The sequence below is a fragment of the Bubalus kerabau genome, chromosome 6, assembly GCF_029407905.1.
Source record: "Bubalus kerabau isolate K-KA32 ecotype Philippines breed swamp buffalo chromosome 6, PCC_UOA_SB_1v2, whole genome shotgun sequence".
Classification (NCBI taxonomy): Eukaryota; Metazoa; Chordata; class Mammalia; order Artiodactyla; family Bovidae; genus Bubalus; species Bubalus kerabau.
The window spans coordinates 60,580,184-60,868,541 of record NC_073629.1 but is presented as its reverse complement, the minus strand read 5'-3'; the positions used below and the strand labels follow the sequence as shown (position 1 = coordinate 60,868,541).

Sequence of the window (288,358 nt, the reverse complement as noted above, 5' to 3'; positions counted from 1 at the left end):
TAACAAAGATTTGACAAGAGAAGAAAATTATAGACCAATATTGTTCCTTAAGATGGATATAAAAATCCTTAACAAAATTTAGCAAATGAGATCCAGAAACATATATATATATATACATATATATATACATCATGACTAAGTGGGTTTTTCCTAGGAATGAAAGTTAGGTTCAACATTTGAAAAATCAATCAGTATAAAACACCACAATAACAGAATAAGTGGAAGGGGGAAAAAAGATCATTACAATAGAAGCAGAAAAAATTTAACAATGCTCTCAATGATTAAAAAAATCTCAGTCAGCTAAGAATAAAAGGGAATTTCCTCATCTTGCAAAATGGGTCTAATAAAAACCTATAGCTAACTTCATAATTAATGGTTATAGGTTAAGACTGGAAGCAAGGCAAATGTGACTGCCATTGTCACTTCTTTTCAACATAATATTGGATGTTCTAACTAGTGCAATAAAGGAAGATAAATGCCAAGAAGTGATAAATATTGAAAAATAGTAAAATTGGAAAAATTCACAAGTAATATAATTGTGTACTTAGAGAACCCTATGGAAGCTACAAAAAATGACAAATGACAATAGTCGATAAGTGAATTTTATATAGAATACACAGTGGTCAATATTTAAAAATCAATTTCTTCTCTGTATTCAGGTAGTGAATAATTAAAGCATGCAATTTTAGAAATATGATTTCCAAAACATAAAATACTTCCAAAACAAAAAATTAATAAAAATGTGCAAGAGCTCTATACCAACTACTATAAAACACAGCTGAGAAAATACAGATATAAATAGATAAGAGAGATATGTCACATCATAGATTGTAGGACTCAATAATGTTTCTACCCATTCTTCCAAAATTTATCTAGATTCTCAATGCAATCCCTTTCAAACTTTCAGTAGAGTTTTTTGAAGCAATTGACAAGTTAATTCTAAACTTTTATATGGAATTCAATAGATCTAGAATAATATATCTTGAAAAGAAGAAGTTGGAAGGCTTAAATTACATGATTTCAGGATTTATTACAAATCATAATAACCTAGCTAGTGTGGTACTAACATAGACTATCAAATCAGTGAAAAAAATGAGTTAAGAGATAGACCCTTACAATTAAGGTCAATAGATTTTTTACCTCAATATAAAATTAATGGAGACAAAAGATCTTTTTAACAAATGTTTCTGGAACAACTAGATGACTATGAAAAATTATTATGAAAAATAATAAACATGAATCCCTGTTCTCTATTTCACTTCATACACAAAAATTAATTCTAAAAGGATGCTGCTGCTGCTGCTGCTAAGTCGCTTCAGTCGTGTCTGACTCTGTGCGACCCCATAGACGGCAGCCCACCAGGCTCCTCTGTCCATGGGATTCTCCAGGCAAGAACACTGGAGTGGGTTGCCATTTCCTTCTCCAAAATGGATGATAGACCTAAACAAAAAACCCAGAACCATAAAGCTTCTAAAAAGAATATATACACACAAGAGAATGTCTTTGCAATCTTGAGTTAGGCAAAGATTTGTTGGACAGACACAAAAAGCAACAACATTTAAAGAAAAAACTGTTAAGTTAGACTCATCAAAATGAAAATGCTCTGCTTATCAAAAGACACCATTAAGAAAATGAAGAGGCAAACCACAAACTGGGAAAAAATATTTGGAATACGCATTTGAAAAAGGCATGTAGACACATAAAAATTATATAAAGAACTCCTCTGATCCTGTAACTGTGCTAAAATTTATTATTAGCTTCAGCATGTCTTTAGTATGTTCCATGTGGTTTTTTTATATACAAAATCACGATACTTGCAAATAGAGATAGTTTTATTCTTAAAAAAAAAAGAGACAAATTTAAAAAGGGTATATATGTGGAACCTGAAAAAAATTGGTACAGACAATCTTATTTACAAAGCAGAAATAGAGATACAGGTGTAGTGCAAGAGGGACAGGAAACGTAGGATAAATTGGGAGATTGGGACTGACATACATAAGCTATTGGAACTATGTATAAAGTACATAGTTTATACTATGTGTAAAGTAAATGGTTTATATAATGAGAACCTACTGTTATAGCACAGGGAATTCTACTCAATATTCTGTGATGACCTAAATGGGAAGGAAATCCAAAAAAAGGGATATACGTATACATATAGCTGATTCACTTTGCTGTACAATAGAAACTAACACAATATTGTAAAGCAGCTGTACTCTAACTTTTTTTTTTAAAGGCAAAAGGCCGGGATGCTTTATCAAAAAAAGATTAGCAAATGGTCAATAAGCACCCATCAGTGCTCAATATCAGGAAAATGCTAATTAAATCCACAGTATGATTCTACTTCATACCCACTATAATGGATAAAATCTGAAAGACTGAAAATGCCAAATATTGGTGAGGATGAGGAGCAACTAAAACTTTCATACTGGTTGGTATGCAAAATGGCACAATCATTTTGAAGAACTTTTGGCAGTTTTTCATAAAGTTAAATACACATTCATCCTATAACCTGGAATTTCATCCTGGGTATTTACCAAGAGGAAATAAAAGTTATCCACAAAAACGCTTGTTCTAGACAGTCGATAGGCTGAAACTTGGAAACAATTAAAATGTCTATCAATGAAACAATGAATAAACAAATTGTATTACGTTCATAAAGTGAAACACTACTCAGTAATAAAATAATGATGTACAAATTCAAATGACAACTTGAATTAATTTCAAAAATTAATTTCAAAAACATTAAGATGAGAAAAAGAATCTTGATGTAAAAATACACTGCATGTTTTCATTCATACGAATTCTAATTACTGGCAAACTAATCTATGGAGATAGAAGTAGGAAGTGGTTGAACTCATGTATAGGCTAGGGATTGACTAAGAGGCATGAAAACTTTCAGAATGATGAAAATGATTCTTGTGGGGTTTTTTTTTTTTTTTTTTTTTTTTGGTGGGGATAGCACTTACAGAGTTGGAAAGAATTGTCAAAATTCACCAGATGAATAACTAAGATGCATGCATTTCATTTTATGTTAATTGTGTTAATTAAAATTTTGAATTCCAATTCAACAAGCATAAATTGAAAACCTACTTTTGCAGGTACTATGTTGCACTGTAAAAATGCCACGTTGAAAATTAAGAGGAAGATTGATACACACCCTTAACCAGGGAGCCGTACTTCTGCCATTTTTGGTTAGTTACAGAAGTTTCAACAAACTTGTATATTCACAACTAATGCACAATTAGGAAATACTTCTGGTCTTAAAACTCAAAAGAAAAACAACTAGCTTTATCTCTACAAAATAAATGTAAATATTTGCCATGATACTCGTTTCCGTGAAATGAAAAGTCCAGTGCATTCAAGCAGGTAGAAAATATCAGAAGTAAATAAAAGGTCAAAAGAAGAGAAAGGATACAGTTGATCACACAAAGGCTCGTCAGTTAGGACAGCCTGTGTGACATCTGCTATCCTTAAAGTAACTGGCTTTATAATTGTTGTTACTCCTTACTCCCAGCAAGATTTCCCATCCCAAAGACCTTGGCTTTATCCAATTAGCATTCACTTTGCAAGTGAAATAGTGGGAGAAGCTATTCAACATACTTTCAAAACACTGCAGTAGGTAATCTCATTTGATTTTCACAGACTTAGTTATTGAAATGGGGAGAGGTCTCTTTGTGGGAAGATTTGTGATTAAAACATCCTGTTCAGTTTTTATACGCATTTCTGGGATTTTTTTTTTTTTTTTTTTTTTTTTTTTTGCTGCTACTTGTGAACTTAAATATTTCATTTTAAAATGGAAACAGTTAATTTAAATATTTTCTGAGATCAAGCCTAGAATGATCATTGTCAAACTACCACTGCATTTTGTTTGAACATCTTTGCCACCATTTATCCATTCTTCCAGAGGCTTTCTGTGGTTGAGAAAATGTTATGTTCTATTTTACAACACACCTGGGAAAACATAAGAAGGTATCTCTTGGTACAGAATACACGTGTAGGTGCAAGCTCAGTGTGCTCAGTTGTGTCCGACTCTTTTTGACCTCATGGACTGGGGCTCCTCTCTCCAGGGAATTTTCCAGGCAAGAATACTGAAATAGGTTGCCATTTCCTACTTCAGGGGATCTTCGCAACCCAGGGATAGTACCCATGTCTCCTGAAGGTCTCCTGCATGCCTCCTGCATCTCCTGCATTGCCAGACAGATTCTTTACTACTAGGCCATCTGGGAAACTCCACACAATACATAGGTGCTTAATAAATATTTGTTGAATGAAAGAGTGAAGAAGTGTTATGGTCATAGACACTAATTCAGTGCTGTAGTTTGGCTTTGGGGCTAGTACCTAAAGTCTTGAATCTTGGGTTCCAACAGTATAGATTAATGAGATAATAGGAAAATTTCTTAATTTTTCTAAGTCTCAATTTTATCCTTTATAAAATGTGATTAAAAACTATTCACACCTAGTATGATTATAATAAAGGCAATGTGCAAAAAGTATTTTGTAGCTAGCTTGTAAAAATCTCTCAAGTACTTGTATGTATTATTTTTAAGTTTTCCATTACTGCTTTTAAAAACATTGTTGGAAGAGTACAATAGCTAAGAGGACAAACTCTAGAGTTCATCTTCTGTTCTTTTCATATCTATAAGATTACAGGTAATGATGATAGTACCTACTACATAGGGTTGTAATGAAGATAAAGTAAGTTAATGGGTGACATGTCTAGAATAGTAAAAATACAAATAGGAGTAGTTTTACATATTGTTGGCGGTAGCATTAAGTGATAGAGCCAGCTGGGTAAGTGTGCTTTCAGTGTCATACGAGTTTGCATTTCAGCTCTGCCATGATTTATTGCATGTTCTTGAATAAGGTGATTAACACTTCTGTGCCTCATTTTCCTCACCTACGAAGAGCGGGCCTTAGGAAGTATCACTACAAACAAAGCTAATCGAGGTGATGGAATTCCAGTTGAACTATTTAAAACCCTATAAGATGATACTGTGAAAATGCTGCACCCAATATGCCAGCAAATTTGGAAAACCCAGCAGTGGCCACAGGACTGGAAAAGGTCAGTTTTCATTCCAATCCCAAAGAAAGGCAATGCCAAAGAAAGCTCAAACTATCTCACACGCTAGTAAAAAATGCTCAAAATTATCCAAGCCACGCTGCAACAATATGTGAACCGTAAACTTCCAGATGTTCAAGCTGGATTTAGAAAAGGCAGAGGAGCCAAAGATCAAATTGCCAACATTCTCTGGATCATCAAAAAAGCAAGCTAGTTCCAGAAAAACATCTATTTCTACTTTATTGACTATGCCAAAGCCTTTGACTATGAGGATCACCACAAACTGTGGAACATTCTGAAAGAGATAGGAACACCAGACCACCTGACCTGCCTCTTGAGAAACCCGTTTGCAGGTCAGGAAGCAACAGTTAGAACTGGACATGGAACAACAGACTGGTTCCAAATAGGAAAAGGAGTATGTCAAGGCTGTATATTGTCACCCTGCTTATTTAACTTATATGCAGATTATATCATGAGAAACACTGGGCTGGATGAAGCACAAGCTGGAATCAAGATTGCTGGGAGAAATATCAATAACCTCAGATATGCAGATGATCTCCCTTATGGCAGACAGTGGAAAAGGACGAAAGAGCCTGTTGATGAAAGTGAAAGAGGAGAGTGAAAAAGTTGGCTTAAAACTCAACATCCAGAAAACTAGGATCATGGCATCCGGTCCCACCACTTCATGGCAAATAGATGGGGAAACAGTGGCAGACTTTGTATTTTGGGGCTCCAAAATCACTGCAGATGATGACTGCAGCCATGAAATTAAAAGACACTTGCTCCTTGGAAGAAAAGTTATGACCAATCTAGACAGCATATTAAAAAGCAGAGACTTGACTTTGCCAACAAAGGTCCATCTAGTCAAGGCTATGGTTTTTCCAGTAGCCAGGAATGGATGTGAGAGTTGGACTATAAAGAAAGCTGAGCACCGAAGAATTGATGCTTTTGAACTGTGGTGTTGGAGAAGACTCTTGAGAGTCCCTTGGACTGCAAGGAGATCCAACCAGTCCATCCTAAAGGAAATCAGTCCTGAATGTTCATTGGAAGGACTGATGTTGAAGCTGAAACTCCAATACTTTGGCCACCTGATGCGAAGAACTGACTCATTTGAAAAGACCCTGATGCTGGGAAAGATTGAAGGCAGCAGGAGAAGGGGGCAACAGAGAATGAGATGGTTGGATGGCACCACCGACTCAAAGGACATGAATTTGGGTAAACTGGGAGTTGGTGATGGACAGAGATGCCTGGTGTGCTGCAATTCATGGGGTCTCAAAGAGTCGGACACGACTGATCGACTGAAGTGAACTGAATGAAGAGAAAAGAATCGTACCCATGGGCTTCCCTGTGGCTCAGATGGTAAAGAACATTAAATTTTATTCAGGATCAAAGGAGAGAATACATATAAAGGAATTAGACTAGGGCCTTGCAAAGAATAAGCAAGTGATGAATGTTAGCAATTATTGTCATTATGCAGTAGTCATCATCATCATCATCATCTCTGCCAAGGAAATTTGTATTTATGGTCTGGAAATATGAACAAATGAAAGCTCTGTCTGGAATGAAAACCTAGGTAAGATTCTCATAGAGCACTCCTTTATTAGTTAATAAACCTCCCTGTATCAAGGTCCTAATTCTCTGATCTTCTTTCTTTTTCCTATCTGTCTAGATAGTTCAAAACCTATCAAAGGCAACCCTCTCTCATTAGTTTTGAAGGTCATTTTCTCACTAATTCAGTTATTCCTTTAAAACTAAGAATATAATAACTGCAAATCCTGCTCCATGGAGATCAAGATATGTGATTCGGTTCCTGAAATTGCCTCTAAATTGAATGTCTTTGGCTAACTCATCTACTCTCTGAATTGCGTACATTCTCTCTCAAAACTTATGCCCAGAAACGAACTTACAAATTTTTATATACCCAACGCTGCATGTAAAAACTAAAACAACTCAGGGCATCAAAGAAAACTCTACATTGATTGCAATTACGATCATTAAAATTCCAAAGAAATGTATCAGAAATATAGTGTAGTTGACTCACAGTATCACTGTCCACAGCTGGCCACTGTAAACCTATGCCTCCCTACCTCTCTGTCCAATGAGGAAGCAGCATTCAATAGTTATCAGAAAAGATATAATTAAAAGACCCCAAAGCTGAGCTGAAAGACATATTAGAGCTCATATGATTTAAACCCTCATAGTCTAAAAACAGGAAATAAGAGTGAAAAATGTTAAATAACTTAGTCAAGGCTGCAAATTCACTTTGAATAAATTTAGTAGTCAAATAATAGTATTAGTAATAAGAATACATTCAGAAAGTCCTTTACAGTTTAGACAGTTTTATAGTTTAGACATATTATCTTATACTTCTAGACATATTACCTCCCTATTTGATCTTCATGGCAGAGGTAATTGGAGGGTAGGCATTTTATCTACATATTATAGATAAGGAAACAGGTTCAAAGGTCTGAAATGATTTAACCAAAATAACCCAGCTTGTCTGTGGCAGAGGAGATATCAAAACCCAGTTCCCTCTGGATTCCCATTCCCTGCTAAGATAATAGGCTTCCCAGGTGGCACAGTGGTAAAGAATCTGCCTGCCAATGCAGGTGATGCAAGAGACGTGGGTTCAGTCTCCGGGTTGGGAAGATCCCTTGGAGTAGGAAATGGCAACCTACTTAAGTATTCTTGCCTAGAAAATTCCATGTACAGAGGAGCCTTGCAGGCTGTAGTTCATGGGGTCACAAAGAGTAGGACACAACCGAGCAGCTGAGCATGCATACCTTAATAGATTATAGTATCAGATCATCTACTAGGAGAAAAACTATGTGCTATGGTCTGCATGTGTCCCCTCAAAATACATATGTTGAAATCCTAACCCTCAAAGTTGATGGTATTAGGAAGTGAAGCCTTCAGGAAGTGCTTAGGTCATGAGGGTGGCACCGTCATGAATGGGATTGGTGCCCTTATAAAAGAGGCTCTAGAGAGCTCCCTCTCCCCTTCCACCATGTGAAGACACAGTGAGAAGGCACTGGCTGTGAACCAGGAAGAGAACTCTTATCAGGACTTTCCAGAACTGAGAGGGAGAAAATTTCTGTCATTTGTAAACTATCTGGTCTATAGTATTTTGTTATAACAGCTTGTATGGACTAAGACATTATGTTAAACTGTGTGGCTTTACTATTTGTTTTGTGGTAGGAAGAATGAAGAATATTTCTTATTTTTTTCCTAGTATTGTAGAGACAAAAGGATCTTTTAACCTTTATCTCTTCCATCCTCTTGTTTCAAAGCAGGTTTTCACATAGGTCACATCTTGATAACCAGGCATCTATTTGAAAATAAATGTTTTTCAAAATCTTCAAGGTGGTTTCAGCCATCAATATATTTTATATAAAATAATTTAACCAAGTTGGCAAGTCTTTAATGCTTTACCTAGTGCTTCATGGAAATAATAGGCAACTAAGATTTATTCTGTATTTTAATGCAGCTATACTAAAAATTATGAGTATGTTTAAGTATCAATATATATTTTATTTCAAATTAACAAAAGTAATTAGTGGTTTAAATATCTATAAAGGGCTCTGATTAACTTAATCCCATTAGTGAAACTCATCTTCCTTAGTGAAACTACAGTGATCAGTTCAAAGATAAGCACGTAACCCAGTTTGGCCAATGAGACAAGAGGAAATGGCTTCCAGTCCCTATCTACCAGAAGTGGAAGGGTGATGCTCAGACTGACCAGCTGCCTGGGCCTGCATCACAGATGAATAGCCAGTCTCAGGGCTAGTGGCAGGTAAGTCAGTTCAATTGCTCAGTCATGTCTGACTCTTTGCAACCCCACGGACTGCAGCACACCAGGCTTTCCTGCCCATCACCAACTCCCAGAGCTTATTCAAACTCATGTCCATTGAGTCGGTGATGACATACAATCATCTCATCCTCTCTCGTCCCCTTCTCCTCCTGCCTTCAATCTTTCCCAGCATCAGGGTCTTTTCCAATGAGTCAGTTCTTTGCATCAGGTGGCCAAAGTATAAGCTTTAGCTTCAGCATCAGTCCTTCCAATGAATATTCAGGACGGATTTCCTTTAGGATCGACTGGTTTGATCTCCTTGCAGCCCAAGGAACTCTCAAGAGTCTTCTCCAACACCACAGTTCAAAAGCATCAAATGGCACGTATAAAGACCAAATTCTAGGCCATTTTACCAGTTTCCTACCCTGTCCTAAGCCCCTTGCTCTTTTCCTGAGATATCACCAATCCAAGAAATCATTGTCCTCCAGCTGAGATAGCAAGAAACTAGGGCTTCCCATAACTTGCTGCTCACATGTCCCTTTGTTCTAGGCTTTTATTAGTCAGGGTATCTTGACCCAGGTTCTGGAAAATCCAGGCTTTCTTTTATTCTCAGCTGTCTGATGCCAGTAGTATTTGCTTCTGTTGAGAACTGAATTTTCTCTGCTCTAACGGCAAGTCTCAGAAGCATCTTGAATAGGTTTGTTTAGCAAAAACTCCTGAGGATTTGGCCCAATGTGGCAATATAATTATACAAATAATACAAAATTTGTGTTGTGCTGGAGTCTCTCCAAAGCTTTGTGTCTCTCCAAAGCCAAGAACAAGATGCTCAATAAGTATATGGACACCAGCTCAGAGAAAGAGGCCATCAAGCTATTCATTCACACTACATGGATCCCAGATCTTTTAAAACAAAATCGGAGTTCTACTTCTTCCAAGAAACTCATAATTACCACTGTGAACATTACCAGCTCCCAGTGATCTGGTAGCTTCAAAGGGATATAGTCTTTACAAAATAAGACAGTCAGGACACCTGCTGCCTCACCTATATCTGATGATGAGTAAAGGGTGACCATTCAAGTTAAAACCATCCAGTTCTCACTGAACATCTCAAATCATCACTCAAACCAAGAAGACATGGCCTATTGGATGATATGTGAATGTGCCATGTCTAGCTGATACCCCATGAGACAGAGCCTTTATCAACTACCTGCTGCCATCACCTTTAGGTCGACTCCCAGACATGTGTATTTGAAAACACTGGCATATAATGTTTTCACTGAAAGTTCTAGGGAGGGAGTTTGGCCTATATTGTCTTAAGGTCTGGAGTAAGTAACTCTGGGGCTTACTGGCCTCTCAGTGGTAAAGAACCTTCCTGCCAATGCAGGAGACATGGGTTCAATCCCTGGATAGGGAAGACCCCCTGGAGGAGGAAATGGTAACCCACTCTGGTATTCTTGCCTGTAGAATTCCATGGACAGAAAAGCCTCACTATAGTGCATGGAGTCTCAAAGAATCAGCCACAACATATTGATTAAACAACAACAAGTGACTTTGAGGCAACCCAAACCACCCACTCACTTCACGGTTTATTGGTCTCTGTCCTCTATCCCCTTACTCTCTGCTGTTTTGCAAATTTTTCTCCAGTAATTTTATATTAGCTGGTTGGATTCATAGGCCACTCCTGCATCTTATTTTTTTTCACTCCAAATGTCATGTCCTCTCCAATATGCTGAAGTAGGCATGGGGAACTCAATTCTGACAATGTCTATTTCCAATTGAGTTGGTGTTCTTCTGGGTTTCTGATTCTTGAAAATACCATATTGCCTTTCAGCTCATCCCATTGAAGGCTATTAGACTGTAGCAGGCAAGATCGTCCTAGAATCCTGGGCAAGAGGCGGGGAGGATTATCAGTCTCTGAGCACTTTTCCTTTTTAATTTCGTAAGTTCAAGAACCCTCAAAATACTGGATAAGAGCCACATTTTGGAAATCAGAATACGAGGGAGAATTTACCTCCACCAACCTGCCACTGCCATCCTTGATTAATGAAGAGTTTTCTGCTTCCATGGATTGTTGTGCTATAGAACATAAAACTGCAGCTCCTAGAAGGTTTTTAAGCTCATAAAGGAACTGTTTAAAACTTTCCAAGATTTTATTTCCCATGTACTGCTCACCATCCTCAGAATAACAATTTTTATAAATTGTATTCTTGAAGAATAACTTCACTGCCCAACTCCTGCAGCCAGCAAACCTGGCCACATCCTTGACTCATATAACTCACTGCACTTCTCAAAATACAATACTCCCTTTAACAGCAACTGTAGCTTATAGCCCTATAATCTCCTCCCTTTCCTCCTGTATCACATTCAGTAGGAAATGACACGTCCCCAGAATGACCTTTAGGAAATCCTTGGATAAGCTGAGGAATGAGAGCATCATTTAAAAGAAGTTCCCACACTGGACGTTTCATGAGAGATGATCCGGCTTTCTTCTAAAACCACACATACCACTAAGCCCCAGAAAGAAGGTGGGAGGAGATATATGTGGTTTGATGCATGCTTTTGGTTTTCCAAATAGTTTCTTTTTTTCCTTTATATTCTGTCAAATAAGAGGCACTAGAGTCTTAGTCTATTCAGGCTGCTCTAATAAAGTACTATAGACTGAGGGGCTTATAAACCATAGAAATTTATTTCTAACAGTCCTGGAGCCTAGATATCTGAAAGCAGGATGCCAGCCTAGACAAGTTCTGATTACATCCTTCCTCTGAGATGTAGACCATCAACCTCTCATTGCATCCTCATACATCAGGGAGCAGAGTGGGGAAACAAGCTGTCCCATGACTGTTATAAGAACAATAATAACAATCATGAGGGCTCCATCATCATGACTTTGTCTAATCTTAATATTGATACTTCCCAAAGGCCCCAGCCCCTAATACTATCACATTGGAGGATAGGGTTTCAATATACAAATTCTAGAAGATAAACATTCAATCCACAACAGTGAGATTCAGAGATGTTGTGACCAGGTTGGTCCTTTGGAAAGTGAGCTAGACCTAAGAGTTTGGTTCCTACTTTCACATCATTTCTTATCAGGTCTTACTCTGAGTAAATCGAGGATACCGCAGCCAATTTATACCTCTGCACTAACTCAGCAGCCTTGACAACTACACTACTTTGTGTACTAGTTGCCCTGAATATGTCCTCTCTCGTTTATATAATATATGGAAGATAGTCACAACTGTTATTCAGTGTGTTTCCTAACATTGCAGATGTAGTCCCAACAGAGATAAAAAAAAAAAAAAAGTGTGAGTACAAAAGGGCAAGAGGGGAAGAAAGGTATGGGATGAACAGATATAAACTACTATACAAAAAGTAGATAAGTAGCAAAGATTTACTCTATAGCATGGGGAATTACACCCAGTATCTTATAACAATACATAGAGAAATATAATCTGTAAAAAAAAAAAAAAAGCAATCAAATCACTATGCTGTACACCTGAAACTAACACAGTATTGTCAATCATACCTAAATAAAAAAAGAAAGAAAATGTAGTCCCAATCTCATTTTGAAGTGTATTCACTAGAGTAATGTATTTTATAACTCATGGTGTCCAGTTTAAAAGGTAGTTTTCCTTCTATAAGTAAAAATATTTTCTTGATTTGGGGCTTCAGTGAGACTGCCTTTTACTAGTTCTTAAGATTCATGGCAATTTTCCAGTAGATAGTAGGTGGATGCTCAGGGGAGCAGAACGGATACCAGACGTGGATACAATTACAATTTAAAACCTTAGCAATGAAAGCATATAAATAATTGTATTAGTATATGACCAACAACTTAGAGTGACTCATAAATTCTATCACTTAAGCCCAGAGCAACCTAGCACTAAAAAAAAAAAACTGAGATCAGAGTTTCTTTTCTTCTTATTGTAATTTTCTTGCAAATAGCATACTCACTGGCATTTTTGGAAGGTTCAGTGGTTAGGTTGAAATCTTAGGAAAAGTAGGCTATAACACTAAAATGTTAATTAGTAGTTGTCATAATATTTCCAGCAAGGAATAATCCCATTTTTGTGTTCAAAAATAAAATTAGAATGTCTTGTTGTTTCAGTTAACCAAACACAGAGAGTTACTGGACAGTTATGTATGGCATTTTGTGGGTCAAGAGAGAGCAACATACTGTTTCTACTCTTAGAGGAACTTCAGTCCTGATCAGGAAAACGGTAAAGGTATGTAAATGCTAGAATATGATGAATTTTTATGAAGAGAAGATCGCATCAATTTGAGATGAAGAGAAAAGGCTTTAGGCTTTATGAAATCAAGACTTGAGAAATTAGGTAGGATTTCCAAAAGAAGCACTCTGAGAAAAGTTGAAACAAATCAGTGAGGGAATAAGTAAATTCATTCATTAGTAAAGTTATTTATGTCAGAACGACTGAAGTAAGAAATTCCTGAATGAGAGAATAATAAATTGCTGCTGAATATGTGAAATTTTTCAGCTGTATTTGGAAGGATGTTGCCCTCAACAAGAACACTTGATGTTACCTCTGGCAAGATACAGCTGCAGCTCTGAAGCTGAGTACCAGTGGTTTAAATTAAGAAACAGCTTGTTATATTAAAATTACGATATTTTGGAATAAAGCAACAAGACATATTGCAAACTTCACAGAGATATAGAGCCTTTCACATGGTTCAGCAAATACATGAATAAGATTCTATGTATTTATTAAGCTGGTAAGCAATCACTAGTTACCAACTATCTACCCCATATTGCATTAATTATTATGAAGAAATAAAAGAAGGTGAGGAAAGAATTCTTGCCTGCCAGGTTGCATAATACCTAAGAGAGAAAATAAGATATGTAGAAATAAAGGGGGAGAAAATTTCTGGACAAAATTGAGAAATGCAAATGCTACCTAGAGTTTTTCTGTCTCCCAGGGGGCTCAAAGCACATCATAATTATCTAGTAGAGAGTATCATTCTCATAAGCATTTTACAATGTGATTGGCATGGGTGCAGGGAGTGTAAGTGATCTGCATAAAAACCATGTGAGTTGAGGGGAAGAACCAGAAATTAGTTTTCTGTAAGATACATTGCAAGGAATATTGGTAGATCCAGAGTCAGAAGGCTTCAAGGTTATTTTTCCCTCCAGTTTTTAGGCATCAGGTAATGCTAGGAAAGTTATTTAACATCTCTAAAATAAGGTTTCTTCATCTGGGAATAATTGCCTGAGACATCTAGCTTACCTACCTGTGTAAATTGAATGGGTTGAGGGAGGAGGAGAATTTTAAAGAGCTGTGTAATGCACAAAGCATTTTATACGTATATGTCAGAATCTTATTATTATTCATTTATTTCTTGAGAACCTAGACACTATTTAGGTGAAGAGGGTGTTCTGAAAAGAACCTGAAAATACCAAGATAAGTGTCATTTCAGATGATAATGGTTCCAATAGGCACAGTGCAAAATTTTGAGAGGCAAAAGTGAGAAGAAGTCCTCAAAAGTAGATTTAGAAACCTCAGGTGTGCAGGCACTGATGCTAGAGAAAAAGAGACATGGCTGTGGGGAGTCTAGGTTCCAGAGGATCCAGGCAGCCACACTACAGCTCTCTCAGCTACAAAACACAGAGAAATCTTTCTGTCCCCTGAGACAAGTTCATAAACGAACTGAAAAAGAGAGAAAGCCAGCTGGCCCAAAGGGGATTCCCTGGTTTTCACAAAGTGCCACAAGAGAAAGCAGCAGAGACTATAAAAGCAGGGAGAGGATGGAACCATGTGAGTATGGCTGCTTAGCAGACACCACATGGAGCAATGGCCATGCTCCAGGGAAAGGCACCACAAATGGTTAATTTAATTCCAGATGATAACACAAAACTATAAGTCCTTTGGAATTTTGATGCCATGGTGAGGTGAAATGTAAAAAGTAGCAAATCATGACTGAGTTTAAATGTGAAGTGACAGAGAAAATCAAGTGACTGGGTTCTCCTAGAATTGACTAGAAACATTTTCCACCCTCAGACCATATGAAAAAACCATGACACAGAAACTATGTTCTGTACACAAAACTATAGTTATATCTTGGGGCTACCTTATATCAGGGACTACAATATCATTTCTGCTCCAAGATGTCATTCTGTGTTTAATGGAGAAGTATGGAATCTTTCAAGCAGAATATGACACAATCAGATCTATGGGCTATAAAAAAAGTGTAAGGGAAGTGTAACGAGAGGAAATGGATGGTGGAAGGATACTAGATGGCTTGACTCAGGTAATCCGCAAATTTAACCTGCGGGTGGCTCAGATGGTAAAGAATCTGTTTGCAATGCAGGAGACCTAGGTTTCATCCCTGGTTCAGGAAGATCCCCTGGTTAAAAGAATGGCAACCCACTCCAGTATTCTTGCCTGGAGAATTCCATGGAGAGAGGAGCCTAGCAGGCTATAGTCCATGGGGTCACAAAGAGTGTGACACGACTGAGTGACTAACACTTTTACTTTTCAGGTCACCTGGGGGACTTGTTAAAATGCACTTTCTGATTTGTCCTGGGAGTGAAAGTCACTGAATCCTGAATTTCTAACAAACTCTCCACTGAAGCTGATGCTCCAGTCCATAGGATGTATTTTGAGTAGCTAAGGTCTAGGTGACAGGTGACCTAACACTGACCTAGGCAGTGATCAAATTAAAAAAAAAAAAGGAGAGACTATAAAGGCCGAGAGCAGCCAGGAAGTAAAATTGACACAACTCAGTGACTTACTAGGGTAAGAAGAAATATTCAGGATGACTCCGAGATTGTCAGGCTTGGACAGTAGAGTGGATTATGGTGCTGTTAACTGAGTCCTTGGAAAACAGTCTTCTGCAGAAACACCACAAGACCCTTTACACCTATGTATTTCTACCAAGTTATCAAGAAATATTTCGACTGAGTGAGTCTGCTTTTTGAGCCTTTGCCCAGTCAAAAATTCTCTGGAGAGCACTGGCTGCCTGCACTCCCGCCTCTCAGCATTAGTGCTCCATGCAATGGGCCTCCACACCAAGGGAAAGCAGTTTGAAATGCCCATCCAACTCTCTTTGCTTAGTGAGTTTTGGCTGCTTTGTTTTCATTGTGTGTTGCTAATGGTCTGCCCTTGAACAAAGAAAATATGCCATTAGAAAGATGAGCAGACATGGAATGCCTAAGTATCTAAAACATATTGTACAATGAGTTCTTCCCTAAATAAGGCGGAAACCATGGCAAACAGGCGTTTTAAGATTCCCCAAATAACAGTCCAGACAGGGTTCTGGAACCCAGCAACCATCTTCACTCATTGTGTGAGTTTGACTCTCGGTCTGAAAGAGGGAGTGATGAAGAGATCAGGAGAAGCCCTTGCATCCCCTGATGCCCAAGAGTCATTATCACAGGTGAAGCAGCAAGTCAAGAGTGGTCCTCAAGATTGCCAAAAATCATCCATGGAGATGGAAATGGCTGTGCAAATTTCATTCCTCATTTCAGGTTCTCACTGAAGTGAGACCGGGTCAGACTCAAGCCCTGGTCTGTGTTCTGTGCTTACATTTGGAGGAGGTGAAGGGAGGGGTGAAGGAAAGAAGAGGGGGAGGGCAGCGGGAGAGGGCCCAATGCTCTGCTTCTGTGAACTGATTTTCTTAGCGCATGGAGGTAGTGCTTAGAGCAGTTCATGGCTTCCCCAGGAAACCATTCTAAGTGGGCCACGTGCCCAATGGTTTCTATCCCAGTTAAGTAAATAAATGAAATATGCTAATTAGCACCCTATTAGCTCACAGCAGGGAGTAATCCATGGCATTTTGATTGGAAAGAATTCTGTCATCCAAAAGGCTGGTCTGTAACAGAATGCATACTGGCCCAATTTCCTCCCTCCCTTCCTCGTGGCAGTAATCCAAATGTCTGAGAAGCAGACCTCACAAATGTGTGCAATTCTGAGGGTGTCACTTCTCTCCGTGAAAGCAACTCCCGGCCTCCATGGAATCTGGCAGCGTGCCATCACTGAGCATGGATTTATGCAATCCAGAAATCTGGTACAGAGCTCCAAAACACGGAGCAGGTTTGAAAGGATCTTTGGGGGGCAGCTCTTATTTCTTTCATTATGAGACTATCCCCACTTTTTTCTCTGGCCTTCCCAGACCCCTATCCAGGATGCATTTCTTTAACTCAGTTATGCAAGCATGCTGCCACTGAGTAGCTGGGCTGAAGGAGATCTCCTTAGTAAAATTGTAGGCCGTCGGGGGTTCGTTGGGGGAAAGGCAAGCTCATTTAGGTTCATGTCTTTGTATCTTTATGGTTTCAGATGCAAAGACACACCATCTAGCTCTCACTTCCCTGCTGCTGCTGCTGCTGCTGCTGCTGAATCACTTCAGTCGTGTCCGACTCTGTGTGACCCCATAGACGGCAGCCTACTAGGCTCTTCCGTCCCTGGGATTCTCCAGGCAAGAACTCTGGAATGGGTTGCTATCACTGTGTAAATGCCTGGGTTTGCCTCTCCCCAAGTACTTTGCAGAAAAATGGATTCAGGGGCAGTGTGGACAGTGGAGAAGAAAGCTCAATACAAAAACAGCTTGCTTTCCAATTTGCTTTTTTAAAACATCCGCTTTCCGAGAGCTCTGGGTGTTTAAAGGGATTAGACATTATGACACATCTGTCAGGTTGCCTCAGAATTTATCAGAAATCCTCAACAGAGTAGGACTTATGCAATGAAGCTTAGTTATACCATGAATTGGCTGTTCTTTATATGCAAAGTTACAGAGATCACTTGTGTATTGGCTGATGGCCATTTAATAAAAGAGATGCGGTGGGGTGGCGGGGGGGCAAGACTTTTAATCATCTGCACATTATGGAGGTAAGTTTCCAGCGGGTTTACTTTCTCAAATTTCAGTCTCCATTTCTATGATAATATACCAAAGACAAATAAATGTTGAATGCCTATGACAAGTCCATGTGAAAACACATTTCTCTCCTTGCTGTTATGTTTCTCCCCCAATAAAAATTGATTATGCTTTCTTTATAAGAAAGTATATATAAAAGTATATATTTCTTATAATATAAAAAAGAAAGTATATATTTCTTATAAAGAAAGCATAATCAATTTTTATTGGGGGAGAAACATAACAGCAAGGAGAGAAATGTGTTTTCACATGGACTTGTCATAGGCATTCAACATTTATTTGTCTTTGGTATATACAGTTATGTTAAGTTTAAAAATAAAATAAAATTAAAAAACAAACAAAAAAAAAACAACAACAACAAAAAAAAATTGATTATGCTTTCTTAAAATATATTAATGGAATGTACTGGTTCTAAGATTATAAGGAAGTTACTCTTTTTCCCAATACCACTTGTTCTTTTACCTATAATGAGAATTTGTTGCAATATTTATCTTGATTAGATATAAATTCGAAAAAGATGTTAAATACGAGCTGTTGTATCAGCAGCATTTTAGAATTCATCCTTAAGTGAACTCTTCAAGAAAGTAAGTCCAAGAAAAACTTCATAGTAAAATCTGTATCCAAACCACATTGATTGCAGTACCTGAAGACATTGTAAGGTACCATATGACACTGATGTCTATTTAGAATGTTGTTTTTTATTCTGTATTGAAAAAAAAAAAACACATTACCTAAATTATTCAAATGGAAAGGAAAAAAATTATCACCCAAAACCATCTGTGAATTAGCATATGGGCTTCTGGAACCCAACATCTTGGTTCTATATGTGAGTCAGAAAAAAAATGGAAAAGAAAAGAAGGAAGAAAAGGGGACACTGTCTTTAAATATAAAGCAAGGAGTGATTTTTTCCAATCAAGGGGACTTCGAAGAGGGAAGGTATTTCTGAGAATGAAGCAGTCAGCTGGACCTCACAGCACCTTGACCCAGGACTGATCCCAAGAGCTGTCACAAAACTTTGCAGCCAAGACCCAGGCTCTGCTAATGGAAAAATGTGTTCCTGAGCCAGTGCTCTGTAAATCTAGGCACGTTGTCTATTCAATATACACTTTGTCGTTTTGGCACATCTATCTATCTTGAGCTAAAAAACAGTTCAGTGAAGAATTAAGAAAAACAGGTTCATGGGTTGCCAAAAAGAAAGAAGTCTAATGGTTGTTGCAGCCACCAATATTAGTAGTCAAGTGTTAGCATTAGAAGACCTTTATGTGCACCACTGCTTATCCTCAACCTAGCTGGCAAAGTGGAACTTTGCTTGGTAAAAGGCTTAATGTCCATCTTACATTCATCAGATACTATATATCTGCCTTGAATACATGAATTGATATAACCCTATCAAGTCTTTGAGGAATGATGCCTAAATGCTTTTTTATATTTGAGGGTGCTGGGGAAATTTTTCCCTTGAAATTTTCGTGTTCCAAATATCTGTCTTACTTTGAGTCTGGATTTTAAAGGGAAAACTCACAACCTAGTGGAAACAAAAGACAGTAATAAACTTTCTACTGATACTTTTTTTTTTTTTAACTTTTTGGCCTCCCTGAATAGCATATGGGATCTTAGTTCCCTGACCTTGGATCAAACCCGTGGAGTCTTCACTGGACTGCCAGGGAAATCCCAACACTTTAACCTGAACATGGTTACAAGACCATTCCAGATGACAATTACCCCTGATTGATAGATCACAAGCAAACACTGTCTGCTATCTGGTAATTCTACCTACTAATTACTTGAAAAGATTCAGATGCTCAACAACTGACCTGAATGTTTTTGTGAGTTTGAAGACCAATTAAGGAGGGGTATAGGGGGTGTAAGTCACATGGTGAAGTTGACAGTCATTCAGGAGCTGTTGAAATTCTATCAAAAATATTCTTGGAGCATAATGAAGCTTTCAGGCAGTCAATCTCCCCAGACATTTGCCCTTGCCAACAGGTACAACAATAAGGAAAACTTTATTAGTAGTGTGGCATTTTTTTTTAGTGCTGACTATAAAAACACCCACTGAGCTGTTTGTAGGCTCTGCCAAGTGGCAAATGCACAGTGAATTTCAGATAAGAGAAGACTTTGGATTTCAGCCTAAAAGTAATACTCGGGAGGTGCGTGTGTGTCTTTCTCAGTGAAAGAGAGCAGACGCGCAAGTGTGTCTGTGTGTGTGTGTGTATGAGAGAGAGAGAGAGAGAGTTAGGGAGGCAAGAAAGATGACAAGAAGCAGATGAAGAAACACAGACAAGTAAATGCTACTCCTCTTCCTGATTTTTCTCCTGCATCTTCTCAGCCACCTCAGTAGGACAGCATCTCCCAAGATAACGGCAAACATTTGTGCTGGTACTGGCTCTGTCTGTGAAAGAACTGACCCGGAGGAGTTTCTGTTGATGAAGGAACCGCACTAGTGGGAAGCATAGCAGAGGGACACGATGGTGAACTCTTATCAAAGGTCACACATGTCATCACTCAAGGTAAGAGTAATTGGTTCTTTCATGAAATTGACATTTGCTAAGTGCCCATCATTTGCTAGATGCTGGAGATACATGGCTTCTATATAGAATTCAAGCCCAGTCAAAGCTGCTACAGAATTCATTCATTGAAAGGAGAAAAAGGCACAGTTTCCTGCCTCCACGATGCTCATGCTCTAGGAACAGATACTATCTTTATATTTTTACTTTGTACTTTTACTAAACCTATTTAATTATATCCTCACTACCCTCCTTATAAGGTAAGAATTATTAGTCCATAAATTTATAACTGACAAAAATGAGCCTTGACCCTACTCATGGTCATAAAGCTCGTAAGCTCATGTCTTGCTTCCCAGTGTTTTGGACCATGGTCCCTGCTGTCTGAATTTTGGTGTACTTGTAAGTAATGATGCAGCAGAACTCAACTGAAATTAGTGTCTGAGGTCTTCAAGACCTCACTTGGAGCAGTCTGCACTCACAATACACGCCAACCAGCTACTTCAAAGATTCAAGAAGAGACGCAGAAACAGATCAGAAAGATCTGAAATCAATAGCCTAACTTTACAACTTAAGGAACTAGAAAAACAAGAACAAGCTAAACCCAAAAATAGCACAAGTAAGGAAATAATAAAGATTAGAGCAGAGACAAATGAAATAGAGAATTGAAAAAATAAACTGAGAGTATTAATGGTGATTATATAAATTCCTGTTGCTTTATAACTAAATTACTTCTCAAACTTAGCAGCTTGGAACAACAAGCACTTATGATCTCAGATTTTTCTGCAGGTTAGGAATTTGGGAATGACTTCACTGGGTAGTTCTGGCTCAGGGTCTCTATTTAAGTCATTGTCAAGCTGCCATCAAGGGGTAATGCCGCAGGCATCTGAAAATTTGACACTAAGAGTTCTGCTTCTAAGAGGGCTCACTCACATGGCTGGTGGCAGGAGGTCTCAGTTTCTGGTTGTCTATTTGTAGGAAGCATCAGTTCCTCATCATGTGGGCCTCTCTAGGATTTCCTGGGTATCCTTAAATAATGGCATGTGTCTTCCTCCAGAGCAAGTGATCCAAGAGCAAGGAGGAAGCCACAGGTTTCCATGACATAGGCTTGGAAGTCTCATGTGTTTTCAATGTCACTACATTCTACTTCTTAGAATTAAGTTGCTAAATCCAGCCCTCACTTAAAAAGAGGGGAATCAGCTTCCCCCTTTTGAAAAGAGGATTATCAAAGAACTTATGGATATATTTTAAAATCACCACATAATCATATTATGAGGCTTCCCAGGTGATCCTAGTGGTAGAGAAGCCACCTGCCAATGAAGGAGACACAAGACATGCAGGTTTGATCCGCGGGTCAGGAAGATCCCCTGGAGGAGGGCATGGTAACCCACTCCAGTATTCTTGCCTGGACAATGCCATGGACAAAGAAGCCTGGAGGGCTACAGTCCATAGGGTAGCAAGGAGTCAGACACTACTGAAGTGATTTAGCATGCAAATATATAATTGCAGGAGCATAAGTCATTTGTTTCTTTATTAACCAATTTCATTTATATATTGTATGCATTTTATTTTTACAATAAGAAAAACTTTAAAAGGGAAAGTTGTATTTAAATCACTCAGCAAACTTAATTTATTTATTTTTTTAAAGATACCTCCACCTTTTATTTTAAAGATAAAGTTGAGGTGTTTTAAAGATACCTCAACTCTCTCAACAACTCCTCTGGTCTTTACCACATCCTCTGAAAATAGCTACTAGACAGTTCATTGTCATATGTTTGCATACAATGGAGAAGGAAGAATATTTGGGGTAGCTGGCCTAACACACAAGCCTTACACCAGCTCCCTTGCATTCTCACATCTACCCATCCGTCCAGGCAGACCTCCACTTCAGCTTAGCTGCCTTTAGAATTGCCTTAAGTTGCACTAAAACCCTATGCCTTTAGCTTTTCTTAGTTTTCATAACAAATACACGTATGAAACCTGTTAGTAAAGATTTTATAAATCAGTTTTCAAGGACACTGTATTAGTATGTCTCAGTGCTTTCTATAGTAGACCATTGGGGAAATATCTTTTAGAGTGTACTGCTGTGAAAAAAATTGCTCACTTGAACAATGAGAATACTTAGTTATAAAGCTTGGAATGTTTCCTTTCTTTGTCCTGGCTACAAGGAAACTCACAGGAATGTATTGTCTTTTGCAATTAACATTGGACCTTTACTTTTACATGATCATGATTTTTACAATATTGCAACTTTATTTTACACCAGCCCTTTATTCAAAGCTATGAAAAGTAATTTTTGTAGTTGGAAAGATGCAGGTAGGAACAATAGCTACTGTTTTAATGCTTATCATATGTTAATCACTGGCGAGAACTAAGTATATTGTAGTGAGGTCTCTAGTGAAAGAGACCTTTCTTTGCTTTAAGCAACAGAAGTTCAATTTGGAAGTGGTTGACAGTTTTCAGTTTCTCCAGATAGAGACCTCAGGGACCTTTAGAGAATGGGAGGTTGGGATTATGATCAGAAAAAAAAAACTTGCTATTACTGATACAAAGCAAGTTCCATCCATAGATTTTTAGGAAAAGAAAAACTGTGATGTCACCCTGTGATGCTTTTAGACTAAGATATGAAGTATTTGTTTATTGCTATAATTACAAATTAGATCGAGCTCTATGTTGTCTTTGTTGATGTAGAGAAATGTGTTTCCAAAATATGGAAAAACAGACTAGATTTTAGAACTCATGCATGGTATTACTCAAGTTGGAAAAAAAATTACTTTTTGAGTGATGTACTTTCTACCTTTGTGATCACCTTGTCAGGACAATGGAATTCAGACTACACCTCTGGGTAGGATTAGGAGCATCCCCAAAGGAAGTGAAAGTTTCTACTATCAAGAAGGAAACAGCACGGCCTTCAACACAGAGAGAGGCAAGTAGGGATTAGTGAGTCTTTTGACAATAAGAAGGACTTGATAAACATCACTGCAGAATGGAAGGATAGACCAACATTCTTATAAATGGTATCTTCAAGAAACCATGGCCAGAGGTTTATCATAGTCTGTCTGTTCTCATACCTTTGAGAGTGCAAATTTGTGAGAATACATCTATTCTGCACTAAATGGGCTACATGTGTATTGTCTCATGTGATGCTCATCTTCAATATTCCTAACAACCCTATTATTTTGAAGATTGGGAACTAAATATCCTGAAAGTTTAGGACAAAAGCTGCCCAGGTCTCACAGCCAAGAAATTATCATACTGCCAATGTTTGGACCCAGTTAATCTGACTCTAGAACCCACATGCTTAACTGCCTTCAGCTTTCTGCAGTATGGTTTTCTTATTCTTCTCTGCATTTAGTTAAAATCTATCAAGTCAGACTGTTAGCGTTTTTGAGCAAAGTATAACTAGGAGCAAGAAAAGCCTTTTGAAAAATTTCCAATTGCCTACCTGCAACATTCCATTGTCCTCTTGTATTCAATAATAGTATCACCATATATGGCCCTGGATAAGTTACCTAAAATCTCTCATATGATCAATTTTTGATCAATAAGATTTATGCCAAAGTATCCTTGTGATGCTCATCTTCATCCCCTCCTCCATTCTTCTATTTCAAACTTGGATAAGATAGTTCGAGCTCTCTGTTTATTATAGATTATTACATGACCTTGACAATGGAAGCTATTTATTTAGGATAGTGGAACAGAAAAACAGGAACTATGCAGAAATCTAATGGCGCTATGAAGTGGTGAGATCCACCCTAGAAGCTCTTCTTCCTTTTATATGAGCAGGAAAGAAACCTTTAATTTGCTTAAGCCAGTATTGCTTTGGGATTTTCTGTTGCATGCAGCCAGGGACTACCCAGAGTTACTTATGCCTCTATTGATTTTTTATTGCACAAAAGCATCTGACTGGTAAAAGGAATGGGGGCTGAAGTCATCCTGTACTCCCCTCAACAAACCGTGAATCTGATGTAGAGCTGAGTTCATTTGGATAAATAGAACTCTATTTTCTAATTCATCCAAAGGTCTAGTCTGTCTGATCCTGAAACCCTCACCCTATCTGGAAAGGGCAATTTTTGCTGATTCACACAAAGGCACTATGTGGCCTAGCTGACTTCATTTTAACTGATCCAACCGCAGAGAGGTGAGTTCTGCAATGGTATGAGGTTACAGGAGAAGTCTGGAACAGAGCTCTTTTATAGGAAGAATAATCTCCAAGGGTATTCTGTAGAACTAGAAGTGTTTTCTTTAGTATTCCCAGAAATAACTTGGGGAAAGGGGATACAATGGAAAATTGGACTTTTTAGAATAAGTAGAGTGAAAGATTATGATAATTTATGAAAGTGACTATGGCTTTACTTTTAAATGACGGATGATTTTGCATTCATTATCTCATTTAATTCTCAAAATGACTTTATAATTACTATTGTCCCAGATCTGCATGAGAGAAAGCAGAAATGAGAGAGAGAGAAAGAATATATTATTCAAGGTCACAGCTAATTAAATGCAAAGCCAGGATTCTAACCTGTGTGACTGTGTGACTCCTAAATCTATGCCCTTAACCATTATTGAATATTCCAGCCTACTTATTACATGTCCAAATTAGTGAAGTCCTAAATTCAGTTGAGATTGTGGAAACTTAAAAATACTTCATAAGTGGGCCAGCTGATGGGTTAGAATCCCTTTGTTTAGAATCAAGTTTGCCTCACTTCTTCAGTTATTTCTGTTTCTGAGAAGTCGAGTGTTCCCCACATGTGTGAAGCAGCCAGAGTGCAGAGTTCCCACTCAGCATGATACAGCCCTCCCAGTCTCAAGAAGTCAGACCCGGAGCTCTCCGTGGGAAAGGCCAAGTCCTCTTTAATGAAATTTCTCCTCTGGAGGTGCAGCTTCCTTCCCTCTGGTGCTCAACTCGAGTTCATCTTGGGATCACCCTATCCTAAGTTATTTTAAGGCAGTATTAATGTTTTATGACTCATTTCCTAGTTTCCTGCTGGGGGGAAAAAAATCACAGCCCAGGCACTCAGTCTCAGACATTGCAAACAGCTGATGTGTAATATGGAAAAGTATATTTTATTATGAGTGGGAGGATATGCAAGAAAGAGAAAATTATTTCTGTTGGACTAGTGTCTGTTTCTAGCCTTCTTTATCGTGGTGGCCCTGCCCCCACTTTCAATCACGCATACATATACATGGCAGACCTCTGCGCTAACACCTCCTCTAGGACTATAAAATTTACCTTAGAGAGATGAAGTTTTGTTATTGAGTTGACTCAAGATCATTTCAAGGATATGTCCTTGGATTATTTTACTTTATTTTTGTCTCTCTGAATCTTACTCAGCCTCAGATATACAGGTATCTGGTGTGTGTGTGTGTGTGTGTGTGTGTGTGTGTGTGTATGTAACCATTTGAAATAATATATATTCTTCCTCCAAATAAAAGCCGATGCTAAATAAAAGGAATACTAAAGAAATTGCCCTAATACCCACATGAGGTCAGCAATGCCTGCTTTTGCATGCAGTTTAAGAGAAGTGGCTGTGTTTTAAGAGAAGGCCATGAACTCTTAATGTCTCCCTCTGAGGAACACAAAGGGCCCTGCTCTGCCCTCGCCCGTGGGGCAGCTCTCTCACATCTGACCCACGTACAGGCAAACCCATCATGCCTTAGTCATTCTGGAACTACTCCTCCCACACCGTTCCGGGGGGAGCAAAAAGGTTTTCTGTAAAGCAATTGATGAAAATTGTGCTGAAAAAAAAGGGAAAAAAAAATCAAAGAAAATGGCTTGAAACAAACTCTGAAGACTCACTCGCTGGGGCTGAGACCTGAAAGAACCCCAGTCATGTAGCTGACCCAGTGAGAGCTCTGAGGACGATTGCATTTGAGATTCATAAGGCATTTTGCAGAGCAGAGATCTGCCACCATTTTAAATTAGCATATTGTCAACTTCATATGAATTTCTGGCGTAATTGTGATTATATATTCTAAAGAAAATATTCTATTTCTTTATCTCATGTTAGAAAAGAACTGCCTTTCTTAAACCCCCAATCCTTCCACCCCCTCTTTTCTAATGTTAACAATTTTTGAGTGTTGGCTTTATGTTAATCACATTATGTATTATTTTATTTGCATATATCAAACAAGACGTACCCATGATTATATACTATAATTCTCCCCATTTAAAAAATGAGGAAACTGAGGCATGGAGACTTTAGATAACTTGTCCAAGGGCATATTCATTTGAATCAGATCTGTCTCATTCTAGTGCTCAGGTTTCAGAATCCCAATCTTGTGATACCATATGCTTTGGAATTGCTTGCCAGGAGATGGGAAAGGGGTAGGGTGTTGGGGATGTGTCAGGGAAAGGACTGAAGTTGTAGGAGGACCTGACATAACATTTTGTGTACATCAAGAGATGGGAGTGTAATTTTCATGATGAGCTTAGTCTAGTAGCATAAAAACTGCACATTGTCTTTGTAATAACCTTCTAATAAACTATTGCACATTTTTACATAGACCAAAGTGATAAAATTATAAGCTCATGAATGATCACAAACAACTTGAAGATTCCCACTGAGCAAGGCATCATAATGTTCAATAAATTGAAGCTATTACATTGCTGTTGTTCTTGTCCTTATTATGGAGATATGGCATCTAGATGTCTTTTTAGAACAAAAGTGGTTTCACAGCCCTTTTCTTACCAAATCACTGAACAGCCTCAGTGCTGTTCTAAATTAAACTATCTCTTCATTTAATCACCAAACATCTACCAAGTGCCTTCTCCAGGCCAGGCACTCTTCTAGGCTCTGGAGATAACACAGCAAAAGGGATACCGCAGTGAAGAAAACCATGCCCCTGCATTCTAGAGATCCCAGTTCCAAAGGGAGAGACAGGCTGTAAACAAATGACCAATGTGTGCTTGTGTGTTCCGAAAAATAAAGCGGATTGAGGAACAGAGAGTGATGGTCCCCAGTGCTAATTTAGACAGAGTAGTCAGACTTCCCTGCAATGATCACACTTGAGTAGAAGGTAGAATGACATAGCTCCATGGAGGGAGGAGCATCCAGGAATATGTACCACAGGTGTGAACAACCTGGGGTGGGACCTTGACTTCTGTGTGGTGAGGAGACAGCAAGGAGGCCCATGGGGTTGAAGCACAGTGAACAAGGGCAAGAATAAAGTGAGGTTGCAGAGGAATCAGGGCCAGGTCCCTTGGGCTCACCTGGGCCCTGGGGAGCAAGACCCTGATCTTATTCTAGGTAAGATGTGAAGACATTGGACAGCCCTGAGAGGGGTGTGTTCTTTACATTTTTTTTAATTTTCAAGAATGTCTATAATAGTGATTTAAATGCAGACAAGTGGATGGCCATAAGCATTCACTGAAATATTGTTTTCATATTCACGTGAAAGAAGTACTCTGAAACATTTTTAATATATGTTGCTGCTGCTGCTAAGTCGCTCCAGTTGTGTCCCATTCTGTGCGACCCCATAGATGGCAGACCACCAGGCTCTGCCATCCCTCGGATTCTCCAGACAAGAACACTGGAGTGGGCTGCCATTTCCTTTTCCAATGCATGAAAGTGAAAAGTGAAAGTGAAGTCGCTCAGTCGTGTCCAACTCTTGGCAACCCCATGGACTGCAGCCTACCAGGCTCCTCCATCCATGGGATTTTTCCAGGCAAGAGTACTGGAGTGGGTTGCCATTGCCTTCTCCATTTTAATATATACATGTATTTAAATAGAAATTTACATTTGGAGTGAGGTGATGAACACATTTATTCTTTAAAATAATGTAGCCCTCACTGTGTTCTTTATCTGACATGTTTTAAACATTCACTCTAGCCCTATTTTGAAAATAGGCCATAACACCGAATAGTACTAATGTTAGGTGACAGCCACTCAGGGGGTTGGAGGTAGCCATGATGCTGAGCATCAGCTGTGGCGATGGCTGGTGTCTCACTTCCCACAGAAAGAGGCCAGGCAATTTGAGTCTACCCTGAGGGAAAAGTTTTCATGTGAAGCTGTATAAATTGAGCAAGAGTATGAATTTAAAGCATGAATGTGAACTTAAAAATCATACATGTTTCTGCTGAAACCATCAGGGTTTCAAATAACAGACTTCTGGCTTCTGTTCTGGCTGAAGATATCCTGGGGCACCTCCAAGAATCACAAACTCCCACCTTCCCTATGAGATCAACAAGGAGATGCTGACCAAGTTACAACATCACAGGAATGGTCCAACTGTAGGGTAAGCTTTGTTTAGTTGTTAAGTCATGTCCAACTCTATGACACCATGAACTATAGCCTGCCAGGATCCTTTGTTCATGGGATTTCCCAGGCAAGAATACTGGAATGGGTTGTCATTTCCTTCCCCAGGGATCTTCCCAGTGCAGGAATGGAATGCAAGTCTCCTGCATTGGCAGGCAGATTCTTTACCACTGAACTACCAGGGGAGTCCAAGGTAGGGTGAACTAGTGATTTATTTATTTGCTTCAGGTTAGAGCCAGAAGAGAAGGCAGAACAGAGAAAGGCAGGCACAAAAAAAGAAAGTCTAGGTGGGCCCCTAGAAATTAACTAGGAGGAAATTAACACCACAGGCCTACTAGGTAGCAGGCTCTGTACAGATGTGTTCTTGTTTAACTGGAACAACAATTGAGAGGAAGTTAAGCAAAGTGAAGTCACTCAGTCATGTCCGATTCTTTGCGACCCCATGGACAGTAGCCTACCAGGCTCCACTGTCCATGGGATTTTCCAGGCAAGAACACTGGAATGGGCTGCCATTTCCTTCTCCAGGGGATCTTCCCAACCCAGGGATCGAACCTGGGTCTCCTGCATTGCCAACAGACGCTTTACTGTTTGAGCCAGAAAACGCGGCTCAAATATGTTCAGTAACCAGCCCAAGGTCATGCATGCAACTGATAAGTGGCAGAGCAGACATTTATGTTCAAACTTTTTTCTTTTTCTCCAAAGCTATGCTTTTTTTTTTTTTTTTCAATGCAACATCCAGTTGTACTGATGGTGTTGGCACAGTGACAGTGAGAAGATTGTCCTGAATAAATGTGAAAATAAATCTTGAGCTATTCATTACCCAAGCTTTATAAGCAAGCCATCATCCCTGCAGCAAGGCTGAGCTGCACTAGAGACATTTCAGTGCAAGCATAGGGAAAAATCAGTCTATATTATGGTGACCCTACCTGCCAGGTTGGAGGGCTGGGGTGTAGAAGAAGCAATATCTCCAAAACTGTCCTGTTTTTGTTGTTTAATCGCTCAGTCATGTTTGATTCTTTTGTGACCCCCTGGACTGTAGCCCTCCAGACTCCTCTGTTCATGGGATTTCCCAGGCAAGAATACGGGAATGAGTTGCCATTTCCTTCTCCAGGTGATCTTCGTGACCCAGGGATCAAACGCAGGTCTCCTCCATTGTCAAGCAATTCTTTATCACTGAGCCACCAGGGAAGCTCCCAAAACTGTCTTACCTGGAGCTAAAAAGACAAAAAGAGAAACTGAATTCAAGAAAACAGAAAAAGATCTCTTAGGCTGAGCTCTCTATTTCATTCAGGAAATATTCCTCATTAGTTTTAATCAATTTTTATTAACTCTCTGTCTGGTTTGGAATTCTACCTAATTTGTGAGAACCTGAATTGTGAAATGTTTTAAATATATTGTTACTTGAGTAACTTGAGTCCACCTTCATGAATGTTACCATTACAGGTAAATATATTCTTTTATATCTTTATTCACTGAGTGTTTATTGAGCACCAATTATGTGCCAGGCACTTGGTTAATTTAGTAAAGAAATTCTTAAATTCTGCTGGTGTTCTTTCTCAAGTTTCTAAGTCCTCCTGCTACATCACTGATTCTTAATAACAAACACCTGATGGAAAGTTCCTCAGTTAAGTTACGTATAAAGTCTGCAGCCTTTGGAACTTGGAAATTTACACTATATGAAAAATATAACATACAGATTATTGCCCTTAATTTTTCAGTAGTCTTGCATATTGTTCTCATTTTCTTAAGTCTGGTTATTATTAAGTAGAGAGCATTCCCAGCACACTATGACATATTAATTTCCATTGGCAAAATGTCAACTGGAATGACTGATTTTTATGTGTGGTTGGCATGTATACATGTGGAGGTTGCTAACATTTCCTCGTTTATTCTCCAACTTTGACAGGCCAGGGTGTGGGGAGATGGGCTCTCATCATGGACCAGCACTGCCCATCTGGCTTGTCACCTTCTGGCTCTGCCATCACGTCCAGAGTTCACGTTTGGAGACCCTCCAAGGAAATGTTCTCTGTGGCCAGTGTGCAATTGAGTCTCAAGTCACGCTGCTGGAATCATACAAGCCAGAGGAGAGACTGGATTTATCTTGAAGTCATCACTGTACTATTAGACCAGGTTGCACTCCCTTCCTGGAGTTCTGCATGTCAGAGACACTAATTCTCCTGCCTGAGGAGAATTAAATCAAGCCAAGGTGACCAAACTGTCAACTGAAGCAGCACCACATCAGTCAGAGACTTCCTCGGGGCAGCAAGACACAGAGGACTGAGAACTTGGCTGCAAAGGCTGCTGCTGGTGAGCTGCTGTGTAGCAGAAGGTGAAATCACAGCATTGGATTTTAGAGTTGGAAGGGAGCTACATCAGCCCCTCATTTTACAGATGAGGAACGAGCCAGCCAGAGAAAGTACGTATTCACTCTAAAAATATCCCACTGTGAAACTGCAATATCAGGCCTGAGCTCCCCACTCCTAGAATCCCAGCCTTGGCTGTGTATTGGCACCATCATAGGCAAATTCCCCTGTCACGTTTCTAGAGCTGCATTTCCCATAACTATTAAAGAAGCCCCCAGTAATGTGTTTGCTGCTCACATGTCTGGACTTCTCCATAGAAACTTCTTTTCCCCTTTCCCAACTTTTAAAAAATAATCTCAGACTTGGAGAAAATTGTGCACACAGTACGAAGAACTATTTTCCCTAAAGGATTTGAGAGTAAGTTACTAAAATGATATCCTGAATCCTAAATACTTTATTTCAGTTCAGTTCATTTGCTCAGTTGGGTCTGACTCTCTGCAATCCCATGGACTGCATCACGCCAGGCTTCCTTGTCCTTTACCATCTTCCAGAGTTTGTTCAAACTCATGTCCATCAAGTCAGTGATGAGATCCAACCATCTCATCATCTGCTATCCCCTTCTCCTCCTGTTTTCAGTCTTTCCCAGCATCAGGGTCTTTCCCAGTGAGTCAGTTCTTCCCATCAAATGGAAAAAGTATTGAAGTTTCAGCTTCAGCATCAGTCCTTCCGATGAATACTCAGGGTTTTCTTTGGGTTTGACTGGCTTGATCTCCTTGCAGTCCAAGTGATTCTCAACAGTCTTCTCAAACACCATAGTTCAAAATCATCAATTCTTTGGTGCTCAGCTTTATTTATAGTCCAACTCTCATATCCATGCATGACTACTGGAAAAACCATAGCTTTGACTAGATGGACCTTTGTCGGCAAAGTAATTGTCTCTGCTTTTTAATATGCTGTCTAAGTTGGATCACAATAAACTGTGGAAAATTCTGAAAGAGATGAGAATACCAGACCACCTGACCTGCCTCTTAAGAAACCTGTATGCAGGTCAGGAAGCAACAGTTAGAATTGGACATGGAACAACAGACTGGTTCCAAATAGGAAATGGAGGACGTCAAGGCTATATATTGTCACCCTGCTCATTTAACTTATATGCAGAGTACATCATGAGAAACACTGGGCTGGATGAAGCACAAGCTGGACTCAAGATTGCTGGGAAATTATCAATAACCTCAGATATGCAGATGATATCACCCTATGGAAGAAAGTGAAGAAGAACTAAAGAGCCTCTTGATGAAAGTGAAAGAGGAGAGTGAACAAGTTGGCTTAAAGCTCAACATTCAGAAAACTAGGATCATGGCATCTGGTCCCATCAATTCATGGGAAATAGATGGGGAAACAGTGGAAACAGTGGCTGACTTTATTTTTCTGGGCTCCAAAATCACTGCAGATGGTGACTGCAGCCATGAAATTAAAAGACGCTTACTCCTTGGAAGTAAAGTTATGACCAACCTAGATAGCATATTGAAAAGGAGAGACATTACTTTGTTCAACAAAGGTCCATCAGTCAAGGCTATGGTTTTTCCAGTGGTCATGTATGGATGTTAGAGTTGGACTATAAAGAAAGCTGAGCACCAAAGAATTGATGCTTTTGAACTGTGGTGTTGGAGAAGACTCTTCAGAGTCCCTTGGACTGCAAGGAGATCCAAACAGCCCATCCTAAAAGAGATCAGTCCTGGGTGTTCATTGGAAGGACTAATGTTGAAGCTGAAACTCCAATACTTTGGCCACCTGATGCGAAGAGCTGACTCATTTGAAAAGACCCTGATGCTGGGAAAGATTGAAGGCAGGAGGAGAAGGGAACGACAGACGATAAGATGGTTCGATGGCACCGCTGACTCAATGGACATGGGTTTGGGTAGACTCTGGGAGTTGGTGATGGACAGGGAGGCCTGGCATGCTGGGATTCATGGGGTCACAAAGAATTGGACACGACTGAGCAACTGAACTGAACTGAACTGAACTGAGCTAGGTTGGTCATAGTTTTTCTTTCAAGGAGCAAGTGTTTTTTAATTTCATGGCTGCATTCACCATCTGCAGTGATTTTGGAACCCAAGAAAATAAAGTCTGTCACTGTTTCCATTGTTCCCCATCTATTTGCCATGAAGTGATGGGACTGGATGCCATGGTCTTAGTTTTTTGAATACCACTTCAGTATTCTTGCCTTGAGAACTACATGAACAGTATGAAAAGGCAAATACTTTATTTATATGTCCTATAAGAAGTAACTCTCCTATATTGATTTAAATACCCATAATTTATCTGTCTACAATTATTTCTCAAAATTAGAAAATTAACACTTATACTTTGCTACCATCTAACCAACAGATCACACTCAAGTTTCCTCAGTTTCCCTAAAAGTCTTTTAGATTAGAAGAATGCTATCAGAATGACACAAAAGATTTGGATTGTTCAGGAGGGAAACTATTCTGTATGATGTTATGATGGTGGATACACATCATTATACATTTGTCCAAACCCATAGAATGTACACACTAAGAGTGAACCTAATATAAACTATGGACTTTGGGTGATAAGTTACATGCCAATGTGGTTCATCTATTACTTGTGACAAGTTACCCACTGCAGTGGGGGATGTAGATAGTGAGGGAGTGGGTCCCTGTGTCGGGTATATGAGAGTTCTCTGTACTTTCCAGCAAATTTTTCTATAAACCAAAACCTACTCTAAAAAAAAATATTAATTAAGCCAAAGAGACTATATGAAAGTCATTTAGAAACAGAAAGCTGGAGAAGTGCTTTCAGAAATCCAGAAAGAAAAAATAGTGACTATTACGAATCCATGATGCAATGAAAAGAACTAAAAAAGATGGGTGATGGAATTTCATCACCATTAAAAGGCAATTTAGAAAACAAAGTTAGATTCATAGAATATTTACTGAAAGCAAGTTACATGCCACCCAAGAAGCATTCAACTAATGAGCCATTGTCTCATGTAATTTCATTTAACCCCTATCTATTTTACATGAACATGTGTCATTGGCCCATTTTAAGATGAGGAAACCAGAACTTAAATTTGATACGTGGCTTGTCCATTTTGACTGATTCAAGTAAGCAGGGTTGTCTCAGTTCAGTTCAGTTCAGTCCCTCAGTCGTCTCCGACTCTTTGCGACCCCATGAATTGCAGCACTCCAGGCCTGCCTGTCCATCATCAACTTCCGGAGTTCACTCAAACTCACGTCCATCGAGTCAGTGATGCCGTGGGTCAAGAAGTGTGCTAAACTCTAAAAAGTTTCATAATAAGTGAGAACAATTGTCTGTAGAGAAAAAATTGACAGGTTCAAGAGACGGTGACTATCTAATCCACTAACAATATAGTGTTCAGGGCCAAGGAAATAGAGAAAGGCCTGGAGCAATTAACTTCACTTGGAAGCACAGAATGGCTCCACAAAGCAGATTTGATTAGAGCTGGGACTTGAAAGATGAGTACAACTTCTAATAAGCATAAAACGTGGGAAAGAGTATTTCTGATAGGAATGATGGCAAATGCAAAGCATAGAAAGTCCAGAGTGGTTGAATTATTGCCCTAATGAGGGAGATGGCATAAGAGGTGTTGGAGCAACATTCCAGGAACATCGGGTCCTGTCAAGGGGCATCAGCTTGATTCTGAAAGCACTAGAGAACCACTGGATCCTTTGGAGAGGAGAGTCACACAATTGAATCTATAGTTTCGGAATATCATTTTACGGCAATGTGGGATTGTCAGTGACAGAGAACCAGGGTTGGGAATAGGAGAACATAACGAGAACAGGGAAATACCATGACATCCAAGTAAGACAAAGGCAAGGTAGGATGTAGTAATCAAGTCAGAAATATTGGGGTCTTATTAAGTTAGAAAAAATGTAGTATATCTTTTGAGTTGTTTCTGAGTAACTTTTTAAAAATGTTTGACTAAATGTCACCTTCACAATGAGGTTGCTTCTAACCACCCTATGGAAAATTGGGACTCCACCCCAGAATCCTGATCCCCTTAATTTTCCTTAGTATTTCCTTTTTTCATAAAATTTATCAATATGTCTGCTAACCACTTTCATTGTTTCTCTTCCTACCTCCACTGGCATATAAGTTTCACAAAGAAACGCACGTTTCTCTGTCTTGTTTATTGATCATCTCAAACTCCTATAGCACTGCCTAGGACATAGTAGATGGACAACAAGTATTGTCGAATGAGTGAACGAGCATAGGCATGCATGGGCATACTCCCAGCAGTGCTGCAATGTAGGCAAACAATATGGCATGAACTACAGACAATTTCAAGTGTATTTAGAGATAAAATATTTTCTATTAAAACATCTATACCTGTACCTAAGGAGAAATAATAGGAAGGGATTCCATGATTAGTAAACTGTATATAACACAAGTCCAGGAGACCAGATGTTCTATATGTGCTAAAGCCTTCTATTATACTGAATATACTTGTAGATTGAGCCAGAGATTGATTTTAAGGAGGGATGCTTTAGGTGTGGGGATTGAGTCACTGTAGAAATCCTTGACAAGATTTGGTAAACAATATTTTTCACTTTGGTCTTCCCTGATGGCTCAGCAGGTAAAGAATCTGCCTGTAATGTAGGAGACTCAGGAGATTCGAGTTCAATCCCTGGGTTAGGAATATTCCCTAGAGGAGAAAACAGCAATCCACTCCAGTGTTCTTGCATAGGAAACTCATGGACAAAAGAGACTAATAGGTTACAGTCCATGGGGTTACAAAGAATAGGACACGGATGAGCATACACACACACATGCAGGTTTTTATCACTTTATTAGGCACCTGCTGCTGCTGCTGCTAATTCACTTCAGTCGTGTCCGATTCTGTGCGTCCTCATAGACGGCAGCCCACCAGGCTCCCCCGTCCCTGGGATTCTCCAGGCAAGAACACATCATGACTTATTTTTTACATATTTTATCTCTATCTTTGAAATAGTATGTCAGCACTCTAAGACACTGATATTTTCATCTAACAGATGAGGAAACTGAGATTCAGAAAGGCAGCTGGCTTACCCAGGGATGTAGTTCAAACAAGTCCATCTGATTTTAATGGCTGTGTGCTTCCCACTATAGTAAGAAGACTATATAATAAAAAAGAAGACTTTGGTAAGCATTTGTGCAGGATGATACACCACAATGCTATTCACTTTGCAATAACCCTATGAGATGGCTAACATTAATTAACCCATTTTACAGTTGGAAAGCCTCTCACAGAGAGTTGAAGTAAATTGTTCAAGATCTCATGTCTAGAAAGTTCTAGAGCTGTAACTCAAACCCAGGCCTGATGAACTCTAAGTCCCATGCTCTTGCCACTACACCATGTTGACAAGTGAAAAACAATGATATTGCTAGATGAAGCAAGCTGAGGTTGTAGATTTAGGAGAAAGAGAACCAGTAAAAGATCAGTTTCCAAAAGGCAAGAGCAAAGAGATAAACATTCAGCCAATTAATGCAGTAGTGTGAAGGGTAGTTCAAGCAGATGCCATGTGGAAGTTACCAGAGAAAACATCAGTTCTTTAAGCCAAATGGTATTTTGAGAGTAAGAAGAGAATGTGATGATAAGATTTTTAACCATAAGAACAAATCTGTGTACATAAACTCTTAGCTAGGAGAATGGGGCATATTGTTGAGACTATTACATTAACCATGTTTTTCACGAATTAATAAGACATTGGTCATTATGAAATTACAAGTGCTCAAATACACTAATTATGTTGGGATTTGATGTATGATTACTGATGTTTATGATTATATTGAAACATGCTTCATCCCCCTCGCTTCTCCCAGTGCATGCTCACTCAGTCACATCAGACTCTGCGATCCTGTGGACTGGAACCTACCAGGCTCCTCTGTCCATGGGATTCTACAGGCAAGAATCCTGGAGCAGTTTACTCCAGGGGATCTTCCTGACCCAGGGATCGAACCCATGTCTCTTGCGTTTCCTGCATTGACAGGTGGATTCTTTCCCACTGGGCCACTTGGGAAACCCTGGGACTTCAACATACCAAGGAGTAAAAAGCAACTATGTGAATAATAATACAACCCTGACTACCTATAATGGACCCAGTTCTTTTCTGTTATGTGGGGAAATGATAAAAATAAGCCAAATCCACTGCTAATCTGACATGAAGAATAACCTCAGTTGGGTTTCAGCATCACACATCAGGAACCAAGCAGGTGTTAAGCTATGTTTGCACATAACGGTGTGGAAAAAATATGACACGTTTACACTGACTATTATAGGAACTAGAAGCACAGGGAGAGAGGGGAAATCTTTGTAATGAATAGCAATCTTTGTCATTCAACACTGAGGAACCCCCCAGTCTCTCCCAACACAGTCCAGCCTGCTGACTCCAAGAACGGAGAGAACAAATGCTTTCCTCATTCTACAGCATTTATTTCACCAGCAGTCAACATCTCTGCCATTGCCCTTCTGCATGTCAGGCTCAGATGGAAGTCTCTGCCTTCTTGTATTATATAAAAAAAAATGTTAAAGTTAGAAGTGGAAATAAACTGAAAACAATACTGGGACCAAAACAAAACACTAGAGAAGTGCATGCCAGAGTGAAATCTAATAAACTTGTTTCGTAGCTTACATTAGGTTAATTATCTGCAAGTCAGTTTCAGAAAAAAATTTATGGGCTTCTCTGGTGGCTCAGATGGTGAAGAATCTGCCTGCAATGCAAGAGACCCAAGTTTGATCTCTGGGTTGGGAAGATCCCCTGGAGAAGTGAATGGCAATCCACTCCAGTGTTCTTGCCTGGGAAATCCCATGGACAGCGGAGCCTGCTGGACTACAATCCATGGGGTTGCAAACAGTCAAACACAAATGAGCAACTAACACTACTGCTACTTCAGGAAAATTATGTTATAATACTATAAACATTCACAGACATGATCCATAGTTGGGACCCAGTAAATATTCGTTGGATGGATTAATTAATGCTAGCCTAAGTAGCACAGTGCCAGATGTGAGGATTCAGCATCATTGTTAAAATGTCTCCAGCTCTGCTCACCTGGCTTCTGTCACAGCACACTCTGCTGATTGTCACTTTTCCTATGTATCAGTCTTCTTCACTGACATTCTCTTTCTCTGTCCACTCAAAGAGATCATATTCCCCAGAGGACTGAGCCTAGCCTCTTGTTCTTACTGAGCACGCTCCATGTAAACATACTAATTACAATTAAGCTGCTCTGAATCTCAGCCTACACCATGGTGATTCCCACATCCCATCTCCAACCTCAACCTTCCCCTGAGCTTCAATGCCAGAATATTTCCTATGCCCACCCATTCACTCTGTCTTCTCTCCTACTGTCCTCTCCCACATCCTCATCCATTCCTTCCAGGATTAATGCAATGTCCCTTGACCTCCAGCCTCAGTTCAGTCGCTCAGTCATATCCGACTGTTTGTGACCCCATGGACTGCAGCACGCCAGGCCTCCCTGTCCATCACCAGCTCCCGGAGTTTACTCAAACTCATGTCCATGGTTGGTGATGCCATCCAACCATCTCATCCTCTGCCGTCCCCTTCTCCTCCTGCCTTCAATCATTCCCAGCATTAAACTCTTTTCAAATGAGTCAGTTGGCCAAAGTATTGGAGTTTCAGCTTCAACATCATTCCAATGAATGTTTCAGCTTCAACATCATCCCAATGAATGTTCAGGACTGATTTCCTTTAGAATGGACTGGATGGATCTCCTTGCAGTCCAAAGGACTCAAGAATCTTCTCCAGCACCACAGTTCAAAAGCATCGATTCTTTGGCGCTCAGCTTTATTTATTGTCCAACTCTCACATCCATACATGACTACCAGAAAAAACATAGCTTTCACTAAATGGACCTTTGTTGGCAAAATAATGTCTCTGCTTTTTAATATGCTATCTAGGTTGGTCATAACTTTCCTTCCAAGGAGTAAGTGTCTTTTAATTTCATGGCTGCAGTCACCATCTGCAGTGATTTTGGAGCCCAAGAAAATAAAGTATGTCACTGTTTCCATTGTTTCCCCATCTATTTGCCATGAAATGATGGGACCAGATGCCATGGCCTTAGTTTTCTGAATGTTGAGCTTTAAGCCAACTTTTTCACTCTCCTCTTTCACTTTCATCAAGAAGCTCTTTAGTTCCTCTTCGCTTTCTTCCAGAAGGGTGTGTCATCTGCATATCTGAGGTTATTGATATTTCTCCCAGAAATCTTGATTCCAGCTTGTGCTTCATCCAGCCCAAAGTTTCTCATGATGTACTCTGCATATGTTAAATAAGCAGGGTGACAATATACAGCCTTGACGAACTCCTTTTCCTATTTGGAACCAGTGTGTTGTTCCATGTCCAGTACTAACTGTTGCTTCCTGACCTGCATACAGGTTTCTCAAGAGGCAAGTCAGGAAGTCTGGTATTCCCATCTCTTTCAAAATTTTCCATAGTTTGTTGTGATCCACACAGTCAGTCTTTGGCATAGCCAGTAAAGCAGAAATAGATGTTTTTCTGGAACCCTCTTGCTTTTTCGATGATCCAACGGATGTTGGCAATTTGATTTCTGGTTCCTCTAGTTCCTCTGCCTTTTCTAAAACCAGCTTGAACATCTGGAAGTTCACGGTTCATGTATTATTGAAGCCTGGCTTGGGGAATTTTGAGGTCATTCTCAAATCCATTCCACTCTGGCTGCTAAACCCAAATTAAAGCATGCTGGTCCTTCACTTCATGACTTTTACTACTCCATTCCCCAACCACTACCTATAGGACCAAGCTTCACCTATTCAGGATGATATTCAAGCACCTCCAGGATTTATCTCAGTCTACTTTTCTGCTCTTATCTCCTCTATTCATTATCTTGTTTCTTTAGTCACTAGAAACTCAAGCTGCTTGTGTTACCCACACACTCCATGCTGCTTCATGCCTCCCAGCCTTTGCCCTCATTGTTCCCCAGGTCCTACTCTATTTCAAATATTTAGTTCCAGCTGCCCCTCCTTTAACCTTCCTGTCCTCCTCCTCCACTCTCTGAAGGCTGAGTCAAGTACCCCTTATCCCATGTGACCTTGTATGATACACTTTGCTACCACTGAGTTTCCCAGGCTACATTATGATAATCCATGAACAATGCTTCTTTCTCTATCAGAACATGCACCAAAAGAAAGTGTGCTGCTGCTGCTGCTTCTAAGTCGCTTCAGTCGTGTCCGACTCTGTGCGACCCCAGAGACGGCAGCCCACCAGGCTCCCCCGTCCCTGGGATTCTCCAGGCAAGAACACTGGAGTGGGGTGCCATTTCCTTCTCCAACGCGTGAAAGTGAAAGTGAAAGTGAAGTCGCTCAGTTGCGTCTGACTCTTAGCGACCCCATAGACTGCAGCCTACCAGGCTCCCTCCGTCCATGGGATTTTCCAGGCAAGAGTACTGGAGTGGGGTGCCATTGCCTTCTCCGAAAGAAAGCATAAATAAGCATAAATAAATAAGACCATATATTTTTCAGCTTCAGGTTCTCAGCCCATAACATGGTATCTATTAGTAGTATAGAGGACAAAAAGAAAAATATTTATATATAAGTGAATCACTTTGCTGTACACCTGAAACTAATACAACTTTGTAAATCAACTGATTTAATTTTTTTAATTAACAAAAAAACTAAATATTTGAACTGAGATTTGCAGATGTGTAAATTAATTAACATCTTAACCATCTCTGAGTGCGTAAGTACTCAAAGCACAATCCATTATTCCATTTCTTAAATTCCCCTGAGGAATAAGCCCTCCACACTCAATGCCATTCAGAGTCACAGTTGCTAAACTGGTATTGCCAAAACAGACTTCAAGTAGTGAGAAAAGTTTCATTCCCCTCGATTGTGAAGTTTTTGAGATGCACAAAATTACTTTAGCGATACTTGGCTTGCCAGAGTTAGGATTGTGGCACTTATTTTTACAAATGTATTGCTAATTAAGCATTCTTTGACTAATAGTATCACAGGCCAGGAGAACAAGCCAGCCATAGGTAGGTTTTCCCTTAACCTCCCTGGAGTATCCATTTCTTTGTCTTTACACTGTGTGCAGAAATATATTACCCATTTTGTTGATTTAAGCACATTCCCAAACAACTTGAAAATACTCCAAACACCGATAGCCACATGAAAGGGAAAAAGATAAAATGTAGTTTGTAGAAAATAAATTCTTGATTATGTGGGAATTAAAGGGTATATGCTTTGCTGCTCTCTCAAGAATTAGAGATAAGAGGCCCAGCAGGGTTTGACTCTTGTGTCAAACACAGAGCTGGCAATTTACTGTGCAAAATAAACAGTGGAAAAAACAGAAAAGTTGCATCTCTGCTTTTTAACTATATTCCTCAAAGGTCATCAAGAAGAGAGAAGTCATAATTATAGCAACCAAGTGGGGGTTCTCTTGCTTCTTGGAAAGCTTTATAGACCAGTTGTTTATTGCTAACTTTTGGTGAAAGACTAGTTTAAGTATATCAAGGCTTTATAGCCTGCATGGGAGCCATTGCATATAGAAGCTGACCTGACTGTTACTTATAAGGAGGCCAGAGACTAGTATTCAAGAAATAATAATATTACCATTGCAAAGAGAGACCAAGATTGAACTAGGAGATCATTTGGAGTAATCAAACCACAGTTTTCTGCCACCTCGATGTACAAGGATGGTATGTGTGCTGACCTCATTGAAAAAAAGAAAGGAAAACACCTTTAGCCTGAAAATTGGTGAGCAGACATATGTGTATGGGATTTGGAACAGGTCACAGATATATTCATGGTTCACTTGGAGGTCACCAAATGGAAAAGAAATAAAACTCTAAACAGCAGGATCTGTACTTAAATAGTGAATGGCATAGTGACTGGTGTTTGGTGATGTGCTAAGTTGTAATAGATGTAATAATGCTGGTGAATGTTGTAAGGTCCAAGTTTTCTTAAATCCTTCTTTGTAACAGTAATCATGGCTGGTCCTTCACTTATATTCCCAATGTCATCAGCCTTGTCCAAGACTTTAGTTCTTCAGACCTACAGTCTCCCAGCTGGGCCTCCCACATAGAGCCTCTCCCTTCTCCACTATCTTTTTTTACAACTTTACCATAGTTGTTTTTTGCATACCACAAACTTCTATTCATTTCCATTCTTTTAAGGAGCTGTTGCTTTCCTATTCTAACCATGTGTCTTGGAATGAGGGAAAGATGCTCTTCTCAGAGGAAGCACCTGACTTAGAGGGGACTAGTCGTGGTACCCAATTCCCATACCACAGTCAGGGTTCACACTCAAACTTTTTACTGAGGAATCAGCAAAATTTGGAGATTCAGCATAGGTAGATCTACTGTGACACTAAAGAGGTTTAATCTCCAGGGCTCTTTATTAGAACAGGCTCCTGGGAGTGGTGAACATGCTAGGAGACACAGGGCATCCTACTGAGGAGGGAGGAAGCCAGGTTGCAGTCATGAACATTTCCATGTAGGCAGTTCTGATAAAATGCTTAAAGAGATCTCAGAGAGTAGGGATCTCACCGTCAAGATTCCAATAGTTTGATGGATTTTTTTCTTATTGTAAAATAACCTTTTATTTTACATATGGAATTTTGCATTCATAATTTTCTATATCTTTTTCTTAGAAAAAGTCCCTCAAATTCTATAAGCTGAAGGCTCTAGTTTCAGAGCAGAGATCTCTGTGTCACTCTTGGAAATCGCCTCCAACATGTGCCCGGTACTTGGTCACATTCCCCACCGCCTTCCTTACCACCTGTGTCCTAGGTTCCACCCTCCTCATCTCATCACTCCTTCAATAGTCTGTGTCCAACTTAGCAGCCTCATCCCCCCTTTCCACCCTGGAATGCCCATTTGCATCAGCCAAAGACCCATCCTTTAGCCAAAGCCCCATGCAAATAAATTTGCAATAGTTTTATTCTTTTTATTTTTACTGTCTTTCCATTATCTTTGTCTTTCCAATATCTAATAGCATTTGTTAAATAAAATTGAACTGGATTAGGATACTCATCACAGTATGTCTTGCATTAGTTACCTGTATGTTGATCTTTCCTTCTTTCTTTATGAAAGTTCTGAGGTCAGGACTCTATTTGCTTCAAGTTTATCTCTCTATAGCCCCTGTCATTGCTTTTTACAAATAACTGAATTAATGAAACACACGTGCTCATTAAGTGGTTGTTGATTGACGGAAGGGTGAGGATTGCTATTGGGTTGACCAAAATGTTTTTTCAGGTTTTTCCAGAACATCATATGGAAAAATCCAAATGAACTTTTTGGCCAACCCAATATTTTAGCAAGTATTTCCTGAACTTAGAGACCTAGTGCACTCCCACAGAGGCAACTATTTCCATTTCTCAGATTTTCCCCATTAGCACAAGGGAGCACACAGTGGGGGTGGCAGGGGCGGGAGGGGGGGGCGGTGTGGTAAGCAAGGAGTCTTGTACTTCCTGGAGCAGGAACCAAAGTCCTGTTCAAATGATTTCCCTTCCCCTTTGATCCCAGTCAGCAATTATATTGCATCATGCTTCCTGCAAGTCCCTGCCATGAGGAGCTAGCCATTGGTTTGTAACAGCTCCCTGCAATCTATATCTTACTTATTTACAGCTTTCACTAAACAAACCTTGCTGGAGGGTATATGAAGAAAGGCATAGACAGGGAATCTAAGTGGTAGCAGGTAAAGCACAGTCACTTTTCAAAACTCTCTCTTTGGAGAATAAAAGTCACCTATGTAAATAAATAGCTGGACCAGCCATGATTCCTAGCCCTTAAGCTACTTCTACTTAAGTTAGGTGAGAGGAAAATAATAAAGATTGTAAATTGCACACAAGGTGGATTGCTCAGGTCGGATTCAAGGCATATCACTTGGGGTCATCTGGGGAGATTTGTTAACCATCTTTATAGTTTTTGCTCAGAGAAAAAAAATATTCTTCTGGCAATTTTTAGGCCCAGGTGTATAGGGCAGGGCTTTTCATGATCAGATGGACCTCTTGAATAAGGATACTGTTGCACAAAAATATTTACTTACTGAGGCTGGAATAGGAGAAGGTTTGTTCCTTTTTTTTCAGCAGGAGTTGCTGACATGAGGGCACCCAGCCCCAAGTATCCCACTTAGGAGGCAGAGAGTAGTTCAAGCCAGCAGGGCAGTTGCCAGAATCCACAGGCAGAAAGAGAGAAAAAAAAAAAAAGGATTCTATTTGGGACTTGACCTCTGCCTGGCCCAGGAAGATTGAGTTTGCTATCAGTGTCTGAACAAGCTCCCAGAGGTTAGAGAGATCTCCCTTTCAAGACTGCCCCTTGTCACTGGGTAAAAAATTTATTAGTGAGAAATTTCAATTTCAGACCTTAAAATTGTCTTGCTTGGCCTCAAGCTCTATCCATGCCATGTATTTGTAATACACTTCCTATAACTGTTTGAACTTTTTTTTTTCCCACCCTATGATCCTTTCCCTGTTTGTTTTTAAAGAGATTTTCTTTTAAAACAAACTTATTTTTTCATCTGGGCCATTTTATCCAGTGTCCCAAAGGATTCTTAACAGGCTTGTGGCAGTTCTTAATGGAGTTAGTGGAGAATCACAGCTTTGAGTGTGCCTTGTTCCCATGCTGGTTGGTCTGCCCAGATCTGAATGTATCCCAACTGCAGTTCCACTGAGATGGAGCTTATGGGAATCGCTGTGTTAGTTTATGAGGGCTGCCATAAAAAGTTTCACAGACTGTGAAACACAATAGAATAGGTTTAAAACAATAGAAATTTATTGTCTCACATTTCTGGAGGCTAGAAGTCCAAAATCAAGATGCCAACAGGGTTTGTTTTGCCTGAGGATGGTGAGAAGAAATCTGTTTAGTGCCTCTCTCCTAGCTTCTTGACTCTTGAGAGCCCCTTAAGGGCTTTCTTGAATTTGATCTCTTGCAAGGAGATCAAACCAGTCAATCCTAAAGGAAACCAACCCTGAATATTCATTGGAAGGACTGATGCTGAAGCTGAAGCTCCAATACTTTGGCCACCTTATGTGAATAGCCAAGTCATTGGAAAAGACCCTGATCTGGGAAAGATTGAAGGCAAAAGGAGAAGAGGACAGCAGAGGATGACATGGTTACATAGCATCACCAACTCAATAGACATGAATGTGAGCAAACTCTGGGATATAGTGAAAGACAGAGGAGCCTGATGTTCTGCAGCCCATGGGGTCGCAAAGAGTTAGACATGACTTGGGGACTCAATAATAACAACAATTCTAGCTTCTGGTAGTTGACTGGCAACATTTGGCCCTCCTTGGCTCGTCGATCTATACTTTCCTCTTCACACATTTTTCTGGTGTGAGTGCCTCTCTGTCCAGATTTTCCTTTTGATAAGGACATCAGTCATCTAGAACTAGAGCTCATGCTATTGACCCCATATTAACTAATTATGTCTATAACAACACTATTTCCAAATAAGGTCACATTTGGAGGTCCTTGAGTTCAATATACGAACTTGGGAGGGAGACACAATTCAGCCCTTAACAATCACTAAGGAGACACCAGAAAGCCTTTAGAAAAATCCTGTTCCTTGAGTCAAGACTTTAGGTCATTTATCATATGACAATCCTGAGATAGGTAGAAGAGACTAGGATATGCTCTGGTATTATATTTGTTGCTGTTAAGCCGCTAAGTCATGTCTGACTCTTTGTGACCTGAAGGACTGCAGCATGCCAGGTTTCCCTGTCCTTCCCTATCTCCCGAAGTTTGCTCAAACTCGTGTCCATTGAGTTGGTGATCCCATCCAACCATCTCATCCTCTGTCATCCCCTTCTCCTCCTGCCTTCACTCTTTCCCAGCATCAGGGTCTTTTCCAAAGAGTCAGCTCTTCACATCAGGTAGCAAATTAACTCATGGCTTAACACAGTAAAGGTTTATTTTTCCTTCATGTCAAAATCTAATGTGGATCTGATTGCTTTTTTTGAGGGCAGGGGGATAACTTTCCTCTAACAGTGACTCAGGGGTCCAGACTGCTTTCATCTTGCATCTCTCACCATCTCAAAGTTTTTCCTTTTTAGCCTAGCCAATGAGGGAGAAAGAGCAAGAAAAACACTCTTGTTCTTAATTGCCTTGGTTTGGAAGTGACACGAGTTACTTCTACTCCCAATTAATAGACCAGAATTAGTCACATGACATCAACACAACTGCAAAGAGAGCTGGAAATTATAAAGAAGCACATGGATTTAAAGAGCACAGACTTCCTTTGCAACATCTTTCTTCACCTAGAACATACTAGGTAGGTTTGATAAACTGATTCTAAGAGAGGTAGATAGAAAAGCATTAGTTTAAAACTCTGGGCTTTAGAGTGAGATTGAATTTGACTGCCAGCTCCACCTCTTAGTAGCTAAGCATACTTGGCCAATTCACTTCATCTCTCTGTCCCTCGATCTCCTTCCTATCAAATGAAAATAATGCCACTTATTTTGTAAGCTTGTTCCACAGATTATATGCATTGTAAAATGGCAACCCACTCCAGTGTTCTTGCCTGGAGAATCCCAGGGACGGGGGAGCCTGGTGGGCTGCCGTCTCTGGGGTAACACAGACTTGGACACGACTGAAGCGACTTAGCAGCAGTAGCAGCAAGTTTTTATTATAAATGTTTCTAGAGCAAAATACTACAAGAATTGAGCCATTTCATTTACAGAAGATGATTTACAGATGTTAAAACCAAAAAAAGAGGATGGTGGGTCATATACAGAATACTGTGAAAATTTTATTGATCTCAGTCTTGGATAATTAAATCTTGAAGCTTAGTAAAGTTTCTGTTTAATAGAGGAAGTTGGCTTCTTGGTGGCCCCATAAAGAAAAGTCATAATTGGTGTCATCACTGTCAGTCATCTCATAAGAAGGGTCAGGAAACTTTGCTCCTACATAGCTGGGAGCACATTGTGTCTATTTTGTTCACCTCTTACACAGAGAACTTCCATCTTTGTGACAAAATTTCACCAGTAAAGCTATGAGAAAGAATGCAGGCAATCATCTGATTCTTAATATCATCCTTAGTAGAGAAAAAAATGGGACTTTGTTGAAAAAGTTTTTGCATTTTTTAAAATTTTTAATTGAGTTAAAAATTCATACAACATAAATTCATCATCTTAATGTGTATAATTCAGCGTCATTTGACACAATCAAAACATTGTTCAACCATCACCTCTACCAACTTCTAGAACATTTTCATAACCCAAAGGAAACCTCTTAACCGTGTTCTTGAAAACCAACCACCTGTTTTTTGTTCCTATGGATTCTGAACATTTCATATAAGTAGAATTTTACCATAAGTGACCTCTTTTGTCTTTTGACCTCTTCAGTCACTTGGCATATATTCAAGGTTCACCAATTTTGTAGTATAGAACAGTACTTCATTTCTTTTTATGAGTGAATAATACTCCATTGTTTGGATTTACCACTTTTTGTTTATTCATTTTTCAGTAGATGGATATTTGAGTTGTTTCCATCCTTTGGCTATCATGAATAGTGCTGCTGTGAACATTCAGGTACAAGTTTTTGTTTGAATATCTATTTTAGATATATATCTAGGAGTAGAATTGCTAGGTCATATGGTAATTCTAAATTTAATTTTTTGAGGAATTGCCAAATTATTTTCCACAGCGACTATATCATTTTACTTACCTACTAGCAAAATACAAGTGTTCCAATTTCTCCACATCTTTTTCAACACTTATTGTTTTCTGTATTTTTTTAATTGTAGATATTCTGATGGGTATGCTTCTTTAATGATTTGCATTTCCTTCATTCTAATGATGTGGAATGTCTTTTCATGTGCTTGTTGGACATTTGTGTACCATCTTTGGAGAAATGTCTATTCAAGTCCTTTGCCCATTTTTAAGTGTATTTTTATCTTTTTCTTGTGGAGTTGTAAGAATTCTTTATATATTCTGGGTACTAGGCCCTTATCAGATGTATGATTTGCAAATATTTTCTTCCATTCTATAAGACTGTATCTTTACTTTCTTTATAGTATTCTCTGATGCACAAAATTTTTAATTTTGATGAAGTATAATTTATCTACCTTTTCTTGTTGCTTTTGCTGTATCTGGAAATGCTTCTTAGAAAATTTCTCTTTCTTATAGTTTCACAAACTCATTGAAAAGAAAAACTAATTTGTCGATTTGACACAGATAAAGTAAAGGAGTATTCTATGATCTTCTATATTAATTTTTGAGCAAGAATTTACTAAAACTAGTTTCCAGTTTGCAATGTATTCCCTCCAAAATGTGTCTGTCATGAATATGTCTTTATGGCTATGTTTAGAACCAGATATGTAGATAAGAAATAAGCAGAATCCAATAAATGTTATTAAAATATCCAGGATGGTTTAGAATTAATTATGAAGATGATGAAGTATTAATACTTTTGTGTCAAGTTCAAGAATAGATGTTTCATCGTTGGGACAATCTGTGTATATTCTGTATTTAAAGTGTTTACAATGGTTTAAAATTGACATAGGAGGCAGTCTGACAGATTAGCCTTGTGATTCCAATTTCAAGCATGTAATTGACTTGTGATTTCAGGTTGAGGTGTAAGATTTTTGATTAAGTTTGTAAACAGAATTAGAACATTTAAGAGAATTAGATTTACTATATTTGTAAATTTAACAATTTATTAGATGGAAATGACATATTTGAATTCTCAAGACAGTTTTGCTCATTAGAGGCTTAAACTTATCTGGTAAAGTACCTCAAGTGCTTAAAAAGAAAGAATATATTACATTAATAACTGAGTTTAAAACCAAGTTTGTAAATGAGTCTATTTAAAGAGAATTAGTTAAGTAAACACTTAGCCAATTCCCCCCTCAAAGTTATGCTTCTTAGTTATTTAAAATTTTAAATTTGTAACAAGTAAATTTGTAAATTGAACTGCCAGATTTAGAAAAAAGTAGGGAGTTTTAATTTTGTGAATTCAACGTTAATTTAAATTACAGGTAATCCTAATCATACAATATATTGGACTTTAAAATTTTATAAGCAATGAAGGTAATTCCTGATACACAGAGTATCTAGTAATAGGACTGTGGATATTATAAAATAACTTCTAACTTATCTATTTTTGTTTTGATTCCATTATTTAAAGAGAGAAAGAACTTTCTGGATAGCAAACCATAGACATGATAAGCTAAAGATGGTTCTAACCCAGAGTAGCAGTTGATATGAATCACAGGACTTAAGTGCTTTTGGTCACACACACACACACACACACACAATCACACAGGAAAAGAAAGAGAAAATGTTTTAGACAGGCAAGATATTTGAAGCACCCCTATCTTCAAGTCATCTTCCAACAGATTGGAGTTATGTTAAATGACCATATGTCATCAGGACCATTCAAATTGTTCAGGGAGCAGGTCCTTCTGGGATAAAGACAAATGAAATTCGTTAGCAAAGGTCAACATAAGATAGACTGGGGTCAATTCTGCATATATTAGGGAAAGGCTCAACATTTTTTTAATAAGTGGAAAAGTCAGTCTTCTTCCAAGGAATAAAAAAAGAAAAAACAGGAACGTCCCTGCGGCTCTAGTATCTAAGACTCCATGCTCCCAGTGCACAGAGCTCGAGTTGATCCCTGGTCAGGGACCTAAATTCCACATGCTGCAAGTAAAGGTTCCACGTGCCACAGTGAAGACTAAAGATCCCACATGCCACAACTAACACTGGTGCAGCCAAATAAATACACATAAAATAAATCATTTTTTAAAAGAAAAGCACAGCTTTAGGTATTGTTCTCTGAGCTCTGTTCATGGAGAAATATAATTGCTGCAACTAATATGCATCTCTGAAACACTGGTGACCAGACTAAACTTCCCAGAAAAGACAAGGTCTTGACATTCAGGATGGCTGAGCTCAACATTCTTTTAAACTACCTGCACATGACTTTGTGGTTTTAAAATGGAAAAGCAGAGATTTTTAAAGACCTCAAGGAGTGAACAGCTGATATGTTTCTCTAGTGGGAAATGAAGTGCAATCAGGTGGCTTAACAAAGCATGACTTTGGAGTCAGATAGCTTGGGTTCAAATCTTAGCTCAGCAACTTATTAAACAAATGACCTTGGACAGGTCACTTTTCCTCTGGAAGTTTAATGATTTAATAGAACTGTAAGTAGAAAAGGCAACAGCTATTTCCTAGGGTTGTGAAATACTGGTACAGACTTATTACCATGATCAACATGTAAGAACCACTCAGTAAGTTATACGGTTGCTTTCACTGTATTGTTAGATACAGGAAAATTCTGTTAAAAGAACAGGAGTCCACCATTAACATGATTGCAAGCTTTTTTCTGTCCTCAGCCTCTGGCCAAGAAATATACATTGCTGTTTTACATTAAGTTCGTGTTTTTCATATACCTGAAGCAAGCTGTCTCTTTAAGAATCAAGAATGATACATGGTCATCTGTTAAACATTTGAAGAAAGGACATAAAAGCTGAAGGCTTTTATTAAAATGTCTCTAGATATGAAATAAAGTTCTTCTCATTGAATGGTCATAAATGGAGAAAGAAGAGGAAAGCCAGTTTGCACAGCTGTGAATGTATTGTTATTATAAACTAAAATTTGACTTATAAAATCTCACCCATACATGAAGCAACTACAAAATTATTAAAAATTGTGACAGTTTAGAAGTGTTTGATATGACTTTATTGTTATTCTAATTGGTCTTTCAGTATTTCACTGTTCATTAAATTAATTCTCTTATATCGGGATTGACCAGTTCCAAAGCATTAATTAAATACAGAGTCATACCTTGTATTTTTTTTTTTGTAAATTTGGGAGCCTGGGGATGACAGTATGAATGGAATGTCATTTAAGATCTCTGAGCCCACCCCGAGAAAATACAGTTTCTGGAAACTGGCCACATGTTCACATCTACCTATGTCTCCATGAAGATGGTCCTCTTGCAAGCAAACTGCTCTGCTTAACTGTTCATTTCAAAGAGACTTGAAACTATTAAGCAGCAAATGTCATTTTTCAAAACACTGTGTTCCCCATGGGTTCAATAAGTAGCAAGTTTTACTAAATGTATACGGAGCTGGGATTTCATTTTTTTATTAAGGAATATTTTAAATAAAGAAATTAGGATTTCATTTTTAATAGAGTATGGAAGTGATAAGATAATCATAAATTTAAAATTTTTATACAAATATGGACCAGCTGTTCCATATCTTCACTAGAAGAAAAAAATATTAAGAAAGGGCACAGAACATTTAGATGGTGAAAAGAATTGAAGAAGAGTTTGGAACCACTATGTCTGAAGGTCTTCCAAAGGACAATCCGTACATCTGGGGTGATTAGGTCCTTCTGGGCCAGATGCTATCACAAAGCCCCAATTAATCTAAATATTCCATTTTTGACAGATATACTCCTGGGGGTTCTACAACAGGAAAGTGAAATTTATAGTTGGGGAGTGAATCTTTGATTGCTAAGCTCAAATTAGGCTGACCCTGGATGTGGACTTTGATCTCAAAAATGGTTGAATCCTGAAAATGCTGTCATTGTCTTTAAAAATCTCAAGGACTAGAGACAGCTTTTTAAGTAGAATAATTAGTGTGGAAGCATCTTTCACAGGTTTCATGGCATAACCTTCCATGAACCTGAGAGGGAAGACTTCATCTTGTCCAGAAACTGGGAGGGACTTTCTTTACACTCCCATTTACCAGATTAAAAAAAAAAAAAAATTCTTAAAACTAAGGCACACTTAAGGCTCAAAAGTTGGAGTACTTAGGATTTTTTTAAATCTCCCCACAAAAAGCTTGAAAACAAATCCTGTCAAATGCTCAATTTCCATATTTTTGTCAAACATTTTTTGCTTGGCCCTTTCCCTTTTATTAAGCTCTGAACTATTAATAACATAATCTTGCAAAATACTGTATATGATTGTTAGCAATAACTTGTACCTTTAAGCATTTTTCAAAGCAGTTGGAAAGCAAAGCTTTGGTATTTGTCAACATGGTAAAGCTCAGTTATGAACATATGATTCACCAAAGCTCAGTTATGAACATATGATTCACCAGAGAAAATAAACTGAAAGAATATTTTTGAAATGCTATAAACACACCACCTTTTCTTCAGAACTTTTTCTCCATTAGCACAAACTGTTAGCTCTCTTAGGGGGCACCGAAACAAAGTTTTAACTGAATATACACAGCAAAGTTTAGTGAGTTTTCCTTGCCCCAGAAGCTGGCAAGGAAGGCCAACCAGGTCTCATTTGCAAGAAGGTGCAATGTATCAAAAAAGCTTTGGAAATACTGAGATTGACACATGACCGGGAGGACTGACATCCTGAACTCTCCAGGAATGAGACTTCCAATGGACCCCAAGCAGTGCACCTGGATAAACAGTGAGAAAATGAAGTGGATGATGCTTACGGTCTGATGGTGAAAACAAGCCATCCCAAGAAGACAAGGTGGAAGTTAATCAGCTGACCCAGGAATGCAGTTTTGGGGTGGGGAGGTCACAGAAGATGAATGACTTTAAGTACTCCTCGGTTTGGTGGCACTCAGATTCAGTTCAGTTCAGTCACTTAGTCATGTCCGACTCTTTGCGACCCCATGGACTGCAACACGCCAGGCCTCCCTGTCCATCACCAACTCTGAGAGCTTAATCAAACTCATGTCCATCGAGTAGGTGATGCCATCCAACCATCTCATCCTCTGTCATCCCCATCCTCCCTCCTTCAATCTTGCCTAGCATCAGGGTCTTTTCCAATGAGTCAGTTCTCTGCATCAGGTCACCAAAATATTGGAGTTCAGCTACAGCATCAGTCCTTCCAGTGAATATTCAGGACTGATTTCCTTTAGGATGGACTGGTTGGATCTCCTTGCAGAGTCTTCTCTAACACCACAGTTCAAAAGCCTCAATTCTTCGGCAATCAGCTTTCTTTATAGTCCAACTCTCATATCCATACATGACTATTGGAAAAACCATAGCTTTGACTAGACGGACCTTTTTTTGGCAAAGTAATGTCTCTGCTTTTTAATATGCTGTCTAGGTTGGTCATAGCTTTTCTTCAAAGGACCAAGCATCTTTTAATTTCATGGCTGCAGTCACCATCTGCAGTGATTTGGAGTCCCAAAAAATAAAGCCTTTCACTGTTTCCAATGTTTCCCCAACTATTTGCCACGAAGTGGTGGTATGGGATGCCATGATCTTAGTTTTCTGAATGTTGAGTTTTAAGCCGATTTTTTTACTCTCCTTTTTCACTTTCATTAAGGGGCTCTTTAGTTCTTCTTTGTTTCTGCCATAAGGGTGGTGTCATCTGCATATTTGAGGTTATTGATATTTCTCCCAGAAATCTTGATTTCAGCTTGTGCTTCATCCAGCCTGGCATTTCTCATGATTTATGCTTCATATAAGTTAAAGAAGCAAGATGACAATATACAGCCTTGACTTACTCCTTTCCCGATTTGGAACTAGTCTATTGTTCCATATCCAGTTCTAACTGTTGCTTCTTGACCTGCATACAGATTTCTCAGGAGGCAGGTCAGGTGGTCTGGTATTCCCCTCTATTTCAGAATTTTCCACAGTTTGTTGTGGTCCACACAGTCAAAGGTGTTGGCATAGTCAATAAAGCAGAAGTAGATGTTTTTCTGGTACTCTCTTCCTTTTTTGATGATCCAACAGATGTTGGCAATCTCTGGTTCCCCTGGCTTTTCTAAATCCAGCTTGAACATCTGGAAGTTCATGGTTCATGTACTATTGAAGTCTGACTTGGAGAATTTTGAGCATTACTTTGCTACCATGTAAGATGAGTGCAATAGCGCAGTAGTTTGAGCATTCTTTGGCATTGCCTTTCTTTGGGATTGGAATGAAAACTGACCTTTTCCAGTCCTGTGGCCACTGCTGAGGTTTCCAAATTTGCTGGCATATTTAGTGCAGCACTGTAACAACATCATCTTTTAGGATTTGAAATAGCTCAAGTGAAATTCTATCACCTCCACTAGCTTTGTTCATAGTGGTGCTTCCTAAGGCCCACTTGACTTCGAATTCCAAGATGTGTGGCTCTAGGTGAGTGATCACACCATCATGGTTATCTGGGTCATGAAGATCTTTTTTGTACAGTTCTCCTGTGTATTCTTGTCACCTCTTCTTAATTTCTGCTTCTGGTAGGTCCATACCTTTTGTGTCCTTTATCGAGCCCATCTTTGCATGAAATGTTCCCTGGGTATCTCTAATTTTCTTGAAGAGTTTTCTAGTCTTTCCTATTCTGTTTTCCTCTATTTCTTTTGATCACTGAGGAAGGCTTTCTTATCTCTCCTTGCTATTCTTTGGAACTCTTTGACTGGAATTCAAATGGGTATATCTTTCGTTTTCTCATTTGCCTTTAGCTTCTCTTCTATTCTCAGCTATTTGTGAGTCCTCCTCAGACAACCATTTTGCCTCTTTGCATTTCTTTTCCCTGGGGATGGTCTTGATCTCTGCCTCCTGTACAATGTCATGAATCTCTGCCCATAGTTCTTCAGGCACTCTGTCTATCAGATCTAATCCCTTGAATCTATTCCTCACTTCCACTGTATGGTTGTAAGCGATTTGATTTAGGTCATACCTGAATGGTCTAGTGGTTGTCCCTACTGTCTTCAATTTACATCTGAATTTGGCAATAAGGAGTTCATGGTCTGAACCACAGTCAGCCCCCGGTCAATCTTGTTTTTGCTGACTGTATAGAGCTTCTCCATCTTTGGCTGCAAAGAATATAATCACTCTGATTTTGGTATTGACCATCTGGTGAGGTCCATGTGTAGAGTCTTCCCTTGTGTTGTTGGAAGAGGGTGTTTGCTATGACCAGTGCATTCTCTTGGCAAAACTCCGTTAGCCTTTGACTTGCTTCATTTTGTACTCCAAGGCCAAATTTGCCTGTTATTCCAGGTATCTCCTGACTTCCTACTTTTGCATTCCAGTAACATCATCTTAAAGGAAAATGATTATAAATATTGAGTCACATGGAAGATCAAGCCACCAGAGATGAGCAAGGAGCAAAGCAAGAGAGAAAAGAGAGTATTTCCCCATTTCCAATTGCAAGTTCAGTTCAGTACAGTCGTTTAGTCATGTCCAACTCTTTGCAAACCCATGGACTGTAGCACGCCAGGCCTCCCTGTCCATCACCAACTCCCAGAGCTTGCTCAAGCTCATGGCCATCGAGTCGGTGATGCCATCAAGCCACCACATCCTCTGTTATCCCCTTCTCCTCCTGCCTTCAATCTTTCCTAGCATCATGGTCTTTTCCAATGTCAGTCCTTCTCATCAGGTGGTCAAAATTTTGGAGCTTCAAGCTTCAGCATCAGTCCTTCCACTGAATATTCAGGCCTGATTTCCTTTAGAATTGACTGGTTTGATCTCCTTGCTGTCCAAGGGACTCTCAAGAGTCTTCTCCAACACCACAGTTCAAAAGCATCAATTCTTTGGCTCTCAGCTTTCTTTATGGTCCAACTCTCACGTTCATATATGACCACTGAGAAACTATAGCTTTGACTCTATGAACTTTTGTTGGCAAAGTAATGTCTCTGTTTTTTAATATGCTGTCTAGGTTGGTCATAGCTTTTCTTCCAAAGAGCAAGCAGTCACCACCTGCAGTGATTTTGAAGCCCAAGAAAATGAAGTGCAAGTCTTGCACAAGACTTCTTCTTTGTGCAAGACTGAAGGACAGCTGGAACTAAACCATTTTAAAATAGCAGAAGAGGATAGGATTAATACACATACTATACTGTATAGCATAGGAAATTCTACTCAATATTCTGTAATAATCTAGATGAGAAAAGAATCTGAAAAAGAATGGATACATGTATATGCATAACTGAATCACTATGCTGTACACCTGAAACCCACACAATATTGTAAATCAACCATACTTCAGTTTTAAAAAGATTTTTTAAAAAGGAAGAAAATAGCAGAAGATAATACCTGAGAACATCTTCGCCATTGCTGAGAGTGTGAGAGCAGAAATAACAATACTGGAGATCAGCAGAATAGAAGAACTTGACAAGAAAACACAGGTACTTCTTTCAAATTAATAGGAAGAACTTGGGGAACGAGGGCTCCAGTGACTTCAGTGGGAGGTGCTAAGCCACAGATTATTGTTTTTCACTATTATTGTGATCCTGTTGTGACTGCAGATAAGAATCCCATGGAAAGCAAATGTAAGTGGTGTATTGATAAATCTGGACACCACAAGGCTCAGTCCCTGCCTCATACTTTCTTGTAGGCGAGTTTGTCTCTGCCATGATTTCCTCAGATCCTCTCTCTCTATTAGCACCTGGTACAACTCACCGCAGCCCTCTTGTGACTGGTGTCACTTCTTCCAGCACTTGGTCAGCATCCTAGCCAGACGGTTCAAGCCCAGCTTGTTCCCACAGGGTCCAAGAGGAAGAATCTCATAGAACCCTCTTAGGCCAGACAGTGGTGTAGCTGAGGTAATATTTCCATTCTCATCTCTTGCCAATTTCTTTTTCCTTTGTTCACATCAGCAAATCCTCTTCATACACAGAAGGCCACCTGGAGAGAAGACGCAAGCCTCTCTCCCTTTTTTCCAGCCCCGCATACAAATTTAAGTGGCTCCCTTAGCTCTCCCTTCAAATGATCTAGCGGCTTCGAGATGTAGGTGCTCCAAGAATGCATTGTCCTCTAAGATGACAACTTCTCAAATTATTCTTCTTGACTTTTTCAAATAAATGGAGGGGCTAGTTTTGTCATCTCTCTCTCTCTTTTTTTTTTTTTTTTTTTTTCAGCTAAAGAATGAAACTTTGTTTCTACTATGGTTTACAATACAGGAGGATTATAGACATTTTCTCATGGATAAATCAGCATAACTAAGGTTTAGACATGCTTGAGGGCAGGGTCAGCAGTATATATCAAGAGAATAAATGGCTTTTATTAGAGTTGCTGTATCTGACAAATAAAAATGTAGGATGCCTAGTTAAATTTAAGTTTCAGATAACCAATGAATAATTTTTTAGGATTAGTACACTCCATCCAATATTTGTCCTTTGTGAAATATTTGGAACATGTTTATGCTAAATAAATGATTTATTATTTTAAATTCAAGTTTAATGAATGTCCTGAGTTATATCTGGCAACCCTACCCCTATTTAATTTGGTTTTAAGTGGGATAGGGGTGGGATGGTGTAGAAAACTCTTCACATAGCTTGGCCACCTCTTAGTATGATCTGCAAGGGTTTTTGGAGACAATTTTTAGAATGGGAGGCCTACTATTCTCATTTTAGGGGATTGCCTCCATGTCTGAAACTTGAAAACAGTCAACATTTTGTTCCATCCAGTAAACAACTTAGTGAAGAGATATTAAGAAGGGGCAGCAACAAGACTGCTACTCAAAGGAACAATTTCCACAACTTTTTTAGAGCAACATCACTGACATTTTATTGATACAAAATATGATAGAAATACTACTTTTTATTCTTATTCTATAGGCAATGGCAATGAAACTTAAGCATCTTATACAAGATTATTCAGCTAATAAAATAGAGTGAAGACAAGATTCTAACTCAGTTCTCCTGGAACTGAACTTCATGATTTGACGTGTTATTTGACATACTTTCACTACTGTCTCACCTGGGCTTCCTTAGTGGCTCAAATAGTAAAGAATCCATCTGCAGTGCAGGAGACCTGGGTTCGATCCCTAGGTTAGAAAGATCCCCTGGAGGAGGGCAGGGCAACCCACTCCAGATTCTTGCCTGGAGAATCCCCATAGACAGAGGAGCCTTGCAGTCTACAGTCCATGGGGTTGCAAAGAGTTGGACATGAGTGAGCGACTAAGCACAGCACAAAACTATTGTCTCCTGTGTTATTTTCTCTTTATAATGGATCCCTTGTATGACTAAAATAATATCCATGCATTCACATGCCTGAATATTTTATTTGCTAAGATTAAAATTCATAGTTTTGGCATTTTAAGTAGATGTTATTTTGACATTTACCTAAATCCCCTGTATAAACATATAGCTAAATCCCCTAACCTAAACATATAGCTAAATCCCCTATATCTAAGAGACTAACCATTTGTCAAGTGACACTTCATATTCTCTTTAAATGATTTGATAAAATTGAGAATCAATTCTCTAGTTATATGAGGAGAACCCAGAGTCAGTAGGTATGTTAGTTCTTATGTAGAAATTCACAACTTGAGACTACCTCATATTGTACATCCCCTAATAAACAGCAGGCCAATTACAGGCCAATTAGGTAATGGAAAAAATCATTAGCAAAACTAGATATAGCATATCTTGCTTTCCAAACATACTGCAAGAGAAAAAAAAATCAATCTGACCCAGCTTGACCCTCAAGAAATTGCAAATCTATTTATTCACTGTACCATGTCCAGTATAAAACATCATCTTAAATACTGGTGAATTTTTAACGTTCTGTCTGGAAATACTCCTGAATAATGACACATCACTTTGGGATCAGCTTTTTATAGGGTGTTGTATTGTTATTCAGTCACTAAATCATGTCCAGCTCTTTGTAACTCCATGGACTGCAGCACGCCAGGCTTCCCTGTTCTTCACTGTCTCCTGGAGTTTGCTCAAATTCATGTCCATTGAGTCAGTAGCCTATAATATTTTAATAAGTCAGTAGCTTATAATATTTTTTTCAGATTTTTAAAGACTTCTTTTTTTTTTTAACAAAAGAGGCTTTTAAGTTCACAACAAAAATAAGAGGAAGGTACAGAGATTTCCATATACCCGCCCCCATATCAGCATCGCTCTTCAAAGAGGTACATTTGTTACAATTGATAGACCTACATTAACACATTATAATCACCCAAAATTCATGGTTTACATTAGGGTTCACTGTTGGTGGTGCACATCCTATGGCTTGGACAGATGTGCAATGACATGCAACTATCACTATAGTATCACACAGAGAAGTTTCAGTGCCCTGAAAATCCTCTGTGCTCCACCTATCCATCCTAACCCCAACCCCTGGAAACCACTGATATCTTTACTGTCTCCATAATTATGCCTTTTTCATAATGTCATATAGTAGGAATCATATAGTATGTAGCTTTTCAGATTAGTTCTTTTCACTTGGTATTATACATTCAAGGTTCCTCCATGTCTTTTGATGGCTTTGGTAGCTCATTTCTTTTTAGTGCTAAATAGTATTTTATTATCTGATATATGGCAGTTTATTCATTAACCTATTGAAGCACATGTTGGTTGCTTCCAGGTTTTGGTAGTTATGAATAAAGCTGCTATGAACATCGGTGTATGGGCTTAGGTGTGAACATAAGTTGTCATACTCTTCGGGTAAATATTAAGGAGAGCAATTGCTGGATCATATGGTAAGAGTATGTTTAGTTTTGTAATTAACCACCAAATTGTTCTAAAGTGGCTGTGCCATTCTGCATTCCAGCTAAGAATGAATGAGTTCTTGTTGCCCCACATTCTTATGAGCATTTAATGTTGTCAGTGTTCTAGATTTTGGCCATTTTGATAGGTGTATAGTGGTATCTTGTGGTTTTAATTTGTATTTCCCTGATGATATGTGGAGCATTTTTTATATGCTTGTTTGTGATCTGAATATCTTCTCTGGTGAGGTGCCTGCTAAGTTCTTTGGCACATTTTTAAATTGTTTGTTTTCTAGTTGTTGAGTGTTAAGAGTTTTTAAATATATTTTGGATACCAGTCCTATACCAAATATACCTTTTGCAAATACTTTCTCCCAGTCTGTGGCTTTTTCTTGATACTTTTGACAAACTTTTAACTTTGTCCTGAGTATACCTCAATTAAAAGCCAAATGCTAATTGGATGTACCCAGAGAAAGCCTGTCTTCATTAACAAAAGCATCAACTAATTGGGCGTAGGCTGTGAGGATTATATGATGGTTGGATGTGCTGATATAGGTGCCATTTCATATAGAAATGAAGACGAAATGTATGGGCTTAAGGACCATTGAAGCTCAGGTGTATATGTGAAATAGAGAAAAAAAAAAAAAGAGTTAAAGATTCTTTGAAAAATCTCAAAGTTGAAAACAGAGTTACTCTTATTAAAACAAAGCGACAAATATCAAGTCTACTTAAATGGATGGGATCTGAGCCCAATATGACATAGGAATTGCCAATAACCTAAATTGAAAGAATTAACACATCCAAAATGGATCTATCATTTCAAAACAAAGAAAAAGAAGAGTCACATAAGGAATGCCCAGGTGGTGTCCATCAAACACTGTTGTGGGGCAGGATGCCCTGCCAGGCCAACATGCATATAGTAACTTTAACAGATGTCTATATTGAGCAGAATAGTGCAGCCATAAGCACATAATTAAAGATTTGAATCATATAATTTTTCTTGCTTTGACTCAAAATGTACTAAACTGTGTATAGATTTACATTCATTGGTACCAACTTTAATTCAGTTCAGTTCAGTCTCTCGGTTGTATCCAACTCTTTTCAACCCCATGGACTGCAGCACGCCAGGCCTCCCTGTCCAACACAAACTTCCGTAGTTTACTCAAACTCATGTCCATTGAGTCGGTGATGCCATCCAACCACCTCATCCTCTGTTGTCCCCTTCTCCTCCTGCCTTCAATCTTTCCCGACATCAGGGTCTTTTCAAATGAGTCAGCTCTTCGCATCAGATGGCCGAAGTATTGGAATTTCAGCTTCAACATCAGTCCTTCCAATGAACATTCAGGATTGATTTCCTTTAGGATGGACTTGTTGGACCTCCTTGCAGTCCAAGGGACTCTCAAGAGTCTTCTCCAATATGACAGTTCAAAAGCATCAATTCTTTGGCGCTCAGCTTTCTTCACAGTCCAACTCTCACATCCATACATGACCACTGGAAAAACCATAGCCTTGACCAGACGGACCTTTGTTGGCAAAGTAATGTGTCTGCTTTTTAATATGCTGTCTAGGTTGGTCATAACTTTTCTTCCAAGGAGTAAGCGTCTTTTAATTTCATGGCTGCAATCACCATCTTGCAGTGATTTTGGAGCCCCCAAAAAATAATGTCTGCCACTGTTTCCACTGTTGTTTCTCCTTCTATTTGCCATGAAGTGATGGGACTGGATGCCATGATCTTCGTTTTCTGAATGTTGAGCTTTAAGTCAACTTTTTCACTCTCCTCTTTCACTTTCATCAAGAGGCTCTTTAGTTCTTCTTCACTTTCTGCCATAAGGGTGGTATTATGTGCATATCTGAGGTTATTGATGTTTCTTCTGGCAATCTTGATTCCAGCTTGTGTTTCATCCAGCCCAGCATTTCTCATGATGTACTCTGCATATAAGTTAAATAAGCACAGTGACAATATACAGCCTTGATGTACTCCTTTTCCAATTTGGAACCAGTCTGTTGTTCCATGTCCAGTTCTTATGGTTGCTTGCTGACCTGTGTATAGGTTTCTCAAGAGGCAGGTCAGGTGGTCTGATACTCCAATCTCTTTTAGAATTTTCCACCATTTAATCAAATGATTAATAACTAGTCTTCTTTTCCCAACAGCTTTCAGATATGTAAGGGTAGCTATTATGTCCTTCTCCACTTTCAAACTATCTATAGGCCAGTCATTTCTAGATTTTCCAATCTTCCTCCTCGTGCCAAGGTTTTCATTTCTTTAATCTTCCTGGTTCCCTTCTCTGATTCTGTTCAAGTTGACTGTGTTACTTTCAAGTTATCCTTGATCAGTTCAGATACTGCAATTTCATTTTTGCAAAGTAAGATCATATTAGCTTGTGACTATATCTCATTGTTATCCAGTCACTCAGTCCTATTTGACTCTTTGTGACTCCATGGATTACAGCATGACAGGCTTCTCTCTCCCTCATCATCTCCTGAAGTTTGCCCAAGTTCATGATCATTGCATGGGTAATGCCATCCAGCAATCTCATCCTCTGACATCCTCTTCTCCTACTGCCCTCAATTTTTCCCAGCATCAGGGACTTTTCTAGTGAGTCAGCTGTTTGCATCAGGTGACCAAAATACTGGAACCTCAGCTTCAGGATCAGTCCTTCCAATAAGTATTCAGGGTTGATTTCCCTTAAGATTAACTGGTTTGATATCTTTGCTATCCAAGGGGTTTGATCTCCTTGCTGGTTTGATCTTCCTGCTGACTCTCAGGAGTCTTCTCTAGCACCTCAGGCATCAAAAGCATGGATTCTATGATGCTCTGCCTTCTTTACAGTGCAGCTCTCACAGCCAAATGTGACCACTGGGAAGACCACAACAGAGTAATGTCTCTGCTTTTCAACACACTGTCTAGGTTTGTCATAGCTTTCCTCCCAAGAAGCAATCATTTTCTGATTTTGTGGTTGCAGTCTCCTTCCACAGTGATTTTGGAGCCCAAGAAGACAAAATCTGTCACTACTTCCATCTTTTCCCCTTCTGTTTGCCATGAAGTAATGGAGCCAGATGCCATGACCTTAGTTCTTTTAGTATATAGTTTTAAGCCTGCTCTTTCACTCTCCTTCATCCTCATCAAGAGGCTCTTATTTCCTCTTCACTATCTGCCATTAGAGTAGTATCATCCACATACCTGAGGTTGTTGGTGTTTCTCCAGCCTATCTTGATTCCAGCTTGTAACTCATCCAGCACAGTGTTTCTTATGATATTCTCAGTGTATAGGTTAAATACATAGGTTGACAGTAGGCAGCCTTGTTGTATTCCTTTCTCAATCCTGAACCAATCAGTTGTTCCATACAGGGTTCTAACTGTTGCTTCTTGACTCAAATATAGGTGTCTAAGGAGACAGGTATTTCAAATCCTAAAAGATGATACTGTTACAGTGCTGCACTCAATATGCCAGCAAATTTGGAAAACAGCAGTGGCCACAAGACTGGAAAAGGTCACTTTTCATTCCAATCTCAAAGAAAGGCAATGCCAAAGAATGCTCAAACTACTGCACTATTGCACTCATCTCACATGCTAGGAAAGTAATGCTCAAAATTCTCCAAGCCAGGCTTCAGCAATACGTAAACCATGAACTTCCAGATGTTCAAGCTGGTTTTAGAAAAGGCAGAGGAACGGAGATCAAATTGCCAACATCCACTGGATCATTGAAAAAGCAAGAGAGTTCCAGAAAAACATCTATTTCTGACTATGCCAAAGCCTTTGACTATGTGGACCACAATAAACTATGGAAAATTCTGAAAGAGATGGAAATACCAGACCACCTGACCTGCCTCTTGAGAAACCTGTATGCAGGTCAGGAAGCAACAGTTAGATCTGGACATGGAACAACAGACTGGTTCCAAATAAGAAAAGGAGTACGTCAAGGCTGTATATTGTCACCCTGCTTATTTAATTTATATGCAGAGTACATCATGAGAAACGCTGGGCTGGATGAAACACAAGCTGGAATCAAGATTGCTGGAAGAAACAGCAATAACCTCAGATATGCACATAATACCACCCTTACAGCAGAAAGTGAAGAAGAACTATAGAGCCTCTTGATGAAAGTGAAAGAGGAGAGTGAAAAAGTTGACTTAAAGCTCAACATTCAGAAAACGAAGATCATGGCATCCAGTCCCATCACTTCATGGCAAATAGAAGGAGAAACAACAGTAGAAACAGTGGCAGACTATTTTCTGGGGCTCCAAAATCACTGCAGATGGTGATTGCAGCCATGAAATTAAAAGACACTTACTCCTTGGAAGAAAAGTTATGACCAACCTAGACAGTATATTAAAAACCAGAGACATTACTTTGCCAACAAAGTCCATCTGGTCAAGGCTATGGTTTTTCCAGTGGTCATGTATGGATGTGAGAGTTGGACTATAAAGAAATTTGAGCGCCAAAGAATAGATGCTTTTGAACTGCAGTTTTGGAGAAGACTCTTGAGAGTCCCCTGGACTGCAAAGAGATCCAACTAGTCAATTCTAAAGGAGATCAGTCCTGGGTGTTCATTGGAAGGACTGATGCTGAGGCTGAAACTCCAGTACTTTGGCCACCTCATGCGAAGAGTTGACTCATTGGAAAAGACCCTGATGATGGGAGGGATTGGGGGCAGGAGGAGAAAGGGAAGATAGAGGATGATATGGCTGGATGGCATCACTGAGTCGATGGACATGAGTTGGAGTGAACTCCAGGAGTTGGTGATGGACAGGGAGGCCTGGCATGCTGTAATTCATGGGGTTGCAAGTAGTCGGACATGACTGATTGACTGAACTGAAATGAAGAGCTTTCCACAGTTTGTTACGAACCACACAGTTAAAGTTTTTAGCATAGTTGATGAAACAGGGGTAGATGTTTTTCTGGAATTCCTTTGTTTCTCTATGATCCAGTGAATATTGGCAACTTGATCTCTGGTCCCACTGCCTTTTCTAAACCTAGCATGGATGTCTGGAAGTTCTTGGTTTGCATAATGCTGAAGCCTAGCATGAAAGATTTTAAGCATGACCTTACTAGCATGGGAGATGAGTGCAATTGTCTGAGGGTTAGAACATTCCTTAGTACTACCCTTCCTTGAAATTGGGGTGAGTATTTACCTTTTCCAGTCCTGTGGCTACTGCTGGATTTTGCTGACATATTGAGTGCAACATTTTGATAGCATCATCCTTTAGGTCTTTGAATAGCTCTACTGGAATTCCATTGCATCCACTAGCTTTATTAAGGGCAGTGCTTCCTAAGGCCCACTTGACTTCACACTCCAGAATGTCTAGCTCTGAGTGTTTGACCACACTATCGTAATTATCCAGTTTTTTAAGGTCTTTTTTGTACAGTTTTTCCATATATTCTTTCCATTTCTTCTTGATCTCTTTGGCATCTACTAGATCTCTACTGTTTCTGTCCTTTATTGTGCCCATCGTTGAGTGAAATATTCCCTTGATAATTCCAATTTTCCTGAAGAAATCTCTAGTCTTTCCCCTTTTGTTGTTTTACTCTATTTTTGTGCACTGTTCATTGAAGAAGGCCTTGTCTCTCCTTGCTATTCTTCAGAACTCTGCGTTTAGTTAGATGTACCTTTTCCTTCTCCTTTGTTTTTCCGTTCTCTTCTTTCTTCAGCTTCCCTCATAGCTTCCTGCATAGCTCAGTTGGTAAAGAATCCGCCTGCAATGCAGGAGACCCCGGTTCGATTCCTGGGTTGGGAAGATCTGCTAGAGAAGGGATAGACTACCCACTCCAGTATTCTTGGGCTTCCCTTGTGGCTGGGTTTGATTCCTGGGTTGGGAAGATCCCCTGGAGAAGGGAACAGCTTTACCCACTCCAGTATTCAGGCCTGGAAAATTCCATGGACTATATAATTCATGGGGTCACAAAGAGTCGGACACGACTGACTGACTTTCACTTTCCTTCTCCCTTGCTTTTCGGTTCTCTTCTTTCTTCAGCTACTTGTAAAGCCTCCTCAGATAACCACTTTGCCTGCTTGCTCTTCTTTTTCTTTGGGATTATTTTGTTCACTGCCTCCTGTACAATATTACAGACCTCTGTCCATAGTTCTCCAGGCACACTGTTTATTAGATCTAATCCCTTGAATCAATTTGTCACCTCCACTGCATATTCATATGCTTAAATATGATTTAAGTCATACCTACTCTCTTTAGTTTAGCTTTGAATTTTGCTATAAGAAGCTGATGATCTCAGCCACAGTCAGCTTCAGGTCTTATTTTTTCTGACTGTATACAGCTTCTCCATCTTCGGCTACAAAGAATGTAATCAATTTGATTTCAGTATTGATCTTTTGGTGATGTCTATGTGTGAAATCATCTTTTGTGTTGTTGAAAAGGGATGTTTGGTATGACCAGTGCATTCTCTTGGCACAAGTCAGTTAGCCTTTGCCCTGCTTCATTGTGTTCTCCAAGGCCAAATTTGCGTGTTACTTCAGGTATCTCTTGACTCCCTACATTTGCATTCCGGTCCCTTATGATAAAAAGGACATTTTTCTTTTTTTTGGTGTTAGTTCTAGGAGGTTTTCTAGGTCTTCACAGAACTGATCAACTTCAGCTTCTTCAGCATCGGTGGTAGGGGCACAGATTTGAATTACTGTGATGTTGAATGGCTTGCCTTGGAAACAAACTAAGATCATTCTGTCATTTTTGAGGCTGCACCCAAGTACTGTGTTTTGGACTCTTTTGTTGATTGTGAGGGCTACTCCATTTCTTCTATGGAATTCTTGATCACAGGAGTAGATATAATGGTCATCTGGATTAAATTCATCCATTCCTCTCCATTTTAGTTTATCATATCTCATATGGCTCACTAATAAGACTTCCAAATCATTTTAACAAAAATTGTTGTCAAGCTAAGCCCCCTACTCCTTTTTATAATTCTGTACCATTGTCATTTATTTAATTTTTTATTTGAACCCACATGTATAATCTTACAGTTAACTCATAAAAACTTGTCTTTTTTATATTTTGCTTACCCCTTCAGCTTGTCAATATCTTCAGTCATGCTAGTAATTTTGTATTCTATATTAAAGTGGCCACAGAATTTCTACACAGTAGTATCTTTAAGGATGACAGGAGCATGAATCTACTTGGAATTTAGTTTTTAAAGGAGCATTTGCTGAACATATTAGACAAGACTAAGAAAACTTCTAATAGAAGCCAATAAAATGTGGTGAACAGGTTTTCCAATTCATCTCTTGTTGTCTTTATTTATCAAATATTTGATATTCTATCCAGCTTCATCCTATCAGCAAATTTGAAAATCATTCATATTTTCAAGCACACTATCAACAGAATGTTGTACAGAACAGGTTTGAAGACAGAAATGTTATAAACTTTCTATCAGATTAATATTGATGAATTCATCAGAAATATTTTTATATAGTTGCTTAACTTGTTATGACACTGTCTAATTTTACTCCCAAGCAGTCTTTTTGTCTCCTCAATTTAAGCTATCATGACACAAAGGAAAAAGTCAAAATAAAATAATACATTTCCAAGATCTTCTAGTAAAATAGCTCTGACAAAGAACAAATTAGATTAACATGTCTTGTTTTTAGTAAATCCAGTTTTCCATTCAATGGCTCACCTATAATTTTGCCTGTGCTTTATGTTAATTTCTAGACTTTAACTTTGGGTCTAATAAAGGTAAATGGAAAGCCCCACGATAGCAGGGTACCATAACCGCCTTGTGTCCTGAAAGCCCTGCACAGTGCCTAGCATCCAGTAGACAATAAATGTTGGTTAGCTGGTTGGTTGGTTGGTTGGCTGAATGAATGAATGGCTCTGTGGTTCAGAGAATTCACTGGTCCCATTTTTTAAAAAATCAAAATGGCATTTATGTTTCTAGCCTTCTGTTCCCCACACAATTTCTCAAGTTCTCTGCTCCAGATGTCCAGGAAGTAATGTGAGGTTACAGACAGGATCAGCCTTAAATAGACCCTAAGGTGATTATGGCAAAGTATTATCCCTCCCAAGAAGTGAGTATGTCTGTAGTTCTCATACACTAAGATTCTTTAGTAAATTTTGTTTCTTGAGTGTCTAAAAGAGATTTGACCTCTAGCTCTTTGTTCTAACATTGAGCACATATAAATTGGACTATTTGTTAGCATATGCCTGACTACCCTTGTGACCAATTTTTGTCTGGAACTGAGGCCTGGCACTAATTCCTAAGCTTGAGGTACTGAACTCTTCTCTTTATTGCCAGCTGGAGACTGGATCTTGCTTCTGACACTCCTGTTACTGACCTGTTACAACAAGATGAACAATATGACCTGTCAATTGCAAAGCCCTATCTACCATTTCAAATGACCTCTTAACATCACTAGAGTCTTGGTTAGAATTAAAATGTGTTATCTTCTTTTATATTTAGGGGCCTTGTATGTCTGTCTAGCTTCACTGTGAATAGGAGTAACTCTTCTGCAAGTTCTTAGGTATTCTGCTTTGTTTCCTTAATTCCCATTCAGCCAATCTGAACCCTGGAAGGTTCCTAGAATGTCCCAAGATCAAAGAAACAATGACATTTAAAGTATAGCCATCTAGATTAAGGACAGTATCATTTAGATATCTAGGTTTTCTTAAATCTCTTTGTCTCTTTGGATCTGTTTTCTCTGTATAACTTCAGTTCTATCATATTTAGTTGAATATTAGCTTCCTTGACATATAACACAAAAGTAAAAACAATTGAGAAGCTCTGAAAGCTTTCTTTTTTCCTTATCTTCCAATATTATACCATCAGTCTTTAACAATTAAACCTCAGTATTTTGTGTTTTAATCTGGTTGACACTATTATTATAGGTATGGTCCACTCTCTTTTAATCACCACGATTAAATGTCCTCTTCTAAATCTTTTTTACATGTCTTTTTAATTCATTTATTCAAAAAATATCTCTGGTATACTTCAATTTGCCAGCTCCTTTCTAAGTGCCAATGATATGTTCATGAACAAAACAAAGGGCAAAGATCTGGGTTTTGTTGCCTACATCCTGATATGAGGAGAAAGAAAATTAGCAAATATAAATATAATGTCAGGTGGTAAAAGTATTATAATAAAAAAATAAGGTGGTGCAAGAGCATTAATGAACAGGGTAATGAAGGAAGGCCTCTCAAGCTTACATTTGAGCATAGTGGAAGGGAAGAACCAAGCTGTAAGATATTTGCAAGGGGAGTTTCATAGGCAGAAGGAATAATTAGGGCAAAGCCTTGAGGTGGAACTATGTTTGGCTTTGTTCACCACAATGAATGAAAGTAGGCTGGCAGGTGAAATAAAATGACACTAAAACACAGAAAATAAATACAGGAAAAAATAAAAAGAAAAGTAGACAGATGGGACAGATTGAAAACAAATAGCAAGATGGAAGATGTAAATCAACCACATCAATAATTACATTAAATACATATGGTCTAAGCCAATTAAAAATCAGAGATTATCAGTCTGGTTAAAAAATCAAGACAACTGTGTGCTATGTAGAAAAAAACAGATGTCTACAAGAATCTTAAATAAAGATTCAGAGAGATCAAAAGCAATAGAGTAACAAAAGATATGTCATGTAATCACTAACCATAAGAAACCAAGTATGGCTTTACTAGTATCAGACAAAAGAGACTTCAAGACAAGAAGCATTACCAGATATAAAGAGAAACATTTTACAACATTAAAAGTGCAAATTCATCTGAAAGATGTAAAAATCATTTTTATTGTGGGAGAATATACATTACATAAGATTTACCATTTAACCACTCTCAGGTGTACAGTTCATGACATTAAATACATTCACAGTGTTGTCCAACCTTGGCCACCATTCATCTCCAGAACATCATCATCTTCCCAGATAAAAACTCTATACCCATTAAATAATAACTTGCCATTTTCCCTTGCCCCAACCCCTTCACTACCACCATTCTATTTTATATCTCTATAAACTTGACTACTCTACCACTTATACAAGCGGAATCATATGATATTTGTCCTTCTGTGTCTGGCTTATTTCACTTTGCACATCTTCAGGGTCCATTCGTGTTGTGAAATGTGTCAAAATTTCCTTCCTTTTTAAGACTAAACATTATTTCATTGCATGTATACACCACATTTCGTTTATCCATTCATCTGTCAAGGGACATTTTGGTTGTTTCCACTTTTAGGCTATTGTGAATAATGCTGTTACAAAACCGATCATACAAATATCTATTCAATTCCCTGCTTTCAATTCTTTTGGGCATATACCCAAAAATGGAATTGCTGGAGGATATAGAAATTCTATGTTTATTTTTTGAGGGACCAGCCATACAATGGCTGCACCATTTTACATTTCCATCAGCAATACACGAGAGTCCCAATTTCTCCACATCCTCATCAATACTTGCTATTTTCTGTTCTTTTTTAAGTATGTAATAACTGTCCTAATGGATGTAAAGTATCTCATTGTGGTTTTAATAACATTCTCTAAAGATTAGTGATATAGAACAGATTTAATCCTTGTTGGTCATCTGTATATCTTCTTTTGAGAAATGTTTATTTAGTTCCTTTGCCCATTTGTTTTTTAGTTGGGATTGTTCTTTTTTATTGTTGAGTTGTAGGAGTGCTTTATGTACTCTATATTAATCCTTTGTTAGGTATGTAATTTGCAAATACCTTCTTTTATTCCATTGGTTTTTACTCTTTTGAGGTCCTTCAATGCACATATAATAATCTTAATGAATTTCAAAATACAGGAAGAAAAAACTAACTGAATTAAAAGCATAAACTAAAATCTATAATCACAGCTGATTCCTTTGACATTCCTCTCTCAGAAACTGATGGAAACACTAGACAAAATATCTGTCAAGATAAAGATTTGAATAACAAAGTTGACCTTATTGACATTTATTTTTAATTTTAGTAACACATTTCTAAATAACATAGCAATAAAAATACAACATAATAAAATTTGTGTGATGCAACTAAAGCAGTGTTTAGTTAGGAAATTAATGCATTTAAACACATGTGTTAGGAAGGAAAGAATATGTAAAAGTAGTGATCTAAATTTCTACTTTAAGAATCTAGAAAAAGAAGAGCAAATGAAAACCAAAGTAAGTAGGGGGAAGAAAATGAAAATATTGGGGCAGAAAACAAAGAAATAGAAAACAAACATCAGGGAAAGTTAACAAAATCAAAAGACAGTTGCTTGAGAAGAATAAAAATAATGATAAATTTCTAGTGGGCAGAACAAGAGATTAAGACAGGAAGTATATTTCTGGCTTAGATACAGAGAGTTACAAGACACTATCACTCTCACCATAATAACCCAGAAAAGGTAGATCAGATAAACTATAAAATAATAGGTTTATAAGACCAATCAAAATACTGAGCACAGAAAGAACCCCAGGTAACCCAAACACCAGAAATTGAGGAGCCATATTATGTAGGAAAAGAAAAACCTCCAGATGTTCTCATCCCAGGCAGAAATGTGAAAAAGCTACCACAGGAAGCATTAGGATACAAGGTAATAAATAAAAGCAACTGTATTTTTGTATCCTATCATCAAAAACCTAGAAAATAAGTTTTCCACTTACAAAGCACCCAAAATGTATAATACTTTTGAATACATCTAACAAAAAACTCAAGACATGTATATTGAAGTTCAAATCATTCTGTGATATACTAAAGAATTCTTACATAAATGGATAGAGATAAACCATATTCAGAGATTAGAAGACTCAATAATGCTAAGATGTTAATTTTACACAAATTAGTATAAAGTCAATGTAATTCCAATAAAAACCCTAGAATTTTGTAAAAAATTAACAAATATGTCATAAAATTATATGATTCTATAAATAACTTAAAACAGCCAAACAGTTTTTTAAAAGCACAATAAAACTATATTGATACCACTATTTGACTTTAAGACTTTACTATAAAGCTACCATGATTATGTGGTATAAACGTAGTGTTAGCATAATGATGACAAAATAATCTGTGTAAAGAAAAAAGTGAGGGTGAAGATATTTTTGACTAAAGTATAATATCATGACTATTCAATGAGGAAAGGAAAATATTTTCAACAAACAGAACAGAAACAACAGGACATCCTTATGGAAAAGCAAATAAACTTCACCCCCTATCTCACTATACAAAAACTAATTTGAGATGTAAACTAAATGTAAAAACGAAACTTGTAAAACTTGGAGAAGAAAAGATAAAGAATATTTTAATCATCTGTGGTATACAAAGATTTCTTAAATAAGGTACCAAAAATCATTAACCATAAAAGAAAATATTGAGTAGACATCATCAATATTGAAGACTCGTCCTTGACAAAATATACCATTTAAGCAAATAAAAAGGCAGATCAGTGGACTGCAAGGAACTCTTATAGTGTATACACTGAACAAAGGATTTGTATACGGAGTATAAAAGAAACTACTACAATCAATAATAAAAAGAAAAATGACCCAATTTTTTCAAATGGGTAAAAGATTGAACAGACAATTTACAAAAAAGATACACAAATGGCCAATAAGCACACAAAAAGTGCTCATCAGAGAAATGCAAATTTAAACCAGAATGTGATACCATCTTACACACACTTTTTAAAAATGGCTTAAATTAAAATACTGACAAAATCATATGTTGGTGAGAATGTATAGCAACTGGAGCTCTCATATACTGCTGGCAGGAGTATAAAAATGCTACAACCACTTTCAAAACTAGCAGTTTCTTATACAGTGAAACATACATTTACTCTGATTACCTAGCAGTTCCTATTCTAGATATTTACCTAATAGAAATAATGGCATATGCCAAGACAAACACTTATACAAGAATGTTTGTAGGGACCTTATTCATATTAGCCAAAAAATGGAAACAATGAAAAATCTCAACAAGAAAATACAGTAAAAATAACAAACAGCCATGGTATTTTCATACCATGGGTTAATACTCAGCAGTAACAAAAAAGAATGGATTATTGATACAAGCAACAATTGGGTGAATTTCAAATGTCTTTGGCAAAACTAATACAATTATGTAAAATTTTAAAATAAAATAAAATAAAAAAACAAATGTCTTATGCTGAGCCAAAAAAAGCTAAACACATACTTTATTATTCCATGAAATCCAGAACAGACAGAACAAATATGGCTATGAAAAATAAAAATGGTGATTGCCTATTGGGTTGGGGAATATTCAGATATATATATATATATATATCAATAAGAAAAAAAGTGAGAGTTATAAAGAGGGAGAGAGAGAGAAATAAAGAGGATGAGAAACAGAATAGGAAAAGAGAATTTGAGATACCAAGTAGGAATAACTCTTTTGGGAAGTTCTGCTATAAAGAGACTCAGAAAAAAAAAATGGAGCAGGAAGAGAATATTGGGTCTAAGTAATGCTGTTTTTATGAAGTCGGCTGATATTTCAGCACTTTTGTACCATGATTCAGAAAAGAAGGAGTACACGAAAATGCAGGGAAAGAAGACCCAAACATAGACGTGGCATTCTTAAGAAGGTGAGATGAGGTGGATTCAGCATTAAGTACAGGGGCTCTTCAGAAAGGTTTATGAGCAATCATCCTGATCTCTTTAAATACCCCAAATTAAAAGAGATAGTACATTTAAAATGTTTAATACAGTGCTGGCAGATACTCAACTGCCAAACACATGCACACACACACACAGACAAGCTACTATCACTCCTCTTTTTTCTTTTGGGTGATTTCACAATTTACACTTCTTCCAGCATACAAATAAAGAAAAGTTTGTCACTAAGGAAGGATGATGAATTTGAGTTAAGGGATTGTCACAAAGAGTTTTCAAAAGACAAGCACTGCATAGAGAGGAAACATAAAAAGCTTCTTGGTCCAATGCAGGTTCAAGAGCTGAATTAAGGTTACAGCAAAATAACTGGTAATCACCCTTTTCTCATTTTGAACAGATTGAAAACTCCAACTCTTCCATTAATGTTACAAATATCCTAAACTGCCTGTGATTTCTGTAAGCCTCACTGGTTTAGAATTAATATCACTATAGCTCCATTCTCACCACTTAGGACTATCTCACACACACATACACACACACACACACACGCACACACAGCCTGTGTTCAACATTCACAAATACCCACAGCTTGAGATTAATAGTCAGGAATTAGGAGGGCAGAAACCTTCGATAAAAGCCACATGTGAAGGCCAAAGTGGATTTTTAATACTGGGGACAACAAGCATTAACTAATTTTTCCTACTGGAGTGCACTGTCCTTTAGTCTCTATTTCTGTTCCTAATTGTTCCTGCAGGTAGTAGGTTAACGTGGAATGTACTTAGAGAAGGAAGCAATTGAATATGGCATAGACACTGAAAGAAAGGGCTCAATAAAAGAGCAGCATGCGCTCTAATCTGGCCTTTTACAACATCCACTATCAAAGAGCTTTGGGGGTTTAAGGGGATTAGATACCATAACCCATCTGTCAGGTCATTATGTAAGGAAATGCTCCTGCTGTTTTCAAGGGAAGATGGCCTACTGTATATTATTACCATTAAGCCTTTACAGAGTACTATAGGCTTGTGAAACACTTTCAAGGCATTTTTATTTGTTGTTCCTCACAACTCCAAGAATTACAAACAAATGACGAAACTGAGGTTCAGGAGGATGATGGCAAAAGTCTCGGTCACCCAGGGAGTAGCCGGAGCTGCAAGGGGAACTTGGAGCCATGAGAAAAGGCAATACTTCCTGTCTCCCTCTACCTGAAAATATGCCAATGGGTTTATTTTTATTTTTATTTTTTTGCTTGCTTGTTTCCTTTTTTTAAGCCAAGACCTTTTCTCCTGTGTTTTCCTGCAATCTTATGCATTATTTCATAACAAATACTTACGGGTTATTTTCAGTAGACATAGGATGTATCTTAACAACAGCTGTACATCAATGATTGACATTGTTCCATATGGGAGGAGAAGCAGGATGCATTCAAGCATGAGCATGTGTAAAGATGGCCTGATATATCATAGCTATCATTTACAAAACTGGAGATCCCAAATCTAAGGCATAATGAGGCAAAAATGAAATACTACATGTCCATTCATCCATATTGCTCATAATTTACTAGAAAAAAATTTAGTTTTCCAGTAAACCTTAAGGAAGGTACTTAGTATACATGGAAAAAATATAAAGATGCCTGCTGGAAAATAGCAAAGCTGTCCTGTCTAATATCGGCTTCCTAGAGAGCTGTAACATGTCACAGTAATGTGGGTGCAGTTACCTGGCTATGTTTGTTTTTCTGAGATTCTCCTCTGCTTTTTAAAACAGAATTATGGGAGTCATTTTTGAGAATTTTGCAATTGAAAGATTGCAGTTTTTCTTTGAAAAGGAATTAATTCCTATTTAAAATAAAGGAATGAATAGATTTATATATTTAGATCTTAATGTTATAAAATATATTCCTCAATTGTGCCAAATTTTAAAGATATTGATCAAACTGGAAGACAACTGAAACTGTTTTGTATCTCCTAAAAGTTATGTCTTCCCCCCACTGAGAAGCAGGGGTGTTCATAAATTCTTGAGCTAGTAAAAATGATTACCAATATTAACTTAGCTATTATCTACTGAGCACCTATCATATGCCAGATACAATCCCTTACCTAAGGAGTTCACAGCCTGATCAAAGAGATGAGATATATTCATATATAACTTTACTGCATGGTAAAAAGTGATGGTTCCATCTGTGAATTATAGGTAAACTATTCTGGAGCTTGAGGGAAGGTAAAGCTTCACAGGATTATCATCTCATTCACTGGGGGAGGCAAGAAGAGGAATGTGGGTAAGCTTTACATGATAAATTTCAATTGAGATGGTCCTCCAAGGATGGGCAGACAGGGAAGTAGGATACGGGACATTCCAGAAGAAGGTAATGAGGCAGAGAAGGTAAAGGGGCAGAGAAGGGACTTGTAGTGGAGCACTAACAGTAGCTGGTAGATGTTCAGAGTAACTAGGTAGTTAGACAGGATCAGAGCTACTAGTAAAACGAAGTAGGAGAGAAGACAAAGGCAGACCAATCCGTGCCGTTGTTCACAAATTTGGTTAGTCTTCAGTTTTAAGAAATTCTAACTGAGGTGGCCCAGGGTCCAGCCTTTGAATCTATAGCTATAATAATCCACGGGTGATCTGATACACAGCCAAGTTGGGAGCCACTGCTTTCAATGTCCTCTCATTCAGTCTGTCTCTTCTTTTCATACCCATCCTCGTTGTCCACCTCATGTCCTCGTTACTCCTCACCAAGATGACAACAATACCTTCTGCCTCACTTTCTTGCTATTGCTGGAGTCATGTTCCTAAATTGTATGTATACTCCTCACCACCCTACTTATCACCCCTGATGACTCCCTGCTGCCTATTAAACAAAAGACATGGTATGTACTTGGTTAGCCAAAAGCAGACCTCTAACCCACCTTTTACCTGCTTCCCACACAAACGTGCACACACATATACTCACTCCCCCCACACATACCCACCCATACCCACCCATACATCCTCCCAACATTTCCTAAAGGCCATTCAGCCTCTGTTGCAATGTCCTGTGCTCCCCTTCTCTCCCAGAAGACATACTAATATCATTTTGTTCCTGGGAATCTGTTCTAAAGGAATAATGTAAAATGGTAAACTGTCTCAATTTAGCCCCGTCTCCGTCTTCCCAAGGCCCTCTCTGGCTCCAGCTGTAAAGAATTACTGGCAGTTCTCATTGTTTTTTGTGGTCTCCCTCTACTTGATGCCTTCCTGCTGCCTGATTTTCCCCCTTTCTTTTCACGTCTCTGTATTTCATCCTGAAAGACCAATTCTGATGCCCCTCCCCTGGTGAGTCTTCTGCATTCCGCTAAGTAGGTTGCTTTTCCCCTCACCAGACTTCATAGCAGCTGGACTGTCTCCACTATCACACTCACCACATTGCATTGCAACGATTTACTCACAAGTCCATCACTCTCTCAACCATGAGGGCCCAGAGAACTAGTAGTATTTCTTTCTAGCTAGGTGCTTTATCAGAGGTCTTCCTACACTTGTGAATAAATCAATAAATGGTTCAATTCAGAAGCAGTAAAGTCTTAAACCAGAGGAGTTTTGAGGGCTGTTGCACAGGTAAATTTATAGGCTTGTTGCCTGTTAAACAGGAATGATGAAGCTGTGCAAGGTGTCAAAGACAAGGTCAAGCCTAGGTGATGGTGAGGATGATCCTGCAAAAGAAATAGAAAACATAGGATGAACAGGAAAGTAAAAGAAAAATGTTAATGAATTCAGGCTGGGGCTTGAAGAAAACAAGGAGGAGAGTGAGTGTTCCATGCATAGATGCACTAGACATGGATGTGAGCTGCTGAGTCTCTCTCTGTCCATGTGAGCTGAGGAATCTGTCTCTCCACGCTCTGCCTGGGATCCTCCATCTTTTGACTCTCACATTTGGGATGTAGTGTGGGTTGCTATTAGTCATTTTATGACTACATGAGAATCGATAGATGTGTAACCAGTCTATTGAAAGGGTTGAACATAATGAGTACAAACAGGAAGCAGCTGTATTTTTCCTCCTACCGCTGCCTTTCAACATGTCAGATTCCCCTCTCCCATACCTGAATGACTTTTCAAGCAGCTCACGTAACTTTCCAGTCATTTTCAGTATAAAAAAAAATCAGTCCAATTTCAGTAATTATGACTCACTTCCAGGTAATAAAATGTTCTGTTAAATGTGAAACTTTAATCTCACATCTTATTCAAAACTTTTCTTCTCTTCCTAGCATGATCAGACCCAACCTGAGTTCAGGATCTATAATAGAAAAGCTGGACATGATCTGTTCTTCTCCTCTCTCTCCTACCATCTACTGTGGCTTTTCTAGAATTAGAGCAGGGAGAGATGTGTCCAAAAAAAGGGACAAAATATTGTTATTTAGGCAATGATGCTTATAGTTCTGTACTGGCTGTCCCTAATGCTTTATATGCTATCTGTATATTCACATGTCAGTTTTTTTGCTGGGGTCATTGTGGGTACTTCAGACTCCCAGGCTGATATGGGCACTCTCCACTTAATTTCTTATGATTCACACACACATACACACACACACACACACACACACACACGTGTCGCATCTAAGTACCTGTATCCTGCTTACATGGAGAACCTGCTCTATGAAAAATACTTATTTGTGTGACACTGACTGATGGGAGCAGAGGCCTGCCTTAATGCTGCCACTTCTCCCTTCACAGGTGGCTCTGTAAGCCCACAAAATCTTGATGAACCATCACTCAATAATGAATAGTCTTTTTTTGTCTCTGGGAGACCAGTATTGTTATAACATGAGAAGAGAGAGAGAAGGGAAACAAACAGTCAGTCCTCAGTTTTTAAATTTTAAAGATATGTGAAACTGATAGCAGAAATCAAATTGTGAATGATAAAGCTCTTCCTCACAAGAACCAGACTTTTTTTTTTTGCAAGAAAGAGACTTTTTTTTTTTAATTCAAAAGCATGGTTTGGGGAATTGGGTAAGAAATAAAAAGGCAAAGCACTGAAAGAACTTGGGACATAAAGTTTATGCCATAAACACTAATTAGAAAGACCAAAAGTGAGTCAGGTTGCTGCACTCCAGAGGAGATAAAGATTCAGGGGGCTGGAAGAGGAAAGACAATAATGAAAGGGGATGTGACTAAGGAAAGAGGTCCCTGAGGCTCAAGAAAGAGACCTGAGCCTAGAGGAAAAACAAAATGCACCCTGAAATTGCCCAGTCTTTGCCAGAGCAAAAGGTACATGTTATCAGCACCATGAGGTAAAACTGCTCAGTCGTGTCCAACTCTTTGCAACCCCTTTGACTGTAGCCTGCTAGGCTCCTCAGTCCATGGAATTTTCCGGGCAAGAATACTGGAGTGGGTTGCCATTTCCTTCCAGGTATATAAAACAGTCTCTTGTCCCATGTCCATTCTAAGAGCATCCAGTGGACCACTATGCATCACTGATGCTAAAAAATTCTATTGGCTGCTCTTTTATGACATCCAGGAATTTACTATTATCATGCCTATCTGTTCAGCTCAGTCTGAATCATCCTTTATGGACAGTCCACCTCCTCCCACTGATGCTCTGGAAGCTCAGGTCACTTGAGAGTCTCCAACAGAGTGCACTGGGGTCTTAGTGTGGTGATGTGACAGCAGCAGGAAGGGCTACCTGCCCCCAGCTTCTGTACATGGGTTGTATGGAGTGTTACTCTCACCCAATGCCCTTAGTAGCCTCCATGCCAAAACACCATCGTTATCATTGCTTCTCTTAAGATAAGGTCTAAACATATCAAGGTTTACCTAGGGGGAAAACACAACATCAACAATAAAACCTGACAACCTAAAAAAAGCAGAATACTGCAAGGTAAGTTTCCATCTTACCACAGGTTGTCACACTAGCTATTGTGACAACTTTCACAACTAAACATGTGGGGAAGTGGGCTTTCCTGGATAGTGGGCCTTCAAAGCACTTTCTCCCAAGGTCTCAAATATGAAGACTAGTATAACAAGTCTGCATTGGAGAAGGAAATGGCAACCTACTCCAGTGTTCTTGCCTAGAAAATCCCATGGATGGAGGGGTCTGGTAGGCTGCAGTCTATGGGGTCGCTAAGAGTTGGACACGACTGAGTGACTTCACTTTCACTTTTCACTTTCATGCATTGGAGAAGGAAATGGCAACCCACTCCAGTGTTCTTGCCTGGAGAATCCCAGGGACAGGGGAGCCTGGTGGGCTGCCGTCTATGGGGTCGCAGAGTCGGACACGACTGAAGTGACTTAGCAGCAGTATAACAAGACTACTTTATTATTTGCTAAAAACTCTAAGTATATCAGATAAGTTTCTTATCAAAAACTTGATAAGAGAAGAAGGAGGATATGCAGAGGTGGTATAACTATGACGCATTCTAAAGTCAAATCAACACAGGTACTTAAAGAGGCTCTATATTGAATTCAGTAATAATCAGTTTTCAAAATTAAATCGCTAAAATTTATCAGGCCATAAAAAGTGTTCATAGTACATCCCACATTTCTCTAGATATTCACAAGCAATATCTCATTTCGCTTGGAAATTTTTTCGGGATCTTTTGAAATCTATTTGTATTGACCATTTCAGAATCTGTCAGTATTGACCTCAACAATTATAAGTCACAACTCCTTCCATTGCTTTCCAAATCAATAAGCTAAAGCATAATGAAAAAACCTTCAATATTCAACAAATCTCTTACAGCTCTTGGATGAGTGACTACAGTTTATATATTCTATTCATACCTATAGTTGCAAAGTATCTTTGTAGGCTACAAGGTGAGATATTGCTCAATAAAAATTTGTTTTCTTCTTCTTTTTTTAACATTTTAACAAACATTTACTAAGAACTTACTTTGGTGTGCTAGGAACTGAAGACACAAAGATAAACGAGAAACAAGCCTTGCCTTTAGGGAGTTCATAATCTCTTTTATTTCGCATATTTATATAGTGTTCTCTTCTTTTTTTCTGTTCAATTTATCTAGATAAATGGGGTGTGCCTGTTAAACTTTGCATTCATACTTGCGTTGCTGTGTTTGAGGTGAAATCTGATTCTCCCTCCCTCTCTTGGTGGCTGTCCACATGATTGTGAGAGGTTTATTTCTTTTTCTGGTCGTCCCCCTCCTTTCACCTCAAACTTCTTTATATTTCTTCTTCTTTACTTAGTGAGTAAAGTGAAAGTATATTTTATTTTATTTTTGTTACATTTGTTAGATTTTTGTGTTCCCTAATCGCAAACGTTAATTTTTACACTTAAAATGTCTCTTTACTACTTAGGTACCTTTAGATTGGGGGCTTCCCTGGTAGCTCAGCTGGTGAAGAATCCACCTGCAATGCAGGGGACCCCGGTTCTAACCCTTGGTTAGAAAGATCCCCTGGAGAAGGGATATGCTACTCACTCCAGTACTCTCTCTTGGGCTTCCCTGGTGGCTCAGGTGGTAAAGAATCTGCCTGCAGTGTGGGAGACCTGGGTTCGATCCCTGGTTTGGGAAGATCCCCTGGAAAAGGGAAAGGCTACCCACTCCAGTATTCTGGCCTGGAGAATTCCATGGACAGAGGAGCCTGGCAGGCTATAGTCCTTGCGGTTGCAAAGAGTCAGACACAACTGAGCAACTAAGCACAGCACAGCACAGCCCTTAGATAAATTTCTCCCTATACAAGTCAGTAGAACTCAACAGAAAAGCAAGTTTTCTACCCTCTGAGTTAACAACTTAGAGGTTGTTTTCATATTTAGATGCTTGGATTATATCCTCAAAATAATTTCTTATGAAATATAATGATAATAATAAAAACTCATAAATAATAGAGGATGATTACCTTCATTTCTCATTTCTACCCATTGTCTGATAACAAATTTTTCACTCTATGATTTTCATTAGACCTAACCTCATTTCTTTCATGTTCTTAGTATGTGGGCCAGAATAAAGGTATTTAATTTGAGAGCAGTAAGAAATGCCCATAAAAGAAATCAGGAAATGTATAGATTTTGAACAAGAAGAAAAATACTGTCATATCTAGAAAATAACATAAGAATAAACCTGGCTCAATCACCATTTCACTGTATTTCATGCCTTTACATAATTAACTGCCACATACAAAATGAGATCAAGTTTACATGTACATTAATTACACCCTATCTTGTGAAACTCCAAATTTCAAAAAATTAGATTGTGCACCTTATTCATTCTTATTTGGGGACTGTTTATTATGAAGCCTTACCCTAGTCTTATGTCCAGAGTACTGACTGAATATATTATCAACTGGTTTCTCTTGAAAACTTCGCCTCTTCCAATCCACTTTATGCACTCCTGGCCACAGCTGTAAACCGCTGCAGCTCCCTGTCTCTCTAACACTGCACAACAAGCATGTCTGCCTTCTCTCTGTGGGGACCTTCGATCCTTTGTTCTGACAGCTGCCTTCTCTCTATGTTGTGTGATGGGAGAAGTTTGAAAGCTCTTTGGTCACATGTCTGCGTTTGGACTTTAAACTGAAAATGGATTGTACCACTTCACCACGGCCTGGTGCATCTGTGTAGCGCCAGTTCTCTCGGCTCTCCTTGCCCAACAGTCCTTCCTGGCTTCATGCTCAACTCACACCATGGGACTAAATCCTTCCTGGCTTCATGCTCAACTCACACCATGGGACTAAATCCTTACTGGCTTCATGCTGAACTCACACCATGGGACTAAATCCTCACTGGCTTCATGCTCAACTCACACCATTGGACTAAAATGATTCAATTCAGTTGAAATATTTGGAATATATACTCTATGCCACACAATCAGATAGGTATTTAGAGATACAAAATGAAAAGACAGGAACCTTATTTTAATTAATTGCCACACAATTTACTAGGAGTGTAGAGGTTTTGACTTTAGAAATGCATATAAGCCTTAACATAAAGGACAAAGGCAGTTAGTAATGAGGACGTTAGGGGCTGGTGGAGATTGTGACAGATTTCAAGTAAAGGGAATAGCATTTTACAAAAGGCAAAGCAAGGAGGTAACCAGCAGAGCCTCTTCCAAGAATTGCATGAAACAAATGCTACAGATAAACAAAGAGGCTCAGAGAAGCTTAAGATAAAAAGAGGCTTAAAAACTCTTGTAAAAGGCTTAAGATGACAGAACAAGTATTAGATTTAGAATTAATACTCAGGTCTATCAGACTCCAGAGCCCACGCTCTCCACATTATTGCCCCACACAGAATGAAATTCACTATCCATATTACATATATGTAGCAACAGGATATGCCCTCTTAATTCTTAATTCCTTGAAGGTATTGTACTTCCCATAATATAGTCAATCTAATTTAAACTAGCTTCCTTTCCAACCACTCTATTGAAACAGCGCTTGTGAAGGTCAGAGACAGCCCCATGTTGACCAATTCACCTCTCTGCTCATCTCACTCCCCATTGTCTATGCAACTTTCATCTCCTTGAAACAATTTCTCCTCTTGGCACCTATGACCCTTCCTACTCCTGGTTTTCCTTAGACCTCAGTGGCTGCTCTTTTTCAGTCTCCCTTGCTATCTTCTTATCTCCTGCACTTCCTCTACTGCAGGAGTCTTCAGGTTATGAGTCTTTCTACTCTCTATCTGCCTTCATTTCCAAAGTGAATTTATTCCAACACCATGGTTTTAAATATCTCCAACTTTGACCACCAAAATGACAGAGAAGTGGCTCACAGAGTAGTCTTTGAGCCAGACTTCCTGGATTGTAATCCTAGATCCACTGACTAAACTAAGCTGGATTATCTTGGGTTAGTTACTTAACCTTTGTGTGCCTCAGTTCTCTCATTTGAAAATGGATAAGAAAATAGTAGCTATTTTTATATACAACAATCTTCCTAATAATTCCACCTGAATATCAAATCTCACATGTTAAATTCTAAATTCCCCAGTCCCCCACAAACCTTTCCTCTTCACGTCAGTAAATGTCAATAAACCATACACTCAGGTGTTCAAGTCAAAACAATCTAAAACCATCCTTGATTCTTTCCCTTTACTGACTCCCAACACCAGCAAGTCTTACCGCTCTACATCCCAAATATTTTAGATTTCTCCTGTTTTCTTCATCTTCATCTTCTCTTTCATCCTAATGAAAGCTACTAACATTAGCAGCTTCCCAAATGTCCTTCCTATGTTCACTCTTTCCATCCTACAATGTCATCTACAAAGCAGTAAGAATGATCTTTCATCGAAGGTACACTAGCACCTCACTTTTCTGCTTAAAAGCATCCAGTGGCTTTTCATGGAACTTAATAATAAATACCCAGCCTCCACACCTTGCCTATATAGCCCATGTGACTAGTTCCTTTTTCTGCATTCTCATCTGCACTGCCCTTCCTGACCTTCACGGGTCAATCCCTGCCTCTTGTTCTTTTCTCCCTTGCCTTTCTCTGTTCCTTAAACATACCTTGTACTTTTCAAGGACTTTGACTTTGGTGGGCTGTCCTTCCACTGGCGGAGATATTTTACCTTGAATCTCCAGTACTTATCAGACTGCCTGAAACATAGTGTGTGTTCTATTAATAGTTTTTTGATTGATTGACTGACTGATGGGTCTGCAAGTCAAAATTTTATTCTTTTAATTTGTATTTTAAATTCTTTAGGGGAATTTTCTATATAAATAACTCTGAAGTAAAATATTTTTAAATGTGCAGAACAATTCCTAAGCTACAGCTTTAAAATAGGGATTTTGCAGTTATAAGTATGTGTGTATGTGTATGTACATATATACATGATCTGGGGATATTTTTATGTATATCTTTTAAAAAGTAAATGACTCACTGAATACATGAAATTTTTTATATTCCGAGGTAACTATGTGTAGTACAGAGTTAGTCCCAGAATGTTAAATATAATTACTGTTTTTTCAAAATTAAGTACGAAAGGACAAGAGCAGTACCAGACCTCAAGGGCACAGTGACACAGGGCAATGCCTCCCTGTGGCATTAACATTCCTAACACATGCCTGTCAACAGTCCCAACAGCAAGCTACAGAAAGCATGCAAATATTTACACAGAATCTGTAAAATCCACAAGCTTCTCCCTACAAAGACTTCTAAAAGTAAGTCTTATATAAATAAATGCTTTGAGTGTATTTTTTTTCTGAATTTTCCTAAATTTAAAATCACATGAAAATAACTTTCCTAAAAGCATAGAACTGATGCATTTATTTGTAGCCATGACCTTTTTTTTTTTTTCTGCTTCTGCCCTCACCCTGGTAAATGCCCCCCAGAGGTTGACAAGTATCTAAAGATCCATAAAACATGAATTTAATAAGTATAATAAATCATTTGTCACTGACATTTTTAAGATTTGTTCTTATCAAATTTTAACTGATAGGTTTTGCAGGTTCTCCTGCTGTTATATGGAAGCAATATAAGTTTAATATTTAGTTACTGCAACCTAAAGACATTGTCTTACTCAAGTATGAAAACCTTAAGAGGAAATAGTGTCCCTAAAATATTTATGGCAAGACTTTAAGCCACAAAACCCAGCAAAATTTCCAATTAAAGTTAATCACAATTAATTCTTTGAAAGTTCCACTTTTTGGTCAAGTGTCAATTGTTTGTGTTCAGAGTTGCCATTCCATTTAATAGTACTAAAATCTCCCTGAGGAAAATTTCCAGATATACCAGTTCTCTTAAAGTCAGATACTATATACCTTCATTATTATCAAACAATATAAACATGAAAAATCCACCATTCACACATGTAAAACTCTTACAGTTTTACTTAGTGTCATTAAATCAGATGGAGCAAATACATCCTGTTGAAAATTATTTCTGACCAGACAAACAATGTCAATATTCAGAAACTCAAACATGGATGATAAATGAAATCATAATGAAGAAACATATTGTGCGTAGAAAATATTTGAAGGCTAAATATGATCTCTATAAAACTCATCAACTGCCATAACCCTAACTAATCACCGGACCTCATCCATCATGTTTAGAGGCAGGTAAAGTAATAGATTCCTAAGTAAAGCACGGACATGATTCTACAATGTAAAATAGCCACTTAAATGTATTTTTGTAAAATGTGCTTATGTTGCTCTCTCTTGGCGAAAAAGTGGTACTGTTCAAATTGATTGCCACTGATTTTTTAAAACTTTTAAAAAAGGTTTTCTTGTTAAGAGAAACAGTTTATTTTGAAACAGCATTTTCAGTACCATTTGCACAAATTGAAGTGCTAATTGCTAACCTTAGAACAGCTAGGACTACTTTAAATAATTCTGAGTTTCTAAATTGACATGAATTAAAAGCCAGTTGGAGCACACAAACATTTTCATTTATGGAGTCCCAGGAAATTTCACTTTGTAATAAATAGAGTACCAAAGAAAATGAACAGGAGGGTACTAACTACTTAAGAAACTGTACTTTGAAAATCTGATTTACTGAAAGGTGAAAGTATTTGCTAGCTCCTAAGTGCTCTATCCATTTATACATTTGCAGAAACAAATTATGACCCATTTGAAAAGAAAACTTACTGTATAAGCACAAGTGGTAGCAAAAAGTCCAATTGATTGGTATAAAAAACAAACAAAACAAAACAAAAAACTGATTACCAGTTTTAAAACCAGAGTCAGTGATCTGCTGGAGCCAACTACTGTTGTTGTTTTTTAGTTGCTAAGTTGTGTCTGACGCTTTTGTGACCCCATGGGTATTAGCCTGCCTGGTTTTTCTGTCCATGGTATTTCCGTGGCAAGAATACTGAGTTGCCATTTCCTTCTCCAAGGTATCTTCCCATCCCAAGGATCAAACCCATGTCTCCTGCATTGCAGGGGGATTCTTTAACACTGAGTCACCAGGGAAGCCCCAGAGCCAACTATTACCAACTTGCAAAAGTTAACTGTGAACGTAATGCCGCAATTTCATGTTCACTGACATAATTTTGATATTAGAAATCTGTCACGTGGAAGTATTTCCACTACAGAAACTGGCAAACACTATAATGACGGTTCCATTTTTTCTATGTATTTACCAGCATAGCACTAGAATTGCTGAAGAGCATGCCACAACCATCTTTTCCATTGGTCAATGACAGCTGATATACAATTAACAAATTGACACAAAACAAAAATTTTCCTAATTGCAATGAGTGTAAATACTGAATAAGGAACCTGTCAGGGTAAGTTTATCTACTAGACACTGTTAAAGTGAAAATAATGTTAAATTAAATTATAGAATCTTGGAATAACCAAGCATATTTTCTTCTCTTTTTAATTCACTTAAAACTCAAGCAACATATAGAATTTTATTATTAGAATAGAAACTTCACAATTACCATTTCTACTCTTCCAAATCAAGAGTCTTTTCAGAGAGGCACTCTAGTCATACTTTAACCTGCATTAGCCAAATAGAGCTCAGTAACCTTTGGGAAATTTAACTTATCAAAATACCACACTCAACGAAAGTGAAAAAATATTTTATGTGCCTTTGTATTTTAAATATGAAACAGAATAAAGTAGATGTTCAATCACGTAAATGAAGACATCAAAGATACAGGCCAAAGTTTGTTTGACAAAACTTGAAAATGGTGTTCCATCAGCCAAGCCCCTCATCTGCTGATTGAGTTTCTCATCTTTGGAAGGCAACACTCAGGGACTTTTGAGAGCTGTCCTTTCCCTTAGAAGACATACCCATAAGTTTACAGAAATAACCTCAAGAACTGTTACGGTGTTTAAAACTGTAGAGCAGGACCTTCAGTCTATAAAGTTGTTGTTCTATTGTTTAGTTTCTAAGTTGCGCTGGACTCTCTGTGACCCCATGGACAGTAGTCTGCAAAGCTCTTCTATCCATGGGATTTCCCAGGTAAAAATACTGGAGTGGGTTGCCATTTCCTTCTCCAGGGGATCTTCCCAACCCAGGGATCAAACCTGAGACCCCTGCAATGGCAGGCAGATTCTTTATCACTAAGCCACAAGAGAAGCCCATCTATGAGATAAGAAAACTTCACTTCTGAAATATCAGTCTTCTGCAGCTCACAGATGTCAAAGGCAATGCCAGGAACTCACACTGCATGGTCTGGTAGCCTGTGCCTGCTTTAGGTACAGCTCACTGTGCAGGGAGGATTATCAAGTGGAAGTTTGATTGATTATTATAATTCCAGTTCTGCCTCTGCCCCCAGCATCTGTTTGATGATATTATACCTCACGGTGACTATTTTATTGAAAAGAATATAATATTAATTAATTAATGATTACATATAAATAATAAAGAGACTAATTGAGCAATAGTTCAGTGAAGTAGCTCTAACAATGTCACTAAGAATGACAGCAGAGCTATGGAATTGATAAATAGTGCCAGAAACTGAGGACAGAAACGCTGTCTTTTAAATTAATCTTTCCATGTATTTCCTCATAATGAAAACCAATAACAAGAGCATATTTTAGATGAAAAGATTCTAGAGAAGATATAACCATTAAAGCAGCAAGAGTTGTCTATCATTTAAACTTCAGAATAGAATATCTAGTGATGTAAGATTGCTGCTAATATTATTGACAGAAGAGCAGGAAGATCATCATATCAGTAACACAGAGAGAAAGAATTATCACACTGCAAAGAACAATCAATGGGAATGCAATTTTCACTGTTACAAGTCATTAGGTTGAAGATATATGAGAATCAGCTTTAAATACAACATATAATCAGAATTTATTTTGGAACCATACAATAAAAATAACTTTTGAAACTGCATCAAATCAATAAGGTATTTACTAAATAAAATAAAAGCCTGACCTCCAAACACCTGTTTTGAAGGTAATCTATCATAAGCAATGAAAATAAGACTTTATCTCTCTCTTTGATGACTTCAGAAATACACACATCAATCTTCATAAACACCCTATCGACACTATCGTTATCATCCCCATTTTACAGATAAGGAAAATGAGAAACACTGTGTTAAGGAACTTACTCAAAGTCAGGCCGTTAGGAGACCGTAGAATTGGGATTCAAATACTGACAGTTCCACTCCTGAGTCCTGCCTCCTGGCAACTGCATTTTATACCTCTCATCATTCGGACTAAAATGAAACTGTAGAAAATCCAGGAATCCTTTCTGAAGAAAAATTTTATATTTTCCTTTTCCTACTATATACTCCTCTCACATCCATACATGATCACTGGAAAAACCATAGCCTTGACTAGACGGACCTTTGTTGGCAAAGTAATGTCTCTGCTTTTCAATATGCTATCTAGGTTGGTCATAACTTTCCTTCCAAGGAGTAAGTGTCTTTTAATTTCACGGCTGCAGTCGCCATCTGCAGTGATTTTGGAGCCCCAGAAAATAAAGTCTGACACTGTTTCCACTGTTTCCCCATCTATTTCCCACGAAGTGATTGGGACCAGATGCTGAGTGCTGAAGAATTGATGCTTTTGAACTGTGGTGTTGGAGAAGACACTTGAGAGTCCCTTGGACTGCAAGGAGATCCAACCAGTCCATTCTGAAGGAGATCAGCCCTGGGATTTCTTTGGAAGGAATGATGCCAAAGCTGAAACTCCAGTACTTTGGCCACCTCATACGAAGAGTTGACTCATTGGAAAAGACTCTGATGCTGGGAGGGATTGGGGGCAGGAGGAGAAGGGGACGATAGAGGATGAGATGGCTGGATGGCATCACTGACTCGATGGACGTGAGTCTGAGTGAACTCTGGGAGTTGGTGATGGACAGGGAGGCCTGGCGTGCTGGGATTCGTGGGGTCACAAAGAGTCGGACACGACTGAGTGACTGAACTGAACTGAACTATATACTCCTATTTGTAATCTAAATATTAAACATCAATTCTGCTTTCTGTTAAGCAAAGTACTTATTGTACCTGGATGCTTCTAAGGGAATTCCATCAGGGAACCAGAGCTAAGCCCTCACATTATAGAGACCTTCCATGCTAACAAAAATAGAATGCATTTCATAGAGTTCCTTGCATATCTTTCTGTTATTTATCCTTATTACATTTCATTATAATTATTTGCATAGATGACTTTTTCCTGTACTGGAATTGCAGCTCATGAAAAGTGAGCACACTGTCTTATTAATCGTTTGTTTCTCTGGTATCTAGCATAGCTCCTGACATACAGCTGATACTTGATAGCTGTTTGTCCAAAATGGAATTACATGTCACAGCCAATGAAAGCAGGCTTGAAAGGAACAACTTCAGCCTGCATATTAAACACACAATCATTTTTTACACTAAATTTTTCACAACAATGAATAAAATGTAGATAATCCCTTGATTTCTCTCCTTTATTCCTCTTATAAAATAGGTCCAAAAGTCTGAAAGATTCCCCTCAGAAATTCTCTTGACTCTGGATCCACACACCTCAGCTGAGGCCCTGGTCCTAACTCCAGTCACAGTTATAACTACTTTCCACCAAGCCTAGTCTTCCTCCTTCCACCAGACCAGCATAGCCAACTCCACAAATCGCAGACCCCATCTTCTTACTACTTGATTTTTTTTTAATGCCCATTGTCTCTGCTGTGTAAAGGAGAAAATCCAGACTCTTAAGTGTAGCATCTAAGGATTTTGCAATTTGGCCTCAACTTACCTCTCTTTGGGCTTTCCTGATGACTCAGGCAATAAAGAATCTGCCTTCAATGCAGGAGACCTGGGTTTGATCCCTGGGTTGAGAAGATCCCCTGGAGAAGGGAATGGCATCCCACTCATTCTTGCCTGGAGAATCCCTTGGACAGAGGAGCCTGGCAGGCTATATAGTAATGGGGTTGCAAAGGGTCAGACATGACTAAGCAACTAACACACACACACACACACACACACACACACACACACACACACCTCTCTTCATTCACTCAATACCCCAACCCACATTGAGCTACACTGAATTTCTCAGCTCTGTGAGTCTTGCCCTCTCACCTCTGATGCTCCCTGTGATGGAACCCGCCTTTTGGCTGTTGAAATCCTGCTCATATGTCAAGACCTAACTCCACTGCCCTCTTGTGACACTGTTCCCAGTTCTCCCACACAGGATGCACGTGGTTTCTGCTATTCTTGCACACATAAAACCCTCGCATCTCCTTGTACCACCTGTCTGCATTAGTGCTACCTAGCAGAGACCTGTGCATCTCCCTACCTGGAATGTGAGCTCTGTATACTCCAGAGCTCCATTCAGCGGCACTTGGCCAGTAGTAGGCCTAGTGCTGTTTGTGGTGCTAACAGCATTCATCAAGCTCTGTTGAGCAAAACCAAGAGCAGCCCACGGTGGTGGTGGTTTAGTCACTAAGTCATGTCCGACTCTTGGGACCCCTTGGACTGTAGCCTGCCAGGCTCCTCAATCCATGGGATTCTTCAGGCAAGAATACTGGAGTGGGTTGCCATTTCCTTCTCCAACAGCAGCCCATATATAGCCTTTATTTATGATTTTTCTCTACACCCGTTTCAGAGAAGGCATGTGCATGGTAATTCTGTGATATTTATACTTAGTATTTCCAAAAAACAAAAACTTAAGTCTGTTCCTTATAGAAAACTCAATTTAAAAAAAAAGAAAAGAAAAGAAAACTCAATTTCCCCTTTTATTCAATGTTTCCAGAGATCTCAATTAGAGGACCTTTGGGGGAACTGAACAGCCACAGTGTTTCCTTGTTCAAAACTGACCTGCTACCCAAGAAGAGGAATGAGCTAGACTGCAAAGCCGGAAATAGGTGATGGGAGGACCTTGATCATGGCCCAGAGTGCCATGATCGGTTGGGGAGCTTGCAATCCTAAAATATCTCCACAGAATTGTGCTTCTCTGGGATGGAGGAAAAAGGCATCACATGGAAACAAAATAACAACAAAGAACATTTATTGGGGGGCATGTACCAGGCTCAGAACCTTGCATCAGTTCAGTTCAGTTCAGTTCAGTTGTTCCGTCGTGTCCGACTCTTTGCGACCCCATGAATCGCAGCACACCAGGCCTCCCTGTCCATCACCAACTCCCGGAGTTCACTCAGACTCACGTCCTTTGAGTCAGTGATGCCATCCAGCCATCTCATCCTCTGTCGCCCCCTTCTCCTCTTGCCCCCAATCCCTCCCAGCATCAGAGTCTTTTCCAATGAGTCAACTCTTCTCATGAGGTGGCCAAAGTTCTGGAGTTTCAGCTTTGGCATCATGCCTTCCAAAGAAATCCCAGGGCTGATCTTCAGAATGGACTGGTTGGATCTCCTTGCAGTCCAAGGGACTCTCAAGAGTCTTCTCCAATACCACAGTTCAAAAACATCAATTCTTCGGCACTCAGCTTTCTTCACAGTCCAACTCTCACATCCATACATGACCACAGGAAAAACCATAGCCTTGACTAGACGAAACTTTGTTGGCAAAGTAATGTCTCTACTTTTGAATATGCTATCTACATTGGTCATAACTTTCCTTCCAAGGGGTAAACGTCTTTTAATTTCATGGCTGCAGTCACCATCTGCTGTGATTTTGGAGCCCCAGAAAATAAAGTCTGACACTGTTTCCACTGTTTCCCATGAAGACTAGGCCAATTAGTTCCCTCCCAGCACTATAAGGGAAAGCCCTATGCTACTATGAAGAAACTGAGACTCATAGGCAAGGAAACCCAGGTCATCTGGTATCTGAGGCCACTCTTTCAACCAGCATCTTACTTCACTGAGGATAACAATATCTAGGGATTTTGGTTTAGCTTGGTCTAAATCCCAGTGTAAATAATTTTAACTTACTTGTGATCTTGAGAGTGGATTTTGTGGGTACATAATAGGTGATTTTACAGAATGGATGAAGATGATCAGCACTTGGTAACAAGTTTCCTTCATCCCATTCCTACAGATACTGACATCCTGATGACACATCGACAGACACAGATCACAAGAAGAGTCTTCTGATCATCGGTGAAATTATTTTTTTATACAATGATAAAATGACAATACTACATAGTTTAGTGCTTCCTATATTCCTCACCAGAGAAGGCAATGGCACCCCACTCCAGTACTCTTGCCTGGAAAATCCCATGGGCGGAGGAGCCTGGTAAGCTGCGGTCCATGAGGTCGCTAAGAGTCGGACACGACTGAGTGACTTCACTTTCACTTTTCACTTTCATGCATTGGAGAAGGAAATGGCAACCCACTCCAGTGTTCTTGCCTGGAGAATCCCAGGGACGGGGCAGCCTCGTGGGCTGCGGTCTATGGGGTCACACAGAGTCAGACACGACTGAAGCGACTTAGCAGCAGCAGCAGCAGCATATTCCTCACAAAAAAACTCTCACATAGATAAAATCAGTATTTATTTTTAAGAAATGAAGACCCTGTCTCACACAGCAGAACCAGGATTGGAACTCACACCATCTGTTTCTTGTTGCAATGGATGTTCTCTTACACAAGAAAAGTAAACAAGACAATAGATGAGAGAGAAGAAGCTAAGGGAGATTATAAAGCAGACTCCAACCTATATAAGGAGCTTCATTTTATTTTCCCAAACCTTGGGATTACTTGTAAAGGTGTTATGGTGCCATGGAGTTCTTTAAGAAATCTATAATCCCCTATTTAATAATGAAGTACCTAGGTCAGATGTGCAAACTGGTGTGAAAAATTCTAGTATGTATAAGATCAATATTAGAAATTTCAGCTCTAGAAGTGGGCTTTCTCATGGTTTATCAGGATGCATGTTCTCTGGAGATTCTGAGTACCCACAGAACTGAGAGAAGTGAAACCATTTACTTGCTGCTCAGAGAAAATGGATACTATGCGGACCAAAATGCTGGGGAAAAAATATCAATCCAAAGTATAGATAATAATGCAGAAGTGGAATCTGCCTTTGCTCTTTCTATACATTTTTGATAAGAACTTGATGTTTTAGTTAAAACAACCAAACTAGGCAATGATTACTTAGTATTTTTAGAGTGAAAATAATCACAAGGGAATAAGTGGAACTAGGGAGATAAAATATAAAAAATTAAAAGTAGTCAGGAAAAAAATTAAGAAAAAACAAATATAAGTAATCTTTGACTGAGAAACCTGAGGCTAAAATAAAAAACCAAGCTAATTCTAAGGAATTTACTTATTCTTTATTTGTAGTAAATGTTTCACAGCAACAAGACTATTGTTTCAGTTGCAAAGAGTCAAAAACATAACGGATTAGCTAGATTTGCTTTTAAAAAAATCCCTTCATTTTCTTCCACAAATTTGAGTTTTCCTTGGTACATCACATTATGATGTAGAACTTTTGTTGAACAAATACCAATTTGAGTTAAAATGGTATTAGGTTTTGATGATATACCTATTTTTAGCCTAAGTGATTTTCTGAATTTACATTTTCATCATTTAATGAAAATGAGGTATTATGTGAAATCGTATTTTCTTAGGTTTCAGGTTTGTATTCAGGTTTATATAGTCTATATATTTTCACCTTCATTGCCACATATTTTCCATCAAATAAGATATATTATAAATATAACAATATATTAATGTTTTTACTGATAACAGCATATTGCAGTCTAAAAAATTAATTTTGTGTTTCTTGATCTTTTAAAAGTTATGTTATTCTAACACTAAAAACAGCAGCATCTGTAATAGAACAGAGCTTGGCTAAATTTACATAGTTTTGTTATTATCCTTGAAAGCTTTTGTCACAACAGTGCCAATTTAGGTGGTTTGTGCTCATCTGCACCTGTTCTTAGTACAAAATCTGGAATTCGCTTACTCTTACTGTATATTTCTATTACTACATAAAATACTATAGGCTGCCTTGCTGTAAAGCTATAAAAATGGTGAGTGTCATTTCCGTGCAACAGTCTAGACACTACTTTCCAAGCCAAAGTTTCAGTATTTTTGATAACTACATAAAATAGCTCAGTTTAGGTCATTACAGTACCATTCAGTGTATTACTCCCTAAATATACTGAATGGCAGTATTCTTTCAATATTTGTAAAGAGGGAGGCTAATTTGGCAATATTTCCTAAAGGACAAATAACTGAAACACAACTTCTGAAGGCTTTTGAAGTGTCTAACATGCTGCTTAAGGAAAACTTAAACACTAGGAAAAAATGGCTCAATAAATTTTGTTTCTCACAAATAATGTAACACATTTTTAATAAATTCTAGCTTTGGCACCCCACTCCAGTACTCTTGCCTGGGAAGTCCCATGGACAGAGGAGCCTGGTAGGCTGCAGTCCATGGGGTCACAAAGAGTCCGACGTGACTGAGCAACTTCCCTTTCACTTTTCACTTTCATGCATTGGAAAAGGAAATGGCAACCCACTCCAGTGTTCTTGCCTGGAGAATCCCAGGGATGGGGGAGCCTGGTGGGCTGCCGTCTATGGGGTCGCACAGAGTCAGACACGACTGAAGCGACTTAGCAGCAGTAGCAGCAGCTTTGTAGGAAATCTATCAGTCACAAACTGACCTTTTTTTGTTTATATAAGAAGATTCTTTCAGAAGGCCAGCAAGGGCTTCTAGGTATTAATATATTGTCTGTTATATAAAGCTCTTATCATCTGCAGATGGTTACTGTTAGAATCTCAGTGAAGACAAACTTTTATCATGTTAGCTCCTCCAGAATACTGGAGTGGGTGGCCCATCCCGTCTCCAGCAGAACTGCCCAACCCAGGAATCGAACCAGGGTCTCCTGCATTGCAGGTGGATTCTTTACCAACTGAGCTATCAGGGAAGCCCCCACATCATTAATAGTTTCTCATAAAGACTTGAATCACATTCTGACTACATCTTAAGCATTTTATATTACTTTTCATATCATGATTACATTTCAAATATCTAATATAGCTCATGTTTACCATTAAGACTATTTATGTATGGCCATCTTTCTCAGGTCAAGACATTGCAGCTGAAATACTTGGTCAAATATTCCTTTGGAAATGGCCAAATTCTCAAGTGACAAGTGCAAGTAAATTCTTGCACTAGATTTGTCAGTGTTCATAATTATACCACAGTGTATATTTAGTAAATAAATAAATAGCCTGACTCCTTTATTAGTGAATGACTTCATTTAGGTAGTTGTTTTTCAAATGTTAGTCAATAGAAGAATTGTCCTGGGAGGTGCCTTTCAATAAAAGATCCCATAGTGAAATCAGTTTAAAAACTACTGTATGTTCCAGTCCCTTGCTGGGGAATCTTGAAGCATCTTAGAACACTAAAGGCTCTTGAGAGGTTTTGGAAGTAAAAAGAAATACATTCCCATTTATACACCCAATGTTTTCCACATTTACGAGACCCTGGTGATGGACATTTTTGTCACTATATTCTATATTTCATCACCATATTCTATGTGTATATGAATAGTCATTAAGAGAGAACTTTCTGATAAATCAGTTTAAAGATCTATTAATATTAATCTTACTTTCTACAATAGAGCTAAGTGATAATTTTGTGTTAAGGCACTACACAAATTTTTCTAACACTTGAGATTATTTTTTTGTTGTTCAGTCTCTAAGTCATGTCTGACTCTGTGACCCCATGAGCTTGCCAGGCTTCCCTGCCCTTCCCCGACTCTGTGACCCTATGAGCTTGCTAGGCTTCCCTGCCCTCCCCATCTCCCAGAGCTTGCTCAAACTCGTGTCCATTGAGTCAGTGATGCTATTGAACTATCTCATCCTTTCCCACCATCTTCTCCTTTTGCCCTCTACCTTTCCCAGCATCAGGGTCTTTTCCAATGAGTTGGCTCTTCCCATTAGGTGGCCAAAGTAATGGGACTTCAGCACTTTTTTTAGAGATTATTTTAGGATGACTTATTTAGAGTTTTACAAGATTTTCAATCATTTACTATATGTATATTGATCTTACAAATTATTTGATAAAATAGGGAGATACTGAACTAACCACATTGGCCTCATGTATATCTGTCATTGGAAAAAAATAAAAAATTCAAAGTTTAAAGCTTTTACAGAATATTTTTACTTTGTAAGAGAACAAATTTTTTAAAATATATTTAAAAAGTCAATGTCTATGTCACTTGTTGGGCTGTCAACTCAAAAAAATAATGTATACATGCATTAAAGTTCCTGTCATATGATAGATTTTTCAATTTCTTTGTATATAATCATGTTATAGACAACGGTAATAGTGGTAATAAGACTACTAGGATATGCTTTTTATTGAGGATCAGTGTTTTAATCATGACAAAATTATAAATTCCTGAAAAAAGTAACATCATAGCTGAGATGCTGATGTACTTCTATTTGGGTTAGTAATCCTATTGTCATAATTAATGATGCTAGAAAGATGCCATGTCATAGTCAACGATACTAAAAATGCCATTTATAAATTTTAGGCCAGTCTCCTTTCAGCTAACTGAGAGGAACTGACACCAATTTTGTTTACCTGACCTGACTTTAATAGCAGGTAAAGTTATCCCTGACTTCCCAGGTGGCACAGCGGTAAAGAATCTGCCTTCCAATGCAGGAGCCATAGGAGACACAGGTTCAATCCCTGTGGGGGATTGTCTCCAGGGAAGATCCCCTGGAGAAAATGGCAACCCACTGCAGTATTCCTGCCGGGATAATCCCATTGACAGAGGAGCCTGGTGGGTACAGCCCATGGGGTTGCAAAGACTCAGACATGACTGAGCACATGGGCACAAAGTGATCCTCACAGTGCTACTGTCAGTGCGGCAGAAGAAATTTACTGTGAAAATATGTTTCATCACCCTGAAAGCTTAATTGAGAACCAGTCTCTTCTACTACTTAACACTCTGTGTGTGTGTGTGTGTGTGTGTGAGAGAGAGAGAGAGAGAGAGAGAGAAACAGAAATAAGCATTTGATGACATATGCAGCTTTCTTATGTTAAACATTTTTATTACAGTAACATATCTGAGTAGTTGAAATATGTCATCATACAGGTATCACATGCTGAAGCATGATGATGCAATACTAACTGCACGCTGTGTTGACATTTCAAGCATATTTTCTGTAACAACATTTGCATTCATAGACAGGCAGTAAAACACATGGGGATAATCTGCATCATGATTCACGGGAGCAAATGTATTGCTTTCAAACTAATCTTCAAACCTAAAATCTTCAGCCAATCTATTAATATTCAAAGTTGTAGTATGTATATTAGTTATTATATGAACCAACCAGCTCAGGACTAAAACTGTTGTTTTAGTCTTTGAAAGAGAAATATCAGCATTATCTGATAACTTTTGTAAGGTAAGTCTTACTAATTTAGAAAATATTGGCCTATTGAATAATGATTTTACCAATAGTTTTCAAATTGGCAGGTGAGGATAAAGTAAAAACTTTGTGTAGCTCTTTTTAGTTAATAGAGTCCAGTTAATAGAAACTGTTTCACCTGCATAGTTTTCCTTCAATACCATATACCCACTCATAATAAGGCAAAAAGGAAAAACACCAAGAAAGGCAACAATCTCAAAGTGTGCAGTTAATTTTAATTTAACATTTTTGGTCACCTGCCAGTTTATTGCTGAGGCAAAAATATACCACTATAAACCAATATTTTAAAAAGCAGAATTTCTCTTTTCTTGACTTAGTCCATGCAAAGGTCAAAACTTTAAATGGAACTTGAAGTTTAAAAAAGAAGAAAAGAAAGAAAAAAAACAGTGTAAGGAATAAAATTTTGATTAATACACTTTTCAAATTTTATTTGTAAGTAGCACTTGTCCAAAATATTTAGATAACGAATTCAGTTCTGGAAAGCTTTATTAATTTTTTCGATCTCAAGATAAAAGAAATTTTCACAAATCACCAGGTCATAAGAATACAACAATTGTACCTACACTTCTTATCGTTTAACCCTTAGGACCAAGTAAACTAGGACTCAAAATGTTAGAAAAGTATTACAGAACAGAAAAGGAAGGTATTTATTGTCACTCTTCTCAACATATTTGCTATTATATTTTAAAGAATATACATATAAGAATTAATCAAATGCTTTAAGAAAACTACAAATAATAGAGCTTACGCAACTATCAATTTTTGGTACTTTTGAAAATGTCAAGTAATGTGGAAGTTTAGATTTAAAGAGAATTTTTAAATGGAATGACTTTGTCATGCTAAAGAAGAAAGCATTTGGATTAATTTATATTAAAACATGAAATTTAAAGTTTGATAACTAAAGTCTATAATCATATACTTTCTAATGAAAAAAGACTTAGAATGAAATCTTTTTCTTGATGTCTACAAGCCACTATCATCTAGCTGTGTGTAAGTATTGGATGAGAAGACTGGGGTTTTTTGCTTGAGTTTGGTTCATATTAGTTTTAGGGGGAGAACTTAAAAAAGTTTTGTGTATTTAGACCTAATTCAGATATATGAAAAAATGTGTATAGATCTTTGCATCTAACATTCCTATTGCCATTTTCATATTTGATCCTACTATAATTTAATTTTTACACATGCAAGGTAAAATAAAAATTGTTGCTAATAATCATAATATGAATCACAATAGTTCCTTCAACAGAATACATGAAGAAAATACTATTACAATGCTGGATTATTACAGTGAAAACTAATCTGCAATCTCATACAATATTCATATATGATAATTTAACATTAAAAGGTTGCTTCTTGGACAGTTCTGGAATAACTTCAATCATATACAGTTCTGGAAAGCATCAGTCACAGAATGATCAGGGATATATCTTTTAATAACAGAATGAAAATATGCTTTCATCACAAGTAAACCAAACTCCCTATTAAAAACTCTGGTAAGACTGAATAGTTTCTGGAGTTTTTCAGATAAAAAAGTATGTTCTCTCCTAGAAGAGAGTCAGACCCATACTATCACTTATACTGATATATTTTAACTCTATGAATAAAAAATTTATAATAAAAACTAAAAAATATTTTATATTACTAAAACATTTCTATGGCCTCTAGAGATTTTCACAGTTTATTACTGTGTCTTCTTAGTTTCTCATTAAGGAATAAGCGTGAACACAACCATAGTCCACAGGGTACCAGGTAGTATACATAAATAATGGGCACATGGCTTTTATTCACATCTTCCTCATATCAGAACTAGATGAGTCTAAAGAGGCAAATGTGGGCAAGAAAATTCTAGCACTCAAAAAAAGTCAGACTTGGGTAGCTAGAGGAATCAAATTTGATTGTTAATAACTAACTGGGTAGTTTCATACATGTAAAGTTACTCTTTTTAAAATATTTTTTCCTAGGGGGAGACATGTTAGACATTCTTTTCACTCTAGCAAATTAAGTCACCACTGTGATTTAAGCTAACGCAAGTGAGTGGCCAAGAAACTGGACTGATATCATACATCAGACCTTTGAAACTGTGTCTCATTCATGAACAAATCATGAATCTGAACCAAAAAAATGACTAAAATTGCTCCATGAAAAGGCCTACTTGCTGATTATTCTTACAATGATTTTATTAATATCCCAATTTCAGCATTATTTATTCTCCAAAATTCTAAACATATTTAGGAATTCACAAAATGGTGTCATAAACACTCAGAGCTACACTGTGATTTCCTTCATCCTGACATCCTTATCTTCTTTTCCCACAAAGACAATAACTCTCCTTTGGGATGCAATTACCAAGGAAGAGTATCCATTGGAATATGAGTGTTTGGTAGTCATAAAGAATCCAGTAACCAGCAATAATTTAGGGAAGAACCTATTTTATCCAAATATAGCCTCAGATTATGGCTTTAAAAGCAAAATATATCTAACTTACAACTTTGGGTTGCCAGTTATCCAGCTTGTGGATTAAAGCAGGCCAGTTTGCCCTCTCAGTTCTCCTTCTGCTTTGGGACCATTTCTCGATTTACTGGAAAAAGCTTTCAGGATGGTAAAAGGAGGTAAACCATTCATGAATGTTGCAAATAATTACCATCTGTGAAAAATAAAACTACTGGGAGAAATTAAAATAAAATTCTAAAAGGTGAATATCACAGTCTCGAAGGATATCCATGGTATTTATTATATTTGTCTAGAAAACTGAAAGCTCACTCATAGTTTTTGAAAGTGTAAGCAAAAAAGGAAGTAAACTGCTATGAAAATTATGCATAATAACTTTGGACAAGAAGAAAACTTCATACTATATTTTGATTTTTTTGAAATTCTCAAGAGAACATCCATGACTAATAATAGTAATCAGAATCTTCTTTTTGTAATAATTTAGATGACTTTCTATGGTGCAATATGAAACTCTGTATTAGTCTTTGCAATGTACATTGGTCTCAAAATTGAGAGACTTATAAAATAATGTGACATATTCATTCTGTAACATTGAAATAAGTTTAAAATATCAGCTCTTCCCCTTCTGAAGAGAAGAAATTGTATTTGACCATATGTACCCATCAGAGATATACTTTCAAAAAAGAAAACGTAAGTGGTATGAGTGGTAAGAGATACAAAAACCATATGGAAAGATTTTGCTATTACCACCATTTTCTGTTCCCTTTATGTGACTCTCAATAAAAAGTAAAAATATAAGCTAGTAAGTTTAATTTTTAACCCACTGGATTGTCTTCCATTTTAGACAGTATTGTGATCTTACTAGAGCCTTACTGAACATTTACATTATCATTTTCACAAGTAGCTAGATTCCCACACTGAGGAATAAAAATATTGGAGAATCCAGGTGGGATTTTAATATCAATAGCATGCTACCGTGTGCTACAGTAAATGACAAATCCATTTTATACTTAATCCTATCATCAAGCAACACCAAGCTTCTAATTTTTGTTTTCATTTTAAATGGCTACTAGATATATACGAGAATTAATAAAGTAATATACTATTAGTTCTTTTTAAGTCAAAAGTATTATCTAGAAAATAATTTAACACTGTAATGGGATCTTCAAGATCAATTCTGTTTTATATACTCTGCAGCAAAAATAACATTTCTAGTAGGAAGGTATTAATTATAAACCTAGCAAATTCTAGACATTCACATATTTGTGTAAACAATTTTAACATGGTTTATTAGGTTAAATCTTATATCCAGTTTCTTGCTAATTCTTCTTTCATATATTATAATAAATATATGTGTTATTTGAGTGCATGTGTGTACATATTTTCACACATATATATGTCATATATACATAAAACAGTAGTTAATGGTCACTGTCTTTTCAATATTAAATTGGGAAAAATATGAATTGCTATTATGCATAACCCATGGCGATCTTCCCTTCTGTTTCACAAATGGCCATATCGGGATGTAAACAAAACATTGGAGCGAGCCATTCCAGGTGAACTGTATTTCAAGTTGTAGGTTGGTGTTCTCATGAAGAATTGTGTACTTCCTGGCAGTAAATACCTAAAAATAATAGTTTAAAAATTAGACTTTTACAAACAAATTAATATTAATATCTCCCACTAAAGTGTTATGTGGTTAATAATTTGTACATCTTACATGAGAAATGACACTGTAACAATGCAATCCACATAAAAGGATTTTGTCTCCTGAGGAGGGGAGGCAGGAAAGGGTCATGAAGCCTGACTCAAAGAGCTGCATATAGATGCAAAATGTGGTCTTAGTATCCCAAGATATCCCATAAAGAGCCATGAACTTACAAGCTAGGAACCTGTTTACATCACTCATGTTTATTTGGAATTCATTAATAATCTCTGTAAATTATATGTGTAGCCAGTCAAATATTTCTTAAAAACATGTAACATCATGTAACATGAGCATTTGGCTAACCACATTAAAATAATTATTTCAAGGATGTTGAAACCATTGATTTTAATTCCATAATATATCACTGATGTATTATGACTGTAGTTAATCTGAAAGAAAAAGTTAAAGATTAAAATTTATAACTAAATTATAAATTTTATACTCCTAGACTACTGGGTGCTTAGATTACAGAATACCAGAAACAATCATGATTACAGGTTGCATGCAACCTTTGCACCCAAATGTATTTCAGAATATATGAATATTCCAGATTTTAGGACAATATGGTGTATATACTATATATAATGCAACATCTTCATCAGAGTCTTAGGGCAGCATTGTGCAAACAAATCATTAATATTTCTGTAATGAAATGCAGAAACAGTCACAATAAATTGGAAAAAGACTATAAACAACTTTGTGGCAATTTAGATGTGCCAATAAATGGGTTACTTTTATTTTATTTCTATTAGTTTCAGTTTTCAGAGCTTTGAGATTTAGGAGTTGCAAATAAGAATGTGTGCCTGTATAATCTTATTCCTCTGGAAAGCCTTTGACTGGCATTAGGCCATTCCAATCTATATGTCGAGAGAGAAATGATTAAGGAAATCGACATGAGCAAACACAAGTATCACTATTAAAAGCCTAAGTCCAGATGATGATGAGGACAGGCTAGAAAGTCAAGACAAAGATATCTATAAAAAATTTCTAAGAGAAGTAACAACAGGAGATTTATAATTTGTCTTAAAAAGAAACAAAGGTAGAGATCAAATCATTTTTTTTCTTCATGTGACTGTAGAATCTTCCAGCCACAGTATCATACTTCCAAAGACAAATGAAGAAACCGAGGACCAAAGATATTATTAGCTACCAATTCTTTATTAAATAATACTGGTAACTACTAACTTCTGTGTCAATGGAAAATTACATTTATATTGTTGTTACATGAATTTTGTAGAAGAATACGAATTCATTATGATCAAACTGCATACAGCACTCAGATTAAAATGGCAGAATTCCACATAATATTCATAGACAACATTTCATTCTGAATTATCTGATAATATCCCCTAAATCTATTACTTAATATCACAAACTATAAATAATTGCTCAAATCATTATGTTAATAGAGCAGTAAAATAATCTACAACAAACTAAATTAAATCAAAAGTGCACAATGGGTGATGAATAATAAAACAATTGATTTCTCACATCATAGATTATCTAAATCATTTTCTTAATATCACTTGGGTAATTCATATGAATTAATTATTACGTCAAGAGCTAGTGTATCATGATGACTGATATGATATCTTCTGAAAGAAACAGGGTGCCCTTTCTATCTAGGGCAAAGGTGCAAAGGAAACTAAGGTGTTTGATCAAAATCCACTATTTCATACTACCTGAGAGTTATTCTCTCTCCTACTGAAAATTGGTTACATCCGGGTTACATTGATAATAATTATAGTAAACAGTAACTTTTACCAACTTTCTTTTAAAGACTCTCCAAGCAATAGTTATTACTGGCATTACAATAACATTCACATTGCCTTCTGAGCTAAAGATTTCCATTTACACAGGTGAAAAAATAAAAGTACAAAGTCCAGGGTTACAGTGAACTTATACTATTTTATTTAACACTATTTTGTATTTAAAAAGTATTTGTGTGTGTGTGTGCCAGCACCATTATACTTGCTTTAAAAATATTTATTTTTTAATGATTCTCTAGTACTCTTGCCTGGAAAATCCCATGGACGGAGGAGCCTGGTGGGCTGCAGTCCATGGGGTTGCTAAGAGTCGGACACGACTGAGCGACTTCCCTTTCACTTTTCACTTTCATGCATTGGAGAAGGAAATGGCAACCCACTCCAGTGTTCTTGCCCGGAGAATCCCAGGGATGGGGGAGCCTGGTGGGCTTCCGTCTATGGGTCGCACAGAGTTGGACACGACTGAAGTGACTTAGCACCAGCAGCAGCATGGTATATATTATTATCAGCTCCATTTTATAGATGAATACACCAAAGTGTACAGGCGTTAAATGCCTTGCCCACAGTCACAAAAGTGACTAGAGCCAAGATAAAGATCCATTTGGTCTCACTCCAGAACTATTGCTCCCCCAAAATACTATATTGCCATTTCTGTGTATGAATTCCAATTTTAAAACTGACAAATACAATGATTACATTTATTTTTCAGAAATATGAAGTATACAAACTTAGAAAGTAGAAAAATATTAGCCACAAAACTAAACTTTTAATAGAAGCAGAAAAGGCTAAAATGAAACTAAAGACGTAAAAAGGAAAATAAATTCAGTATGAACGTAAAAAAGCATATAAAATCACACTGTAAGAAACACTTTGCTTCCCTAAAGCAAGGGCTGTGGGATATTTTAAAGCATTACAGTGAAACACAATGGATTATTTGCCTTAATATCTCCATTAAGATCTCTTGGGAGAGCCCACAGTAGCTGAATATCAAAGATTATTTTTAAATTTTCTCTGCAATGAAGTTAAATAATACAATTTGATTTTTTAGCAAGAAGAATCTCTAGAAAGTGGTTTTATAGATAGTATCTAAAGAGTGTCTGTTAAAGCACAAAAATATGTGAAGTCTCCAGCTTTATTTCTATTGTAGCTTACTCTCGAAATACAAATATAGCTAACTCGTAGCTAACTCATTCCAAGAAGAAATAACACAAACTATCCTCTTTGTTTCATACACATACCCTTACTCCTCAATTCTGAGATGAAGGATACACATCTTCACATATCCATCATATAAATGTAAAATATGCATTTATCTACTTCCTATTTGACATAGAATTGTTTGGTTTGTCATGTACCAATTTATTGCTGACCATGGAGAATCTCTAGAACATGAAACATGTCAAGACTGGTAAGTTAATTAACCTTGAAACTTAAAATATACACACCTCTGAGATTTTCCTGGAGAAAGATCCAGGACCCCTGACCACACCTGCCCCCTCCCCACCCAGAGTAAACTCAGATTCCTGGTTTGGGGAACACAAGGTAAATAAATTATATCACTTTATTTAGGCTGTGTTCTTTTTAACTATTTTGATTGTGGTAAAATAAATATATAACATGAAACTCCTTATGATTTTTAGGTCCATGTTCAGTGTAAATATATTCACACTGTGTAATATTGGCTGTGTAAAATGGTTGTGTACCCAAAACTATAACCTGGTTCCAGATCTTTTCATCATGTCAAGCAGAAACTCTGTACCCATTAAACACTAAATTCCCATTTCCTCCTCCTCCCAGTCCCTGATAACCTCTATTCTGCTTTCTGTCTCAATAAATTTGTTCTAGATACTGCACATAATTGGAATCATACCATATTTCTCCTTTTATGTTTGGCTTATTTATCTTAACATGCTTTGAAGATGCATCTATGCTATAACATGTATCAGAATTTCATTCCTTTTTATGTAGTATAATATTTTTATGCTTTTATATTTTTATACATAGTATAATGTATTTTATACTAAGTATAACCTTTTAACATAGAATAATATTTTATATTTATAAATTTTATATAATACTATATTTATATTTACAATTTTACATAGGCATAATAATAAACATGCAAGTAGCTCAGTGATAAAAGAATCAATCTGCCAATGCAGGAGATGCAAGTTCGATCCCTGGGTCAGGAAGATACTCTGGAGAAAGAAATGACAATTTACTCCAGTATTCTTGCCTGGAAAATTCCATGGACAGATGAGCTTAGCTGCAGTATTTGGGGTCACGAAGAGTCAAACACGACTGAGTGACTAAGCACAGCACAAAGAGTCAGACCCAAATGAGCACACATGCAAAAAGAGCAAAGAGTAGTAATACACATATAAACATATCACATTTTATTTATCCATTCCTCTGTTGATGGGCATTTGGGTGGCTGTCACCATTTGACTACTGTGAATAATGTTGCTATGAACATTGGTGTACAAGTATTGGCTTGAGTCCTTGTTTTCAGTTCTTCAGGGTATGTACCTAGGAGAGGGAATGCTGGGTCATGTGGAACGGCTACCCACTCCAGTATTCTTGCATGGAGAATTCCATGGACAGAGGATCCCAGCAGGCTACAGTCCATGGGGTCACAAAGAGTAAGACACAACTGAACGACTAATACTTTCACACTTTTCATGGTAATTCTATATTTATCTTTTTAAGGAACTGCCACCGTCTTCTGTAGCACTCATGCGATTTTACATTCTGAACCAGTACTAAATTCTCAATATACTTACCAACATTTATTATTTTGTATTTTAAATATAACACCCAGAACATTGTACTGTGGTTTTAACTGCAAATCCCACCTCTTGTCATTTGCTAACAACATGGATTTGGATGAGCCATTTCACTTCTTTGGGCTTCAGTTTTCTCACTGGTGAAAAGAATCCAATAGTTTCTGCCATGCCTGTCTTACAGAGTAAGGACCAAATGGAATAGTGCATATAGGTGAAATATTATTATTTATGTGTTACTAACATCAGCCTTGCTTCCCAGGTAGCAAAGTGGTAAAGAGTCTGCCTGCCAAGACAGGAGATGCAAGGGATACAGGTTCAATCCCTGGGTCAGGAAGATTCCCGGGAGAAGGAAATGTCAATACACTCCAGTATTCTTATCTGGAAAATTCCATGGACAGATGAGCCTAGTGGGCTACAGTCCATGGTGTCACAAAGAGTTGAACACAACTGAACAACTGAGTACTCACTCAACATCAGCCTCTTTAGCAAGACCATGCCTGTTTTAAGATAGATGTACCAAGCTATCTTAACCTAAGACCAAAATAGTATCATGTATATAACTTGATTTTTAAAACTTTTCAATCAAAAAGTACATAAAATAAACATCTAGTAAATGAATATTATAAAGTGATTACTCATATAACTGCTACCCAGGTTAAATGACTGAATATTCCTAGCACCCCAGAACCACATACTGCTGCCCCATAAACTTACCCACTATCCAGACTTCTGAATAGCCATGATGGTGTGATCACTCACCTAGAGCCAGACATCCTGAACTGTGAAGTCAAGCGGACCTTAGGAAGCATCACAAAGCTAGGGGAGGTGATGGAATTCCAGCTGAACTATTTCAAATCCTAAAAGATAATGCTGTGAAAGTGCTGCACTCAATATGCCAGCAAATTTGGAAAACTCAGCTGTGGTCACAGCTGACTGGAAAAGGTCAGATTTCATTCCAATCCCAAAAAAGGCAATGCCAAAGAATGTTCAAACTACCACACAGTTGCACTCATCTCACATGCTAGCAGAGTAATGCTCAAAATTCTCCAAGCCAGGATTCAACAGTATGTGAACCAAGAACTTCCAGATGTTCAAGCTGGATTTAGAAAAGGCAGAGGAACCAGAGATCAAATTGCCAACATCTGTTGGGTCATAGAAAAAACAAGGCAATTCCACAAAAACATCTACTTCTGCTTTATTGACTATGCCAAAATCTTTGACTGTGTGAATCACAACAAACTGTGGAAAATTCTCCAAGAGATGAGAATACCAGACCACCATACCTGACTCCTAAGATCTGTATGAAGGTCAAGAAGCAACAGTTAGAAACAGACATGGAACAACAGACTGGTTCTAAATTGGTAAAGGAGTATGTCAGGGCTATATACTGTCACCCTGCTTATTTAACTTATATGAAAAGTACATCATGCAAAACGCTGGACTTGATGAAGCACAAGCTGGAATCAAGATTGCCAGGAGAAATATCAATAACCTCAAATATGCAGATGACACCATCCTTATGGCAGAAAGCAAAGAACTAAAGAGCCTCTTGATTAAAGTGAAAGAGGAGACTGAAAAAGCTGGTTTAAAATTCAACATTCAAAAAACGAAGATCATGGCATCCGGTCCCATCACTTCATGGCAACTAGAGGAGGAAACAATGGAAAGAGTGACAAACTTTATTTTCTGGGGCTCCAAAACCACTGCAGGTGGTGACTGAAGCCATGAAATTAAAAGGCACTTGCTCCTTGGAGGGCTTCCCTGATAGCTCAGGGAAGGGATAGGCTACCTACTCCAGTGTTCTTGGGCGTCCCTTGTGGCTCAGCTGGTAAAGAATCTGCCTGCAATGTGGGAGCCCTAGGTTTGATCCCTGGGTTGGGAAGATCCTCTAGAGAAGGGAAAGGCTACCCACTCCAGTATTCTGGTCTGGAGAATTCCATGGACAGTCCATGGGTTCACAAAGACTCAGACACGACTGAGTGACTTTCACTCACTCACTCACTGCTCCTTGGAAGCTATGAACAACCTAGACAGCATATTAAAAAGCAGAGATATTACTTTGTCAACAAAGGTCCATCCAGTTATAGCTATGGTTTTTCTAGTAGTTATATATGGATTTGAGTTGGACCATAAAGAAATCTGAGCACTGAAGATTTGATGCTTTTAAACTGTGGTGTTGGAGAAGACTCTTGAGAGCCCCTTGGACTGCAAGGAGATCCAACCAGTCAATCCTAAAGGAAATCAATCCTGAATATTCATTGGAAGGACTGTTGCTGAAGATGAAGGTCCAATACTATGGCCACCTGATGCGAAGAACTGACTTATTGGAAAAGACCCTGATGCTGGGAAAGACTGAAGGCAAGAGGAAAAGGGGATGACAGAAGACGAGACGGTTGGATACATCACCGACTCAATGGAAATTGAGTTAGAGCAAGCTCTGGGAGTTGGTGATGGACATGGAAGCCTGGCATGCTGCAGTCCATGGGGGTCACAAAGAGTCAGACACGACTGAGTGACTGAACTATCCAGACCTCAGTGGCAATTACTTCCTGTTTGCCACCTAAGTACATATTCTGTAATACTATAATTCAGTTTTTCTTGTTTGTGTTTTTTTTTTTTTAAATATAAATGAAGTATGTAGTCCTTTGCCTCTGGCTTCTTTTGCCCAATTTCTGTTAGAGACCTATCCATATTGCTGTGTATGCATGCAGTTTGTTCATTTTCAATGCTGCCAAATATTCCATTGAGTGGACATTACAAAAACTGTCCATTCTTCCTTGAATAGACATTTTCAGTTCAGTTCAGTTCAGTTGCTCAGTCATGTCTGATTCTTTGCGACCCCATGAATCACAGCACGCCAGGCCTCCCTGTCCATCACCAACTCCCAGAGTTCACTCAAACTCACGTCCATCGAGTCAGTGATGCCATCCAGCCATCTCATCCTCTGTCGTCCCCTTTTCCTCCTGCCCCCAATCCCTCCCAGCATCAGGGTCTTTTCCAATGAGTCAACTCTTCGCATGAGGTGGCCAAAGTAGGAGTTTCAGCTTCAGCATCAGTCCTTCCAATGAACATCCAGGACATTTTAGGTATTTCTAATTTCTAGCCATTATAAGCAAATGCTACTGTGATGATTCTAATATGGTCTTGATGCACATGGGCATACATTTCTGCTTAGAATCATTGGGAATAAGATAACTGAGAAAATGGTAAACTTTAGTGGGTTATCCAAACTTTTTTAAAGGTAATGATGTTCACTATCATCAGCAGTGTGAGAGAGTTTCCATTACTCTACATTCTCATCAACTCATGGTCTGAAAGATCGGTTTCACGTCTCCCTGAGTATGAGTTTGAACACTTCAAATACTTACTGCCTTTAAAAATGCCTCTTCAAGTATCTTCCCCATTTTTCCATGGAGTCTCCTATTTTCTTCTTAGAAATCTGTAGTTCTTAAACAGTCTGTATAATAATCTTTTGTAGGTTAAACAGGTTGCAAATACCAACTTTCATTCTGAGGCTTGCTTTTTCACCTTAATGGTGTTTGCTAATAAACATATATTCTTAATTTTAATATAGTAAAGTTTATCTTTTCATTTATAATCTGTACTTTCTTGGCCTGATATTTTACACTCTTTGCATACCTCAAGGTCATGAAAAAATCTCCTATATTTTCTCCCAAAACCTTTAGTTTTGCCTTTCACATCTGTGTACTCAATAATTTGGAAATGATTTTGTATATGGTGTAGGTAAATTCAAGTTTCTTTTTAAATTATTATTTGGAAACTCAATTGCCCCAGAACCATTTGTTTAAACAAACTGTAACCCATTTGTTATAAGTGTCCCCCTTTTGTCATAAATCAAGTCTCTATATAAACTTGGGTCTATTTATGGCCTTTCTGTGGTGGTTTAGTTGCTAAGTAGTGTCCAACTCTTGCAACTTCATAGAGTGTAGCCTGCCAGGCTCCTCTGCCCATGGGATTCTCCAGGCAAGAATACTAGAGTGGGTTGCCATTCCCTTCTCCAGGGGATCGTCCCAACGCAGGAACTGAACCCGAGTCTATCCTGCATTGCAGGCAGATTCTTTACCAAATGAGCTATGAGGGAAGTCCATGGCCTTTCTGAATGCTTCTATTGGTCTATTTGTCCATCCTTTTGGTACTAGTGCCTTATCTTCAGTTCAGTTCAGTTCAGTCGCTCAGTCGTGTCCAACTCTTTGCGACCTCATGAATTGCAGCACGCCAGGCCTCCCTGTCCATCACCAACTCCCGGAGTTTACCCAAACTCATGTCCATTGAGTCGGTGATGCCATCCAACCATCTCATCCTCTGTCGTCCCCTTCTCCTCCTGCCTTCAATCTTTCCCAACATCAGGGTCTTTTCAAATGAGTCAGCTCTTCGCATCAGGTGGCCAAAGTATTGGAGTTTCAGCTTCAACATCAGTCCTTCCAATGAACACCCAGGACTGACTTCCTTTAGGATCTAGGCCTAGTTGGATCTCCTTGCAGTTTAAGGGACTCTCAAGAGTCTTCTCTAACACCACAGTTCAAAAGAATCAATTTTTCTGCCCTCAGCTTTCTTTATAGCCCAACTCTCACATACATACATGACTACTGGAAAAACCATAGCCTTGACTAGATGGATCTTTGTTGTCAAAGTAATGCCTCTGCTTTTTAATATGCTGTCTAGGTTGGTCATAACTTTCCTTCCAAGGAGTAAGCATCTTTTAATTTCATGGCTGCAATCACCATCTGCAGTGATTTTGGAGCCCAGAAAAATAAAGTCAGCCACTGTTTTCACTGTTTCACCATCTATTTGCAATGAAGTGATGGGACCGGATGCCATGATCTTAGTTTTCTGAATGTTGAGCTTTAAGCCAACTTTTTCTCTCAGACACTATAGCTTTATTATAATTCTGAGTACACTGTAATAAATCAATCCTACTATTTCAAGAATATCTTGTCTATTCTTGGCCCTTTGTTTTTTTGTATAAATGTTAGAACAAACATTAGTCAAATTCTTCACTCTGCAAAAAAATTGTTAGGATTTATGTAAGGAATATGTTGAATTTATAGATATGAAGAACTATTTGAGAAGAAATGACATATTGATATTGATTTCAATATCAATATAAGGTATAACTTTACATCTTTTACATTTTTCTGCATAAGGGTCTTACATGTTTTTGTTACTTTTATTCTGAAGTATTGGTTATTCTTTGATGCTATTAAAAATGACATTTTATCTAATCTGTTTGCTATTGATATAGAAAAAATATTGATTTTATTCACATTTTGATTTCATCAAAATTAGTAGGTTTTCTTAGTAATTTATCTGTAGAGTTATTTAGATTATGAATGCTATGAATGTCATCACAACCATTAGTAAGGAGTTTTATTTCTTTCTCTCAAATCCAATGCCTTTTACTTTCTTGACTTGCTTCCTTGAGTAAGCCAGGTCAAGTATAACGGTAAACAAAAGTTGTAGTTAATAGGTAATCTTGTCTTGTTTCTCTTCTCAAAAGAAAAGCCTTCAACATTTCACCATTAAGTATATGCTTGTAGGGGTTTTGTAGTTACTTTTTATTAGATTAAGGAATTCCCCTTTTGTTTTTAACCTGCTAATCATTTTTTAAAGCAAAAATATATATTGAATTCTATCAAATGACTTGTCTGTGTATTTTAAATGATTTTTTATTCTACTAAAATTACACTGATCACATTTTAATTTTAATTGTACCTTTAAATAGATTCAATAAACAAAAGTTAGTCATGATACATTATCCTATTTAAGGTTTCTAGGTTCATTTTGCTAATATTTATGTAAGATTTTTGCATCTATATTCAAGAGTGAGACTGAATTTTCGTTATCCTTTGCCTTAATATCCTAGTCAGGTTTTAGTATCAAAGGTATGGTAGCCTTTGGTATCGGAGCCTTCTATATTGTCTTGTGTCATTTTGGTAATATGTGTTTTTCAAGGAATTTTTTAACATAAATTAACAAATTTATCAGCATGAAATTTTTAATATTTGTAGTATCTGTAGTTTTGTCTCTATTTCTATTCTTGATGTTAATTGTTTCTTTTATATTCTTGATCAGTCCCAACAGTGATCAATTTTATTAGTCTTTTTAAAAACCCACTTTTGCCATGTTGATCTTCTTTATTCTGTTTGCTTCATTATATTATTAACTTCTGCTCTTGTTTTTATTATTTCCTTTTCCTGTATTCTTTGGGTTTACTTTAAAGTTATGATGTCATCATTCAAGATGATGGATCATTTAATTTTTGCCTTACACTCCCTAATATGTTCTTTTAAGTCTATAAGTCTCCCTGTGATAATGATTTATGTACATACTGCAAGTTTTTATTTCTAATATTTTTGTACCTAAGTACATTTACATACATTATGATTTTATTTTTTATCTTTCCAAAAAGGATGGATTTTGTTACTTTTAAAGGCCTGTGATGATACTTTGCATGATTTCAATTTTTTGGATGTTTCATCATTCCACTAGTTGATTTTTTTAAAAGATTCAGGTATGCTTACTGTATTATATTCTGATTGACTTCACTATTATGTGACAGTTAAAATCTGTTAATCATATTGTTAAAATTTTCTTTGTTTTTAAATCTTTTAAGAAATATATATTAAAATCTCCCTCAATGGTTGTAGATTTGTATATTTTCCCCTGTAATTCTGTCAACTTTAGCTTTGCAAAATGTTTGGGATATTATTACATGTAGGAATCTATGCTGTTTATCAAAGCCCCAATGTTTGACAGGTCCTGAACTCCTACTTTTTTCTTTTAGGTCCGAGTGTCTGTCAAAAGCACTATTCAGTACTAACAAGTACCTGGTTTTGACTCTCCGATGTTTTCACAGCAAATGTTTTGTTGGTATTTTGTCCAGCTTTTCCTGTGAACATCAGAGGGAGGATTTGTCTGAACACCTAGTGCTCTACTGCTAAAGGCAGAAGCTCTAACTCAGAGATTTAAAAAATGACTTTAGCCACAAAAATGAGCTTATATGAAGGCTCAGTACATAAAAGATAGAAATACAGAGATGCTGAGACTAAAAATTGTTTGGCAATCCCAAAGCCTTTAAAATAAGGCTAGCTATCGTGAAATACTGAGCTAGTCCTAAAGACTCTAGTATCCTAGATATATGGATATAGATATAGATATGCATACAGATATAGAGACAGAGGTAGACTGAATGATCCAGCTGTGAATATCAGTTAGATTTGCTTACTTATGAGTCCACCTCTGAGAAATGGCTTCTCAGTTGGTATGGCTATTTTTTTTTTCTTTTTTTAGTCACACCACACAGCATGCAGGATTTTAGTTCCCTGGCCAGGGACGGAACCCATGCCCCTTGCACTGGAAGCGAGGAGTCTTAACCACTGGACCATCAGGGAAGTTCTGCTGCTAAGTCATTTCAGTCGTGTCCAACTCTGTGCGACCCCATAGATGGCAGCCCACCAGGCTCTGCTGTCCCTGGGAGTCTCCAGGCAAGAACACTGGAGTGGGTTGTCATTTCCTTCTCCAATGCATGAAAGTGAAAAGTGAAAAGTGAAAGGGAAGTCGCTCAGTCGTGTCTGACTCTTCGCGACCCCATGGACTGAAGCCTACCAGGCTCCTCCGTCCATGAGATTTTCCAGGCAAGAGTACTGGAGTGGGTTGCCATTGCCTTCTCCAAGGGAAGTTCTTGGTATGTCTATTAAATTGCTATTTTTCTGAGACTGCAAGGTTGAAGGCCACTCTTTTCCATGTAACAGGTGCTACATATACCTTTAAGCCACATATACCTTTAATATATTCTTAAGAAATATTAATATCCTACAAATGTGTGGGCAAGATAAAGATGGTCCATTAACATGACTGATGTGAGCTTTATGTTCTAATTTTACAGATAAATTAGTCAAATATATATTTCCTCATGAAATATTTAGGTATACCCTCTCCATTATTTATATTAGGCATACTTATGAAAGTGAACTGATGAAAGTGAAAGTGAAGTCGCTCATTCGTGTCCGACTCTTTGTGACCCCATGGACTATAGCCCACGAGGCTCCTCCATCCATGGAATTTTCCAGGCAAGCGTACTGGAGTAGGTTGCCATTTCCTTCTCCAGGGGATCTTCCTGACCCAGGGATCAAACCCTTGTCTCCCACATTGCGGACAGATGCTTTACCATCTGAGCCACCAGGGAATCCCTCTATTTATACTTATACTTACTTATAAATATAAATTTATATTTTACTAGGTATACTTTATAAATAAAATTTATCAATCTATTGTTGTTATTGTCATTCAGTTGCCCAATCATGTCTGACTCTTCGTGACCTCATGGACTGCAGCACATCAGGCCTCTCTGCCCCTCACCATCTCCCAAAGTTTGCCCAAGTTCATGTCTCTTGCATCGGTGATGCCATCCAGCCATCTCATTCTTTGACACCCTCTTCTCCTTCTGCCCTCAATCTTTCCCAGCATCAGGGACTTTTCCAATGAGTCAGCTGTTCAGATCAAATGACCAAAACACTGGAGTTTCAACGTCAGCATCAGTCCTTCCAATTAATATTCAGGGTTGATTTCCCTTAAGATGATTGGTTTGATCTTCTTGCTGTCTAAGGGACTCTCAGGAATCTTCTCCAGCATCATAGATTGAAGGCATCAATCCTTCAGCGCTCCGCCTTCTTTACAATACAGCTCTCACAACCGTACATGACCACTGGAAAGACCATAGCCTTGACTATACAGACCTTTGTTGGCAGAGTAATGTCTCTGCTTTTCAACACACTTTCTAGGTTTGTTGTAACTTTCCTGCCAAGAAGCAAACATCTTCTGATTTCATGGCTGCATCATGGATGCAGTCACCATCCGCAATGATTTTAGAGCCCAAGAAGAGGAAATTGATCACTGCTTCTACCTTTTCCCTCTCTATTTGCCATGAAGTAATAGGGCTGGATGTCATGATCTTAGTTTTTTTTTAATATTGGTGTAGTCTATGAAACAGAGATAGATTTTTTTTGGTAATTTTCTAGCCTTCTGTATGAACCAGCACATGTTGGCAATTTGATCCCTGGCTCCTCTGCCTTTTCTAAACCCAGCTTGGACGTCTGGAAGTTCTTGGTTCATGTAATGCTGAACCAAGCATAAAAGATTTGAAGCATGACCTCACTATCATGGGAGATGAGTAAAATTATCTGATGGTTAGTGCATTCTTTAGTGTACCTTCTTGGGAACTGGGATGAGGATTGTCCTTTTCCAGTCCTGTGGCCACTGCTGGGTCTTCCAGATTCACTGAAATATTGAATGCAACACCTTGATGGCATCATCCTTTAGAGTTTTGAAGAGTTTACTGGAATTCTGTCCATCTATTAATAAATACCAAATTAATTGACTCCTATATATAAAGTAAAATGCTATAGGTTCCTAATATACAAGGGAAAGAATGTGTATCCATTTTTCCCATTTTTTTTAATTAATGTGACTCCAGGAGTTGGTGATGGGCAGGGAGGCCTGGCGTGCTGTGATTCATGGGGTTGCAAAGAGTCGGACACGACTGAGCGACTGAACTGAACTGAACTGAACTGACATTAACTTGGACTTTAATAGCTTGATATTAGATGTACTCAGTCACTCAGTCATGTCCAACTCTTGGTGACCCTATGGACTGGGGCCCACCAGGTTCTTCTATCCATGGAATTCTCCAGGCAAGAATACTGGAGCAGGTTTCCATGCCCTCCTCCAGGGGATCTTCCCAACCAGGGGTTGAATCTGCGTCTCTTGCATCTCCTGCATTGGCAGACGGATTCCTTATCACTAGAGCTACCTGGAAGGACGTGTTCATTTCTCTCTCTTTGTGTTTCCAAGTAAAACTTTGATCAGTATATATTTTCTGGGCTCTAACCAGAAGTAAATTATTTGGTTTGTAGGTTTAAAAGAAGGAATCAATCAGGCTTGGCTCAGCCCCTTTCTCTTTTTGTATCAGCCTATCTGCAGAAAGAATGCATTTTTACTTGCTCTCCTCCCAACACTAATAGAATAAGACTTCATGGATAGTGCTAGTAGAAGGTTTGGGTTGATAGAGTTCTGTCTTTGACTGGATGGATACACTTAATTCTAGAATTCAACATTAGAAAACATGTGACTCTCATCTATATCATGTCTCTCAATAGCTTTTTTCAGTAATGAAGCTACATTTTGATGATCATCTGTATGACTCCTACATTTCTCTCTCAAATGGTTCTGAACTTGGCAAGGAATGAAGGATGTGTTTACTGACCTCTCTCCCCTAAGAAGCTTATAATCACTATACTGGGGTCATGCTGAACATTTATCAGGGTCCATAACTCAAGATCGCAAGGGGAGAAATATTTCTTCCAATCAAAAGAAGGGGAGGAAAATTTTAAAAACTGAAGCAACTGTAAGGTATAATTTCTTCCTCCAGAATAGCCAGCAAAACTCATCTTATTTTTCTTAGCCATAAAAGTTCCATGATCCTTCAACAGAAAATAGGTTATGAAATCTGGATTTTTAAGAGTGATATTAAAGAGTTTGAAACCATCCTTCTTAGAGCAGAATTAAAGGTTTTCCTGATCATGATCCCAGAGTATCATTCTTAAAGAGAAGGCCCTTCACTTATATGTTGTAATGTCTTAAAGATGGCCATCATTTTTTTTAAATCATATGAGAATATTAATAAAATAATATGAGCTTTATTCAATAATTTGCTTCTGTCAAACCATTAAAACTACAAAATACAGCTTTGGTATTTTAAATATTAATGTCTAACTTTACCTCCATCATTTTTAAAATCAATCAGCTTCTGTTTGCAGGGGGAGAGTTAAAGATACTGCATTATACCTCAATAGTGTAATGACAGGTACAAGACAAACAAAGGTTAAACATATCTCTCTCAATACTTTTTGTGAAAAGCATTCCAAGCCATTCTGCTGTTGCAGACGAATTTTGTAGAAAGTTAGCTATATTATATCTCCATGATTTTTTAATAAACAGATTAATTTCTAGATATTTCAAAAAGAAAACCCAAGCTATGGTAGTTCATTTTCCTCACCATCTATTCAGTTACTGCTGTTTGTTGTTTACTAAGTCATGTTTGACTCTTTCATGACCCCATGGACTGGACCCACCAGGCTCCTCTGTCCATGAGATTTCCCAGGCAAGAACACTGGAGTGGGTTGCCATATCCTTCTCCAGGGATCTTTCCGGCACAGGGATTGAGCTGACGGTCCCTTCCCAGGTGGCACTAGTGGTAAAGAACCTGCCTGCCAATGCAGGAGACAAAAGAGACTTAAGTTCAATCCTTGGGTTGGGAGGATCCTCTGGAGGAGAGCATGGCAATCCACTCCAGTATTCTTGCCTGAAGAATCCCATGGATGGAGGAGCCTGATGGGCTACCGTCCAAAGGGTGGCAAAGAGTCGGACACGACTGAAATGACTCAGCACGCTCCTGCATTGGTAGGTGGTATGGTTGCCACTGAGCCACCAGGGAAGCCATTCAATTGTTACCAGATCCTATTATCTTTTGACTATCATTTAGTTTTTCAAAATCATGGTTTATACTTTTCTCTCTTAATAATACTACAAAAACTTACACATACTAAAAGTCACATGAAAGTGAAAGTGTTAGTCTCTCAGTCATGTCCAACTCTTTGAGATCTCATGCTAGGCTCCTCTCTCCATGGAATTCTCCAGGCAAGAATGCTGGTGTGGGTTGCCGTGCCCTTCTCCAGGGAATTTTCCCTACCCAAGGATCAAACCTGGTCTCCTGCATTGTGGGCAGATTCTTTACCATCTGAGCCAAGACATTTGTCTTTAATTCTAATGGGAAATAACGATTGTCTTGAGAAGTGCTAAAATGTACTTCTTGTTTACTCTGTGTATCTTTGCAGTAAACAATATCTTCATATTTTTAGAAAACTACCTATTTTAACTGGACAATATTTATAAACGTCCAATTTTTAAATGGATCTTAAAATCCACCTCCCACAGATCTATTTGGTGATAAAGGGAATAGTAGAGCCATACTGAACATTAAAAATGAAACTAAAGACATCTTCTCAACTATATTAGGATAGAGGAAAAAGACAAAATATAACTGCTGAGGGAAAAATTAAATTTATTACCATTTTGTATGCTCTTACTTGGCTTTTGAAAAAAAAGTATGTTAAGTTACATAATATCATTTCCATGTTGGTTATTTTTGAAACCTTCAGGTTTGTGATTGTTGTTCTTGTTCAGTCTTTTAAAGGTAAAGATTGTTCAAGTTAAAAGAATCTTGTAGATAGTAGCAAGTATAAATTTTTAGTCTTTAGCTTTTCTCTAGCCATCTAGATAAAAAGAGACTTTCACTTTCAAAGTATGTTGCAGCATTACTTTATATAAAGCACACAGGATCTAGGAAATGTAAAACAAGTACCTGGAATTACCCCAATCAGTACCAATGCCTGAGAGTGATCCTCTTGAGTCACTTGCATATTTGTAAACCACTAGCAGGCACTGTTTACAAAGCTCGACCAGGCGCTGGCAACATTGAAGCTGCAAAGGAGTCACCACTTCCGGGCTTTTATTGAAAATACTCTCCCAAGAGGATCTGTTGGCATGGAAACAGATATGACCTCATGTGGCTGTTAAAAATGGCAACCAATAATATCACTTACCTAGCAACAAACCAATAAAGAAAAAGTATAAATGGCCTCACATATATGAAATGACTACAGATGGTTAAAGTTATCTAGTAAATATGCAAATTAAAGGTAATCTTTATGTTAAAAAAATACAGCACAGAATTCCTATCTTTAAAGATTTAACTGATGCCAGCTCTGAGTAGCTAACAGGATGGTTTCCCAACAGCTCCTAAAAACTGAGTTACTTTACATTGAAGGAATTGTAAAACACTGAACTAATTTCTCAAAACTTAGGTATTCTAGAAATACAGATTTTCTGGGAAGCTATATTTATTTTTATATTAATGATGATTCCACAGATTAAAAGGTCACTGTAACTTAATTTGTGATCTCTCTGAACCAACAAAATTTAGATTAATCCCATGATTATGACCACCGCTTTCAAAACATGTTCATATGTAATTATGTCCATGATATTCCTAGAGCACACGCTCTGTACTGTAGAAGTAATGAATCTCAACAAGTGCTGCCCTGTCACAGTTCCAAAGGCAGTGTCCTTCAGCACACTCAGCTTAGCACACAGCACGCGGTAGTACACAGTGCCTTGGTAAACTTGAGTGAGCGCACGTGTGTGTGTGTGTCCGTGTGCGTGTGTGTGTGTGTACACATATATATGTGTTCACAATTCCTAAGTTGACTGTTATGACCCAAATGAGAAAACATGTTACTACCCCCCCCAGCATCAGAAAAGAGAGAGAGAGACTGATTTCCTTAGTGTAACTGAAACTCCTTTCAAGCTTCAAGGGGAAAGTTTGCTTTGAGACTTGGTAATGGTTCAAGTCTCATTTTACATAAACCAATTCACTTAATCCTCAGAGAAAGAAAAGACTAGATTTTAAGAAAGAAAAAATATATTAAGAAAAATATTTTTCTGAAGAACTGCATTTCCCAATGGGAAATTCAAAGACTCCATTTTCAATCTTCTGTGGATATTTGATATCTTTGGAATTTTTTAAAAATGCTGTAGGAACTCATAAAGGTATTTTTTAGTAGAAAGTCTATTGTTTATTTTTTCAGGAGAAACATGGTCCCAAAAAGACAGCATGTCATCAGTGAATGACATATTTTCTTAAAGGGAATAAGATTCAAATTAAGTAGACTGAAAGAAATAAACTTTCTTCTATGTTCTGAGATGTTCAGGGCTAATTATATAATACAGTTTTTATTATTTAAAAGGGATTAAATGTTATTTTCATTCAAGAAACAGTAATATGTTAGTTAACTCTAAATTTTTATTTTATTACTAAATGTAAGAAAAACTAGATATGACATACATGTCTATATATCTATATTTGTATATATATACACATATATGTCACCAATTTACTTTATGTGATCAAGAAAAATATTGGAGAATGCCAATTAATAAGGGAACTTGTTTATGTCTTGGCCTAGCAAGTCTTACATGACTGGGTTCAGAGAAATTACAGTTTCATATGAATGTAAATACACAAAGAAAATGTTCTGACTCTTGACTGAGCACTTTTACATTCTCTTCCCTGGGGTTCTAGTTATTTCCATAAAAGCCTACCTCCATCACCACCCTCTCTTCTGAATAAGAATATATTTCTATTTTAATACTTTGGAGCCATTTGATTAGATTCACTATCAGATCACTTACATCATGGTAATTTTTGTTTTCCTGACTTGAAGTAAGAAAAGAACAAACAAAATGGAAGAAAGACAAATGAGCTTCTTTTATCAATATAACACCTTAATTTGACATAACATTCTGAGTAATATGTGAGTTATAATATGGGCAGCTTTGGCTTTTCATTCTGTCATTGTTTCTTAAAAACTGAAAATAAACATGACAAGGTTCTCTACCGAATTTTGCTGTGTATGTTCACTACCACTGACCAAAGGCTACATTCTACACTATTAATCCATATTTAAGTGTCAGAATGCCAGAGTCACTCATAAATAAAAAAGAAAATGACCAGGACTTGCTTTGCTTGGCACTAGGCTAATGGTACCCCTCTGCAGAAAAGAAACCTATTCTTCTTGTGTTTAAGAACTGTGTCCCCAATCTCCTAACCTGCCACCTGGCACAGCTGAGTAATGTGAAATCCCTCTAGAACACTACAGTATCTCAATTTTCAATACTAACACAAAAAATTTGAAGTAAGTGAAAGGATGGAGAATAATTTATGACACTAATGCCTTTATCAAAGAACTCAGGGTCTTATCTGCCTGCTTTCTGAATCGAAATTCCAAGGAAATGGGAGGACCAAAATCCACGAATTCAGAAAGGAAAATTAAATGGTTAAAAAGTTCTCTCTGGCACTCCTGAATCCTCAGAGAAATATTAAAAGTAACAACTTCAAATGACATCTTAAAATAATATAACAATAAGATACAGAATACTGAATAACCTCCTGGTAACAAAGGGGAATCATTAATGAAATCCAGAAACTTGAAAAGCCACATATTAGCCAGTAATCCAATAATTTTCACCACCTTTTTCATGAAAAATATTTAATAAAGCAGCTATCTAAAAAAAAAACAACAAACAATTCATTTCTTTTTCCTCTGGAGCCCTAATGAATGATCGAGGATCCCAAAGTTAAGTAGCAAAAAGAAGAAAGTAAAAAAAAAACAAAAAACTGGACATCACCAACTGGATATCAGCTCAGAAAGATTAATGAGCTGAAAAATACTAACAACACAACATCCAACTAAAGTGATAGAGGACGGTAACAGTCACATCATTTTATTAATAAGTAGCATATATGATATGCATACATTTTCACATAGGCATATAATTCAGCCTAGAAGCAGACCCTTGCCTTAGAATATTCCTTACAATTTCTTCCCCCAAGATTGTTAAAAAATAAAACAAATAAAAATAGAAAGCATTTCTATGATGAATTTCCATAAGAAAATGTCTTTGACTAAACAGTCTAAACTAGATTCTTTTCTCTAAGGTTTACACACCAGGATTTTGAGTGAAGATGGGGTTTTTCCAAATAATACATTCCTTCTCCCATAAGGCCCCTGCCTCCTCTTCTTCCTCCTCCTGCAAGTCTAAGCTGCAATGTTACTTCCCTTGGACACCTCTTGTGAGCTCTATGGCCCAAGTTTAAGTCCCATAGCACCCAGGCTTGCCCTATCTCAGTAAAATGTGGTGGATAATTTTATTTATGAAAATTCCAAGAGCTATTCCCTTGGAGAGGACACAGTCATAATGTGGAGCATCATTCTGAATAGCACTCCCAGGCTGCTTGTGATTAAAAGAGTCCCTGGGCATGGGCTTCAGCAGCCTGAAAGAGCAAGAGAAAAGGGTGAGCATGTTTTCTATTCAGTGCATCAGCAAAACCCCTGGGCCAACTGTCAGAAAACCAATGACAAACATCCACATTATTTGATGTTTTGAGATGTGGACAGGGAATGGTTTATTCATTTTGATTTATTATTGGGAGTTGAGACAGGCAGTGGCAGGAATCAAGGTGGTTCAGAGTTATTTGGATTATATTTTTTCCAAGAGTTTTATACCTAACTGTGAAAGCTGCACCTTTTATTAAAATCATTCCTTTAGAACTAAGCTTAGAGTAGATTTTTTACCTAGACCGCTAGGTTGTTAGATCAAAGGTTAAAGTATACATTGACTGGACATGATTCAAAGAAAAAGTAGAACTATCCTGGATTCAAAGTGCCAACCAAACACACACACAGAATTATCTGACTTCATTAAATTAAGGAACCCGAGGAATGTCACTTGTAAAGGTATAAAATGAAATCTGGTATAAAACTCATCTCTACAAACCACCAAGTTTTTAAAGAAATGGTTAGAGAGAGGAGGTCAAATCCGATGCAGAGCTATTCCTGCTCCATCTGCTCAGTTTGATGGGTTGAGGATTTGGCTAGTGCTTACAGGGCTTGCAACACAGCAAGCTTGGCAACCACTGGCAATGCTGCTTTGAGAAGCATGAATAAAGCAGAGAGTTAAGAACTTGGACTCTTGACTCACACAACCTGAGTTTAAATGCAAGCTCACTATGAAAATTTGGGCAAGTTATATACTTTATGCTTCAATTTTTTCATCTATACAATGAGAATAATAATAATAGTTTACTAAAAATATTATAGTGCAATTCTAAAAATATTTAATATATAAAACAGTATCAGACATTTAGTAATCCTTCAAAAAATGTTATTTACTTTCATTATCATTACCAGTAGTAATAGACACCACCAGAGAAATGTGAGTGGAGTACTGTTCCAGGTACAAGAAGAAAGGATTCTGAATGGAGTCGAAGTAAATTACCAAAATAGAGTCGCCAGCACCCATTTCAATAGCTGACTATCTCACTGTCTTCCATTTGTGAAGAGAAGCTGAAATTCATGTTCAACATTCCAACCAATGGATCAACAAACAGAAAGAAAAATCTCTATGATTTAAGATAAGAGAAATTCTGTAGATAGTCAGCAACTAAGGGTCATGGCTGCTGCCGCTGCTGCTAAGTCGCTTCAGTCATGTCTGACTCTGTGCGACCCCATAAACGGCAGCCCACCAGGCTCCCCCGTCCCTGGGGTTCTCCAGGCAAGAACACTGGAGTGGGTTGCCATTTCCTTCTCCAATGCATGAAAGTGAAAAGTGAAAGTGAAGTCACTCAGTCGTGTCCGACTCTTCACAACCCCATGGGCTGCAGCCCACCAGGCTCCTCTGTCCATGGGATTTGCCAGGCAAGAGTACTGGAGTGGGGTGCCATCGCCTTCTCCAAGGGTCATGGAGTACAGTTCAAATGTTTTATTTAAGTCTCAGTAGAAATAATTTATAGCCAAGACTATTCTCAGATTTCATCACCATCCAGAGCACCTTATGGATTCTCCCTGCTGGTGAATGATAGCTGAGGAAAATTATGGTGGTGAGAATAAGTCTACAAATGGTATAAATGATTCAGTACTAGATGATTTGAATATTTAAACAGAGGACATTCAGATCATTTCAGACTAGAAAGGCTGTTAAGGTTTTACCCAAAAAAGACATAGTCTGGGTCTTTACATGGGATTCATATAATGGAGAGGAGATTGGATAAATGGGTTTGTAGAAGGCAGTCCAATCAGATACTCATTGACATTAATAGTTGGAAGAAAGAAAAAAGAAAAATTTTAAGATATTTGAAAAATAATCAATTTGTTTGGGGGGAGGCGGATTCATTTTGATATTTGGCAAAACTAATACAATTATGTAAAGTTTAAAAATAAAATAAAATTAAAAAAAAAGTAGGAGAGTAATGAGAGAGACGAAAGGAAAAATAATAAGAGATTTAGCATATTAGAGAGTCTTGTATCTTTAAATAAGAAATCTAGACATTAACAATAAATGAAGGAAATGATTAGATTTTAGGAAATTACTGTGACATTAGGATGGATAAGGGAAACAAAAAACTAGAGGCAAAAATGCCTAGGAATCTATCAATTTCACTTAGCCTTTCTCCCTTAAAGGCTCATTATATCTGAAATCCTACAATACTTTGTGTCTCTTTCATAATCATGACTTTTCATGTATCTTATTTTGTCTATTAGAGACAGCAGAGTTTATTGATTAACAGAATGAAGACTGGGGCCAGGCTGCCTGAGTTCAAATCTCAGTCGCACTAGGTCCTTAGTACCTATATGTGCCTCAGTTTCTTTATCTCTAAAATGAAGATAATCATAAAACCTGCTTCAAAGAGATGTTATGTGGATTAAATCAATTAGTACATGCACAGTGCTTAGAACAATGCCTGGCACATAATAAGTGGTATGCTGCGTTGCTTCAGTCATGTCCGACTCTGTGCGACCCCAAAGACGGCAGCCCACCAGGCTCCCCCGTCCCTGGGATTCTCCAGGCAAGAACGCTGGAGTGGGTTGCCATTTCCTTCTCCAAGGCATGAAAGTGAAAAGTGAAAGTGAAGTCACTCAGTTGTGTCCGACTCTTCGCGACCCCATGGACTGCAGCCTACTGGGCTCCTCTGTCCATGGGATTTTCCAGGCAAGAGTACTGGAGTAGGGTGCCATTGCCTTCTCCGAATAAGTGGTATAGCATTAGCTATTATCGTTTTTAAGTCTCTTGAGGGCAGTGTTAGTCACTCAGTCATGTCCGACTCTTTGTGACCCCATGCACTGTAGCCTATCAGGCTCCTCTGTCCATGGGATTCTCCAGGCAAGAATACTGCAGTGGGTTGCCATTTCCTTCTCCAGGGGATCTTCCCAACCCAGAGATCGAACCTAGATCTCCCGCACTGCTGGCAGATTCCTTACTGTTTGAGCTACCCCTGGAAGCCTCTTGAGGGCAGGGACTGTATCAAATTCAGCACTATATCTACAAAAGTATTTAAATTATCAAGTAAATACTAGAAAACTGTTAGGAACAATGAAGAACAATCTTGAATTAAATAATTGAGAACTGTTAAGAAAAATGAAAAATAATCTACAGTAGCTACAGTGGGGATGTGATAGAAAAACTAACAAGATTAGCCCATGGCTGAAAAGACAATGAAGGAGAAAAAGGACATGGATGCCCCTGAGATACCAAACCTGTATGACTGGGAGAGTAATAATGGGATTTTGGGAAGTCCAGAAGGGAAGCCATTTACAAATAAAAGGGAGGTAGGGAATGCTTGGCTTTAGATACCTTGAGGACGAAATGACAGTGAGTCACAACAGCTTTGACAGGACTGAAAGTCTGGAAAGGAGCAGGAGTGTAGCCATGCTTTTGGAAGATGGTTACATAAAGGAAACAGCAGAAGAACCATAAGGATACTGATGTAATTGAGTTTTTTCATTGGGAATACTTTCTCTCCATTGAATTCAAATTAGTGGTATTGTGTTCACAACCACCATCTCATCTACATCAGCTTAAATATTATAAATTATAGTTAAGCACTGAAACTTATATGCAGTTACTAAACCACATTTTAAGAGAGTAAAGAAATTCAGCCATTTGATTGGGCTATCTTTATAATTAAATAGTAAAAGATTAAAAAGAATGAAAGTAATAGAAAATAACTTAAAACTTACCCTGAATCACAAAAACAGTTCCACAGACCTTGGCCATGACTCCAGAGTAAGCGATTAAAAACTCGGTTGAAAATCCTATACAAATTCACTTCCTCAACATCAGGTACCTTCCAGATACGTGGAAGAACTGTGCGGACACTTGTTTTTACTATGTCCAAAACCTAGTGCAAAAACCAAAATATTTAAAAATCTAGGTGTATAGGTATGTGTCTAAAATTCAAAGATGAATATATTTAATTCAAATATGACTACACACACACATACTGACTCACTTATTCACTAAAAGACAGCACAGAATGAAAAGTCCAGAAATAGATCCAGTATTTATGAAACTTTGATATATGACATAAGTGGCAAGTCTGACCATTAGAGTAAGAAGACATTAAATTTAAAAATTAAATTTAAGTTAAATTTAAAGTAAATCAATAAACAGATTTTTTTAAATAGTAATATTCTTGAAAAAATAGCTGAAGCTGAAATCATTACTTTACTCAGTCCACAAAAATCAACTCTACAGTGATTAGGGCTTGAAGTTTGAAAAATAAGCCATTAAATATCTTAGTGGGAAGTATAAGTGAATATCTTTTATCATGGGTTAGAAAAAGATTACTTAAATAACAAAAAAGTATAGAATATAAAATATTAACAGATTTTGATTATACTAAAATTAAGAACTCTGGACATCAAAAGATATCTTAAAGGCAATAAAAGATCAAGTTACAAGCTAGGAAAATACATTCAAAACATATACATCTAACCAAATAATAGTATCAGGAATATATAATGAATGCCTAACCAATTGTTAATATACACACCAACAAATTAACAGAAAAAAATGGACAAAAATACATAAGTCACAAAAGAAGAAAAATATGCCCAGTAAACATAAAGAATAAAAATTGAGAGTATAATTAGATATCATTTTCTATCCATTTAATTGACAAAAATTAAAAGTCTGACAATACCAAGTATTGGAGAAATATGGATCTATAGTATCTCAAACAAAACTGGCAGGAGTACAAACCAGAAAATATTAGCTGGGCATTAACTCCTAAAGTTGAAAATGTATATATCCTATGACCCAGCAAGTTTATTCCTAAGAGAAAATCTCTCATAGGTTAAAAGCAAGAGCATGTACAAGAATGTTCATACAACTGGTCATAACTGTAGACACCTGAAGAAAACCTAACCCTCCATCAGTGAGAAAGTGAATAAATAAATAGTCATAGGCTCATTCCCTTAAGACTTTTATACAGCAGTTGAATGAAATAAAAGGGCACATAACATAGAGCATCTTAATTATTATAGGTTAAGTTTTTACAAAATACATACCAGTCAATACATACAAGGTGAAACTTTTTATATAAGAGAAATAGTTAAATTTTTAAAATACTTATGAGGAATACACATAGATATAATAAAATCATATTAAAAAAAGGAGGGGGGGACTGAGGAATACCAAATTCCAGAAAATGGCTACCTGAGACATGAAGGGCCAGGGGGATAGGAAGGGAGTCATTTGATAAGATCATAGGTTATTGCCAAAATCCTTAATTTGGGTGTTGGGTTCACAAATGGTACAGTAACTTAAGAACACTATTTAATAAAAGCAGGCCATATATGGACCAGTAATGAGAGAGTATCACAAAACAATGGCTAGGATTAATCTAATTCTACACAACTAAAATCCTGCTGCTGCTAGATATTCTAAAAAAGTATAAATCCCAGAAAGCTACTTTGTCTAGTTTGACATATTTAATATTTTTTCAATTCACAAATTTCCAATGAAATGTTTTCTTAAAAAGTAAATATCACAAATATAGTATCCTAATTTCAATCCACCAAAGTAAATTTTTCATTTATTTTATTCATCTAATATAAGGAACTGACTGTAAATATGACAGTAAAAGATGAAAAAAGAACAACTTTCAAACATAAAGGCTGAGAGAAGATACGATTTTTTCCCATAGGCACAAATGTATAAGAGAATTGGAAGCAGATAGAAGAATTTAATTTGTTTCTCTTTAAAACAGCCATATTTAAAGAAGTGATATTAGTTCTCTCTGATGAAGGCAAATTTAGAATCAACATATGTTTAAAAATCAATTTAGGAAAAAATATCTCCAAATAACATTTTATTTATAGAAGAATATCAACTACAGCTTCTCACACTAGTTGTGTAAACACCACAGTGCCGTCCCTGCTTCAGCTTCTTTTACTGTGAAGTGGGAACAGTATGTAAACGGCAAAGGGATCAGGGGTGTGTGGGTTGAAGGGGAGAAGAATGAGGAAAGATAATGCCATCTGTAATAAAGCAGCTTGTGAAAAAAATTGTCCCAGAAAACCTTGTTATTACAGATAATGAAACCTTAATTATGAAGAGGGATTTTAAATTTTTAATATGAATTATTCACAATAATACTGATAAAATATGCACATCAGACATTAATTCACACCTTTTTTTTTTTTACAATTGCAGTTGAGCTAATAGTTTAACCTCTTATATTTTTAATGTGGAAAACAGGACTTATGATTGATGTGATACAAGAATCAATACTAGCAGTAAATGGTGAATTTTAATCAATGCTCTTCTCAATTTTTCTTCCTCCTTTCTATGTATTAGTGAGTAATAATTCACCCAAAAGTCATAATGCAGGAAGAATTTTAAAAAGTAGCAAAGATAATCCATAAACTGGTTTTAAGAATAAATATGAGTTCTATATAATAAATGAAATTAAAGTGTTAAAAAATGTTAACTATCTTCATTTTGTATTCTATTATTAATTATTCAACTTTAAAGTAACAGAAGCCTTCCCCACTAGCTCAGTGGTAAAAGAATCTGCCTGCAATGCAGGAGACATAGGAAATGATAGGAAATGCAAGTTTGATCCCTGGGTGGAGAAGATCCGCTAGAGCAGGACAAAGCAACCCACTTGAGTATTCTTGCCAGGAAAATTCCATGGACAGAGGAGCCTGGCAGGCTATAGTCTATGGGGTCACAAAGAGTTGGACACTATTGAAGTGGCTAAGCACCCATGCACACAAAGTGACATAGCATTTGAGATGCTAGGTATTTCATTTCTTTCTGAATATGTGCACAGTGAAATGCATATGATGCCTAAGAGCCAAAGAGGAGGGTGAATCGCATGTACAGGCTGCTTGATCCGTGCCAGGTATGGCCCTAGAAGATCACTTAGAGGAGACTCTCTTGGCCACTACTCTGTTTATGTTTTATTCTTAATTTTGATGGAATTTTAAAGCATGATGGCCTAATATACTAGCCTTGCTGTTATTATTTGTTGTTTTAGTTAATAAGTCTTCAATTCTTTTGTGACCCCACGGACTATAGCTTACCAGGCTCTTCGGTCCATGGGATTTCCCAGGCAAGAATACTGGAACGGGTTGCCATTTCCTTCTTCAGGGGATCTTCCTGACCCAGGGATCAAACCCGCATCTCCTGCATTGGCAGGTGGATTCTTTATCACTGAACCACCTGGGAAGCCAAAACACATGGCTAAAAGCAGCAACTTCAGAAAGTGGTCAGAGAGTTAGGGGTGGGGAATGCAGCTGCTGCACTCCTAATGTTTCCTCCAACATGAAGATGGATAGGCCTTCGGGCCTCTTGCTGCCAGCAAACATCACTGCCTGAGGGGTGATTTCCCTGACTGTGGGACTAGCATGGTCTGGGCAACCCACAAATTTGTTTCTTCTTTGCCAGAGTGCCTACTGGAAAGATACATTCTCTTTTGCTTCCTTTGGCTTTCAACTTCAAGCTCTGGTCCTGGAGAAAGGAGTGCTTTAGAGAGACCTGTAATTTGGAAACCATAAGAGAATAAAAACCAAGGGATCAAGAGCCCAAACCCTTCATCTCTCCTCTGAGTCTTCATATAGACTCTCCACTGCCTGTGTTCACCTGGTGAATTTCCATGTTTTACCTCAAACATTACTTCTTCAGGGAGACCTTTACCTGTCACTAAATACCTTATGGTCCCTTAATGCCCAATTCTTCTACTATTAATAATTATCTCACTTTATTTTAATTTCCTGTGAGTTAATGGAGATTGTCAGCTACATAAAAAAAAGAATTATACCTACCAGGTCCCCAAGGCTCAAGACAGGTCTAGCACTTAGTAGGTGTTTGTCTTAGTGAAAATGCTCCCTGCAAGGAACTGAAACCTATGTCCACAAGGTAAAAATCAGAGCTAACACTTATTGAGGGCTTACAATGGACAAAGCACTGTTCTAATCACTTTTACAGATAGCAATTCATTTAATACTCAAAATAAAAACATTGAGATAGATATGACTTGTCCATAATTTCTTTCAAAAATCTTGAGGCTAGATTCCACAATCATAAACATTATATTTCTACAGGAAAACATGTGAATACTCAAAGCAAGAGACAAACAAAAATAACTTCCTGTCATGTTATTGTCACTGAAAGAGTTCAGGTGGGTTAGATTTTGCTACCTAATAGTTTTGAAAAATGTTTTAGTTTTGAAAGTGTTTGGATCTCATTTTATAGGTGAGAAAATTCAGGCATAGAAAAGATAAGTAACTTACCCAAGATCACACAATTAGGTAATGGATAGCATTGTAGCTGCACCCTTGTTCTTAACCACTACCCAGCAATACTTCATAATTAATTTGATCTGTCCAGGGGACAACAGCAAAATCAGAAGATAATCAAACTGTCTCTGCTTAGATTCAGATTCACCTTCAGTCAAGCAATACTTGAGAAGATGGGTGGAGTCACTGTGTACATACTAGGCTATGCAGGCGTGCCCTCCAGCAGAGCCATGGAATCCATCAGGGACCAGTTTGCTTAAAAAGCCACACAGATGGGGAGACAATGCCTGCACCTCTAGCAAAACACCAACTGAATACTTTTAGGAAGGCAGAAAACAGGCAAGAAATCAGACTGGAATGAGGTAAATTAGTGTCAGTACTATTTGCAATGCTATTTGGTTTTCTGGGTGCTTTGGGGTTAGAAGCAAATGGATGGAAGATGAATAATTTGTGAAACACAAAAACAAGTGGCCAGCAAGGTGCCCTTTGTGTTTATCTGTGGACTCAAGTGAGGCTAACTTATAGAATATGGTATCCGTTTCCTGACATTGTGACTTTTAAAAGCATCATGATCCAACATTAAGCTCTCCAAGGGAAAAAATAAATGGGAGATTCAGTCAATGAAAGCATTAATAAAATGAAAAGGTATGTCTTTTCCATATGAAATATAGCTCATTTGAAAGCATAAAGCACACAGACAAATTCATATTTTGCAAGTACATACAGATGTTGAATGACAAACTGCTCCATATGGCTGAACAGTTGGTCCTAAATTAAAATAATGGCATGAGGTGAGGGAGGTTTAGAAATAACATTAAAATCACTACATGCTGCACTAATGATGCATGCAGCAGCCAAGGCTATAGGGTAAAGGCATCTTTGCTGATGCAAAATGAACGGCCTGTACAGCATCCGTGTGAGCCCAAGTGAAAAAGAGATAGAAAATAAGAACATCAGAGGGATGGTATGGGGAGGGAGGAGGGAGGAGGGTTCAGGATAGGGAACACATGTATACCTGTGGCAGATTCATTTCGATATATGGCAAAACCAATACAATATTGTAAAGTTAAATAAAATAAAATTAAAAAAAAAGAACATCAAAATCCATGCAGAAGCAGCTACTGTAGGTATTTTTAAAACTGTTATTTAGAGAAGAAATACTTGATAAACAAGGATTTCTTAGAATCCTAAAATAAATGTAAGTATAATACAACCTTTTTACCACTACTTGATATCAGAGAAAAAGCTCTTCAGAAAATTTGGCATTCTTCACCACCCACCATCACTGTCATATTTTCATACTTCAGGTATAGTCCTTACAACTGCATTCTTGGGAGAAGGCTACATTACGCTAGTGTGAAGTTACCACAACATGACATTAAGTAAGATTAGCTGATTCAGTTTTCACCTAGTGAGGATTATTTTCAGTAGTTTAGTCCCACATCATTGACCTTTAAATTTTACACCCATTAAGGAAGTTTTTAAATAAGGTATGTGGAAGCGTTTGTGTGTGTGTGGCATTCTAATCTGAGAGTTTCACAACATTCTAATGAGCAACTAGCAAAAGCTTTGATACTAGAATGGAAAAAGTAAAATATATATTTCAACAATGGTTTCTAAAATGAAATTAAGAGATTTAAATGAGTCTTGTGCATTCCACATTTAGAACTGTGCTTGGGACATTGTAGTCTCTCAATCAATATTGTTAAGTACATGTTTTGATGAGCAAATAAATGAATGAATGAATGAACAACTCTCAAAATCCCCAACAGTGTCCAGTATAGTTCTTGTACAAAGTTGGCAACCAATAAATGTTTGTCACACTAAATTTTATCACACACAACCATTGTGGCAGCCTTGGAGATATGCCATTTGAATCAACTAATCTCTAAGAGTGCAGTTAGCTGACAGCATCCCCATTGAGGATCAATGATTTTACAACTTCAAGCCAAGTTTAGGTGCTCCCCAGACTGCTCTTGGCCAAGGTTGAGCATGGCTGGGATACCAGAGGGAAGCTATTTCTGCCCATTGTGATCGCTCTCACAAGCAACTTGTGTTCTGGGCTCCCAATCAGCCTGACAGGTCTTACTCAGAACTTCTCTAGTCTGAACTTCTTCCTCCCCAGTCCTCCTGTTTTCCATTCACTGGTGTCAGACCAGCTCCAGTCAGAAGGCTCTTCCTGCCTGCTCAAACTCTCTCCACCTTTATCTTTCTTGTATGTCTTTCCTCAGAAATTTCTTTCACTTCTAACTCTGTCATATGTCTGTTTTCCAGGGGACTGAACTGATATAGCCATCCAATAATTATTGACTATAATCATAGTCCAAAGAAAGATAGTTCTGATTAATGCACATCTAGATGTTAAATTAGTTAAGTTCTTGGCCCTCTGAGTGGGTAACTTTTAATAATACCTAATTCTACTTGGGCTCAAAATACACTGTGGACAGTGACTGCAGCCATGATATTAAAAGATGCTTGCTCTTTGGAAAGAAAACTATGACAAATCTAGACAGCATATTAAAAAGTAGAGGCATGATTTTGCTGACAAAGGTCCATATTGTCAAAGCTATGGTTTTTCCAGTAATCAGGTACAGACATAAGAGTTGGACCATAAAGAAAGGTTGAGTGCCAACGAATTGATGCTTTCGAATTGTGGTGCTGTAAAAGACTCGAGAGTCCCTTGGACTGCAAGGAGATCAAACAAGTCAATCCTAAAGGACATCAAGCCTGAATATTCATTGGAAGGACTGATGCTGAAGCTGAAGCACCAATACTTTGGCCACCTGATGCATAGAACTGACTGGAAAAGACCCTGATGTTGGGAAAGATTGAAGGCAGAAGGAGAAGCGGGTGCCAGAAGATGAGATGGTTAGATAGCATCACCAACTCAATGGATATGGATTTGAGGAAACTCCAGGAGATAGTGGAGGATAGAGGAACCAGGTGCGCTCGCGTCCATGAGGTCGCAAAGAGTCAGATATGACTTAGTGACTGAACAACAACAATTCTACATTCCAAAGTTGATCCACATTTCTAGGTTTCTTTTTATTTTTCTTTGATGCAGTTTCTTAAGCAATAGCACATGTATCAAACAGATAGTCCAATGAATGGTTAGCATGTTACAACCCAACAGACAAATTTTCAGACCCCTTTAGTCTAATATCAACATGTAAAAGCTTTTAAATTTTTTTCAATACAGTTTGCAACTTATTATTATTACACTGGCTTTCTTGTTGTCAAATATTTTTACTTGAAATTTATAAACACAATTGAGCATGACACCCTTAAAACACAAAATAGTTTCACCTAATTCATAAATAGTACTACTATCAGACACATACATCATTTGATCACTCTGTATAATCATATCACATGTAAAAAACAACAGCATTTTCTAGAATTTGTTTTTGAATAGGGTGAGAGAGAATGCTCCAACTTCATTTTCTTACAAATCATTGATTGTTTTAGTATCATTTATGGGGAAATTTATCTTTACTCCATTGATTTGAAATGTCATATTTATCAGGTATTAATATCTTATGAATATTTTAATCTGTTTCTGGGCTACCTGTTTGAATTACCAACTTAATTATCTATCATCTAGGTTAGAAAAAATACATTGTACTTACAAAAAGATTCAGCATTCCAATAAGAGGTTCCTTTTTTAATGAATCAAGGCTACGTACAGTCAGTGACTCGGAGAACAGGAATCCTGGGCTTACAGAATGTTTTCAATCTACCTCTGCTACCAGCTTTGCTACATTCTCCTGAACAGCACTTGGCACGTGACAGGACACTGAGTTGTCCTTTGTTGAATGAGTTAATGCTTAATTATGGCTTCAGTTTACTCAGAAGAAAGTACCTAATTTCAAAGTCATCATTTGATCACTGTCAACTTTCACCTTATTAGCAATACATTTCAGAAAGGGGAAGTGATAGTTTGCATTATTTAGGGATACAACAGCTTCACTATAGCTACTAAAATAGCACAGATCAGATCAGATCAGATCGGTCACTCAGTCGTGTCCGACTCTTTGCGACCCCATGAATCGCAGCACGCCAGGCCTCCCTGTCCATCACCAACTCCCAGAGTTCACTCAGACTCACGTCCATCGAGTCAGTGATGCCATCCAGCCATCTCATCCTCTGTCGTCCCCTTCTCCTTCTGCCCCCAATCCCTCCCAGCATCAGTCTTTTCCAATGAGTCAACTCTTCGCATGAGGTGGCCAAAGTACTGGAGTTTCAGCTTTAGCATCATTCCTTCCAAAGAAATCCCTGGACTGATCTCCTTCAGAATGGACTGGTTGGATCTCCTTGCAGTCCAAGGGACTCTCAAGAGTCTTCTCCAACACCACAGTTCAAAAGCATCAATTCTTCGGCGCTCAGCCTTCTTCACAGTCCAACTCTCACATCCATACATGACCACAGGAAAAACCATAGCCTTGACTAGACGAACCTTTGTTGGCAAAGTAATGTCTCTGCTTTTTGGTCATAACTTTCCTTCCAAGAAGTAAGCATCTTTTAATTTCATGGCTGCAGTCACCATCTGCAGTGATTTTGGAGCCCAAAAAAATACAGTCTGACACTGTTTCCACTGTTTCCCCATCTACTTCCCATGAAGTAATGAGACCGGATGCCATGATCTTCATTTTCTGAATGTTGAGCTTTAAGCCAACTTTTTTACCCTCCACTTTCACTTTCATCAAAAGGCTTTTGAGTTCCTCTTCACTTTCTGCCATAAGGGTGGTATCATCTGCATATCTGAGGTTATTGATATTTCTCCTGGCAATCTTGATTCCAGCTTGTGTTTCTTCCAGTCCAGCATTTCTCATGATGTACTCTGCATATAAGTTAAATAAGCAGGGTGACAATATACAGCCTTGAGGTACTCCTTTTCCTATTTGGAACCAGTCTGTTGTTCCATGTCCACTTCTAACTGTTGCTTCTTGACCTGTATACAGATTTCTCAGGAGGCAGGTCAGGTAGTCTGGTATTCCCATCTCTTGAAGAATTTTCCAGTTTGTTGTGATCTACACACAGTCAAAGGCTTTGGCATAGTCAGTAAAGCACAAGTAGATGTTTTTCTGGAACTCTCTTGTTTTTTCGATGATCCAATGGATGTTGTCAATGTGATCTCTGGTTCCTCTGCCTTTTCTAATAGTGACTCTTAAGTTTTGTATCTCTATATACAGCCTTAGCTCTGAACTCATATATACAATGACACACTCAACATCTGCATTAGATGTCTAATCAGTGTATCAACTTTAGTATGTTCAAAACCAAAGCAAAACAAAACAACAGGGAAAATAAAGCCCTTTTCTTTCTCCAGTGTACACTGAATTCAGTTATCAACCTAGCTAAGCAATGGCACCCCACTCCAGTACTCTTGCCTGGAAAATCCCATGGGCGGAGGAACCTGGTAGGCTGCCGTCCATGGGGTCGCGAAGAGTCGGACACGACTGAGCGACTTCACTTTCACGCATTGGAGAAGGAAATGGCAACCCACTCCAGTGTTCTTGCCTGGAGAATCCCAGGGACGGGGGAGCCTGGTGGGCTGCCGTCTATGGGGTCACACAGAGTCGGACATGACTGAAGTGACTTAGCTTAGCTAGCTTAAGCAACCATTAGTTCTCAGCTCAGTTACTCTAAAAACCATGGAGTATCTAGTCTCTACTTCTGTTCTGCCATTTTCCATTTACCCTCGTTCTGTTCTTCACAAGTAGCTCTCATGATCCCTCTAAATTAGAAACCATACTATGTAACTCCTCTGCTCAAAAATTTCTGGTGGTGTTCCATCACTTGGAATAAAACCCAAAGTATTTCCACAGCCTGTAAAGCTGTGATCTGATCCTGCTTATCTATTCAACTTCAACTGTCACCAACACATCACACACTCCTGGCCAGCACAAACCAACCATCCTGTCAATCAGGAAATAAATGATGTCCCCTATGTCTCATGGACAGATCAGGCTAACTTATACCCCAGGCCTCTGTATCTGTTCTTCCCTCTGTCTAATGCAATGTAGCTAGATGTCTACATAGTATTTTTCTCATTTCATTTAGGTCATCTTCTCTCAATTTTTAATCCTGATTTATTTTTCTCCACAGTACTTAATACCACCATACATTCTGTTATATATTGATTTATTATCAAACACCTTAACTAGAATACAACTCTATGAGACAATAGTATTTTTTTAATCCACTTGTTTATCCTCAGAACCTAGAACAGCACCTGAAACATAGTAGATAACAAATGTTTGTAAAGGAAACTAGTAAACAAATGAGCATGTGTACAGTTTGATTATGAATGTGGTTTAATGATCCTAGGTTAATACATAATCCAAAAGAGCAAAAACCTGTTTGGGGGTATTCATTACTCACTTTTCGTTGTTTTACAGAGTCCAATTTTATGAGCCAATATGAAGCCACTTTTGTTTTATGATACTTCCAGTTATCAATGATCTGTTTGAGGGAAAAAATATTAAGAAATTTAATGTAATTAATTTGTGAAATGAAAACACCATAATACTATTTGAAATAAAGGATGCCTACTTTCATTAAAAAAAAAGAATGCAAAGATGTTTTTAACATAAGGTAAAGAAGCCATCTGAATTTAAAGTTTTTCTCTTCTTGCTGTAAAAAGCAAACAATCTTTAATTAATGAAACTCAAATGTCTTCAGAAATATAAGGACTGGGAAGAAGCCAAAACTATAGGTTTTTCATTTTAATTCCAAGAACTGTATTTACAGCATCATTTATAATAACAAAATATTGAATAGCACATTAGAAAATAGCCTATATATAATTAGGATTCTATTATCCCCTTTTATTTTTTGGTGCAAATTTGCAAAATATCTGAATATATATTCTAGTTATATACACTATAACAAATAGATTAAAATAGTTGCTGCATAAGTAAACATGTTGTAACTAATCTAATGTCTAATATATTATATCAATTATATAAGCCTATACACATGTTCTTTACAGAACAACCACTGCTGCTGCTAAGTCACTTCAGTCGTGTCCGACTCTGTGCGACCCCATAGACGGCAGCCCACCAGGCTCCACCGTACCTGGGATTCTCCAGGCAAGAATAGTGGAGTGGGGTGCCATTGCCTTCTCCGCAGAACAACCACAGTTATCCACAAACATTAGTTTTACCCTCAGATTATCTAATTTTTCACCTACCTGACTGAAAAATGTAGTATACAACTTACATCTTAAGAAATATAAACAAAATGTCTGGTGCAAAAACACAACCTCTACTCTGTTGAATAAGATGACAATGCCAATAGAAATATATCTGGCATAATGCTTTACAACTAATGTTCATTTTTCTTCCTTCTCCCTTGATGTAACAAATAGCATCTCATTTGTAAACAAAATACCATTTTCACTTTTTAAAATATATATATAACAAACACAAAGCATAATATTTGGGGGTTTTGGTTATAACTATGTTATGATTGCAAAATACAAATTGTCATTATTGATTTTTAACTACAAAAGTCTTTTTTATTATTATTTTCGGTTGTTTTGTTTCTAGACAATGCTTTCGATAGGTCTGCTGCTGCTAGTGCTGCTGTTGCTAAGTCGCTTCAGTCGTGTCCGACTCATAGGTCTACACACACACACACACACACACACAGAAGTCGCTCAGTCGTGCACGACTCTTTGCGACCCCATGGATTGTAGCCCACCAGGTAAAGTACTGCTAAAAAGTGAAAAAAAAAGCCAACTGCATGGCTGTGGTTTCTATCCTACAACTGGCCACTAGATGGTGCCTTCTCCGGGTGAAAAACAAAACAAACAAACAAAAAAAACCCCAGAAACCAGAAAACAACATTCTATTACTGAGAAATTTTCTAAGAATGACAATTTGAAAGGATGTTTCAGTGAAGAAATATCAATAGAACTTTGGGTGAAGAAATGCTATTTCACTCGAATATTTTAATATCTTGGACCTTCTTTCTAAATCAGGAGTAAGTTACCAACTTTAATGTGAATTTTAGGACGCTGCCATTTTAGAACATTCCACTGGGTGGCGCAAATGCATATGTAACAAGAAAATACACACAACGTAAACCATTTCCAAATTCGACTTACACCATTCAAGGTATCATATTCAAATATTTACTTCATGCCCATGGCCCACTTTTCCCCTTATTATCTCATTCCATATTAAATCTTTGAAACTCTTTATAGAAGCAAGCTTAACTTGATGTGTCTTTAATCATTCGGAACAAATAACTATTTAACACTAATTATTTTCAACTTGATGAAGCATCATTAAAATAGGACTATACACTAAAAGATATTTTGCATTGCTGATTATAAATGTGATATAATTGCTCATGAATCATAATAATTCAAATAACCCCTGTATCTTCTAAAGCTTGTGGAGGTCATTTAAGTTTACTATGTCACTGGAGATAATGACATCAGGAAACAAATTTTAATATTTTAGGAAGAAGAATAAAAATGTATGAGCTCCTTGGAATTTTATATACATCAAATACTCACATCTTCTATCAGAATTAATGATTCTGCATCTGATTTTCCTGGAAACCGGATCTTCATATCCTTGAGAACAAATAAGGTCTGACTTGTTAGATCATCTTCTTGTTCTTTTGGTCTCAGTTTCCGCAAAGACTCACTCTTAAATTTGAAAGAATACAGATATTTGGAGGGGGTCTTATTTCACTGTGTAACTATAATCTAAAAGATATGTCTAGGTAAAAACGATGCATTTTCAATTGAAAACATAACGATGAAAAAGGAAGAAAATACTGTTTTTGCATTTGTTCTTAGCATTAAAATCTTAGGATTAAATGGATATGATTTCCCAAGAGTGTCTTTCATGCTTCCACAGTTGCATTTTATGTAGTTCAAAATACCCAAACAAAAACATGAGTGTTTAAAAAATTTCATTTTCTACACATATCTCAGGCAATTCTTGATTAGCAAAAAAACAGAAAGAAACTTGTTACCAAGTGAAATTCATTCACTTATACTTTTCCTATTCTTTCCTTTGGAAGCCACATCCACATTAAATAAACAAACTAAATAAGTCATTGGTCTATGTGAAGGTACATGGAGGTATCTACTGAGTTGGCCAACAAGTTCATCTGGGTTTTATACCTGATTGAACTTGTTGGTCAACCCAATATTTGAGCATTTACTAGAAAACTTGGTTGCAAAAAAATTCACTGACTTCCTCAATACTGAATCTCTAAGATTTATGCTAAAGGAGGAAATATTATATATATGCATATATATAATACTATATGCTAATTTAATATACAGAAAACATTATTTAAAAATTCCATATTTCAGTGCTCTAAAGATAGTTTACCAATAGTTAATTTTTGAACTTATTTATCAATAGTCCTATTAAGGAAAATTTTCCATAAAGCAAAATTCCCCAAATTCAGACACACTGTACAATCAATGCAAAATTACCCTACTCCATGAGCAAATGGAAAATAAATATATTCTCAGTGTTCGTCCTCAAGTTTTGTGCTATAGTGAAGCTGGCCTTTTAAGAATCCATACTTGGTTATAGGTGAAGAAAGAGGAATAATCCAAATTCCAGGAGACCATGAGTTCAATAGAAAGGATTTGATGTTCAATCTATCCTCCTCCCAGCTAATCCCTCTGCCACCTAATTCCTGAGTACAGCACTCATTTCAGGGCAGCAAAACAGAAGACTTACCATCAGAGAGTCAGAGGAGCTGGCATCATTACTTTGAGGCAGATGCCTCGTGTAGGAGGAGGCACGGTTTAAAGAATGTGACCGAGACCCTGAAGTCAGCCGGGATGCTGATATCACTTGTTGAGCAGAAAAGGGGCGGATGTCTGCACAGGATGGTGACTGAGAAGAGATGGACCGAGGACAACTGACTGAACGCCTTATGGAGCCTATGGATGATGAAGAAAAGGGATCGCACAGTAGCAGAGTTAGTAGAAGTCCTCCACTGTATTTTATCTATACAAACTAATGATTAGCAGGGTGACTTGTTTTTTTAGTTTCTAAGTCATGTCTGACTCTTTGTGACCCTATGGACCATAGCCCACCAATCTCCTCTGTCCATGGGATTTTCCAGGCTAGAACACTGGAGTGGGTTGCCATTTCCTTCTCCAGGGGATCTTTCCAACCCAGGGATCGAATTCACGTCTCCTGAATTGGCAGACGGGTTCTTTACAGCTGAGCCACCAGAGAAGCCCTAGAAGGGTGGCAGTACGTGTCAAAGCATCGGCATCACCATGAGAATATAAATTTGGAGTTATTTCTTCAATTTAAACAGTGAGCGCAGTGCAGAACCCCTGTCATGTATAAAGAATGGCTCTTGTGAGAATAATACTTAAACAGTACTTTAGTGTTCTATTCTTGAAACTTGACAAAAGGACCAGAAGAACAGAAAGCTAACATGTTTGGAACACATTCTACAAAGCAGGCATCATGCTAGGTGGGACACTACTATCTTTGCTCTCACAGAAACCCTCTGAAGTACAAATCTCTATCATGTGGAGACTCAGAAAGAACTTGTCACATGACAAGAAGATTGCCAAGTTCAGTTCTAAACCCTGACTTAATGCCATCACGCTCCCTTTTTCTATAATATAGACTGGTCACTTATTAGAATCTGTGCAGATGTTAAAAACAGAATATTTTACAGCAGGATTCATAGGGGCAAATGAATAGGGGAGAATGGCCAGGATAAACTGATGTTATCAAATTTAGGGCCCATGAAAATAATAATAATAATGTGTGATGGTGTGCTCAGTTGTATCCAACTATAACCTGCCAGGCTCCTCTGTCCAAGGAATTTTTCTGGCAAGAATACTGGAGCAGGTTGCCATTTCCTACTCTAGGGGATCTTTCCAACCCAGGGATTAAACTCGCGTCTCTTGCAGCTCCTACATTGGAGGGCGGGGTGATTATCACTGCGCCACCTAGGAAGGATGCAATTATTGCAATAATAATAATAGAAGAAAAACAAAGATTATATAGCTGGTTATTATAAAAGTAGTACTAGACAGACAAGTCCTTATTCACAGGACAGACGAATTTTAAAAATTAGATTTGAATTACCATAGTAAAATATTTAAATGAAGAAAAAAACGTCTGGATCAACGATTGTTATCAGAACAACTAAAAAAATCATAGGATATCTTCTATGCTTGTGCAAATTGAGAACATTTAAAGGGAGAACCAATTATTCCTGACAAATTTTAATGCCTGACACAAAGAAATAGAATGCTATTCAATACTATCAACATCTATAACTTTCCTAGCACATATGTTCTATATACCCTCCATTGTATATTTTCTCCCTGCTTAGGAAATATATCACTCTTCATTAATTAAATAATTTCATAAAACTCACATGAAGGCAGGTTCAATACCCAAATATTTCTCTTCAATAGCTGTTGAAAAAAATGTAAACCTTTATAAAGGCAATGGACTTAAGCCTTATATTTAGAGATGTATTTCTAAAGGATATTTTGAATTGATGATAAGTCTAATAGTCCTATTTAGTTCTGCAGAGTATAAAAAAGTATACTCATTCAACTATAATTTGTTCCAACTGTTAATCTCCTTCTGAAAGTCACACTAGTTTTTAAAAGAATGGCGCTTCTAAAAAGGACTGTGTGGGAAACACACCATTGGTCAATCTTCTCCTAAGAAACACTCATAAGCATGTACTAATACATACACCTTGGCCCTGCTTTCTTCAAGGGCTTATGATGATGGTTTGGATATGTATAATCTGATTATAGCTGCAGAAGGGAAACAAGACTTTTTCTTGAATCACAAGAGATTTTCATTTTTTCTTCTGCATACATTAGAATTCAGACAGAATAACTAAGTAGTTAGATGTGTCAACGATATTTAGGTAGACTAACAAAAAATGAAACATTCATGCATAAATTATCTGAGAAAAAAATACTTCATACAGTTTTGCATAGGACTGCTGCTGCTGCTGCTGCTAAGTCACTTCAGTCGTGTACAACTCTGTGCGACCCCATAGATGGCAGCCCACCAGGCCCCGCCGTCCTTGGGATTCTCCAGGCAAGAACACTGGAGTGGGCTGCCATTTTCTCCTTCAATGCATGAAAGTGAAAAGTGAAAGTGAAGTGGCTCAGTCCTGTCCAACTCTTAGCGACCCCATGGACTGCAGCCTACCAGGCTCCTCCATCCATGGGATTTTCCGGGCAAGAGTACTGGAGTGGGGTGCCATTGCCTTCTCCCTACCATATATCAAATCAAAATATATCCTTTGGTACTGTAACAAGTTTAAATTTCCTATATTAACCCTCTACAACAGAAAGCATTGTACATAATCTGAATTTTTATCCTCAGTTATCAACATCTCTTTGGAGAGAAAATTCAAGGAAGGCTTGTGGCTATAACATTCCTTAGTGTAAGATTAAAAAGAGAATATAAGAAATTGAAACCTTTGTTGCAATTCTTAATGGCTATGAAAACAAAATACAACTAATAAGGAGAAAGATATTAAGTAAATTAGACAAGCTTTAAAATGTAAATTTATACTTAAAAACATTTTTAGTACACTCTTTGTCTAATTTCAATTTATTAAAAATACTGGTCTTAGAAGAAAAAAGAATCTGAGTACAAAAACCCTAGTAGTTTTTCTCATCCCTATTCCATCCTCTGTCAGTTCATGCTGTTAGGGATACACACATTAGCCAATAGGAAAGGGGCTCCAAAACCTATTAAATCTGGGCAGAACAATGTCAGCTTCCAAAAGAGAAACAGAGCCATACTTACACAGAGACATGCTGAAAGTACTTAAGGAGTCTTTAAAATAAAGGAAATAATGGATAAAAGAGCTTACAAACTCTGAAACAGGTGCTCAATAAACATACATTAAAAGAGTAAATAAAAAATGAAATATAATATACTACTTCCCCTCAAAACATATAAGCTCTCAAAGACAGGACGTATTTTTATGGAATAATTTGAAAGTAAAAGAAAGATCATTAAAAGTCTTCATATATTAATTCTACATTGCTTATGCATTTTCTCCATAAGTATGGAAGGCCGAGTTTATCAGGAAACTACCATATTAAGCCATTGCTGCAGACAGAGCAACAGAGGCTCAGAAATGTGTTTACTGAGTGACTGAACCAGTCCCTTTGTGGAGCTCTGGGACAGTGGAGGACAAGGCAGGCAGAGAGATGAGTGACAGAGGTTAAGAAAAGTCCTGCATGGGAGACAACATCAGGAAGCGGCATCCGAACGAGCCTGGGCAACACCAATACCAAGCTGGACATCTGGGGATGAAAGAAGAATCACAGACACAACACTGGACATTTGGGATTGAAAAAGGAATGAAAGAGAGAGAAAATGGGGAAAGAAATAAAGGAAGAAAGCAGAAAAGGGCGGCAGGAAGGAAGGAAACAGAGAAGCTGGTTGGTGGTTCTCCTGGATACTTCCTGTACACCAAAGTCCTGACTGAAGTGCTTACCCGTGATGAAATGGGAGGGAACAAAACTTCAACTATTTCACAATTGTGTGGCTCACAGATACATTCAATTCAAATACCTAGAGAGAGACACACATTTTTTGAAATAGGGGAGAATATAAAACAAAATGAATGACAGAGTGGGGAACGGAATGAGAGAATATTGGGGCTTAAAAGAGAATGCCATCAGCAGATCAACCGATCAACCATGAGGCACAGGTTCAAAGACTCATGCAGAAATTTAGGACTTAACGAAGACTTTGAAATATGGAACAAAAGACTACAGAGATCCTTAAGTCAAACTCCCTTTGTTTCCCATTTGCAGACCCTGAAAGGGATTGTGGGATCCAGACCTAATGAGGTCTGGTTGGGGAAGGAAGTGGGGTAGAATCTAGGTCTCCTCACACACAAGGGTTCATTTGGCCCAAGGTCTTTTATTGAGTTCAGTGATTTCAATTCCATACTTCTTCACGTAACAGCTAAGCTAGAAGAATTTAACTTACTGGATGGTTGGATTAATTTGTAGTGGTTGGACTGCTTAAGATTATATGTAACTTGCTTTTCTCTTTTCTTATTTTGGTACTCGTCTTTTTCATTGTCGTCGGCTTCTGAAGAGCTGTTGCTACTGCCGTAGCTGCTATCACTGCTGTAGTACTTCTGTCTTTTCATGATCTCGGTACTCTCAGGCATGGAAGACAGAGGCTAAAATGGAAGGAAATGTTTATTTTGTTAGAATTCAGAAAGTCTTATGCACATGATTAGTTTACTATGTCTAGTTTCCCACTTGGCAAATAGATGAGGAAAAGGAAAAGGTGGCAGGTTTTATTTTCATGGGCTGCAAAATCATTGCAGATGGTGACTGCAGACATGAAATTAAAAGACACTTGCTCCTTGGAAGAAAAGCCATGACAAACCTAGACAGTGTATTTAACAGCAGAGACATCACTTTGCTGACAAAGGTCTATATAGTCAAAGCTATGGCTTTTCCAATAGTCATGTATGGATGTGAGAGTTGGACTATAAAGAAGGCTGAGTGCTGAAGAATTGATGCTTTGAACTGTGGTGTTGGAGAAGACTCGTGCGAGTCCCTTGGACTGCAAGGAGATCAAACCAGTCAATCCTAAAGGAAATCAACCCTAAATATACATTGGAAGGAATGAGGCTGAAGCTGAAGCTCCAATACTTTGGCCACCTGATGTGAAGAGCCAATTCACTAGAAAAGACCTTGATGCTGGGAAAGACTGAGGTCAGGAAGAGAATGGGGAGACAGAGGATGAGATGGTTGGATGGCATCACCAACTAAATGGACATGAGTTTGAATAAACCACGGGAGATAGTGAAGGGCAGGGAAGCCTGCTGTGCTGCAGTCCACTGGGGTTGCAAAGAGTAAGACTCAGACGCTGACCAACAAAATGTTCAAAATCACTCAATAAATGTGTATATGTGTATGTGTGCATGTGTGTTTGTGAGAGAGAATGGAGGAGGAGAGAAGGAAGAAAAAGAAAAGCAAAAGAGGCAAAAAATAAAATGAGAAAGCAGCAGTCCAATAAGCTATTGTAAGTAAGATAATTCACTATAAACAAAACAGGCCACATCTTAAAACAGTCTATGAGCGTATCCACTTGAATAATGTGCAACAAGAAGCAAGATATTCCTCACATGTCTAACTTCATTATGGACACTTTTAAGAAACAAAATTTTTAGTTAGTTTTCCACGTTCCCAATTGGCTCATGTCTTTTCTTGGAGGATTCCTACCTCTGACACATAGGGTCTGGTCATAATGGAGCAACATTGCTTTTCATTGCCCACACTAATTTTAAAAGGAAATACAATATAAAAATGTCAGTATTACATAATTCTTTTAGAAAATAAGTGCAATGTAGATGGGTAAGTTTGTAAAGATTCAAAATGCCCTGATATCATGTTCCAGTATCTCTATCAGAATCACCTGTCGCTGAATCTCCCAGTCAATGTGTTTCCAATGATGACAGCTGAAGGAATAAATCATAAGGGAAGTGGGGCATTTTCACTTCAGAAAGAATGTGCACAGCCAAGTAGAGCAAGACAGTTTTGTAACTTAGTCATTTTAAGAGACAATTACACATGCTATATGCCTCTTATTCCTGCTAGGGAAGGTTCCTGCAGTTGTATACTAGTTTCTTGTTCTCTGTTAAATCAAACAAAAAATGTTTTGATGTTAGCATACCCTGTAATGAAATCCTTGGTTACCCTGGGATTTCATGGAAATGAGGTATGTCTTCTCATGTAGCAGTGTAGGATGGAAAGATAAAGAAAGAAAAAGCATTTCACAAAGTGCCTAGAATACACAGTAAGCCAAAGCACAGTCTTAAAGTCACTGTCTTAGCAAAGGATGAGAAATAAAGCAGGGAATTAATTTAATACACTAAAGTACCAACTTGTGTTTAAGATATGTTCTTCTTTTGATAGTTTAATATTTACTGAGAGCTAACCATGTTCAAAGAGATACACAGAAAAACATTTACCAGTAACACAATCTTCAAACATTTTGATAGTCTTGGGGAATATGAATTCTAGAGAAAGGATGTTTCTTCAGAAGTCTAGCATACCCAGAAGAAACAATGGCACAGTGAAGCTTGCTAGTAGTACCTTCCTTCAGGTAGGCAAACAGCTTTAAAGTTTCTTAAGGAACTTGACTACATAATGAGCTATTTGAGTCTACAAAGAATCACAAACAGAAATGGACAGCTAAATCTTTGTTTCATACATGCATTTGGGACTAGTTAAAAATACATTGTTTAAGCAGTAATTAATAAGAAGTCATAGCAAATAAACTCCAAACAGTGCCTTAACTACAAAATGAAATTTGTAAACTGGTACTGAGTTCTAACACAAACCATACCATTCATTTTTATGTCCAACTGTATTATGAACTGGGTTGCATATTAAAAATATAAAACCAATACCAAATACATTCTACTTGACTGAAGAACAATGATAATACTTTATGTGATATTATTTATGTATACACAACTGAGCGAATAAGCACTTATTTATGTATTTAATAGCTAATTAATATTTCTTATATTCTTAAATAATTGAAACTTTGTTTCTCCTAGTACCAGTTTCATTTAACCTTGATTACCTTCAATTATTCTACCAGTAAATACATTGGAAATCAATATTTGGTGTGTGATAACATCCCTCTAGCTCAGTTGGTAAAGAATCTGCATGCAATGCAGGAGACCCAGGTTCGATTCCTGGGTCTGGAAGATCCCCTGGAGAAGGAAATGTCAACCCGCTCCAGTATTCTTGCCTGGAGAATCCCATGGACAGAGGAGCCCAGCAGGCTACAGTCCGTGGGGTCGCAAGAGCCGGACGTGACTTAGCGACTTAACTACTACTACTAACTACTAACATCCCTCTAAAAGGAAAGGCCGTTTTGAAATTTAGTATACTCCAGACCCTCAGTGTACAGGATGTTAGAAGTTTTAAAAGTACTTTTATTTCAGATTGATTATGTAACTTTCAGTACTTCGAAATATTTCTAGTGTTAATAACTACAGGAATTAATCAATTCACTTCAAGAAATACATTGTTGTGCTGTGCTATGTGCCAAGTTGCTTTAGTCGTGTCTGACTCTTTGCAACCCCGTGGACTGTAGCCTGTCAGTCTCCTCTGTCCATGGGATTCCCCAGGCAAGAACGCTGGAGTGGGTTGCCATTCCCTTTTCCAGGGGATCTTCGCAACCCAGAGATTGAACGTGTGTCTCTTATGTCTCCTTCATTGGCAGGCGGGTTTTTTACCACTAGTGCTTCCATTGTTAGCCCCTACTATTTGCCTGGAATAAGAGGGGTTGAAAAATACACAGTGTGAATTCTGTCCTCTTGGAGGTAATATTTTTATTTGAATGATAAGCCTTATTTGACAAAGCTAAACAAAATTATAAGACAGTAGAAGGGTGACTTAGAGCCTTTGCATTTGCAAATCTTCCACAAATATTGTGCACCCAGGTTGCCTCACATCTGGTTTGCCAAATTGCTAAATAATTAATATACAAAGTCTAGAAACTTCCCTATATTTTCCAAAATGAAGCAATAACATGAAGGTATTCACTTTTACTCATACTCTAAAAATATATTTGTTCCAAAGGAATTACCAACAACATCTTCTACAGTTCTTTACTATAGAACACATAATTCAAAAGAACAATGCCTGACATTCATGTTTCTGGTCTTCACTAGATACGTATCTTTCACCAGATTCGTTTTATATCCATTTACTCTCCAAGAATCTTTCACTTGAGTCATACCAAATTCCTTGTTGTTTTTCCAATACTGTGTGCAGTGTTATACCTCCATGTCTTTGCCTTTAATGTTCTCTCTACCCTAAATGTCCTTCTACCCTTCTTGTATGTTTAGAGAACTACTCAAGACGCAACTCAAATGGTGCTTCCTTTATGAAGCCATCCATAGTCTACCAATCCCTTTCTTCTCTATGTTAATGTAGCACTTTTCACTCTCTTAATTGCAGTACTTGCCACAATATACCTTTGTTTTTGGTTCACCTATCTGCCCTTCCACTAGTCAACAAGGTCCCTGTGGACACATTCAACAAATTTAACTAATGGTTTTGAGAACCTACTAACTAATGGTTTTGAGAACCTACTAAGGCATGTAATAAGAATCATGAATGCATGACAGAGCAGGATATCTATGAGGATGAAGTGATAGTTTTAGTACTGCTCAAATGTAAAGTGAAAAAAAGTAGAATGAAAATCTTTCCAAGATTTTAGGAATTCAAATTTCCTACTTTACTTGCAAAGCCTTTGACATATAACAAAAGAACACATGGATGAAGCAGAGCAGATGAAAGTAAAGCAAACACTTGCCTATTTTTGCCAGCATGATAGATTTCTATGTATTCTTATAAACTTTAACTGTTTTACCTTACACAAATTTAATGTTGCAGGGCTAGTAAAATATGGGGCTCCTCATTAGTATCTCTAGAGTCATGATTTGTCTTATCTAAAATGCTACACATCTCTGAAAATTATATGTCTTGAGATATAAGGAAAACTTAGTACTGAGTATATAATGATGGTACCAGTTCTAGGTCTCATTTGACCCTGACTCATAGGGCTTTCACTCGATTAAGGACAGAATCAGAAAATGAGAAAAACTAACAAAATGAAGTTTCTCCTAAATACAAGATAATGTCATCTAATTCTGTAGTCCACAAAGTTTCATGAACGTGGCATCAGTCATTCATAGAGTCAGAAAAGTGAAAAGAAAATCAACTGTCCATAGAAGAGTCTACTTTGATAGGAAGTAAGGGAGACGGTACCTTTGGTCCTCGAGACTTGGTAGTTTTGCCCATCAGCTTTTCATCATCAATTTCACATTGTTCCAGAAGATCCAAAATATCTTCCTCCTTAAAAAAAAAATAATTAAAATCATGATCACTAATGGACTCCAGAATTTTTCCAAGTTCATTCGTATTTGTGTATAGTAAAGATTCCGAAAACTATTTAACAAAGATTGCTCAGATCAAATGAGAAATAAAGGATCATGGCAAACTCTTGAAAAAACTTTCACTAAGATCTGGTAATAAAAATAGTACTAAGCTGAAATTATTATGTATTGATAATCATACACAATATATCCTTATGTTTTCATAAATTATTAAGATCTTAGAATGCAATACTTCAATAAATTAGCCTATTGGATACTTTAAAATTTCTAAAAGTTCACTCTGATTTCTCTAGATCACAATTTCACCAATCATTTCCACATTGATTAGTGTAAAATAAAATTACAACTTCAAACAGAACACTGACGACTGGCCTAATAGGTTCATTTAGAACAATCCAATGTTAGTATTTAGGTAATGGACACAATTTAATGAAACTCAAATTTTTAACTATTGAACAAGAATATCTTTAGAACTTCATGAAAGGTTTTCATTCTATAGGCCTAATGTCTTCTCTTACACTCTTTGAGAGTCACTTTGAAGTCAAAGGGTAACATTATGAAAAGACAGGAGCAACAGGAGTATAACAGCTATACTAAAAGTGGCACAGAAAACTGCTTTCATTGAGTTATTTATTCAACATATAAAATACCATATCTTTACTTATATATTTATGATTTATATTTGTGTTTCTTTTTTTAAAGGGGGATTAAAAGAAACCAGAAATCTCACTGTGCAATGGAAATCCATAAAAAAGGTCACTCTTCATCCCAACCTAAGATTTAGTTATTTAAATACCAAAAGATTCTTGTTATAAAGCTTTGATTAGACAACAATCCTACAATGAATTCTAAAGACAGCAGTATACAATAGTTAAAAAGGAGTTCCAATTTTGTTAGGAGAAAGAAGGTCATATAGACAATATTTTCATCATAACAGCTAAAAAAAGATGATAGACTAAATAATCATACTTTTTAAGACATTAGAAAGCTATGGATAAAAGTAATGTAAAAGGAATTATACCAGAGAGGGAAAAGTGCTTCCTAAGTGAGCAGAAATAAGTGGCCACTTTCCACTTTGGGGTCATTTGTCAAGCCTAGAAACAGTTGAGCAGAGATTAGGTCTATAATAAGCATAGAGATTCTGCAAGGATAAACAGAATCTAGTGGAATTTTCTAATGTCACATGGACTAGTAAGACACCTAGAAGAGCCCCACAGACCTGGTTCTCTTCACCTTCTGCCTCTCCAACAGCAATTTTAGTTGAGTGTGTAGTAGAATAGGAGGATAGAGGCATGGATAGAAAACCAGAAACACTTCTCTATAGTCTTGAAATTACTAGATACCAGTAGAGAATGAGGCCTGTAATAGACTGAATAGATATCGCTCACAAGGTGTTTTTTGAAACCTGAGGTAAACTAAAGCAAACCTTCTGCAATTCAGCCTGAGCCTCAGTTCAACTTTTTTCTTTTCTTACTTCATTTTTAGTTGAAATATATTTGACATATAACATTGTATAAATTTAAGGGAGACAAAATGTTGACTTGACACTTTTATGCATTAACATGATTGCCGTTTTAGTAATAGCTCCTTTATCACATCACATAATCATCATTTCTTTTTTGAGACTGAAATAATTAAGTAATGTTTGATAATTACAATACAATATTGTCTATATTCACTCTACTGAGCATTAGCTCTCTAGGGCTTATTTACTTCTAGTTACAAGACTGTACCCTTAAACAGTATTTCTCCTACTCCACCACACCCCAGTCCTAGTAACCACGATTTTACTCTTTGTGTTACGCTTCTGTCTTTTTTGAATTCCACATCTAAGTGATATCATACAGGATTTGTCTTTCTCTGTCTGATTTATCTCACTTAGTATAATGTCCTCAAGGTCCATCCACATTGTCACAAATAGCAGGATTTCCTTCTTTCTCATGGCTAAATAATATTCCATTTATATACACACCACATCCTCTTTATCCACTCATCCACTGACAGGCACTTAGGTTGTTTCCATAACTTGGCTAGTGAGAATTATGCTGCAATAAACATGGGAGTGCATTTATCTCTGATATCCTGTTTTCATTTCCTTTGGGTAAATACTCAGAAATGGAACTGCTGGATCATATAGTAGATCTATTTTAATTTTTTGAGGAACCTCTGTATTATTTTCTTTAGTGGTTGAACAAATTTATGTTCCCACCAATGGATTATAAGAGTTCCCATTTTTCTACATCCTTTCCAACACTTGCTACCTCTAATCTTCTTGATAATAGCCATTCTAACAAGTGTGAGGTGATATCTCACTGTGGTTTTGATTTAAATTTCCCTGATGATTAGGGATGCTGAACATCTTTCTATGTACCTGTTGGCCACTGGAATATCTTCTTTGGAAAACTGTCTACTTAGTCCCTCTGTTCATTTTTAATCAAGGTGTTTATTTGTATGTGTGTTATGGAGTTGTATGAGTTCTTTACAAATTTTAGACATTAACCCTTTCTCTTATATATGGTTTGCAAAAATTTTCTCCCATTCTGTAAGTGGCCTTTTCATTTTGTTGATTGTTTCTTTTGGTGTGCAAAAACGTTGAAGTTTGATACAGTTCCCATTGTTGATTTTTTGCTTTTGCTTAACTTTTCTTTGCCTCAAAGAGCAGCCCCTTGACCTAGCACCCTGAAATAAGAAAGAAATGTCTTCTTTTGAACAAATAGTATCAATTTCAATTTTGATGCTTTTAACAATGTCTGTAGAATAAATGAAAATTATAGGACATTCAAACTAACAGAAAAATGTGACCCACAATTAAAAGGAAAAATCATCAATAAAAGCAAGTCCATAAATGATCCAGATGTTAAAATTAACAGACAAGGATTTTAAAATAACTTATATACATATTAGATAAAATTGATAAAAACAAAATGAATAAAAGATGCAAACTTTTAATAGAGAAACAGAATTCAAAAAGCCAAATGGACATTCTTGAGTTGAAAAATATAAGTGACTGGATAGCCTTACTGGCACACTCAATTCAGCAAAGATACATAAATAGAAATCATCCAAACTGAAGGACAGAGAGAAAGAGAGAGAGAAGGAAAACAGAACACAATATCAAAGATACAGTTTGTCCCTTAGTATCCATGGGCGTTGGTTCCAGAACCTCCTGCAGATATCAAAATCTGTAGATGCTCAAGTTCTCATACAAAATGGTGCAATATTTGCATATGACCTACACAAAGCCTCCTATATATTTTAAATCAGCTTTAGATTACTTATAATATGTAATACAAACTAAATGCCATTTAAATAGTTACAAATATAATGCTATTAAAGTAGTTGGTGGAGCATGCCAAATTCAAGCTTTGCTTTCTGGAACTTCCTGAATTTTTTTCCAAATATTTTAACCTACAATTGGTTGAATTCACAGATGCAGAACCTGTGAATACAGAAGGCCAACTGTATGTGAGATGCTGTCAAATGACCTAATATGTGTAATGAGAGTCCCATAAAGAGACAATATACAAAATAATGCAGCAAAAAATCTGAAGGAAAAACAAAAGACAGGTTTCCAAAACCAATGAGAGTGATGAATCCACAGGATCAAGAGGTCAAGAAAATTATGAGCAGGGTGAATTAAAAAAAAAAAACAAAAAAACCCCAAAAAAACCCGACATATCAAGGTCAAAATTCTGAAAATAAAGAAAAAAGGCTGCCAGGAGAAAAACAACAACAACAACAACATATTACATTCAGATGTGCTGGGATTTAAAAAAAGAAGTGCCAACATAGAATTCTATACTCAGTTAAACTACAATTTTAAGTAAAGGCATAAATAAAAGACAATTGCAGACAAAAACCAAAACCAAGAAAAACAAACAAACAAACAACAACAAAAAAAAAACAAGCAGAAGACTCATCACCACTGCACTCCTGCTACAAGGAACATGAAATAATAGACTTCTTCAAATGGAAGGAAGACAAACCTTGTCAAAAGCATGAATATGCACAATAGAACGAAGAACACAAAAGGCAAATATGTAAGTAAACATGAGACGTTACATAGGAAACAATTTAAAATCACTGAATGCTTAGGTAATAGTAACAATAATACATTTTGAGGCTTGCAACTTATATAAAAGTAAAGTATATGATAACAGCACAAACTATGGAAGGAGACACTAAATGAAACTAAACTGATATGGTCCTTATACAGTCTATGAAGTGGTAAAATATCAATTCAGGGTAGATTATTATGATTAAAGGATGCATACTGTAATTTCTTTTGAGAAAAAATCATATTATGATACTTATGGATGATTCATGTTGAGGTTCGACAGAAAACAGCAAAATTCTGTAAAGCAATTATCCTTCAATAAAAAATTAATTTAAAAAAATCATATTATGCTACAAATATAAATAGAATAATAAGATAAAGCAGTATAATAAAAATAATTGATAGAAAAAGATAAAAGATAAAATAGTATAATAAAAGATTAAAAAGTATTAAAATACATGGATGGAAAAAATATGTAATTGAAATAGCAATCATAAGAAAAAAACTAGTATGACTGCATTAATCACACAAAGTAAATCTTAAGACAAGAAGTATCACCCAAGAGATTTACATTTCATAGTGGTAAAACAGAATATATGAATTCATTAAAAAGACACCTTTGTAACTTCAAAGGATATGAAATCAAAACTGACAGAACTAAATCCACAATCAAGGTTGGAATGTTTAACAAATCTCTCAGTAATTGCTAGAACAAGTGGCACAAAATAATAAGAAAGGTTATAGAATATTTGAACAACAGTAATAGCCAAATTTACTTAAAAGACATATATAAAACTCTATAACCATTACCTGTAGCATACACGTTATTCTCAAGTAAATTGGGGAATTTATTAAAATAGTTATATCAAGTTAAAGCAAGTCTCAATTTATTTTACAAGACTAAAATCAGAATATGTTTTCTAACACCAATGAACTAAACTAGAAATCCTTACCACAAATAAAACTAGAACTTTTTAAACATATGGAAATTAAGCAACAAAGTTCTAAGTAACCAAAATAAAAGTCAGAATATAACTTGAAATTCAGTTAGTAAAAATACAATACATAAAAATGCTAGCTATAAAGGCAATAGACAAAAATAACCAGATGTTTACAACCTGGCAACAAATCAAAAACAAAAAAATTTACAAACAATATTATCAGCAACAATAGCAAAAAAATTAAGAATTAAATACTTAAGAATAAATTTAATGAACTATGCACAAGAAATATAAACTGAAAACTATCAACATAGAGAAAGATCCAATTAAAGATCCAAGTAGATGGAGAGATATGCCATATTAATGGATCAGAAGACTCAGTATTAATTCCCTAGAAATTGTTTTATAAATTCCTCAATCCCAATTAAAATACCAGCAGCCTTTTTTGTAATTAAAGAATTAATCAAGATTTAGAATAAAACTGATTCTAAAATTTATAAAAGAATAAAAGGACTACAAAAGCTAAGAGTTTAAAAGAAAAAAAGAAATTTGAGGATTCACTCTCCCTAGTTTTGACACTATGAAACAACAGTAATGAAAATTGTGTGAAGATTGTATGAGAATAGGCTCATAGACCAATGGAATGCGGCAGGCAAAGTGTTGACATTTAAACTAAATTTTGAAATGTATTCATTGGAAGGACTGATGCTGAAGCTGAAACTCTAATACTTTGGCCACCTGATGTGAAGAACTGACTCATTGGAAAAGACCCTGATGCTGGGAAAGATTGAAGGCAGGAGGAGAAGGGGACGACAGAGGATGAGATGGTTGGATGGCATCACCAACTTGATGGACATGAGTTTGAGCAAGCTCCGGGAGTTGGTGATAGACAGGGAAGCCTGGTGTGCTGCAGTCCATGGGGTCGCAAAGAGTTGGACACGACAGAGAGACTGAACTGAACTGAACCGAAAGTACTTTAAACAGACTATTTTACTTAACTTCAATTTTATTTTCACAACCTGTCAAGTATACTTTTAATACTACTATTTTAGTGATCCAATTGAACAAATAGTTTAGTCTAAGGTTACAAAATTGAAACATAGGGGAGCTGGAATTTGAACATAGGTCTGTCTGGGTCCAAAATGCTTAGAATTTCTTAGTACAGAGTGATGGAAAGATGGATCAAAGACTGTATTCACAGGACAGAGAAATAACATTACAGAACAGGTAAAGGAAAATTAACAAAGGTCTATAACTATCTAGGTCAGGAAAAACAAAAAAACTACAGAACATAATTCTAACAGTGGAAATAATTGCATATGTCAAAAGAGGGAAATTGGAAGGAAAAGAGCATTAGAGTATACAATATCCCTTCTGCTTCTGTCCCTTAGGCCTATTCTGCTTGAAAATGGCTTTATAACCTTCTATTGCAGAATTTAAGTGCAAAGAGTATACAAAAATATGTTTATAATAAACTTTACCACAATTTTTAAATCACTCAGTATAATAGTGTAGCCAAGATATGGAGGTATCACACTAGGGAGATTTCCAGCAATATAAAATGTAAACAACTATAATAGGTCTGCATGCTGGAATTAAGAACACAAGAAAACGTAAGTATGAGTAAATATGAATACTTAAAAAAAACTATTAAAGACCACTGACTCTTTAGACAACAAAAAAAATCTTATTTGTCCAGTGGGACATTAGTGAGCACAATGCTAGCAGGAGCTTGATTAGCCTCTGCATGCTGGGTTTGTCCTCTTGAAATGCTCCTTTTTGGAAACTTGAGCTATCATATTGAGTTCTGATTACCCTCCTTACATGGTCCTGTAAAGAGAAAGAGACACCCAGCCTACTCCCCAGATGTTCCATCTCTCTCAACTGAGGCACCAGACATATGACTGTAGCCACCTTGGATTTCCATCCCCAGATGAGCTTTCCAATAAATGCAAATATATGATTCACTCCAAGCTAGCTCAGCAGAAGAACCACTGAACTGAGCCCAGCCATGATTGCAGAATAATGAACAAATAAATGAAACGGCTTATTATATTGCAATAAATAACTAATAGACCTTTTAATAAGGCATACAGGTTATTCTGCATGTGAATGTGTGTGTTTCAATTATTTCTCATATGCCATGTCTATGCAGCATCAGGAAAAAAACATTGTATAGTACTATTTATAATCCAAATAATGAGAACATCACAAACCACTAGGTTATTTAAATATATTTTTATTCAGTTATGTATACACAACTCTACAATAAAACATTTATTACAATAGATTACAAAATAACATCAACATTCTCTACCTCGTAATTTGTCCTGCTAAGACAACTCACTTATGAAATCTTTTGGCTGGTTATGAAACACTACCAACTGTTAAAATGGAAGAAAAGTGCATCTTAAAAGTGAAATGGTTTTACATGTGGAACTAAGATGGGTTGTTTTTAAAGACATATTGTTTGGCTTCATTCTTTTCTTTATAAACATTCATTCTTTTACCTTCATCCTTTTCAAAGGATTATTCAGCTCTCGCTGGAATGAAGCCGCTCTTCCTGAAAGGAAGGTCTGAAAGGCAACAGCCAACAAATTTTCATACTTTTCAAGTAGTGTTTTATCTTCAGGAGGATAAATTCGCCTACAATAAAATCAGATAAACCAGCTTTTTTTAAAAGCTATTATAGTGCAAGATGTAAAGTAAACTACAAAGATAATCCATGACTCTGTATCAGTCACTTTACTAGGTGCTAGAAATAAAGATGAATGCAGTACGAGATATCCATAAATTTTTATCTGTTACCCATACAAACTGAAGTTTATCTAGAGAATTATCATTAAGTGATGAGTTCCAGAAAGCATTATATAAAGATCTGGTTGAGGGGAGGTGGTTTAAGAAGAATTGCAATGGGACATATTGGAGAAATACTGGAGAGCTTTATCAGAGATAGTTTAAGTGATAAGGTTTGGAAAGTTTTAGACTTAGTGTGATTATTGATGTATACAAGAATGTAGGGATTAACCCTAATGATCTTTTGAGGGGTGGAAGAATTTTCCTTTCTGCTGGAGAGAATTAGGTAGACAGGTTGAAAGGAATGTGTTTTCATCACTACTGCTGATGGTATTGAAGTGAAGTGAAGTGAAGTCGCTCAGTCATGTCCGACTCTTTGCGACCCCGTGGACTGTAGCCCGCCAGGCTCCTCTGTCCATGGGATTCTCCAGGCAAGAATACTGGAGTGGGTTACCATTTCCTTCTCCAGGGGATCTTCCCAACCCAGGGATTGAACCCAGGTCTCCCACATTGGAGGCAGACGCTTTAACCTCTGGGTCACCAGGGAAGCCCTATGCTGATGGTATTAGGGCTGGAAAGAACACCTTACCCCGAGGGCAGGAAGTTCAGTGATGTCAAATACTCCTAATTCTGCTGAGTCATTATCAAATCTTGGGAGGAGGGGCAGTATTTCTAGGAACACAAAGAGCTTAGAGGGGCCCCCATCTTCTCCTGTCAAATGTGGCACTGGAGGGGGTCCAGTCCCACACAGTCCACGTCCCTTTCTGTCTCATACCAGGCTCCTCCAGACAGTTTCACTATTTGCCTGGTTCCTGATACATCTGAATTTACAACAAAGTACAAAAATGACTTTGAACTGACAGAAAGAATACTAAGAGACCTGACTTTCTCAAAATACCATATGATAATAAAATAAGATAACAGGATAACATCAGGCTTAAAGGACTACACAACCACCCTTGAGGCTGGCAAGCAGGAGCTCTCACCAAGTCTGAACCATCTACTTGCTGGAAGTAAATTAAACAAAAAGCACTTTCTTAGCATGATATAAACATGGCTTAAAATAAGCCTAAAAGTTAAAAAATATAGACACTGCTATTTTAACACTTCACTTTTTCAATCTATAAAAAAACAAAAGCACAGTTACCTGTAATTCCCCATGTGTCGATTTTCGTGTTCTTCTTTCGAGATCTGCTTCCGTACCTGAGCAAGTCTCTCCTTCTAGAAATGAAGACATTTTACAAATAAAACCTGACAAGCGAATTACGTAATTCAAACTGTAGGTACATTGTTAAAATTTTCATACCAGCTCTTCTTTCCGCTTCTCCAACTGATGTCTCTGTTGTTCCCAATCTGAGGAACCTGGTAAGGGTCTTTTTATTGAATTCTGACCATAAAGCCTCCTTTGAGCTTCAGCTTTTTGTTTAGCCAAGTTTTTCCTTTTATCACTGGTCCTAAAATATAGAACATAAGACCATATTCCAGAATTCAAATAAGCTCTGATCTTATCCCTGTAAGGAGAATTAGCAGAAGAGGAGATACAGTGGGAATAGGAATCAATGTTTATTAAATTTATATATTCACACATATATTCATCTAGTCATTCATCAAATATGGATTTCCATCCAACAAACAGAAGTTTTGAAGATGACAAGAGAAAATGGTGACAGTATAGCAACTGATTAGCTATACAATCTTAGGTCAATTAATTGCTGGGTATGTTTTTCCATCTATCAAATGTTAACAACAGCACTTCTCTTCAAAAGTTCTTATAAAGATTAACCTGGAGTGACACTGCAAGCATGATCATCTGCTCAGTTGTGTCAGACTCTTTGTGATACCACGGACCGCAGCACACCAGGCTTCCCTGTCCTTCTCTATCTCCCGCAGTTTGCTCAAACTCATGTTCATTCAGTTGGTGATGCCATCCAACTACGTCAGCCTCTGTCTCCCCTTCTCCTCCTGCCCTCAATCTTTCCTGGCATCAGGATCTTTTCCACTGTCACCTCTTCACATCAGGTGGCCAAAGTACTGGGGCTTCAGCTTCAACATCAGCCCTTCCAATGAATATACAGGGTTGATTTCCTTTAGGATTGACTGGTGTGATCATCGTGCTTACAAGAGACTCAAGAGTTCTCCAGTGTCACAATTCAAAAGCATCAATTCTTCAGCCATTTTTCTGGTCCAACTCCCACATCCATACCTAATTAATGGAAAAACCATAACTTTGACATTTGTCAAAGGCCTTATACAGATCTTTGTCAACAAAGTAATGTCTCTGCTTTTTAATATGCTGTCTAGGACTGTCATAGCTTTTCCTCCAAGGAGCAAGCATCTTTTAATTTTGTTGCTGCAGTCACCATCCATAATTCTTTTAGAGTACAAAAATAAAATCCATCACTGTTTCCACTTTTACCCCATGTATTTGCCAAGTGATGGGGCCAGATACCATGATCTTAGTTTTTCTGAATGTTGAGTTTTAAACCAGCTTTTTCCCTCTCCTCTTTCACCTTCATCAAAAGGCTCTTTAGTTCCTCTTCTCTTTCTGCCATTAGAGTGGTATAATCTGCATATATGAGGTTGCTGATATTTCTCCCAGTAATCTTGATTCCAGCTTGTGCTTCATCCAGCCCAGCATTTCCCATAATGTGCTCTGCATAGACATTAAATAAACAGGGTGACAATGTACAGCCTTGACGTACGCCTTTCCCAATTTGAAACTGGACCATTTTTCCATGTTTGGTTCTAACTGTTGCTTCTTGACCTGCATACAGATTTCTCAGGAGGCAGATCAGATGGTCTGGTATTCCCATCTCTTTAAGAATTTTCCAAAATTAGTTGTGATCCATACAATCAATGCCTTTAGTGTAGTCAATGAAGCAGAAGTAGATTTTTTCTGGAATTTTCTTGCTTTTTCTATGATCCAACTAAGATCATGGCATCCAGTCCCATCACTTCATGGCAAATAGATAGGGAAGCAGTGGAGACAGTAGCTGACTTTATTTTGGGGGGCTCCAAAATAACTGCAGATGCTGAGTGCAGCCATGAAATTAAAAGATGCTTACTCCTTGGAAGGAAAGTTATGAACAACCTGCTGCTAAGTCGCTTCAGTCGTGTCCGACTCTGTGCAACCCCACAGATGGCAGCCCACCAGGCTCCCCCGTCCCTGGGATTATCCAGGCAATCTAGACAGCATATTAAAAAGCAGAGACGTTACTTTGTCAACAAAAGTCCATCTAGTCAAGGCTATGGTTTTTCCAGTAGTCATGTATAGATGTGAGAGTTGAACTATAAAGAAAGCTGAGTGCTGAAGAATTGATGCTTTTGAACTGTGGTGTTGGAGAAGACTCTTGAGAGCCCCTTGGACTGCAAGGAGATCCAACCTGTCCATCCTAAAGGAGATTAGTCCTGGATGCTCGTTGGAAGGACTGATGTTGAAGCTGAAACTCCAATACTTTGGCCACCTGATGTGAAGAGCTGACTCATTTGAAAAGACCCTGATGCTGGGAAAGATAGAGGGCAGGAGGAGAAGGGGATGATAGAGGATGAGATGGTTTGATGGCATCACTGACTCAATGGACATGAGTTTGGGTAAACTCTGGGAGTTGGTGATGGACAGGGAGGCCTGGCGTGCTGCGGTTCATAGGGTCGCAAAGAGTAGGACACGACTGAGTGACTGAACTGAATGGAACAGATGATGGCAATTTGATCTCTGGTTCCTTTGCCTTTTCTAAATCCAGCTTGTACATCTGGAAGTTCTTGGTTCACATACTGTTGAAGCTTAGCTTGAATGATTTTGAGCATTACCTTGCTAGCATGTGAAATGAGCACATTTGTACAGCAGTTTGAATATTCTTTGCCTTTCTTTGGAATTGGGATGCAAATTGACCTTTTCCCGTCCTGTGGCTACAGCTGAATTTTCCAAATTTGCTTTGGTGATTAATTACTATTATTAATTAAATGTGAGAAGTAACAAAAAGGGTTGAACTTGAGATGGCAGCAAGACTTCTAATTTTAATGACTGTATGATTAAGAATATCATTTTTCCAGTGATAAATACAAAATTTGGCTGAGTTTCCTTTGTTCAGGGAAATGGAAAATGTGATTTAGGTAGCTCTTAACTTTTATTTTATTCCATTTTACCTAGGACAAATCATTTCTATATACCATACAATTTAAAGGAAGGACAGAAATAAAAGGAAGAGGAAAGAACAAAGACTAAACAATTGGAAAGGGAAAAAGGTAAGAGAGAAAGAAAAAATGAAATGACAGAATAGAGGAATGGAGAACAAAAAAAAAGGACTGAGAATACCATGATGAGAATGCTGAGGAAGAAATGAAGGCAGAGATATATGCACCTCTACACAGCAGACACTTAACTCACAGACAAGGACACTGACACACACCCAGCTCAAGCACGTACAAATAAAGAACTATGTTTGCATTCCTATAAAAACTGGTATGAATAAGCACTAATGACTCTTAGTCCAAAACAAAATTTAACCAGAGACCAAAGGATCTCCATTCACTCAGCATTTTAATCAGTGTTTTTCCACTCAGCTATATCCATACACTGACCTAAGGAGTTTTGTTTACACTTTCTGGAGTTCTTTCCACTACTCATTATCCTGTGATTCCATCCAAGGGTTTTCTCTTTCTAATAAGCTGGCCTCACACATACAAGCTCTTGTAATATGGAAACTCTGGAAGTTCTATGAACATGTTGTGCATGCCTCACTTCCTTATCTTACTACAAGGAGTGAACCTTTGAATGAAATGTCCTTCCCCATCCTTGTCATCATTTTATTTAGTACTCACCATACTCTAGTTCTAGACATGGGCTTGGAAAGACAAAGATGAATAGAGACATTGCCCTCAAGCTGCAATGGTCTAAAGGGGGAGAGGGGAATATCACGTGAATAAATACACAGGTTGCAGTGGATGCTACTTAAAAAGTGATAGCAGTAGCGGAGACGGCAAAAGCGAGGAAGTAAACCGCTTTGCTACAGCAAAGGCTTCAAACAGAAGGTCAGGTTTGCACTAGGAATTCAAGAATGAGTTAATCAAAATGTGGCATATACATGCAATGGGCCTTAACAGGGAAGGAAATTCTGACTACATGCTACAATATGGATGAATCTTGAATACACTGTGCTTTCCCTGGTGGCTCTGATGGTAAAGAGTCGGCCTGCAATGCAGGAGACCTGGGTATCCCTGGGTCAGGAAGAGCCCCTGGAGAAGGAAATGGCAACCCACTCCAGTATTCCTGACGGGAAAATTCCATGGACAGAGGAGCCTGGCGGGCTACAGTCCATGGGGTTGCAAAGAGTCGGACACGACTGAGAGACTAACACTTGAATACTTTATGCTAACCTTAAATAAGGCAGTTACAAAAGAGCAAATATTGTATGATTCTACTTGTATGAAGTACCTAATCAAATTCATAGAGACAGAAAGCAGAATAGGTGTTTACCAGGGGCTGGTGAGAAGGAAAAATAGGGAGCTGTCTAATAGGTACAGAATCTCAGTTTTCACACAATGAAAAAGTTCTGGAGAAGGATGGAGGTAATTATTGCATTATAAGGTGAATGTACTTATTGCCACTGAACTGCACACTTAAAAATGGTTACAGTAGTTAAGTTTCAAGTATATTTTACCACAGTTTTTTAAAAATGAGTTAACATTCACCAGAGGGGCAAAGCTAAAAGGAAATTTAAGTGAGAATACACACAAAATTATGGACATCCAAAATAGCATCGTATAAGAGTTCCTTAAAAAAATTAATTCCAAGGCAGGGAAAAGATAAGAACAAAAGGTGATCAGGTTGGCAAGAGATGCAAGGGCTAGATGATAAAGATTCTGTGTCTGAAGATCAAAAATGACTTGTAGGCAGTGTTTAAACTTTCTGATAATGTGGCAACAATCTGAGCAGAATAGTAGAATTTACAAGTATCTCTTTAAATGTTGGCATCCCTCAGGCTCTGCCCCTGCCCCTCTCTACTTCTCAGTATATACACTCTATGTTCTCATCCACTGGATTAAACAGCAATCTATACATGTATGTCAGTCACATGGAGGTCTCTTATCTCCTGGGACCTTGTATATCAAATCTCCCACTTGACAATTCGCCTGAGTGTCTCAAAGCACTGCAAAATCAGCATGTTTAAAACTGAATAATCTCTTAATTTCTACTTCCCCCATCACTTCTAAGTCTGTTTCTTGCCTAAAACCTTTATCTAAATAAAAGACATACTGTCAAACAACTCATCCAAGCCAGAAACCTAGGAATCATGGGAGACTTTGAGCTCCCAGCACCTACTCCTATAGCAGTAGGCACTTTTTAATTGACTTTTTAAATGACTTGGAGATCAACAGAATGGAAACCACAAGATGGGGTGAAAGTCAGTGCTGAAGTCAGGGAATCAATAAAACAGACCAGGAGAGAAATGAGAAGTCCTTAAACTTGAAGAGGAGACTAAGAATTTAAGTCATACATTTGACAGGACTACTTAAACAATATGCATGCCAAAAAAATGTATAGGCATATTGCTTAAATAATCTAAAATACCTGATACACTTGAATAAGTGAAATAAAAATTTCCCATTCTATATCTCTTTCCTTCCTATTCATTTCCTTTAGAATAACTGAAATATTAGAATTTAGGCAAATCATTCTCTGATCACACAAAAGAAGGGGTCATATGAAAATTTCTGAGCAAGCTATATCTCAATCTCTTTTTAATAATGCCTTTCATATGAATCTACTTCTCAATCAGGCATTTACTAAATGTTTGAAAATATTTCAAGTAAATAAATTGCTTGGAGGCATCCCACAGCTCTTAGAGAGTTCTTGAAATAACAATTAGAATCAATTGAGATCACAAAATTCCTGAGCTTAAGTGACCTCAAGAGGTCCTAGAAGTTATTTAAACACTTATACTAGCAGACAGCTCACTATTTCATTAAACAATTCAGCTAAACTTCTAACAAGTTTCTCTCATAATAAGATGACAGCTTCCCACATAGTAACATTTCACATATTTGATTTTCATGATCATGTAAATGGCAGCCAGTCCAATAATATTTCATTGATCCAGCAATCCCAATTTTGGGTATATATCCAAAGAAGTTGAAATCAGGATTTAGAGTGATACTCACACTCCCATGTTCATTGCAGCATTATTCACAACAGCCAAGACTAGGAAGCAACCTATGTTCATCAATGGATGAATGGATAAAAAAAATGTGGTATGATGGAATATTATTCAGCCTTTAAAAAGAAGGAAATCTTGTCTATTCTTTTCAATGGGAAAAGTTAAGCTCACTTAACTGCTTCTCTTTTCCGTTTACCCTGGCAGCCTGAAATACTAGGAAGACCTCTGGACAGAAAGGTAGGAAATGCATTTTTTGAGTTTTCTTTACGTTCTGAGTGACCTTTATGCTTTAGTTTCTTCTTATGAAGTAAGGAAACTTCTAGAAGGTTCCCTAAGGTATGCTCCAATTCCACCTCATACTCTGTATTAAATAATTGTACCAATAATAAAATTTAAGCATATTTATTATAGGTTCAAATCATACAGGGGGAAGGGGAAGTAGAGTTCAGGAGGAGAGGAAAAGATATTTAAAAAGAAGAAAATTAAGTGGATTTAAAGAACAGAATCAAGAAACTCAAAATATAAAATACTAAAATTATAAGCCAATTCTATTTACAAATGACTGTTCTACACCAAACATGGTGAAAAAATTCCAAAACACAGAGGAAACTATTTACCTAATATTTAGTAGCTTCAGGGCATTTAGCAGCACTCCCTTTTTCACATCATAGTCTATTTTCTGATCAGTGCCAAAGCTCGGAGCCCGATTGATCTGAAATTAACAAAGAAAACAATGAGTAACCAAATGTTGGCAGATCAATCTATATTCAGTAAAATTTTTTTAACCTAATGTGGGATCCCCAACCAGTAGAAGGACTCTACAATAGATCTCAAAGCTCTACATAGTCGATGGCCCAGTCACCACTGCCACACCTGCATTCCCCACGACCTTAATTTAAGTCAAGGACTTGCAAGGAATTGACTGTCATCACTGCTCCTTCCTGTTGCTGCCTTAGCTCAGGATTTTTCAGTCAGCATTATCTGCTCTCTCTCCAGTCCACTCTCTCCAAATTATCACCCCATGCATTCCAGGTATTAAATTTAGAAAGTTAAAGTGATTCATCCTGACAAAAAGTTTGGACGACCAGTAATAATAAGAAGAGTAATAACACAGAACAAAAAATAACATGCATGTTACCAATACAGTAATAATTATACTCATATATGTATTTTGCATGTTGAAATTATCAGTGCTCTCTTTTCACTGCTTTCAGATCTTTTGGATGGATCATCCATTGCTGCCTAAAAAATAAATTTTCTCTCTTTCTACCTGGGTCAGACAATAATTCATCAATTTTCATTTTACTTCATTTCACTGAAGTTACTTGGAGGATACCATTAAAGGTATCTGAAGACTAACCTGTATTAGCTTTTCTAACTGTTTAAGGATTCGTGGAAATCAATGAGCCATTTGTGGCTGTTCTACTTTACTCCATCATTTCCAAAGTTTCATTAAGAAGAAAAATAACAAGCAACTATATATACTTTATATATTTATACACACCCAGAAATGTAGTTTATAATATGCTACGACTTCAAGAGCTAGAGTTTTCGTTTTTTCTTTGCTGTTGTTGGATTTTTTTGTTATTGTTGATGTTATGAAAATGCAATTGGGATAGCAGATATTTAGGGAAATTACTTATTCTATTAACTCAATTGATGAGGACGCTATTGAGTTCAAAACTACAGCTTAGCTTCTTGACCACCAACTAATTCCACAGGCTATCTCAAAAAATATGCATGCTGCTACTCGTAGAAGAGGGTCATCTTACACAAATCCAGCACCACAAGAGACAAGGTAACTGACAGCATGCTTTTTACACCTGGCAGCTTAAGGAAATACCAAGTTATAGTTAAATCATCCAGGAATATAAGTGCTTCTAATCAGAAATGTGGCACATGATCGCTGCAGAAAAATTAGAAACAAAAGTCCAAAAGGACAATAGAGAGATCATCTGCAATCCCAACACCTAGCTTACTGTTAACCATCTGATAAATGGTGTTCCAGATATTTGCTACACATATTCATCATATTCATTTTACCTTCCAAATATATCTCTATACTAAATATTTTATTTTATAACCAAGGTTTTCTCTGAACGGTGTGTCATATAAATCTTGTATGCCATCATTTTTATGGCTACATGGTATTCCTTGCGTAGAGATATGGTAAACTAATTTCTTCAATAGAGATGTGCCTTACTGTACTATGTCCTTGCTGATTTCTGATTTAAAAGGTGATGAACCTATTTCTATCTTTGTGATGTAGTCTCAAGGGGAAGAGTATAACTTGGTAATTGCAAGAACATGCATTTATTCCAGGGGATTTTGAGAGAGGGAGTTTATTCTACTACTTCAAAGTTTCACACATTTCCTCTTACAAGTGCAGAGAAAGGATAGAGTAATATATTTTATATAAAAAAAAAGTTTCAGGCATTCCATCTCTATAATTTATAAAACAAAGACAGTTCTGCTGCTAGATATAACAGGATTATTAAAATAAAACAGACATTTAGGAATCGATGATTAAGTGGTTCACTGAAATATTATCTATCTGTATAGAAAATCTCAGTATTTCATTTCAAACTTGCAGCCTGGAATTCTGCCAGGCATATCCCTCCACCAGGATGGAAGGGAGGTCTTGATACAATACAATCACAATCCTCTCTCTTATCTATTTCAGATTCTTCACTCTACTATCATTTGAAAGAAAGTGGTCTATGAAGAAATATGCCTACATACTAAATAAACTAATATATGGAAAGGTAGAAAAACTTAATTAACATTTTGGATTTTAAGTTTTATGAGAAATTTAAAGGAAAAAAATAAAAGAAAAGAAAAACCACAAATGGCTGACAGAAGAAACGCCGAAAATTATGGCTCCATCCAGCCAAACTTCTACTATGTGATGACTTCTTTGTTCTCATTTCCTAACATGGTTGTAAAAGAGACAAAGCTCACAAGTGTTAGAGTCTTAAAGCACAGCAGCTTGTAAATGCACACAAAAGGAAAATTAATAGAAAGAATTAAATTAAATTAATATATTTATTAACTGTCCAAATCATAGTTTTATTATCAAGATAAGCACAATCATTTCATGCACAGATGAAAGTTTCCATAATAGTTTCTGGGCTCCTAAATTAGTGCTGTTGCCTCTGGCCTATATCTTACCCCAACCTCAACCCCAAGTCTCCTAATCCCTGGCCCCTCCCCACTTTCTACAGCCTTAAGTACTCTGACCAGGTGTTCACTCCTTTGCTAAGACTTTTCTTAAACTCACAAATATACACATGTACACAGAGAGATTAATCATTGTGCTGCTTCCTGTTTCCTACTTATACTTGCAATTATTATTATAAAACACATAACTGAGTCCCCTACAAAAACAGGACAAGTATTTTCTTATTTTTCTTTTATCTCCACCATCTGGTGCAATGATTTGCAAATTAAGGATACTTAACATACTAGAGGTATATTTATACTCCACTTAATTTCCATGTTTTTCCCTAAAAATGTTTTCTATGATTGAAAATCTCTGTAATTTGCCACTATGAATCATCGCCTGCAATTAATGAAGTTAACTAAGTTATCACATGCTCAGAGGCATCCTCTGCCTTCTTCCACTTGATGGCGCCAAAAGGTTTTTAACAATGTATATTCGCACTACTATGATCTCAGATTCTTTCAACTGTTTTGATATAATACATGTTCAGTACCCACAGCTGCCTATTATTGTGGTGTTTTTTTAAAGAGCTATGATTGATTTGAAAATGATGAAACAATGAATATAAAATTAAAATGTTTTTTTTAAGTGGTTTGTTGGAAGTTATGGAGAAAATAAAGTATGAAGAAATATGAATGCAAACAATGTATTTTTGAGCTTTTAAAAAATACATAATTCAACCATTCAGTCAATTCTGATCTAACCAAGCAACAGTCGGCTTCAGTTAGGCAAATGCTTTTAAAATTAGGTGAATAAAATACGTATAAAATCATTATTTCTTATTATCCTTTCAGTTCTATTTCACGCACGTGCCTTCACTTCTTTCCCACCCCATCAAAGCTAAAAGACAAGTATAGGGCAAAAAAAAAAAACAGGTAAGAACAGGAATTGATACTTTCAAATAGTAATGCTGGAGAAGATCTTGAGAGTCCCTTGGACTGCAAGAAGATCAAACCAGTCAATCCTAAAGGAAATCAACACTGAATATTCATTGGAAGGGCTGATGTGGAAGTTGAAACTCCAACACTTTGGCCACCTGATGCAAAGAGCCGACTCACTGCAAAAGACCCTGATGCTGGGAAGAAAGATTGAAGGCAAAAGGAGAAGCGGGTAGCAGAGGGTGAAATGGTTAGACAGCATCACCAACTCAATGGACATGAATCTGAGCAAACTCCAGGAGGTGGTAAGGGACAGGGAAGCCTGGTGTGCTGCAGACCATGGGGTCACAAAGAGTCGGATACAACTGAGCAACTGAACAACAAAGAATAGGAAAGGAAAGGAAAATAAGATAAGAAAATGGTATAAATAAAGAAGAAAATGTCAGGACTAAGAGGAAGGGCCACTGTTCAGAGTCAAGTGCTTTTACATTCAAGGAACGGAGGAAGTAAAAGGATACATAAAGTTCTTCACATTTATCTTATTTCTAGGATCCAAGCCAGGAGCATAATTTGAATACCTGACAGAATTATACATGATTAGCAATATAATACACATTATTTGTTCACAGTAGATTCAACAAACACACACATGAAAGCAGGAGCCCTCAAACTGGAAGTGTTCTTTCCTAAAAACGTATTTTTGAATGTCTTGATTTCACCTATCACTCATTCAATTTGCTTTCCGAAAACTTGGTATTACAGATGTAACTTCTAATTTCTAAATCATTAACAAAAAAAGAGGTAATCAACTTAAAATTAAAGGTAGTTGATGATGATATCTTCTATAATAATATAGTCCTTAAAATATAAGCAATCTAGTATACTAAGTGTTTGCTGCTGCTAAGTCGCTTCAGTCGTGTCCGACTCTGTGCGACCCCATAGATGGCAGCCCACCAGGCTCCCATGTCCCTGGGATTCTCCAGGCAAGAACACTGGAATGGGTTGCCATTTCCTTCTCCAATGCATGAAAGTGAAAAGTGAAAGTGAAGTCGCTCAGTCGTGTCCGACTCTTAGCAACCCCATGGACTGCAGCCTACCAGGTTCCTCCGCCCATGGGATTTTCCAGGCAAGAGTACTGGAGTGGGGTGCCATTGCCTTCTCCATACTAAGTGTTTAGATAGGTGCTATTTTCCTGAACACAGTATTTTGTGGCCCTGCGATCTGTGACAATGGAGCTTGATGATCAGAACCAGGTGTACTGGTTGGGGTACTCTAGGACCACATGACTTCTTAGGTTTCTTCTATATATAATAAAAACATGACAGAAAAGAAAGGTAAAAAAATCTTAAACAGAGATCATTTTTATTTTTCCTTTATATTATTCTGTATTTTCTAAATGTTAAGTGACCTTTTATAATGGAAGAAAAATAATGATGACTCTAACCACAGGGACTGGCAGAAAACCAATCCAAAAGCACAGCTGACAAGCTAGACATGAGGGGAGCCCTAGGCACATAATACGGTCTTGAATAATTCATGTTACCCAGTGTGTTAGGTATTAACTCAGATTAATGAGCTAACTGGAGCCTCTCTCCTCTAGGAGAGTTTGAAGGGGAGGGGCATTGAAGCCCGGGAGCTACAGTCCAGCAGCCCAAGCATCCACACAGAAGAAACACCCCATCTTGAAGTCATGAGGTGGTAGATCTGTGAGGCTGAGAAAACAGTAAAGTAGACCTCAACTCAGTAACAGCAGATCCATGCATATATGCAAAATGCCTAGCCTAGAAATTCACCCAATGCTGATTTGGGAAAAGTAAGATCAAACACATTGATCCACTCTAGCAAATGTATTCCTTGAATTCTCATTCTCTTCCTCCAACAGACTCCACTCAGGCCTCTTTATTCTCAATGAATGAAATAACAGTACTCATTTCTCTTTCTTCTTAAAGAAACACCTTACCTCCAGAAGCCATGGCTTTAGTTTTCTATCCAACAAAATATCAAATCCCAGGACTTCAAAGCAGACACTTTCACTTCCTGGAGGTTGACCAGGTCTGCACATTCGATACGCATGTAGGACGTGAGGTTCTGCTACAATCAGAGTCTTCACCACCAATTCCTATAAGGATTGTGATTTAAAAAAAAAAAATGAAAAGCTTTATTTCTTATTGTCTCATTTATATACATGGAAATAAGTCCTGGATTTATGAAGTAGCATCCTGGCCAGGTTCACGAAACTATCATTATCTTATCCCTACTGTTGCTCAGACTGTATTTCACCCAACTCAAGCCCTGCCCACTGTGGTCCAGGCATGCTCACCTTCTCTAGGCTCCTCGCACTAGCTGATCCCTCTCCCTGGAACACTCTTCTCTCAGTAATTCAATGTCTGGCTCCCTGATATTCAGAGAGTCTTTCCCTGACACCTGAGTCAAAAGTAGGCACCAAAACATTATTCCTTACTGTGTCACTACACAGCATAGGCCCAGCTGATCTTTTTTCTTTTTTTTTTTTTTTTGAGCAGAGTCTTTGTCTGTGTCATTTACAACCCCATTCCCAGTCCTCACAATAGTACCTGGCATTTAGTAAATGCTGAATATCATTTGTGAACAAACAAAATAAAAGTTTATCAATCTGGCTTTAATTTGTTAAATAGGTAAGCTAGGATCATTAGTGCACCTTCTCAGAAACCCATACAAAGGGGAGAGGATGGGAGGGAAAAAAATTCCAAGGAGAATAACTATTTCACAAACAATATTATAGAACATCCATTTAGAGAAAGGCTGAAAGGCCAAGAGGACAAAATTTTGGAGAAGTGGCTTTCTCCATGCAGTGATGATTTTGTAGTTCAAAAGGTTTATCTGAGGTCAGAGTAATGCCAATCAATGAACTATCAACATTTTCTGTGAGGACACACAACATGACTAGGGTGAGTTACTAATGCTAATAAAAGAAAAAGTTGGTTTACTGAAGTCTGAGAACAAGCTATGGATTGCATAAAAGCTGTCCCCCTGGTTTTTGCTTAGAATATATTCTTTTTAAGCCCCTCTCTACAGGTAGACAGCATACTAAAAAGCAGACACATTACTTTGCCAACAAAGGTCCATCTAGTCAAAGCTATGGTTTTTCCAGTAGTCATGTATGGATGTGAGAGTTGGACTATAAAGAAAGCTGAGAACTGAAGAATTGATGCTTTTCAACTGTGGTGTTGGAGAAGACTCTTCAGAGTCCCTTGGACAGCAAGGAGATCCAACCAGTCCATCCTAAAGGAAATCAGTCCTGAATATTCATCAGAAGGACTGATGTTGAAGCTGAAACTCCAATACTTTGACCTGGTGTGAAGAACTGACTCATTTGAAAAGACCCTGATGCTGGGAAAGACTGAAGGTGGGAGGAGAAGGGGACGACAGAGGATGAGATGGTTGGATGGCATCACTGACTCAATGGACATGAGCTTGAGTAAACTCCGGGAGTTGGTGATGGACAGGGAGTCCTGGCATGCTGCAGTCCATGGGGTCACAAAGAGATGGACATGACTGAGCAACTGAACTGAACTGAACTGTTCAATATAGGCAATATTGTATGGCAATTAAGAATCTGGCTCCAAAGTCAGACTTTCTGGGTTATTCTAGGCTTTTCTACTTGCTGGATGTGCAACCCCAGTCATGTTGCTTAAACTTTGTGAGTCTCATTTTTCCCAAATGTAAACTGGCAATAATAGTAATAATACCTGCTTTTAAAAAACTGATGGAAGGAAAAAATGAGACTCCATGTGAAATGCTTAGCATAGTGCCTCAGTTCAGTTCAGTTCAGTCGCTCAGTCGTGTCTGACTCTTTGCGACCCCATGAACCACAGCACGCCAGGCCTCCCTTTCCATCACCAACTCCTGGAGTCAACCCAAACTCATGTCCATTGAGTCGGTGATGCCATCCAACCATCTCATCCTCTGTTGTCCCCTTCTCCATAGTGCCTACTGCTACTGCTAAGTCACTTCAGTCGTGTCCGACTCTGTGTGACCCCATAGACAGCAGCCCACCAGGCTCCCCCATCCCTAGGATTCTCCAGACAAGAACACTGGAGTGGGTTGCCATTTCCTTCTCCAATGCATGAAAGTGAAAAGTGAAAATAAAGTGCCTAGAACAGAGTAAATCTTCAAGAGGGGTAAGCAACTTAATTACTATTGCTATGTTTATCCTTCATTCTTCTAGAACTCTACTTCATATGTCTGGTCAGCCACAAATATTCCACTGCCTGGAGAAGTAGCACTTATTATATGATATAAAAAATGGAAGACAAAGTTAATTTCACTGTTAGCCAGAATCCCAACACAGACTATTTGGGTCTATCAGAGATGCCCTGTAAGGCTGTTCTCAGAAATTTTATTCAAAATAACAAATTCATGGTATTAATAGCACCACAGATATGGAGATAAAAGAGAAAAGACTACTTTACATAAATGTTGAGATATTATTTAAACTACTTGACTAGGGAAAAAAGTTAAAACTTTGGCTAACAATTGTCTATGTGAAATAAGACATGCTGGGGGTGAGGAGGTGGGGATGAATACTTAGACTCTGAATTGCAAATCTGTGTTTTTTTCTACATAAAAAACAACATATTTTCAAGAATGTAAAGACAAGATTGCATGTATATGTGAAGTCAGGAATGACACAATCAAACACAAATTCTACTAATGCTTCTAAGAATTTCCAGTATTGATGATTTTTTTTTAATTTTTACCTAAAGTATATAAAAAGCATTCAGTAAGGATGATTTTATGAATGGTTTTAGTCATTTTTAACTTTCATGGCCTGATTTTCTCTTGATTTCTTATTCATTCTTGACCAGCACAAAAGCACACATAGAGAGTATTGATGAATATTAGTTTTCATATACAGACAGCTACTTCTTAGAAAAATTACCATCAATAAAGTGGTCATTGAAAGAAGTTCAAAGTTAAATTCATGAAGTTTGTAAACTATTAAGATAAAAATTTACTGCACAATTGCCCTCTCCACTTTCTCTTGTCATTCTTTTTATATTATCCCATTGATTGATCTTAAGAAGATATCTGTAAGTATATGCAATTCTTAATAAAGTAGGGAAATTTTAAAATAATTACATAAATACAGTCAGTTTGACAGGATAATTGTAGGAAAGTACCTGGAAGCTATCAGTCTATTATTTATTAATTGGTTATTTATAAGATAACTAATACGTAACTAATATAGTCAAAATTTATCCATTTATAGAAAAGATCATGAAATGGGTCTGAGCACAATTACTATGTTCAGGTTGTATCTGAAAATTATATTCTAGGCTGTAACTGAAAAGTTAATTTCCATACTCATTAGTATCAGTTGTACTCCTAATTCAGTTATGTGGGGAAAGTAACACTTAAAACCAATGTCTGTAAAGCTAATGGGACTCATTTTTCTCTTTGATTGACTCTCTGTATATTCCTCACCAAGACAACCCAACAGGTTCCACCTTTTCACAAAGACTTCCCTGAAGAATCAAAGTGAAGAATTTAGTAAAGAAAAAAAAGAATACCAGAGGGTGTCTAAAACTTGGTCTCTGAGCTGGTCATCAAACAACCCATTCATTAAATCATCCAGGTATCACAAAGTAGGATTTACCATCAATGAGTTATTTTCCAAAATTGCAAATTTCAGCAATTTGATGCTTCTGACCCACAGGATAGTAAACTATCACTATGAGAATATTTTTGGAATTTCAAAAAAAACTGGCCTATAAAATACACAGACAAACATAGTCTCTCGGGAAGATATGATAAAAAGTTAACAAATTGGTAAGAATTTGAACAAATCCAAGTGACAAACTGCAAAATTTGAAGGCACCGCTAAATTTCTAAAAAATTTGAATCAGCTGCCAACGTTTATAAGTCAGGAGACTTATGGTAGCTACTGACAAATTAGGAGAATGAGGCACACTGGGCCCAAAATGCCACAAGGCACCAATAAGCTGGTGCTGAGTAGTGTCTATCTCCCTTAGATCTCACATACTCTTCAAATTACCACTGTTCTAAGCATCCCTATTTTCTTCTATCCAGATTACTTCACTCCTTTTTACTTGTCTGACACCTAAGGACCTTTGGGTTTACATTCTGTGACACAGAAAAGATTTAGAAAGAAACAACCAACAAAACATCCAGAAAAGGAAGAACTATAATGATGCTGACTTTTTCTCTGATTTTCTCAGAGAACTGAGTTCAACCAACAGTGAATTTCCATGTCCATTTTCCATGATACCTTTATATAAATGTATGTCATTTGTCCCAGAAGGAAAGCAACATCGAATTGCATAGCCCTCATCACGTTAAGTATTTTCAGTAGACATACTCCTCTAACTATAACTTTAATATTTCTGTTAAGATTAATAAAAGGGTCTGTTTCATCAAGGTTACCTTCTCATATGTGTTTCCTTTTCTCTCTTAACCATTACCATTTGGAATTGCATCCCCTGCCATGGCTTTAGTTAGGAATTTCATGTATGTATGGGGATACATACACTGTTAACTGTCTGCTTTTCGACCTGAGAGAGAATTTCAAGTTCAATGTATCTAAAGTAAAATCCATCATAGCCTAGTGGACTTTTAAAAACTTGATTCGGGTGTTAATTCCTCCAGGAAGTCCTCTTCCTATCTCCATCTACACTATACTCCATCTATACCCTCTATAATATACAGGCTACTATATGTGATCTTAATCTATATCCCCACAAATCCAATGTATGCCTATATTTTTGTACTTGATACACTGCATTTCATTAACAATTTATTTGCAGGTTTTTCCTACCAGACTCCTGAGGCTTGGAGTTGTATCTTGTGTATCTTCAAATTAACAGCCAGAGACAGGCTTATAGTACAGCTTCAGCAAATATTTACTGAATAAATGAACAAATAAATATATAGAGAGAACTCTTTTCTCTCATCTGCAAAACTAAGCTCTACATCTTCTTCTCACAATAAATTTCTTTCTATTCTATTTCAAATAATGCCACACCCATTTGCCTTATAATTATTCCTTAGAACTACAGAGGAATCTCTGAATACTTCTATCCCACCTCCCCATTCTGAACATTCAGGTCATCTCTAAGGTCTACCTCATTGTCACCTCTTTCAATTCAGACCATCCTTTTCACTTGAGCTACTCTCAAGTGCCCTCTTCTATCTACTCTTGGTCTTCACTCTAGCCCATCTAGCACTCATTCTCAGATTTATCTTTTAAAGTCATGGCCTTTGGCGTTATTACTCTCTTCCCTTAAAAACTGAATGAATCCATAATGTCTACCAAGTTAAGCCTTGCTTTTCAGACCTAAAACTTACTCTTTACATATATTATCCTAAGTCCTCATGAATCTCCCACAAATACAATATGTGCCAATCTGGACCTCTTTTAACTATTCTCATACCTCCATGCCTTGACTTATGCTTTGAAAAGTGAAAGTGAAAGTTGCTCAGTCGTGCCAACCCTTTGGTACCCCATGGACTGTAGGTTGCCAGGCTCCTCTGTCCATGGAATTCTCCAGGCCATAATACAGGAGTGGGTAGCCATTCCCTTCTCCAGGGCATCATCCTAACCCAGGAATCAAACCCAGGGTCTTCCTCATTGCAGCCACCAGGCAAGACCAAGAATACTGAAGTAGGTAGCCTATCTCTTCTCCAGCAGATCTTCCCAATCCAGAAATAGAGCCAGGGTTTCCTGCATTGCAGGCAGATTCTTTACCAGCTGAGCTACCAGGGAAGCCCAACTTATGCTTTGGCCTCCATTTAAAATTTCCTTTCCAATCACAAGCAGTAAAAGTACTACTTATCTATCAGTACTACTTATCTACTTATGACAAACTTCACTTTCTTCATTAAAATACACTATATCTGCCCAATCTAATGTAATCGGTTCTTTATTTTAAATGGTTGATGATCCTTTCAAGTAATATGAGGAGAGAGAGACAATTAAAATTATAAAATGGTACAATCTTACTGAAATATCACTCCAAAACTTAGCAACATCATGCTGATTTGCTTGTAGAAATTCTGTAAACCATTTGATGGAACGTTTGCTGCCTTTGTTTTCAGTTTCATCCCTTTCAAAATGTTCATTATGCTTGTTCACAGAGTAGTTTGTCAGATGCATGTATAACTGGGTCTGTAACAAGTAAGAACCAAAGTTGTTATCACCTATGAAACTCTAGAACCATGAGGTTTCACAGAAAAAAAAAAAAAAAGAAAGTATCCAAGGAGAAAAGACAATTTTAAAGTTTAAAATATACAGATTGCTAATTTCATGATTATATAATTTTCAAATAAAATGCAATGGCACGTTTTTCTAAAAAGGATTACGAATATAGTCATCTACAAAGTTACTCTGTATGTTATTAAAAATATATCTACCCTAGAAGTATGAAAATAACAATGATCTGTAGGCTGATTAAATGAAAATGCAAAACTATATATTGCTAAGCAAGAAAAGTGCTCTAACTCTGAAGTTTGCTTTTCTTAGTTGGTTTCTTTTCATTTTTTTTTCAAAATTTTCATCCTAATTTGTTTTGGGAAAAGAATTTTCTGAGACAGCATTCTGGGTCTTTTCAAACAAAACTTTTACAGTGAAAGTTAAGTAAGTAGCAGAAACTGAGAACTGTATACCGACCACAACCTCTGCTCTCCCATCCTGATTGGGAGATCACTGTAACTTGTTAACACGACAGACTGCACGTAGAGTCAGCAGCAGGAACAGCACACAATGCCGTACACATGTCTAAATGACTAACAGTAAATTTACAGTGCTCCATATTGGCGCTCTTAGGTCTTATTCTCCTTATAGTCTTATGTTTGTTGACACTGTTATCCTCAAATAAACTTGAAAAAGAACTCAAAATTTAAAACTTCTCATAATTTAATGGCTCCATGTCAATCTATCATAAACACTCACTCATGATCCTTCTCCCAGAGACCACTTTAGATAACTATGTTGCATCGCAACTAATATATACTTCAAGCATATGATTATTATTTTGATTTGTTAATAACCAATGATCTATGATTATTATTTTGATTTGTTAATAACCAATGATATTGAGATCATATTTTATTTTTACTACAGTTACTTAAGTCTATAGTACTGAAATCTTTGAAACAAATATATAGAACTGATCATATGAGCTACAAGTTATTTATTAATCCATATGCCCACAAGTAATTAAGAATCTTTTTTTCATTCATTGAACAAAATTTTAGGAACATCCACTACTGGGAGGAATGTATGCTGGGCACTGTGGACACGAGGATGAACAAGACAAACACAGTCCTTCCTTTCATTACAATTAGGAAAAGCTTTAAGTGATATTTAAAAGAAAGTGCATAAATCTCAAGCTTATCTAATTCTAAGTGTTTGATTTAAAGAAAAAGGAAACTAATCAAACTGTAACATTTCCTAGTTTCCAAACTAGAAATCACTTTTTTGTTTGGAAAATAATTTTTAAGGAGCTCTCCATTAGGCAGAATACTAACAGCAATAATAAAAATTCTAGCTATCCTAGTGAAAGAGAAATGAAACTGCATTTTTCTTAAAACATTATCTTTGTAAGTGGGATTGGAAATTCCACAATTTCACATCTACCTTGACAAAAAAATCCCCATCTAAACAGTTAATTGTCAGTTGGACATTTGTCACAAGGAGAAGTGACGGCAGCTATGAATCAATAGCAACCTACATTCCCTACCCTATTTTTCAATGTATAGGCTCAAAATAATTAATTGGGATTACAAAGTTTTACAAGGATTGGTGGACTGATACATTGGTAGCAAAAAAAATGAATGTTCATTATATTTCAATTTCTGAAATTCTCTTATATGATCTCCTTCTATGTAGTTTATCAATATTTAATTCTTACTTAAGACAAAATGCATAAAATACACACTATTTAAAAAATTAGAAATATGAAGAGGGAAAAAAATATGCAGCAGTCTGCTGTCCAAAACAACCAAATGGGAGCATTTTGGTTTTCTTTTTCCTCCTTTTTTTCTTAAACTTATCTTTTACATAAAGTGACCTCATTTTAGATGAAGTTTTGTATTTCATTCTTTAAATTTTTCATACCTTCATGTAGGAACTCAATCATGAAATTTTAGAGATATATGAGGAACACTGAGGTTTATACAAGAGAATATACTTTTTCACATGTATACCTGTGGCAGATTCATTTTGATATTTGGCAAAACTAATACAATTTTGTAAAGTTTAAAAATAAAATAAAATTTAAAAAAAAAGAGAGAAACAAAGCCAGGAGACCATGTGACTCAACAGTACTGGGCAAAGCAAAACCTAGAGGCCACATCTCCTGACTCTCAATCTTCAATAGGACTTCCTAACCCAGTGTACTTAAGCAAATTATATACATACAATTTAAGAAACTGGAATAAACCACTTTATCATCCAAATGAGCTTCTAAGTCTTACCTTTTCCTATCTGTTCCCTTCCTCTTTCCTCTCAAAACCTGACTACCTGCCTTCTGTTTATATAATCCAGTCTTACCCATACCAACTATTTTAATTATAATCTATGACCTGACAAGCCTCAAATTATGCCTGTAGCTCAGCTCTCTCACCTGAACATCAGACCTAAATCGTATATCCAAATGCCAATAGTATAGATCCATTTCGAAGTTACACGGGCATCTCAAACCAGACACATCAGCTTTTTGCAAAGCCTTTAAAAGCTGCTGTACTCCCTATCACAGTGAATGTCCCCCATCCACCCAACTGTCTGTGCCAAAACTCTTGAGTTTTAACCTTAATTTCTCTCTTCATTCCCTCATCCAACAAATCAACCTGTCAGTATATCAATGCTATCTATGTTACCATAGATATATCTGAAACCTATGTTCTTATTCTTTACTTCAAATTATGTCATCTTTTTTCTCACACATGGTTAGACTAGAATATAGTTTCTTATCCCCCTTACTCTAGTCTCTCCCATCCATTTATAGCACCATCTCACATTCCCCATACTGTAGACCAGGTGACCTTTTTAGGACAAAAATCTCATTCCTTCTTTCCCTTGTTTAATATCTTTCAATGCTTCCTTTATTATAAGGGTAAATTCTATAATCCTAGCCATGGTCTACCAAGATCTGGCCTCTAGGACTCTACATCCTGATATATGAACATCCATTCTTTCTTAGTCTGTGCATGCATGTGAAGTTGCTTCAGTCCTGTCTGACTCTGTGCAACCCTATGAATCATAGCCCACCAGGCTCCCCTGTCCATGGGCTTCTTCAGGCAAGAATACTGGAATAGGTTGCCATGCCCTCCTCCATGGGATCTTCCTGACTCAGGGATCAAACCCACATCTCTTAAGTCTTCTGCATTGGCAGCCAGGTTCTTTACCACTAGTACCACCTGGGAAGCCCTTCTTAGCCTGGGCTTCAGCCATGCTGAACACATCTGCTCTCTGCAGACATAACATGCTCCCTTCTCATCTCTGGACCACTCTTCTGCCTGGAGTTATAACCCATCCCACTCCATCTCTGGCCTAGCTAGTACCTCACTATTCAAACTATTCATTATTTACTTTATAAACTCCCTCTCCAACCTTCATCTCCAGTCGAGTTAGATGCCCCTGCTAACACTGCCATAGTACCCTCAGTTTCTTAAAACACTACACTCATCACTGGGCATTATAATTGCTTATCTTATTTTCTGCCTCCCCACTAGATTGTTGCTTTGTAAGATAAAGTACATGGTCATGTTTTTCCAAAACCAGCACAATGTCTAGAATGCAGCAGAGTCCAAACATTACTTGGAGACTGGATATATCTATACCTTATGACCTTTAAAGAGATGATGCTTTCTTTCATCTTCCTTTCCTGTAAAAATTTTGGCAGTTCCCTTATTCTTCCTTGGCCAGGTCTAAAACATTTTTAGATAATTGAACATAGTAACCTTTATGATCAGTCATTATTTAATTTTGGAAAATGACCACTCGGTATAGTTAATTATGTGCATAATATTGGAGAAAAGCAATAACCAGACTTTTGACAAAAATGGGAAACAATCCTTAATTAGGTGTAATTTTTACTATAATTAGTAGATCCAAAAAAAGAGGTAGAGGTTAACTGAACTTTTAAGTGTGGAGAATAAACTATAGTTTATCTCTCATAAACTATAAATTACAGTTATGACTTCTATCATAAATTATGATAATAAATTATAGTTAGAACTTCAAAACTATACAGGCATGACTTTCATCTATATATTATGGCTGCACAAAGGTAATCTTAATGGAAAAATACAAAAATCTCCACTAAATAGAATTAAAAATGTACCCCAAAACTGCCAATGTATTTCTCTACTTTATAATTAGTTAACGTAAATTTAAAACCCTCTCTTTTCTTCCAATAAAAATTAATAACTCTACTTCCTGATAAAATTTTCTTTCTCTGTTTCATGTACTTTCTCCCACATTCTAAAATATACCTTTCATACAAAACCTGCTCAAATACCACCTTTGCCGTGAGAAATTGAACAAAATCTATTCCTACACTCAATTCCATTACACTTTATCTGCACTTCTCAATGGCATATTATTTTAATTTATATTTCCATATCAGTCACTTCTATTCAGGACCACTATATACACATACATACTTCAAAATCCAGCCTTATGCTCACAGCACCCAGAGGGCGTGCCTTTTTCTAATCAGCCTTCCTGGAACAGCAGATACATATTTTTTTCTAATTTTCACAAAGCTGTCTATAAATTAGAGGCAGTCTTGTTTATGTATATAATTCTTCTAGACTGTAAAATTCTGACAGGAAGAATTTTGTTCATTTAATATTTATACACAATGGGTATTTTAAAAAGTAGATCTTGTACAAATGAATAAAATCATAGTGTCTAGTACCACTTACCAAGTTGGACTCATTAGGTGGAATGTACTTCTCTGTTCCCATTCGTACAAGTCCATCATGGTAGAGAAATATTTTTAGTGGATCACATGATGTTACCAGGATATAAATTCTTAAATCAAACTTGTAACCTTCCATTAGGAAAGGCTTTTCAATATATTCTTGAACAATCAAATGATCCTGAGATGGAAGCTTGTCACCATTTCTTATCAAAGAAATTCTAAATTTAAAGAAAAGATTAAAAGAATAATTTTGGAGTCAAGATGTTTACAAAGTTGAAGACAATACTCAAGAGGAAAGTGATTCCACACGCACAAAAATAGCATAAAGATACTGTCAGAAGCAATTTTTTGGAATCCTTGATACAAACCAAAGCTTGTAATAACCAGGGAACTTGTAATAAAAAATAAAACAAAAACAAAACAGTTGAATCTCTCTAAAAGAACTTCTTAGCATTTTAATTTACTCTGGTGCCACTCCATCTCCCAGCTGCCTTAGGCAGCAGCCCCTGTTCCTACTATAGGCACTGGTTCTAGAGGGAGCAGAACAGACCTATTCTTGTGGTTTTTTTGTTTGTCCATGTGTTTAAATCAGTTTGGGGGTTCCCTGGAGGATCTCAAAGGATTTGCTTTTATCTTGTCTAATTGAGAACTCTCCCACTGCTGAGGCAGCTACTTGGGGGAGGGGGATGGGAGACAAATGCTGATAAACATTTAGAGACAGATGTATTAGTCCCTGCTGCCTAAGGCAACAAATATTTGGGGAAAACAACAGACTAACTGCAAAGATTGGGATAAAAGACTGGGGAATGGGAGTGTTTGGGGAAGAAGGGCTTTGAAAAGCTCTGAACTATTTCTAAGATTCTGGAAGCCCATATGCATGCCCAGGGTTAAATACATGCTCAGGAAAAGACTTGAGAAGGCCCTAAGCTCTTACTTCTAGCTAACCATCCAGCTCTGTACAAGCAGGAAGTGAAGGCTCAGGCAGAGTTGCAAATGCCTAGCTAAGCACTGAAGGCATTCTACAACATGCATACAGACACACACACACACACACACACACACACACACACACACACACCCTGCATCTGCAAGGATTGGGGGAATTTTTTTGTTTCAAGTGTTTATAGAAATCTCTGTTCAAATACTAACAGATTGGACAATTACAGCTGACCACTGGCCTAATAGAACAGGAACTTCAGAGGCCACTCAAAGAATACAGACTTTACAAAATTGTTTCAGAAAGGTCACTAAACAAATAAACAACATCTAGAACAAACAGTAACAAAAAAACCCTGTAGAGGAGAATCTAATTATCAAAGTTGCTACATTACAATATTCATAATGTCCAGTTTTCAACAAAATATCACAGTCGTGCAAAAAAAAAAAAAAGTGTGGCCCATACAAAGAAAAATTCTCAATTAATAGAAACTATGTCTGAAGAAATCAAGATATTTTGTTTACTAGACAATAAATTATTTAAAATCAACCATTTTAAATTTGCTCAAAGAGCTAAAGGAAATCATGTACAAAGAATGGAAGGAAATCATAGGAATAATATCTCACCAAATGCAGAATATCAGTAGAGATAGAAATTATATTTTAAAGGTGTTGGGGAAGGAGGGTGGGAGCTGAACAGAAATTCTGAGGTTGAAAAGTCCAGTAACTGAAACAAAAATTCATTGGAGGGGTTAAACATAAGATTTGGGAAGGCAGAAAAGAATCAGCAAACTTGAAAATAAATCAATTGAGATTAGTCTGAGAAATAAGAAAGTAAAAATAAAAGAAAAATGAACTGACTTGAGTCCTACAAGACAATATCAATAATATCAACATGCTCATAATGGCAGTCTCAAAAGGGGAAAAAATCCTCTGAAGAATTAATGGCTGGAAATCTCCCAATCTGATGAAAAATATTATCCTACACATCCAAGAGGCATAATAAGCAACAATTAGGAATCTATTTTATTATTTTTTTCATATTAGAACTCAACCATGAGCAAATGGTCACATTTATTCTTTCTCCCAATTCTTTAAAAACTTTATGTATTCCAGATGAAAAACACCTACCCATGACCCATTGCACCATTAGCTGGTTTTACTATAAAAGTCTTCTGCTTTCTTTTTTTCTTTAATTCTTTCATATAGTTTTGAAATTGTGTATATTCAGCAGGGAAGATCCATGTTCGAGGAACAAAGGCATAATCCAGAGGCCGGGACTTGATCATTCTGTAAATTAGAGATAATATGAAAAGTACTTTCTATTCCAACTTGTCTAAACTTCCTTTCTCTGTGCTACTGACATTTACTACAATGATTTAAATTCCCTCCATTTCTTCATTTATTGATCCATTCATTGACTCATTTTTTTAAATGCCTATTAATCACCTACTACTTGTTAAGCACTATTCTAGATACTAGGGATACAGTAGTGAAAACAAAAAGACAAGAATTTCTGCCCTGTGTACTTACAATTTACATATTAATAGATCAAATGTTTGAGTATGTGCCATACATTGGGCACTGAGGATTAACATGGTCTTGGTTCTAAGGTATTTACATACAAGCCATTAATTAAATACAATGTGATAGTTGCAAAAAAAGGCATTTAAGGCAAGGTAAAATGTGCAAGGAATCATTAGCTCTGGTTCTGGGATGAGGGTGGTCAGTATGGTTCACAGCCAGGTGTCATTCATACTGCCTCTTAAAAGATGATTTGGAGTTCACTGGGTCATACACGGGGAGGAATTTTCAAATTGCCTTTTACCCAGTACTTTTTGAGTGTTACTACTTCTGTGAGAAAACCAGTGAAGCCTCTGAGTCAGCAGAGGTTTTGCTTATATGAACTACTATCTACCTACACATGTGTTTTTATTGCTACAATGTTTGTCCTGACATTTTTGTATTTGCTATAAACCAGGCTGCCTATATGATACATAACTTAGGGATACTGATACAATACTAGATATAAAATGTTTGCTTTTGATTAATCCAAATGCCATTTATTTCATACACACTGATTCTCAATGACAATTTTTAAATCAGTAGAAATATTTTAAATTATTGTCTATTAAAGAAAAATCTGATTGTCTTAAAAAGTCTTCTTTATAAATGTATGCAAGTCTTTTATAGATGAGCAAATATTATTCCCAAATGAGATTAGTCAAAATTAAAATGGGACCCTAGTATACAATATGCACAGAGGTAGGGCCATTTTGTAAGACTGCTGCTGCTGCTGCTGCTAAGTCACTTCAGTCGTGTCCAACTCTGTGCGACCCCATAGATGGCAGCCCACCAGGCTCCCCCGTCCCTGGGATTCTCCAGGCAAGAACACTGGAGTGGGTTGCCATTTCCTTCTCCAATGCATGAAAGCGAAAAGTGAAAGTGAAGTTGCTCAGTTGTGTCCGACTCTTAGTGACCTCATGGACTGCAGCCTATCAGGCTCCTCCATCCATGGGATTTTCCAGGCAAGAGTACTGGAGTGGGGTGCCATTGCCTTCTCCTTTGTATGACTAGGGTGTGGAATATATAAGCCACTGGACTCCATGACTAGAAGGTCATATAGTTATACTTCAAGTGCTCTTTCAAGAGAACCCTGTAAAAAAAAATTGCTTCCACTATGAGAAGAAAGATAATCACCAACTCCATCTATCAAATCCAAAATAAACCAACCAGCTAAACAAACTCACTACAAAATAGGTTAACATTGATTAGTTTGAAACACACAAACACACACAAATCTAATGGAAGCACAATAACAGTCCTAATGTACCACTGTTGCTTCCAACACCCTTACATGTGTTTATAGTTTTATAAATAAATTTGTAATAATAATATAAAATTAGATTAAGTTAAATCTTATTAGAACAATATATTGAAAACTAACCATGAACTGTTTATGAATAATACCATTTCTTCATATATACATTTGAAAAAAATCCAAGCATACATATATTCAAGAAAAATACTTTATTCAATTTAGGTGATCTAGCACAAATTGTTTAATGTAAAAATATGTAGCTTCAACAGAGACAAGCAGTCTCACTTAGGAATTTGGGATACTGGAATAATTTCAGCTCAGAGTTCTGTCATAGATTTACTAAATGATATTGAACATGTTTTTTTAAACTCTATTTTTAATATTACTTGGTCATCACTTTTTATCTAATAGAAGATCTTTTTTTCCTCAAGGAGACTTGCAAGGATTCTACAGAGTGAAAAACTGCCTAATTGCAACAGCCTACTAATGGGTCTACATTTAACCCTCTTGCCTCTCCTGGGCCATACAGACTTCTGTTGTCTACAAAGCAGCCAGAGGGATCTTGGAAAAATGCAAATTTGGTCATATTATCAACTTCATCTACCCCTCCTCTTCTGTGGCACTTAGGATAAAGATCATCATCCTGAAAAATCACTCTTGAACCAATCTCCCCCACTGCTCCCCATCAACCTCTCTGTGCTCCAGCTACATTGGCCTTATTTCAGAATCTTGACTATCCATGTTTTCTCCCAGCACAGGACCTAGGCCCATACTATTCTTCTTGCCTGGAAGGCTATTACATACCATCTGCACCAATAAATTCCTACTCATCATTCATATTTCAGCTTCCATATCACTTCCTCAGGGAAATTCTCCAAAGCTTCCCTAAGTTAGAAGTCCTTCACTATGCACTAATTTAGGACTACATACCTCTACTTCATAGCACTTATCACAACTGCAATGCAAGGCTGTAAAAGCCATACCTCTGCTTTTGATCACCTCATGTGCTCAGAGCACAGCACAATGCCTGGCATTTAATAGACACTTAATAAATATGTGTTAAATGGAAATAAATGACTTAAAAGAAACACATGTCCAAATTAGAGGTTAATTTCCATTCCTCTAAAGTCCATCCTTCTTGTAATTCCTATGTTAACAAATCACACCCTCCACATAACATCCTAATCCAGAAACCTAAGAATCTTGGTGACTTCTCTCCCCCTTTCCTTCTCTTCCCTTTTCTCACATCAGAGCAGTTTTCAAGTCTCAGCAATTCCATGTTCTTCATATCTTTCAGATTTATCTTCTCTTCCCCATTCGTCCTATCTCTCTTTTGGATCAATAGATGTTCATTATTTCTGAACTAGATAATGACAAGCATCTCTTCCAGGGCTTTCACTCTCTGGTTCTACCATCATTGAATCCATTATCCTATGGTGCCACCAAAACTATCTAAAACAGATTATTTCTCTGCTTAGGCCCATTAAATAGCTCCTCATTTCTCTCAGGATAGGCAGAAATGTTTGTTGAGTAAAGAGGTTAAAGAATCAATAATTAAATGATTAAACAAAATACAATAATACAGGGTACACAGCTTAGTCTTTACAGTTATTTCCAGCATCATCTGAGGTTGAGCCTCCCAATATCCTATTTAACCAGAAAAATTGCTTGAGGTTCTCCCAAACATATCATGTGATTTAAGTCTCCATATACCTTCTCCCACTGTTGTCTTAGCCTACAAGTTTCCTTTCTTCTTCTCAAAGGGTGAACTCCTTTACCCCTTTCCATATCCATCTCATAATTTAATTTCTCCAGAAACCCTTCCCTGCTGTCTCATAAAGAATCTCTCCCACCATCTTCATCTCACAGTCTCTACCTCGAATGTGACAGTACCAAACTATTTATGTAGCAGTGCTCCTCTCTTACTAAAATGTGAGTTCTAGGCAGAAACTAGGCTTTAATTAACTTGTTTACTTCAAAGCTAGCAGTCTCAGGGGCATACAATAGACATGCAAAAAATATTGTTGTGTGAATGGATTATAAGCTTTCACATGGATGAATACTAATATTTCTTGAATTACATGCATCTTCCTAACCTTTATCTGTGAAAGAATCCTCTTTTTAATATTTTTTCTCAATTTAGCAACCCTCTGAAAATAAAAAATCTAATAAACAGAAATATAAACTGCACAAAAATTCTGCAATATATTCATTATAAGGTTTTACCTGTTAACAGTTTTTCCCATGAAAGCATATTAGCACTCTAAATAATGGTCTTCAAAATAAACATCTGTGCATGTAGCCCTGAGTGGGCACATCTACATGTGTTCTACATGTGTGCACACAGGCACCTACCACAGTGCTTGGCACATAGCAAATGCTCAGTAACCAGTATTCTGAACACACCCACACGAGGGATAAAATGCGACAAATTAGTCTGTGCAAGGTTTAACTGAAAATAAGTAAGTATATATTGAATGTTAAGTACAGAAAATTTCTGTACTTACATTTAAACGAAAAATTTATTTTGCTGGAGAGATAGCAAGTTGCAGTGAAAAGAACCCTGAAATTCTGAAGACCAAGATCCTACTCCAGCTCTGCTCTTAACTCTGACTTTACACAAGGTATTCGTGTCTCTGACTCTCAATTACCTCCTCTGCAAAGTCAAAGAACAGAACCAGTAAAATTTTAAGACCCTTCCAGCTCTGAAATTCTATCTCTTCCATTGAATTTCCATTTCAAATTAGTTAATTTGTTAAAGATAGCACTATGTAATTTTTAATAGGTCTTCTCTATTACAAAAAAATGAAGATTACTTGGTCATATTTCTCGCTAGGAAATCCTTCCTACAGATCTCCCCCATTCCTGGAAAATGGTTGATCCTCTGCAAAATAAAAAGGCAAACATTAATATTCTCATTGACCTAATGAATATATTCATTTATACTATGATACAGTTACAGGCATCCTTTGAGTTTAGTGTTTTTTAGTAAGAGACTAAAGACTAAAAAAACTGGTGAAAATGGACTTGCTGTCTACAGTCAGTTTTGTACAAGTCACTACAAATATACCAGGTAAAGGAGAACTATACAAAATCTCAATTGACTAAAACTCCATGTATTTGGCTTTTATTTTTTAATATACTTGTATTACATTCTAATAATAAAATAATGAAGCCAAACTACACATAGCTGACATTACAAGGGTTAGTTGTATTTGGATCCCTTTATGCAATCTATTCCACATTGTTCATCTGTATGCATAATACAAAGCACCAGTCTAGGAAGAGCTTTCCTCTATCAATTCTTCCTTAAAGATGGAAAGAGGTTAAAGTTAAATCTGAAAGGATGCAGTCTTCAGGCAACAGGCTACTGAGGTAAATTGTGTTGTGTGTATAGCTGCTAAGCCTTGTCTGACTCTTTTCAGGACCCCATGGACTATAGCCCATCAGGCTCTTTTGTCCATGGGATTTCTCAGGCAAGAATACTGGAGCAGGTTGACATTTCCTTCTCCAGAAGATCTTAACAACTCAGGGATCAAACCTGTGTGTCTTGCATTGGCAGGAGGATTCTTTACTGCTGAGCCACCGGGGAAGCCCATTCAGGCAAGAATACTGGAATGGGTTGCAATTTCCTCTTCCAGGGAATCTTGCCAACATAGAGATTCAACCCATATCTCCTGTGTCTCCTGCACTGCAGGCAGATTCTTTACCCACTGAGCCATGGGGGCCATCAGGGAGAAATAAATTAATATGTCAACATATTAAGAACCCTACCTAAAGAAAACTACAATGGAATTCATAGAATTTTCCTACTGACCAATAATTGGTCATGATTAATTTCCTACCTGGTAATTTTGCAGCTCCGCAATCTTCTCTTGCTGAACAGCAGAATCACACCATATAAGATTGCTTGTTTCATCCTCATCTGGCGTTTTCATAAATCCCATTTCATCTATTACTAAACGAACTGTAAGTAAACAGTTCAGTTAAACCAAAATAAAAATGCTTCTGAAACACAGTCATTGTGAAAATCTTATATATGTATATTATGTATATATATCAATTTTAGCTCACATTATTTTATCTGTAAAATTTCCTTTAGTTATAGCATAACCTTAATTTAGGTACAATGAATTATCTAAAGCTGGATTATACTCAACAGCAACAGAGAACTGCTTTTAGTTGGCACCCAAAATCCTTAGTTTCAATTTTCTGAGATATAACAGGTACACAGTACTGTTAAAGAGCTTAGTGATTATTCATAGCTCAGTGAAAACACACACACAGCTGACACAACACCTCGACTCAGGAAAATGTACTTTTATGGCTTTTTTATGACCTTGGGCTAGGAACAAAAAGAAAGGATAAAAATAGTCCCTGATCATCAGACCCATCCTATACTTTCCACCTCCCTAATTCAAATTATTTTTAGCAGTAAAAACCAAGTCAGTTATACTGACACAGGATACAAAATAATAAAGCAGAATTATAGTAGAGATTTAGAAACTCTGGCCCTCCCATCAGCTCCCGACCCTCTAATCCTAAACACAAAAAATATGTTGAGAGAAAATCTTGCTTTATAGATTCCACAATATTGGCTATAACAATTAACATATTGATATCTTTCTTCCAATGAATTTCAAGTTTAGAATAAAGATCAGAAAATACTTAGGATAAATTTTGGGTTCCAATAGAATTTGGAGTCTTAATATAATCGTGTAACTAGATAGGAGTGTTTCAACGCCTACTTTCCTTTTATTGCCCATAGATAGGAAGATATGGAGAAGGAAATGGCAACTCACTCCAGTGTTCTTGCCTGGAGAATCCCAGGGACGGGGGAGCCTGGTGGGCTGTTGTCTATGGGGTTACACAGAGTCAGACACGACTGAAGCGACTTAGCAGTAGCAGCAGCAGGAAGATATAGTAAAAAGGGGTTAATTGTCTAAGTGTACTTGGCTCAAGTATAAAACTAATGACCAGACACCAGTCGGTCTCAGGTCCAAGGGACTCTTGATTTCTTTTTGATAGTGGAGATAGAACAGGCTTTTTATGCAATAGTGCCTGGAACACAGGCATAATAATAGAAGAGGACAGTGACTGGAGACAAATGAGGTTAGGGAGAGGACTGTTGGGGTGAAGCTACTTTTTTCCATGAGCGCAGCTTGATAAAACTTGGGGTTGTTCTGAAGGCCCAGGTGACAGCATACAATACAAATTTGGGGAAACGGCTGTTCCTCTCTCTGCCCCAGACTACCAAGCCGCATTGGCATCTTGAGGCCCAGGAGCTTGTATGTCATCTAGAGCTCGTGGGGAGGGGGAGGACCGTAGTGACACAGCCTGGGAGAGTTCTTTTAACTGGCTCACAAGCAGAAAACAATGTCAAGGTCAGAACCTCAGCTCAGAAGCAGATGTGGTCCCAAGTACATGCAAGTTATGGTCCTAGTCCTCTCAGAAATCACTAGGAAGACCTTGATGAGAGAAACGACACTGGTGGTAGTTACGGACAGGGAGTATCAGATCAGATCAGATCAGATCAGTCGCTCAGTCGTATCCGACTCTTTGAGACCCCATGAATCGCAGCACGCCAGGCCTTCCTGTCCATCACCAACTCCCGGAGTTCACTGAGACTCAACATCCATCGAATCAGTGATGCCATCCAGCCATCTCATCCTCTGTCGTCCCCTTCTGCTCTTGCCCCCGATCCCTCCCAGCATCAGAGTCTTTTCCAATGAGTCAACTCTTCGCATGAGGTGCCAAAGTACTGGAGTATAATGAGCTACTAAAATGTGGATATTAATATATACATGAGCTGGTGAGGATGGAACATTCAGGATACATAACAATGCTGGAAATAATCCATTCTTTCTCTAAATTCACAAAATCAAATTTGTAAGGTCAGTCTTATATAAATCTCTCCTACTATGAAATTCAAAGCTTGAAGAGCTAAAGAGTTGAACTTCAAAAAAATTATAATGTTGAGCATTAAACTGTCACTTTTTTTCAGCTAAGCTATCTACTCATATTTCTGTTTGAAATGAAATTTTAGAAATCAATTGGCATACTTTTAAGTATACCATCCTCCCTTGCATAGAAAAGAAATTCCTTTAACACGTCAGTTTCAAATACAAGGTTGTTAGCAGCCAAAGTCTAAATGCATGCTTTTAAATGTTGGCCTTTTCAGAATGTAAAACAAAGTGAAAGTTGCTCAGTTATGTCTCACTCTTTGCGACCCCATGGACTATACAGTCCATGGAATTCTCCAGGCCAGAATACTGGAGTGGGTAGCCTTTCCCTTCTGCAGGGGATCTTCTCAACCCAGGGACTGAACTCAGGTCTCCCACACTGCAGGCAGATTCTTTACCAGCTGAGTCTTTTAGGAGTTCTCTTAAAAAAGGAAGTGAAATAATTGCCTCAATATATAATTTCTACCAAACCAAATTCCTTTATTGGTAAAAGAGAGATAACCACACCAACCATTTTTCTCACATTTCCCTTTGCATAATTAAGTACTCCCTTCTACAATCTGTCTTGTCCCCATTTACTAAAAATTGCCAAATATATGTTTCTCACAAATTTGGCCTACTTTTTTTTTTTTTTTTGCCTTCACCCATAGAGCTTTCAGAAGCTGTTCAGGAGTTTTAAAAATAGGAATCCACGTAACAACTCTCTGAATTTTAGATACATAGGGTACTTTAATGTTACTCAATTTAAATTTTGATTCATATTTTATTTAGGCAGTATGATATAGTAAAAAGAACACTAAATTTGGAAGCAAATTAATTCAGGTTCAAATTCTACTTTTGCCATCTGTACAACCTGGAGGAAGTTGCTCTTACTGAGCTTTTATTTATTCAACTGTGCCTAAGGGGTGTTTTAAAAAGTAATAAAGTTGCATCGTATATTAATTACAGGATCACTGTGACAGTGTAGTTCACCATTCCACGATGTGTCTCCATGAGAAATTATGGGAGAAAGTTTTCTCAAGACTTAGCAATAGGAAAATTGCATTTCCCTTGAATAACCAGTATGGTTTTATCTTCTGACCACTGTGCATTCTATAGCTGATTATTTGCAATTATTAGCTTTGCTTGCTAGGCAGCTCAGAGTCAAATCCATATACATCTCTAACTACAGAGGATTTCATGGAATGTAGATTACATTCTGATCAACCACAAGCTTCATCCAATTTTATTATTTTTATTTTTCCTTATTTATTTTCTCATGGCTATTAGCCACTTTAAATTCACTATTACAGCAAGTAAAGTCAGAGAACGTGGCAACAAGGGAGTAACACAGCCTACTTCACCAGGTTATTTGGAAGATTAAATGAGGTAATTCATGTGAAAATATTTGGTCCATGGTTATAAAAGCATTAATAGTAAAACTGCTGCTGCTGCTGCTAAGTCACTTCACTGGTGTCCGACTCTGTGCGACCCCATAGACGGCAGCCCATCAGGCTCCCCTGTCCCTGGGATTCTCCAGGCAAGAACACTGGAGTGGGTTGCCATTTCCTTCTCCAATGCATGAAAGTGAAAAATGAAAGTGAAGTCTCTCAAGTCATGTCCAATTCTTTGCAACCCCATGGACTGCAGCCTACCAGGCTCCGCCACCCATGGGATTTTCCAGGAAAGAGTACTGGAGTGGGGTGCCATTGCCTTTCCAAATAGTAAAACTAGTAGTGGTTAAAGTATTCTACATGAGGAAACAGGCAGCATCAGGGAGAAAACACAAGTGTCCTGACTATGGCTTAATCATCTTTCATTATATAACCCAACCTGTCAAATGAGCAGTAGCTAAATTACAAGAAGTAATCTGTTGCACATCACTAGGTTAAATAAGGGAAAGCAAGGTAGCATTATCTCCTGGACACATGGCCATTGTCTCTTTCCCTCCCCTATACTTGGCTCTGTTTTCTCCTAGAAGTCTCTGGTCCAAGTCTCCAAGTCTGACTGAGCAGGGATTTTGCTAAACACAACTGAGCAGGCTCACCACAGAGGTCTGGAATCAGTATGAAGAAGGCTAATGCAACTTCAGCCCTTGGGAGTGACAGGGAACTACACCTAAAAACACTCTCCTCTAGATCAAGTTCCTTATAAATCCCACCACAATCTTAAAAGCAAACAAGATGGTAAGTTAACACCACCCCATCTATCACTTTGACAATGGTTACTCTTATTTTTTCAAGCTAGAAAATACCCTGCAAATAACTCACATTTCACTCTCCCACATTAACTTGATTTGAAGTTTTTCCTGTGAGGAATAGAGTATTAGGGGACCTCAATTCCTATGAAATATTCCACTGATTGCTGATGAACTTTGGTGAAATACTGTAAGTGGAAATGTGACTCTCAAAGACTAACAAGGGTAAGAATAATTAATATCATTGAGATTCATATGGTTTTCCTCAACTCTTTTAATGCAAAATTATTTGTTTTAAAAAGGAAGATTATTTGAGTACTTGTAGTAATGAAGAGTTTCTCAATGCAATGCTGGGCAAGAATATCTTAATTTAAAGCAATTAATTCTTACCTATTCTCTCCAGTGCAAATACTGCTTACATGTAAAAACAATAAACTACGCTACGCTACGCTAAGTCACTTCAGTCGTGTCCGACTCTGTGTGACCCCATAGACAGTAGCCTACCAGGCTCCCCCGTCCCTGGGATTCTCCAGGCAAGAACACTGGAGTGGGTTGCCATTTCCTTCTCCAATGCATGAAAGTGAAAAGTCAAAGTGAAGTCGCTCAGTCGTATCCAACTCTTAGAGACCCCATGGCCTGCAGCCTACTAGGCTCCTCCGTCCATGGGATTTTCCAGGCAAGAGTACTGGAGTGGGGTGCCTTTGCCGTCTCCGTAAAAAAATAAATAAATAAATAAACTTATATAAATAAAAAGAAACAGTATCATCCAAATTATTTTTAAAGCATAGAGAGAAATATGTTGTTACACTATTTTTAAGTCAGTTTCTCATTGTTTAACATGAATCTCAAATTCTGCAGTTTTCAATGTACATGTAATATTTTTAATCTGTTTTTAAAATTATTTACAAAATAATGAATGTTAAAGTTAAAAATAATTTTAGTCCCAAGTGAAAAATTCATTAGACTCATATAATTGTCCTAACTAATCACGTCTGTATTTCAAGATTAAAGCTAGAACCACTGTGTTTTACTGTTCATATTACTTTATACTTGACTTAAAAACTAAGCATTAAAATCATATATATTTAATCCACTCTCATTAATAGCTAGAGCTTTTTAGCTTCATTGATGTTCTATTTGGTTATTGACATTTAAATATCTCATAAAAAAGAAAATTCTATAGAAGGCATACAAAAATCCATTAATAGAAGAAAAATCTCTGAATTTTTACATTGTTTTTTAACATCAAATAGCTTTCCCAACAATTATGAAAATCTCACTATTCTGAAGAGACCTACCAATTTCAAACTTTGTCCCAGCAACATTTGCTGTAATGGTTCCCTTCTTTTTCTTCTTTCTGACTTTCCTTTTCATCGTGCTTTGATAAGGCAATTCTGTATTCAGATCCAGGGGAGTGGGTCCCTGAATAACTTTAAAAGAAATGTAAACCAACCAAATATCATTGAAATAATAAGAACTCCACACCAAAGAACACAAATGCCCCTGCCCCCCCGCCCACCACGACAAGGTAAAAGTATAAATTCTTATTCTTTAAGGGTCCCCAGTTGATTTTTAATTCTTGGAAAGATTACCAGTGATGATCTATAAAATGTAGATCTATATAGTAGGTCCACATGTTAAATCAAGCTGCTTACCTCTTTCCTGAGGCAGAGATGGCATTCTTGTCTGTGCCAATCAACGAGCAGAGTGTGTTGCTGTACAAGCTCTTAGGAAACCTGGAAGACCCACATTAGTCTAAGTAGGATACGGCTCCAAATCACTTCAAGTTCCTATCATATTATCTTGGTGGGATCCTCAGATTTCAGGATACTGAAATTATGAGATAAGAAGGTACCTGCAGGAATTTTAAAACACAGGTATGTAGAAAACAACTCTTATGATTTTTTTTCTTCAATATATGTCAATACTCTTCTTTTTAAAAGTCAAGTAAAGATGAAAGTTAATGTAGTCAATAAACAAATACAGTTAATTTATTAAACCTTATGCATAAGCAACAGTCCTCTGATTTTAGAAGAACACAGTCTAAAGGAAACATACATACAGTAAATAACATGATTTACACAAGAAAAACAATAACATTATTCACTACCATTTATTGAACACTTTCTATTTCAGGCCACTTACACCACTTAATCTCTCAACAAAACTATAAGGTAGAAGCTTTTATCTCTAACAGGTAAATACGTTGAGCTCAGAAAGGACAAATCTTTACAAAGAAAGTAAGGGACAAAGTGGAGATTAAAATAGTATCTCTCTGATATCAGGACCCCATACAACCTTCAACTCAATGCCTGGAAGCCCAGCTGCAGCTCCCCTTTTAGTATGAAATGGTGAAATAAGTGCCAGGTTAGAGGCCACATGCTGACAGAATGGAGGAGAAAGAAATTCCGTTTTAAGGTGTGTGTCAGGGGAGGGGGTGACTACATAAAACAGATCACATTTGAGTTATGCCTTTAAATACGAGAACAATTATGAAAAGTAGAAAATGGGAGGAGTCATTACCAAAATGATCTTATTTGGGCACACAGAGGAACACAATAAAACATTTTGCAAAGAATGAACTAATTCAATCTGGCCATGCCTCAATATGGCCTGTATTACATTTCACTTTTATTTTCATTATGTATGTATGAACCTAGGGGTTGCACCCTGACTATACTATACTATATTATCAGCTTTCTAGTTTCTCCTATCATACATCAAGAATCTTGAATGTAAAATGTTTCCAAATATAATGAAAATTTATAAAACCTATCATAATAAACAAAGGTATTATATCAACACCTTTATCAAGAGATTATCAGGTTTATGAGAAATTCAGAAGTATTTGAAAATTCAGCTACATAAAATGTGACTCTTATAATTCACTCCCAACAGTCATTAAAAATAAGACTAATTATTAAAGAAAATTTAGAAATTAGTTTGTTTTTAGGAATCATTTTCACTACAATAATTCTCTAGAATAATTCAAAATCAAAACTAGGGAAGTATTATCTATTACAGACCGACTGTGGGCAGGTACTATGTTAAGCATCTGAACTATTTTACCTCATTAACAAACTTGGAACTTGGGTCTCATCTCCCCCAGTATTCCAGATACGGAAATTAAGGCTAAACAAGTTAACTAAATCAAGGTAAAACATCTTATAAAAAGAAAACCTAGGTTTTGAACCTAATTCTGTCTGATTATTCTGTTCATTGAGCCCCACTATTTTCAGGCAGCACGCTAATATACTATATCTAGATGTACAAGAAGCTTGTGACCCTACTGCAGTCCATACAGCAAGATACGGGAGTATTCTGGGAATTCATGACACTTCAGTGAAATCACAGTAAACATCCCTAACCTGATAATAGATCCCTATTCCAAGCTGGAAATAGACTGCATCATTTTTCAGAATAAAAGAAAGGAGTAGTCTAAAGTTCAGTTGATTTTTTTCTGGAACTTCTGATACCTAGGTAACTATTTGAGTTTACAGGTCCTTATCCAGCAGCTTGTTACTGGAGTAAACAAAGATCCTCTTATAGTAACAGAGTGCTTATTACATTGAAAGTAGGTGACAAAGTCAACAAGAGTTTAAGAACAATATTTGCCTAACTATACTAACAATAAATCAATAATTGTTATACACCGTAAAAGCAAATTTATTCATTTCTGACTTAAATAATGAGGCTCATAACTTCGATTTATATAGGGCTCAAAACAAGAACTGAGCTTCCCACGTGGCACTAGTGGTAAAAAAAAAAAAACCAAAAACCCACCTGCCAACGCAGGAAACAAGAGATGTGGGTTCAATCCCTGTGTCGGAAAGATTCCCTGGAGGAGGGCACGGCAAACAACTCCAGTACTCTTGGGCTTCCCTGGTGGCTCAGACGGTAAAGAATCCACCTGCAATGTGGGAGACCAGAGTTCGATCCCTGGATTGGGAAGATCCCCTTGAGGAGGGCATGGCAACCTACTCCAGTAGTCTTGCCTGGAGAATCCCCATAGACAGAGGAGCCTGGTGGGCTACAGTCCACCGGGTGTCAAAGAGTTGGACAAGTCTGAGCGACTAAGCACAGCACACAAAACAAGAACTACTATTCCTTCCCCCAACCACACAAGAATTAAAGGCCTTAAAATTATTCTCTCCATAGATACGCTTAATTCCATTTATGGTTTGGTGAATAACAAGAAAAGTGCTCTAACGAATTCCAGGACTTCATTCTGTCATTCGATTCTAACCATTTCACTTTATTCTAAACAAAAGATTTGAGATGACAGATTGATCACATCACTCAGACAATCCCATGGCTACCTACTTTCCAAAAGGAGAAGCATGTTTCAGTTACCTCTGAAGTAACCCAACAGTTTCTGAAGTTTGGCTACAAAGTAAAATCACCTGGGGCCTTTTGAAAATCCTGGTATCCGGGCCACACCCTAGACTCAGGCGAGCGAGGCTTAAGCAGCAGCACTTGTTGTTGTTCAGTCCCAGACCCCAAGGACTGCAGCATGCCAGGCTTCCCTGTCCACCACCAACTCCTGGAGCTTGCTCAAACTCTTGTCCATTGAGTCAGTGATACCATCCAACTATCTCATCCTCTGTCATCCCTTTCTCCTCCTGCCTTCAATCTTTCCCAGCATCAGGGTCTTTTCCAATGAGTCAGTTCTTCACATCAGGTGGCCAAAGTATTGGAGCTTCAGCTTCAGCATCAGACCTTCCAATGAATAATAAGGGTTGATTTCCTTTAGAATTGACTGGTTTGATTTCCTTGCAGTCCAAGGGACTCTCAAGAGTATTCTCCAGCACCACAGTTCAAAAGCCTCAGTTCTTCAGTGCTCAATCTTCTTTATGGTCCAACTCTCACACCTGTACCTGACTACTGGGAAAACCATAGCTTTGATTAGACGGACCTTTGTTGGCAAAGTAACGTCTATGCTTTTTAATATGCCACCTAGGTTTGTCATAGCTTTTCTTCCAAGAAACAAATGTCTTTTAATTTCACGGCTGCATTCACCATCTGCACTGATTTTGGAGCCCAAGGAAATAAAGTCTATCACTGTTTCCATTGTTTCCCCATCTATTTGCCATGAAGTGATGGGACCAGATGCCATGATCTTAGTTTTCTGCATATTGAGTTTTAAGCCAGCTTTTTCACGCTCCTCCTTCACCTTCATCAAGAGGTACTTTAGTTCCTCTTCACTCTCTGCCATAATGGTGCTATCATCTGCGTATCTGCTGCTGCTGCTGCTGCTGCTAAGTCACTTCAGTCGTGTCTGACTCTGTGTGACCCCATAGATGGCAGCCCACCAGGCTCCCCCATCCCTGGGATTCTCCAGGCAAGAACACTGGAGGGGGCTGCCATTTCCTTCTCCAATGCAGGAAAGTGAAAAGTGAAAGTGAAGTCACTCAGTCGTGTCCGACTCTTAGCGACCCCATGGACTGCAGCCTACCAGGCTCCTCTGTCCATGGGATTTTCCAGGCAAGAGTACTGGAGTTGGGTGCCATTGCCTGCGTATCTGAGGTTACTGTTATTTCTCCTGGCAGTCTTGATTTCAGCTTGTGCTTCATTCAGCCTGACTTTTCACATGATGTAGTCTGCACATAAAGTTAAATAAACAGGGTGACAATATACAGCCTTGATGCACTCCTTTCCCAATTTGGAACCAGTCCATTGTACCATGTCTGGTTCATGCTGTTGCTTCTTTACCTGCATACAGGTTTCTCAGGCAGGCAGGTGGTCTGGTATTCTTATCTCTTTAAGAATTTTCCAGTTTGTTGTGATACACACAGTCAAAGGCTTTAGCATAGTCAGTGAAGCAGAAGTAGATGTTTTTCTGGAATTCTCTTGCTTTTTCTATGATACAACGGATATTGGCAATTTTTAAAACTCTGTAAGTGAGTCGGGTGTGTAGCTAAGACTGACAACCTCTGCTGTAAGCAGACAACGGCACTAAAGCAAATAGTAGTTAATTACAACATAAAAGTGAAAGTGTTAGTCGCTCAGTTAGTCACTCAGCCTTGTCTGACTCTGTGACCCCACAGACTATAGCTGACCAGGCTCCTCTGTGCATGGAATTCTCTGTGCAAGAATACTTGAGTGGGTAGCCATTCCCTTCTCCAGTGGATCTTCCTAACCAGGGATCAAACCTGGGTCTCCTGCCTTGCAGGCAGATTCTTTACTGTCTGAGCCAGGAGGGAAGCCCCAATTACAAGGTAAACATATATAATTTTAAGAAAAATGTCAAACAAAGATGAAAACATTTATAACTGTATGAAAAAGTCAAATAGGTAGAAGTCGTCTATAAAAATCCTCATATCTAGTTCAGATAAACAAGTTAGGAGAAAAAAGAATTAGGAGATCAGCAGAAATTGATTTCTAACACAATTTTATTTTGCAAGTAAAGAAGCCATTTCCAAGAGAAATCAAGTTACCAAAATTTCAAGGAAACAGTAACTTTCAATGTAGAACACCTAGTGCTACCATGCAAAACAAAGCTGTGTAACACCGGAACACAAAGATGCTGATACGCCGTGACAGTACCCTCTCTGCACAATGCTTCCCACATTTCTACCCATCACTTAAAATCCTCATTAATTTCTGCTTTTTCCTTAGAGTTTTTTCCTCTCATGGCTGAAGAAATTCATTTCTCCCTCTTCTGGTCTATCAGAGACCATTCGCATCCCTATCATAGCACCAATCACAAACCAAGAAACTAAGCTCCATAAAAAGGGTGGTTCTCTTCTATCCTGTTCATTCCTCCACTCCCAGGCCCTGAAATAGTGCCTAACATCGTGCTCAATAAGAGCTTGTTCATGAATTTAAAGAAAATAATCAATTAACTAATGACACCTGGCAATAAGATGAGGTGGTTATGGAGCTCCAAGAAGCAGTATGTACTTTTATATTTTTAAGCGAAAAAAGCAAAGTACATAAAAGTTCACATTTCTGTAAAATGGTGGATATGTGCACAGAGCAGTGGTGGCCTTCTGTAATAACAGCTGGGTGCAGAGCCAAGGAAGTCTTCCATGTATACCCTTTAGTACCCAAAGCATGTAACACCTATTCAAAAAGTTAAATACATGTGATAAAAGTTTGTGTCAACATTATCATGTTGAGAATAAAAATATTCAAATTTTATATTTCAGTCAGATGAAAGAATATGGTAGAAAGAGCTCAGAGCAAGAAGTCAGTTAGAATTCTTACCTTTACCCTGCCATTTACCAGACAGATGACTTACTTTCTTAATAAGAAGAAGGAAAGAACTGATTCTTTCCAGCCCTAAAGTCTAAAATGTCAACCAGTTGAGGATGCTGTTTTGTATGACAACATGATGAAGACATGCAAAAAATAGGGAAACTGTGACCATCCCCAACAATCCCCCCAATCCATGCCCTGGAGATGCTATATATGGGCTTTTTGTACATATTTGTGAAATTTTAGCTTACCAGAAATTACTAAAATAATTTAACAAAAAAGGTCAGTTGGAAGCAAAATTAGAGCTAAATTGAAAATACATAAAATAATGTTAAGTAAAAATGTGATAAAAGGGCATTTCCTGGGGTCCAGTGGTTAGGACTAGGGGCTTTCACTACTGGTTGCAGGGTTGAATCCCTGCTCCAGAAACTAAGATCCCACAAGCCACACAGTGTGGCCCCCCCCAAAAAAGGAAGAAAAGTTGTTTTTCTGGTAATGAGAAGAAGGAGAAGAGACTCAAACAAACCAGTACCTACTGTACACTAACCACTTTCACATACCTTTATGTGTAATATTTAGTCCATACAAAGACCCTTTGATTCTAATATTACATTTGGTAAAGTTTATATTCCATGGCAAGTAACTTGCCCAAAGTCACATCTTAATAGGTGACAATAAAGTGGTTTGTCTCTAAAGTCCATGTTCTTTCCCACTTTTTGTGCTACTTTCAAAACTCAGTCTTTAAACATATTAAGGACTTCTCAAAGAAGCTTAACTCTGTTTGACTGGAACTATTTTAAAAGCTAGGGAATGACAGCCAGAGAATCAAACTGCAATTTAAAATGTGGTTGAGATCACGAAGTCCTAGCAGATTTAGTCTCTCTTTTTGGATACCCTAGGCAGCTGGTGGTACCCAGATCACCTTCCTGTTTCCCTTCATGAATGTATTGCAATTCAACCAATATTGTTATGGATCAGGTACTGTTCTCAGTAAATAAAATGGATTTAACAGTTTTCTTTCTTTGTGGTGTTTGCATTCTAGTTGGGGAGAGACAAATAACAACAGCAAACATTAAATAAGTAAACTTGAGAAAATGCTAAGCTCTACGGAGAAAAAAAAACAGAGCTGGTAGTTAGGATTTCAAGAGTGTGGTAGAGGCAGGGCAGCGGGGAGGATGAAGTTTTGTAATTTTAAATATTGTATCCAGACAGGCCTTACTGGGGATGATTTACCAAGGAGGGCAATGACCTGTTATCACAAACGGAGTTGATAAAAATACTATGCATAAGTGCAGATATGGGCACGTAAGCATGGACGGATGTGAACACATATAATAAGGAGGAAATGAAGAAACTGACTACTTTCTGGATACTGAACAATCTTTAAGCCCTTCAAAGTGACTCCTCTTCCTAAACCCTAGTTTTCCTATGTCTTTATTCTCTACATTAATTTTTATATTACTATTTTCACACTGACCAGGGGTGGAACAAATATGTGTCACAATGTTTGTAACTGGTTTTACATACTTTTGAGAGTGAGATCTCAATCACTCCCTCCACTGTGTGTCCCAGCTTGTACCGACATTAGATTGTGACACGCTCCTCAGGACCCTCTCTGGTTCTCGGCTCCTAGTATCACAGTTTTGTGAATCTAGCTCAGTTCTAACCCCACTTCCATAATTTTAGTTCTCAAAACTCATCAAAAAAAAAATCTGTATTATCCAGTTCAGGCTATGTAATGCTGAAATAATCTCAGGAGTTTAAAACAACTAGGTGTATTCCTTGATGCTACATATAAACCAAAGACTGGCAGGGTGCTCCATGTATCATATCACACAGAAGCCCAAGCCGTCAGAACAGCCATCGTCCTAACAATAACAATGTGCCAGAGGGAAAGAGAGTTTTGGAGGATCTTATCCAGGCAACCAATGACAGAATTTCTGCTCACAATTCTACAGCCTGAAGCAGTCACATGACCGCAGTGAACAAGAGTTAGGAAGTGCTATCGTATCAAATGACTAGCAGGGGGAAAAAAACTAGTAAATAACACTAAGAACCACCACAGACTCAAACTTTGATTACTCTCTATTTGAACCTAGTACTATTTTATAGTTCTCCATAGCTCCACTTTATAGTATTCTCCCCTGCCTAGAAAAATAAATAGCTGAAGATTCTGTATTGGGTCCAGTCTCCTTAGAAGTATTACATTCTAAATTAGACTGTTGAAAATTTAGATCCAACTCTGATTCATGAGCAATGTGATGGGAGTCACTGAAGGATTTAAAGAGGAATATATTGTCTTGTGTGCTCAGTCATGTGCAACTCTTTGAGACCCTTTGGATGATAGCCTGCCAGGTTCCTCTGTCCATGTGTCTTTTCAGGCAAGAATACTGGAGTGGGCTGCCATTTCCTCCTACAGGGGATCTTCCCAACTCAGGGATGGAAACTGTGTCTTCTGTATCTCCTACATTTCCAGGAGATTCTTTACTGCTGAGCCATCAGGAAAGCCCCCTAAGGAGGAGTAACATAATCCAAATTTCTTTTTGGTAGGTTATACCAGCAGTTATTGTGGAGAATGGATGGAAAAGGGGCAGGAGTGAACAGGCAGTTTCAAGAGTTACAAAACTCCGGGAGAGAGACGCTAAGAGCTTGATCATGAACCAAGCAACAGACACAGGGAGAAAGAATAGGGTTACTACAGAAGAACAGCAGAACTTGGTGATCAAGAAGGAAGTTATCTCGGATGACACAGTTCTCTGCCTTATGAGAACTGAGCAGAAGACGGCACCATTCATCTAGAGAAGGCAGAATGAAGAGCCACTTTGAGGGATAAGATGATTACAATTTTACATTTGCAGAAAAGGATGGATGGAAAAAAATGGAAAATAAGACAAAAGAATTTGTGATGACTAAAGATAAGGAAAACATCCACTTTTATAAATAAAATGCTTTTAGTTAAACACAAAAAGGTCCCTTCTGAAGCATAACTGCTCCTATTTCTCTGCTCTCTGCCAGAAAACAATAATAGATTTTCAAAATGCCCAGCTGTCTGACTAGTGAACAAATGACATCACCCAAACAACTGTCATAACAATAATGCATTACCACCACTCATTGTGTGTACAAATTAAAAGGATTTTTAGAGAAGCTACATACTCCCTGAACATAGAAGCTTTTGTCTCCCTTTCTCAGACTGGGTATATTTTCAAAAGCTAGTTCTGTAGTGTGTTCTAGACCTTAAAAAAACCATTTAATCAACCACTTGTAAAGACCCAATAGGGAGTCTTACATAATGCAACATTATATAAGAATAAACAGAAAAGTATTTATTCATTCTAGCAACAATTAATATTGAGCTTGACCAACAGGGGTAACTCCCACTAATGTACTGCATATTTATATTTCAAAATGCCTTTAGCCTGCTTAGTATCTGCTCAGCATTTATAATTAAATTACAGCACCCATACAAAATTCCACTAAGCTCTGTGGAATCCCTTGTGTTTGGAATTTAGTGTAGTATGACATGAAAAAATTGGGATTGATAAACAGGTAATGATAACATAGCACAGCTTGAAAGCATTGTTTTCCTTATTAAGAGCTGTATTTCCAGTACTTATGATAATGAGAAAGGCAAAAAGCTGACTCAAAAATGTTGAACTAAATAAAGTTCAAAGCCAGTATCAGCTGTAAGTCAGTTATTAAAGTGACAGATGACAGGCTGATTACATAATACAGCCATCAAATGCTTAAGGACAGTTAAAAGCTGCTTTGGGTACATTTCTCCTAGAATATAATGTCGCAGTTCTATACAATTCTCCAGTAACCTAAAAGAAAGTCTCACTTGCTCCCTAGGAATAACACATTATGTTATCAATTAACTTGTGAATATATCATTCACTTTTGTAAATCCATTTGCCCCTTTCACTTCCCCACCCTGCAAAGAGCTGTACCACATCTAAGACAGTTGAATCTCGCATCTTCAAAATACTCAACCCATGCTGGGCTTCCCTGGCAGCTCAGCTTGTAAAGAATCTGCCTGAATGCAGACGCTAGTTGGATTCCTGGGTCGGGAAGATCCGCTGGAGAAGGGATAGGCTACCCACTCCAGTATTCTTGGGCTTCCCTGGTGGCTCATCTGGTAAAGAATCTGCCTGCAATGTGGGAGACCTAGGTTTGATCCCTGGGTTGGGAAGATCCCCTGGAGAAGGGAAAGGCTACCCACTCTAGTATTCTGGCTTGGAGAATTCCATGGATTGTATAATCCATGGGGTCACAAAGAGTGGGACACAGATGAACGACTTTCACTTTCATGCTGACTCCACAAACACTTCTCTTTTGTTCTAAGCTATAAAGTTGTAACTAGAGGTTCTTTGGACACATCTTTCCATTTCAGTAACCTATACCACACAATGAAAGAAAGGGACTGGGGGAAGTGGAGAATTTTTAAAATATCCGGTTCTCTCTTCCCTGCCAGAAAATGCACAATAGATACCAAAATGCACAGCTGGTGAACAAATGACATCACCCAAAAGTTATCTGATGCCAGCATTCTAGTTCAAAACTTAACTGTTTAGCTTCTGCTGAAAACCTGGCATGTCTCTTATGTTTCTTATCTTGGGCAAAGGCATCATTACTGTCAAGTAAATCAAAATCATCTTTATCTCTTTCTTGGACTTCCGTTGTTTGATACTCATTCAATGCACACCCTGTAGCCAATTTTAGGGTATATATTAGTTCTATTATTCATCTTACTATATACTTCTAAAATGTGTTTTAAGTCTTAAGTGTATAAAATGCATTGGGTTGTTTAGCCTCTGATGTCATCCATATCAGTTAGTAAGTTAACACATGAAGAAAGACTATTAGCTACCTAATAGCCTTTCACTAGTTCTTCCTTACTAAGTCACCTGAGTAATTATTAGATGTGGCATTGTGCCGATCTAAATAGCTACATTTCCCAGACTTTCTTACAGGTATACATGGCCATGTGACCAAGTTCTGGCCAGTGAGTGTAGGTGAAAGTTGTTGAGCGAAACTTTCCAGTAAAGGGAGGTAGACAAGTGATGGACACTCATTTATTTTCTTTCTTCCTTCCGTCCTGAAATGCAAATGTGATTACATAAAGTGCCAAAAATCAAGAGAAATAAGAAGAGACTTCATTATACGTTTCCTCTATGAGGTAACTGTCTCCAAGGCAGCAGCTTTAAAAATGTCTTTTAATTTACATATTCTTCAATCTCAAACACAGAGCCTGGAACATAGGAGCTAAACTGCTGAGCTTCCATATCAGAGAGATACAATTCTATGGGAGATTTTGAACTTAACAAAGAGTACTCACAGATATAGAGAACAAATAATGGTTACCAGTGATGAGGGAGGGGAGGGCCAACATAGGGGTGAGGGAGTGGGAGATACAAACTACCGGGTGTAAGATAGGCTGCAAGGATGTGCTGCACAACTGGGAAGATAGCCAATATTTTGTAACAGCTGCAAATGGAGTGTAACCTTTACAACTGTATATTCTTTTAAATTTCTACTGTATTAATTTCTAGAATCAGGTAAATTTGTCACAGTGTTCAAGCCCCTCTAAATTAAATTAAATCCCAGTAAAATTAAGCCATAGTCTTAGAGTCATGCAGTCCAAGTGTAGAAAATCCATATGAAAGAAAAGAAAATGCGCAAACCTAGTTCATATAATGCTCTGTATCCCCCATCAGCTAAACTAAGCTGGGTGTGTCACTATAAGATCCTAAGGATAGAAGGAATAATAAGACTATTTTATTTCTAGATCATTACACAAGGTGTAAAGAGAATTTACAAGAACAGCTTTTGGAAAGAAGTAAAATACTAATAGCTTAACTAATTAAACTTAACTATATTTTAATAAGTTTGGCTCATTTTAAAATGAGACTCTTTCCCCAAAGTCATTCCAGACCTTTAAAAACACTATCTGGCACCACAATCCTTGCTGTGAAACCAGTCCTTTTATAGAATTGCAAAGAAACAAAACTATTTTTGTCCTTCATTCTAAAAACAATAAAAATGCAGAATAGAATTAGTGCCCAAAGTTAACCAGTGCTCAATAATATAATACCCACAGACACTAAACTTTCCAATAGTATAAATTTCTTTTTTAATAATTCTTTCTTCTCTTGACCTCTACTTTCCCTTCTCACACAGAATAAATAAATACTATTGAGATGTATCACTACTCTGTTTAAAAGTTTAGTTACCCTGCATTATTTCATTACATTTCTAATTAGAAATGTAGGCAATAAACATTTTTTAATGCTCACTATTTCAAAGGTGTTAATCGCTCATTCGTGTCTGACTCTTTGTAATCCCATGGACTGCAGTCCTCCAGGCTCCCCTATCTATGGAATTCTCCAGGCAAGAATACTGGAGTGGGTAGCCATTCTCTTCTTCAGGGGATCTTCCCGACCCAGGGATCGAACCCAGGTCTCCTGAATTGAAGGCAGATTCTTAACTAAGCCACTTTTATTAGATGCCATATTGAGAAAAAAAATGTGTCCTGCCTTCGACATATACATTTATCCTTCAGAAAAGTAGGTTAGCATATCCAAAACTACCTAAAAGATAAGAACTCATCTAAAACAAACTGAAATTCTGATTATTTCAACAGAAATATACTTAATGAAAGTCGACCCTAAGAATCGGTAAAATTAAACATATAACCATAAGTTCACAACATGCATCTCAGTGTTATAAATTTACTATTATACAAAATTAATGAAGTTGATTTTCTGTGGTGCCTCACAGGATTTAGCTTTATTATTTTTAATGTTACCTCGTATTCAAACTAACCCATATACAGGAGATCAAGATGGCAGTGTATGGGGGGGTGTGGAGCTCACCTTTCCCTCCACAAACACAACTATGAGTGCAATAATTCTCATGGGAAACTAACTAGAACCTACAGAAGGACTCCTATATAACCAAGGCTGCGAAAAAGATTTACACAGAATTGTGTAGGATGGGAAGAAACACTTCAGGTTGGACCTATGCCTCTGAGAGAATTAAGAAGAAAAGGGACATCACACAGATGGAGCTTGTCCTGGGGAATGAGTGGGTCAAGCCCAGACTGGATATCCCAGTCCTGGGGTCCAAAGCACAGGAGACAAGCCACCTTGACTGCATAGGGAACTGCAGGGACAGATAAAACGGGAAGCCTAGACTCCACTGATGAGAAGTGCACCAGTGCTGGTATGTCCCCAGGGCAGAAGAGGGCAAAAGAGCTCTGCCCTGGCAACTACTGCCTCTCTGCTTGCCAGTCTGAGCCAAGTGAACACTCCAGCCTCCCTCATCCATGCCACACCTTGACACTAAATCTACAGCAGCCAGGACCTGGGAAAAGACTTGATCTAGGGATGCAGAGATGATCCAGGGGCCTAGGAAGTGGGCCAGGTAGGGCAGCTGCAGGGGCTACTGTTGGTGCTTACACAAACAGCATGCCCCAGAAGCAGCCCAAACTCCTGGCACCATGGCCACCTGAATTTCTGAGACCTCCTTGCACTACCCAGTCCTAGTTGGGTAAATGTTCTGGCCCATCCACTCTATGCCACAGACTAGCACTAGACCTGGAGAAGCCACCACAGGGGAAAAGAGGACTGGAAGCTGCATCTAAGCAGAACCACAGATACTTACATAAGCAGCAGATCAGAGCTCTGTGGACTTACTTGGTGGCTCAGATGGTAAAGAATCTGCTTGCAACATAGGAGACCCAAGTTCAATCCCTGGGTCGGGAAGATCCCCTGGAGGAGGGAATGGCTATCATACCAGTCTTCTTGCCTGGAGAATTCCATAGAGAGAGCAGTCTGGCAGGCTACAGTCCATGGGGTCACAAAGAGTCGGAAACGACTGAGCGACTGAGTGCACACATGCTCTCACACATACAAAGGAACAGAAAGCTATCCATTCTTGGATTGGAAGAGTTAATATTGGTAACATGGCCATACTACCGAAAGCAATCTATAGATTTAACACAACTCCTATCAAAATACTCATGATATTTTCTAAAGAATGAGAATAAATAAATCTAAAATTCATATAGCAGCACAAAAGACCCAGGATTGCCAAAACAATTTTCAAAGAAAAAAAAGAAGAAGAAGAAGCTGGAAATATATCCCTCATAGACTTCAAACAACACTACACAGCTACAGTAATAAAAACAGCATGCTATTGGCACCAAAACAGACACAAAGATCAAGAAATAGAATACAGAGCCCAGAAATAAACCCATGTACCTATGGTCAACTGATCTACAATAAAGGAGACAAGAACATACAATGCAGAAAAGACAGTCACTTCAACAAGTGGTGATGAGAAAACTGTACAATCATATGCAAAATAATGAAATGAGAACATTTTTTCACACCATATACAGAAATAAACTCAACATGGTTTAAAGATTTACATATAAGATGAGAAATCATCAAACTCCTAGAAGTGAACAGAGATAGAACACTCTGAAATAAATTGTAGCAGTATTTTCTTGGATAAGTATAAGGTAAAAGAAATAAATGCAAAAATATACAAATGGAATCTAAGTTTAAAAGCTTTTTGCATAGAAAAGGAAACTATCAACCAAATTAAACGACAGACTACGGAATGAGAGAAAATATTTGCAAATGATGTGACTGACAGTGGGTTAATATTCAAAATATACAACCAACTCTTACAACTCAATATCAAAAATACAAACAACCCTATCCAAAAATGAACAGAAGACCTAAAGAGTCACCTTTTCAAAGAAAACATTCAGATGTCTAACAGGCATACAAAAAGTTGTTCAACACGGCTAATTGTTAGAAAAATACAAATCAAGACAATGAGGTATCACCTCACACCTGTCAGAATGGCTACCATCAAAAAGTCTACGAATAATAAATGCTGGAGAGGGTATGGAGAAAAGGGAACTATCATACACTGTTGATGGGAGTTCAGTTCAGTTCGGTTCAGTTCAGTTGCTCAGTCATGTCCGACTCTTTGTGACACCATGAACTGCAGCACACGAGGCTTCCCTGTAATCACCAACTCCCAGAGCCTACCCAAACTCATGTCCATTGAGTTGGTGATGCCATCCAACCATCTCATCCTCTGTCGTCCCCTTCTCCTCCTGCCCTCAATCTTTCCCAGCATCAGGGTCTTCTAAAATGAGTCAGCTCTTTGCATCAGGTGGCCAAAGTATTAGAGTTTCAGCTTCAACATCAGTCTTTCCAGTGACCATCCCGGTCAGATCTCCTTTAGGATGGACTGGTTGGATCTTCTTGCTGTCCAAGGGACTCTCAAGAGTCTTCTTCAACACCACAGTTCAAAAGCATCAATTCTTCTGCACTCAGCTTTCTTCATAGTCCAACTCTCACATCCATATATGACCACTGGAAAAACCATAGCCTTGACTAGACGGACCTTTGTTGGCAAATTAATGTCTATGCTTTCTAAAATGCTGTCTATGTTGGTCTTAAATTTCCTTCCAAGGAGTAAGTGTCTTTTAATTTCATGGCTTCAGTCACCATCTGCAGTGATTCTGGAGCCCAAAAAAATAGTCAGCCACTGTTTCCCCATCTATTTGCCATCAAGTGATGGGACCAGATGCCATGATCTTAGTTTTCTGAATGTTCACTCTCCTCTTTCACTTTCATCAAGAGGCTCTTTAGTTCTTCTTCACTTTCTGCCATAAGGATGGTGTCATCTGCATATCTGAGGTTATTGATATTTCTCCTGGCAATCCTGATTCCAGCTTGTGCTTCTTCCAGCCCAGCGTTTCTCATGACGTACTCTCCATATAAGTTAAATAAGCAGGGTGATAATATACAGCCTTGATGTACTCCTTTTCCTATTTGGAATCACTCTGTTGTTCCATATCCAGTTCTAACTGCTGCTTCCTGACCTGCATATAGGTTTCTCAAGAGGCAGGTCAGGTGGTCTGGTATTCTCATCTCTTTCAGAATTTTCTACAGTTTATTGTGATCCACACAGTCAAAGGTTTTGGCATAGTCAATAAAGCAGAAATAGATGTTTTTCTGGAACTCTCTTGCTTTTTCAATGATCCAGCGGATATTGGCAATTTGGTTTCTGGTTCCTCTGCCTTTTCTAAAACCAGCTTGAACATCTGGAAGTTCACGGTTCATGTATTGCTGAAGCCTGGCTTGGAGAATTTTGAGCATTATTTTACTAGTCTGTGAGATGAGTACAACTGTGGGTAGTTTGAGCATGATTTGGCATTGCCATTCTTTGGGATTGGAATGAAAAATGAACTTTTAAAGTCCTGTGGGCACTGCCGAGTTTTCCAAATTTGTTGACATATTGAGTGCAGCACTTTCACAGCATCATCTTTCAGGATTTGAAATTGCTCAACTGGAAATCCATCACCTCCACTAGCTTTGTTCATAGTGATGCTTTCTAAGGCCCACTTGACTTCACATTCCAGGATGTCTGGTTTTAGATGAGTGATCACACCATTGTGATTAACTGGGTTGTGAAGATCTTTTTTGTACAGTTCTTCTGTGTATTGTTGCTACCGTTTCTTAATATATTCTGCTTCTGTTATGTCCATACCATTTCTGTTCTTTATTGAACCCATCTTTGCATGAAATGTTCCCTTGGTATCTCTAATTTTCTTGATGAGATCTCTAGTCTTTCCCATTCTACTGTTTTCCTCTATTTCTTTGCACTGATCGCTGAGGAAGGCTTTCTTATCTCTTCTTGCTATTCTTCGGAATGCTGCATTCAAATGGGTATATCTTTCCTTTTCTCCTTTGTTTTTTGCTTCTCTTCTTTTCACAGGTATTTGTAAGGCCTCCCCAGACAGCCATTTTGCTGTTTTGCATTTCTATTTCTTGGGAATGGTCTTAATCCTTGTCTCTTGTACAATGTCACCAACTTCTGTCCATAGTTCATCAGGCACTCTATCAGATCTAGTCCCTTAAATCTATTTGTCACTTCCACTGTACAATCATAAGAGATTTGCTTTAGGTCATACCTGAATGGTCTAGTGGTTTTTCCTACTTTCTTCAATTTAAGTCTGAATTTGGCAATAAGGAGTTCACGATCTGAGCCACAGTCAGCTCCCGGTCTTGTCTTTGCTAACTCTATAGAGCTTCTCCATCTTTGGCTGCAAAGAATATAATCAATCTGATTTCGGTGTTGACCATCTGGTGATGTCCATGTGTAGAGACTTCTCTTGTGTTGCTGGAAGAGGGTGTTTGCTATGACCAGTGCATTCTCTTGGCAAAACTCTATCAGCCTTTGTCCTGCTTCATTGTGTACTCCAAGGCCAAATCTGCCTGTTACTCCAGGTGTTTCTTGACTTCCTACTTTTGCATTCCAGTCCCTTACAATGAGAAGGACATCTTTTTGGGGTGTTAGTTCTAAAAGGTCTTGTAGGTCTTCATAGAACCATTCAACTTCAACTTCTTCAGCCTTACTGGTCAGAGTATAGACTTGGATTACTGTGATACTGAATGGTTTGCCTTGGAAACGAACAGAGATCATTCTGTCATTTTGAAGATTGCATCCAATTTCTGCATTTCGGACTCTTTTCTTGACTATGATGGCTACTCCATTTCTTCTAAGGGATTCTTGCCCACAGTAGTAGATATAATGGTCATCTGAGTTAAATTCACCCATTCCAGTCCATTTAATTCACTGATTCCTAGAATGTCAATGTTCACTTTTGCCATCTCCTGTTTGACCACTTCCAATTTGCCTTGATTCATGGACCTGACATTCCAGGTTCCTATGCAATATTGCTCTTTACAGCATTGGACCTTGCTTCTATCACCAGTCACATCCACAACTGGGTGTTGTTTTTGCTTTGGCTCCATCCCTTCGTTCTTTCTGAGGTTATTTCTCCACTGATCTCCAGTAGCATATTGGACACCTACTGACCTGGGGAGATCACCTTTCAGTGTCCTATCTTTTTGCCTTTTCCTACTGTTCATGGGGTTCTCAAGACCATAATACTGAAGTGGTTTGCCATTCCCTTCTCCAGTAACCACATTCTGTCAGACCTCTCCACCATGACCCGTCTGTCTCGGGTGGCCCCAAGTATAAGCTGGTATAGCCAGTATGGCAAGCAGTATGAAAGTGAAAGTGAGTCACTCAGTCGTGTCTGACTCTTTGTGACCCCATGGACTGTAGCCCATGAGGCTCCTCTGTCCATGGAATTCTCCAGGCACTCCAGGCCATTTCCTTCTCCAGGGCATCTTCCCAACCCAGGCATCAAACCCAGGTCTCCCACATTACAGGCAGACTCTTTACTGGCTGTGCCACCAGGGAAATCACAAAGAGCAGTTGGAGATTCCTCAAAACACTAAAACTAACCATATGATCCACTAATCCTTTCCTGGGAATTTATCTGGAAAAGATGAAAACTCTTAATTCAAAAAGATACATGTACCCCAACTTTCATAAGCAGCACTATTTACAATAGCCAAGACATGGAAGAAACCCAAGTACCCATCAATAGATGACTGGATTAAAAGATGTGGTAAGTAAAATGAAAGTCGCTCAGTTGTGTCCGAATCTTTGTGACCCCAAGAACTATACAGTCCATGGGATTCTCTAAGCCAGAATCCTGAACTGGGTAGCCTTTCCCTTCTCCAGAGGATCTTCCCAACCCAGGGATCAAATCCAAGTCTCCCACATTGCAGGTGGATTTTTACCAGGTGAGCCACAAGGGAAGCCCAAGAATACTGGATTGGGTAGCCTATCCCTTATCTAGCAGACCTTCCCAACCCAGAAATCGAATCAGGGTCTCCCGCATTACAGGTGTATTCTTTACCAACTGAGCTATCAGGGAAGCTCAAAGATGTGGGGGATATATATATATATATATATATATATATATATATATATATACACACATACATATATATAATATGGAGTATAAAATTGACTATAACTCAGCCATAAAAAGAATAAAATACTGCCATTTGCAGCAATGTGGATATACCTAGAGAATCATTATGCTTAGCGAAGTGAGTAAGAGAAAGACAAACATTGTATGATATTACACATGGAATCTAAAAAACAATACAAATAATGTATATGCAAAACAGAAACAAACTCATAGATATAGAAAACCAACTTGTTATCAAAGGGGAGAGGGAAGGGGAGAAGGACAAATTAACGGTACCAGATTGAGAGAAATAAACTCCTATATATAAAATAGATAAGCAATAAGGATATACTGTATAGCACAGGGGATTATACTTATTATCTTGTAATAATCTATAATGGATTACAATCTGTGAAAATACTTAATCACTATGCTGTATACCTGAAACCAGCATAATATTATAAATGAACTATACTTCAATAAAGGCTTCCCTGGTGGCTCAGAGGGTAAAGCGGCTGCCTGCAATGCGGGAGACCTGGGTTTGATCCCTGGGTCAGGAAGATCCTCTGGAGAAGGAAATGGCAACCCACTCCAGTACTCTTGCCTGGAAAATCCCATGGATGGAGTCCATGGGGTCACAAAGAGTGAGACACGACTGAGCGACTTCACTTTTATACTTCAATAAAAGAAGAAATACTAACAGTTATCCATATACTCTATAAGTCTGACTAGGAAAATATGCAATCTTTAGAAAAATTTTAATCCAGGTGCTGTAAAACTATTCACCTGTTTCTCTCTTGGGCTGGCTTTCATTATCATGTCACATTACTGGAACTTACACTAACAGATTATTTTTTAAAACCTTTATTTATATCATCCCAATCAATCTATTAAAGAAAAAATGGTTTGCTTTCTTTAAGAGCATGGAAAATATGAATCTTAAACAGCAATATACATTTGGTGTGCAATTTTAGTCTACCTACATTGTTCTCTGCTATTATATAGTTTATTAACTATTTTACTTAAAAGTCGTCTTTAAATAACTGGAATATAAGCTTCTGTACAGTGTATATATTGCACATTCCCCACAGCACTTTATGTGTTCAAAATATGGGTGGGTCTCCTCCAATCAGGTGAAGTCCTTAAGAGAAAACAGACTGCAGTCCCCAGAGAAATAGGGATGTCAGTCTCAGACTGTCTTGGACTTGAGCTACAACATCAGCTCTTCACTGGGTCTACCTGTGAGATTGCCAATTCCACAGATTTTGAATTTGCTAGTGTCCAGTCACATAAACTTGGAGAAGGCAATGGCACCCCACTCCAGTACTCTTGCCTGGAGAATCCCACAGATGGAGGAGCCTAGCGGGCTACAGTCCATGGGGTCGCAAAGAGTCGGACATGACTGAGCGACTTCACGTTCACTTTTCATTTTCATGCACTGGAGAGGGAAATGGCAACCCACTCCAGTATTCTTGCCTGGAGAATCCCAGAGACAGGAGCCTGGTGGGCTGCCATCTATGGGGTGGCACAGAGTCAGACACGACTGACGTGACTTAGCAGCAGCAACAGTCACATAAACTAATTCAAATGCATTCTCGTCTCCTCTCTCTCCCTCCTTTCTTCTCTTCATCCCTCTCCCACTTCCTTGATCTCTCTCCTTCTTCCCCTCATCTTTTTCATTCTATGTATATACTATTGGTTCTGTTTCTTTAGAGAACCCTGAGTAAAATATTCATTATTCCATAGGGTCGGTCGGCTACATTTCATGAGACTAAAACTGAAATTTTAAAGCAAAAAGGTTCTGGAGAAAAAGATATACCAATCTAAATATAACCAAGGCCTAAACTAAGGTTTCTAGATTATTATAAAAAGAATGGATGAGGACAGTTGTATAAGGAAAAATCTACAGGATTTATCTCAAGAACAAAAGTGAGAAAATGAATAGAGCGTATAGATTATTTCATAATCACCACCATATTTCATTGATTCTAAGCCATACTGCTTTGCTTTTTAACAGTCAGAAACATATAAACCTGTGATGCATCTGACAATCACTATCAGCCAGGTGGCAATGCTGATACAGTGATCACTGCCTGTACATGCAGAATCCATGTCAGAGACTGGGAGAAAAATGCAGATAAGATGACGGAACACTCTTTTAAGAAATAGTACATCACTAACTCTCAATGACACAGAGGATAATGTACAGAAAAACCCAGAAAATGAGGACTCTAAAGAAGAAGATATTCGAGAGTATCTGCCTTTGAATGTGAAGCAATTTAAGAAATGCCTTGATCAATCTGACTCATATTTTCTCTTATTTTTGTTTGCATGAAAGTTAGGTGACTTTTTAAAATTATCTTTAAAAGTCTCTTTCAACATGTATAAAATAAAATTGTAGTACCAAGAAAGCATCCATGCCGTAGCTGAAATTGTAATAAACAACGTGTCTTACCTTGAATGTGATCTTAACTGTAATGAAAACTGGCAGTGCATCAGCTATTAAAATCTCAAGTGTATAGAACTAATGACAACTCCAACCATTATTTGAACCTTTACTCTATGCGAACAGTTCTCAAACCTGAATGTGCATCATAATCTCCTGGAGGGCTTGAATAAGATCATTAGACCTCATCCCCAAACTTCTAGCTCAAGGCAGCACAACTCATGTCAGACTTACTCTAGCAAGGCTGCAAAAACCTCACATACTCTCGACTTAGGCAGGATTAGCTCCGAGCAAAGGGTTAAACCTTCAGAGAAAAGGTATCAGTACCTGCAACTGCACACAGGGAGGGGAAACAATGACTGACACATGAGCGATCCATTTACAAATGCGACTCTGACATAAACAACCTGTGCAGTAACTGCACAATGTACTAACATCTCCGATTATTAACATGAAAAATGAAAAGAAAGTAGAACTAAGACCCCTTCTGGCTCTAAAATTCTAAAAATCTTTGGCCCAATCAAAGAAAAAAATTATAGTCTAGGTCATTTATGATCTGGATAGGCTTCTATTCAAGCCTCACTCAAAATTCAACTTTCAACATTCCAATTAAAATAAAGGAGTTCAGAAATTCTTCTCCTAAAAACAATGATAAAACTGCACAAAACTGTCAAAACAACCATCTCAGAACTCTGGGATATATAAAATTGAAAAGCTTTCATTCAAGAAAAACTACTGAACTTGGAGGAAGAACAGTGGCAGTGGCATTTTAGCCTGGAGTCATCCTTATATACCACTGCCTTCTGGTTCCATCAGTACTAGGGCTGGACAGGGCATGAAATGTAGCAACTCTGCAGCTGGATGGACCTGACTTGATGTGCAGTATAGTGTGAAAAAGCACCATGCCCGCAGGCATTATCAAAGACTTGGTGGCAGATAATCAGGGAAAGTCAACATCACGGTTGCCTGTGGTGGTGATCCTATGACATTATTGGACCAGAAAAACACTGGAATCATAAGTACCCACCCTCCATCACTCCTGATCCCAAACTGAAGTTGCTTGCCATTTCCGCTGCCCTCTTTCCTCATCACCTTCACTCCCCGTGCGCTCAGTCATGTCTGACTCTTTGTGATTGTACTTCTCCAGGCTCCTCCGTCCATGGAATTTCTCAGGCAAGAATACTGGAGTGGGCTGCCATTTCCTTCTCCAGGGGATCTTCCTAACCTGTGGATGGAACCCATGTCTCCTGCATTGGCAAGCAAGTTCGTTACCACTGAGCCACCAGGGAAGCTCCTCCACTATTCACCCACCCCTTAAAAGGATAAGAACTTAAGCATGGAATCAATTCATGTTTTCAATGAAGACATTACTCCCCTCTGGCTAATCAAAAGTCAATTATACCTGCTTCTAGACTTTCAGTTGAGTTCTAGTTAGAAGGGACATATTATAACTAAGTTCTAAGCAAAATAGGCTTTATTATAAACACTAAAGTCAGCTAAGATATTGGCCTAAAAAAGCATATTTTCTTTTGGCTCCTTCTAACACTAAAGCTAGAGAACTGAGATATCTCTCTCCACATACTAGTTCCTAATGTTTGCCTGCCTAATAGAGTTTCCGTTTTGTGTTGTCAAAGAAAAATAGAAATGCTGATTTTGTAACTTCTATCTCTATAGCTGCCAAATGGAATTTTCCTTCACCCAAGGAGGTGGTAAGATGTGGTAAAGATATTAATAATAAACATTAAAGTTGTCTAGAAGTCTGTCTACCCTTTCATTTTTTATTTTATTTATTTTATGTAATCTATTCTTCTTAATGACAAGAGATAGTTAAAAGATAAATGTTTATTTCAGCATAAAATCTTTATTCTCAGAATATTCTTATTCATCGTAATGGAAAATAAGAAAAATATTCACAAAAGAGTAATTTTCCCTTTAATACAGAAACATCTTTCTGAGCATAGTAGGTACTCCATAAATATTTACTGAATTAAATTAATAATTTTAGAAAACTGCTGTGAAAAATTTCTATTCAGTTTTATTGCTTATGACTATTTTCTCAAAGTATTAGAATCTATCCAGAAGACTCATTTGATATGTAATTACATTATTTTACTTTCCTTAGGCTTGAAAGTGAAAGTGTTAGTTGCTCAGTTGTATCTGACTCTTTGCAACCCCATGGTCTGTAGCTCACCATGCTCCTGTCCCTGGAATTCTCCAGGCAAGAATACTGGAGTGGGTAGCCATTCCCTTCTCCAGGAGATCTTCTCAATCCAGGAATCAAACTCAGCCTCCCACATTTCAGGCAGATTCTTTACTGTCTGAGCCACAACGGAAGCCTCTTTCTAGGTTTACTTTTAGTAAAATGACCATGCAGGTAATACAGTAACTTGGTAAATGGAATATTTAGGTTTCCAGAGAGGACACAAATACACTCAAACAAACTAGTCATAACAGACAACAGTTAAATGTCACAGTTTATTATCTAGACTATACTGAGTCCAATGTGTGTTACATTTCTAAATTTGAAACATTATTTGCAAATATCTCGTATAACACAAAATCAAATATATCACATTTGTGTACATAAATCATCACTTTAAGAACAATCCACTGACTTTGGTACTACTAACAATAGGAAACTGGAGACACTAAATTTAAAAATCCCAGCAACAGAAATAATACTCAGAACAATTTGTTATTAATTTACTTATTTGTAGGCAGCCTATAATTTTTCCTCTCGTTAAAGAAAATATTCTGGAAAGCAACTAGAAAATACAGCGAAAGAAAAACACCAATACAGTATACTAACGCATATATATGGAATTTAGAAAGATGGTAACAATAACCCTGTGTACGAGACAGCAAAAGAGACACTGATATATAGAACAGTCTTATGGACTCTGTGGGAGAGGGAGAGGGTGGGAAGATTTGGGAGAATGGCATTGAAAAATGTAAAATATCATGTATGAAATGAGTTGCCAGTCCAGGTTCAATGCACGATACTGGATGCTTGGGGCTAGTGCACTGGGACGACCCAGAGGGATGGTATGGGGAGGGAGGAGGGAGGAGGGTTCAGGATGGGGAACACATGTATACCTGTGGCAGATTCATTTTGATATTTGGCAAAACTAATACAATTATGTAAAGTTTAAAAATAAAATAAAATAAAAAGTATAACATAAGTAATGTGCTTAATACCACATCTAGGAATTAATACCGGAGAAGGCAATGGCACCCCACTCCAGTACTCTTGCCTAGAAAATCCCATGGATGGAGGAGCCTGGTAGGCTTCAGTCCATGGGGTCGCTAAGAGTCGGGCACGACTGAGCAACTTCACTTTCACTTTTCACTTTCATGCGTTGGAGAAAGAAATGGCAACCCACTCCAGTGTTCTTGCCTGGAGAATCCCAGGGACAGAGGAGCCTAGAGGGCTGCCCTCTCTGCCGTCGCACAGAGTTGGACACGACTGAGGCGACTTAGCAGCAGCAGGAATTAATACTAATAAAATCACCAAAAATGCTGAGGCTTCATTGTGAACAAGGATGCTACCCTAACCATCCCTTAACACCTGTAACTAAAAACAACCTAAGTATATCCAATTGAGAAATTATATAAATTAAGATATAGCCAAATAATGGATTGTATGGTCATCAAAACTGACTATGAAGACCTATACCGGTGTGGGAGGCAGATAATTATTTGACCAATATATATATGAATCATAATAAATAAATTATATTATTCACTTAACCATGAATGTGCTCAGTCATTCAGTAGTATCCAACTCTTTGTGAACCCATGGACTGTAGCCTGCCAGGCTTTTATGTCCATGGAATTTTCCAGGCAAGAATACAAGAGTTGGGTTGTCATTTCCTACTCTAGAGGATCTTTCTGATCCAGAAATCAAACCTACATCTCTTGCATCTCCTGCATTGGCAGATGGATTCTTTACCACTGTGCCACCTGGGAAATCCTTACCATGAATGACTGAATGACTAAAATTGGAGAAGAATTAATTTACTAAACCTAACAAATATGTTTCAATTGAGATATTATATTCACCACCTATCTGCCTTACATATCACATTCCATTGTTTTTGAAATTTTAAAAAACTTTAAGGCAAAGACTTGAAAATCATCAATTATTAATTATATGCCAGGAAAAACTTTACTGTATTATATTAAAACCTCTTAAGATAAATCTATAAGTTGGCTATTTCCAAAAAAGGACAGATTCCCAGGTAGGACACAAGGATTATGATTGTGAATTATAATGTTTTGTGTTTATTTTGGTCCTTGGAATATTTCCTAAACTACCTCAGAGGTTAACACTTCTATAGCAAATCAAAATTTAAGCTAAGTGATCCCAGATTTCAGGAATTCAAGCCAAGACTTAGATCATCAAGTAAAAATAGCTAGCAGTGAAATCACAGTACAAGTTACACTTGTTCGAGGTGCTATTCACACTGCAAATCAGAGAAAATTAAGAACATATAGTAAGTAATACTGAATTCCTTTAAAAAAATTTTTTCCTTTAGAGATGAATAGAAAATAAAACAAAATCCTAAAAATCTTCTTTTCTTTTCCTAATCAATCTGCTTTTTAATCAGTCTGTTCTTTAAGTTCTGATTTCTAGTTTGAGATTACCAATGGGATGCCCAAGTAAAAATTCCAGGAAGCAGTCAGAAATTAAAACAATTGTTAAAAGAAAGTAAATAAATAAGATGCAGTTGTTCATCACTTGTCTACCTCTCAGCTGAGGATATTATGAAAGAGATCTGCCTTAGTTCAAGATCCCCATAAACAAACACTAACATGAGGATTCAGACACAAGGAGTTTACTTCAGGAAGTACAGGAAACCCTGTTAGGGGAGTTGGGAAGTGAGACAGGGAAGAGAAAGCAATCAAGCTACACTGTAGGTAGTTGGAGCTTAATTCCCAAGGGAACTCTAAGAAACAGTGTAAAACACCACTGGCTTCAGAGTTAACCCACCCAGGGATCAGTCCTTTGCTGATGGCTGCTGTAGGAGACAAGTGAGTATTAATTCCTTAGCACTTTTAGTCTTCCTGAGAGGCTAGAGTAGGGATGGGGGTGGGGGCAGGAGATGAGGCCTGGAAAGGCAAGGGGCCTCTCTTTCCATAGCTTCCAGAAAGGTCCTCAAAACCCCCAAGGGAAAGAAACGCAGATATTGGCAGGCAGTTGGAAGTAGTTACTGTTAGTCACTCAGTCGTGCCCGACTCTGTGATCCCATGGACTGCAGCCCACCAGGCTCCTCTGTCCATGAGATTTTCCAGGCAAGGATACTGGAGTGGGTTGCCATTTCCTTCTCCAGCAGATCTTCCCAACCCAGGGATCAAACCCGGGTCTCCTGCACTGCAGGCAGATTCTTTACTGACTGAGCTACAAGGGAAGAATTGTTGGAAGTAGGGAGAATATAAAGAAGATTATGAAAGAAATTTGCCTTAGTTCAAGAATATGGGCAGGGCACTGAGGGCTTCTAATCAACAGCTATCCCTAAGTTACATTATTTGAGCCTAAGACTTAATAATCTTACCTGATGATGGATCCATTCCACACTAGGGTTTAAATTCAACCCACAGACCATCTACCATGGCCCAGCTATCACACTTATAAAAACAAGTTAAAATATCAACACCAGTTCTTAGCAAGATCTGGAATTCAGTTTCTATATGGAGGAATGACAACCTGATTTAGATGGGTGTGCTAGACGATTTGACACTGCGCAGCAAGCACACTATAGTCGCTTATATTGTTCATTTGCTGTATTTTCAGAGTAGGTATTCTTCATTAGATTAGGGGTGTGTGTGTGTGTGTGTGTGTGTGTGTGTGGTTTTGATGAAGTTGATATAGACATTCTACATATGTGGTTCACACCTACAGAATTCACCAGAGTGGCCCATGGCTAGAACCTTTTGTTCTGTCAACTCCACTACATGTACTTGAGTTTGCTACACTCTTGGTTCTGTGTTACATCCTGGAACGTTTCTTCTCAACACTGTAGTTTTACAGCCAATGTGCACTTACTTTCTGGTTCTTGGCATATCGTGTTTGGTTCTCACTTTTGTTAAGGTTTTGATGCTTCTGCTGCTGCTGCTAAGTCACTTCAGTCATGTCCGACTCTGTGTGACCCCAAAGACGGCAGCCCACCAGGCTCCTCCATCCCTGGGATTCTCCAGGCAAGAACACTGGAGTGGGTTGCCGTTTCCTTCTCCAATGCATGAAAGTGAAAAGTGAAAGTGAAGTTGCTCAGTCGTGCCCGACTCTTAGCGACCCCATGGACTGCAGCCCACCAGGCTCCTCCGTCCATGGGATTTTCCAGGCAAGAGTACTGGAGTGGAGTGCCATTGCCTTCTCCTTGATGCCTCTATTACCTAGTAATAAACTGCCCACCCCAGCCCCCATGCCCTGTAAAAAACACATCCTAAAAATAGAAGATAAGAAGAAAACAAGGAAGAGATGGGAAGAAATGATTTATATCATTAAAACCTCTAGTTCCAGGGGATTTCCCTTCTGGTCCAGTGATTATGAATCTTCCCTGCAAGGCAAGGGACATGGATTCAATCCCCAGCCAGGGAACTAAGATCCTACATGCCCTGGAGTAAGTAAGCCCACATACCACAACGTCTGTGCCTGCACACCACAGCTAGAGATCCTATGTGCTGCAAATAAGACCCAACACAGCCAAATAAATAAATAAATTCCTATTTCCTAACTCTCCTTTAAACTCCAGATTCTACAACCAAAGCTTTTCCCTTGAACATCTCAACCTTAGTGGCATTTTCTATCTCAAAACTTCAACAATTTCAGTAAGGAAATAAAGTCTACCAAAAGACTTGCATGAGAATGTTCCTAGTAGTTTTAGTAATAATAGGCCAAAACCAGAAAAAAAAACAAATATCACCTAAAAGTAAAATAAATAAATAGTGATATAGCAATACAATGGAAAACTACACACACACACACACACACACACACACACACACACAAATGAACTACAGCTACTCACAATAACATGGATTACTATCACAGCATGATGAGTGAAAGAAGCTGGATACAAAAGAGTATGCCCATATATTCTGTATGATCTCATTTACATGAGGTTCAAGAATGAGAAAAACTAAACCTAAACAATAATCAAAACTGCAGGGTACTGGCACAAAAGCAGACACATAGATCAATGAAACAGACTAGAGATCCCAGAAAAAACCTGTACCCTTATTATCAATTATTCTACAACAAAGGAAACAAGAATATACAATGAAAAAAAAGATAATCTCTCCAGTAATTGACACTGGAAAACTGGGCAGCTACACGTAAAAGAATGAAATTAGCACATATTTTCATACAATGTACAAAAATAAACTCAAAATAGATTAAAGACCTAAATGTAAGACCTGAAACCATAGAACTCTAAAAAAGAACATAGGCAGAATACTCTTGGACATAAATTATAGCAATATTTTTTATCTGTCTCCTAAGGCAAAATAAATAAAAGCAAAAATAAACAAATGAGACATAAAAACTTACAAGCTTTTTTCAGCAAAAGAAACCATCAGCAAAATGGAAAGATAACCTTCTGAATAGGAGAAAATATTTGCAAATGTTATGAGTGATAAGAGGTTAATACCCAAAATATACCAAATATTCAAACAACCCAGTATCAAAATAAACAATCCAATTACAAAATGGTTAAAGACATGAATAAACACTTTTCCAAAGAAGATATATAGATGCCAACAGACATATTAAAAAAAAACAAACAAACTGCTCAACATCACTAATCATCAGAGAAATTGCAAATCAAAACCAGAATATCACCTCACACCTGTCAAAATAGCTATCTTCAAAAAGTCTATAAATAATAAATGTTGGTGAAGATGTGGACAAAAGTGAACCCTAGTACACTGTTGGTGGGAATGTAAGTTGGTACAGCTACTATGGAAAACAGTACGGACATTCCTCAGAAAACTAAAAATATAACACCATATGATCTAGCAATTTCACTCCTGGGTATATATCCAAAGAAAATGAAAACATTAATTTGAAAAGATACATGCACTCTAATGCTCATAGCAACATTATTTACAACAGCCAAGATATGGAAGCAACCTAAGTGTCCATCAACAGATGAAAGGATAAAGAAGATGTCACACACACACACACACACACACACAGGAATATTACTCAGTCATAAAAAGAATGAAAGAATGCCACTTGCAAAAAATGTATATGTACTGATCCCCAGAGGGTATTATGCTTAGTGTAATAAGTCAGATGGAGAAAGACAAATACTCTGTTATCACTTATATGTAAAATCAAGAATAATAAAACAAATATGTATAACAAAACACAAAGAAGCTCACAAATACAGAGAACAAACTATTGGTTACTAGTGAGGAGAGGAAATGGAGGGGCAAAATAGAGGTATGAGATTAAGAGACACAAACTACTGTATATAAAATAAATAAGAAACAATATATTTTATAGCATAAAGAAATATAGCCATTATTTTATAATAACTATAAACAGAGTAGAATCTACAAAAATATTAAATTACTATTTTGTACATCTGAAACTAATATAATACTATAAATCAACCAAGATTCAATTTTGAAAAAAAACAAAAATCTAAATCTGAAGGGATAGAATTCAGAATAAAGGCCACCTCTGGGCAGAATTAGGGGTCATTCATTGTGATCAGTCATGAGAGAAACCTTCTGGGATGCTGGAAATGTTCTATATCTTGACCTGGGTGATGTTTATACAAGTTTAAACATATTTAAAAATCCATCAAGCCATATACTTAATATGTGAGCAGTTTATATGTTACATATATGTGCATGAGAGTGTCTGAGACCTCAATGTTTTTATAGACAGAAATATATAACCATCAGAGGTAGGAGGAGAATAAGGTGACTCCAGGGTCACAGAAGTCAACGGAAGAGCAGGGTTTCTAAAAAGGTCTGATATGAGCAACTGTATGAGTACTACAGAAAGAAAGATGGAAAAGACAAAAGACCAAGAAGTAGACATCTTATTTAGAAAAGTGGAGGTTATGACTGTCCCGGGAATAACAACAGGAAAAGTCGGGTTACTTTGAGTTTACTAGATTAAAGGAGGGTCAAAGATTAAATGGTCAAAGACATGAATAAACACTTTTCCAAAGAAGATATATAGATGCCAACAGACATATCAAAAAAAAAAAAAAAAACAAACTGCTCAACATCACTAATCATCAGAGAAATTGCAAATCAAATTGCAAATCAAAGGGAATGGGCAAAGAAAGAGGACATGTAGTTTAGGGGAAAGAAAGTTTAAGGGAAGCTGGGTCTTTGGAGAGGTGGGTAGTAAAAGAGAGATATGATAGGAAAAAATGTGAATATATTTGAGCCAGTAAGTTGAAAATAATTAAAAATAAAAGAGAAATGAAGTGCCTAATGGGTTAGGCCCAAGGATCTCACTATAGCCCACAGGCTAAATCCAGTCTACTGCTTATTTTATAAATAAATATTTAGTGTAACACAATCACCCCATTTCTGTATATACTGTCTAAAGCTGCTTTTTCCTTAAAAGGACAGGATTGAATACCTGCAATAGAACCATCTGACTTCATATAGAAAAGTTTACTGATCCCAGAATGGGGATACTCTAGGAGTTAAAAGGAAAATAAACATAGAGAGGTTAACTCTCTACAAAAGAAAAAAATGTGAGATTTTGCCAACAACATATGGTGATCAAGAGAAGGAGGGATAAAAAATTAGGGCTATTCTATGCCAAGGAATAAGCAATGCACTGAGTGTTCACATACAAATTAGAAATGGCTTCAGGCCCCTAGAAAATCAGTCAATTAAATGGCAACCCACTCCAATATTCTTACCTGGAAAATTCTATGGACAGAGGAGCCTAGGAGGCTACAGTACATGGGGTCACAAAGAGTCAGACATGACTAAGTGACTGAGCATGCATGCACATAATAATATTAACTACTACTGATGTTTCTTTCTTTCCAAATTTGCAAATACACTAAGTGCAGCACTTTCACAGCATCATCTTTTAGGATTTGAAAGAGCTCAACTGGAATTCCATCACCTCCACCAGTTTTGTTTGTACTGATGCTTCCTAAGGCCCACTTGACTTATTCCAGGATGTCTGGCTCTAGGTGAGTGATCATACCATCGTGATTATCTGAGTCATGAAGAAGTTTTTTGTACAGTTCTTCTGTGTATTGTTGCCACCTCTTCTTAATATCTTCTGCTTCTGTTAGGTCCATACCATTTCTGTCCTTTATTGGGCCCATCTTTGCATGAAATATTCCCTTGGTATCTCTAATTTTCTTGAAAAGATCTCTAGTCTTTCCCATTCTATTGTTTTCTCTATTTCTTTGCACTGATCACTTAGGAAGGCTTTCTTATCTCTCTTTGCTATTCTTTGGAACTCTGCATTCAAATGGGTATATCTTTTCTTTTCTCCTTTGCTTTTGGCTTCTCTTCTTTTCACAGCTATTTGTAAGGCTTCCTCAGACAACCACTTTGCCTTTTTGCATTTCTTTTTCTTGGGGATGATCTTGATCCCTGTATCCTGTACAATGTCATGAACCTCTGTCCATAGCTCTTCAGGCTCTCTGTCTAGTAGATCTAATCCCTTAAATCTATTTGTCACTTCCACCGTACAATCACAAGAGATTTGATTTAGGTCATACCTGAATGGTCTAGTGGTTTTCCCTACTTTCTTCAATTTAAGTCTGAATTTGGCAATAAGGAGTTCATGATCTGAAGTCACAGTCAGCTCCCGGTCTTGTTTTTGCTGACTCTATAGAGCTTCTCCATCTTTGGCTGCAAAGAATATAATCCATCTGATTTTGGTATTGACCATCTGGTGATGACCATGCATACAGTCTTCTCTTGTGTTGTTGGAAGAGGGTGTTTGCTATGACCAATGCGTTTTCTTGGCAAAACTCTATTAGCCTTTGCCCTACTTCATTTTGCACTCCAAGGCCAAATCTGCCTGTTACTCCAGGTGTTTATTGACTTCCTACTTTTGCATTCCAGTCCCCTATAATGAAAAGAACATCTTTTTTGGATGTTAGTCCTAGAAGGTCTTGTAGGTCTTCATAGAACTGTTCAACTTCAGCTTCTTCAGAATTACTGGTTGGGACATAGACTTGGATTACTGTGATATTGAATGGTTTGCCACGGAAACAAAGAGAAATCATTCTGTCGTTTTTGAGATTGCATCCAAGTACTGCATTTCAGACTCTTTTGTTGACTTTGATGGCTACTCCCATTTCTTCTAAGGTATTCTTGCCCGCAATAGTAGATATAATGGTCATCTGAGTTAAATTCACCCATTCCATTTCATTTTAGTTCACTGATTCCTCAAATGTTGATGTTCACTCTTGCCATCTCCTGTTTGACCACTTCCAATTTGCCTTGATTCACGGACCTAACATTCCAGGTTCCTATGCAATATTGCTCTTTACAGCATTGGACTTTACTTCCATCACCAGTCACATCCACACCTGGGTGTTGTTTTTGCTTTGGCTCCATCTCTAAAGGTCCATCTAGTCAAAGCTATGGTTTTTCCATTAGTCATGTAAGGATGTGAAAGTTGGACTATAAAGAAAGCTGAGTGCTGAAGAATTGATGCTTTTGAACTGCAGTGTTGGAGAAGACTCTTGAGAGTCCCTTGGACTGCAAGGAGATCCAACCAGTCCATCCTAAAGGAAATCGGGTCCGAATGTTCATTGGAAGGACTGATGCTGAAGCTGAAACTCCAATACTTTGGCCACCTGATGAGAAGAACTGACTCATTTGAAAAGACCCTGATGCTGGGAAAGATCAAAGGCATGGGGAGAAGGGGACAACAGAGGATGAGATGGTTTGATGGCATCACAGATTAAATGGACATGAGTTTGAGTAAACTCCCAGAGTTGGTGATGGACAGGAAGGCCTGGCGTGCTGCAGTCCATAAGGTCTCAGAGTCAGATCAACTGAACTAAACTGAACTGATGCTTCTACTACTATAGCAATGACTAATATTAATATCAAACTGCTTACTGAACATTTCCATCTGGACATTCTCAATGCCACCACAAACTCAAAATATCCAAAACCCAAACCCACAATCTTGGCATCTTCCTTTCCTTAACCTCTAGCAATGCCATGCCTAAATTCTGCTTTGTTTATACCCTGATTATTTTTGGAGGAGAAGGCAATAGCAACCCACTCTAGTACCCTTGCCTGGAAAATCCCATGGATGGAGGAGCCTGGTAGGCTGCAGGCCATGGGGTCGCTAAGAGTTGGATACGACTGAGCAACTTCACTTTCACTTTTCCCTTTCATGCATTGGAGAAGGAAATGGCAACCCACTTCAGTGTTCTTGCCTGGAGAATCCCAGGGATGGGGGAGCCTGGTGGGCTGCCATCTATGCGGTCGCACAGAGTCAGACATGACTGAAGCGACTTAGCAGCAACAGCATTTTTGGAACCCACCTACTTGTTTCCATGCACATACTTCACCTCCACATCTGGTCCTGGCTGCCATCACTCTTTCACTTGGACCACTACACTAGGTTCCAAATAGTACTACTCATCTTTATACTCTTAGTCCCCTCTAATCCATTTCCTGCAATGCAGATTACAAAATACAAATATGATCACAAATCTTTTCTTGTTACTCTCCTATTTCCCTTCCCCCATCATCCTACCTGGCTAACACCCCTTTGACAGCTTTTCAGTGCTCATCTAATGAAATCCAAAGGCCCATTTTTTGGTCCCACTAATGAACCAAAAAGATCTTTCCAAAATAAAAGACATGTGGTACTAGTCAATTCAGCTGCTGCTGCTGCTAAGTCGCGTCAGTCATGTCCGACTCTGTACGACCCCATAGACGGCAGCCCACCAGGTTCCTCTGTCCCTGGGATTCTCCAGGCAAGAATACTGGAGTGGGTTGCCATTTTCTTCTCCAATGCATGAAAGTGAAAAGTGAAAGTGAAGTCGCTCAGTCGTGTCTGACTCTTCGCAACCCCATGGACTGAAGCCTACCAGGCTCCTCTGTCCTTGGGATTTTCCAGGCAAGACTACTGGAGTGGGTCGCCAGTACCTTCTCCGAGTTAATTCAGCTACACTAACAATATTTCCTAGATATCCCTTCCTTGCATGGTTTCAGGTTAGAGTTACCCACAAGAAGAAATCTGTATGCAATTTTGAAGGTAAAGGTAAAGAAGTAGCCATTATATTCCTAAAGTCAGTACAGGGGCACCATGCACTATTGTATTTGTTGGTGTTCAGTCGCTAAGTCATGTCTGACCCTTTGCGACCCCATGGACTGCAGTACACCAGGCTTCCCTGTCCTTCACCATTTCCCGGAGACTGCTCAAACTCCTGTCCATTCAGTCAGTGGTGACATCCAACCATGTTGACACTAATCTGCTGGCTCCTCCTTTTGGCAGAGGGCAGGATCTGAGCCTGCAGCTGTTCCAGATCCTACCGAATCTTCTTCAGCTTCTCTAAATCCTGGCACATCTAGCCTTTCCAGACCAGGCACATGTATGGCAAGGAACACCAGCTCTTCCTGGAGGCCACCCACATTGTCAAGACTGAAGAAAGCAAGGGTCAGATATAGGTTCCAGTTTGTTCTTATGCATTCTATTCTGTCCTAGTAAATTCTAATTCGTGTTCAATTCTTTGACACATCCAGCCCTCCTGACTCAGCACCAGATGAAAAAGTATAAGCCCTCTGTAGACTGCTTTTCATCTTTATAGTTAATATCTTACTCCCCAACGCTCTTAGTGGTTCTGCTTCCCTCATGGAACCCTGATGTGTCAGGCAGCCTGCCTGTCTTTCCAGCCTGATTATAAGCCGCCTCCCTTTTACTCTCTGTGTAATAACCCCCCACTGCATGTTCCCACCACACAGACTTTGCACATGACACTCTTTCTGACTGAAATCCACTTGCATCTGTCCCTGGCCTTAGCCTAGTTAGAGCCCACCTTCCCTGATGTTACTCTCAGGGCATGGGTACTCTTCCTTCATAGCACTGAGAGTAGCAATTATATGTTTATTTTTAATTAATTCCATCCCTCTCACTGGCCTACAAACTTGCAAAGAAAAGGGACTATCTGTGGTTCTGCTCACAGGTGTTTTCCAAGCACCTAGAAAAGCACCTGGGACAAGATAGGTGCTCAATAAATGAATGAATATTTGCTCTTTTATCAAGCACTATGTAAAATGCATGATGTAGATCAACTCATGTGACACAAAAACCCTATAAGACTGGAACTATTACCATTCTCATTTTACAGATAAATAGATGAAGTTACACTGCCATAGGTGGTAAGACGTATCTCACCACTTGTGCACAAAGAACAGCTTTACTTCAGCATTCATACTCTCAATCTCTTTGCCCTTCACAACACTATAAGGTCAATTTAATAAGATGTTTCTTTCTCATTTGACAAATGAAGAAGCTGAGTATTAAGAAGTTAGTTGACTTGCCTAAGGCCATGCTGTTGCTACTGCTGCCGCTGCTGCTAAGTCACTTCAGTCGTGTCCGACTCTGTGTGACCCCACAGACGGCAGCCCACCAGGCTCCTCCATCCATGGGATTCTCCAGGCAAGAACACTGGAGTGGGTTGCCATTTCCTTCTCCAATGCATGAAAGTGAAAAGTGAAAGGGAAGTCACTCAGTCATGTCCGACTCTTAGTGACCCCATGGACTGTAGCCCACCAGGCTCCTCCATCCATGGGATTCTCCAGGTAAGAGTACTGGAGTGGGGTGCCATTGCCTTCTCCAAGGCCATGCTAGGTACCAGTTAAGGCTAAAACCCAGGTCCAATACCAAGTTCATTGCTTTAAAAAACAACACACACTTGATCCCTCTACCACTTAGAAGCCAGACACAAAATTCATCCTATACTGCTATCCCCATTCAGATTCACCAACTCTCTCCTATTATAACTAACTTTCACAGTAAACTCTACAAGCATGATATTCTTTTCAGAAATCAGTTTAAGCTGATGGGAAGACATAGCACAGCACCTTAAACAACACAGTTGTATGCTGATGTCATCTGTATCACAGCATAGTTTCTGTTAGCATAATTTTTAACACATCTCAAGACCTTTAATCAAAGGAAATATAGAGTGTGGGGAAATGCATATCATAGCATCATAACAGGTTTATATGGAAACTTTTTTCAAAAGGAAGTTAATTTTTCATAAGGAAAAGGAAGGAAGAAGGAAGAAATATGAATAAGGGAGAAAAGCCAAGGGAAGCAAGTGGAAAGGACAGGTTGAGAGTTAAATTTTTGTTCCTAGCAAGATTATGCCATTTTTTTCGTCACCAAGTGTATGATTTCATTTTTGCCTCCACGAAATATGCTTAGTCCTTAATCACATGGCCTCTGACAATGGCTGTCCTATGTGACACATTCTAGATTTCAACCATCAATCACAAGAGAGTCACAGTTGCACAGTGTCAAAGGTAATAATCTGAGAATGACGACAGCAGAGTGAGAGCAGAATATATGTCAGTCTTCATAAGATTCAACTCAGTGGTTTAGACATATCCAATAAATTCTAGAATCAAATCCAAGTGGATTATTCCTAACTTGGGTTTTATCATATTGGAATACTCTGGAAACCAATAACCCATCATTCAAATCCTACATTCAGAAAGTGTTCCTCCCTTCTCTACTAACACTTCACCTCAAAACCATTCCAGTGCTATCAACTGAATTTAATTTTGTGCCTACAAACACTAACAAAGTAAAAGAGTACGTCCTTCTTAAGGCTTAAATGTCTTCAATTTTCTTAATATTCTCAAATGCAAAGCTTTTTAAACTGAATCATCTGTAAAAGGTCAAAAAGCTAATTGTCCTTCCTGAAATCTGACACTTCAATTTTAAATACCTAATTTCAGCTTTGAATATATGATGCCTGTTGGTATATTCCATTTTCAGGTGCACTGACAAGCAGAAATACCAACTTCCATTCTCGGTCACAAAACTTAAAGCTATTCAACTTCTTTTGCAAATATTTGACTCTATCATAATACACTTGCATTGTGCATCTTCTTAAGCCAATGGAAATAAACAATGACTAAAGTATTAAATGCTTACTAAGCACCAAGTACTATTCTAAGAACTTTAAATCTATTAACTCATTTAAATTTACTTGAGTATGTGTATCCTACAAATGCTTTAATACTTGAATAGGTTGAAAGAAAATGAACAAAGGAAAAGGTGAAACAAGTATGCATTTTACCTAAACAAAGCTGGTGTAGCAATTCACAAATCCATTTCCCAGACACAGTGAAAATGTTTATTTTATTTGAACATGTACTAAATGTAAGGAACACATACGTCCATGAAAAATGAATGCTTTCCCAGTCACCATTATGGAAGCTGTTGTTGAAAACTAAGCAGCAAACTAAAGATGATGACAAGAAGTAGGTAAATTCTTATCTAAATGCAAAGAGAACTGATAAATTATATATTTTAAGTAAATCATTCAGATAATCTTTTTGAAGCAGTTATATTATAGAAAAATCATATTGAAAAGTAATTATAATAAATAAATAATCTTCTTAAAACCAAAACAAACAACAATAGCAAAAAGCATATCCACAGGCTGCTAAGTACACTGACTTAATACAATGGAAAATATACTTTGTTTATAAGCACACAAAAAAATGTTCTTGACATTAACACTAAGCATAATAGATTTTGATGTCAAGAGGCAAACGCATTTGTAGGTTAATACTCATTTTTTTTTTTACTTTACTTTCTAGAGACTATACACCAGACATCACCCCTCTCAGGTAGTGCAGTGGTAAAGAAGCTACCTGCCAATGCAGGAGATGCAAGAGACATGGGTTCGATCCCTGGGTTGGGAAGATACCCTGGAGTAGGAAATGGCAAACCAGTCCAGTATTCTTGCCTGGAAAATTCCATGGACAGAGAAGTCTGGCAGACTACAGTGTACGGGGTCTCAAAGAGTCAGACATGACTGACCACACACAAGCAGAGCATACACCAGACACAATCCACTACATAATATCACTGCTGCTGCTGCTGCTAAGTCACTTCAGTCGTGTCCGACTCTGTGCGACCCCATAGATGGCAGCCCACCAGGTTCCCCTGTCCCTGGGATTCTCCAGGCAAGAACACTGGAGTGGGTTGCCATTTCCTTCTCCAATGCATGAAAGTGAAAAGTAAAAGTGAAGTTGCTCAGTCATGTCTGACTCTTAGCAACCCCATGGACTGCAGCCTACCAGGCTCCATCCGTGGGATTTTCCAGGCAAGAGTACTGGAGTGGGGTGCCATTGCCTTCTCCACAACATAGGGACTAAAGAACAGCAAACCTGCATACCTGCATATTGGGTATGAAAGGGGATTCCCTATGAATTTTGAACTCTAGTACAGTTTTTGGTTTCTTTGTTTTTAAATACAGACCATGACCTATGAATGTCACAGAATCAATTTAGTGAGATTCAATCAGCATTTTTAAATGAAAGAATAGAATAGACAAAAATACAAGAGTGCCAGGCTGCACTGAATGCAGGAAGAAAAGAGTACTGAGTTTTGAAACTTTGATTTCCAAGGGAGGGGAAGGGGGATGCATGGGTGTGTTTGGAGGTATGTATGTATACCATGGCAAGAAATAAATCATTATTTCTTCTTACCATGAGTTGCAGCCAAATATGTTCAAAAGTTATCCTAGCTAAACACAGGAGATAAAAAAAAAAAGACCATCCTGAAAATGGTATTCATTTTCTAATTTGAATACACTTACTTGTGTTTTTCTCTAACCCTGGAGTTTCCTCCTTTGCCAGCCAACATTCAAGCCTAGCTTAGCTGTCCCTTCATTTTCTTCTCTGTCTTAGGCAGAATGGACTGTTATTCGGTGCATGAACGCTCACAAAACTGTATCATATTTTTTAAGTATTAGATTTAAAGTTCTTTACTATAAAGGGCAATGTCTTTCAGTCTCAGCAATATGAATAAAACACAGAGCCTGATACATCATGGGGCTTAATGTATGTGCTTGTTTGCTTAATTGGGTTACAGAAGCTTCCCATTTTTTACTCATGAAATTTTGGTGTTACAAAATACAAATTAAGAATGAATCACATCTTCCATCTTTCTGAATAATCACAAATATAGTTACTCTAATATCTGGTTTATTGACATCTAGTCTAGATGATACCCTTCCTTGCCAAGGATTATATCAAAAAAGCAGGAAGTCAAACTTTGAAAATATCTCTATTGCATTAGCTTACATTGTTTATACAGGTTATTCTCTTATCTATTTTAATATTAAATCGACTTTTCCAATTCCTGTTTTCATACTTGGTTTTAATTAAACAGATTTACTGAACACTTACCAAACAAAATACACTGCTATGGTTTGTTTCCATTTTACGAATGGCAATGTGGAAAAAAAAAAACATTTTCACTAAAAGGTAAATCAAAAGGAAACAAATAATAATTTATTCTCTCTTAACCCTACCAAACTCTCTTTATCACCTATGTTGACCTAAATAAAGATATTTGATCATGTCTTTCACATATCTTAACTTCACTGAAGTACTGGGACAATGGGATTATTCCAAAAAAATCTTTTAAAATATATATTATATATTCAAATATATAAATATATGGGGCTTCCCAGGTGGCTCAGTGGTAAATAATCCACCTGCCAAAACAGGAGACGCAGGAGATACAGGTTCCCTGGGACAGGAAAATCCCCTGGAGGAGGGAATGGGAACCCATTCCAGGAGTCTTGACTGGAAAATTCCATGGACAGAGAAGCCTAGTGGGCTACAGTCCATGGGGTTACAAAGAGTCGGACATGACTGAATGTGCACAGACACACACATAAATATATACAAACATACAAATATATGGTTTTAATATATTATATCCCCGACCAGTCAAAAGTTTATCACAATGATCTGAATAATTAAGACATTTAATACGTATTATTCACCCTATATAGTAAGTACTGGCTAATGGAAACTACAGAAATTTAAATAAAATAAAACTTAAATTCATTTAGCATTAGAAGAAAGTAATTGAAAATTATAATAGGATATAAATGAGAATTAAAATTGAAACAATGCCAGAAAGCATACTCCCTAAAAATCTATTTCAAGAATCCATGTAAAAAATTCTGCCAATCTTTCTGAAAATTTAACTTTCAAAATTTCTAGTTCCAATCTTTTGCAATCATAAAAGGCAAAGAAGAAAATCACACAGCATTCTTAGCTTCAAAATTTTGGCCCAAATCAAATGGCTTAATGACTTTATACGTAATGCAGCTTCACTTAACGCTATGAGTCCAAGTATTAGAAAGAACAGCCAGCCATGGCTGGAGCTGACTGGCAGACAGCTTCGCTGATTCACCTCAGGAAGAAGCAAGCTGCAGCACTGAGAGTCCTGAGGATGCCCAAAGAAGGTAAAGCACTGGTCACAGGCCAAGAATTTCCTCCTGGAGCACACACAGAAGCACTGGAAGTAGGCAAAACTCAGAGCTTGCTGTATTTGAATTTCAATGTAAATGTGGTTCCTTTGGGCCAGAAAAGGGCTAGGGAAAGGTAAAATAATAATTTGCAGTGCTATACTATGATCCCCAAATTGGACAATTTAGTGATGTTTTTAGAATACAGCAATATTTTCCTTTTCCCCTTAATTTTATTAATGTGACTACTTCACCTGTACTATACTAAGTATTTAGTTTGTACATCTACAACTTCTTGGAGTAACGTATAACGAAACAATGAATTTCCTATTGTCCTTATTTTAGTCCATTAGAATTTGTATAACAGCTATCTCACCTAACAAATATATATCTAAGGATTTTAGAGTTAAAATAATAACCTTCATCTATTATGGCATCTGAGGCAACTGCTTAAGAAGACTATCAGGATAAAAATGATTCAGACACCAGTCACAGAGACTGAGTTACAAATGTGCCCAGGGGACTACAGGCATTAGAGAAGCTTTTCCTTCTCAAGTTCCCAGTTCACTTATTGGCTCCTCTCAGACTAGAATCCACAAATTAGAAGAGAAGGCCTAAATCAGAATTAAATCCAAAGCTCAAGAGACAGATAAATTATGGTGGTAGATAGAAAGAAAAAGAAAGAAAGGAAGGAAGGAAGGTCAAGTAAAAGAAGGGAAGGGAAGGAGGAAGGAAAGAGTTGCCCCCTAATTATCCTCTAGAATGTCATACGATAGATATTTCATAATATAGAGAAGAAATACTTTTTGTCAAAAATCAAACATTCATCTAGTTTTCCTAAGAGAAACTATAAATCTCAACCATGAAAGCAAGACTAATAAATAGGTGGTATAAATCTACTATTTAAATATTTTCATATTTTTATAACAGATTTGGTAACTCATTATGTAACTCATTTTTTAAGGATCAGTTTAAATCAAATTAGAAGATATTCCAATAAAACAAGAAGTTTTTGGTACTTGGAAAAGGAAAACTAAATGAAAATTATCAGATCAGATCAGATTAGTTGCTCAGTCATGTCCGACTCTTTGCGATCCCATGAATCGCAGCACATATAATATCATATATTAATAATTAATCATTTATAATTAATATACAGTGTTAATCATAAATATTACAAATAAGTGAGCATTTATTTAAACTCCAAAACTCTAATCTGGCCATGATGAAAATGGAAATTTCTAATATGATGGACATTTGGCTATGTTATAATTAAAATTAGTTGCTTATAATCTTAAAACAATTATTGAGGCTAAGATATAAATTTGACTCTTCATTTATTCATTAGTTCAACACAGATTATAAGTACCTAATTGACTCCAAACCTAAGACCGTGACCTCCCCATTGGTTTAGTCTGGACAAAAAGGATCTGAACCCTCCTCTCTCTTGTGGGCCCTGGGAAGCACAGAGAAAGCTTCAGCCACCTGCAGACACCACACTGAATCTGAGTTAGGCCACCATGGGCAGCCCCAGAAGGCTTTTAACCGTATAGAAAATGTGTATAGATCATAGGACTTACCTGAGGTAAGTCTCAAGAGACAAAGGAAAGAAAATTCAACTCAAAGATTCAAAAAGATTTTTAAAAATCAAACACCCATTCCAGTCATCTGATACTTGACTTTAAAAGATTAAAATTAAGTAAGCAAACCAACCTTCTGGAATGCTCACCCAATTACTACAAATTAATTTTACTCCTCTATTCAAAGAAGTCTGAGGCCTAATTCAATTTTTACTAAGAGAGAGTTTACCAAATCCCAACAATTTTGTTTTCACTTTCCCTCAATAGAGACTCAACAATGATTTAAAAAAACACTCGAGAAAAAATGTTTTGGTCTGAAGAGAAAAATTACAAGAGAGGTAGAAGTGGTAATTCTGACTATTTTATCTGTACATAGGACTTTCAGCTGAAATGGGCATTTGGAGCTACATTCCATGTCATAAATTTAGGACTTCCAACACCCACTCCTCTGTGCATTGTAACAAATGAAAAATTTATTTTGGAGGAGGTGTAAAACCTTATAGGGTCATTCCTTTAGCCTTTTTGGTACAGACAAAAGTCCTCCTATTATTCGGTCTAGATGACTTTCAAATCACGGAATTCTTTACTTGATTGAAAAGAAATAAGTAAGCATTTGACTGAATTGAAAAGAAATCGTATTGATTGAAAAGAAATAGCAGGTAATCCTCAGGGAGCAAAACCTCAAATGGATCGTTCCTCACAATTACAGCTAAGAACAATAATATGTATGAAGGAATTCCTAAAAGATAGGCAGAACTCCAACTTTTTGAGATTCTATAATGTTCATTCCTGGATTAAGCCAGGTGATCAGAGAGCTATATACCTGGGACCATGCTACATTGCTGGTCACAGTCACCCTAACAGAAGGATGCTTGCTGCTCAGTGGCTTCAGTCATGTCTGACTCTTCATGACCATATTGATTATAGCCCGCCAGGCTGCTCTGGCAATGGGGTCCTACAGGCATGCTGGAGTGGGTTACCATGCCCTCCTCCAGGGGATCTTCCCAACCCAGGAATCAAACCCTTATCTCTTATGTCTTCTACATTGGCAAGTGGGTTCTTTACCACTAGCGCCACCTGGGAAAGCCTTAATAGAAGGATGCTGCTGCTAAGTCGCTTCAGTCGTGTCCGACTCTGTGCGACCCCATAGACGGCAACCCACCAGGCTCCCCAGTCCCTGGAATTCTCTAGGCAAGAATACTGGAGTGGGTTGCCATTTCCTTCTCCAATGCATGAAAGTGAAAAGTCAAAGTGAAGTCGCTCAGTCGTGTAATTTATTGAGCAGACACTACAATCTTTATCTATATTACAATGCTCTCAGGGCAGATATTATTCCCATGTTACAGAAGGAAATCTTTGGAAGTTACTTCCCCAAAAGACATACATCCACACATCCATATCATCCACATCAGGCGCCCAGGTTTAAAGACATTGTAAAAAAAATAGTCCAAAGAATCCTATTGAATTTCACTGTAATGATATGAAGACATTTTGCATTACACTAAATTGAATCCACTTTAAAAGAAACTACAGCATAAATTTCACTTTGGATTCTATGTAGGAAAAACTTTGTTCCTCTTAGGCAATTGTTTCTTCATGTATGAGATTTTTAATTAATCATTAAAATTTCTGTATGCTCTCTTTCCCTGGAAATTAGAAAACTGGAATCAAATGTGTGCTCAGCTCTAATAAACATGAAGGATTTTATAAAATGGATTTTGTGAGCTAATGTCTCCCCTAGCTGACTTGATCTTAGTTTTTTCCTCACTAATAATGCTAAGATTTTTATCATCTCATTTTGTATGTTGATACTATTACAAACTAGGTATCTTCAAATGCTATTTACCAAAATATTGTCAAAACTCTACAAGGTGCACATTTTACTATATACAAATAATATGAAAATAAAGGGCTGGAGAAAAGTACAAAAAAAATCCATTTATAATGATCAAAATCAAAAGCCAGTAATTTAAATGTTTCTTGCACTATCTTTTAGTCAATTCTTGACAAAACATTCTAAATTACTTCATCCTTACATAAGTCATCACTGAATTAATATTTCTATTCTATTTATTGTGTGTGTATTTAGTCACTCAGTTGGATGCAACTCTTTGCAACCTTATGGACTATAACTGGCCAGACTCCTCTGTCCATGTAATTCTCCAGGCAAGAATGAGGTAACGATTCCCTTCTCTAGGAGATCTTCCCAATCCAAGGATTGAACCCAGGTCTCCTGTATTGCAGGGAGTTTCTTTACCATCTGAGCCACCAGGGAAGCTCAATTCTATTTATTATAATTTATAACTTAAAATATAGTTTTATGTCTATATATAACATTTATTAGAGTGGGGATAATTTTGAGGGATTTCATTTTGTGACAATTACATTATGGACTTCTATTGGTCTATTTAAGATATTTTTTCTAGGAAGTTAGAGTGCATATCAAAGAATCAATGTGGAGGAAAAAGCATATTTTGTGAAATAAAAATACTAGTGGAGAAAAAAGAAAACATGCACCTGGAGCAACCTGATCAAGCCAATGCCAAAGGTGAGATGCACATGCCCAGGCCTCTGGCTTCACTTTTCTCCTTATCTTGGTCTTCCTAGTAGTGTTTCTCAAACTTTTGGTGTTGGAACTCTTTACACTCATTTAGTTTTGGTGAGATTCATTTTGTGAGTCATATTGATCAATATTCATCCTATTAGAAACTAAAACTGATAAATGTTTGAAATATTTATTCATTTTAAATAACAATAATAAAACCATTACATGTTAACATTTAATGTTAACATGTAAATGTTAAAGTGTTACATGTTAACAAAATCATATTACATTAAAAAATATAGTTTTTTAAAAGAAATAAGTGACATTGTTTTGGTTTTTTTTTTAATTCCTCTAATATCTTGCTTCAATAAAACAGATTCTCATATCTGCTTCAGCATTCATTTTGATAAGTTCTTTTGGTTGAAATATATGACAAAATTTGGCCTCACAGAGATATATAGTTGGGAAAAGGAGTTTTAGTAGCCTTCTCAGGTTATTATAATATTTGAATTTGATACAACACCCAAACTCAACAAGTAATAGTTTCTTAGTGCCAAATGAGGCCAGTAATAGTCTAACAATATCCAAACAAATGAAGCACAATAAAAAGGAAGCTGCAAACCAATATCTCTTCAAACTTAAAAGCAAAAATAATTAGCAACGTTAACAAATTGAATACAGCAAGTGTGTATATTTTTAAGTATATATGTGTATGTGTGTGTCATGTACACATGACCAAATGTGATTTATCCTATGTATTCAAGGCTGATTCAATATTCAAAAATTAATCAATGCAATCCACCATATCAACAGGAGTAGAGAAAAGTCATATGTCTGTATCAATTGATACAGTAAAAAGCATTTGATGTAATTTGACATCCATTCAGGATAAAAAGTCTCAATGCATTAGGAGCAGAGGGGCAACTCCTTCAACCTAATAAAGAACAGCTACAAAAAAAAAACATACAGCTAACAGCATACCTGGGCTTCTCTGGTGGTTCAGTGGTAAAGAACCCACCTGCCCATGCAGGAGATGTGAGTTCAATTACAGGGTAAGAAAGCTTCCCTAGAGAAGAAAATGGCAACCCACTCCAGTATTCTTGCCTAGGAAATCCCATGGGCAGATTTCACAGTGGGCTACAGTCCATGGGGATGCAAAAGAGTCAGTCATGTCTTAGCGACTAAACAACAACAACAACATCATACTTAGTAAAATAATGTTTTTTCCTGTAATATTTAGAAGAAGGTAAGGATGTCTACTCTCACCATTCTTCCCACAGTACTGGAAGTTCTAGCCATTGCAATCAGGCATGAAAAATGAATTAAAGGCATACAGATTGAAAGAAATAAAATTGTTTTCATTTTCAGATGACTCAATTGTCTACATTTAAAAAATCCTCAAAGGATCTGCAGCCCTAGATTCAAAATGTATGTGAGCTTAGTAAGGTTTCAGGATATAAGACCAACACAATAATCAACTGCATTTCTATAAACTGACAGAGAAGAAATGGAAACAAAAATTTCAAATGCAGTTGCTGTATAGTAGCTCCAAAGAAAATGAAATACTTAGGTATAAGTCTAACAAAATATAACTATATATAATCAAAATTATGATATTCTGATCAAAGAAATCAAGGAAGACCTAAATATTAATACCTGGAGAAACATACCATGTTTACAGATTGGAGGAATCAACATAGTAAAGATGCTAATTCTCCCTAAATTAACATATAGGTTTAACATAACTCCTTTTATCATATTAAAGTATAGCAACAACATTCTACATTAAATAGGTTTAACAGTGGATCTTCCAAAAAGAAAAAGTTAATCAAAATTGTTTAATTTGTTAAATAATTACACCAGGCATCATAATTGCAGTCTCAAAAATAATCTCATGGACTTCAAAAACTAAAGAGAAAAATAATAAACAGCAATTTGAAACAATTTTCTTAATACATTTTTAAACTGCTAAAAATAATGCTACACAGGCAACAAAAGCAAAACTATATAAACAAGACTACAATGAACAGAATTTTTGTGTACAGCAAAGAACACAATCAATAGAGGGAAAAAAGCAACCTATTGAGTGGGAGAAAATCATTTATTTGATAAAGGGTTAACATCCAGAATATAGAGAGAACTCCAACAACTCAACAACAAAAAAATCAAATAACCAGATTTTAAAATGGGCAAAGGACTTGCATAGACATTTCTCCAAAGATGATATTCAAATAGCCAACAGGTACGTGAAAGACACTCAACATCGTTAATCATCAAGGAAATGCAAATCAAAACCACAGTGAGATATCACCTCACATCCAGTAAGCTGCCTACTATAAATAAATAAACAAGTGTTATAGAGGATATGGAAAAATTGGAACCCTTGCACACTCCTGACAGGAAGATAAAGTGATATAATCACCATGGAAAACAGTATGGGAGGTCCCCAAAAATCAAAAACAGAACTACTATATGATCCAGAAAGCCCATTTCTGGGTATAAATCCAAAAGAATTAACAGCAGAGTCTTGGAAAGATATTTGTACATCTTTGTTCATAGTGCCATTTTTCTCATTAGCAACCCATGTGGAAGCAACCCAAATGTATATCAACAGATAAGCAAAGAAAAACTAGTGTATATATACAATGGAATATTATTTGGTTTTAAAAAAGGAAATGTTGTCATATTCTATAAATGGGTAAAATTTTAGCAATTATATTAAGTGAAATAAACTAGTCACAAAAAAACAAATAATATATGATTCCATTTATACTAAGGTATCCAAACTAGCAAAAGTCATAGAAACAAGAAACTATAATGGTGGTTACCAAAGTCTTGGGGGAGAGGGAAAGGGAGGTTGTTATTTAATGGGTATAAGATTTCTGATTTGCAAGAGGAGAAAGTTCTTGGAGGTCTATTTCACAACAAAGTTAATATATTTACTGCTACTGAACTATATACTTTAAAATGTTTAACATAATAAATTTCATGCTGTGTGCTTTTATCATAATAAAAAGATTATATAAAAATACAAAAGCTGGAAGAAGCACAAGCTGGAATCAAGATTGCCGGGAGAAATATAAATAACATCAGATGTGCAGATGACACCACCCTTATGGCAGAAAGTGAAGAGGAACTCAAAAGCCTCTTGATGAAAGTGAAAGTGGAGAGTGAAAAAGTTGGCTTAAAGCTCAACATTCAGAAAACGAAGATCATGGCATCTGGTCCCATCACTTCATGGGAAATAGATGGGGAAACAGTGGAAACAGTATCAGACTTTATTTTTCTGGGCTCCAAAATCAATGCAGATGGTGACTGCAGCCATGAAATTAAAAGATGCTTACTCCTTGGAAGGAAAGTTATGACCAACCTAGATAGCATATTGAAAAGCAGAGACATTACTTTGCCAACTAAGGTCCATCTAGTCAAGGCTACGGTTTTTCCAGTGGTCATGTATGGATGTGAGAGTTGGACTGTGAAGAAGGCTGAGCACCGAAGAATTGATGCTTCTGAACTGTGATGTTGGAGAAGACTCTTCAGAGTCCCCTGGACTGCAAGAAGATCCAACCAGTCCATTCTGAAGGAGATCAGCCCTGGGATTTCTTTGGAAGGAAAGATGCTAAAGCTGAAACTCTAGTACTTTAGCCACCTCATGTGAAGAGTTGACTCATTGGAAAAGACTCTGATGCTGGGAGGGATTGGGGGCAGGAGGAGAAGGGGATGACAGAGGATGAGATGGCTGGATGGCATCACTGACTCGATGGATATGAGTCTGAGTGAACTCCAGGAGTTGGTGATGGACAGGGAGGCCTGGTGTGCTGCGATTCATGGGGTCGCAAAGAGTCAGACAGGACTGAGTGACTGAACTGAACAAAATATTAACTGGAGAAAGAGCTGCATTTATGGAATGCCTACAAAATATGAGAAAAATCAAACAATTACATAAATCATGGTACCTTTATACTACTCTGGACTTTTTTCTTTCAGAAAACATGAATATCACTTGTATGTTACCATAATATGTATAATTATACCAAGGAGAGAAAAACTTTTGGATTACCATTAGGTAATTTTACTTGGAGATCTAAATATCCATATTCATAGGTAACGCTGAGTGTATTCATTTAATTTTGTTCCCAGCAGAAGTTACCCTTTAGGTCTTTAACTTCATCCTATGTTTATTATTCTAGTTCTTTATGAATTCAAAAACAAAATTCATAGATACACTTTCGAGCACATTATGGAAATAAATATGCCATACTATAACTAATGAAAAACACATTTAACTTTAAATTCCTTAATCAAGAATGAAAACAGCTATCAATACATATATACCCAAGATACATTTTTAAGGAGAAAATGCCTCCTATTCCAAAATGACAACCTCCTAACATACGTAGCAGCAAATTTTTCTTTCTGCCAGAAACACTCATTCGGCACTGATTTTTGACAAGTGAAAAAGCTTTTCCACATATACACAGCCCACTTGATTTTTAAAAATGCTGATCCCTCCCTTTAAAACTTTTCATACATTAAAATGTCTATTTTCCTTTAACTTTTGCAGCAAGTTCCAGAAATAACGTTTCAATTCTCCAAAAATAATGCATGGAAATATGTGTGTGTTGACTAAGGGTGAAGCTGATAATGGACTAAAAGCAGACAACACAGAAAAAAATATCCAGTGGATTTGACAAGTTATTTTTTTCTCAAATACTGTAACACTAGTAAAACCATTAAAACTATGCAATAAATGAATAAAGGTCATCCCCTTGCTTATATGTTATACCTAGATCTATTGTCAAAACTAGTATCTAAGAGGGGCAGTTTTAGACCAATTTCTAATCCTACTATGATTTTGCACACAGTTTTATCTGTTTTTTTTTTTTCTCTCCCAAGCTTGATTTTTCACGTCATTAAAATGGAAGAAATAATATCTGCCGATCTTTAGGATTCTAGATTAAGAGATGCTAAGTAATGAAATATTATGATGTGATCAAACCAACAGCTAAATGAAAATGCCTCCATCTGGTTTCATGTGAATTATGCTGATTGTAGAAAATGTTCAAGGTCTAGCTTTCCTCTCCACAGAGTAGCTAGCACATAGTTGTTGGGTAACTGCAGACAGACTGATTCTAAATATAAACTGAGATGTGTGCTAAAATTATTGTCCTGGTTTTTCAGCAATCATTATGCTACACACGGTTACAGATTTTATTTATTAAATACCTTGAAAAAAACATATTTTCAATAACAGCAATGACAGAATTACATGTGAAAATTGTCCTATCAAATGATTCAAATTAAATCCACAGTTTCTAAATTTTTCCTACCTAGTACTCCATATGTATGACCATTCATATTCACATATGCAGTCAAACTTAATATTAAAACCACATCAACTAGATTTTACACAAATTTTAAGTGGGCTCATATCTCTCACAGAATAAAGATAGTACTACCTTAAATGAGAAGTACACCTAAGAAAACCCTAAAATTCTAATCCAGCAAAGAACATTGAAATAATCTTGAAGCTGCTGCCTAGGTTATTGCTGATCCACCTTCCAAACTGCAAATGCTCGATTTACTTTAAAAAGTCAATGTCGCTGCAAATAAGCTCACGGAAAAGGGAGGAGAGTTTTTATGAAAACAAGCTATTGTCATCTTGTTGAATTAGGTGTGGCACCAGTTCAGACTTTGCAAAGTAGTGGGTAAAAGAGATAGAAATGCTCAAAATAATCTTTTATCAAACATAATGTTCCATTTCACATGACTATGCAGAAGAACAAAGATAATACAGAAATTTGGAAGCTCGGGTGCCAAAATACAACTCAGAAAAACCAAACACTGTGGATGGTTCAGCATGCCCAGTAGACCAAGAATATCATTAATTTCAAAAGGAAAGACTTCTCAGTCAGCCCCAGGGGAGAATCAGTGACCACTGGGCCATCTAACTCTGAACCTTTAAAGAAGTCAAAGGAAACAGGACAACTAACCACTTGCAAGAAAAAAGAGGAAATTGGATTTATCATTCAACTCCCAGAACCTAAACAGTCCCAGAACTTTATGGCTTTGTAAACTACCTTCTGCACTACAGGTAGGTAAACATCGAATGGGAACTAAGGAAAATAGGTGTTGGAAAATAAATAAGCAAGCCTACCTAAATTTAAGTTTTTAGCTCTAACTTAACCCTATGCAAACTGCTGACTAAGCCCGGTTGAACTTTGACAAATAATGCCTGGAAGATTTATCACCTTCAAAGAGTTTAAGCAAACTGCTTTAAATAGTAAGTCCCAACTAAGCATAGAACAAATTCTGATCAAAATTGCCCACCTTTATGTCCAACTTCCACCAGAAATCATCTGTCAGGTCCTGAAAGGTAAGGCCTATTTTTGGTTTATAAAGATGCTTCAGTTTTCATTGTTTCCTTTCAGGGCTTCCAAAACTGAGAGCATATTCCAAGTACCTGCCTTTCTGCTCCCTACTTGCTCCCTCAAGGCACATTCATATCCCTAATTCCCCTTCCACTGGTTCTCAGAGACACTTCATGGCCTCCCTGCCTCAGTGGCTTCCTGGCCTCAAAGTCCAAGGAGGGTGAGAGTGGTACCCAGAGGAAACCCAGCCGAGAGCCTAGGGGAGCAAGGCAGAGGCCTGGCCAAAGTAGGAACACCTGTCCAAGGAGGTAGGGTCATGTATTCCTATAACTGGAGGCACATGGAGGAACAGTCTCTCCTCAATGAGGGGAACTTCCCCTGGTCAAGGGATACTGGGAACGAGAGCGCGAGGGGAGGCTGGGAATGTCCGGCATCTCCTGGGAGCTTGCTGTCTCTAGCAATGTACACAGCAGAGGGGACGGGAGTCTTCAGTGTCCACCACATTCTCTTACACCCTGTAACCAGGACTTCTGCAGAGAATTGGAGGAGGTCTGGAATTCCTGCCCTCATCAATGTGGATTCTCCAAATTAGAAGCCGAGAGTGAGTTCATAAGCCTTGTACTCCCAAGATATCGAAGCTGGAGACCTGGGAAACTGATACAGGTGGGTGGAAGAAGCTGAAGTTTGAAAGAGAGAGATAGTGTGGGGAGAATGAGGGTGGATTCCCGAAGGAAGGACAGGAGAAATGAGAGAGCTGAGGTCTACAAATACAACACCAGGACCAGAAAGCAGTTTATCATACAAGCTCCTTCTCTGTCTGCAGATTCCTGCTCACTCCCACAAAATCTGTCCTCCACTACCTACATCTTTTCTCTTCAGTGGTCCCAACTACCTGCCTTTCTCCCAGCACCCATGGTTTAACTAATCTTTCATGGTTTAACGAATCAAAAGACAAGTTTGCCTGAAATAATGTAATCTGAAGAGACATAGACAGGAGTGTTATTAATTATTAATATGCAAATATCCTATACTTAATATACTAATGCTCCAAAGAGAATATATAGAAATCATCAGGGTTTTAAAATTTGTATAAAATTCAGTCAAACTGATAGAGAACTAACTTGTGAATACAGCAGGGGAAGTGGGACAAATTGAAAGAGTAGCACTGGAATATATACCTTACCATGTGTAGAATAGACAGCCAGTGGGAATCTGCTGTGTGACACATAGCTCAACCCAGTGCTGTGTGACAACCTAGAGGGGTGGGATGTGGTGGGAGATGGGAGGGGAGGGAGGTTCAAGTGGAGGGGACATATGTATACCTATGGCTGATTCATGTCGATTATGGAAGAAACCTACACAACATTGTAAAGCAATTATCCTCCAATTAAAAATACATACATAAAGAAGAAGAAGAAGAAATTAGTCAAATTAAGCATCACAAAAAATCTATAACAATGTGTGGTGATGGATGTTAACTAGACTTATTGTGGGGATCATTTTGCAATATACACAAATACTGTATCATTACATTGTATACCCCAAACTAATATAATGTTATAATGTCATTAATACCTCAATTTTTTTCCAAAAAAATCAAACTAAGAACTCATACCTTTTAACCCAGAAATTTTATTTCTGAGACTAAGGAACTAATTTCTAAAATTTAGAAAAAAGTTTATGAACAAAGATACTCATCACAGTGTTATTTATTACCATCAAAAAAAAAGTGACAGTGAGGAATGATTAGGAACTTATGGCACATCTACCTAATGGAAAATTACGTAGGCATTTGAAATGTTCACGGTCAAACTGCAATTAAGTGAAAAGTAATGTTATAAAATTTAAAATAAAGACTATAATGGAAGAGGGAAATCTTTTAAAAGGCAAACCTCCTTGGAAAAGGAAAAATCTTACTTGCATAGAAAATTTTCTGGGTTTTTAGTGCTTTAAATAGCAGTACCCTGAAAAGTAACATTTTCTGGAAGAGCACTTGGAACATGAAATATGGAGAATGTGAGCAAAACCAGCCAAAGAGAAATTTGGCTTGCTTAGAGACCTACGCTAGTTCCCTAGATTACCTGATAACCAGTAGATTTCACTGCCTGATATGCAAAGTCCTTCGTAATCTGTCACCAGGTATCCAAAAGTACATGACCACTTCTCAGCTGAACTACTTCATCTGCTTTCTCTTTACCTACTGAAAGCTTTCCCATCTCAGAGTGATTTCATTCACTTCCATCCATGAAAACTTTCCTGATCTTCTTATGACCCTAGTCATCACTATTTCTGCTTCTTAAAGTATTGATGTGGCACTTAAATCTGTCTTACCTTTTCCTGGTATTAAGCCAGTATTAATCTATTTGGTTACTTACTAATATGTATGTAACTATTTCTCCAGCTAAACTTTCAGTTTCCCCATCTAGACTTTTAGAATTTAGATGGTCTGCAGACAGTAGTCATACATACATACACTGAGCGAGAGAAAGAAGGGTAGAGAGAGAGAGACAGAAAACATTCCTAAGGCCAAGTTGTTATTATATTTATAGTCGTGATGAATATCTAAATAAAATGTGCTATGTCTGTTTTAAAATGTTCCTGCTGACCCTCCAGCACTAGAACATGCAGTTTCCTTTTTTTTTTTTTTTAATAGCAGTGGGATTGAATTTTGCTTATTCATTCATACCAATTCTGCTTTCCCTTTGGGATTAAACAGATTGGACTGCAAAAGGCCTCATTGAAGTCATAAAGAAAAAAAAAGAAATGACCTTCTAGAAATCAAAATTAAGACTCATCTCAAGACCTTACTTGTCTTAATAGTCTTGTCTAAATAACAAATGTAAATCTGTAACTCCATTTTATGGCTTTAGTCTATCAATATCCTCATTAACTTAAAAAATAATTCTCTGGTGCATATGGTTCAATACTTTAGAAATGATGGCCTACAATGACTATGTTCCTATCAGACATCACATATTATTCTAGTAGTTGGAGATAATGAGCAACCTGCCTCCTGAGACATCAGCGAGAGTTGCACGTCTTAAGAGAAAATATATAAATCATAAATGAAAGCAAATCAAATGGCCAAGAAAAGAACATAGAAAAAACCTAGTGTCCATTATTCACAGAACGAGCATACAAGGTCAATACAATTGTTGACTCTGAAGGGCAAGGCAAAAACAAATCAATACAATTTCCCATTAAACAGAATTATACTTTGCTACAACACACATATTTTGTGTAAGAGTCAATGTTGTCCAGATTCCACCACTAGCTGTGTAATCTTGAAACTTCTCTGTATTTCAGTTCCTTCATCTGTAAAATGGAGCTATCACCTGCTATGCCAAATCACAGAGTTGTAATGAATCAAATTCTATTATCAGCCTGGGTTTATCTGTCACCCTATCATGGGTAACACACCCTACAAAAACAGTTCAGTCACACATGCCATGTACTAAATAACTGTTCTTATTGCAAATGTTTCCCTAACGTGAAAAAAAAAAAAAATCCAGATTGCCTTTACGTTCCTAAAAGATTTCTCCAACACTTAAGCATTTACCATTTATCACTGCTAAAAATGTGTTGAACATCTTCTGTTATGAACTAGCTCTCCTATGCAGTGTTGTTCAGATATTATTTTTTGGCATATGCTTTCTAAGAAAATAGTATTTTTTCATGCAATTCAAAGAATGCTCCTTCTTTTATACTAAAAGAACAATAATTCCATATACAGGAAGTTTACAGGTTGTTGCTGTTACTTGAGATTACTTCTATGAAAAGTAATTCTATGTTTAATATGTAATAAATCATATATATGTACACACAACTTGGATACACAACTCCTTAATGCAGTGGAAGATTCGTGGGTTTGGGGACCAGGCACACTTGTATCCAAATTCCTATTCTGTAACCTTGAGCATACGATTTAACTTCCCGCTCTTCACTTTCCACATTTGGTTCTGAGTTACGATTTAATGAAATCATATGTATACGAAGTGGCTAAACTCTAAAAGTATTATTTCTTAATCCCCTTAAATCTTTTCCTACTATGCCAAGACCAATCAAACCCACTGTGAATACAAGACAAGTTGGATACAGCGTCTTAGCGGAGGGATGCAACACGATGTGAAATTGAGCGGAGTGGGGCACGAATTAGGCATCCAAAGGAAGGAAGTAGAGAAACTGGCTGGTATAGAGAAGGGCCCTAGACTTCACTCGCCTGTGCGAAAAACCCACTCATCTGACACACTGAAGGTTGCACCGCACATTCACGAAGGTTTGTACAGTGATGTAGCAAAAGGACGGAATTATAGAGCAAGTCATCAGGAAGCCTCCAGGCTCACCCCACCCGACCTCGCCCGCCGGGGTCGTTCATCTGGAACCTGGAAGCGCAGGCGAAAGCCCAGCAACTGATCTCGCCCCCCCCCCCCCACCCCACTTCCCCGATTCTGCCCAGATCTCTCAGGGCACGAATGGTGCTGAATCATTAGCACCAACAGTAACAGCTCCCCGTGCCGCTGCTCCCGCAGGGGTCAGTGATCTCGGGCAAGTGACCGTCCGGGCGGCGGCCCACACCTCGCGGGCGTGGGCACAGGGAAAGGGGGTCGGGGAGGATTGGGGCAGCAGGTACTCACCCGGGGTGAGGAAAGCCCAGCCCCTGGGTCCTCGCCTCCGGGCTGCGAGCGGTCCCTGCGCGATTCCCGCGCTCCTTGGCTTCCCTCCGCGGCCGCCCTGGGCCGAGCAGCCTGCGTTGATGGTCCGGTTCTCCCCTCCACCAGCCCACCGCCCGCGGCAGCCACAGCTCCGGGCGCCGGCGCTAGACCCGGAGCAGCTGGAGCAGCTGGCGCTGCCGAAGGGGTGGCGGCTACCGACGGGCCAGACCATTAGCGGGAGGCGACCGGGGGTGCGCGCCGTGCGCGGCGGAGCGGGAGCCAGGGCGCCGGGTCGGCGACGGTTGGGAGGACCCACGGCCGAAGGGGGCTCCTCCGCGCCCCGCCCCGCGCCCGGAGGGCTTGGGGGCCGGAGGGGCCAGCCGGGGGAAAGGCCGCTTTTCCCGGCAGGGCAGTGGGGACGGTCCTAGACTTTTCCGGTCCCCCTCCGGGTTTGCCTTGGTCCCGCTCGGGGCAGCTTTAGAACCCGGCAAACAGAGGACCTAGCAACGCGGGCGCCTGGGCGGTGTCCCCTCCTAAGGAGATGCCAAAGGGCGCCGGCCGGGAACCCTTCCTTCGTGCCCGCTCCTGCTCCCTGCGGGGCCCGGGGCGCCAGTCCTGCGGCTGAGCTCACCACTGACGCCTCACCACCAAAGCCAGCGGGCCGTCTGGAACCCTGCACGGGGCTCCACATCTTTTATCCAAGCATCTCTGTGGCGCAAAGAATAAAAGGGCCAGCTTTCAAGGCCCGCTTGAAGTTAGAAAATAAAATCAACGGGGATGCCATCATGTAGGTGCTTTAGTAGATAAACAAGTAAGGGAGGGACAGTTTGGGATCGCAGAGTTATCCTTTCCTCCGCAAAGATTGAACCACAGCAGTTGGAAAATGTAGATTTAGGAAACCGTTTTAACATAGAGATCTGTATAGGATGATTAAAGAAATGCAAAGCTGTTTCAGGTTCACTGTTTACCATTTTACAGATTAGTGTCTCTGGAACGGGGAGAGAATCGTGTCCTCATATGAAATGAACTTTATATAACTGGAAAGAGACGCCTCCGTATGTGACAGCCTTTAGACTTTATTGAAAGCTCTTTTGTGGTCCCTGCCCTTGTCACATCCAGGCTTAAACAGGTTCATGTCAGACCATGGTGGAGATGGACACACGTGTATTGTTCTCCTTATAGAAAGAAAGAAAAAAAAAAAAACACATAAAAAAGAACAGAGTTGACGTCTTCCTCTAAAATGTGATTTAAGGAAGCCCCCCCCAAAAAAAGACCCAGCAAATGCTTCCCAAACAGTATGAAATTCCACAGTTAAAAGCCATTTTCTCTGGTTTAAGGTCTTGTTCTCTTTAGAGTGAATTAACCAGATTTTTAATCTTGTTAAAAATTAACAAAATAGAGCACCTGCTATGTACCAAACACTGTACTAATAAGAGTATTTCCAGTTTTATTCTTTCATTTCTTCCATCTAAAATTCCCTGTTCCATCTAAAATCTCTGGTGAAATTGGTAATATTGTTGCTATTTTTAAGAAAGAGAAACTGGCCTCAGAGTTTGCTGCTGGATTCACATCTCATAGAGTGGCAGAACAGGCATTGCAACCTGGAGTTTTTGACTAATGCCTTTCCTCTAGAATTCCTCTGGGAAATATAGGTCAAGCCTTGTCACATCCACAATTGGCACTTGAGTGTGAGTTTGTTGATCCTGCCCTTGTGAAAACTAGATTTCAGAGTGCAGAAAAGAACATTTAAGTGTCTAGGGTGGATGTCACCCTGAGGTTAGGAATAAGGTTCAGAAAGATGTTGGACTTCATCCAGAACTAGACTAGAAACATCAGTTTCAGAAACACAAGATTAGGGTCATGAAGGTAAGAAGGAATTCTTTATTACCTTTCTGTTTATCATTATATTGCATTTTGGGCTTCCTTGGTGGCTCAGTCAAAGAATCCACCTGCAATGCAGGAGACCTGGGTTCCATCCCTGGGTTTGGAAGATCCTCTGGAGGAAGGCATGGCAGCCCACTCCAGTATTCTTGCCTGAAAAATCCCCATGGACAGAGAAGCCTGGCAGGCTACAGCCATGGGGTTGCAAAGAGTCAGACACAACTGAGTAACTAAGCACACATATTGCACTTTACATTTAAACAATTATTGCTTTATTACACTTTACACTATTATTCTTCCAAACCCAGGAAGGGGCAAGAGTTTTTAAATGGGCCTAATGCCATGGGTCCTTATATACCTTGCTTGCATGCTAAGTCGCTTCAGTCGTTTCTGACTCTTTGTGCCCCTATGGACTATGACCTACCAGGCTCCTCTCTCCATGGGGATTCTCCAGTCAAGAATCCTGGAGGGGGTTGCCATGCCCTCCCTCCTCCAAGGGATAGTCTTGACTCAGGGATCGAACCAGCATCTCTTAAGTCTCCTGCATTGGCAGATGGGTTCTTTACCACTAGCGCTACCTGGAAAGCCCCCCCTCTTATAAACCTTACCAGAATTTTAAAAACTGACAGAGCATTAACAACTTTTACACCACCTTAAGGAAGATTTCTGAGAAATCAGAAATAAAATTAAACTGTTAACTTTGTGTTGTCCCATTGTTACTGTGTTAACTTTTATTGTAGATGTTCATACATCAGTACCAATGCAACAGAAATCTCCAGAGCTTCACAGGCTGAGGATCTGGGGGCACTAGATCCGCAGCAAAGCCAGGCATCTGTGACTCAGGGCCAGGGTGGCCTCAGCTGCAGAAATGTGTGATTCTTCTATCCATGCACAACTGTTCCACCTTCAAATGAATCAACAAAGGAACAGAAGTAGACAAGATGGAGTAGACAAGATGCTTCTTCAACTAGAAGTCTCTGTCTGTTTGATAGGGATCTAAGAAAGAGGGTAAGGTCTTTGGTGGGCCACCTGAGATCAAAGTGGGCTGGAGAACCGAATTGGTTATAAACCGGATGGACTTGCCGACAACTCCAGTCATCTGTTTGTATACACTGCTGTTCTTGGAGCATATGGTTTTGAATAAAGAAGGAAGGAGAAATTTAGTGCCAAAGGCCTTGAGAGACTGCCAAAAGAAATGGAGGGAGTGATGTGGTGCCTGCATGCCCTCCCCTCCCACAGAGACTTTGAAGGGTTTTAAGACCTTGGGAAAAGAACTTAGAGTGAGAAACCGAGGAATCATTTTTGCAAATGATTTGGGGATTTCAGATTTAAGAAGTATTACTTTGGGCTCTGGTGACAAAGTCTAGCACAGAACTGGCGAGAGGGTTCCTCTCTTATCCAGTCTGCCAAAAGACCTCTGTGCACCTTGTCACCACTAGGGAAGGGCTTCACCCAAAGAAGGTATAGTCTCATAAAGGACACTAGTGCCCAATACAGGGTCAGGATGAGTTGGTGAGGAGCAGAGAGTAGTAGAACATGAGTGGAACTGTTCCTGAGCATCTGGGAGATACAACTGAAACTTTCTTGCCCTAAATGGTGGAGCTTGGGCAGACAGAGATGATTGTTAAGATGACTGATAAAATTTATTTCAGTTCAGTTCAGTTCAGTCACTCAGTCGTGTCCAACTCTTTGCGACCCCATGAATTGCAGCACGCCAGGCCTCCCTGTCCATCACAAACTCCCGGAGTTCACTCAGACTCACATCCATCAAGTCAGTGATGCCATCCAGCCATCTCTTCCTCTGTCATCCCCTTCTCCTCCTGCCCCCAATCCCTCCCAGCATCAGAGTCTTTTCCAACGAGTCAACTCTTTGCATGAGGTGGCCAAAGTACTGGAGTTTCAGCTTTAGCATCATTCCTAGGCAGTGATATTAAGGTAAATTCATTTGTATTCACAAGCCAGATCACCTGATATTACATGATATTCACATGATATTGCACTTAAAATTATATTAATAAGAAGAGAGTGGGAAAGAAAATACTTAATGCCTTTGATAAAAGTACAGTACACACCATGTTGAACCTTGATTCAAGAATAGTAAGTACCTACTATGTGTTAATCCCATACTAAGGTGTATAGTAACATTAACTTCTCAATTTACTCCTGTCAAAGAAAGTATTAATATTTACTAGTGTCATTGAGGCAGTAAATAAATAAGTTCCAGGTTAGATATTTACAACTAGCCTCTTATTTATACTTTGGGCTAGAAATAACAATAGGAACAGGAGGAATAATTGGACTTTATGGCCTGTGAACACTTTAAGATAACAGCAACGGCAGGGACAGAAACGGGTTAAGCACTGCTTAGGGAAAAAATAAGGAAGTCACATATTTCTCATTCTTGGTGTCAGGGAGATCTCCCTAACTACACATGCACAGAAAGTTTCCTCAGGGGAAGGAGCGCCAGATCATAATAAGTTTTGCTAACTTCCCAGAGACCCTGAAGCTGAAATTCATCTAGGCTAAAGGATACACACACACATGGGGGAGAGCTCTGAGACAAATCAGATACAGGGTCAAAGCACAATGATTGGTCAAAGGAAAACAAAGTCCCAGAAGTCCCTTATAAATGATCTAAACTTCCCAAAGCTACAACTGTTACTGAACCCACCAGGTGTCTATCTGCTCATACTCCTCTCTTCATAAACACTTTACTTGCTTCACTATTTTCCATCTCTTTGAAATTCTTTCTAAAGGGGACAAAAGCCAGGGCAGTGCCACCATCCAGGTTCAACCTCTGGTCAGGGAACTGAGATCCCATTTCAAGTCTCCAAAGCCATGGCCACCCAACAGCTCCTCCAAGATGGTTATTTCTGTTTATTTGCTTTTAGCTAACAGTTTTTAAATCATTAGTATTTTAAAAATAAGTACTATTATCATGCAAAGTACTCCTTTTATCCTCATTTTTTAGATAAAGATATTTAATGGTTAATTTACCAAAGGTGAGTAACACACTGGAAAAAAGCAGAGCCAGGTTTCAAACTCAAACCAATACATAAAACTCAAACCAATTCATAAAACATTGCTGTCTACATACTTATACTGCCTCTTGCTATACAGAAAGCAAGTTGCACATTGTATGTTTCTCTACACCAGAAAATCTATTTTCTATTTTTTAAATCTATTTTCTATTTTTTAAATCTATTTTCAACTCCCATTCTTAAAAGGAAATGAATCATTTCTCACAAAGAGGATTTAAATGAGAATTCTCCCAATGGAAACACTGAGTATGGAATGTTTCAGTGGAACATTGGGCAACTGTTTAGATCTCTATGCTCAGAAAAAGGAAAAAAAAAAAAAAAAAAAAAGCCCTGAAACAAACAAACAAAAAAAGCCCTGTGATCACTGCAGCATAGACTTGGTCAGTGATTTCTACATTTTTGCTATGCTATGCTAAGTCATTTCAGTCGTGTCCAACTCTGTGCGACCCCATAGATGGCTACAGATTCTAATTGCAGGAACTCATCCAGGAATTCCAGGGTGAAAGCCTGGAATTTTGAAGCACCATTCATGATTCTAATGCAAAACCAAGTTTGACCAGTCCAAAAGAACTAAAACAGTATGGTGCTCACAAAAACATTCAGTCTCCTAGACTTGCCCATTAACCCAGTCAATTAGTGTGAAGGAAATGGGAAACTGGTATTTAAAACTACTCTTACCTGGAAAATCCCATGGACAGAGGAGTCTGGTGGGCTGCAGTCCATGGGGTCACGAAGAGTCGGATACGACTGAGCGACTTCACTTTCACTTTTCACTTTCATGCATTGGAGAAGGAAATGGCAACCCACTCCAGTGTTCTTGCCTGGAGAATCCCAGGGAAGGGGAGCCTGGTGGGCTGCCGTCTATGGGGTCGCACAGCGTCGGACACGACTGAAGCAACTTAGCAGCAGCAGGAAATGTATTCTCGTATTCTTGCCTAGAAAATCCCATGGACAGAGGAGCCTGCCAGGTTACAAAGAATTGGACAAGACTGAGCAACTGAGCAACTTTCTTTCTTCCTATATATAACTTCACATTTATTGTACAGAAATATATTCATTAAATTGTTTAGTGTCTTCGTCATTATTGTTTTGATCATTCTGAAAATTCTTCAAAAATCCTTAAGTTCAAGATTATGCTCATTCACAATTAGATACTTGGAACTTAAGGCTGTTTTCAATTACTAGAGGGTACTTTATGTGTAATCAAGAGTCCAATTAGATTTATGTGTTAATTTTTGGAGAACTGACATATTTGTAACAATGTCATGCCATCCAAGATGATGCTAGACTTTTCCATTTGCTTATGTATTGTTTATATTTTTTCATGCATTTCCCAAAAATATTTTTATAGTTTGTTCTGCACCTTTCTTACTAAACTTACACCAAATTATTTTCTAGCATTTGTCCTTTGAGTCAAATATTCTTCCCATTTTCTTTTTTAGATGCTTTTGCCTGAACAGAAATAGTCTGGTTATTTCTGTACTTTATTTTATATTCAACACATCAGATTCTCTTATAACTTGTGTTTGTCATGAGAGTCTTTTGGGTTTTCTAACAACAACAAAAACAATAAAAAGAAAAAAAATAGTCATAAGCATCAGGAACTTTATCTCTTTTCCTTTTATTTATTCTCGTTTATTTTACTTACCTTTGATAGAATCACCAATACAAGTCATTAGAGAGATGCCTTTCTGATTTCTGATTTTAAGTAACTTATTTTTTGCCATCTAAGGTAACGTTTGTTAGTGGACTTATTTTTATTATATAAGTGAAGTGAAGGTGAAGGTGCTCAGTCGTGTCCGACTCTTTGCAACCCCATGAACCAGAATCTACCAGTCTCCTCCATCCATGGAATTTTCCAGGCAAGAGTACTGGATTGGGTTGCCATTTCCTTCTCCAGGGGATCTTCCCAACCCAGGGATTGAACTAAGGTCTCCCGCATTATAGGCAGACGCTTTACTGACTGAGCCACCAGGGAAGCCCAGTCATTATATAAGTAATTCCCCTCTATTCTTATTGAAGTTTCCCTTGGCATTGATCACTTGACCTTTATCTGATGTCTTATCACCACATATTGATAATAGTTGGTATTTTTTCCCTTTAATTTTTAATGTAATCAATTAGTTGATAAAATTCCTGGAACTGAACTGCCCTTTCATTCCTCTAATAAAGGCTGTTTTATCATAGTGTACTACTTGTTCGATTCATTCCTCTATTAGGTTCTTCAATATATTATTTAAACATTTGGCTTCATAGTCATAGATGAAATCGGCCCGCACTTTTGTTGTTGTTGCACTCCTTCTTCAGCTCTGGTATTGGAGGTGTTCACATACAATTAACTGGTCTCACACACACACAAAAACTTTCAGCTGTTTACTAAAACCCACAATAGTTTAAACAGTATTGAAAATTATCTATTCTTTAATGGTTAGATTAAAAATTCACATGTGAATCCATCTGCCTAATGCCTCTTTTGATAGTAGATCATTTATCACTTTTATAATCTCATCTATAATAATTGGTCTATTCAAGTTTTCACTTCTATCTCATTTGTGATCAGGTATATTTCCTAGGAAAAAAAGCCTTCTAGGCTTTTTTTTTCTTTTAAATACTATTCTAGTCACTGTATATGCTTGGAATTTTTAAAAATTCTTTCCTACTTTCACATTGTTAATCTTGTCTAATTTTTATTGTATTCTCTTATCATGCTCAATGGTATTTATCTATTTTATTGGTCTTTTTTAAAAGAATAGATCTTTGAATTTATTATTCTTTTCTGCTATTTTACCTATTTTAATAATTTCAGCTTTTACCAATATTAGTTCTTTCTTAAAAGTTTCTTTGGTTTTGTTTTTATTGATGTTGTTCTTATCTGTATTCATTAAGATAAATATTTAGTTCTTTTATTTTTACCTTTCTGCTTCCATACCTCTGAGTTCAGTTTTGCTGTTCCTTATTATTTTAGTACAAAGTGTTTGTTTTGCATTGCTTTTAGGAATTTTCATATTGTCTTTTCTATCATCTAAATGTTTATGTCCCCTTCCAAATTCATACATTAAAATCTTAACCGCAAAAAGATGATGGTCTTCGGATGTGGAGTCTTTGGGGAATGCTTCAGTTATTGTGGTGAATTCCTCATGATTGGGATTAGCGCCTTTATAAAAAGGGTTCTAGAAAGATCCTATTCAAGAAATAAAACGTTCTATATTTCTAAGTCAAATCAAGTTTATAAATTGCATTATTTATTTCCTCTGTCTCCCCTCTATAGCTTTTTTTGGGGAAAGGGAAATCCATCAAATTATTTCAATCCTTGGAAATATACTGAAAAATTCAGTACAGTTGGGTTTTTATTGTGTTCTTTTATAGAAATAAATGTCCTCTTGTAAGCCTAAAATTATTGTTTGTGTATATAATTTATGTTATTTGATGAAAACAGTGCATTTAATCAACTGGTAATGTGTGTCCTTATCCTCTTTGGTGTTTTTAACCTTCTATTCCAGTTTGCTATTAATGTTGCCTCTCGTGATGTCTTTCTATCCATTTCCAGTGTTTTGTTTGGTTTTGGTTTTCACGGTTCTTTTTTTACCTTTTATTACTGTATTTTAAATATGTATTTTGCAAAAAGCAAAAATCTGCTCCTGTTTTAAAAAACTATAATAGACTTTTTAAATAAGAGAATTTGAGTCCTATCACATTTTATGTAATGCTTGACATGCATCAGTTTATTCTTTCCATCTTATTTTTTACTTACTTAGATGACCATTATTATCTACTACTACGGGCAGGAATCCCTAAGAAGAAATGGAGTAGCCATCATGGTCAACAAAAGAGTTCAAAATGCAGTACTTGGATGCAATCTCAAAAACGACAGAATGATCTGTTTGTTTCCAAGGCAAAACATTCAATATCAAAGTAATCCAAGTCTATGCCCCAACCAGTAATGCTGAAGAAGCTGAAGTTGAATGGTTCTATGAAGACCTACAAGACCTTTTAGAACTAACATCCAAAAAAGATGTCCTTTTCATTATAGGGGACTGGAATGCAAAAGTAGGAAGTCAAGAAACACCTGGAGTAACAGGCAAATTTGGCCTTGGAATACAGAATGAAGCAGGGCAAAGACTAATAGAGTTTTGCCAAGAAAATGCACTGGTCATAGCAAACACCCTCTTCCAACAACACAAGAGAAGACTCTACACATGGACATCACCAGATGGTCAACACCGAAATCAGATTGATTATATTCTTTGCAGCCAAAGATGGAGAAGCTCTATACAGTCAGCAAAGACAAGACCGGGAGCTGACTGTGGCTCAGATCGTGAACTCCTTATTGCCAAATTCAGACTTAAATTGAAGAAAGTAGGGAAAACCACTAGACCATTCAGGTATGACCTAAATCAAATCCCTTATGATTATACAGTGGAAGTGAGAAATAGATTTAAAGGCCTAGATCTGATAGATAGAGTGCCTGACGAACTATGGAATGAGGTTTGTGACATTGTACAGGAGAGAGGGATCAAGACCATCCCCAAGGAAAAGAAATGCAAAAAAGCAAAATGGCTGTCTGGAGAGGCCTTACAAATAGCTGTGAAAAGAAGAGAAGTGAAAAGCAAAGGAGAAAAGGAAAGATACAAGCATCTGAATGCAGAGTTCCAAAGAATAGCAAGAAGACATAAGAAAGCCTTCTTCAGCGATCAATGCAAAGAAATAGAGGAAAACAACAGAATGGGAAAGACTAGAGATCTCTTCAAGAAAATTAGAGATACCAAGGGGACATTTCATGCAAAGATGGGCTCGATAAAGAACAGAAATGGTATGGACCTAACAGAAGCAGAAGATATTAAGAGGTGGCAAGAATACACAGAAGACCTGTACAAAAAATATCTTCACGACCCAGATAATCAAGATGGTGTGATCACTGACCTAGAGCCAGACATCCTGGAATGTGAAGTCAAGTGGGCCTTAGAAAGCATCACTACGAACAAAGCTAGTGGAAGTGATGGAATTCCAGTTGAGCTATTCCAAATCCTGAAAGATGATGCTGTGAAAGTGCTGCACTCAATATGCCAGCAAATCTGGAAAACTCAGCAGTGGCCACAGGACTGGAAAAGGTCAGTTTTCATTCCAATCCCAAAGAAAGGCAATGCCAAAGAATGCTCAAACTGCTGCACAATTGCACTCATCTCACACGCTAGTAAGGTAATGCTCAAAATTCTCCAAGCCAGGCTTCAGCAATATGTGGACCGTGAACTTCCTGATGTTCAAGCTGGTTTTAGAAAAGGCAGAGGAACCAGAAATCAAATTGCCAACATGCGCTGAATCATCAAAAAAGCAAGAAAGGTCCAGAAAAACATCTATTTCTGCTTTATTGACTATGCTAAAGCCTTTGACTGTGGATCACAATAAACTGTGGAAAATTCTGAAAGAGATGGGAATACCAGACCACCAGACCTGCCTCTTAGAAATCTGTATGCAGGTCAGGAAGCAACAGTTAGAACTGGTCATGGAACAACAGAGTGATTCCAAATAGGAAAAGGAGTACGTCAAGGCTGTATATTATCACCCTGCTTATTTAACTTATATGCAGAGTACATCATGAGAAACGCTGGACTTGAAGAAACACAAGCTGGAATCAAGATTTCCGGGAGAAATATCAATAACCTCAGATATGCAGATGACGCCACCCTTATGGCAGAAAGTGAAGAGGAACTAAAAAGCCTCTTGATGAAAGTGAAAGTGGAGAGTGAAAAAGTTGCTTAAAGCTCAACATTCAGAAAAAAAAGATCATGGCATCCGGTCTCATCACTTCATGGCAAATAGATGAGGCAACAATGGAAACAGTGGCTGACTTTATTTTTCTGGGCTCCAAAATCACTGCAGATGGTGACTGCAGTCATGAAATTAAAAGACACTTACTCCTTGGAAGGAAAGTTATGACCAACCTAGATAGCATATTCAAAAGCAGAGACATTACTTTGCCAACAAAGGTCCGTCCAGTCAAGGCTATGGTTTTTCCTGTTGTCATGTATGGATGTGAGATTTGGACTGTGAAGAAGGCTGAGCACTGAAGAATTGATGCTTTTGAACTGTGGTGTTGAAGAAGACTCTTGAGAGTCCCTTGGACTGCAAGAAGATCCAACCAGTCCATTCTGAAGGAGATCAGCCCTGGGAAGTCTTTGGAGGGAATGATGCTAAAGCTGAAACTCCAGTACTTTGGCCACCTCATGTAAAGAGTTGACTCATTGGAAAAGACTCTGATGCTGGGAGGGATTGGGGGCAGGAGGAGAAGGGGATGACAGAGGATGAGATGGCTGGATGGCATCACTGACTCGATGGACGTGAGTCTGAGTGAACTCTAGGAGTTGGTGATGGACAGGGAGGCCTGGCATGCTGCGATTCATGGGGTCGCAAAGAGTCAGACACGACTGAGCGACTGAACTGAACTGATCAGACCACACTATGATAAGTGAAATAAGGGGAACCCATTATCATTTTATGCTTGCTTGTCTGATCACGTTTTATCCATTCATTTTCCCCTTGTTTAATGCAAGTTATGCCTTTTTGTAATTTTTTTCATAAATAATTGTCTTTCCTTCTCTTTTTCTCATAATCAGATAGTACTACTGGACTATTATATGACAGCAAGATATTGTTTTCCTTACCAAGGCTCTATATATTTCCCCCTTTTCCACTTCGGTAAGGTCAGTTTTTTTAGAATAATACTTTCACTTTCTTTCTCTTCAACATTTTTTCTCTCCTATACTCCAGTTCTATTTTTCCCTTCATCTTTTTCCATCTTGAGATCTCTATTTTGGTCTGTGTCTTGTGTAGTGAAAGCCTTTTTCTGTATATTTGTCTCTGATAAGCAGTAAACTCTTTTTTTAGTATCTTCAAATATCTATTCTCATGTGTGTCCAGGTATTAAATTCTTTGGTTGTGTTCCTATTCTGAGAAAAATCTATAGATATTCATTCACTCTTTTTTATAGCTTCCATTGTTACTAAGAAGTCTGGTGTGTTTTTGTTTTTTGGATTTTTTTTTTTTTAGACAATTTCATCAAAAAAGCTAGGAAACTTGTCAGATTTTCCCCTGTATTATTAGAATTCAGGAATTTGAGAAGACTTAGGTCTTAAAATAGGGAAGTTTTAATAAGAACAAATTTTGAATTTGTTCTTTCTTCTCCCTTTGAAATTCCATAGGTTTTAGGTCCCTTGGACCAGACTTCCATTTCCTTTTGAGATTCACTTTGCTTTGCCTTATTCTTTGAGATATTTCTTAGCACTTGATATTTCAGACCATTGATTCAGATTTTAAGAGACTATCTTCTCCCTCAGTTCTTCTCCTGAATTTTTTATTTTAAAAGTCACATTTTCAATTCCAGAAAGAATTTTTTATTCTAGTCTTGAATCTTAATTCAAAATGTCACCATCTTTTTCAATAGCACTCTATCAGTGGTGTGTTTATTCTGATGACTGCTTTTCTCTCAGCTATTGGGTGGATTTTTTTTCTTTCTTTCTTTTTCTTTTTAGCTGCACCAGGTCTTCACTGCTCCAGTTGCAATGCATGGGCTTGTTTGCCCCGCAGCATGTGGCATCTTAGTTCCCAGACTGAGTATTGAATCCACGTTACCTGCATTGGAAGGTGGATTCTTAACCACAGGACTCCAGGAAGTCCCGGGTAGGTTACTTTTCTATGTGAACTCATTGGAGTTCAAATGCTAAATGACAAGAATCATGAAAGATGAAGCTAACTGTAAGAGCCTGCCAGACCCTGCTGCTGGTCTTGAAGAAAACTCCCTCCCTGCTCTCAGATCTCCCTCAGCCTGCAGAACAGGGAGATCCAGTCTTCTTGCACAGCTTCTGCTTCACCTTGTGAAGGTAAGAGGATCTGAGCCAACATTGTCTTCTCTCTGGAGATGTACAGATCTCTGACCTCCCAGTATCTCCCAGTATTCACTGATGATGCTGCCCTTCCCAGAAGGGAAAAGCATTGGACTAATTTCCCTCTGCTAGAATCTCAGTGGAGCCTAAGACCTAACTTCTCCCCAGCTTCCCATGGAAGCCAGCAGCCATTAGAACTTTTGAAAGGCAGATAGCCTAGACCTGAGGCTTAAGAGAAGGGGAGCTGAGTTCTTGTCAACATAACGACCAGACTCTCCCCTAAGCCTATCTATGTTTTTCTATAACTCATACTAACTTTTATTTAAGTCTCTCACTCCATCAGGTAATAAAGATTTAATCTCAGTCAACTCAAGATCCTCCCTTTTTTTTTTCCTCTGGAACTGGATCCTGATTCTGGAGTTCTTACCTGGTGCTGAGATAGTTGAACAGAAGTGAACATCTGATCTGAGTCATCTATACATTTTGCAGACTCCACCTGTGTAGAGCCAGACTGTCTATGTTAGTGATTATTACATGTTCTAACACCTATTTCGTGTCATAAAAAGGACACAAAAAGGGCAATGAAACTGGGGTTCTTGGCTAAGCTCAGGTAGTCCGTGCTTTGAAGCTCAGTTAGGGCTTGTCTACAAGACAAATGTCTGCGAAGAAGATACTTCACTGGGTGGACTGAGGAGTCTCCCAGTTAAAAATAGAGGGGCGGGGTTGAAGGGTCAGGTTCAAAAGCTGTTTCAATAACCCTGCCTCTGTGCCAGACTTCGAATGCAGCTTGGTGTCTTTTGGTCACATTGCACCCCAGCCCAGCTCTCAGGTGCAAATCCTGGGAAAGTGAGGGCTCAAGAAAAATTGTTTTACTGACAATTCAGGAAGATGTTGAAAGCATAAAACTGTAATAATTGGGACCTCCAAGGGAAAAAAGGAGCAGGAGTCTTTCTGTTTAATTTTGAGGTTTTTACTGCTTGTTTGTTTTGCTAATTTCAGTTGTGTCCGTTTTGAGGACGCATTTTTGAGTCACCTATGACAGGCATCAGCAATACCAGCACTACAGGCAGCAATAGACTCTGATTTCTTGGAAACTCAAGCAGAAGGAAAGGAAAATGGCAAGTGCTCTAAGATAACTGGGCATCACAATTTTTCAGTCAACTCTTCACCAGTCCTATTTTTCCCCCTGAATACACTCTGAGTAAAACTCAACATATCTCAAAAGAAAATGGGTGAAAATCTTAGAAAAGATGGAGAAAGAAAGCAGGAAAATTTACTGTGTCTCTGTTTTTACACACAGCTCCTGAAACTTGAGGAATTTTATAATCACAGCTTTAAAATCATATTTTTATAATCAAAGCTCAATGGAGAAGGAAACTGAGTCACCCGACCACTTGCCAGAGTCACATCAGAAGTCAAAGATGGTTCCAAAGACTAAAGGCTAGTTCATCTATTTTGTTACCCATGATGTTACTCCTCTTTTACTTAAGGAAGGAATGATTCAACATAAATCACAACAAAGCAGATAAAAAATTGAAACCGTCAAGTGTTTGTCCTACTGAATAATTTTGTTTGTTTGTTTTGTTGTTTAGTCACCAGTTATGTCCAACTCTTTCATGACCCCCATGGACTACAGCCTGCCAGGCTCCTCTGTCCATGGGATTCTCCAGGCAAGAATATTGGAGTGGGTTACCATTACCTTCTCCAGGGCAGGGATTGAGCCCATGTCTCCTGCATTGGCAGGCAGATTCTTTACCACTGAGCCACCTGGGAAGCTACTGAATAATAGTTTCATGATTTTATAATTGGATTTGAAAAACTACAGACTCATCAGGCCTTCAAGCAAAGAGAGTGATTTCAATCTTGCATAAGGTTCGCACACAACAGTGATATGTTTTGAAGAAGGAACATGGCCCTTCCTACCCAATGCAACCCCACCTCTTCACTGGGTCAAGGATGTGGCTTCAGGTTTTCTGTTTACTATTGCTAGTAACTGACACTTCTTATTATTACTCTTATAATTGTAATTTGCACAGTTGGTTGTTTAAGATTATAACATTTCTAGTTGATAATGATAGTAAATCCATGTGTTCATAACAGAATTTCAGTGTATCAAGTTCATTTCCAGAATAAATTATAAGCAATTCAACCTAAATCATCCAGAGAGAATACCAGCCTGTTAGATTTTTATGGTAACAGAGCTAACAATAATAGTATTTTTTATTGAGTTTTCAAGTAAAATACACAACATTAAATACTTCATTTAATCCTCATTTAAACTCATGAAGAGACTATATTATTCTTATATTATTGATAAAGAAAATAAAAATAGGTATTAAATAGCTCCCACAGTGTTACAAAGCTAGAAATTGCCAAAGTGGGATTCAGGTCCAGGTTTGTCTAAATCTATTTTGTTCTGATTCCTGAGCTCCCATCCCACTCTCCCGCCTCACTGAAGAAAAGAAGCTAGTATATTCTGTCTAATTTGTGGACCCAAGTATCCTAGACATAGAACATTTTACCATCAGGCTTCCTTAGGAAAAGTTATTCCATTTGCCAAGCACATAATACAAAAGTAAACTTGCAAACTGTTTGGCCCATTCTCAAATTTCGAGAAGAATAATTTCTTTAGAAGTACAAGGAATGAAAATTTGACTCACTATAAAGAATTCTATCAAATGTACTCCTGTACTGCCTCTGACCTTGGCCTTTTGCCCTAAGTCACTGCCAAGACTACTAGGTCCTACAGTATTTTCAGAATATAGAGAATACTTATTGAAATCCACGTAATTATACAAAGATTTTTAAAGCATTTTTGTTTATAGACAGAAAATTTCCCTTCTAAAAGATATTCTGTCTCTTAAAATATCACATAATAATCTGCATGATACTTTCACATTTTCAGTCAGTAAAAATATGTTTCCTAGTATGATTGCTTCAGTTCAGTTCAGTTCAGTCACTCAGTCGTGTCCGACTCTTTGCGACCCCATGAACTGCAGCATGCCAGGCCTCCCTGTCCATCACCAACTCCCAAGTCCACCCAAACCCATGTCCATTGAGTCAGTGATGCCATCCAACCATCTCATCCTCTGTTGTCCCCTTCTTCTCCTACCGTCAAGCTTTCCCAGCATCAGGGTCTTTTCAAATGAGACAGCTCTTAGCATCAGGTGGCCAAAGTATTGGAGTTTCCGCTTCAACATTGGTCCTTCCAATGAACACCCAGGACTGATCTCCTTTAGGATGGACTGGTTGGAGCCCCTTGCAGTCCAAAGGATCCTTAAGAGTATTCTCCAATACCACAGTTCAAAAGCATCAATTCTTTGGTGCTCAGCTTTCTTTATAGTCCAACTCTCACATCCATACATGACCACAGGAAAAACCATAGCCTTGACTAGATGGACCTTAGTTGGCAAAGTATTGTCTCTGCTTTATAATATGCTTTCTAGGTTGGTCATAACTTTCCTTCCAAGGAGTAAGTGTCTTTTAAATTTCTTGGCTGCAATCACCATCTGCAGTGATTTTGGAGCCCCAAAAAAATAAAGTCAGCCACTGTTTCCACTGTTTCCCCATCTATTTGCCATGAAGTGATGAGACCGGATGCCATGATCTTCGTTTTCTGAATGTTGAGCTTTAAGCCAACATTTTCACTCTCTTCTTTCACTTCCATCAAGAAGCTTTTTAGTTCCTCTTCACTTTCTGCCATAAGGGTGGTATCATCTGCATGTCTGAGGTTATTGAGATTTCTCCCGGCAATCTTGATTCCAGCTTGTGCTTCTTCCAGCCCAGCCTTTCTCATGATGTATATAAGTTAAATAAGCAGGGTGACAACATACAGCCTTGATGTACTCCTTTTCCTATTTGGAACCAGTCTCTTGTTCCATGTCCAGTTCTAACTCTTGCTTCCTGACCTGCATACAGATTTCTCAAGAGGCAGGTCAGGTGGTCTGGTATTCCCACCTCCTTCAGAATTCTCCACAGTTTATTGTGATCCACACAGTCAAAGGCTTTGGCATAGTCAATAAAGCAGAAATAGATGTTTTTCTGGAACTCTCTTGCTTTTTCGATGATCCAGCGCATGTTGGCAATTTGATCTCTGGTTCTTCTGCCTTTTCTAAATTCCGCTTGAACATCTGAAAGTTCACGGTTCACATATTGCTGAAGCCTGGCTTGGAGAATTTTGAGCATTACTTTACTAGTGTGTGAGATGAATGCAATTGTATGGTAGTTTGAGCATTGTTTGGCATTACCTTTCTTTAGGATTAGAATTAAAACTGACCTTTTCCAGTCTGGTAGCCACTGCTGGGCTTTCCAAATTTGCCAGCATTTTGAGTACAGCACTTTCACAACATCATCTTTCAGGATTTGAAATTGCTTAACTAGAATTCCATTACCTCCATTAGCTTTGTTCGTGGTGATGCTTCCTAAGGCCCACTTGACTTCATATTCCAGGATGTCTGGTTCTAGGTGAGTGTGAGTGATCACGCCATCTTGATTATCTGGGTCGTGAAGCTCTTTTTTGTACAGTTCTTGTGTGTATTCTTGCCACCTCTTCTTAATATCTTCTGCTTCTATTACCATTAACATACCATTTTGTCCATACCATTTCTGTCCTTTATTGAGCCCATCTTTGCATGAAATGTTCCCTTGGTATCTCTAATTTTCTTGAGGACATCGCTAGTCTTTCCCATTCTATTGTTTTCCTCTATTTCTTGGCATTATTGTGCTTCATCCAGCCCACATTTCCCATAATGTACTCTGCACACAGTTATATAAGCAGGATGACAATATGCAGCCTCGATATACTCCTTTCCCAATTTTGAACCAGTCCATTCTTCCATGTCTGGTTCTAAACTGTTGCTTCTTGACCTGCATACAGATTTCTCAGGAGGCAGATAATTTGGTCTGAATTCTAATGAGAGACAAAAATCCTTCAAAAAGAAATGGAACATGTGAGCCTTTTGACCTGTGGCATAGTAGGGGCAACACTGGTGGACAGCATACAAATGGGCTGGGAAAAAATAGGTACAATTTAAAGATATATATTAAAGACCCATGTAGGCTGATGTATCAATTTGGGATACTGAACATTCAGAAACAAAGGGAGATTGTACTCACCTGCAAGCTTTTTCCCATAGGTTTCCACAGGTCACTCACAAAAAGACTGGGATCAGGGCAGGAGGTTTGATAGAGCCACCTCACTGATGTAGCCATGAAGCAGTAATGGCCAGCTGTTAGGCAATGGGCACAAAACCTCATTTGCTCCTTTGTTTTCATCTCTCCTATGAAGCAAAAGCCTTAAATCTCTGTGAGGAAGGGCAGCAAACCCTACAGGGTGGAGGCAAAAACCCACTGCATCTAAGGAAGAAGTAGAAGAAAAAGCCTACTTGCTCTGGAAGAGAGACAAGAAACCATTCTGGATTTTGTATCTTACCAGAGTTTTGCCAACAGTGGCAGAAAGAAACTCCTGCACAAGACCAGCCCCAGATACAAGACAGAGTTTGGTTGCCATGGGCAGGATGTGTACACATAGTGAGAAAGCTCCAGTAGGCTCAGATTCCCAGTGCCCTCCCCCACTGCTGTCCCACATCCCTCCCCACCTCTCACATCAGCCAAAGTTGAAGTGAGCCCAGCCTGAAGCAGAGGCTGCCCCTCTCACCACCCCAGCACCCCACTCCTGGAGTGCCACCCTGCTCTGCACACCAGAGCACACCGCTCACCACACCCCTTCCCACCTGCTCACTGCAGCCAGGCATGCAATCACCCTCTGCATTCCCTTGGCACATCCAAGGGGTATGAAGGGCTCTTGATAAAGCTCACCTTAAGACAGGCTTTTGTCTTATTATCTTTGTGATCTTTGACAGCTGGGCAGGAGCAGAAGTGGCCAAGAATGTGTGGAAAGGTATTCACTTTGATTCCAAGAATCTGTAGATCTTGAGGCTATTGTTTGCCAAGGCCAAACCAAGATGGCCAAGAACAAGCTAATGGCCACCATATTGCACCAAGGCTCACCTCACCCTAGGACCACGCTTCTTCTCGAGGGACCCCTATCACTTGACGGGGGCTGCTCTGATGCATGCATCCCCAGAAGCCTAGGCCTCCCTGTCCTCTCTACACCACAGAGCTGGCCCCAGTCATTTCATCCGCTGCCTTCACATACCCAGCTGCCTCTGCTATTGCCTCCACCCTACCTGCACTGCTTAGCATGCACCCTTCCTCAGACACTGCCTGGCAAGGACGGAAATACCTTCAGTTCTGTCAGATCTTCAGTCTTGTCACTACAGCTTGAACACCCTGCCTCACTGGGGAGGAAGCTGCCATGAGCTCCTCCTGCCCCCAAGCGGCCTGTGGAGAGCTGCTTCTTCCCTCTGAAGACCGTGAATTGTAAGCCTGACTCAGTGAACTGCCTCAGGTTTCCTTTTTCTCCTCTTCCTCAGCTTTGTCCTACCCTGAAGGCCCTCTTCAAGGGCTCACAGCAGGATTCAGGAGTCTTCTTACTGGGCCACCCAGACCCAGCTGGAAGGCCTCACTGAGATGACCAAGACACGACCTCCACTCCAAACTTGCTTCTGTAGCTCCACCTGAGAGAAAGAAAGCCTTTCATTTTCCATGTTTTCTGGCACAAATTAAGACACAAACTTGTGTATATATGAGTGTATAGTTTGTTCTTGGATTGTGTCACCATAGCAACAGGCCCTGGCCACTAATGGTTCATCATTCCTGGTGCCTCTCTTCACACCTCTCTCCCCTGTACCCATCCTGCCTCAGGAAGGACCAAGCCCTACAGCCTGTTTTGCCCTGGGGACCAGCACTCCCCACTACCACACACACTTCCAGGCTGAACAGGAAGACCACCCAATAAAGAATATTTTATTTATCATTTCAAATCAGGGTCCTCCACTTCCTCCTCAGACAGGCCAACACTCTTGAAGGAAACCCTTGCTCTGCCCATTTGTTTACCTCTTCACAGGTACCTCACACCACCCCTGCCATGACCCCTCATTCTTTCCAAAATTCAAAACCAACCAAGAAGTAAAGTACTTTATACCTTTTGTAGTGAAAGATTTATGAACCATAAAGAATTTTTCATGTGTGTGCAATTAATTATTAAGGAGCTCTTGTGTACCTGTCAGATAAGCTATTCAGATAAGGGTTTTAGGAGGTTTTGTTTGTTTTTGCTGTATCATGAGTCCTGTGGGCTCTTGGTTCCCTGACGCAGGCCCTCGGCAGTGATAGCATGGAGTCCTAACTGCTGGACCATCAGGGAAACCCCTCAGATAAGTTTAACATTTGGTTTGAGATGTGAAGAAGAAAAGGGTTTTGTTCTCCAGCAGTAAGTCTTATTGTCAGCTTTTACTTTAAGAAAAATGAAGGAAAATGTGTGCAATTTTTTCTGTTTTGTGAGCACATTCGTGCTTTGCTTTTTAGTCGCAGCTGTGGCTTTCTTGCCATTTTCAGGCTTGGGAGAGGAAGTAGCTGTTGTGATTGCTGATCCTGTGAGAATGTGAAACTGGATAATATATGAAATGCAAAATTACAAAGCATCCAAAGTTTATTAAAAAAAAAAAAAAAACCAGAGAGAAAGTTCCACCTCCCAGGCCCAACTATGCAGGACCTGCCAAAGAGTAAGGCTCAACAGGACCCCAGTATCTCCTCCCTACTGTTGGGTAAGGGGCAGGAATGTGGGCAGAGACTGAAAGGTGAGTGAGGAGCAAAACCAGGAGAGAAACTCTTAAGCACTCTGTATCTCCTTCCAAGCATAAGGGAGTAGTGGCCCAACTGTTAAAAGAATTTGAAGCCTGAGGTACACTGAAGAAAACAAAAGCAAAACAACACCCCAAACCAGTTCAACTCCTGACTATATTGATTCAGCCCTACACTAAAAGTCTGACAGAAGAGATATTCCCATCTCCAGGACTCAGTACTGTTTATCTTAGTCTCTACTGCCTTACACATGATATCCAGCAATCAACACAAAATTATAAGTCTAACTAGCAAGAAAAACAATCCACTGAGTGGAGATAAAACAATCAATAAAAAAAAGATTCAGAAATGACCCAGATGTTACAGCCATCTTTAGAATAATTATGACTAATAAACTAAAGGAACAAATGTAAAAGTTGCAAAAATCAATAAGGAATTTCAGCATAAAAAATAGATCAAGAACCTTCTAAAATTATGAGGAAAGCATATTGCCAAAGAGATTATGAACTCTGACTAAAACAGTATTTAACTAATAGAAATTTAAAATCAACCTTCAGGCTCCCAAACTTGCAATCAGAAAAAAGAGGAGCAGCAAAAGCTGGACAGGGCTGTCCAGAAGAATTTCCTTATGTATTAGATGTGGAATGTGAGAGAAAGAGGGGAGTCCTGACTAATTTGATGTATAGAATAGAGAAGCATCAACCAATCTGTACAAGCATACTGAAGTAGAAGATTTGGTGATGGTGTGTGCACAGATTGGGGAGTGGAAAGATAGAGATCCATTTTAGACACATTAAGCTTGAGATATTTAATGTTGAGCAGTCAAGTAGAAAGGTACTTCCCAGGTAGCGCTAGTGGTAAAGAACCCTGCCTGCCAATGCAGGAGGCATAAGAGATTCAGGTTCGATCCCTGGGTCAGGAAGATCTCCTGAAGGAGGGCTGGCAACCCAGTCCAGTATTCTTACCTGGAGAATCCCATGGACAGAGGAGCCTAGTGGGCTATAGTCCATGGGGTCGCAAAGAATTGGACACTACTGAGCACTTGCACAAAGATTTTTTAAATGTACATAGTAGTTAGGGTTGTTTTTAGGGTTTTTTGGCTATAACATGCAGAGTGCAAAACTTACCTGACCAGGGTCAAACCTATGTCTTCTACAGTGGAAGTTCAGAATCTTAACCACTGGACAACCAGGGAGATCCAGTAGTTAATTTTTAAACAAGTTGCCTTTAGGCAGATGTCATGCCATTTTATACATTTGTGAATGTAGCAAATGATATAAGAAAAGCATAAATAAAAGTTTTGTAGTAGTTATACAAGAACTACTTCAAATGGTATTCAAGAAAGTAAACTTGCAGTTAAAATGAAACTATGACTTCCACATGGGTTTCCCTGGTAACTCAGATGATAAAGGATCCACATGCAAGGTAGGAGACCAGGGTTCTATCCCTGGGTCAGGAAGATCTCCTGGAGAAGGGGATGACTGACTACCCACTCTAGTATTCTTGCCTGGAGAATCCCATGGACAGAGAAGCCTGGTGGGCTACAGTCCATGAGGTCTCAATGAGTTGGATATGACTGAGTGGCTAACACACTATGACTTCTACATACTGATGAAAACTTCAGTGTTTTTCAGAGTTTTGTTTATTTTCAGTATGAATTTCGGCTGTATTTTTTTATTTTTCAGTTATTAACTACGACATGTTTCTGTGTAATTATCATATTTTCTACTTTCTGTATTTTGATGTTTGACATCTGAGATCTTACTGAACCAGAAAGACTGCCCCTCCCAGAGATAGTTAATTTCTAGAGATAGCAAGTAATTCACCTCCACTAGCATCACTACGAACAAAGCTAGTGGAGGTGATGGAATTCCAGTGGAGCTATTCCAAATCCTGAAAGATGATGCTGTGAAAGTGCTGCACTCAATATGCCAGCAAATTTGGAAAACTCAGCAGTGGCCACAGGACTGGAAAAGGTCAGTTTTCATTCCAATCCCAAAGAAAGGCAATGCCAAAGAATGCTCAAACTACTGCACAATTGCACTCATCTCACATGCTAGTAAAGTAATGCTCAAAATTCTCCAAGCCAGGCTTCAGCAATACGTGAACCGTGAACTTCCTGATGTTCAAGCTGGTTTTAGAAAAGGCAGAGGAACCAGAAATCAAATTGCCAACATCCGCTGGATCATTAAAAAAGCACGAGAGTTCCACAAAAACACCTATTTCTACTTTATTGACTATGCCAAAGCCTTTGACTGTGTGGATCACAATAAACTGTGGAGAATTCTGAAGGAGGTGGGAATACCAGACCACCTGACCTGCCTCTTGAGAAATCTGTATGCAGGTCAGGAAGCAAGAGTTAGAACTGGACATGGAACAACAGACTGGTTCCAAATAGGAAAAGGAGTATGTCAAGGCTGTATATTGTCACCCTGCTTATTTAATTTATATGCAGAGTACATCATGAGAAATGCTGGGCTGGATGAAGCACAAGCTGGAATCAAGATTGCCGGGAGAAATCTCAATAACCTCAGATATGCAGATGACACCACCCTTATGGCAGAAAGTGAAGAAGAACTAAGGAGCCTCTTGATGAAAGTGAAAGAGGAGAGTGAAAAAGTTGGCTTAAAGCTCAACATTCAGAAAACTAAGATCATGGCATCCAGGCCCATCACTTTATGGCAAATAGATGGGGAAACAGTGGAAACAGTGGCTGAATGTATTTTTCTGGGCTCCAAAATCACTGTAGATGGTAATTGCAGCCATGAGACTAAAAGACACTTACTCCTTGGAAGGAAAGTTATGACCAACCTAGACAGCATATTAAAAAGCAGAGACATTACTTTGCCAAAAAAGGTCCGTCTAGTCAAGGCTATTGTTTTTCCAGTAGTAATGTATGGATATGAGAGTTGGACTGTGAAGAAAGCTGAGCACCGAAGAACTGATGCTTTTGAACTGTGGTGTTGGAGAAGACTCCTGAGAGTCCCTTGGACTGTAAGAAGATCCAACTAGTCCATCCTAAAGGAGATCAGTCCTGGATGTTCATTGGATGACTGATGTTGAAGCTGAAGCTCCAATACTTTGGCCACCTGATGCTAAGAGCTGACTCATTGGAAAAGACCCTGACACTGGGAAAGATTGACGGTAGGAGAAGAAGGGGATGGCAGAGGATGAGATGGTTGGATGGCATCACTGACTCAATGGACGTGGGTTCGGGTGGACTCCGGGATTTGGTGATGGACAGGGAGGCCTGGCGTGCTGTGGTTCATGGGGTCGCAAAGAGTAGGACACGACTGAGCGATTGAACTAACAATGTGTCTTTCACATGCAAACCAACCAATCCAGAGCCCACCCCCACCCCCACCACTTTCTCTAAAGGGTTCTCACACTCAGGGATACCCTGCCCTGTCACCCCAGGGCCAGGGACCAGACAACCAGTCCCTGTCCCCAACAGCTTGCTGAAATGCCTCATATCAGCCAAACTTAAACCTGCTCACCCCACCTCACTTGTTTATTCCCTCAGAAACCACAATGGAGATTCTTGCCTTCATTTTGCCTTCTTCCTTTTATTTCCTGTGTGGCACCTGCTGTATCTTCTCTCTCCAGAGACCTAGGAGTGTAAACTCCCTTCATGACAACCATTTCTATGCCAGGATCTTACCATACATGATTAGAACAACCCAGGTACCTGATTTCACCTCACAGTATGAACTTTACTAGCAACACCAAAAACAAACAAATGAAAACTAGTTCAGAAAAGGCAAATCTTCCCAATTCTAACTGTCTGGCTGGCTTCTTTCTCTAGAGAATAAACAATACATTGTCATCTCTGGTTTGCTGCAGGGAATATTAACTAGGAGAATAATGCTTTCCATATTCATCATGTAGCATAACTGAAGATCTCAAAATAAAAGATTTTCAGGGCAAATTTTGTCATTTTTCCCTTTTTTTCCAGCAGTTTTTTATTCATCTCTGAAATGGTTTTGAACTTGCTACAGTACTAACATATTTTCCAGTTTTCTGATAATTCTGTGCAGCCACTTTATTCTAACCCCTCTTATGTAGATCTCAAATTAATGCAAGTTGAGTGTTATTGAATTGCTCCTTTGACATCCTTTTATTGAAGTCATTAATGGAGAGATTAATGACATTTTTCTACAGGGAAAGGGATGTGGAGAGCTTTTGCCCTTAGTTCATCTCTTGTGAGACAGGATTACAGGCAGCTTCAATGTTTATTTTTTGTGAGTGGGTTTTTAAACACATGAAAAAAAAAAAGAATTGCCTGTAAGTCCTGTCATCATTTAAAAAACCATTAACAAAAGATAAACATTGAAATGTTGGTTGCTCAGTCATGTCTGACTCTTTTGCGACCCCATGGACTGCAGACCACCAGGCTCTTCTGTCCATGGAATTCTCCAGGCAAGAATACCAGAGTGGAGTGTCATTCCTTTCTCCAGGGAATCTTCCCAACTCAGGGATTGAACTCAAGTCTCCTGCATTGCAGGCAGATTCTTTACTGTCTGAGCCGCCAGGGAAGCCCATCTTTAGCACTTAGAAGTTACTCAATAAAAGTTTTTTTAATATTTTTAAACTCTCATAATTATGCAATATTCATTTTAAATCATATTCAAACATGCAATACATACAATCTCTCCAATGAATTCTGCCTTTACATATGTACTTCATGAGCTGAATATGCTGAAAGAAAAATTTTAAATCCATGTGAATAGAATCCCCTTATGACATATGTCGGAGAAGGCAATGGCACCCCACTCCAGTGCTCTTGCCTGGAAAATCCCATGGGCAGAGGAGCCTGGTGGGCTATAGTCCATGGGGTCGCTAGGAGTCGGACACGACTGAGCGACTTCACTTTCACTTTTCACTTTCATGCATTGGAGAAGGAAATGGCAACCCACTCCAGTGTCCTTGCCTGGAGAATCCCAGGGACAGGGGAGCCTGGTGGGTTGCCGTCTATGGGGTCACACAGAGTTGTACACGACTGAAGTGACTTAGCAGTAGCAGTATGACATATGTATTTGTAGAATCACAGAATATGGCCATTAGGAAACCATGTAGTTCTGTTCTTTCATTTAAAGATTAGGACCCAGATTGACTATGTGACTAGACCAAAGTCACATAATTATGCATAGCAGAGGTAGAACCAAAAGCCAGACTTCTAAGTTTGTGACCTTTTGAAGTCCACCTGTCATTAATTCAGTTGACAGCTTTCCAGCTATGGAAATATAAACTCAGGGATTTTTTGATTACAGGGGGAAATATCTGGTCAGTTGCATTTCAGAGGACGCAATATCATGTGTACATTTAGAGAACTTAAGAGATGAAAAAAGTGGCAGAATTATACAGGCTGAATCCTTTGGTGGATTCAATACATTCAATGTCAAAGCATAGTGAAGAAAAGACCAGGTGCTGGCATAGGAGTGTTGGTAATAAACTAACGAAAGAAACATGGCCTTCTTTGTAAACAGAAAAGTACTTTTTCTCTTTTTAACTTTGCATTTAGCTCCCCTGTAGCTTCAGCACTGTGGCCATCATTGCATTACTCTACTTGAAACCCTTCCTAAACATCCAACATACCTCATGAGGGAGCAGACGCCATGCCCTGTCTGGGTAAATAAATAGGAGTCCTGTTGGTGCTGGTGCTAAGACAAATACCCTGTGATCTGATTTCTGAGGGCCAAGAGAGCTACAATACTAAAAAAAAAAAAAAAAAAAAACAAGTGAATCTTTAAAACATATTTGAGAATCCCCTACTTTCACTCACAAAGTATTCACTCAAAAGTGAAATAACTTTGAATGTGTGAAATTCGAACAATAGATATGCACATTAGGCAAATGTGATGATTTCTGTACCCAGAAAATTAGAAGTTAATTGTAGTCAATTTTAGACACCATCTTTAATGGTATATTTTAATCTTTTTAAAATGTGTTATTTTATAGTTGATTGGCACCATAACAGGCATTTTATTTCCTGTATTACAGTATCTTGTCATAAATGATGAAGAGACTCAAAAATATAGTGGCTGAAAGGAAATTAGTGCTCTCGCATGTAAGAGTCTGGAGGTAGCTTGGCTATTAGTGGCTTTGCCCCACAAGGCCATCCAAGTCCTTAGGGTTCTTTATCTTTGCTTTCCTTGTTCACATAGTTGACAGTTAATTCTCATGAGAAAAGGAACAAGAAAGTGAACGGCAAGCAGTTTCCTCTCAAGAATGTCACCCGGAGGCCATACTTGCCATTCATACTCTAGTCCTTGACCAGATAGTCACATGACCTAACCTAGCTACAGAGTTGACTGGGATATATAGTCATTGGCTGAATCTAAAGTCAGGGAGTACTATAACCAAGAAAAAGAAGAGGAGAATGAATATTGAGGCATAAAGATTAATAGCAACCATAGATATCACTCATTTTATGTATTCAGAGTAAATGGATACAAACATATTCTTCCAGTTTGACTTTTCTATTTTGATTCTTTATGTATACCTCAAGAAATCTGAATAATCTTTAACAACACTTCAGCTGGTCATCTATCCTTCATCATCATCATCACAAAAGTAATAGCTGCCACATATTCATTGTTTATCACAGGGTGGGCAATCCATATTAGGGTGGTATTATGGTATTAAGGTTGGTGAGCTGCAGTCCATGGGGTCACAAAGAGTCAGACACTACTTAGCAACTGAACAACAACAAAGTATTAAGGTTAAATATTCTGTGAAAAGTATAGGGGTTTATTGTCATAGTTGATCCAAAATTTTAAAAACGCACTGCCTACTTTCTATGCAGTTTCTCTTACTGTTAAACAAACCACTAATCCTGAAATGTCACCATTCCTCACTCCCCAGTGGGTGTGTAAGATCTATACTAGTTCTGAGCACTGAGAACCTGGAGTTGAGCGAAGGCTCAAGCTCTAAGTCCTCTATTAAGGAACTAAAGAGAGAAGAAAAGTCCTCAAAGATAAGCGTTTGTGAAATCAACTAGAATAGACACAGTGGCAAAATGAAAGTAAAGGTTTTTAACTTTCTTGTATAAGCATTTCTTAGAATATCCATTTTGAAGCAAGACTGGCCATGTTCCTGATGAATTTTAGGTTCTTGCTTTGTTGCAAAAGAATTCGGAGATTAAGTGATAGGTAAAAAGGGGATTTATTTAGAAAGAAACAGCATGGGCCGTCTCAGAGGTGAGAGAGCCTTGAAATACGGCCATAGCTAGTTTTCATGGGCTGGGTAATTTGATAAGCCAATGAGTGGGAGGATTATTCCAATTACCTAGGAGAAGGGGCAATAATTTTTAGGAATTGGGCCACCATTCACTTTTTGACCTTTTATGGTTGGCCTCAGAACTGTCATGGTGCTGGTATGTAATTTATATGCTCATGTATTACAGTGAGCCTATAATGAGACTCAAGGTCCCCAGAAGCTGAATCTTCTGCCACCTTGTTTGGTTCTAATCAGTCTGTGTCATGTCCTATAGCTATATATTTCTCTTAAAGGTTGTGCCTTGCCTCCTTCCCTCCTGTTTCAGACACATTCATGCCCTGTTGTCCATATGGCTTATCCATTCCAGGAATAAAATATCAATCTAGATGGCAGGCTGTCTATCTTAATGTGTCTGCAAGCCTCAAAAATGCCTTAGAGTTTCTCTGAAAGCTTGCACTGGTCACAGTGTGTAAATTCTCACAATAGTTCTATGATAGGAGTATTATTATCAGCTAAATTTTACAGATAAGGAAATGGAGATTGGCAAGATAAAATAACTTGTGTACGATCACAAATATAAGAAGTACCAATGAGGGCTTAACTCAAACCCTGCATTTCTATATTTGCCTGGCTGCACCAAGGCCCAAATTTGGCAGTCGTCTGAGTGTTTCTTCTCATTCAGCCTTCTCACCCATCAGCCAACAAGACCTATTTTTTTTACTCTATAAATAGTTTTGCATTTGTTCTCACTTTCTGTTACTACTATTTCTGGCCTACTTTCAGGGTCTTTCACTTCTAGCCTGCAGTGCTCTAGTTCTAATAGTTACCTAGTCTTCCCTCAAATTTTGTTCTATTTCCAATCCATCCTCCGTATTATTGTCTGAGTGATTTTGATCCTGAATCTTCCCTGCTTAAAAGTTTCCATTAACTCTTTAGAACCTCCAAAGTAAATCCAGACTCTTAGTTTGGTATGAAAGAGTCTTAGATATCTTCCCTCTTCTTATGTCTTTCATTCTGGTCTAAATACAACACCAACTCCTCTACCTAGCTGCACTGTCCACACAAGAAACAGGGTCATATCTGTCTGCCATCACTCAAACAGTTGTGGTCATGGACTTCCAGAAAATTTTCTGTCTCTGTGACTAATTATTCAAAATTTTATTTTTAAAGTACAATAAGTTTTACCAACTATGTATGGTAGCCATGGATATGAATATTCCTAAAAGGCAATGATGAAGTAAAAGGAGATTTTTTTTTTCTGCAACTCTACAAACATGCCTCCTGTGAATTCCTGGGAGATCCATCTTCTCTTTATGCAGTGAAATTAATAGTAGGTTTTTAGATTACTCGACCCTTTAATGAAAACACACTTCCAAAATATACGCTATATAAAAAGTTTTTTCTTACTCCCTAGAGATCATTTAGGAGAAGGCGATGGCACCCTACTCCAGTACTCTTGCCTGGAAAACCCCATGGATGGAGGAGCCTGATGGGCTGCAGTCCATGGGGTCGCTAAGAGTCAGACACGACTGAGCGACTTCACTTTCACTTTTCACTTTCATGCACTGGAGAAGGAAATAGCAACCCACTCCAGTGTTCTTGCCTGGAGAATCCCAGGGACAGGGGAGCCTGGTGGGCTGCCGTCAATGGGGTCACACAGAGTCAGACACGACTGAAGCAACTTAGCAGCAGCAGCAGCAACAGAGATCATTTATTTCATTGTGTGGAATTGTCAAATATCAAACCATGATTACAAGATTTGATGTAGTACATTTAAATATAGTTAAAATATTTCCTCCCTTTCAGGGCAATCCTTCCTGCTCTTTTGATAGCAGGCTTAGCATAATATCTTGCTGTGACCAATGAATTGGAGTGGAAATGGTGATATCAGCTCCAAGGAGAAGTTTTAAGAGCCTCTACATGGTTCCATGATTCCAGCAATGTCTAGATACAGGCTTCTTTTTCATCCTGGATGCCAAGATTAAAGAAAGTTATCTACATTTTTGTTGATCAACTAACATATAAGACGAGTAAGAAAAAAAAAACCTTTGTTATAGTAAGCCACCAAGATTTGGGGATTAATTGTAACTCCATCATATCTTAGTCAAAGTGAACTGATACCCTTGGGGCTTTGACATTTTCCTTCTCCATACTCCACCATGTGGATTATTTATACACTCTCATCCATAATCATTTAAGCATCTTTGGTTGGTTTCCACACATAAGTATATATCTTTAAAATTCTAAATGGAGGATATTGTTTCTCAAAAGTCTGATGTATGGGAGGGGCCCTAATGTCATTTGATCAGATTCCCTATACAGTTTGGCCCTTAGTCTCATCAGATTCAATTAACCTGAGCTTCAAAATATCCATCCCCCCTAAAAAATTCCAGAAAGTTTCAAAAAGCAAAACTTAAATTGGCTGCACAGTGACTGCTATTTATATAGCATTTACATTATGTCAGGCATTTTAAGTATTTTAGAGATGATTATATCTGCTACTGTGGGCAAGAATCCCTTGGAGGAAATGGAGTAGCCCTCATACTCAACAAGAGTCTGAAATGCAGTACTTGGGTACAATCTCAAAAACTACAGAATGATCTCTGTTCATTTCCGAGGCAAACCATTCAACGTCACATTAATCCAAGTCTATGCCCCCAACCACTAATGCCAAACAAGCTGAACTTGAATGGTTCTATGATGACCTATAAGACCTTCTAGAACTAATGGCAAAAAAAGATGTCTTTTTCATTATAGGGGACTGGAATGCAAAAGTAGGAAGTCAAGAGATACCTGGAGTAACAGGCAAGTTTGGTCTTGGAATACAAAATGAAGCAGGGCAAAGGCTAACAGAGTTGTGCCAAGAGAATGCACTGGTCATAGCAAGCATCCTCTTCCAACAACACAAGAGACAACTCTGCACATGGACATCACCAGATGGTCAATACCAAAATCAGATTGATTGTATTCTTTGCAATAGAAGGTGGAGAAGCTCTATACAGTCAGCAAAAACAAAACTGGGAGCTGACTGTGGCTCAGATCATGAACTCCTTATTGCCAAATTCAGACTTAAATTGAAGAAAGCAGAGAAAACCACTAGATCATTCAGGTATGACCAATATCAAATCCCTTATGATTATACAGTGGAAGTAATAAATAGATTCAAGGGATTAGATCTGATAGACAGAGTGCCTGAAGAACTATGGACAGAGATTTGTAATACTGTACAGGAGGCAGTGATCAAAACCATCCCAAAGAAAAAGAAATGCAAAAAAGGCAACATGCTTGTCTGCTGCTGCTGCTAAGTCACTTTAGTCGTGTCTGACTCTGTGCAACCCCGTAGACGGCAGCCCACCAGGCTTCCCTGTCCCTGGGATTCTCCAGGCAAGAACACTGGAGTGGGTTGCCATTTCCTTCTCCAATGCATGAAAGTGAAAAGTGAAAGTGAAGTCGCTCAGTCATGTCTGACTCTTAGCGACCCCATGAACTGCAGCCTACCAGGCTCCTCCATCCATGGGATTTTCCAGGCAAGAGTACTGGAGTGGGGTGCCATTGCCTTCTCCAATGGTTGTCTGAGGAGGCATTAAAAATAGCTGAGAAAAGAAGAGACGCAAAAGGCAAAGGAGAAAAGGAAAGATATGTCCATCTGAAGGCAGAGTTCCAAAAAATAGCAAAGAGAGATAAGAAACCCTTCCTAAGTGCAAAGAAATAGAGGAAAGCAATAGAATGGGAAAGACTAGCGATCTTTTTAAGAAAATTAGAGATATCAAGGGAATATTTCATACAAAGATGGGCACAATAAAGGACAGAAATGGTATGGGCCTAACAGAAGTAGAAAACATTAAGAAGAGATGGCAAGAATACATAGAAGAACTATACAAAAAAGATCTTAATGACCCAGACCACGATGGTGTGATGACTCACCTAGAGCCAGACATCCTGGAGTGCAAAGTTAAGTGGGCCTTAAGAAGCATCACTATGAACAAAGCTAGAGGAGGTGATGGAACCCCAGCTGAGCTATTTCATATCCTAAAAGATGATGCTGTGAAAGTGCTGCACTCAATATGACAACAAATTTGGAAAACTCAGCAGTGGCCACACGACTAGAAAAGGTCAGTTTTCATTCCAGTCCGAAAGAAAGGCAATGCCAAAGAATATTCAAACTACCACACAATTGCACTCATTTCATATGCTAGCAAAGTAATGCTCAAAATTCTCCAAGCCAGGCTTCAACAATATGTGAACCGAGAACTTCCAAATGTTTAAGCTCGATTTAGAAAAGGCAGAGGAACCAAATATCAAATTATAACATCTGTTGGATAATAGAAACAGCAAGAGAATTCCAGAAAAATATATGTCTGCTCCACTGACTACACTAAAACCTTTGACTGTGTGGATCTCAATAAACTCTGGGAAATTCTTAAAGAGATGGGAGTACCAGACCACCTGACCTGCCTCTTGAGAAATCTGTATACAGGTCAAGAAGCAACAGCTAGAACCAGACATGCAATAACGGACTGGTTCCAAATTGGGAAAGGAGTATGTTAAGGCTGTATATTGTCACCCTGCTTATTTAACGTATATGCAGAGTACATCATGTGAAATGCCAGGCTGGGTGAAGCACAAGCTGGAATCAAGATTGCTGGGAGAAATATCAATAACCTCAGATATGCAGATGACACCACCCTTATGGCAGAAAGTGAAGAGGAAAGAGCCTCTTGATGAAAGTGAAAGAGGAGAGGGAAAAAGCTGGCTTAAAACTCATCATCGAAAAGATGAAGATCAGGCATCTGGTCCGATCACCTCATGGCAAATAGATGGGGGAACAGTGGAAACAGTGACATACCTTATTTTCTTGGGCTCCAAAAACACTGAAGATGGTGACCACAGCCATGAAATTAAAAGATGCTTCCTCCTTGGAAGAAAAGCTATGACCAACCTAGACAGCATATTAAAAAGCAGAGACATTACTTTGCCAAAAATGGTCCATCTAGTCAAAGCTATGGTGTTTCCAATAGTCATGTATGGATTGAGAGTTGGAACATGAAGAAAGCTGAGCACCGAAGAATTGATGCTTTGGAATTGTGGTGTTGGAGAAGATTGTTGAGAGTTCCTTGGACTGTGAGGAGATCAAACCAGTCAATCCTAAAGGAAATCAGTTTTGAATACTCATTGGAAGGACTGATGCTGAAGCTGAAGCTTCAATACTTTGGCCATCTGATGTGAAGAGCTGACTCACTAGAAAAGACTCTGACGCTGGGAAAGATTGAAGGCAGGAGAAGGGGAGGATAGAGAATGAGATGGTTGGATGGCATCACAGAGTTGATGGCCATGAGTTTGAGCAAGCTCCGGGAGTTGGTGAAGGACAGGGAAGCCTGGCGTGCTGCAGTTCATGGTGTTGCAAAGAGTCAAACATGACTGAGCGACTGAACTGAACTGAACTGATATGGGAAGATGTGTGTAGGTTATATGTAAAGGCTACAAGATTTTCTGTAACAGACGGGATCCTAGAAACAATCCCCGATGGATACCGAAGGATGATTGGATAACATTTGAATATTTTATTTGATATTCTAGACAAATTTCTGCTTAACCAACTCTAGTGGTGAGGAATTCACTCCTTCCTGAGGCAGCCCACCTCATTTGAGACAGCTTTACAAGTTAGAAATTTCTTTCTTTCTTCCAGCAGTATTTAGTTTTCCTTTAACTTCATACAGACAGTGGTTCTATTACAATTCTATACTCTCTGTGGTCATGTGCCTCTCACTACTCTCTCTCTCTCTGTTCTCCTCCTCATGATCCATGAAAACAATAGTTGATAAGCTGGACTTTATCAAAATTAAAAACTTCTGGGCTTCACTTATGGTCCGGTTGTTGGTCGCCTGATGCTAAGAGCCAACTCATTGGGAAGGACCCTGATTCTGGGAAAGATTAAGGGCAAGAAGAGAAGGGGGTGGCAAAGGATGAGATGGTTAGATAACATCACTGACTCAACAGACATGACTCTGAGCAAACTCCAGGAGATAGTGAAGGATAGGGAAGCCTCACGTGCTATAATTCATGGGGTTGCCAAGAGTTGGACAGGACTTAGCGACCAAACAACAACTATATGACATTTTGGAAAAAATAAAAACTATGGCAACAGTAAAAAAAAGGTCATTGATTGCCAGCAGCTGGGGTTGAGAGAGAGATGAATAGGCAAAGCACAGAGGATTTTTAGGGCAGTGAAAATACTTTGTATGGTACTATAATGATGGGTATGTGTCATTATACTTTTGTCCAAATCCATAGAACACACAAGGCTAATGTAAACTCTGGACTTTGGTTGATAATGGTGTGTCAATGTTGGTTAATTGATTGCAATAAATGCCCCAATCTGGTGGAGAATGTCGATAACAGGGGAAGCTAGCATGTGGGGAGAGGTGATATATGGGAGATCTATCTTCCTCTTAATTTTTCCGTGAACCTAAAACTGTTTTAAAAACATAAAGTCTTCAATTTTAAAAAATATTTCATTCGAGACTCACTTCCCACATCTATAATATTCACCACAAGGAATTGTTGACATCTTATTTCTTCTTCTTTAAGTATGTGCATATATGTGTGTAGACAGCACGGGTAGAGGGTAGGGAGATGTAGGGATGGAAGAGGAAGGAGTAAGTCCAGGTAAATTAAAATAAGCTGGACTGCTAGTGGCTTCCTTATTATTCAGTTTTCTGAAGCAGGCAAGCAGGCTAGGCCAGTCCCCAGCTCCTCTCCCATAATTTGTTGTTGTTTTTCAGTCACTAAGTCATGTCTGACTCTTTGTAATCCCATGAACCACAGCATGCCAGGCTTCTCTCATAATAATCTATTGTAACAACTTTGAAAAAAAACTGATGTTTAGGGAGGATCAGGATGGGAAACACATATACACCCGTGGCTGATTCACGTGAATGTATGGCAAAAACCACTACAATACTGTAAAGTAATTAGCCTCCAATTAAAAACAAAAAAACTGATGTTTTAAGAATCTGTGCTGGTGAACTAAAATCTTACTTTATGCCTTTCCACTAAAATATGCCATGCTCTGATGGTGGCTGACAAAACATTAAATGTAGTTAAATGGAATAATTTAACAGTATTTATAACAATTTGGTTAATAGCATTAAGTGGGCTTCCCTGGTAGCTCAGCTGGTAAAGAATCCGCCTGCAATGTAGGAGACCTGGATTGGGAAGACCCCTGGAGAAGGGAACGGCTACCCACTTCAGTATTCTGGCCTGGAGAATTCCATGGACTGTATAGTCCATAGAGTCACAAAGAGTTGGACACGACTGTGCAACCTTCCTTTTCACTTTCAATAGTTTTAAATAAACTAAGGAATAAGGGGGAAAATGGAGAGGAATACTTTGTTTAACTTGAATGGTTAGCCTAGAAAAGAAATGGTCACAGTCAAGCAAATATAGAGACTCCCCAGGGCAAAGGAAGTAATCCAGATGATATTGGAACAACAGGCAGGGATGAGGACTTGTTATGGACTACATGTCCATATGTGTGTCTTGTCATATGTGTACAGATGAGCAGCAGTACAATCATTTATTTCTTTGTAACCGAAATTAACTTTCTCTTTTCTTCCCCAAAACCCCATTTATGTCATTCGAGAGGAAAACACTCCATCTTGCCACTAAGTATTATAACACATCGATCCCCTGACCTGTGGCGTGAGGGCCATGACAACAGGAAAAGCCAAATAGAAGCTACTAGAACTGTCTCTACCTAGGAAAATAGTAAACCAAAAACAATGATACATTCTTAGACTGATTGCAGAAATTAGTGCCACCATCAAGAACTTGAAGGATGCAGGGGCAGTTCCCACCACATCAGCATGCAACGTGCCTATTTGGCTGTGAGGGGACAGGCAGCAGAGACCAACACTGAGCCTTCAACATGACACCATTTCCCAGGGTGATCAGTCAGCTACCTGGTGGCAGGCATTTTCTTCAAAGATTTTCTCCTTATTTCTCCCTTTAGTAGTGTTTGGATCCATAGGGGATAAAAGCCTGAATCTGCCAAATTCTAGAGATACACCATGAATTTTCTCTATTTTACTGCCTCATCTTTACAACAGAGATAATAACACTACCAATCTCATAGTTTATTATAAAATCAAGTTAGATAAAGCATGTAAATGCTTAAAACATAGTAAATCCTCAGTAAATATTATCCAACATCTTTGTAGTGGAAGCGGGGCTTTGGATCTCTTGATGCCCTCTGGCCCTTACTTGCCTCCCTCACTAATACTGTAGCTTGTTGTTTGATGCCTGGGAATGAGTAGGACTGCATGATTACCCCAGGCATCACTCTGGCTCTCACAGGCTTACTGATTCTTTGAGACTCAGATGAGCGCTCCATATGGACCCCCCCCTTTGGAGTGGTCTACCTGAAGCTTCTGCTACAGTGTTCCCTTGCCTCCTGCAGTAGTGACTCCCTTTAGATACACTGATTTATTGATTGTTGGTTATTTCCTGTGCTTCCTAAGGTACTAATATATTCAGTATTTTGCCTTACTCAACATTTATCGTTTATAATATCTATGCTCTTGCAGGCTCTGGCTTTGATGATCCAAGCTAAATCATTTTAGAAATCAAAACAAACAACTTTCCTCTGAAGTCTAAGCCCTTGCATATCAAAAGCTGTTTGGTTTCAGACTGCTTGCCTGCTGAGTGTTTAAAAAATTCCACTTAACATCTCTACAAAACTTCTTTGTTGTAGAACTTTGCTTTACCCTGAGGCAATGAACATTAGTCTAGTGGGTGGAGAATTTATGAACATAGAAAATAACTTCAAGGGAAAAAATTCCCAAACAATAGAAATTGGTAAATATGATGGACTGACCTTACATGGAAGATAGATACACCATATACATGCTTTAAACACATAGAAGCACTGCCAAAAATTAAAAAATGCAGCTTTTAATTTTTTGGTGAACTCAAAATTAAGAAAAGGAAAATGCAAAGGGCCAGAATTGAGCAGGAAATCAAAGTTAGAACAGTGAATAATAATTATAAGCTTATCAAGACAGTGTACAGTTCATAAAAGCAGTGGACTAGAATTTTAATGTTTCTATAAGGAAGCAAATCCATGTCATGGGTGCCATGCAGGGATTACAACAGAGTTGAGGGAGTTACATTTGGCTGGCAGAAACTATATGCTGCCTTCTCTAAGGACTACCTCTGGTTTGGGGTAAAACAAAGCATACATACTAATACATATGAAACAAACATGGAACCAAGTGAAAAACTCAGAATACATGGAATCTTGGTAAGTGACAAGTGGGCAATAAGAAATCATTGGTGGAATGACGGACTATTCAATATATGGAATACAAAAAAGGTCTTAATGAACCAGATAACCACGATGGTGTGATCACTTACCTAGAGCAGACACCTTGGAGTGCAAAGTCAAGTGGACCTTAGGAAGCATCACTACAAACAAAGCTAGTGGAGGTGATGGAATTCCAGCTAAGCTATTTCAAATCCTAAAAGATGATGCTGTGAAAGTGCTGGACTCGATATGCTGGCAAATTTGGAAAGCCCAGCAGTGGCTACCAGACTGGAAAATGTCAGTTTTCATTCCAATCCAAAAGAAAGGCTATGTCAAAAAATGTTCAAACTACCACACCACCACACTCATCTCCAAGCTAGGCTTCAACATACATGAACTAAGAACCTCCAGAAGTTCAAGCCTTTTTTAGAAATGGCAGAGGAAGGAAAGTTCCAATTGCCAGAGTCTGTTGGATCGTAGAAAAAGCAAGAGAGTTCCAGAAAAATATCTAAGTCTGCTTCATCAACTGCGCTAAAGCCTTGACTGTGTGGATCACAACAAACTGTGGGAAACTGTTAAAGAAATGGGAATAACAGACCACCTTACTTGCCTCCTGAGAAACCTGTATTCAGGTCAAGAAGCCACTATTAGAACTGGACATGGAACAACAGACTGGTTCAAAATTGGGAAAGGAGTACATTAAGGCTGTATACTGTCACCCTGCTTACTTAACTTATACGCAGACTACATCATGTGAAATGCCGGGCTGGATGAAATACAAGCTGAAATCAAGACTGCCAGGAGAAATATCAATAACCTCAGACATGCAGTTGACATAACCCTTATGGCAGAAGGCGAAGAGGAACTAAAGAGCCTCTTGATGAAAGTGAAAGAGGAGAGTGAAAAAGCCAGCTTAAAACTCAGCATGGAAAAAACAAAGATCATGGCATCTAGTCTCATCACTTCATAGCAAATAGGTGGGGAAACAATGGAAACGGTGACAGACTTTATTTTCTTGGGCTCCAAAATCACTGCAGATGGGACTGCAGCCATGAAATTAAAAGACATAGCTTGCTCCTTGGGAGAAAAGCTATGACAAACCTAGATAGCATATTAAAAAGAAGAGACTTTACTTTGACCATAAAGGTTCATCTAGTCAAAGCTAGGGTTTTTCCAGTAGTCTTGTATGGATGCGAGAGTTGTACCATAAAGAAAGCTGAGCACCCAAGAATTGATGCCTTTGAACTATGGTGTTGGGAAGGCTCTTGAGAGTCCCTTGGACTGCAAGGAGATCTAACAAGTCAATCCTAAAGGAAATCAATCCTGAATATACATTGGAGGGGCTGATGCTGAAGCTGAAACTCCAATACTTTGGCCACCTGATGCAAAGAGCTGACTCATTAGAAAAGACTGATGCTGGGAAAGATTGAAGGCAGGAGGAGAAGGGGATGACAGAGGATGAGATGGTTGGATGGTATCACTGACTCGATGGACATGAGTTTGAGTAAGCTCCAGGAGTTGTGATGGACAGGAAAGCC

The 288,358-nt window shown here is 38.1% G+C and overlaps 1 protein-coding gene, 1 long non-coding RNA gene and 1 pseudogene across 7 annotated transcripts; 2 read left to right on the top strand and 1 right to left on the bottom strand.

Moving 5' to 3' along the window:
- Positions 1-8,720: 8,720 nt before the first annotated feature.
- LOC129656175 (uncharacterized) lies at positions 8,721-20,229 on the top strand. The gene is made up of 4 exons (XR_008716246.1): positions 8,721-8,855; positions 12,961-13,078; positions 19,338-19,498; positions 20,065-20,229. It is a non-coding gene; the product is annotated as an uncharacterized LOC129656175 (long non-coding RNA).
- A 76,217-nt stretch (positions 20,230-96,446) lies between these two features.
- Positions 96,447-250,215, bottom strand: TTLL7 (tubulin tyrosine ligase like 7). 6 transcript variants are annotated; one of them, XM_055585343.1, is made up of 22 exons: positions 249,781-250,213; positions 196,442-196,568; positions 194,314-194,513; positions 193,957-194,088; positions 188,365-188,486; positions 187,336-187,403; positions 182,830-182,988; positions 180,764-180,980; positions 175,836-176,000; positions 169,794-169,952; positions 164,350-164,444; positions 157,885-158,032; positions 157,726-157,799; positions 156,293-156,428; positions 148,657-148,743; positions 143,834-144,032; positions 139,553-139,758; positions 138,361-138,495; positions 136,215-136,295; positions 125,262-125,422; positions 117,989-118,162; positions 96,447-100,913 (listed from the first exon to the last, which is right to left on the bottom strand). In XM_055585343.1, exons 3-22 carry the CDS (start codon positions 194,336-194,338, stop codon positions 100,793-100,795), a joined length of 2,664 nt encoding a protein of 887 aa, XP_055441318.1. In that variant the 5' UTR covers positions 194,339-194,513; positions 196,442-196,568; positions 249,781-250,213; the 3' UTR covers positions 96,447-100,792. The 6 variants fall into 6 exon arrangements, 5 of the variants coding, with proteins under 5 accessions (XP_055441318.1, XP_055441317.1, XP_055441319.1 ...); XR_008715833.1 differs by lacking the exon at positions 196,442-196,568 and adding an exon at positions 114,778-114,920 and having other exon boundaries at positions 100,805-100,913; XM_055585342.1 differs by lacking the exon at positions 196,442-196,568.
- Positions 250,216-251,658: 1,443 nt separating this feature from the next.
- LOC129656448 (RNA-binding protein with multiple splicing 2-like) lies at positions 251,659-268,883 on the top strand (annotated as a pseudogene).
- The last annotated feature ends 19,475 nt before the right edge of the window (positions 268,884-288,358 follow it).

Excerpts from the sequence above, each read along its gene's own strand:
- TTLL7 (XM_055585343.1), bottom strand. The coding sequence starts at position 194,338 with ATGCCATCTCTGCCTCAGGAAAGAG. Across the intron at positions 180,981-182,829 it reads AATGGTGCAATGGGTCATGG|AATTTCTTTGATAAGAAATG; the intron begins GTAGGTGTTTTT and ends CTTTAAATTTAG. Across the intron at positions 136,296-138,360 it reads CATTAATTCTGATAGAAGAT|ATCATTGATAACTGGAAGTA; the intron begins GTGAGTATTTGA and ends TCCCTCAAACAG.